Raw genomic sequence first — 207,308 nt, 5'->3', positions numbered from 1 at the left:
CAGTAAGCCAGGTACAGGATCAAGCTGCGTTCTTTCCCCCAAAAAATAATACAGTAGAAGTGACTTGGGCATCCTTTGCTACAAATCACCCGGTGCTCCACAGCCCATCCCAAAGTAGCAATGTAATTTTTTTAGGTCTTCCACATCCGTGAACCAGCGGGGTCCTCCTGGGGTGGTCACCCGAACTCGTGCAGGGTATATTGTCACGGCTCGTTGGCCTAGATTAAATAATTGGGCACACATGGGAGAAAGCACACGCTGCTGTGCTGACAGGGCCCCTGAAAAATCCTGGAAAACCAAAATCTTCTTCCCCTCATACATCAGTGACTGCCCCCTGTGAGCTGCCTGCAATATTTCAGGCCTATGGGCATAATTTAAAATTTTTATAATCACCACTCTGGGTTTCTCTTGGTGGGCACGCTTCTGCCCCAGGCAATGGGCCCTCTCGATGCACAGGGGGCCATGTTCCTTAGCCAGGGAGAGTTCTTGGGTTAGCCAGCGCTCCAACAATTGTGGCAGGTCTCGGTCTTCAATGGCCTCCGGGAGATCAATCAGGCGCAGGCTGGACCTCTGGGACCTGTTTTCCAGGTCCTCAAGGCGTTCGGTGTACCGGACGATCGCGGCCTGTAGCACCGCGAACTCCGACCTCTTCCCCGTCTGAAATCCTTTGCTCCAGCGCTGAGAAACGTGCCTCGGATCCTGCAATCGCCAAGGTCACCTCCCCGATCTGGTAGGACAGTTTTTTAAATTCGGGCTCAAGGGCTTCCACTACTGCAGCCCTTAGATCTGCCCAATTCGACGGCACTGGGGAGTCCGCCATGCCGGTGTCCTCATGGACGCTGCGTCCGCAGGCCGTGACTTTTCCTTCTCCCTATGTGCCGTCCACGTTGACATCGTAGCCAATACCGGGTCCCATGTAGCGGCAGCTGACTAGAAATGTTTGAAGTCAGCAGAGTCGATAAAACGGCGCAGGATGGGGTTGGATCAGCAAAAGGGGAGCCAGAGAGGGTCAGCTAGATCCGCTCCCTCTCACAGCATCACGTGATCTCCTTTACAGTATAAGCTCTTAAGCTTTTCGGACCATTACAGTATAAGTCATGGTCTGAAATGTGAATAATACACGGTCTTATATAAGTCACATTTTAGTTTGCTCCCTGGCATCCTCAGTTATTTCCCCCCTCATGTTCTCTGTGGCTCAGCTCTAAGTGCACTGCCCATGTGAGGCACAAAAATGGCAAGCTGAGCCAGCAAAACCCCTCCTCCTCGCTAGTACTCACAGGTTCTCTGCTGGTGCTGGTACAATGGTCCCCAAATACTTGGCTGGCCTACTCCTCCTGTTTCTTCTCTCAGCAGCTCTCTCATGTTAGAACAAGAGGAAGCAGCTGCCGTGATCTCACTCCCTCTTTGCCTACTCCTTGGCACTGGAATGGTGTTTGGGCTCAGGATTTAGAATAATACTTTGGATCCTTCCTTACTGCCGAAACAAACCAAGAGAGCACCACAGCAGAGCTGCACCAGAGCCCAGGTCGCTGCTGTGGGGAGCAGCGGAAGGATGACGGCGTCCAGACTGACAGACGGCATGCCCAGGTCTGGTGGACTACCTATGTGCATCAGGATTAAACTTGCTTTCCTCTGGGCTGGCCATTAGCCACTGGCATTCTGTTGCCTCTTCCAACAGCAGTTGGCTGCCTTGAGGTCTCCACGTCTTGCCCCCTTGAGCATCCTCTGCATCAGACTGGACAGCAGAGTTTTTCACCAATTGATGGACAGGGCATCACCCAAGAAAGTATTGCAGAAAGAACAGGCTGCCAAGGGCTGCACAGACTCCCCAGAACAACCTAGTCACTATGAAGGGGAATACGGTGGAAAGTTTTTATATTTTATTTAGCAAGAACTGTACCTAGATTTTTTTCAAAATAAATAGATTAGCTCCATGTCAAGTTCACATTTTGTAAATTTCCAGCAGGTTCAAAACGTCATTAAATCTAGCTTCAAATTCCCTAAACACTGGTGCTATGGGACCTGATCTAAATCTTCAGAGAAATGAGATTTGGAGTTGGTCTCTGCCTTAGCACATAAGCACATTCCCCCTTTGCGTGCAGACTGCTAGGGAGAACGTAATATAATTCTATGTATGTGACCCATGATTCTAATCCCAGCAACAACAACCAGCCTAGTCTGTAACCAACACGTCTATCTCCCTTTCCACTACCTGTAAATTGTATTCACACTTTTCTCAACTTTTTCATGTACTCTTAGGGGCGGATTTTCAAAGGGTTACACGCGTATATTACGCCCAGCTTTAGATGTGGCTGGACGCATGTTTTGGACGCGCTAGAGTAGCACCGGATGTAGTAAGGAAATCAGCATGTCTAAAACGCACGCCCAAACGCAAACCCAATAGCGCCCATCAGCTGTTAATTGCATGTAGATGAAGACATTAGTTATTACCCCCCATGCACTTTTAAATGCGGAAAATTCAACTCCAGCCTCAAAGGTGGAGTAAAGTCAGCCTGCAGTCAAGGGCTCATGAGAAACATTAAAACATAGGTTCTCTGTGCTGTGATAAGGGTGTCCTCCTCCTTAGTATTGTTGTGACACTTTCATTTACTGCTTTTGGTGGAGAAAAATAATTGTGTATTTTCACTTCATTAAAAAAATGCAACACTTTTCTTATCACCACACAATTTGGACGTCCATAGCAAGGGCGTCTAAATATTTTGCTGAGATTGCTGAAGTGAATTATATAAAAAAAAAGAAGTGGGATCAAAACTGACACTCATATTGAGCGCCCGTTGCAATGAACTGCGGACACTCAATTCTCCGTCAGCGCATCCTTTTTAACGCTGCCTATCATTTAAATATTGCATCGGGCACCCAGGGGATGTGGCTGCACACGCGTTAGGAAAACGAGCGCCCAAAACGAGTGACTGTTCTCAGAGCGCATCTTATTGCATTGGCCCCAGAAGGTTTGATCCCTCAAAGATCTCGTAAATCCTTATCCAACCAAAGATGGTTTTGATATAATTCCTGGATAGTACGAGGTCCCTATAGAAGAATTTCATCTGTACCTGCATATGTGGCCTGCCATTCACCATTTACAAAGGCCCGGATGTGTTTTGGAAATCTGCAACTGCTGGCGTCCCACAGCTGGCAGAGAGGGCATTCATTTCTTTTTTATTTATATTTTATTAATTTTTACACATATCATGACAAACTGTCACTTATAATACAGATAACTATTTTGTTCTGTATGAAAATAGATAATTCGTCTTTAACAAGCACAAATGCAAGTATCTGAGGTATTTCAGGAAATAAAAATACTTAGAATATCTATGGGAAAATGTTATATATTTACTATGCAATAAGCAGTAATCCATCTTCAATTACGAGCTTAATCAGGTAATAAATCTCTAAATAAAAGGAAAGTATAGCTTCAATACTATTTTTAACGGCAAACCTGTTTAACCAACACTACGCACAAGTAACTTTTTAGATTCCAAAAAGAATTTTAAATCCTCTGGCTCAAAATAAACATATCTATCATTATTAAACTTAACTAAGCATTTGCAAGGGTACCGAACTACCTCCCCCTCCCCTGACCCGTTTCACCTCATCCAGTCACGCAAAATGGACTAAAACAGAACGGTGACCCTTTCAGGAATTTATTGGAGAGGAGGCAAAAAAAACCCCACAACTCGCCCAGCAGGGCAAGTTGATGGCTGCAGTCACAGAACTAGGCTGATACTGAAGAGTGGATCACTCTTAACCGACACTGCAGCAGCCAATGCAAGCTGTGCACATCCCCCAGAGAAAACCCAGAATCAGAGCTAATAAGACCTTGCCCACGGGCACCATCTAACGAAAAGGGTCAGGAGCCCCAGAAGCTTGCACATTTAAACATCCATTACCTTCAGAATGTGTCATCTCTACACAACTACTTTGGCAGTTTTCTTTCACCTAATCTGTGGCAAGCCAGCACAATCATCGCTACCCTGCTTTTGAATGAAACAGGGTCCAAAAGGGTATGATTCTGCAGTTAATCAGTAATCCACCTCAGCAGAAAGAGCCATCGCCCCCCCCTGGCCCTGTCAGCGAGGCTGTAGCAGCGCCATTCTGCGGCAGCTCATTGATCCGGACCCCAGGCGAGCTTGTATAGCCCTTCGGCAGCAGCCTCGATGCGGGCTCTGTATTCCAGGCAGCTGTAATTCCCCTCCGGGACCCCCGAGAATCCATGCATGGCTCCCCAGCAGGCTCCAGCGATCACTCCCGTGGAATCACTGTCACCTACAAAGCAGCAGGAAAACACCGATTACAACGTGGAGATCACACAATGTCAAGCAACCAGAATCCTTCAGCACCCTGAAAGTTACATCTCTTACTTCTGTGGAAAAAAAAAAAAAAAGAAAGTTCAACACAAAGAAAATGAATAAAGAAACAGCTTCTCAGCTTTTTTGGTTAAGATCAAGGGTAGCTCCAGAGTGGCTGTTTCTGCCTAACGCGTTAATCCTCATTCTGCTCATTTCGGAAGTGATAATTTTTAATACACCTCAAATCAGAGCCATTTATGAATATTCACTACAAATATTTCAATGGCTTAATTGTCCAGAAGACCTTGCTAAGACTAGACTCAAACCACTTGAAGTTTCTCTTCTTCTGCAACCTCTTCACCTGCTGTTGTCAGCCAAGACAACGGCTGTTTCAGGAAACACGGGACTGTGTGCACAGCTGCCAGGTGGGATCCCACATTGAGGAACTCAGTTCAGCTGTTGGTGAGGGAGATTGACAGAAGGAGGCCTTTGTCTGAAAGCTGGAGTTTGGATGTGGGGTCCTCCAGCCTGGGAATGGCTTGTTCTGCTTTACCTTCTGCCGCAGGCTGTACACGTTCAGATCTGTCTGTCCCCACTGATTATTTTAGTAAAGTAAGAGGAAAAAGAAACCAATCTGGTTCTCTAAGGAGGTGGCTGAAAAAATTAAGACAAAAAGAAGTGCATTCGAGAAGTATAAAGGATCTGAAAAAAAGGAACACAGGGAGGAATTTCTGTTAAAACTGAGGGAGATGAAGAAAGAAATCAGGAAAACAAAACGTCAAGCGGAAGAAAGGATTGCCAAAGAGATAAAGAAAGGTGACAAAACATTTTTAGATACATCAGAGAAAGAAAGGTCCAAAAAGATATAGTGAAACTGAAAGGTGACAAGGAGCACTATGTGGAGAGAGACAAAGAAATGGTGGAAATATTAAACAAATACTTCAGTTTGGTGTTTACTAAAGAAGACCCTGGAGGAGGACCGTTGCTGGTTGACAAGACAATAGATGGGGATGAGATAGATGAAACTCCATTTACAAATGAGAATGTATGAGAAGAGCTAGGTAAACGGACGTGGGCAAGCCCACATGAGGTTCATCTCAGGATACTGAAGGAGCTCAGAAATGTGCTGGTGGGTCTGCTGAAAGATCTGTTCAATAAATCCCTGGAAACGGGAGAGGTGCCGAGTGATTGGAGAAGAGTGGTGGTGGTCTCACTTCACAAGAATGATAGCAAAGAGGAAGCTGGAAACCACAGGCTGGTTAGCCTCATCTCAGTGGTGGGAAAAGTAATGGAGACGCTGCTGAAGGAACGGATAGTGAACCATCTACAGTCAGGAGGATTGCTGGACCAGAGGCAGCATGGATTCACCAGGGGAAGGTCCTGTCAGACAAATCTGATTGATTTTTTTGATTGGGTGACTAAGAATTGGATCAAGGAAGAGCACTAGATGTGATCTACTAAGATTTCTTCAAAGATTTTGATATGGTCATAAGAAAATGCCATACTGAGTCAGACCAAGGGTCCATCAAGCCCAGCATCCTGTTTCCAACAGTGGCCAATCCAGGCCATAAGAACCTGGCAAGTACCCAAAAACTAAGTCTATTCCATGTTACCGTTGCTAATGGCAGTGGCTATTCTCGAAGTGAACTTTAATAGCAGGTAATGGACTTCTCCTTTTTTAAACACAGCTATACTAACTGCACTAACCACATCCTCTGGCAACAAATTCCAGAGGTTAATAGTGCGTTGAGTAAAAAATAACTTTCTCCGATTAGTTTTAAATGTGCCCCATGCTAACTTCATGGAGTGCTCCCTAGTCTTTCTATTATCCGAAAGAGTAAAAAACTGATTCACATCTACCCGTTCTAGACCTCTCATGATTTTAAACACCTCTATCATAGCCCCCCTCAGCCATCTCTTCTCCAAGCTGAAAAGTCCTAACCTCTTTAGTCTTTCCTCATAGGGGAGCTGTTCCCTTCCCCTTATTTTAGTAGCCCTTCTCTGTACCTTCTCCATTGCAATTATATCTTTTTTGAGTTGCGGCGACCAGAATTGTACACAGTATTCAAGGTGCGGTCTTCCCATGGAACGATACAGAGGCATTATGACATTTTCCGTTTTATTCACCATTCCCTTTCTAATAATTCCCAACATTCTGTTTGCTTTTTTGACTGCCGCAGCACACTGAACTGACGATTTCAATGTGTTATCCACTATGACGCCTAGATCTCTTTCTTGGGTAGTAGCACCTAATATGGAACCTAACATTGTGTAACTATAACATGGGTTATTTTTCCCTATATGCATCACCTTGCACTTGTCCACACTAAATTTCATCTGCCATTTTGATGCCCAATTTTCCTGCATAGGTGGTTTGTGAATAAAATGAGAAGTTTGGGAGTGATCGCCAAGGTTGTGGCCTGGATTACAAACTGCTTGAATGATAGGAGACAACGTGTAACGATAAATGGAACCTACTTTGAAGAGAGAACAGTGTAAAGTGGAGTGCCACAAAGATCAGTGTTGGGATCGGTTCTGTTCAATATCTTTGTGCGCGACATTGTAGAAGAGACAGAAGGTAAAGTTTGTCTGTTTGTGGATGATACTAAGATCTGCAACAGAGTGGACATGCCGGAAGGAGAGAATGAAAAGTGTTTTAAGGAAGTTTGAACAGTGGTCAAAGATATGGCAGCTGGGAATCTATGCCAAGAAGTGCAGAATCATGCATTGGGGGTGTGGTAATCCAAAAGAGCTATATGTGATGGGGAGTAAAAGGCTGTTATGTACAGACCAAGAGAGGGACCTTGGTGTAATAGTGTCTAGCGATGTGAAGATGGTGAAGCAATGTGACAAGGCAATAGCTAAAGCCAGAAGAATGCTGGGCTGCATTGAGAGAGGAATAACCAGTAAGAAAAAGGAAGTGATAATCCCCTTGTATAGGTTCTTCGTAAGGCCTCACCTGGAGTACTATGTTCAGTTCTGGAAACCGTATCTCAAAAGGGACAGATATAGGATGGAGGTGGTTCAGAGAAGAGTGACCAAAATGGTGGTGGGTCTCCATCAAAAGACTTATTAGGAGAGGTTGAAGGTAAATATGTATACCCTGGAGGAGAGGGGGTGCAGGGGAGATATGATACAGACCTTCAGATACCTCAAAAGTTTTAATGATGCACAATCAATAAACCTTTTCCATTGGTATGAAATCAGTAGAACTAGAAGTCACAAAATGAAACTCCAGGGAGGACTCCAGTTTCATTAACCACAACTGCATCAGAATCATCTTGAGAAGTATCTTCATGGTCATATACTTCCTCCTCCTTCCACTACAAGGAGGTGGAACTATTCATGAAGGAGCTCATTCATACCAGCCTCGTGGATACCAAGTTCCATCTACGAGTTGTTGACCAACACAACGGAAATCACAGAACCTATCACCAACCTAAGGGAAGTTTCCTGCACCATGCGGTGGCAAAGCATCACATTCAGCAGACTGATGAATCAGCACAAAGATTTTGCACAGATGTACACAGTGTAGTACAGATTTAGATAGATATTTAGACAGATATAGATACCAAAATCAGGTAATATAGATCATGCAACATGCTCAAAAAACAGGGCAAAAAACCATTCTGAAGGAATGAAGAAAAAGAACACTAATGTAAATGATGAAACATCAATTAAAAATTACATTTTTATTCTGAAACAATTAAAATAAATGAGCACTTTCATATTATTACATGTGAGACAAAATCAACCTTGCATATATCCCTATTTCCAAATATGCAATTGTTTAACAGAAATAAATCAGTCCCTGCCTACACAAATCTTGTTCAGTAAATACCAGCTCAATGCTATAAAAGATGGTAGACGCCTACATACCAAAAGAATATCAGTTTGCTACAAATGATGTCTATCATTTAACATGCTCACTAACTTAAATGTGCAATACATTATAACATGATCTATAACACTAAAACTATTTGCAATTAGGACAAAAGCATACAAAATATTATCAATATTTTTAAACTCTAACCATGAAAGACATTTCTCAAAAATATGCAAGACAAGACGTCTACTGTTCCATCATATGCGAAGAATTTTTATTTATTCGTAAACCACATTTGGAACTATAATGGGGATGATGTCAAATGCCTGACAAGGCCCTTGTTTCGCCAGTAGCGGCTTCTCAGGGGGAGCCCCTGACATAGGGAACACCTGAGAACTGAAATCAGTGCATATTTCCGGCCTCCTTCTTGCTTTTTTCAAATCGAGGAACCTATAAAAGATTCTCGGGTGTTCCTGGAAACGACCCCTCATACCAAAGGGGGCGCTGCAACTGTTTCCTATCCTCCGGCAACCGAGGCACCCCACTTCATGGCCACTTTCTCCAACTCGCTCCCAAACTAGAGCGAGCCTTTAAAGGACATCATCTCGGTAAGACTGGCTCTGGAAGCTGTTTCAGCCGACCGATTTCACAGCCAGCGCTGACGCCCGGCCACCATCACTGAAGCCAATCCTCTGGCTGAGACCAGGACCAGTATGTCCTGGGGCAAGAATCGCCTGCTCCAGGGTAAGGAGGATACACTCACACTTACCCCCCCCCCCCTCCCCCTTGGAGCCAGGTGTAGCCGAGGCTGCTCCCAGCATTCGCTGGAGATAACAGAGGATACGCGCACTCACCTCCGTGGAACATGGCGTGGCTGCAGAGCTCCTCCCAGCATTCCCCCGTGGCAAGCAGGGCATCATAAGCAATCATGGGGGCGTCATGGCCGCTTCTCCCAGCCCAGCCATCCAGGCTGAAGCTCTTATAAACCTCATCTCGCTCCGCCGGGCCGTAGGGAGCTGGGAATCGGGCGGGTCCCTCCCCTTTGCACAGGCCCCTCTCCGCCAGGTACCTGGGAGGAGAGAACGGTGACCCCCCCTTTGTGATATGGTGATGTGAAACAAAACTGGAGCACTGCAGCTGTAATACACTATTAAGACTGTTATTTATTTATTTTAGATTTAGCTCACGGCTTTTCATTTGTACATCAAGGTGAGTTACAGCAGGTTTTGCTCGCCATCTCTTGGCTTCCTTTCTTTATACATGCAGGTCATGCATTCCAGAGCACGTCTAGAACAATTCTTTAAAGTGTTTTTCAAAGTATTTCAAAAGTGATCCAAATGACCTCTTAGGGGCAGATCTAAAAAAAAATCCAGCTGAGTGGGGCTAACTTTAGGCCTGCTAATGAGTGGAGCCCTCTCACTGTAACTCTCAGACTCACTTCCTCCAGGGCAATGTGCTGAGTTTAAGCTGCTCATGAACCCTAGTTTCTTAATTTCCTGCAGCAAGAGTTAGGCTATTCTACAGCAAAACGGTTTATACGCTGTGGCACAGTTGCATACATTTAGATAGTTTTACATTCACAATAATTTCTATTCTATTTTGCATGGTAAGAATGAAATAGGTCAGGAAACGTGTTTTTGTGCTTGAGAAATGTAATACAGTTTGTTTTGTTGGTTTTTTTGCATAGGGGAGATGTCAGGGATCGGTGCAGGGGAGGAAGAGGGGCAGATCTCAGGAAGGAATGATTGGGAAGAGAGGGATGGAGGGGAGGGAAGAAGTGGGAGAGGATCTGGGTGAAGGCAGGAGGGCTAGAGGGTCAGATTTCCCCATCAGGCAGGGTAGGTATCTGCCCCGGGGTGCCTGCCATCCCGGAGGGCACTGTGGGTCTTTACGGGGACAGATCAGAAGGGGGAGAGCCGCTGCGGACAGAGGAGACGGCAGCTACTGATCCTGTCATCTCTTTGGAGGGGACTCTTCACCCCGCCCCCCCCCCCCAAAATCACACCTCTTTTGAGGGGCAGAGTCATACTAAAGTGCAAGAAGAAATTGAGGGCAACAGCCCCGGGGCCTGGTCCTGTCCCGAGATCCTCCCCCTCAGCGTTACAGCCAGAACTGATGGCTGAACTGCAGGGCCGCAGAAGGAAGAGAAGGGTGCGGAGCCTGGAGGAGAACAAGCAGTCCAACAGCGGGGGGGGAGGGGAGGGGAAGGTAGGAACAGGGCAACAGAGAGAGAGATAGAGGTGCGCAGCGAGGCGCAGGAGAAGTCGGAAGAGAGGAGGGGTGCCAGCAGCAGAGGGGGTGCCACACGTCCCTCTCGGGGCCCCCGGTTTTGCCTGCTCCTTGTGGCCCCCGATGACTCATGTCTCGTCCCGAGCATCCATCCACGTGTCACCCATGCTTGACGCCACCTACAGCTCTCTTTCCCTTGGCAGGTGCCGCTGCCGCCACAGATTGGGTGGACCTGACTCCAAAAGGTGGAGGGCCCCAGGCCCACCTGTAACTATGCCCCTGTGTCTCCCTCCTGCCAGCAGGACAGCAGCGCTCCTCGACTGTGGCTGCCTCCTCGTCCTCCTGCTTCACAGCATGACCCGCAAGGAGCCAGCAGATCTGGCGAGACTACCAGGCCCTGTACGGTTCAGACCTCATTGTGCAGCCAGCAGAAGACAACTGCAGGGAAAAAGCTCCGCCTTCCGCCTGCTCTGCCCGCAGTGGGCGGGAGGAGAGCAAGGAGGGATGGAGAAGACAGTATGGGCATGGGGTGGGGGGGCGCACAGGTCTCCTCTCATTCCCCTCTTGAGGACATCTCTCTTTCCTGCCAGCTGCCATGGACCCCCCCACCTCCCCCTTATTGTCGCCAGTTTGGGGCCAAGTGTTGGCCTAGCAGTGACTGTAACCGTGGGGTGCATGGCCTTCTGTGCGCACCTGCAGACCTTGTCCCCTTCCTGGCTTCTGTGCAGAGGGAGCGAGGACTGCGAGCCATGCTCAGTCCCCACAGTTACAGTGACTGAATTCTGCAGGACTGCCCCCCCCCCCCCCCCCAACATGCTCCCTCACACTACGGGAGAAGCGAGAGGGTAGGAGTCAGCCGCTGCAGGGAAGCAAAATGGTGCACATTGGGGGGAAGGAAGGCATGAGCAGAGGAAGGGGCCTTGATGGGAGCTCCATGATATTAGAAGCAGAGGGCCAGGCCAGGCCAGGCAGCAGATTACTGTTTCTCACTATTTCGCTGGATTTGCCAAGTCTGTGGCACAAAACATTTCAATACAATTCTATAATGTCAGATGAGAATCGATGTAAATCTTCTGCATTTTATGTCAATTTTATTCGCTGTTTTTTTGTATGGAATACGCCATCTGGGTGAACAATTTGAACTAACCAAAGAAGTAATCGTCGTACCTCGTATGGGTTATATAGGCAGACGTCTGCATTTTGCGGGCCGGGTTCAAAATATTTCAGCACGGGTCGGACAGAAGAACTTCCGCGGGGCTGAAACATTTTTTACTGGTTTTGGTCTGTTTTATTTTGCTTCTGGGTTCACTCGTCACAAGTTTAAATACGTTTCAAATAACTGGCAGGGATTACATATTAAACTGAAAATTATAAATCAACTTTTGAGGGGGAGGGGGCACGGGTGCAGAATTCTGCTTTGGCCTAAGGCGTAGAAATGTGTAAATCCGGCCCTGAAAGTGGATCTGTTTTGTTTTTTTTTTTTAACCTCGAAACCTCACGATTTACATCAGTGGCTCTTATCCCAGCCCTCAAGGACCACCTGGCCAGTCAGGTTTTCAGGATATCCACAATGACCGTGAATAAGATAATACTGGCACGTGCTGGGGGCAGTACAAGAAAATCTCTCTCACACGTATTTATTCAGGATATCCTGATGAAATAAAGAGGCCCATATTCAAAAGCATCTAGCCGGATAACTCAGAAGTTATCTGGTAAATGAAGATTTGGGCACTTATCGGGCTAAATTCTAGCCGACTGATAAGTTAGGTGGCTAGAATTTAACCGGATAAGTAACCGGAAGGAGTGAATCAGCCAGCTAAGTCATCCAGCTCACTCCGATATTCAGAGTCACCTTAGCTGGCTAAGTCTGTCCTAACGTTAGCCGGCTGAGTTTAAGATAGCCGGCTAAATTTAATAGCGTGGCCGAACTTATCTTAAATTCGACCGGCTAACTTTAGGACAGACAGTGACTGACTATGGATCTCAAATAGTCATTATGGATATCCCGATGACCAGATCAGTTAAGTGCGTCCCCAAAACTGGGTTAGGAACCACTGGTTTAGATCCGAGAGACTCCACAGCTAGTCAGGGTTTCAGGACATCCAGAATGAATATGTACAGACTGGGGCTCCCATGCACCTCATGCATAATCATCGTATCCTGTAAACCCAGCGGGCTGTGGGGTCTCCAGGGCAGCTTTGGAAGGCCTGGATTAAATACCTTTTTCTGGGATTCTGGACTATAAAGGAACCGCTTAAATACTGATGCACCACTGATGCTTAGGATCAGGAGGACCCGACAGGCTGTGGATAACCTACACAAATCAGAGTGGCATCGAGTGACTTTATTCTGCAGTTTTACAATGATTTCCATGAATCTACAAAATGTGGACTTATTTCAGAATCAAAGATGATTAAGTTTAAAAGGATAACATTTAAATTTAAAAGATAAATTTTGAAAAGGGACAAAGAGAAGCCCGCATGAAAAATGTATGGAACTGGTGGAGGCAAACATGAAAGCTAGGAGGCAGTAAGATATATCAGACTACAAAAAGTCTGAACAGGGTTGAGAAGGTACAAGTGGTTGAATTCTTCATTTTTTTCACAGTGAGAAAGGAAGGAAGCAGCAGAATAATTTTACACTGCCATGGGGTACGTTCTGGATTGAAAACAACATTCACAGCTGATGTTTTGCTCAGCCAGTCTAGACTGAAGCTTCAGAAATGTTTTGACGCAGCCACGGGGTCACTCACCATGCCCACTTCTCCATGAAGTATGGCCACGCCTGCACGTTCTCCTCTGTGTCCACACCCACCGACTGTACGTATTCCAGCACCAATGGCAGTGCCGCCAGAAGCTCAGACCCCCACAGAGCAAGCGGCTTCTGCTGCACTGCAAACGCAGTGAAAAGTGCGGAAGCCATGGCCCCAAGGTACCCTGCAGAGAGAGACACACACAGAGAGAGGCCTTCATACCAAGGCAATGGAGCCCCAAGCTACCCTGCGGCTAGAAAAGACACTCATGAGATAGCTTAGCCCTGGGAACTCTGCAGAGAGAAGCAGCAACTTAGACACCTGGCAGAGACAGAATCTCGCAATGAAAAAACCGAGCTTAGACACCCCCTGGAAAAAAGAGACACACCCCTGTCACAAGACATCGCATGCTCAGGATACTCTGCAGAGAAAAAGAAAACAGACATTCCTAATGAGGCAATCCAAGCACCAGAGTGTGGAGGGAAAGACATTTCCACCAGTACGTTACAGCCAAGAGGAATTCTGCAGTGAGAGAGAGAGAGCAAGAAAGAATGCAAGAACGGGCTTCCTAATGATGTCTCTTACTTGTGAGGTAACTGGGAGACACAGTATGAAGCTTTACTGGCTACATACTTTGAACATGACAAGAAAGGGAGGAATTACAAAGTACAGAGCAGACAAGCAATGGAGAAATGACTTACCTGATAATTTTGTTTTCCTTGGTGTAGACAGATGGACTCAGGACTGGTGGGTTTATGCTCCCCTGCCAGCAGATGGAGATGGAGCAAGCTTACGTCACAGTATATATAACCCTGCAAGTGACCCCAGCCTGCCAGTATTCTCTTCTAAAGCAACTGTGGACAGACTAGCAAAAATCTTGATTAAAAGCAGGTAACCAGAACTGTACTCAACCAATCAAAACACTGAACTCACATAAGATTCCAGGTACCCCAAGTTACGGACCGGATGAACACTTACCAGTAATCCCTTGGGACCCAGAGTCCCATAGGATCATTGACACACTCATGCAGCAGCCAAGAGAGGGAAGCTGAGTCCATCTGTCTACACGAAGGAAAATGAAATTATCAGGTAACTAATTTCTCCATTTCCTAGCGTGTAGCCAGATGGACTCAAGACCAGTGGGATGTTCCAAAGCTACTCCCCAACAGGGTGGGAGGCTACCTGTAGTCCAGTCAACACCGCTTATGCAAAGGCTGCATCCTCCCGGGCCTGCACACCCAGACAATAAAACCTGGAAAACGTGTGTAAGAAGGACCATGTCGCAGCTCAGTAGTTATCGACGGGAGAAAACAGACTAACTTCCACCCATGACACTGCCTGTGCCCTAGTGGAATGAGCCCTAATCCGAGTAGGCAACGGCTTCCCAGCATCCACATATGCAGCCATGGCCACCTCCTTAATCCAATGAGCTATGGTAGCCTGTGAAGCCGGAGCGCCCTGCTTACTCCCACCATGGAGAATAAACAGGCAATCCGTCTTTCAAAAAGACTCAGAGACCTCCAGATACTGCACGACAAGATGCTTAACATCCAAGGAGCGCAAAAGGCGAAACTCCTCTGCATCCCTGACTTCATCCATGGATGGCAAGGAGATGGTCTGATTCAAATGAATGTCTGAGACTACCTTTGGCAAGAAGGATGGAACACTTTACAGCTGTAATGCCCCCGGAATTACCCGAAGGAACGGTTCATGGTAAGACAAGGCCTGCAACTCAGAAATCAGACGTGCAGAACAAATAGCCACCAGGAATACAGTCCTCAAAGTCAACAACCGTAAGGAAAGGCTATGCAGTGGTTGGAACGTAAGGCCCGCCAAAAAGTCCAGCACCAAATTAAGACTCCACAATGGAACCGGTAACCTCAAGGGAGGCTTAAAGTGCTTCACTCCCTTCAAAAAACGGGCCACATCGGGATGAGTTGACAAGGAAACACCATTCACCAGGCCTCTGAAACAGGCAAGAGCCACAACCTGCATTTTCAAGGAATTAAGGGCCAAACCTTTATTCAATCCATCCTGCAAAAAATTCAGAATGAGAAGGAGCTTAACGAGGAAGAACACCCCACTCCTCACACCATGCCTCAAAATCTCTCCAAACCCACACATAAGCCAAGGAAGTGGAGAACTTGCAAGAGCAGAGTAAAGTGGCACTCATTGCAGAGGAATAACCATGCTTTAACTGGCAAGCCCACTCAAGGGCCAAACCATAAGACAGAATCAAGTCGGATCCTTATGAAGAACCAATCCCTGCTGAAGCAGATCCATTGTGCGGCAGAAGACAAAGGGGGGGCCTCACTAGGAGTCGTCGCAAATCTGTATACCATGGATGCCTGGGCCAGTTTGACACCACCAGGAGTACTGGCCCCCTGTGGCCTTCGATTTTGCTAATTATCCTTCCCAGCAAGGGCCATGGAGGAAAGGCATAAAGCAATTTGTCTTCCGGCTAGACTGTATGAGAGTGTCTATTCCTAGGGACCATGGATCTCACCTGCGACTGTAGAAGCAAGGAAAATTCATATTTCAAGAAGTCGCCAGCAGGTCTAGGATTGGAAGGCCCCAGCAATCCACAAAAAGCTGAAATGCCTCGGCTGACAACACCCACTCTCCTAGGTCCAGACTCTCTCTGCTGAGAAATTCCACCCTTGCGTTGTCTTTTCCTGCAATGAGAGAGGCGAAGATCATCTGCAGATGAGCTTCCGCCCATTCCATCAGCTGGTCTAGTTTCTGCGAACTTGATGGCTCTTGGTTCCTCCCTGACAATTGATATAGGCCACCATCTTCACGTTGTCCGACATCACACAGATCGCTTGATTCCGCAGCCTGTGGCTGAACTGTAAGCATGCCAGCCGTGCCACCTGGGCTTCCAGGCGACTGACGTTCCATCAGGACTCTTCGGCATTCCAGTGCCCTTGGGCCGTTAACTCCAGACAGTGAGACCCCCCAACTGTGGAAACTCACATTTGTCGTGAGGACAGGGAACTACCTTTCTCAGATGATCCTCCTGCAACCACCACAGAGGTATGAGCAGATGTCCATCGTCAAGTGAAGCTGAACCACATAATCCTGAGACTGCAGGTTCCAACAAGATAGCAGAAAGCACTGAAGAGGATGCATATATGCCCTTGCCCACAGCACTACTTCCAGGGTCGGCACAGTGCGCTGAGAATGGAGACCGGAGGAAGTCCTGAAACCCCTCTGTCTCTGATTCAGGTAAAACTTTCTCCTTTTTTTCACCTTACCTGAGCTCAGCGCTTACCGGCTGAGTAAAGAGATGGTCTCTGGCTGCAGGGGGAGAGAGCATTTGCTGTCACTGCCATGCTCGGCCTCCTGCACCCGCTGCCTTTCAGCTGAACTAGCAGATAAGTCCACGCCGGGAAACCCAGCTAGCAGACCAAGGCACACCTCTGAGGGACCATGGAAATCGCTTGAGGAATTCTCAACTGGGGGAGGGACCTTTAGGTATCACTGCAGGAGAGTGGAGCTTTCTTACCTGTGGGGTGATTATGGGTCATTCTCCCACTCTCCACGCTTACTCGGATCAGATCTTGGAGCTGTGAGGGGCGGGGATACCTATGCAGACAGGGAGAAGATAAACACATACTGTGGAAAAAAAAAAAGATATACAACTGCCCTACAGGGAAACATCATAATATATCACACAGCATGAGGAGGCAATCTATCAGATGGGGCTCTCAGATTAGTAAAGTTTGTACCAAGGCAGAAAGAGAAAGTGAAACAGAGGGAAGAAGACAAAGAGCAGAAGACAAAAAAAAAAAGAAGAAAGAAGGAAAGGATAGAAAAAGCGAAGGAAAATGAATAAGCATGAGAGAGGATGAGGAGGGAGCAATTAGAATAAGAGAAAAGAGTCTGGGTGAAGAATAGTGGGGAGGAATAGGGGTGCGTCAGACCTGAGCCCGATGCACATGGACCTCATAGCTGCTCCACAGCCTGTGGCTTTGGGGTTAAACGGTATCCTGTAGCCATTGGTCTCTCCAGGTCTGAGCTGAGACGTACCTGCAGAACACACAGCTCTGAATAACCTCTCCGAGTACTAGCATCCACGTATATTGCACCAGCACATGTATGTGTAGCAAAGCCGGCACATAGACGTGTAGGTGCACAGAGGTATGGTGTTCGCACGCCTGTATTGTGTGATTGTGTAGGCTCTTTGTGTGTCAGCATCAGGTTGTGCGTGTGTGTGTGAGCATCAGTGTCAGCGTGCAAGTATACTGAAGCGGTCACTGGGAGCACCCAGAGTAAGGATCAAAGTTGATGAGGATATCCTCTCTAGTAAGAGACGGCCCAGGGTCCCAAAAAAGGAATTCAAAAGTTCTGACAGGGGACCCAGTCTGAAGGGTATAAAATTGGGAATAATAATTGGGAGGGGGAAGTTAATTGCTTTCCGGGTGCCTCAGCAGACAGTCCAGGGGAAGACCAGCAAAATGTGAAAGGGAGGAAAACTGGATGTCATTCTGCACCTTGGCAGGACTGTGCACGTCCAACAGCGCACTATAGAAATGATAAGCAGTAATAGTAATGAAGAAATTCGGGAGGCATCTCAGCCACGTATCTAAACCTGTGACCATGTCAGGAATGCTACTGGCATACCACAGGGGGGGAGGAGGTGTCCTCACCATGACTAAAAGATTAATATAGGCAAGGTGGCAGCTAGAGGAGCACCTTAGAGGATAAGTTTATATTCAGCCAGGAAAGGTACCATAATCCTCGCAGAATTCAATAAAGTCTTACTTTTAAAGCATTACGTGGTCCTAGCCTTGACTACTTGAGTGAGCACTTGGTTAAGCATGAGCCAACATGGAGCCTGAGATCTTCTGAAGATGCTTTCCCCAGGTTGTCCTCGCTGATTAATTTAAAGCTGACCAGGATGTGGTCCTGTGCTTTTTCATTTGCCGCACTAACTTTTTGGAGGAGATCAAGTACAAAAGATATCCACCAGGAAGGTAACATTGATTTTCCACCGTTTGATAAAAAACATGGCTTTTTTAAATCGGCCTTTGATGTTTAATGATGGTTCTTATTGCCTTCTTAATTTTGCCTTTTGGTTTTAGAGATTTTATTTCTTTCAGTTGATAGTTTCTACTGTACAGACCATTGCTCTTGGATTATCTTTTTACACTTTTTTATTGGCATTTTTTTTAAATTTTACTGCCCAATTAGTTTTATTGTTTATTTCATACTTTAAGATTGCTTGGTTAGGCCTGGGGATTATTTCTGTGAATTGTTTTAGAAATATTTATATTTGTAATTCATTATATAAATTTTGTTGCTTGTTCTACTCTTTAGACAGTATATCCTCATATGTTTTTAAATTTTTTTTCCATAATTTGTACATCACTTTGGGAACATTGTAGGAAAGGTGGTTAAAAATGTCATTAAATAAAAGTACCAGAAAGTTGCATTTTCTACAGAGTGACAAGATCAGAGAGAAGAGGCCATCATATGAACCTGAAGGTGACGAAAGCTCAAAAGCAAGGTGAGAAAATACTTTTACTCTGAGAGGGTGGTAGATGCCCGGAAGAGACTTTCAGCAAAGGTGGAAGAATTCAATCATTCATGAGGAAGCGACGTCACCCTGTAAAATGGACGCTTGATCCCGGAGTTCTATTCCCTCCCCCCCCCCAGAATCGCTATCAGCTACAGTCACGCCATTGATTCCTGCCCGGGCCCAAAAATAAAACACTCCTTTGAAAGAGGAAAGTCTGAAGATGGCACAAAATAAAAAAGATAACCGTCCTGAAGCAGTTTTCCTTTGCAAGCAGAGACGTAATCAGCGCGATGGGACTGGAGGGGGAGGAGGAGTCAGAGGGCCTGGCGATGGGTGCAGGCAGCGTCAAGGAGGGAAACAAGCAGGAGGCTGAAAATGATGGACTGCCCATTCGTGCAGAGTTCCGACGCTGGTTCGCTGAATTGAGGCAGGATATGGCGACGATCGGGACTAACTTTGGGGCAATGGAGGCTGAAGTGAAGGGTGATGTTGCGGCCCTCGGCTATCGCGTGGCGGAGGCTGAAGAGCGCCTAGATGAGCAGGCAGTGGATTTGGCTGCGAGGCAGGAGGAGGGGGGTTGGTTATGGCAAAATCTGTCCTGGAATTAGAAGATAAACTTGAGGACCTTGAAAATAGATCTCACCGGGCAAACTTACAGTTGAGGGGTGTGCAGGAACTACCAGACAGGCCGATACAGTAAAGCGCGGCCGCGAATACCCCATTTCTAACCCGCTTTGTACCCGCAACTTGGCCGCATAAGTCCAACCTGCGATTCACTATCCCTTTTAACCCATTCTTACCGCTTCTTTAAATCAACGGGTAACCCTTTCCGCCCGCGGCATGTAAATATGTAAATGCTCCGATTAGCTATTCCCTCCCATTCAGTAATGTGCGCCCCGACTATCGCCTTTTTAACCTGCAGTTTAGCCGCGTCTTTAACCTGCTAATTTACCGCCTACCCCTACCCCTGCGTTAGAGGCAAGGGTAAGGGTAGGCGGCAAACGTTCCCCCAGCCCCCGCTCACCTGCCCTGGCCGCGTCCATGGGTGCCGGTCTCACTTTCTCTTTCAGCATGCCTTCTCCCGCTTCAGCAGCCCGGGGCAGATCGAGCGCTCTCCGCGAGGCGGCTTCCAGCAGACCCCGCCGGCGAAGATGCGTGAACACACGCCTGTACTTCCAATTTGGGCACTCAAGGCACCTTCACTGCCTTCAGCACCCAAATGGGACCTACAGGCGGTGCAAGCTCATCATGCCAAAAAAATTGCACCGGCAGGCAACTGCCCGGGCCGGGGCCGTGGTGGCTCCCTTACCTTTCCTGCATGCGGGGCAGCTCCGGCTCGCCTGCCTGCCTCCTTCTGTTCCGCCGCTCACTGCCTCCCCAGCGCCATCTTGCAGCTTGTGACGTCACGCACGTCCGTTCATGCGCCTTCGCTGACTTGAGCGCCCAAATTGAAGGGCGCTCAAGTCAGCGAAAGCGTATGAACATACGCCGTGACGTCACGCACGCCCGTTCATGCGCCTTCGCTACGGGCGTGCATTCATCCACCTTCGCCGGCTGGGGCTGCTGGAAGCCGCTTCGCGATCCACCCCGGGCTGCTCTCTCTCTCGCCGCCGGCTGCCCCGGGAGGAGGGGAGAGAGAACTGGGGCTGCCCCGGAGACCGGCACCCATGGACGTGGCCAGGGCAGGTGAGCGGGGGCTGGGGGATGGGATTAGTCACGATCCGAAGAGTGGCTTTCCCGGTGCGTTGGATTTTAGGTTCTCTTTTGCTTAAAGTTGGGATCCACTTCCTGGTACCTGTCATTTCAAATGTCATTTGAAATGACAGGTACCAGCGCACCCAGGATACTGTATAGGCGCTGTATAGCGCCTATACAGTAAAATAGATTGCGCTTCATGGACGCGCGTTGGACACGGCTTGCATTTGCATGCCATTTAAATACAGTATCGAGCGGTACGTGATCCAGACTGTGTGCTGCAAACGCGGGTGTGCCCAGCACTAACGCACCTCTTTCTACCGCCCCTTACTGTATCACCCGAGAGTTTGCAGATTGCTTTCAGATGGTATCCAGCATCTGCTCAGCAATACTGAGATCAGGGGACAATGCAATACCTATCCCAAAGATTAAAATGGACAGAGCACACAGGGCCTTGGGAGGGCCGAGAGGAAACCTGCTACGGGATACTGTGGTGTGTTTCCATATTTTCGTGGTCAAGGAAAAGGTAGCCACGATTGCCAGAAGACTGGGCCATGTCATGTGGAAAGGCCAAAAAGTAGAGATGTTTCAAGACCTGTCAGCGATCACAATGTAAAAGCACAGAGAATTAGAGGAGTCATTGCCATTTTGAGGAAGGAGGTGGTTAAGTACCAATGGCTGTTCCCTTTTGGATTACAGTTTTTTGTACAGGGTAAGTCTATGAAGGTTAAGATTGTAGTGGTGGCTATAGACTTTCTTCATGATGTGGGTATTACAATGAAGGCTGAAGCTCAGCCCGCATGCATAGCTCCCCTGCCCAAGAAAGAAGGACTAAACCAGGTGGCAGAGAGTGCCAGGATCGGGACGAAGACTACGGAGACAGTCAGGTGACCCCTCGTCACCTGGAACGGCGAGTGTGTGAGAAGAGGACTGTAGAGCCTTGTGACATTGGGAAGCAGATAGCTTCTTCTGTGGCTCTCAGAAGAACAGTCTATAACTTTAGTAGCTAAGGGAGGCCCGGTTATAATAGGGATTAATGTTCGCATGGTTGGGATGCTTAATTAGTTTGAGTTTGGGAGGAGGGGAAACCGGAAGATAGTTACCATGACTGGATGGGGTTATTCCTTCATTGGGAGAGGGTACACCAAGTGGAGTGTTGGTGTAATTTGGGAATGAGAGGGGAAAAGAGTGTGGTGTGGGCAGTGTGTGTAGTGACTGGAGGTGGTGTGTGTGTGTGTGTGTGTGTGTGTGTGTGTGGGGGCAGTGTGAGGTGTGTGGGCAGTGTGTGTGTGTGAACGTGAGTTGTCAGGGTCTTGGAATTACGTCCACAGGATGAGGGTGATAAAAATATTGTCCCTGAATGTGAAGGCTTGAACTCATTAAGGAATATGAAACTATTGCTGAAAGAGGCAGAGACAATTAAAGCAAATATAATTTGTCGTCAGGAAACGCATCTAAGAGCAAGACATTGTAATTTGATGCATTTTCTGTAGCTAACAAACAGGCCGATTCAGTAAAGGTGCGGGAGAGCGGGCGAGCGCCTGCTCTCCCGGCACGCGCACAGGCCACTCTCCTGTGGGGCGGATTTTAAAACGAGCGCGAATAGCCTACTTTTGTTTGCGCTCCAGGCGCAAACAAAAATACGCTGGATTTTAGTAGATACGCGCGGAGCCGCTAAAATCCTGGATCGGCGCGCGCAAGGCTATCGATTTCGTATAGCCGGCGCGCGCCGAGCCGCGCAGCCTACCCCCATTCCCTCCAAGGCCGCTCCGAAATCGGAGCGGCCTCGGAGGGAACTTTCCTTTGCCCTCCCCTCACCTTCCCCTCCCTAACCCACCCGCCCGGCCCTGTCTAAACCCCCCCCCTTACCTTTGTCGGGGGATTTACGCCTCCCGGAGGGAGGTGTAAATCCCCGCGCCTCAGCGGGCCTCCTGCGCGCCGGGACGCGACCTGGGGGCGGGTCCGGAGGGCGCGGCCACGCCCCCGGGCCCGCCCCCGGAACGCTCCCTCCGAAAACCCCGGGACTTACGCGAGTCCCGGGGCTCTGCGCGCGCCGGTAGGCCTATGTAAAATAGGCTTCCCGGCGCGCAGGGCCCTGCTCGCGTAAATCCGCCCGGTTTTGGGCGGATTTACGCGAGCAGGGCTCTGAAAATCCGCCCCTGTGCGCGCGATTCAGTATTTAAATGAGGACCCGCGGTAAAAAGAGGCGCTAGGGACACTACCACGTCCCTAGCGCCTCTTTTTTGACAGGAGCGGCGGCTGTCAGCGAGTTTGACAGCCGACGCTCAATTTTGCCGGCGTTGGTTCTTAAACCCGCTGACAGCCACGGGTTCGGAAACCGGACGCCGGCAAAATTGAGCGTCCAGTTTTCAACCTGCGAGCAGATTTAAATTTTTTTTTTTTTATTTTAAATTATCGCCATGATATTAAGCCAGAGGGTGTACAGAAAAGCAGTTTTTACTGCTTTTCTGTACACTTTCCTGGTGCCGGCAGAAATTAACACCTATCTGAGAGGGTGGTAGATACACGGATACACGGCTAGATGTTATAAGTCATGTAAGCAGGTAGGCGCTAATTTCTGAAAGTAAAATGTGCGGCTTGGCTGCACATTTTACTTAGTGAATCCCGCGGGAATAACTAATAGGGCCATCAACATGCATTTGCATGTTGAGGGTGCTATTAGTTTCCGGGGGGTTGGACGCGCGTTTTCGACCCCTTACTGAATAAGGGGTAAAGCTAGCGCGTCGAAAACGCCTGAAAGATGTTAAATATAGTGGGGTGGGGATTTTGTTTGCACATAATTTAATAGTGGATGTGAAAGCAATGATTAGAGATTGATGGGCAGATTCTAAATCCTGAAGGTGGTGATTCATAGGGAACTGTTCACATTAGTTAATATATATGCTCCCAGCACTTTTCAGGGAGATTATTTGGACTCGTTATCTAACACCATCCTAGGTTGGGCAGAAGGGCACATTATAATGGGGGGTGATTTCAATATGACACACTATCCCTTTTTGCATAATTCTTGCCTCACGATTGCAGAGGCGGAGACTGAAGGAGCTGATAGATACCTGGGGTCTGCTTGATGTGTGGCGATTAAGGAACCCAACAGCACGGGATTATACCTTTTATTCAAAGCCGCACAATTCTTACTCCAGAATAGACTATATTTTGCTGGATAAAGTGTTAGTGGGGAAAGTTTCAGATGCGGGAACTGTAAACATAACGTGATCTGACCATGCACCAGGTTGAGTGAAATTGAAAGTGGGTAAAAAGCAATTGAGATGGAAATTTTGGAGGTTAAATGAAGATTTGGTGTCAGACAAGGTTTTTATTGCCAGTCTCGTAAAAGATATGGAGAATTATTTAATTTTCAGTGAGATAGATGATGTGAATCCTGCGGTAGTATGGGAGGGGTTGAAAGTAGTAGTGCGGGGCAAATTAATATCTAGGGCTTCCTTCTTAAAGAAGGAGAAGGAAAGGACAAGGATCCAGCTAATGTGACGGATTGGGAAATTGGAAGTCACACACGAGAAGTGCGGCGATGATCTTACCTTGTCACTCCTAGGAGGCGGCGCGTCATGAATTGAGAGCACTAGATGTTGCTGAGCTAGCTTTCCAGCTGGAATGTGTGAAACAGAAATATTTTGAATAAAGCAAGCAGACTGCTAGCCAGGCGTTTTAAGGAACAACACATGCAAAATCAGATTCTCAAATTCAGGAAGAGGGATGGGACGTTCATCTATGATAGTAAACTTATTTCTAATAGATTTGCCCAATTTTATGCTGAGCTTTATGCTTCAGACTCTACTATTAAAGAGGGAGCTATAGAGAACTATCTCAAGGTTGTAGCCCTTCCTTGCCTCCCAGAGGAGGCGAGAGACCAACTGAATGCTAAGATCAGGGAAGAGGAAGTTTTGGGGGTGACATCAAAGTTCAAAATGGGAATGGCCCCGGGTCTAGACGGATACCCGGCTAGATGTTATAAGTCATGTAAAGCAGGTAGTAGTTAGGCCTCTTACTACAATGTTCAACTTTTTGAGAGAGGGAGACAGCTACCAGAGTTCGAACATCACAGGCATCACTGTCATAGCTAAGGGGGGGCGTGATCCCACCTTATGTGGGTCATATAGGCCCTTCTCCCTAATAAATATTGACTTAAATATAACTCGCAAAGGTATTGGCTTCAAGGTTATGTAGGGTGGCTCCCTTCTTTATACATGGGGATTAGTGAGGATTTGTCCCAGGCAGATTAGGGGCAGACAATGTACGGAGGAGTTTTACATGTAATGTGGTGGGTACAGCAGCAAAGAATTCCTGCGGTGATTCCGGCAGTGGATGCTGAGAAAGCATTACACAGGGCGCACTGGCCATATTTGTTACAGGTACTGCAACAGATGGGTCTGGGGTCCTGTTTTTTTGAAGTGGGTGAAGGCTTTATATAATCATCCGAAAGAGAGTATAAGGGTTAACGAGGGTTATTCTGATTTGCTGAGGTGGCGTGAGGTACGAGACAGGGCTATCCGCTATCCCCTTCGTTGTTTGCACTCTCTCTTGAACCCTTTGCTAACAGTAGGGTCTCTGGGTTCCAGCTAGGCGAGAAGTCCTATAGGATGACTGTTCACGTATGATCTGTTATTCATAAGTCACAGATGCAGGAATGTCTTTTCCCATTTTCTTAGATGAAATGAGAACATTTGGAGCGGTATCTGGATTTAAGGTTAACGAAGATAAATTAAAAATTATGAATCTGACTCTTGGGAGGGCAGTAGTAGATAGTTTGCAGAAAAAAGTTTACCCTTCACGTGGGCCAGGGAGAATGTGAAATATCGAGGGGTGAGGCTGGGGGCAAACTTGGAGAAATTGTTTGATATTAATTATGGTTGATTGGTGAAGAGAATACTTGCAGATCTGGAAAAATGGGAACGTCCACATCTGTCCTGGTTGGGCAGAATTCATGCTATTAAGATGAACGTTTTGCCTAGGTTCTGCTATTTTTTTTTTCAGACTCTCCCTATATCTATCTATCTCAGTAGGGTTTCTGCGGGACTGGCAAAATGCAAATGGAGCTTGCAGACTGGGAGTTGTACTATCTAATGACAGGGAGGAGTTCCGTTTCGTCTATAAATTGCTCCTACAGGTGGTATCTTACAGCGGATAAAATGACCAGCATGTTCCCAGGATTATCTGACTAGTGCTGGCAACAGTGTGGGCAGAAGGGGCATTTTTACCACATATGGTGGAAATGTGCTAAGGTGATTGATTATTAGAATATGATCCTGGATCTCGTCTATGAGATCAGGGGTGTAGGATTGTGAGGAATCCTAGGTTATTGCTGCTCACTATGGATATCTGCACAGTAGATGAGAAGCCTCGTTGCCTGATTCAATTCACCATAGCTGTGGCGCAAACCTGACGCACCCCAGAAAATTAATATTCAAGTTAGACTGGCCAGAGTGTATACTATGTATAAACTGACAGCTCACCTTCACGATTGCATCCCACGGTTTGAAAAAACGTGGACAACATATATCAGATGGCAAGAGGCTCAGAATTTGGGGTCTGGAATTTAAGTGGTCATAGTGTATGATTCACTTTTACACACACACACAGTTATTGGTGGTTCGGGAGGTAGTATCTTGAGGTTATGGGGCTATGGGTGGGAGTGGGTGGAAGAAGGGGATTAAGCCTAAAAGTGAGTGATGCTACGGGTGGGAAAGGGGTGAGAGTTATGTAAGGATGGGATGAAAGAAAAGATGATAGGATAATGGCACTAGACTTGCTCTGTCTCCATCTACTGGTGCGGAGTCACAACCCAGGTGTCCTGGACTGATCCTGGTACATACAGGGAATTATATTTTTTGGTTCAGTGAATGAAAGTTGCGATGGTGGAAGGTGTCCTGGGGGATGTGTTCAATCTGGGGGATTTTATGTGTTGTCTTTCCGCAGGTACTATTGTAACATACGATTGACTGTTTACATTTGCTTATCCTTGTCATAAACATTAAATTAAAAAAAACAAACAAACAAAAAAAAGAATTAAATCAAGCATGCAGGGGGTAAACATGGCAGAGCTCCACAGACTGAGTAAAATCTGTGACAGCACAGCAGGCAGGCACAAACTGGCAGACTAGGTGGACCAAACAGTGCTTAGCTTCCAATATCTTTTGTGAAATTTTGTTTTCTGCTTATTACTTTTGGCTTGCATTTTTTTCTTTGGCTTTATTTTCACTTTTAACCTTTATTGCTATTTCCCTTTCCTCTCCTGCATTCCAGTTTCTTTCCTTCCCTCCAGCCTAGCCACAAGGGGCTGACTCAGGCCACAGCCAGGCTCGACCAGCCGCAGCCTCTCTAAATTGGGCCCAGGCCTGGCCAGCCTGCTGGGGTGTTCCCTCAGGCTCGGGCTAGCACTAATCACCACATTTTAGGCACCTGGGATTTCTCCGGCACTACCGAGAGCAATGTTAAAAACAAGCTGGGAAAAAGGCCGAGGAAGGGGGTCTGTGTTTTGGTTTCCATTTGGGGGATTGCACGCTTAGATCACCAGGATGACAGAGGACCAAAACAGCTTGATTTAGCACAGGTCTGGAACTTATGAGCAGCGTGGCCAGTCATCCAGGCTCGATGGGCAGCACCTAAAGCTCACACGTTTCATACTTTTACTAATTTAACCCCTTTTTGTGTCTGTTACCCAGTGATTCATTTCTAGCAGAACAACCCAGACTGGCCTATTGCCAGGGGAGCCAGGACTGGTGCTGGAAACCAGTCCTGGCTCCCCTGCAGAAGAGGAGGAGTAGAGCTGGTGGTGGCACGGATCATTTCTGGGTGCTGGGGCTGCTTACCCCGAGACGGAAGCAGCCACATGGCTTTGGACTCTGCGCAGTTTGCTGGCACAATTGAGGAGTAGGGCCAAGATTGAACGGCCAAGAGGTGAAAGCCTGTTATAGCCCCACTGTTTCTGCTGCTACTGGGTGTGTTCACATCTATGCCTGTGAGTGTTTAGGAGAGAGGTCACACCTGGCCCCTCCCCCTCATACAGGTCACACCCAGCCCTGTCACCACTCCCCATATCCCACCTCCCCTCCCCTCCCCTGCTCTACACTTTCACTTTCTTTTTATCTACAAATGAAACCCTGGCGAGACTGGGGAAGGGGGTCTTATAGGACAGGACCCACCCATGACATGAAGTATGTAACATTACAGGACATCCTGAGGGGTTTCTACACAGATTACATTCAAGGGCCTGACGATTTGAAGAGGACAGATAGAGCGAAAGGCTCAGGAGTTCACCTTCACCGCCCCCTCCCTCTAAAAACCCCCCTAATATACCCAGGATGCTGGTAGGACCAGGTTTCCTCCCATCCATGTCCTTCATGGCCTCCACGTATCTTCCAGCCAGATCCTGCCAGAGAGCCTCCTGCGTCTTCCCTGTGAAAGAAGAGAGAGAGTGAGAGAGTACCAGAAAGCACCAAAAGAAATGGAACCCCTGCGCTTAATATCCAAACACCAGGAGCAAGGGATTCCACCCCACAACATCCAGCAACACAGCGAGAATAAAGACTCTGACCCAGCATCCTGCTCCTCTCCTTGGCACTCCTTCTGGGCTTTCTTCCTCCCCCAGGCTTCATCTCTGCCTGCCCTTCCTCAGCACTTACTCTCTGCCTTCCTTTCTTCTCCCCTCACCGCCTCCTCTCTGCTTTCCAGGCTGCCTCTCTGCCCGTCATTTCCCCCAAAGGCGTACTCTCTGCCTCCCTCCCTCCCTCAGGGTATTCTCATCATGACAGCAGCCTCAGACAACAGCAACTGGCGAGAGTGAGAGAGATGGAGCATGTGAGAGTGTGTGAGAGAGAGAGAGGAGAGAGAGCGAGCGAGCATGTGAAAGAGAGTGTGTGAGGGAGAGAGAGAGCATGTGAAAGAGTGTGTGAGGGAGAGAGAGAGAGCATGTGAAAGAGTGTGTGTGAGGGAGAGAGCATGTGAAAGAGAGTGTGTGAGAGAGAGAGAGCGCATGTGAAAGAGAGTGTGTGTGAGAGAGAGAGAGAGAGGTTACTCTGCACACATGCTTCACAGAGCCCATAGCTGCTGCTCTTCCCTAATGTTAAAAACAGAAGCACTAAGAAGAGGCAGCAGCAGCAGCGGCAGTGAGGTCTGTGGGTAAATGTATAGTGGGGTCTGTGGGTAATATGTACAGTGCCCTATGCTGGCACCATCTAGATCAGAGGAGCACAGAGAACAAAAAGTTGGTTAGGTGGCTGTATGCTGCTGCCAGTCTGGATCCTGCAGTCCATGTGTCGGAGCTTGCTGACCCCATGAAGTGATTCGGAAAGAAGGAGCAGGCAACCTGCAGACTCCTGGAAGATCCACAAGACTTGGGCTATTTGCACAGTGGGCCAGGCTCTTTACCTTGGAGCTACTACAGGAGGGTTAGCTGTGCACTGGCATTGCAGGTGGCACTGTGGGAGTATGTGTACGACAAGGACACACCGGAATGGCCTCAGGCCCAATACACGTGTTCACAGACACCAGTGAAACCATGACAGGTCCAAGGACTTCAGAGATGGAGGTGCAGTCAGTGCTCAGACAGCGATTAGTAAAGTGTGGAGACAGAAACTACCTCTCATATGTATTAACACTGTTACTGTGCGTACCTGTGATCAGGGCTTCGGCTATGGCCAGGTGCAGCACGGTGTCATCACTGATCGGCCAGTCTGGGAGCCGAGCCTGCACCTGCTTCAGTCCCCCAAGCTCGCGCAACTCCTGCAGGATCTGTGGCCCAGACTCGCAGTACTCCCAGCGCTGGTTCCGGTAACCCAGCGCATCGCCGGCAGCACTCAGCAGCATGGCGGCCTGGTATTTCTCCCGTGAGGGGCTGCAAGAGAAGACAGGCAGTCATTACAGAGTGCTCACAGCATTTGTATGGCGGCATCATTATAGAATGCTGATAGCATGCACAGTGCTGTATGATTGCTCGAGTGCTGACCGCGCAAACAGTGCTGTACATTTTTATTACCATTATCATCAGCTTTATAAAGGACAACACAGGAAAAATAAAAGAAAGACATAAACAAGCCAACCGAACCACCAGAAAAACTAACACACCGTGAAGGGAACCAATCAAGGCTGGTGCTTCCACTAGGCAAGCTAGGTGGTTGCCTAGAGTGCCAAAAGCTTGGGGGGTGGCAGAAATCTGCCACCCTAAGTCCCAAAGGGTGCTGTGCCTGAGCCAGGCCTACCAACGAAGGGGGCGCTGTGCTGGAGTTGCCACCAACAGGTAAGCAGGGGAGGGTAATAAATGACCAAAAGTTCACCTAGGGTGCAAATACTCTTGCACCAGCCCTGGAACTAATGAAGTACAATCCAATCGATACAGCGTCAGATTCAAAACGACAGTTTTCACATAGTTATTTGTGTGAAAAAAAGAAATAGAATAGATAAGTTTGTTGACAAGCAATAGGAACCAAACCAGCCAGCAAAATGGCTGCTGTTACCCAATTGATTTGGGACAGTTGGAGTGTGGAATCCCCTTCTAAAAAGATTCAAGAAATACATCTCCTTCCTTTTTTTTTTTTTTAAACCGATGTCATCTCCTCCACTCCCACGCATTCCCAAACCCTATTTAACCACTCATTAAAAGTCTGATCATTTGTTTCCAAAGACAGTTACTGATATTCTATAGCAGGTAAGCAACAGATGGGCAAGCAGTGCATCTTTTAAAGGACAAATGCCGTCGACTGGCAGCTCCAACAAAATCGATCTCTGGCGGGAATGGCATCCCCACTGTTCCAACAACATGACCAGCCCTTAGTTTTGTTTTATGCGGGCTTGCAAGTGTTAAATGCCACCTCATTGGGATTTTATATCTAGTTTCTGATAAAATCATAGATACTGCAGCATGTCGTGCCCTCTTCCATATTGAGCCCTACTGGGCATCACTTAACCCAACGCCCAGTTTTTCCACTCAGAACAGCATTCAGGCCTTCTCGCCTTGAAAAGCCCACAATTTGATATAATAAAAGACATTTAACCTTCGCTTGATTTCTATTTTATTAACCAGATTTTCAAAAGACAGTCGCAGCTTTATATCTGCAAATATAACGGGATATTTGCAAATAAGAGGCAGAAGTCCTTCCTTCCCAGTCCTAATTTCTCCTTCAGGACAGAGATTAAGCATCCATGTCACTTTAATTAATGCCCGATTGTCCTGAACTCTTGGTGTCTCCAGGCTCTATGCTCCTCCGGGACCATACCAGGGGGGGGAATCACCTATAATTGGCGGTAAAGGAGAGAATTCTCCAGCGAAGGCTCCTTTCTTCCCAAATGTGGTGCAGAATAAAACCGTTTGGGGTGGCCGGCCTGGTGGCAGCGTCGCACACTGAATTGGACTGCCAAGGCTGGCTTCCGCTCCTCAGGCTGACCAGGGATGGGGATGCTGCAGAGATAGTGCTCCTGAGCCCACAGCTGGGAGCGCAGAGCAGCAACACTTAGGGGCCAGATGCAGAATGCACCCCAGGATCCAGAAACAGCCATGGTCTACGGCCCTAGCGAAGGGCTGCGATAAATGGGGAAACCCCAATTACAAATTAAGCCTCATGGCACCATGGCACCCAAGTAGATGCCAAGTCCGAGTGAACTGAAGCTCCGAAGCAGCTACAAACAAAAATCTGGTGCAACTTCTTGCATTATGCAGCCCTCAAAAATAACTTCCAGATGGACCACACAACTGATAACTCGACTAGAATTTAACTCAGGGGATGAGTAGCCCTGTTAAACAGCGGAGATTTGTGAACGGGAGAACAGAAAGATCAACTTTCATCAAAAAACAGATCACTGATGTCTACTGTAGTTTAATAACTCCTGTAAAAACACTTGTCTTGTAATTTTACTAAATAAATAGTGGACTCAGGTCACCACCATTCGGTGAACAGGTGCTGAATAACAGACGACAAAAAAAAAATCAAGACTCCGAAAAGGCTTGGCATGAGCCAAAAATAAATATTCAGGCCATGCAGGAGGCAGAGTCATTACAGATGCTTCACCAACGCCTTCCTTTTCAGCCCCAACCTCGCCACAAGGGGTTAACCATTTCATATTCATGCAGTTTTTATTCACCTTCTGGCAGCCTCCATCTCAAATATACTTGCAGGAGAGGTTTTCAGGGCTTTCCAGGAAAAATTTCATTTTTAAACTGTCTTTTCCTTTCACAGGAGGTCATGGGAGCCGAGCCACCTTCACTCCTGTTATCATATTCCATCCATTGACAATGAATACGAAAAATGTGTGAGGAATAAGATTTTGAATGGTTCAAGCTTTGGAGTGATTTCCTGACACTTTTAAAGAGACCATATTGCTTTCTCTTACTAAGGTCACAGCACTTACCTTTTCAAAAAAAAGAGGCCTGCTAGGCCTTCCCTGCTACATCTAGGTGCCAGCACCACTCAAACTACACACAGTCCTCCCTATCACGCTGCCACATGTCTACACTACTTTAAATCTACACAGTATACATGCACCTATACATCTGCACTCATACAAATCAATCGTGCTCATAAATAAAGGCACAGGCCACCAAAGTTGTGAAAAATACAAACATTTTACTATATTGAAAAATAAAGAAATTGGTCCAGGAATCTTCCCCTCCCCACCGCCAGTCAGGTTTTTTTTTTTAGGATATCCACAATGAATATGCATGAGAGAGATTTGCATGCACTGCCTCCATTGCAGGCCCAGTTTGAGAAACCCTGTTGCAGGGCAGTACATTCTTCTGGCCCCTGGCACCCAGAGGTTAAGAAGCATCAAGACACGCTAAGGCTAGCAGAATTACTAGAAGCTCCACAGAGAACCAGTGAAGCCTAACTTGCTGGAATGCACACACATTTGTATGTGTGCACCTATATGAATCTGGAAAAGACACGCGTGCCCGATTCCTCTTGGCTCCTCTGATGCGCCCTGAAAATTTGGTGTCAAAAGGACACAAACTTATTAGTGGGGGACAGACAGACAGACACGGACAAGATGACTGCATATACCTCCCTCCCTTTGGAAAGCAGGCTAATAAGGCTGGTCAGACAACAGAGAAAGCAGCAGGAACGAAATAAAAAAAGGAGGCACCACTTAAGGCTACACCTACAGAAGGGGACATCGCGTCCATTCTATAGTCCTCCCCAAGGTATGCAAATACGGACTGGAAGACTCATCTTTTACAGGGGCTGCTGCATGGTCTATTGTGAAAAGGAAAAAGCAGCAGAGGGAAGAAACACAAGGCAGAAACAATTACATATATGTGCAGAGAATAAGAATGCTGAAATATAAGCACACCTGTTAATTTCCTTTGCTCAAGTTCTGACAGACCAGTCCAGACAAATGAGTTATCTTTGCTTGCCAACAGGTGGAGACAGAGAACATATAGCTGGGTACTGCACGAAAGGCTGTCAATAGTTTCTTGCCCAAGCCTTTGTTTAGTGTACAAATGTTTTTTCATTCCTCCTCCACCCCAAATATATAAACTCATTTGGGTGCCATTAACAGGCAGTTCTCCTATTCTTCCTTCTCTGGAGACTTTCTTCTCTTCTTCCCTGTATGCCAATACTAGGGGGGCTTCCTAAATATCTCTGAACAAGAACCAAACAGAAAAAGAAATAAAAATATTATGGCCCCTCAGGTGACTGGACTGGTCTGTCAAGGAAAGGAAATTAACAGGTACTCTTAAATTTCACCTTATCATCCTGCCAGATCAGTCCAGACAAATGGGATGTGACCAAGCAGTACCTAACCCGGATGGGGTGAGACCATCACTGCCTCCTGGACTCTAATGCCAAATACAAAGTCCTCCTTGGCTTGAACATCTAAATGTAATGCTTGACAAATAACTTTAAATAAGCCTATGTGCCTGCCCTGCATCTGTCCTGTGGAGGGACTAATCTCTGCTCCACCCACAAGGCTTGTGCCTTCATGACGTACACGCAGCCCCTCCGGGGCCCTTCTGCCTTTTGCACTATAAGCAGAGGTGACTGCCTCCTTAATCCACTTTGCGATGGATGCTTTTGAGCCTGTTTTCCCCTTTCATTGTCATCTGAAGAGGACAAACAGCCTATCTGCCATCCAGAAGCCATTTTCTTCAACAGCAAGCCTCATTCGCCAGCAGGTGGAGGCCTAGAACAGAAGCCTTCATCATGTCATGTCATGTCCCCCCTGTACAGCAGCTAGTTGTGGGATCACCAGACTGAGTTTCGGAAGCCCTGCTCAAGGGTCAGGCTTTATTCTTCCGTTTCTTCTCACTTCCTCAGGCTAGCCTCTGCTCTTCAGCCGTGGTGACTCTGGTGTTGCTCAGGCTCCTCGCTCTACCAATAGCTTTTCTTTTCATACCAGGAAGCCCTTTCTCCACTGCAGTTGTCAGGCTTATCAGTGTCCTTGTCACTTATCAGTGAATGGATCAATCGGCAGTAAGTGGAGTGAATAAATTAAGTGCTCAACACTTAATATTAAATTTATTCACACATTCAATCGGGCCAGAACTTGGGGATGCTGCTTTCTGTGGTTCCTCCTGCTGTGTTGCATCAATACTAATAGGAGGAATTTCAGAAAGCAGGATTTTTTTGGGGGGCTTTTTGTGAGCCCTTGAGCGCAGTATGCTTTAAACACCTGCTCCTGGGCCGTGCATGGGTTAGGCAAACCCATAAAATCGAGCATCCATTTTCCTAACCCACACACAGCAACTTCCCTGGGCGCCCAATGCCATGGATGCACTAGGGACGCACAAGTTATCTGTAGCGCGTCCTTTATAGCGCAGCGGCTCATTTGCCTGTGTCATCGAGTGCCCAGGAGAGGGGGATGTGCACGTGTTAATAAAAAGCGTGTCCAGTTTGGAGGCACATTTTTAGCCCGTCAGTATAGCACTGGCCTGAGTATCTCATGTGCCTGACGGAGGACGATTGCCGTAGAAAGCAAGCGTTGGTAAGGGGGCAAAGTCAACCAACCATGGAGTTAAATTCTGTGATTCCTGGGTGGCCTCAGGAATCACAGAAGCAAAATGCTGTTGCAAGCTGGCAGTGGGAGATGGAAGACTGGTTCCTTTAATGACTGTACTATTCTGTGAAGCATAAAATAATTTAATTTGAAACACATTAAAAATAAAAGGCGTGTTTTGTCCGATCACTCATATTTTCTTAAAATGCTACACATCTTGCAAATTCCGCCTGGGGTAAGTGAACTTCTGAACAAAACTGCACATACAGCACAGTCAGCAGGTGCAGCCAGGGCCTAATTTTCCATTAGGTGGGCTAGGCCCGGCCTAGAGGTGCTACACCAGCCCCATCCCATCTTCGAGTAGCAGCTTCCGCAGCAGGGATAACAGGAAGAAAATTCAGTGCTGGACCTGTGAGCTGGGATCCACCAATATGCCCTGCAGTAGCCCTTTGCGTGGGGTACCCTGGTAATAGAAGCTCATTTGGGAGGTGGTGGCGGTGGGGCTGCTGCAGGGCCCGTGAGTGTTCACAGGTTCATAGGGCCTACATGGAATTTCACACCTAATGTCCCTGCATCAAATGAGATGAGACGGGAGCAGAGAGGAATAGAAGAGAAATAACCCAGGAAGGGGCCCCAAGGGAAGAGGGGGAGGGGGGAGGTGGGGGGGAGAAAGAGAACCCAGGAAAGAGCTACAGGAGAGGACTTTGCAAGGAAAGAAGGCAGCCTCAAGGCCACAGAGAACGCACCTGAGCTTCAAGAGCCCTCTCCCCATCCCCGAGGCACACCAGCTATAAATCCAGCCCTTATATTGCAGCAGATATAATTATTTTTATATAGTTCTAATTATATGTACGGCACTGTGAAAATATAATTGTTTTATATAGCACACGCAGTACTGTACAAGGTATTTTTTTTTTATAGAGCACTGACAATAAGAGCAGCCTTGCATGGGGTACAGTTATCGTTAGATGGTCCTGATCATGCACAACACTGCATGAGCCACGATTAGGTTTATATAGTGCCATATGCCGCGCTGTAAAAAGTTTTCTTTTTCTATAACGCTGACAATGTGGCCAGCATTATAGTCTCTCTGACAGAGAGAACGCACCCGAGCTTCAAGAGCCCTCTCCCCAGCCCTATCTAGGAGCTGAAGGATTCATTAAGGCTTTCTCTCTCCACTCTCTGCCTGGGGCCCTGAATTTGGCCGAAGTGCGCCTGCGCGGTTCCGGGACGGGACACTCACCCTGCGCTCTCCATGGCCGGCGCTGCTTTCCCAGTCAGCTGGAGAGGGATCTGAGCCCACCTCTCACTGACTCAGGGTGTGGGGAACGCCTTCCTCCGGAGCTGTTCCGCTATGCGTCCCTGGCAGGGTAATAAATAATGGCTATGCAATGCGAACGTTTAACTTTCTGCAGCCTCAGCACGCTGCCTTACTAAATCAAGCTTTGCGCTCCTTCCAAAGCCCCGAACTTTTGTAAGAGGCGGAGCCGGGAGCCACCCCCCCCCCCCCGCCCCCCTTAAAGGGCCAGTGAGGGAGACTTGCCGGCATTTACAAGCTTCTCCAGCTAGAAAGGGCGGGCACATACAGCTCGGGACTGGAGGACATTGCACCAAAGCCTCACTACGTTTCGGTTCCTGCAGGGTTGACATCAACTAGGATACCCACCATTGAGAAAGCGGCAGGGGCTCCCTGCTTTTTACCTATTGCTTTAACTTAGTAACAGGATGACAGCAGATAAAGACCAAATGGTTGATCCAGTCTGCCCAGCAACTTGCTTATGGTAAAAACTAACTCTCCATAAAGGTTATGCCCATACGTTCTGTTAAGGATGGCTTTAGTCCTCTTCCCATGCTTTCCTTATTTTGTATGCCCAGCCTATTGTCTTCCCTAGAATCCTTTTAGCTCCATCCTCCCCCATAAAAAAATTATAAAATTAGGATTGTTAAAATTTAAATACAATGCATTATAATTAAAGTTACATCAAACCAAATGTCCTACGACCCTTGCCATCATTCATCACACAATCCCATGGGAGATGCTGCTCTTTCACCCCAATTTTAAGAAGCAGTGCTTCGGTTTTGCTGGATTACTGGCTCAAGGAAAAATTCTGTGCTCCCTGTCTACTATTGCTTTTCCAGAAATGCTTCTTCATATATTTTACACACGGTGTCCTAGAACACGAGTGGCTATGGTTAATGGTGTTATGCATATGTAAATTAATCTCCTTGCTAGGGCACATAAAATGATGGGAGTGGGAATTCCTCATTGTGTAAGGGTCATCCCTTCCCATTTTGTTATGTGGGACCCCTGCCTGTAAATCCATGAAACGGCAGCGGGTCTCCAATTTACTGTTAGCACAAGGAGGAGGTCCTTTTCACTCTTCTCCATGTGTAGCTGAGGCCATCCACAGCCTAGGGCTAGCAAAATAGCAGATGCTGACACATGGTATCCAAATTCCAATAACCATAGTACATTTATTGTTCTGGAACATCCAGCTCGTCAACATTAAGGGTTTCCTTAACATGTAAACCACAATTAGCAAGTTTAAGGACCTAGAAGATACACCCTGAATATCACCACTACTGCTGCCCAGAGGAGGCAGCTGGTTCTCCTTTCCCTCAGCCTAGCAGGGTTGGGTTTTCTCACCACATATCCCTAACATAATTCTCATCCAATTGGGACCAGAATCAATATCACATTTCAAATATGGCTAAGCTCACCTCTTATTATCCTGCACCTTTTCCCTTCAGTCTCCTCATTACCATTCAGTAGTGCAAGGCTCCTCAGACACCTCTGCACATACCTGCTCTTCAGCTCTTTGGGCAATTCCTAGGGAGGAGCAGAAACACCACTCCACCCTCCTTCCACTGGCCTTTCTAATTCACCATACCGGTCCCAGTCTTTTCAAAGGGGGGAGGGGGGTACACCAGCTGAGGTCTCTCCTCTTGAGGGGGAGAGCCTCACTGCAGGGTCTCCACTCCTCTTGGAAGGTCTCTGGGCCTCCCAGCCCACGGGCTTACACTAGTCTATCACATATCTGGAGGTCCTTCTATCCCACCCTATACTGACAAGGGCAGGAGAGAAAAGGCAAAACTCCTCCCTAACCTCCCTTTAACATCCAATCACAGAATCCAAAACACTGAAGGTGACATTCCATGCCTTCATATTATCTATTTCATACACTATCACTCCTATAGCCACCATCCACTGATCTTACAGGTACTGCATCACAAATCTAAAGAACACTTTCTCAACATGGTTAGCACAAAACATAGGGTGGTCTCTCCACCCAGCACCTCTTATAGAGATACCAAGTTCAAACAGGGTACATCAAAATGGGAGGTCTCCCTACACATTGCAACTCAGACTGACGATTTGCCTAGTAGGGCAGTGTCCAAGGGTCCACAGCACTCTCCCCTAGCCTCGGATGGATGGTTAGGGACTAATGGCCTTTAGTGCCCAGGGGACCAGATCACTGTCAGTCTGCCCCTGTACTGAAGGGATTAGGATGAAATTTGGCACAGGACACTAAGAATTAAAGTTGTCAGGGAGTTATAAGATTAGTCGGAATCAGTGCAAGATTATAATTACTTTACAACTTTGTGTGTCAATTCTCTATGCTTTCACTGACTCAATGGAAGACAAATGCCATTTTGTGCCATGTTTTTGACATGAATTATTAATTTTAGCATTCACTTTATTATTGCTTAAAGTTTCATCGTGCAGTGGTTCTCAACTTGGTTCTTTAGTACACCTTAGCCAATATGATTTTCAAGGTATCAACAATGAATCTGCAAGATATATTTCCTGTGAAATTCTAAAAAAACAGACTGACCTGGTGGTTCTTGAGGATTGGGTTGAGAGTCACTGTTAGCTAATCTTAAATTCTGGACAAATCTTACACTAGTGAGTTTACAAGATGTGTATGTTGTAAGTGTGTATGTGTTAAATAAGAAAGGTAGAGGAGGGAAGAGGGGATCAGGAATGGAAGATCAAGGCTGGGGAGGTGGGAAGGGAGTGGAAGGAGAACTGGGGGAGAGGAGCATCCTTCGTCTGGCTTCAGCGCTGCTCCCCCTTACATCCCAACCCACAATTCCTACCCTATCACCTTTCCCACCCCATTTCGTTTATTGGCCCCATCGCAGCTGCCAAACACACCCCAGCCAGCCTCTTACTCACAAACCCCAATTCCCCAGTCTCTCTACCCTAGCTTCCCATCTCCCCAGCCCCTTCCCCATATTCCTTTCTCCTAACCATTTATCCCCCAGTCTCTCCTATTTCACCCAACCTCCCCCCCTCCACCATCCATTCTCCACAGCCAGCCTCTCTTACTCCCTGAAGAGGTGTGGCCAGCAGTTGAAAGCAACCATCGGCCTGGCCAGCAGAGGATAAGGGCATGGCCCAATGCACTGCTGCTCCCATAGGAACATGACAGTAGAAAAAGACCATGTAGCCTATCCAGTCTGTCCATCCATCCAACTCATTTAGCTTTACAATTCCCATTATTCTCTCAGATATAGCCTGTGTTTAGCCCATACTTTCTTGAATTCAGTACTGTTTTTGTCTTTACCACGTCCCCAGAGAAACTGTTCCATGCATCCACCAACCGCTCGCTAAAGAAATATTTTCTAGGATTACTCCTGAATCTACCCCTTTTCACCCTGATCCCTTGACCCCTCATTCTAGACCCCCCTTTCCGTTGAAAGAAGCTAACCTCCTATGCATGGAAACCTGAGAGATATTTATATGTCTCTATTATATCTCCCCTCTCTTGCCTTTCCTCCAGGGTGCACATGTTTAGATCTTTAAGTCTTTCCCCATATGCTTTAGAACAAAGACCACTGAACATTTAGTAGCCACCCTCTGAACCAGCTCCAACCTGTTTATATCCTTTTGCAGGTACAGGCTCCAGCATTGTACACAGTATTCCAAGTGAGGTCTCACCAGGGACTATACAGGCACAATATCACCTCCCACTTTCTACTGACCACTCCTCTCCCTATGCAGCCAAGAATTTTTCTGGCTTTTACTGTCACTTTAGTTGTTGGGCCACCTTAAAATTATCAGATACAATCCCCCCAGATCCTGCTCCTTTCATGCTTAGACGTATTTCACCTCCAATACTGTACTTCTCCCTTGGGTTTTTGCATCCTAAATCCCTCTGTATAAGTTGCTGGTGAGACCTTATTTGGAGTAGAGTGTGTGTAATTCAGGAGGCCACCTCTCAAAAAAAAAAATATAAACCAAATAGGCAGGTAGAGGGCAGCTACTAAAATGGTCAACAGTCTTCATCAATAAGCATATTGGGATAGACTTAAAGATCTATACATTATAACATGGAGGAACAGAGGAAAACATGAGATATGAGAGAGACATTTAATCATCTCCAAGGAATAAATGCACAGGAAGCAGCCTCTTTCAATGGAAAGGAGGCTCTAGCACATGTCATCATAGGGTGAAAGGGGTTAGGCTAAAGCATAATCTAAGGAAATATTTATTTACAGAAAAGGTGGTGGACACTTGGAACAGAGTTCCTGTGGCAGTAGTGTAGACAAGGACTATATCAGAATTTAAGAAAGCATGAGACAGGCATAGAGGATCGCTGAGGGATAGGAAGGGACTATAATGTTGAACAGATGTGGATTGCCAGACTAGATGGGCTGTATGGTTTTTACCTACCATCATGTTCTATGTTAAGAGGGATGGGGAAGCCCAATGTGATACAGAGTCCTAGGCCAGTAAAGTCCTCTACTTTATTATATAGAATAAAAAGTAGGAGAACCACAATTACACAGGAGTAGCAGTCGAGCTCAGAAATTATGGGACCAAATTGGAAAATTGTGTTTGAACTATTTTCAATAAAGAGAGGAGATAAAAAGTATAACTATCCACCGAAAATATCATGAGACGTACTGCAGTTTAATAATCAATCTATTCAAATCCATAATGTTTATAATAAATTTGAATCGCTCAGCATAGAAGTCCAAGAGAAACTCTCAATTCCTGACCCGAGCCATGGCTCACAGTGCTGTATCAAGGGGGCGCAATCTGGGAATCAAAACAAAAAGGCAGACACTAAATGTAAACGGGACATTAACACCTATGGTGACAAGCAGTGCATCCGCATAAAGCCTTTACGGCCAAATTTTCAAACCCCTCTGCGGTCGTAAAATCCGGGGGTTACGCATATGAGCTAGGGGGCGGTCCAGGGGGTGGGGAGGGGTGGAGCTAGAGGCAGTCAATACAGTGGCCATTTGCCGCTGTGCTGGGGGATTGCGTGCCGGCAGTCTGCCAGCTGGCGTAAGTTCTGAAATAAATAAAAATAAAAGGTAGGCAGTGTTAAGGGATCGGAGAGGAGGGAGGGAGAGTAGATAGGGGAGTAGGAAAGTTCCCTCCCAATCCGCTCCCACTCGACTCAGCACCTTGCAATTCCCGGCTTGTGTTAGGGACAGAGAGCTTTCTCTTGGGATTCTACGCGAGTTAAATTTATCATCAGCTTTACAGACTTTAATCAATTTTATCATTTGATATTAAGCTGCAATGCTTGTCAAGATTATTTTTTGTGGACGTCATACTTTATACCTCCCTTCTTTCATGAACTATAATTATTGGGTTGGTACCTTTTTTCCACTCTATATTGCTATTTATTGGAAACAGACACAGCTTTTATTTCCCCAGTTCATGGGAATCCAGTTTTATATCTGGTTTGGATATGTTGTTTTTTTGAGATAGGAAGAGACAAGTTTTTTTGTTTTTTGTTTGAAGGGTAACAGATTTGGATGCACTTTTTTTTTTTTTTTTTTTGCAATTTTGAACATTGATAAAAGCAGGGTGAAGAATCAAACTTTTTTTTTTTTAAGTTCTTCGTGTTCTTAATCTGCTCTTATCTTTTAATATTAATTTAATTCCTATTTTAATTTGATCTTAACTGATAGTGTAGTGTTTCATTTTATTCCTTTTATCGTGTTTTATAATATGAATTAATGTAAACCATAGCGATGGAACTTGTTCTGTGCAACGGTATATAAAAACTGTATAAATAAATAATTTATTTATTTAAAAATGAAACAATTTGCTACACAAATCCCTAAGTATGCCCTTATACAGATCCCTTCCCTCCCATCGCCGCAGCTCACTGCAACATTGGGGGAAATGCTTACCGGCTCCAATGGAGACATTTACATTTATCTCCAAGACCTATAATAGGCTCTTTAATACGAGCTCCGATTAAATGGGAGCAAGATGCTGGGCACACTGGGCTGAGAGAGAAGGGGACAGAGCTCTCTCTCTCTGTGTCCATTAGAGAAACTCAATTTAAAATTACTGTCATGCTTTTGTTTCACCCTGGAAAGGTTTTGGAGTATGCACAAGAGAGCTTTGGGAGCATGCTTCAAGTATGGCAGGTCTCCTGTGAAGGATCCTCTCTAATGCAGGTCTTCTGGGAGGAAATGAAAGGAATTATTGAAATGATTGTGGAATATCAGATTTGATTTCTACTGTTGCATATTGGTGGATTGTTTGAGAACGATGCCTTGATAAAATCTCTGTGGCAAGAAAAAGTACTTTTAATTAAATGGATATCCGTAGACACCCACCCTCCCCGCACTACTATAACACAGTTGAAGTGGTTGGAGAAATATATTCCATTAGAAAGAAAAAAAGAAGTTACTGAAATGTCTAGGTAACCTTTGCAAAAAATCAGAGTGTTCTACTTTTTTTTTGTCATGGCTGAAGAGGGGATTAAAGAAATTTGTAAAAAGACAAAGGGAGAAGATCCTGCCATTAATTTCCCTTCATTGATTGCTATGCAGGCAGTTGGGGGGGAAAAAAAAAAGAAGAATTAGATATATATTTGTTTGTGTCGGTGTATTTGTCGCTACAAATACACATCTCATAAAAAGACAAACATTTTGAGGCATTTTTATTTAGCAGGCTTAAGATGTTTCAATGCAGAAAGAGTTAGTCAGTCTAGTCCTGGCTGACACCACTAGGAAAGATTTGTGAAGAAGTGCCCAGTTGTGATTAATAGAAGATGCAGAGGAAAAGAATTGTCAGGGAGCAGATGCTGAGGAGGAGGTGGAGAGGAGAAGAGAGCTGAGGAGAAGGGTCTGAGGAGGTGGAGAGAGAGAGGAGAGGAAAGCAGTGGGTAAAAGATGAGAGGACAGAATAATAGAAAGAGAGAGAGAGGTGTGGGTGAGGAGAGCATGAATGAGGAGCAGGATTTAAACAGAGAGTTGAGAGATGGGAGAAAGGAGCACACAGCTGAGGAACAGGGTCCTGAAAAAAGGGTGAGAAATGAAAGGAGAGCATTGCTAAGCAAAGGGCTTTGATTATATGCGGAGGGGAACCAGGCCCTAGCTCCTTCGGAAGATCCTGCGCCTCAGCTCCCTGCGCAGTAGATCTCTCTCCTTGCGGATCCCCTGCAACACAGTCTGGTTTTCCTGAGCCCGGCGGACCAGGTATGGAATAACATCATCCACAGAGCCATATGGGATGGATTTATAGACTGCATAGCCAGCTTGTCCTAAAGAGACAAGAGGTGTAAACATGAGCATTGCACATGCCCTGACTGAAGAGGGAGGATAGAGGCACAGCGAGAGAAAGAGAGAGATGGAGTAATGGAAACACGAGCATTCCCTGAAGAGGGAGGATAGAGGCACAGCGAGAGAAAGAGAGAGATGGAGTAATGGAAACACGAGCATTCCCTGAAGAGGGAGGATAGAGGCACAGCGAGAGAAAGAGAGACATCGAGTAATGGAAACACGAGCATTCCACATGCACTGACTGAAGAGGGAGGATAGAGGCACAGCGAGAGAAACAGAGACATCGAGTCATTTTAAAATTGCAAAAATAGAGGGGGATGATGCAGGAGTAAAAGGAGAGGACTGCAGTTGAGGATTTTCAGAACTATTAGGACAGAAGAGGCTTTTCCAATGGAAGAAGAGAAAGATACAGGGAATCTTTCTGTACCCAGAGTGAGGGAGACTTGGTCACACATGCCCAGCAGTTGCCCAAAGCATACGGCTCCTCCATCCTGAGGGATATGCAGCTCATGCATCCTAAAATAGAGAGGAGATAAATTAGAAGCTGGGAGTTTCACGCCAGCTCAGCTGGATCCCAACCTTTTTTTATCCTCCATAAATTGCAGAGTTCCCCCACTGCACCACACAAGTAATCACCATCTCTCCATCTCACCTCCGCACTGCATGAATTACAGACTCTTCGTTGTGGCTTGCCACGATCACATTGTAGCGGTTCCCGTGTCTCCCAGCAAGCTCCAACATCTTGTCCAGGGAGCGCTGGTAACTATGGGGAACAGACGAGCAAACCTCTCAGTGTATGGGGGTAATTTTAAACTGGCTGAATAACTACAAAATCTGCAGGTACATTTTACCCACAGACTTTTGTGCCAAATTTCAAAGTGAAAAGTACGCGCGTGCTTTCACTTGGAAAATTATCCCAGAAAAACCTGCCGCACACATTTTATGCCTGCTAATTTAATAATTCAAAAGTATACATGTAGATGCAAATCCTGCCTCCAGAATGCCTTTTCTCACTGCGGATAAAGTTACACACAGAGGCATATAGGGAGGACAACTTTTAAAAAGCTCATTTCTGCAGGTAAAATGTTCAGATTACTTACCTGGTAATCTTGTTTTCCTTAGTGTAGACAGATGGACTCAGGACAAATGGGATAGTATCCGCGTGCTAGCAGTTGGAGACGGATCTGACGTCAGCACAGGGGCGTGTATATATCCCCACAGGAAGCGCAGCTGTTCAGTAATCTTCCTTGCAAAAGCTGTTAGGGATGTGTGTACTGACGCTCAATGAAAAGTAAAGAAAAAAGTGAAAACAGGCCTCCCCTGACCAATTGACAGTGGCCGGAGACCGCCAGCCTTCCCAACCGGAAGGCGTGGATATAGGCAGAGTGTACGCTCTTAGGAACACAAAAGTCAAAGGCGTACCCGGAATCAGTGAAACCCATGGACACAGGCAGCTGGGCGGGATGCTGAGTCCATCTGTCTACACTAAGGAAAACAAGATTACCAGGTAAGTAATCTGAACATTTCCTGGCGTGTAGCCAGATGGACTCAGGACAAATGGGATGTACCAAAGCTTTACACCCCGCCTGGGCGGGAGGCTGCCTGAGGACCATGCAGTACCGCCCTCGCAAAGGCCGAGTCCTCCCTGGCCTGGACATCCAGACGGTAGAACCGAGAAAAGGTATGGAGGGAGGACCATGTCGCCGCTTTACAGATGTCCGCCGGTGACAGCATCCGGGATTCAGCCCAAGACGCCGCTTGGGCTCTGGTAGAATGAGCCTTAACCTGTAGAGGCGGAGCCTTCCCAGCCGCCACGTAGGCGGCTCTGACCACGTCTTTAATCCAGCGGGCAATGGTGGGCCGAGAGGCCGCTTCACCTTGCTTCTTCCCGCTGTGTAGGACGAACAGATGGTCTGTCTTCCGCAGGTCTTGAGTCATTGTCAGATACCTGGGCAGCAATCTGCCGAGGTCGAGATGGCGTAATAAACGGCCTTCTTCAGATTTCTTCAAACCTACCGTGGTAGGCAAGGATATGGTTTGGTTAAGATGAAACTGTGAAACCACTTTAGGGAGAAAGGAGGGAACCGTCCGAAGATGGATAGACTCCGAAGTGATACGTAGAAAGGGGTCACGGCAGGACAGCGCCTGTAGTTCAGAGACGCGGCGTGCGGAGCATACGGCCAGCAGGAATACCAACTTCAGGGTTAGAGACCGTAGAGACAAGCCCCGAAGGGGTCGGAAGGTGGATCCCGCAAGGAAATCCAGAACCAGATTAAGGTTCCAGAAGGGTATAGGCCACTTTAGTGGCGGACGAATATGCTTGACGCCTTGCAGGAAACGAGAAACATCAGGGTGCTTGGCGATAGTCTTGCCACCTCTCCTGGGTCCATAGCACGATAGTGCCGCTACCTGAACCTTGATGGAGCTGAGGGAGAGACCCTTCTGAAGCCCATCCTGCAAGAAATCCAACACAATAGGAATAGTGGCGGCATGTGGACTGGTGCCATGAGAGTCGCACCATGCTTCAAAGATTCTCCAGATCCGTACGTAGGTGAGGGAAGTGGAAAACTTGCGAGCCCGGAGGAGTGTAGTAATCACAGGCCCCGAGTAACCCTTTTTCTTCAGTCGAGCCCTCTCAATGGCCAGACCGTAAGAGAGAACTGAGCCGGATCCTCGTGCAGAATGGGACCTTGACGTAGAAGGTCCCGGAGAGGAGGCAGGGGGAGAGGCTCCCCTGCCAGCAGGCGTCTGAGGTCCGCGTACCAGGGTCTTCTCGGCCAGTCCGGGGCCACCAGAAGAACTAGGCCCTGGTGTGACCGAATCCTGTGGATGAGGGCACCCAGTAGAGGCCACGGGGGAAAGGCATATAGAAGAGTCCCCGGAGGCCACGGCTGGACCAGAGCATCGATGCCGTGCGAGCACGGATCGTGCCTGCGGCTGAAGTATCTGGGTACCTGAGCATTGGACTTGTCTGCCAGTAAATCCATGGCCGGGATCCCCCAGTGATCGACAATCATCTGGAAAGCTGTGGGGGACAGCTGCCACTCGCCTGGATTCAGGCGTCCCCTGCTGAGGAAGTCTGCTGTGGTATTGTCCTTCCCGGCAATGTGGACGGCGGAGATGTCCCGCAGATTCGCCTCTGCCCAAACCATGAGTGGGGCGATTTCCAGAGATACCTGTCGGCTTCTGGTTCCGCCCTGACGGCTGATGTAGGCCACCGTGGTGGCGTTGTCGGACATCACCCTGACAGCTCTGTGCCGCAGCCGCGGAGCGAAACGAAGGCAGGCCAGTCTGACTGCCCGGGCTTCCAGGCGATTGATGTTCCATGTGGACTCCTCCCTGTTCCAACGCCCTTGCGCAGTGAGTTCTTCGCAATGTGCTCCCCAGCCGCTGAGGCTGGCATCCGTGGTGAGCAAGATCCACGTGGGCGAGGACATCCGCGACCCCCTGCTCAGGTGGTCGGACCGCAACCACCACCGCAGCTGGGTCCGAACATGGACCGGCAGAGGGAGGCGCGTGGAATAGGCTCGGTGATGGGGGCTCCAGCGAGAGAGCAGGGAAAGCTGTAGTGGTCTCATATGGGCTCGTGCCCAAGGCACCACGTCCAGAGTGGAGGCCATGAGACCCAGAACTTGCAGATAATCCCAAGCTAACGGCCGACTGGTTCCCAACAGATACTGGATACGCTGCCGAAGTTTCAACTGTCTCTTGGACGTAAGACTGACCGTGTCCGCCCGAGTGTCGAACCTTACCCCCAGATATTCTATGGACTGGGAAAGCTGTAGGCAGCTCTTGCTGAGGTTGATGACCCAGCCCAAGCTTTCCAGAAGGGCGATCACCCTGTCGGTTGTCCGCAGGCTCTCCGCTCGGGACTTCGCCCTGATCAACCAGTCGTCTAGGTAGGGATGGACCAAGATCCCGTCCCGCCTGAGTGCCGCCGCCACAACCACGATCACCTTGGTGAATGTCCTCGGGGAGGTGGCCAACCCGAAGGGGAGAGCTCGAAACTGGAAGTGGCGGTCCAGAACCTTGAAGCGGAGGAAGCGCTGATGATCCGGATGTATCGGAATATGAAGATAGGCTTCGGACAGGTCTAATGCCGTGAGGAACTCTCCGGGCTGGACTGCGGCTTTGACGGAGCGCAGAGTTTCCATGCGAAACCTCGGCACCCGTAAGTACCGATTGAGGGATTTGAGGTCCAGCACAGGCCGAAAAGTGCCCCCTTTCTTGGGTACTATGAAATAAATGGAATAGTGTCCAGAATTCACTTCCCAGGCAGGCACTGGGAGGATGGCGTTCAAGGTCAGGAGCCTCGTCAGGGTGGCCGCCAACGCTGCCTTCTTGAGCGGGGAACATGAAGACTCCACAAACTTGTCCGGAGGAAGATGATGAAAGTCCAGATAATACCCCTCTCGGATAACTGCGAGGACCCACTGGTCCGACGTGATCTCGACCCATCTGGGGTAGAAGAGGGTCAACCTGCCCCCTATGGCTTCGTCCCCCAGATGAATCGGCAAATTCTCATTGTGGGATGCGACCGGGACCCCCGCCCGGCCCGTTCCCCCGTCTGCGCAGCCTGGACCGAAAGGACTGATTCCTGGCCGGAGGACGCGGCGTCTGGTAGCGCCCTCTATATGGAACAAATCGCTGTGAACCCCTGCCCCTGGAGGGCCGGGGACCGGAGCGCTGTCCCCTCCTGGACCGGTCTTCTGGTAGGCGAGGCACAGGAGAGGCACCCCAGGAAGCGACAAGCTTATCAAGGTCACTGCCAAACAGAAACGAGCCCTGAAAAGGCAATTTGGTGAGGCGAGACTTGGAAGGGGCATCAGCGGACCATGGCTGGATCCATAGGTGTCTCCTGGCGGCCACGGAAGACGAGATCCCCTTAGCTGTGGTTCGAACCAAATCCGATGCGGCATCGGTGAGGAAGGAAAGAGCGGGCTCCATGTCAGCCGCCGGAGCGTTGTTCCGGACCTGAGACAAGCAGGCACGAGTGACCACCGTGCAACAGGCCGCAATCCTCAAAGAAAGAGCTGCCACCTCAAAATTTTGCTTCAGAATGGCGTCCATCCGCCTGTCCTGGGGCTCCCTGAGGGCCAAACCCCCTTCCACAGGAATGGTAGTGCGCTTGACCACAGCGCTAATTAAGGCGTCCACCTGAGGGCATGCCAGGAGGTCCTGGAGAGCCGGTGCCAATGGGTACATGCCTTTCAGGGCCCGGCCCCCTTGAAAGGAGGCCGCCGGTGCTGCCCATTCCAAATCAATGAGTTGCTGAGCTGCCTGCAAGAAAGGAAAATGGCGGGCTGTAGGACGAAGACCTTCCAGCAGGGGGTTCTGCGCAGAAGGAATCGAAGCACTGGGTCCAGTGATCTCCAACTCCGCCAGACACTGAGACACGAGGTCCGAGAGGTCCTCCTTAGGGAAAAAGCGCCGCATAGTCCGGTATGGCGCAATCCCCGGGGGGAGGTCCCCTTCGTCCGGGAGTTCGGACTCGTCCGGTGAAACCTCCAGGTCCGAGTGATCGGGACTGTCCAATAGCGGGAGGTCCCGCTCCCGAGAAGGCTGCGAGGGTCCCGGAACCGGATCCCTAGAGGCTGCCATCATGGCAGCAGCCGCAGTATGCGCCGGAGACGCCGCCCCCGCAGGAACCGCAGCAACCGCCGGAAGAACAGGCGCAGCAAGGACCGTAGGGGCAGGACGCGAAGCCGTCTGCATCTGGACAAAGGCATGAATTCCCTGAAAAAGATCCACCCAGGAAATGGAAGCCGCCTCAAAACGCCGGGGTACCAGATCCCCCGGGATTCCCGAGCGGTCGAGACCGCCTCCCAAATCCGGGGTAGCCGCAGGTGAACTATCAAAAAACTGCGGCTGAGATTGGTCCTGGCCGGAGGGTCCCCCGGCCGCCGCACATTGGGTACACAGGGAGTCGGGGTCAGTACCGCGCGTGGCACGAAGGTGGCACGCGGAGCAGAGGCCCAGAGCTGAAACGTCTAGGGCAAGTGGCGGCGCAGCTGCGGCCGCGGCTGCGAGCTGATCCATGAGCAGAATATAGCAAGCGTGCGCTTCCTATGCGGCAGCAATAGGCGCAGGCTAGAACAGGCGCACAATAGCAATAGGATGCGGCAGCAATAGGCGCTGAATAGAGCAAGCGCACAATAGCAAAGGCAAGCGGCAGCAATAGGCGCTGAGCAAAACAAGCGCACAATAGCAATAGGAAGCGGCAGCAATAGGCGCTGAGCAAAACAAGCGCACAATAGCAATAGGAAGCGGCAGCAATAGGCGCTGAGCAAAACAAGCGCACAATAGCAATAGGAAGCGGCAGCAATAGGCGCTGAGCAAAACAAGCGCACAATAGCAATAGGAAGCGGCAGCAATAGGCGCTGAGCAAAACAAGCGCACAATAGCAATAGGAAGCGGCAGCAATAGGCGCTGAGTAGGAACAGGCGCCCAATAGCAAGAGTATGCGACAGCAATAGGCGCTGAAAAAACAGCCGCACAATACGAAGCAGGTAGCAATATACACCTAAGGGCAGTCAATAGGCATACAGCAGCAATATGCGGCACATACTCACAGTGGTAGCCAAGAAGCAAGAACAAGGAGGAGAGGAGAAAAGAAAATAAAAAAAAAATAAAAGCCGCGCCCATTACAGGCGCGGAATACCTGAGTAAGGCCACAAATGGCGTCCTCCACAGCTTGCCACGCCGCCGGTCCTCTAGATAGCGGAGACCTGGGTGAAGAGACGTACGCCGTACCAAATCTGCAGCGCTGCCGGGCAGGATCACAGGCGGTCTCCGGCTGCGAGGGGAAAGGGCCGATACCTTTCACCGCCGCGGTTGAGGCACTGCACCCGCTACCTCGTCCACGCCGGGAGCGAGGGCCTCGGCTGAACCGAGGACTTACACCTCCGGGGGACCACGGGAGTCACCCCGGGAAGCTCAACTGGGGGGCACGGCCAGAACGGCCCCTGAGGAGCGCGGGGCTCAAAAAGGTGTCGAAGAAAGGTAAAGTAGAATCTAGAAGAGAAGAAAACAAAAATGAAAGTAGTCTTGGAAAGCACGCTGAACCAGCGTGCAGGCACTCCAAACTGCTTTGGAGACGGAAATTACTGAACAGCTGCGCTTCCTGTGGGGATATATACACGCCCCTGTGCTGACGTCAGATCCGTCTCCAACTGCTAGCACGCGGATACTATCCCATTTGTCCTGAGTCCATCTGGCTACACGCCAGGAAAGTATTGTTTTACCCACGGAAACTGCTTTGAAAACTATCCACATAACGTATGTATCTCCCTACAAAGATCCATGGTTCAGACAACAATCTCTTGAGCACGCAATGCATGTGTTTGTCTCTTGTTCCAAGGGAGAGCAAAGCAAGTGTGGACTCTCAGCTAGCTCATACTCTGGCTAAAAATATAATTTCTGGTCCTCAAGAAGGGAATCTGAGGAAATCTTAGAATTAGGAGCATCCAACAATAATCACACTTAACCTAAACTCTCGGCTACACACAGGAACCTCCAGTAACACCTACAAACCTCCAAAAGCTCAGCGCACTGCAGTACTTGCCTCAGCTCCCAATGTCCTAAGCTTGGGAGCTTATACAGAAAGTTAAACCTCTTTTTTAGCTTCCAAAGTAAGAGAGAACTCAATACCAAAATATTTACGGAATGATACACAATTTGACACTCGGTGCAAAAGGTCAGGGGTACTGAGGATAGCTGCACAGACAGCAGACATGATATAGCTGTGACAAGCAACTCTGATAGCAGCCATAGGAGGAAACTGACTGCCAGCAGACAGAAGTAGTCAGCTGCGGTGGGGAAGAGAGATATATGAAAGAAGGCAAGGAAGCAAGGTGAAAAGAGCAATGCTTCTAGGAGCCTGCAGAGGGTCCAGGGACGCTTCAGGCGTGACCACAGCCAGTTCTGAAGTGAACTTCCAGCAGGAAGGGGGCAAAAGACCAATAGGAACACAGACAGAGGGGGAGCAAACATGAACAGATTCAACATTTAAACAGCAACCCATAAAGAGGGTTAAGCTTTGCAACATGTAGAGAACCTAAGCTAAGCAAAGACATAAACTGATGCAGGTGGCAGTGTAATAAAGAATCATATACATTCAAATATACTGCGAAGGCAGAACAAGGTGCCCTTAGCAGTCAGCTCTTATTGCCCCACTTCTCCTCTTGCTTTGCATTAGTCACTTGCTCCATCCCATCCTCACCTCTGATTCGTCGTCTCCCAGTCCAGATTGATTGGGTCCTCATAGCCTTTCTCCTTTGCCAATTTCCGTTCCTTACCCATGTATGCCCCACGGACGAGCTTCACACCAAAACCCACACCTAAATGGTCCGCCAACGCGATGCCTTGGCAAAGGAGGTCATAAGATTCCTGCACCGTGTACAGAAGGTGAGATTAAAGGAAGGAGGAGCCACCTTGTTCGCCCCACTATCAGATGCTCAAACTGATCTCTCGCCTAATCGCCCAGGTGGACCAGAAAATCCAGGTAACAAAGTAACAGGATTTAGCCATAAGTCCCCAAAATATGGTAGATTTTAAACACACAGATATACTTGCCATCCCCATTTCAGAAGCATCACCCAAAGTGTGAGGAGGCTACCTTGGGTCTGTGGAGCCCCCCCCTCCCCCTCCCCCTCCCCCCAAGCTGAGAGGGCCGTCACCTTTAGGTAGCACTGGTAAGTGTTCCAAATCCAGGGCTCTGACTGGTTGCACTGTGCCATCATTGCCATCGTAACCAACGTCAACGCAGGGTTCAAGTAGGTATACTCCGCATCCACCAAAACCCGTACCCCATGGTCTTTGGCATACTGTGGAAGTAATCAGAATAAAAGGTCACACACCGACAATTCCCACTGCAACAGAATCTACTGATTTATATTCCGCCTTTCAGGACTTCAAAGTGAATTACATTCAGATTCTGAAGGTATTCCTTTGTCCCATGAGGGCTTCACATTCCCAAGCCTGTGCCTGAGGCAATGGAGGGTGAAGTGATTTGCCCCGAGGTCACAAGGAGCAGCGGCAGGATTTGAGCTTCCCTGGTTCACAGCCTCTAGGCCATTCCTGCACTCCACCATCTTTCTCCAGCTGCGAGGATGGTAGTGACGATGTTATGCACCACTCTTATGGAATCTCGTCCAAGTGGAAGCATCTTTTTAGAGCTAAATTATCTAAAATTCCAGAAAAAAAGGTAAAAACCTGGCTCTTTCACTTGAGGTTCGATTAGGATGCGAGAATATTGATTCTGACTTTGGGTTATTGGCTGTTTCAGGGAAAAATGTACTTGGCTAGGAAGATCGCAGAGCTCTAGATGGTTGGCAGTAAAAGAAGAGCTGCTATATATGCTGGGACAGGGAAATAGAGGCATTGAGAGGCTAATGAAATAATCTTGAATTGGACTTGCCATTCAATGAGGAGCTAAATGCAGCTCCTGCAGTACAGGCGTTACATGATCTAATTTCTTACTTCCTGTATTAGTTTTGCCACTGTAGTTTGTAAAACCTGCTGAGAGGGCCTGATAAAGCGAGTAACAATCATCAATTTGTCCGGCGACTGCCAGCAATCATTTATTTATTTTAAAATACTTCTATACCTCAAGGAACATCACAGCAGTTTACAAAAATAAATATACACAATAAAAAATACTGTCCAAAAATGAAATCAATCAGCAAACTAATTTGAGGCTAGCACATGTGAAATCTATTCCCCCATGGTTAGTTGCGCATCCAGCCAAACGCCTGCCTGAATTAAACCAAATTCAGTGATCTTGGGAGAAAAAATGAATTCTCTTTTTGGCCTGCTCCTCCAGAGCAGCTCTGATTTCACTGGATTCAAATTAAGCTTGTGGGTATTTAGCCACAATGTAACCCCTTGTAATGCAGCAGAAAGGGAGGGAGGAGAGAACATCAGCTGGCAGAACGAGGAGAGAGTCATATGATGTTACAGAATGGGAAACGGCAAACTGACCAGCTCTGGTCGCCAAGGTCTATCATCAGAATTTTAAGAATACTTTCAGCAGTCACTATATATAGATATAGATATATAGATATATATAGATATATAGATATAGAGGACGTGATAGGATGTGTTATCAGCATCCAGTTTTTATCGTAGGCCACTCAGAAAAGGGGCACAGGGTAGCGCAGATCACAAGTAGTGTGGAAGACAGGAGTTGTGACAGGAGAAGAGATGTTAATTGATTTGTTTGGTATTTGTATATATATATATATATATATATATATATATATATATAGAGAGAGAGAGAGAAAAAAAAAAAAATATATATATATATATATAGAGAGAGAGAGAGAGAGAGAGAGAGAGAGAGAGAGAGAGAGAGAGAGACAAAAAAAAAAAAAAAAAAATATATATATATATATATATATATAGAGAGAGAGAGAGAGAGAGAGAGAGAGACAAAAAAAAAAATAAAATATATATATATATATAGAGAGAGAGAGAGAGAGACAAAAAAAAAAATAAAATATATATATATATAGAGAGAGAGAGAGAGAGAGAGACAAAAAAAAAATAAATATATATAGAGAGAGAGAGAGAGACAAAAAAAAAAAATAAAAATATATATATATATATATATATTTTGTGTCTATTCTTTTTTATGTATGTACTGATGTAACCCACTCCAAACTTTGCAGGGCATGGGTAAGACATATTTTAAATACATACATAAATAAATGTGCAGAAGGTTATAGTAGGGGCAGCAGAATGCCTTTTTGGTTGCAGGGGCCAAGTTAATCAGGTTCCATTCCCTCTGTTTCCACCAATCCCTCTTCTCCCACCCTCTCTCTCTCTCTCTCTTCCCCTGCCTAATCTCCCCGCCCCACTGAACCAGCAGCAGGGGGGGGAGGAGTGTGATGGTGCCTCAGCTACATCCCACTCTTCCCTCTGCTGCTGCCTGGCCCAATTGCTGCTTTGAATGTGCAACTGTACGGAGTCCCACGTGGCTCAAAGCAGTAGTGGGGCCCAGATCTGCAGAGGTGGAAGATGCAGCCGATGCATCGCAGCTCTCGCCTTTTCCTGAACTGACTGCAAGAAGGGCCAAGATTTTGGCGGGGCCATGGCCCTTGTGGCCCATTCCATTCCAGCACCTATGGGTTATAGGAAGACTTGAGGTGCAAGTTGCCGAAACCAGAACTAAACTTCTTAACAGAGAGACTCTAATTATGAATCATCAACTGGAAGAGAAGAAAAAAAGAAAAGACACTTTCTGATTGCCCTTACCACTGCATCTTATAAAATCAAAGACATTGTGCAAGCATTTTTCAAACTGCCTGCCTGCAGTTACTCCATAACCATGGACCTTGCACCTAATTTTCAAAAGGAAATGTATGCACATACTTGCCCTTTAAAAATCACCAGAGTTACAATCTACCTAAGGGCTTCACATCTGCTTTTCGCATGGGTAAAATTATTTCTATGGAAAATAAGACATGTAGATGCGAAAGCAAATTCTACAAGTGTTATTTTACAATCCCTCTCCCCCATCAATTTTTCTAAAAGTCTGCAAGATATGTAAAACCTGAATGTACTAGTTAGCTACTATAAGGGCATAATCTTCAGACAATTTAGCCGGGTAAGTGCTTGACTACACTATCTATAAGTGCCACGTAACTCACCTCAACTAGCAGAAGGAAATGGAGCATCCCCTCCCTATACCAACACCCTCTCCTCTGGACTTTAGAGGGCAAAGTCCCCTGATCCACTAAAGCAGCCCCTGTCCTGTCTGCCTGCTGGCTAGAATGTAAGCTCTACTAAGAAGGGACTTTTTTTCCCCCTAGGTGTCAGGCTGCTCGCTACAGGATACAAAACATCATCTCATTCGATGCAGGGTTTTTCCATAGCATAACAGGCAACAGGTTCTCTTCCCCTTCATGAACTTAATCGTCGCATAACAGCAGCAGGCTCACAGTATTCACCGTCAGTCCAGGTCAGAACATTCCAGTTAACTTTCACAAAAGTTACCATAGAACCAACAGGTTTCAGCAGATACTCAGAGTTATGGATCTTCCTCAACCAGGGCCCATAGCATGGCTCACAGCCCTGGGGGCAGGGGTATGCCCAGTGATCCCCCTTATAAACCCCCAAGGACCAATCCAAGTCCTCTGGCGCGGAGGGGTTGCAGGTCTGACTGAAAGCAGGTATAGAAGTTTTCTCAGCTTGCTTAGCTGCAGATATACAGACCCATCCTGTAGTTCACAGGCAGAGCACAGATCCAGTTCAAGACTGGGCATGACTACGTTTTTCCTTATAACATGTCTGTGCTGTATACATCTTGTAGTACTATAGAACTGTTTAGTAGTAGTAGTACTAGTAAGTAAATGGTTTTGGAAAGTGCCCTCTATTTAAAACTGGCACATAGTTGTTACTAGGGGACTTTAAATACCATATCTGTATAGTGCTGTCAGGGCCAGTATAAGGGTATTCAGTTTATTTGGTACCCTAGGCAAATCTTACAGCCTTATACTCTCCCTACACACAATTAAAATTTATACATGTATAATAAGAGTTTACATGAAAAAGAATATTCAATTTTTGAGTCTTCTGAGGTAAAATATAATTTACAACATATCTATCATATTTATAATCACTACTGTGGTGCCAACCAGAAAATCCTGAAAAAAAGCAAAAACAACATTTGGAACCTATATGGTATTAGGCCTATTGCAATGCTTGTTGGGTGTGGCCTTGGTCCTCAAAAAGCCATGAGTAAACAGAATTACAATTACAGCATAATAAAGTTTGCATACCAAAACAGCACTGTCAGTATTCAGACAATCCTACCTATGAAAAGGCAACACTTCAAATACTACACCAGGCTCTAACATACCAACTCAACTCTTATTAGGAAAACAGAACAAGCCAAGCTGCTATAGATTCCTACACAGAAACTGCATGCTAGCAGAATACCTCACCTTGATCACACATGCAGAACACATGCAGACTCTCACCAAATACAAAGTGGAAACAGCAACAAGCCAGATTCCGTATCCAGTGCAACAAAGGAAAAACAGAAACATTACCATTCTTCATAAAACATCAAATAATAAAATCAAGAAATATAAATTGTAATAGTGAAACCATACTAATGGAGAAATTTCTTACCTGATAATTTCCTTTCCTTTAGTCCTGCTACACCAGCCTACAATGAATGGGTTATACTCCCCTTCCAGCAGATCACATGATTTTTCCTCTATCATCACTATATGTAGTGTAGGACAGAAAGCCAGTATTCCCATGACAAAGCAGTTTATTAAAATTTAATATTATAATTTGTAAAAAAAAAATTCAAAAGTAACTAGAAAAATGTAGAAGATGAATCTCTTAAAGTTTCTGAAATAAACTTTAGAATTGCCAAACCATCATTAACATTTTTATTATTATTATTATTATGTGCTTGATAACTAACAAAAATCTGCAATTAATACATTTTTACCTTTCTGGTGTAGCAGCACTAAAGGAAAGGAAGTTATCAGGTAAGTATAAATTTCTCCTTCCTTTCTCATCCTGCTACACCAGTCCAGAATGATTGGGAACTACCATAGCCCAATTATTCTGGGTGAGTTGATAAATCTGCTCCAAAAGCAGCATTTTCTTTCATAAGAACATCCAATCTATAATGTTTTGTAAAAGAATGTAGAGAAGACTATGTCACAGCTTTACTAATGTCTACAGAATGTACAGCCACTGCTTCTGCCCCAGAAAATGACTGAGCTCTCGAGGGATGGGCTCTGATAATTTCAGTAGCCTGTTGTCCCTTTAATATGCATGCTGAAGAGACAGCATTTCCGTAATCTACTTTCCTAAGGTTGTTTTTGATGCTGATTCACTTTTACATGGTCCTCCAGATAAAATGAATAATTTATCTAAATTTACAAAATAAAATTGTAACTTCTAAATAAGGATACTTTTTACATCTAGATACCTCAAACATTTATTTTTCCCTTCACATTCCTCCTTTGAAAAAGCTGGTAGAGATATAGACTAATTTAAATGAAAAAGTGAAATCACTTGCAGTAAAACTGAAGGAACTGGGTGAATTATTACTGAATCTTGAGTAAAGTTTAAAAATGGATCCCTACAGGATAACGATTCAGGAAAGTCTGAATCTCTGAAATACATCTTACTGCCGATACTGCAACCAGAAAGACTCTAATATAAGATCCTTAATAGTAAAAAAAAAAAAATAATTAAATAAAGCTTCTAACAAAATATTATTTGTTAATTGTATTGGTGCTAGAGTAAAAGACCTCAGATCTGAGAAACTGTCTTGCAACCTGATATACACTCAGAGTTGTCAACCATGGGTCCAGAAAAACCTCCATTTTTTGAAAGTAAATACATGTGCTCAATGCAATAAAACAAACTGAATAGTCTTTCATGGTATTTATTTCTCTTAAAAATTATCAATGTGCATCAAATGAATTCAATATTACAATTTTGAAAGCACTCATCTTATTGTATGTGTCTCTCAAAATTTTGTGATGCATATCAATTCACAGTTTGAAGATGTAGATCTTCAAGAAATGAAAAACTCCAACATGGCCAAATTTTTGCATCTCTGCTGCTTCAGGGCTAATTTCAAAATGTTCCACACCAAGATATAAATCATAACCATTCTGATCTACAACACTTTCTCATACAGAGAGTAAGTATTAAACACTTTTTTTGCAATATTCCTCAAATAAATGCCAAACATATGCTAGTGATGTTGAATTCTTTCTTGCTTTTAACGAAGTAGAAATTATGGCAGAAAAGTAGCCTTTTTAATCTAATTTTGATTGGTCTTCCATTACTATTAGACCCTGGAATATAAGACCTCAGGAACCTGATAGCTTCAGAGAGTGATTGATTTATAACCTCATTAGGTCTGCATACATGGTCTCCTTGGCCAATCTGGTGCCAGTTGAATGACTTCGTTTTTTATTGCCTGACCTATCAATGGTAATGGAGAGAATAAATACATTAAATCCAGCTTTGGCCATGATTCAATCAGTGCAGCTATCCCTTCACGTCTATTCTATGCATAGACTGTAAAATTGTTGGGTTTTGTGTTTTTTTTGGTGAGTCACCATAAGATCCATCTGAGGTATGCCCCATTGATTCTCTATCTTTTGAAAGGCTTCTTGGTTGAGTTCCCAATTGCCTGGATCCAGAAGATTTCTCTCGAGAAAATCAGCTTGCATATTTTCTTGACCTGCAATGTGTAGTACTAAAATCTGTAAAAGATTTCTTTCTGATATTCCTCGACTTCCAGTTCCTCCCTGTTTATTCACATATGCTATTTCAGCTGCATAGAACTCTCATACTCTCCCCCATCCACAATGGGTTCAAAATGATAGAGTATTAATCTTATTGTTCTGGTTTATAATCTGTTGATCGACCAAATGGCTTTTTTCCTTGTACATTTAATCTGAAGAACTTGATCTTGGCAATGTCTTCCCCATCCTGTTAGACTCACAAGAAGGATGAACATTACACAGCTGTAACGCCCCCAGAGTCACCCAAATGAATGGCTCCCGGCAAGACCAGGCCTGCAGCTCAGAAATGAGACGCACAGAAAATATAGCCACCAGGAACACAGTCTTCAAAGTCAACAACCGTAAGGAAAGGCAGAGCTCGCCAAAAAGTCCAGCACCATTAAGACTCCACAATGGAACTGGTAACCTCAAGGGAGGCCTAAGATGCTTCACTCCCTTCAAAAAAATGGGCCTCATCAGGATGAGACAAGGAAACCATTCACCAAGCCTCTGAAACAGGCAAGAGCTGCAACCTGCACTGTCAAAGAATTAAAGGGCCAAGCCTTTATTCAATCCATCCTGCAAAAAATCCAGAATGAAAGGTATCTTAACTGAACGAGAAAGAACACTCTGCTCCTCACACCAGGCATCAAAAACTCTCCAAACCCGCACATAAGCCAAGGAAGTGGAGAACTTGTGAGTGCGGAGTAAAGTGGCAATCACTGCAGAGGAATAACCAGGCTTTAACAGGGAGCCCTCTCAAGGGACAAACCATAAGACAGAATAAAGTTGTATCCTCGTGAAGAACTGGTCCCTGCTGAAGCAGATCCATGTGCGGTGGAAGACAAAGGGGGGCCCTCCACCAGGAATAGTCGTAAATCTGCATACCACGCTACCAAGAGTACTAGCCCCCTGTGGCCTTCGATCTTGCAAATTATCCTGCCCAGAAAGGCCATGGAGGAAAGGCATAAAGCAATCTGTCTTCTGGCCAGACCTGTATGAGAGCGTCTATTTCCAAGGATCACGGATCTCTTCTGCGACTGTAGAAGCAAGGAACCTTTGTATTTCGAGAAGTCGCCAGAAGGTCAGCTGAAACGCCTTGGCTGACAACACCCATTCTTCTGGGTCCAGATTCTCCCTGCTGAGAAAGTCCGCTCTTATGTTGTCTTTTCCTGAAATGTGAGAGGCGAAGATCTGCAGATGACCTTCCACCCATTCTATCAGCTAGTCTATTTCCTGTGACACTTGCTGGCTCTTGGTTCCTCCCTGGCGATTGATATAAGCCACCGTCTTTGTGTTGTCCGACATCAAGCGAACCACTTGATTCCGCAGTCTATGGCTGAACTGCAAGCATGCCAGCCATACTGCCCAGGCCTCCAGGTGATTGATGTTCCAAAGGGACACCGGCATTCCAGACAGTGAGCCCCCCTACCATGGAGACTTGCATCTGTCGTGAATATCAACCAGGCCGGAGAGGACAAGGGAACTCCCTTTCTCAGACAATCCTCCTACAACCACCACTGGAGGTAGGAGCAGAATTCCATCAGCCAGTGCAGCTGAACCGCATAATCCTGAGACTGCGGGTTCCAATGAAATACAGAACACTGAAGGCGGCGCACATGCACTCTTGCCCACGGAACCACTTTCAGGGTAGCTGCCATCAAGCCAAGTACCTGTAGGTAGGACCACACTGTCGGGCGAATGGTGTTCATCAACTGATACACTTGAGACATCAATCTCTGGATCCAAACTTCTGGTAGGAAAACTCTATTCTGCCCCATGTCTAACTGGTCCCCCAGATACTCCAATGACTGGGATGGTTGAAGATTGCTCTTGGTCAGGTTCACCACCCAATCGAGCTCCTGCAATATGGAGATTACCTTGTGCGTCACCAGGCGACTATTCCTGAGACTTGGCTCGAATCAGCCAGTTATCCAAATACGGGTGCACCAGGATTCCTTCTTTTTGCAAGGTCGCTGCTACCACCACCATATTCTTGGAAAATGTTCCGTGGGAGCGGTGGCTAGACCAAAAGGCAGTGCCCGAAACTGACAATGGTGACCCAACACCACAAAGTGTAGAAAGTGTTGGTGTTCCAATCGGATGGGAATATGAAGGTAAGCCTCTGACAGATCCAAGGTCAGAAATTCCCCAACTGCACCGCCATTATTACAGAGCATAAGGTTTCCATTCAAAAATGAGTCACTTTCAAGTGATGTTTGACCCTCTTGAGATCCAAGATGGGATGACAGGAGCCCTCCCCTTCTTGAGCACAACAAAATAAATGGAATATCACCCCATACTTGGAGACGTGGGCACCAGAACTACAGCCCTCAAGTCTAGAAGCGTTTGAAGCGTGAACTCCACTGCCTGCTTCTTCTGTGGGGAGTGGCAAGGGGACACCATGAACACGTCCCAAAGAATACTGCGAAATTCCAGTGCATATCCTTCACAGATCACCTCCAGGACTCACTGGTCTGACATGATCTCGACCCACCTGCAATAAAAGCGAGGCATCCCCCTATTTCCTTTTCTGAAGGTGGGTCGGCAAACCTTCATTGGGAAGCTCGGGAAGGTCCACCACCCGAGCCCGCTCCTCTCTTGGGCTGCCAGGGACGAAAGGACCTACCAAAAAAGGCTGAGTCCACTGAAAGGTCTTCCCTCTGTAGGGATGACAACGTCTTGAACAGCGGAAACAACCCCTCATACCACAGGGGATGCTGTAACTGTTTCTGGTGCCTCGGTAGCCAGAGGATAAGAGACTCACCTCACTTACTGGCCAGTTTCTCCAACTTGCTCCCATTCAAGATCGAGCCTTTAAAGGGCATCTTGGTAAGATTAGCTTTGGAAGCTGTGTCAGCTGACCATTTTGCAACCAGAGTTGACGCCTGGTTGCTATCACCGAAGCCACTCCTCTGGCCGAGATACAGACCAAATCACAGCCTGTGTCTGCTAAAAAGGTGGCAGCAGGTTCCATAGCCACTCTGGAATTCCCTCCAGACTCATTAACCGCCCAAGAGAGAAGCAGACAAAATCTTGCCACTAGGGCGCAACAGGAGGCAATCTGTAAATTCATCGCCACTGCCTCAAAGGTTTGCTTAAGAATAGCCTCAATTCTTCTTCAAGGCCGCTCCTCCCTCTATGGGGATAGTTGTCTTATACACGGCACAAAACAGAGCATCCACTTTGGGAAAACACAAATGCTCTCTCACAGCCGGATCCAGGGGATACAGGTCTTCCAAAGTCCGACCCCCTTTAAAATTTGCCTTTGGGGCATCCCATTCCAGGTCAATCAATTCCTGGATGGCATCCATCACCGGAAAAAAGACAAGAAGTTTTACGTAAGGAATCCAAAATGGGATTCTTCCTCAGCTCTGACATAGCAACTGAACCAGAACACCCAGCTGTTCAAGGTCTGGGAAATCAGGGCGGGCAGTTCATCTCTATGAAAGAATCGCAACATGGTTCGATACAGTTCCATCCCTGGAGGAATTTCCCCATCTTCCAGGGAATCAGGATCAACCTCATCATCAGTACCTTCTGGATTCCTGTCGGGAACACCCGCTGAGATCAGAGGCGAGTCCCAGCGCTTAAGGATAGGCGAGGAAGAGGAAGAAGCCACCGGCTGAGGAAGAGGAGGACTGTGCCTGAAGAAAGGCTTGTAAACCTTGAAAAAAAAATTCCACCCAAGAAAAAGCAGCCAGGTCCAGACCAAGCCCAGAAGGAACTGGAGCTGGTCCCACAGAACTGCCCTCACCAATGGAAGAGCCAGTCAAGGGAGAACCAAGAGTTTGTGATCCCCCAAGTCAAGGCCATGACTGACCCATCATCAGAATGGGAAGATCCTGGCTTAGCAATGTCTAAGTAAGAAACTGTCCCTGAGCAACTGAGCAGCGCCGACAAGGTTAGAAACCAGGTCAGTTTGAGAAGGCTCCGCTCTATCTGCGACACTCTTCAACATTTATCTTCTCCCGATATGCCACTTCCTCTCAAACCTTAATCTGACCCACTTCATATATGTGGATGATATCCAAATACTAATTCCAATACACAACACTCTGGAAGATACCTACAAAAAACCAGCCACTTACCTCACCAAAATAAAGCAACTACTAACCAACATGAAACTCATCCTAAACTTCGATAAGACAGAAATAATCATGTATTTGCTTTAAATACCTGTATTCAATTTATAATGTAATGTTATAAAAGTTTGAAAAGAAAAGACAGAAATAATCATGCTGGATAGAAAGAACAACTCTCCTCACCTACCACCACTCAACATAATGAACCAAAAGGCGGCAATCTCCCCTGTAACTCATGCCCGCAACCTAGGAGTCATAATTGACAATGAACTATCCTTCAAGAACCACATCACTGCTAAAATCAAGGATGGATATCACAAACTCCTAACCCTATGACATCTAAAACCTTTCCATTCCCCCAACGACTTCAGAACAGTACTTTAACTACTCATCTTCTCCAACCTGGACTACTGCAACTCCCTGCTATTCAACTTACCTCTCACCACCATCCGACCACTCCAAATCCTTCAAAATACAGCCGCCAGAATACTCACAGGAACTAAGAAACACGATCACATTATTCCACTTATATCACTACACTGGCTCCCAATAAAATTCAAGATAGACTACAAAATACTTTCCATATTACACAAAATAATATACGAAAAACGAACAAACTGGCTAAGTACATCTATAAACTCCACTTACCAAACCGAAACCTCCGCTCAACTAACAAAGGTCTATTAAAAATTCCACCTGCTCATTCCAAACAACTTATCTAAATTCAAAAGAGAGCCATATCCCTAGGAAGTCCCATTCTGGAGCTCCATCCCAACCGAACTTAGAACATAGCAAAATTTAAAAACCTTCAAAAAAGAACTAAAAACTTGGATGTTTACCAAAGCTACCAAAACATCCAATGACTCTCTGTTATTACTTATCCTCCCTACCGGCCCTATGTAAACATGTGGAACCAATGCAAGCACGTAATATAACCGTATAGTTTGACATCCGAACTACGTTTATAACGCCTACAATAACTATGTTAACAATCGCATGAACCTTTTGAACACTATGTTAAACCTCAAACTTTGTAAACCGTTGTGATGGCAAAACCGAACAACGGTATATAAAACTCGATAAATAAATAAATAAAATAAATGACAGGCAACACATATTTATTTATTTATTTAAACATTTTTATATACCAGCATTAGTTGTGGACATCATGCCGGTTTACAGTAAATGGGTTAAGCTTGGAAATTACATTTTAACGGAAGACACTTAAACTTCTTTCTTACCGGCGCCATCGCTGAGGCAAACGTACATTGGAATGGCTCGTGCTCAAAGCAATCCCCATAGGGAGATGCATGTCCACCATCTGCTGGAGATAGAGAATACTGGCAAGCTGGGGTAATTGCAGGATTATATATACTGTGACGTCAGCATGCTCCATCTCCATCAGCTAGGAGCACAAACCCACTGGTCCTGAGTCCATTTGTCTACACACTAGGAAATATTACTTCCTTTTAAACTTAACTGTAGACTAAGCACTGTCCTAATTTAAACAGTGACAGTTCTAGTAACTTTGGCAGCCGAACCCCAGCTCTCTCTCTTTCTTGCTTCCGTCACTTCCTACAGAAAGTTTCTGACCCTTCTTCCAGACTCCACAGCAGCAGTAGCATCTCTAACAGCTGGCTCTCAGGTTAACTGTGGAACACTGATAATACTATAATGGTGATAATGTGTAAATATTCCCAATTGATAAAACCATATTTATTTAAATCATTCATGTATCACTTAACAGAAAAGCAAATGTTGCTTACCTGTAACAGGTGTTCTCACAGGACAGCAGGATGTTAGTCCTCACATATGGGTGACATCACAGGATGGAGCCCAATCACAGAACACTTTTGTCAAAGTTTCCAGAACTTTGACTGGCCCCTACTGGGCATGCCCAGCATGGCACTAACCCTGCAGCCAGCAGGGGTCCCCCTTCAGTCTTGTTTAAAAGCTACAGGTAGTGCCGAAAAATAAAATAAGAAAACGTTATGAACCCAACACCGCGGGGCAGTGGGTGTGTTTCGTGAGGACTAACATCCTGCTGTCCTGTGAGAACACACCTGTTACAGGTAAGCAACATTTGCTTTCTCACAGGACAAGCAGGATGGTAGTCCTCACATATTCGTGAGTACCGAGCTGAGGATGTCCAAGAAATCTTCCAGTCACTCCAGCATTCTTCCAGCAATCTTCCAGTCATTCCAGCATCCAGCATTCTTCCAGCAATCTTCCAGTCATTCCAGCATCCAGTATTCTTCCAGCAATCTTCCAGTCACTCCAGCATCCAACATCCTTCCAACAATCTTCCAGTCACTCCAACATCCAGCATTCATCAAGCCACTCCAACACCCAGCAGTCATCCAACAATCTTCTCCACCAGCAACTTCTTCCAAAAAGACAGCATGCTACAAACTTTCCCCATACCGATTGTCCCTCGCTTACTCCCCCACAGAGCTAATACACCCGTGCTCAATCTACGCTCAAAATGATCCCTGATTCCAATCATGATCTCCCCTCTAACACAATTCCTAGGCTTATCTTTAATCACCTTAACCCTTTTCAACTCGCAGTCGCTTTCAAAAAAATCTCACATGCTCAACGACCACCTCCTGGACACCCAACCGGACATTTATGCCATTACCGAAACATGGCTGAAAAACACAGACACCGCCATAATTAACCAACTGCCAACACAACAATATGACATCTTCTCTATCCCCAGACCTAAAAAAAGAGGGGGTGGAATAATGTTAATAGCAAAAAAAGAACTGAGACTGTCCCAGCAAGCCTTCAAATCGACGACCAAATTAGAAATCGGACTATTCAAATCCTCCCAGCTTCAAATCTGCCTTATCTACGCCCCCCCGGGGCTCCTAGAATCCGACCCTTCTCCACTCATCGAAATCATAGCCAAACACATCAACACTAACTCACCTGCTATCATTTTAGGAGATTTCAACCTCCATGTTGACTCCCCCACCCCATCATCTAATTGCGAAGCCCTTCTCTCATCTCTCCAGGCTATGGGATTCAAACAAATTATAAACAATCCCACACACAAGGCAGGCCACACGCTTGACCTGATATTCACTAACGAAACCATCTCGCCCATCCCCCCACCTTCTTGCACCCCCATCCTCTGGTCAGATCACTTGATAACTACAAAATTATCTATAAAACAAAAACTGACCCCTATTGCTACTAAATCCTCGATCCAGTTCAGGAAACCTTGTTCCATGGACACTCTCAACAACAGCCTGGCCAAAGACCTAATTAAACTGGACCTCTCTGATGCTGATACCGCTATTAACTCCTGGCAAACTATTACACACTCAGTAGCAAACAGAATCTGCCCCGTATCTTCAAAAGTTATCAACCCAGCTCGCACGAACAAAAAACCCTGGTTCTCAACTGAATTAAGAAAACTCAAACAAGATCTACAACACAAAGAACAACGCTGGCGGAAAGATTCCTCCCCTTCCTCACTGGCTTCTTACAAAACCGCAATGAGCCACTATAGGACATCCATTACCCGCACCAAACGAGATTTCTACGCCAAAAAAATACACGGCTTCTTATATGACCCAAAAACTCTGTTCTCATATGTTGCTGCCCTTACCACACCTATGCCCCTTACCATCCCAGAAGAAGCAGCCCAGAACAAATCCACAGAGTTGGCTATCTTCTTTGATAACAAAATCAAAAACCTACTTGCCCCCCTGGCATCAACTAACACTTCTCCAAACCCTTTGCAACCACTAAGCCTCGCAACCACTAACCCTCCTCCAACTATCCACAAACCGACACAAGAAACTCTTGAACAGACATCCTCCCTGGAAATAGAATCAATAATCAAGAAAATGAAACCTTCCTCACATCCATTGGACCAAATTCCGACCAAACTCCTTCTCACCATCCCTAACACCATTGCTAAACCGCTGGCAGACATCATAAATTGCTCCCTCAATCAAGGATCGGTCCCGGACTCCTTAAAAATTGCTTCACTGAAACCCTTACTAAAAAAACCCAACCTGGATCCAGCCAACCCTGTAAACTTCCGCCCCATTGCAAACCTACCTTTTATAGCCAAGCTAATGGAAAAGCTTGTCAACATCCGACTCACAGACTACCTTGACTCCCACAATATTCTCTACCCTTCTCAATTCGGATTCAGGAAACGCCTAAACACAGAATCCCTCCTTCTTTCTCTAACGGACAACATCTTGATGGGCCTTGACAAGGGACAATCATACCTTCTAGCCCTACTCGACATTTCTGCGGCGTTCGACACGGTAAACCACTCTATCCTCATCAACCGTTTAATGGAAATAGGCATATCTGGTTCTGCACTGCTTTGGTTCACATCCTTTCTGAACAACAGGCACTACAAAGTCAAAATAAATGACAAAGAATCCCACTCCATTCCATCAAACCAAGGAGTACCTCAGGGTTCTTCACTTTCCCCTACTCTGTTCAATATATATCTACTCCCTTTATGCCAGCTACTCAATAGCCTCAACCTCACCCATTTTATATACGCGGACGATGTGCAAATCTTAATTCCCATCTCGGACCCCATCTCCTCTACTCTAAATTTCTGGAACAACTGCTTACACGCCATCAACCTTCTTCTCTCGAGTCTCAACCTGGTCCTAAATACGTCCAAATCGGAACTCCTGGTTATCTCCCCTAGTGATAACAACCCCTTCGCCAATAATGCATTCATCCCAATAGCAAGCCAGGTCAGAGACCTTGGGGCCACCCTTGACTCTAGAATGAATTTCAAAAAATTCATTAACGCTACAACTAAAGAATGCTTCTTCAAGCTACAGGTCTTGAAGCAACTAAGACCGCTCTTACACTTCAAGGATTTCCGTTCAGTGCTTCAAGCCATACTGTTTTCAAAGATTGACTATTGTAACGCTCTACTACTCGGTCTCCCCGCTTCGTCTACCAAACCACTTCAGATGCTGCAAAACGCAGCGGCCAGGATCCTTACAAACACACGTCGCAAGGACCATATCACACCAATCCTAAAAATCCTACACTGGCTGCCCATCCAATATAGAATACTTTTCAAGGCCCTCACCATCATCCACAAATCCGTCTACCAGCAATCCACACTCCAACTCACCTTCCCACTCGAATTACATACTTCCGCAAGGCCGATCAGAACTGCCTACAAAAGTTCGCTCAAGGCCCCCCCCAACAAATCCTCGGTCCACAACTCTATTCACAAGCGAGCACTTTCAACAGCAGGTCCGCTACATTGGAATTCACTTCCCCAAGACTTACACCAGGAACAATGCCATCTAACATTCAGAAAGAAACTGAAAACCTGGCTGTTCGCAGAAGCCTACCGTTGAAGGAACTTCTTCAACCTTCACCGACTCTCACCCCTCCCTAATCCCTTCCCCCCTCTTCATTTCCCTCTCCCCCTCCCCCCCCTACTCACCTCACCCTCTCCTTCTCCCACTGGACTTACCATGTTAATAATCGCCTGTATCTTTATATGTTTATGTATCTTTAACATATAGTATTTTGTTGATTATATTTATCACTCTCCAGTTGTTTTAGTTTAAAACCTGTCCTGTCTTCCATCTCCCATGTTTTACGCCCCCTGTTTAATGTAACTTTACTTTCTACCTAGATGTTAATTGGTTTCCCCTCAGTTACATTGTAAACTGGTACGATAAGACCTGGTCTTGAGCATCGGTATAGCAAAATAAATAAAATAAATAAATAAAATAATAAAGAAATAAAGAAATGCAAATTTATTCAGGTGTGCAAGGCACTAGGACTGGGATAAAAATTTGGCCAAGGGCATCCTGAACCCTAATGGGTAGGCGGAAGGGTGTTGGTACGTCACATTGTAAATAGGTTACGAAGGACAGACTGGCCGAAGATGGAATCTTGTCTTCCGGCCATGTCCAAGCAATAGTGGGCTGCAAAGGTATGGAGAGAACTCCAGGTAGCAGCCCTGCAAATGTCAGGAAGAGGCACCGATCATAGCTGTGCTACTGAAGTCACCATGGCCCTCACAGTGTACTTTAACATGGTCTTGAAATAGAATGCCCGCTTGCTGATAGCAAAAGGATATGCAGTCTGCCAACCAGGAGGAGAGAGTCTGCTTACCCACAGGCTGCCCTAACTTGTTAGGATGAAAACAGACAAACAGTTGAGTGCTTTCCCTGTGGGCAGCTGTACGGTCTAGGTAGAATGCTAGAGCCCGTTTACAGTCAAGGGTATGCAGAGCCTGTTCTCCTGGATTGGAATGGGGCCTGGGAAAAAAGGTAGGTAGTATAATGGATTGATTGAGATGAAAGTCCAAAACTACCTTAGGCAAAAATTTAGGGTGAGTGCGGAGTACTGTCCGGTCCTGCAGAAGTTTAGTGTAAGGCAGATAGGTAACTAGAGCCTGTAATTCACTAACTCTGCGAGCCGAAGTGATTGCCAGAAGGAAAATCACTTTCCATGTGAGATAGTGAAGATCACAGGATTGAAGAGGCTCGAATGGTGGTTTCATGAGCCGACCCAAAACCAGATTGAGGTCCCAAGAATGGGCCGGAGGACGCAGTGGAGGCTTGAGGTGAAGCAAGCCCTTCAGAAAACGTGTTACAAGGGGTTGTACTGATATGGGTACATCCCCAACACCTTTATGGAAGGCAGCTACCGCACTGATATGCATTCTGATGGAAGAGGTTTTTAGACCTGACTCTGATAAGTGCCAGAGATAGTCCAAAAACTTCATGATTGGACAGGTAAAGGGGTCAAGGGACTGAAGGGCACCATGACGTAAACCTGTTCCATTTGTAAGAGTAAGATTTTCTCGTGGAAGGCTTTCGTGAAGCAATCAGGACACGGGAAACTGGTTCAGAAAGGTTAAGTAGCTGAAGGATTAACCTTTCAACATCCATGCCATCAGGGACAAGGCTTGAAGATTGGGGTGGCATAGGCACCCATCGTTTTGAGTGATCAGAAGCGGGTCCTTGCCTAAGGGAATGTGCCTGCGAATGGAGAGATCCTGAAGTATTGGAAACCACACTTGGCATGGCCAGTGAGGTGCTATCAGGATCATGGTTCCCTTGTCCTGACAGAGCTTCATGAGAGTCTTCGAGAGAAGAGGAAGTGGAGGGAATGCATAAAGTAGACCGGTTGCTCATGAGAGGGAGAATGCGTTTCTGGGCTGAGCGTTTTTGCTGCAAATGAGAGAGCAGAAATTCTCTACTTTGCGGTTTTGAGGAGACACAAAGAGGTCTATCTGAGGATATCCCCATTGTTGGAAGATGGAGTTCGCTACTGAGGGGTTGAGAGACCATTCATGCAGTTGAAAGATGCGACTCAGCTTGTCTGCCAACACATTGTCCACTCCCGGCAAGTAGGTGGCCCTGAGGTACATCGAATGGGAGAGAGCTTCCGCCCATATCTGTGCAGCTTCCTGACACAGAAGGAAGGAGCCCGTGCCTCCCTGTTTGTTGATGTACCACATGGCCACCTGGTTGTACGTCTGGATCAGGATAATTTGATTTGAGAGGCGATCCTGAAATGCCCTGAGAGCATAACTGATTGCTCGAAGCTCCAGGAAATTTATTTGGTGTTTGGCTTCCTCTGGAGACCAAGATCCTTGTGTCTGCAGATTGGCCACATGGGCTCCCCAGCCGAGGTTGGAAGCATCGGTAGTGAGAGTTAATTGAGGGTCTGGAGCCTGAAAGGGCAAGCCTTGGAGGAGATTGATCTGATTTTTCCACCAGGCAAGAGACTGACGGAATGAGTCAGTTACGTGGACAATGGTTGACAGGGGCTGAATGCTTTGAGTCCATTAAGACCTTAGAGTCCACTGCATGACTCATGGCCAAGCGGGCCATTGGTGTGACCTGAACTGAGGACGCCATGTGTCCCAGGAGGATGAGAAAGTGGCGTGCAGTCGCGGAGTGCTGAGACTGCAGCTGGTGTGCAAGAGTCACGAGAGTGAGAGCTCGCTGTCGAGGCAGAAAAGCCTTTGCCTGCAAGTTGTCCAAGTCTGCCCTAATGAATGACAAGGTTTAAGATGGGACTAAGTAGGATTTGTCGTAGTTGACGAGAAATCCTAAAGAAATTAGAGTGTGTAAGGTTAGATTGAGGGACGAAAAAGCAGCTTGCTGAGTGGGAGCCCTGATTAACCAATCGTCTAGATAGGGGTAAACGTGAACACCTTGAGTCCTGAGGAAGGCTGCAACTATTACGAGGCACTTTGTGAAGACTTGTAGCGCAGACGCTAGGCTGAATGGAAGCACTCGGTACTGATAGTTCTTGGGGCCTACCAGAAACCTCAGGTATTTGCGATGTAATGGAGTTATCGCAATATGAGTGTATGCGTCCTGGAGGTCCAGAGAGCAGAGCCAGTCTCCTCTTTATAGAAGAGGAAGAAGCGAGCCTAAGGTTACCATCTTGAATTTCTCTTGCTGGAGGTACTTGTCGAGGGTCTGTAGCTCCAGAATAGGACAAACACCTCCTGATTTTTTGGGGATTAGAAAGTACCGGGAATAGAATCCTAGGCCGCTCTGAGAGTAGGGTACGGGTTCTATTGCCTTGGACTGGAGGAGGAGGGAGACCTCCTGATCCAGAAGGATGGAGTGATCGGATGTTCTCCACGTCGGTAGAGGTGGGGAGTCCGGTGGCACGGAGAGAAAGTTCAGATGGTAACCCTGAGCAATTATCGCCAGTACCCATTGGTCTGAGGTGATTGAGTGCCATATGTTGTTGAAGTGGCACAGTCGACCTCCCACTGGTATGTGAGGCAATGGAAGCTGGCTGCTGCTCTCTAGGGAGAAGTCAAAAACCTGAAGCAGGACCTGGTTGAGGAGCTGCTTGCGGTTTTTGTTTCCGTGTCTGATGAGACTGGGCTTTTTGAAAAGGTCTCATGGAACGGAATCTGGTTGGTGGTGGAAGAATGACTTCTTAGAGTCCTTTCGGAAGGGCTGTTTTGAAGAGTAATGGAGAGAGAGCTGTCTTAGGGGTCTCATGATGGTCCTTAAGTTCCACCACCGTCCGTTGAATCTGTTCACCAAACAGATTATCTCCTACACAGGGTAAGTCTGATAACCTGTCTTGTACCTCAGGGAGAAGGTCGGAAGACTTGAGCCAGGCCCATCTCCTTGCCGAAATAGCGGCTGCAGATACCCTAGTAGCAGTGTCAAAGATATTGTAATATGATCTGATCTCATGCTTGCCTGCCTCAAAACCCTTGTTTACTAGGGTTTGGAGCTGATCTTGAAATTGCTGAGGCAGGGAGTCTGTGAAATCTTGTATCTGCTTAAAAATGACCCTATTATATTGGGTCTTATAGAGCTGATAAGCAGCAATTCGGGAGATGAGCATTGATCCTTGGAAGACACGGTGACCAATGGCATCTAGAAACTTCTGTTCCTTGCCAGGGGGAAAAGAAGTGTGAGGCTTTGATCTCTTTGCTCTTTTCTGTGCAGATTCTACCACTACAGATTGGTGATCCAATTGAGGTTTCTGAAAATCCAGAGCTGACTGCACCAAATAGGTAGTATCAGCTTTTCTGTGGACTGGAGCAATGGAGCCAGGATGTTCCGAGTTCTTCTTGAGGAGATCCAGAAGAACCTGGTGGATAGGGATGGAGGTTATTTCCTTGGGAGCATCCAGGAATTATAGCAACTCCATCATCTGATGTCTATCATCCTGTTCAGTCTGTAATTGGAAGGGAACCAATTCAGACATTTCCTTCACAAAATCTATAAAAGAAAGGTCCTCTGGAAGAGAATACTTTCTACTTTCAGTAGGTGAAGGTGGTGAAGGCAAATCATCAGTGTCTGGGGAGGAATCATCAGTCCAGGTATCATAGGGATCGGCACCTGCTCCTCTAGGAACTAGAGAAGGACGGGATGGTGGGATACTTGAGGGTCCTGGTCTAGGCTCCTAAGGAATCTAAGGAATAATTGGAGGCACCGATGAAGGCATCGAAGGCATCGATGGATGGCTTGGTGGCGCCGACGGGCCGGTAGCGATGGACATATCAGCATCGATGGCTGAGGTAGAACTCCCGATGGAGGGATGCAGAACGGTGTTTCTCCTCCCGATGACAGAGTAAGCGGGGACCGGAGCCATCGGCGACCCGGGGTCCATCGGTGGAAAAGCGGCAATGAGCGCTTCCATCCTGGAGAGCAGTGGTGCCAACGCTGCCGGAATCGGGTCAGTGGTTGGTTCCACAATCGGTACCGGTGTCAGTGTTGGAGGAACCTGGAGTCATTGCATCGCCTTGTAGATGGCCTCCTGAACCATCCGGTCCAGTTCTTCTCGGAGACCTGGAGCAAGCAGCCCTGGCTCCGGAACAGAAGGAGACATAGCCGGAAGGACCACTAACGGCGATATTAAGTCAGAGGTCCCAAAGTAAAAAATTATTTAAAAAAAATAAAAAAATGTAAAATCGGCCCATGGCTCAAAACCGGACGCTCAATTTAGCCGGCGCCCGGTTTCCGAACCCGTGGCTGTCAGCAGGTTTGAGAACAGACGCCGGCAAAATTGAGCGTCGGCTGTCAAACTCGCTGACAGCCGCCGCTCCTGTCAAAAAAAGAGGCGCTCGCCTGCTCTCCCGCAACTTTTACTGAATCGGCCTGATTGATCTCAAAGGACGATTGGATTTTTAACTGTATTTATGACTATGAAATATTCTATTTTGTGTTTTCTTATCTTGTTTTATGATTACATTTCATTTTATGGTTGATATATTTTTCTGGATTTATTTATTTTTAATATGTTGTAAACCTTTGTGACGGCTAGTCCAAACAAAGGTATATAAAAATCTACTAAATAAACAAATAAAATAAATTATACCAAGTTATATATAAATTTAACCTAGAAAATCCAAATGACCCAACAAAAAATATAATAAAATGAGCGAAAAAAGGGATATGTTCAAACACCAAAGCAGAGCAAATCACAGTCCATTCATTCTTGTAAACTGGATCTTCTTTATAATCATAACATATCTTTAAAAAAAACAAAACAAAAAAACTCCTCATTTTTGTATTTTTATGTTGCCAAGATGTCTTCCAAAGTATTTCTTATGGAGCCTTAAAATCATGCACTTTTCTCTTGCTTCGATCTATCTCAATTGACTGATACGCCAGCAACTTGTTGCAGATCATACTGAATATTTAAAGAACCACTGTAATCATTTCACTGAACCTGAGCTGAACTGAACTGTGAAACACTGCCATTTGCTGTCCAGTAGAAGGAGTTTCAAATGACAAGCAACATTTACACTGAAACTGTTTTGCTATAGGTGCCTAAATCGTTTTTAAAAACTGTTCTCTATACACAGACATTGGTAACACAGAATAGACTGCAATGAAAGACAATTTTTAAAATGAGCAATAAAATAGATAGGAAGGATAAGAGTATCATCATCAAAAAAATTATGAAGCCAAACATAACAGCTAGCTGCTCTCGCTCTCAAAACATTCCAGTTGAAAAAAAAAACAAACCCAAGGTCTAGAGCATTAAGAAGTGCAGCACCAGATCTGTGGAACTCACTACCGCCCCTTATCTGCATCAGATATTAATGGCTACTTGTATTTTCAGTATGAGCTAAAAATAGGGCTCGTTGGCACGTCCACCTGCTTCAGCTGAAAACATCTCATATAAGGTCCTGTTACTTGGGGGTTGGGGTCATCAAATGATTGAGAGGTTAGATTTTCTGTAAATTATGATAGATCAAAGTCAGACACTGCTCAAATTATCATATCAGTCTTGATGTAAACCAGCTACATTATGAAGCATCCTCACTTTTCCCTACACTATAATTTGCATGCAATACTTTTTTTGTAACTTTTTATTTATAGCCGCGCACACATACAATTAGATTCACCTTTGAACAAAGATATCCACATCTTGCAAATACTAAAAGCATTTAACCCATTTAAATATACCGTGATCCACAAGTACCGATCAGCCACAAAAGGTGAATACAAATCTTAAGAAATTTATCCAAGACTAAATATAATTTAACAGCAGAACTACTATAAACATCAGTACATTGTTTCTTAAACTTTGATACACCTCATATACAAGAGGACATCAGACGATTCTTGTAGCAAACCTAGAGCAATACCTGTAGCTGCAACATTTAGAAAAATGCACTATAACAACTTGTATGAAGCATTTATCGATCAAGTAAAAGGTCATAAAATGGGATGGCTGTATGCATGCTAGTGATAGGAAAATTAGTTCTTATCTGTTAATTTTCGTTCCTGTAGTACCATGGATCAGTCCAGACCGTGGTTGAGCCTCCTGTTCAACAGATGGAGACAGACCAACTGAAAGGGTATCCTATATCAGGACAGAGCCTACCCCTGCAGCCCCTCAGTATAACCATTGTCAAAGCAGAGAAACACAAAGAACAAGATCAAGCAAGAAACCAAAAAAACTCAACTGAGTAACTCTACAACCTTTGAAGGAACTCTGTAGAAAAAACGCTCTTGCATATACTTGGTCAGTAAAATTGATGCTTCCGGTGTCCTGAAGATAAGAATACAGTACTGGCATCTGGAGATCTGTAGGAAAAGCTTCGAGTGGACGACGTGAAAGAAAACAGGGAAGGGCGTCTGGACTGATCCGTGGTACTACAGGAACGAAAATTTAACAGGTAAGAACTAATTTTCCTTTCCCTGTATTTACCTGGATCAGTCCAGACCGTGGGTTGTACCAAAGCTTCCCTAAACCGGGTGGGACCGAGACAGTCCCGCTCAAAGCACTTGCTGACCAAAAGAACCAAAAACCGGTGCTTGCACATCCAGCCGGTAGTGTCGAGCAAATGTATGCAGGGACGTCCATGTAGCGGCCCTGCAGATCTCTTGTGGAGAAACCGATTGACTCTCTGCCCAGGAAGTAGCTTGAGAACGCAACAAATGAGCCTTTAGGCCCTCAGGAACCACCCAACCTTGACAAAGATAGGCTGAGGAAATTGCCTCCTACAACCACCGAGCAATAGTAGTCTTAGAAGCTGGTTTGCCCCGATTGGGACCACTCCAAAGGACAAAAAGATGATCAGAGACCCGAAAGTCATTGGTAACCTGGAGATACCAAAGTAAAACGCGTTTAACATCAAAAGCTTGCGAAGATCGCCCCCAGCAGTACTCGCAATCTCCTCTTGAGAGAACGCAGGAAGCTCCACAGACTGGTTGACATGGAAAGAGGAAACGACCTTCGGCATGAAGGAAAGAACAGTTTTGAGAGAGAATCCTGAATCAGAAAACTGCAGAAAAGGCTCCCGACAGGACAACGCTTGGATTTCTGAAACCCGCCGAGAGGAACAGGTAGAAACGAGAAAAGATCGCCTTGAGCGCGAGATCCTTTACCATAGCCCGATGGAGGGGCTCGAACGGAGCCGCAGAAAGCCCGAAGGATGAGATTAAGACTCCACGACGGACAAGTGGAGCGAGCGGGCAGCCGTAGGTGCTTGACACCCTTTAAGAACCGAACCACGACCGGGTGAGCCGCCAAGGGATGACCTTCGATTCTACCAAGAAGGGAGCAGAGAGCGGATACTTGCACGCGCAAAGAACTGAAGGAAAGACCCTTGGAGAGACCCTTCTGGAAGAAGGAAAGTACCAATGAAATCAGAGCGGAGCGTGCAGAGACACCCAATTCCGCACAAACGGTCTCAAAAACTTTCCAAATGCGTACATAAGCCAGAGAAGTAGACTGCTTACGAGCCCGCAGTAGAGTGGAGATAACTTCCTCCATATAGCCTTTATGCCTCAGGCGTCTCCGTTCAAAAGCCAGGCCGCTAAACAAAAGCGATCGGCCTGGTCGAAAAATACGGGCCCCTGCCGAAGCAAACGAGGAAGATGGCTGAGACGAAGAGGCCTGTCCATCGCCAGGTTGACGAGATCCGCGAACCACGGTCTGCGAGGCCATTCAGGTACTACCAGAACAACTGGCCCTTGGTGGAGTTATATTCTTCGAAGAACTTTTCCCACCAGAGGCCATGAAGGAAACACGTAGAGAAGGACGTCTGCGGGCCAGGAGAGAGCTAGAGCATCCACTCCCTCCGAACAGTGCTCCCTCCAGCGGCTGAAGAATCTGTTGGCCTTGGCATTGCGCAAGTTCGCCATGAGGTCCAGGTGAGGGGGACCCTACCTGTTGACTATCAAATCCATGGCTTCTTCGGAGAGTTCCCACTCTCTCGGATCGAGAGACTGACAACTGAGGAAATTGGCCTGTACATTCTCCTTGCCTGCTATATGGGAGGCCACCAGGCAATCCAGATGACGCTCTGCCCAGGCAAAGAGACGGATGGCTTCTAGAGCCACCAGGTGACTGCGAGTGCCCCCCTGACGGTTGATATAAGCAACCATGGTGGAGTTGTCGGAGAGGACCCTCACCACAGATCAGGGGCAGAAACTCCTGTAAAGCCAGATGCACCGCCCGGGCCTCCAGCCGATTGATGTACCAACGAGACTGAATTGAAGACCAGCCTCTGCCAGTCTCAGATCCCCTGAGTGGTCTGAGACTGGCAGACTGCTCCCCAGCCAGAGAGACTGGCATCCATGATTACTACAATCCACTGTGGAGTCTGAAGAGGCATTCCTCGGAGAAGATGAGGAAGCAAAAACCAGCACTGCAAGGCGGCGATGGTAGAGGCCGAAAGCGGGAGAACCGTGTGAAACTGTTCCGACACCGGCTGCCAACGGGATAGCAAAGCTCTCTGTAACAGTCGCATATGCGCAAACGCCCAGGGGACTAGGTCGATGGTGGAGGCCATAGATCCCAGAACCTGGAGGTAGTTCCACGCCGTCTGGAGCGGAAGCGAGAGAAGGGTTCACACCTGGACGATAAGCTTGAGAGCACGAGGTAGGGCCACCTTGCCGATCCGAGTATTGAAGCATGCACCCAGAAAGTCCAACACCTGGGAAGGCTGAAGATCGCTTCTGGGAAAATTGACTATCCACCCGAGAGAGGTGAGGAGAGCTAGAACCCGATCTATCGCCTGCCGGCAGCAAATCTCCAACTTAGCCCGCACGAGCCAGTCGTCCAGATAGGGATGGACCAGGACTCCTCAGCGGAGGGCAGCCGCCATCACCATGACCTTGGTGAAAGTGCACGGCGCGGTGGACAGACCGAAGGGTAACGCCCGGAACTGAAAATCCTGGTTCAGGATGTGGAAGCGAAGATACTTCTGGTGATCGTGGCAAATTGGAATGTGTAAGTAGGCCTCTGTCAGATCAAGAGAGGTGAGGTATTCGCTGGGATGAACTGCTGCGATGACCACTCTCAGGTCTCCATGCAAAAATGCGGGATCTTGAGGGCCCGGTTGACCCTCTTGAGGTCCAAGATTGGACGAAAAGCACCGTCTTTCTTGGGCACTACAAAGCAGATGGAATACTGGCCTGTGCCGAGTTCCTCCTCAGGAAATGGGACAATGACACCCAGACTCAGGAGCCTGGTGAGTGTTTGGTCCACCACCTCCCACTTCAGACGACCACAAGGAGAGACTACGAAGAGGTCCGGTAGATCGAGCAAATTCTAAAGCGTAACCGTCTCAGACAATCGAGAATCCACTGGTCCGACGTGATTTTGACCCACTCCTTGAGAAACAGGGAGAGATGACCACCCAGAAAGGGGACAGAGGAATGGGTCAACTGAATTTCATTGTGGGGCGGGCTTTGGGGTGGGGCGTTGAGAAGCCCCCTCGCGGAAGGGCCTGCGCCCACAAAAGGGCTGGAACCAAGATTGAGACTGGGAAGAATAACCTCTAGAGGAGCCGATGCATCCACGAGGCGTATATCTCCGTTGACCCAGAATCGAGGACGGGAGGGCGCAAATGACCGAGATTGTTTCGGACGGTCCTCAGGCAGCTTATGAACCTTGTTTTCCCCCAAGGAGTTAATAAGCTGCTCAAGGTCCTCTCCAAAGAGCAACCCTTGAAAAGCAATGTGCCCAACCGCGGCTTGGATGATGGGTCCGCCGACCAATTGCGCAACCAGAGGAGCCTTCGGGCGGATACCGCCGAGACCATTGCTTTCGCCTGGACACGGAGGAGGTTGTACAGCACATCTGCCCCATGCGCAATGACGCCTTCCAACCGTTCAGCCTCTCCGCCTCTGCAGGCGGGAGGTCCTGAGTGCCGAGCAATTGTTGAACCCACCTAGGACCTACCTGCTGCATGAGACTGCTGCAGATAGTCGCCCGAACTCCCAGGGCCAGAATCTTGAAGATACGTTTTAGATGGAATTTGAGCTTACGATCCTGTACATCCTTCAGGGCCGTCGCCCCCACTACTGGGATAGTGGGGTGCTTGGTGACCGCAGAGAGAAGAATCTACTGTGGGAATTCTCAGCATGTCCAAGCAGTCCTCCGGGAGGGTGTAGAGCTTGTCCATAGCCCTCCCGACACGGAGCCCCGCTTCAGGAGCTTCCCATTCCCGGAGGAGCAGCAACTTGTGCATAGGATGGAAGGGAAAAGCACACGCCGGAGCCCTGAGTCCCGCAAGGACCGGGTCCATATGCTTGGGCAGCAAAGCAGTCAGAGTATCCGCAGGGGGGCCCTCAATCCCTAGCTCCTGGAGGACAAAGGGAATGAGGGGTTCCAATTCCTCCCTTTGAAACACATGGAGGACCCGGGGGTCATCCCCCCTGCCAAATCCATACTTGGATCCGGAGTGACCAGAGGCATCGGAGGATCAGGAATGGGAGGTACCCCCGGGACCACCCGTACCCGGACCGATCCCTGCGGCTCCAGAGTAAGAGGAGCGGGCGGCGGAGTTGGCCGTGGGAATTTCGCTGGCAGGGGACTGGGGAAGGGTCCTCCTCCTCCTGGCAAACTGGCCAAGTAAGATTTGCGCATGAGAAGCACAAATTCTGATGAAAAACAGGGCCTAGCCTTGCCGGGGGGGGGGGGGGGGGGGCAGGGACCTCGTCCTGGGACAGCACAGGGCTCAAATCGGGGGGAAACTCTGCAAAATTTGATTCCTCAGTGCTGAGCAGCCCCAAATCGGGAGCTGCTGAAAAACCCAAAATGTCCGCCGTTCCCGCGGTTTGCCGACCCGGGAACGACCTTGCCATGCGGTGAGGAATGCGACCCCGGGCTGAATTTGTAAGTGCTGCCGAGGAGGGACCCTCCTCACCCGGCAAACACGCAGAGCAGAGCCCCTTGCACGATAGGCACATCGAGGGCTCACCACAAGCTGTGCAGGAATGTGGACGCAGCATATTCACTGAAGAGGAGCTGCGATCTTCAGCAAAAATCAGCTGATTTGAAAAAAATTAGCTGCCGGCAGGAGCGGAGGCAGAGGAATGAACCCTGCATGCTCCTCTGCACCAAACACCCTGGCTGCCAGCTTGTGGATTTTTAGATATTTCACTTCTTTTTTTTTTTTTTTCAACTGAGAGGGACAGGGGAAGAAAAAAAGGAGCTCTGAGCCCCCAAGGCAGCCAGGGAAGGGGGGGGGGGGGAGGGACTGGACCACCAGTTTCACCCCCCAATAATCACCGGGGAAGCAAAATAGGGCTTAGGCTATGCCACACACAAGGGGCCAAGCCCCCCTAAGCCCCGCAAGAGCCAGGAGACAGAACCGTCTCCTGATAAAAGAAAAGACAGGCAAGAGTCCGACACAAACGAATTAAATCTTTTTTTTTTTTAAACACTGGAAATAAATTACTACTTGCTTGATCTTTCAGAGACAAAAGTACCCAACAGGAAAAAAGTGACTGACCAGCCGAGATCAGGGAACCGCAGGGTGAGCTGATCCATCTGCTGGAGACAGACAAATACTGAGGGGCTGCTGGGTAGGCTCTGTCCTGATATAGGATACCCTTTCAGTTTTGGTCTGTCTCCATCTACTGGACAGGAGGCTCAATCACGTCTGGACTGATCCGGGTACATACAGGGAAACAAGCATTAAATCTTTGGTTCATAATTTCTTAGAATGTAGAAAAGATCATCTATCATGTTCCTATCTTATTCTTGCAATCACTCATCCCTTTCATTCACTACTTCCCTTATTTAACAGCATGAGTCAGCCATCTTTCTCTCCAGTTGACTTCTGTAAAAGATACTGTATACCATCTGTTTTGCCTTCCTTGGGAGCCCATCAGTAAAAACTTACTCCATGTTACTATTAAATCATTTCTCATATTCCATAAGTTCTGATAGTAATGGACAGAATTATCATAATTGTAATCCACAATGCTACATCTGGTGGCTGTTTGTGATCCACTTAATTAAAAGACTACTTTCCTGACAGCAACCAGACATAAGACAAATTTCTTATTCTGAGTATCTTCTTTTTATTAAACAGTACTTTATTAAACTGTATTCATGTAATTGAAATTTCCCTTATTGCACTTAGCACATTTTCTCAAAATGTTTGTTTTGTTATATAAAAGAAAACACAAATTGGCATCATGTAATGTTCCCATTTCATGGAAGTTTATGCTAACAAAATAAAAGCACAAGCACTCAAATTTTCTTATATGCCAAAAAAAGAAAGATTAAAACAAATCAAGTATTTATATACGAAACCGCTGAAGGGAAGCTGAGTGTTTTGGGGGTAGATTTTGCTTCTTACCTTTCCAATGTGGCTGAGACGCTGGAGTGAAGCCTGAAAGTGCTGGTTTCTCCGATTCTGTCAGACAAGAAAACGAGCTATTCTGAAAAAAAGCAGGAGGATTATAGCACCTATTTGCAGGTTTCTGTGTACGTGAGTGTACGCACACAGTACTTATTCAGCAGCTGGGTTACTGGGAACTTGATTTTAGACAGAGCTTGCATGAGTAGATGTGGTGTGCATAGTGTCTGGGTTTTTGTGAGGGTGTGTTTTTAGGTAAAATATATATGGTAGATGTGAATAGGCTGTGGCAAGCGAAACCCATGCCTGTCCATCCATGACTGTGGTGAGTTTCTCCATGCTCAGCTCCTTTGCCAACACAGGATCCCTCATACACATGGTAACTTTTTTCTGAAAGACACACAACCAAAAATAAAAAAGAAAATGAAACCACATGGATGATATCAGTTCCTTGGGAGAAGCAAAGGGAAAAAAGAAAATTACTTCCTTACCTACTAATTTTCGTTCCTGTAGTACCAAGGATCAGTCCAGACGGTGGGTTATGTTCCCCATCCAGCAGATGGAGGCAGACAAAGCTTCGGAGGGTGCTGACATATCAACCAGTGCACCCTCCCTAGATCCTCAGCATAGAGAATATCAAAGCCAGAATAACAAACTAGAAAGGATTGGATCAAGTGTATCTGAAAGTAGATCAAATGATACTAACAATTGAAACTTGCACAGAGAACTGTCGAACAGCCTCGAGGAACGGAGGCAAAAGACCAACAGAAAACCAAAAATAGCAATGTAATGGCAGATCGAGCAGGCGTATCCCAGCAGTAACTGGGAGGGAGTCTGGACTGATCCTTGGTACTACAGGAACGAAAATTAGCAGGTAAAGAAGTAATTTTCTTTTCCCTGTACGTACCAGGATCAGTCCAGACGGTGGGATGTACCAAAGCTTCCCTAAATCGGGTGGGCCCCTGAAAGCCCTGCTCGAATGACCCGGTCGCCAAAGTATCCGGAGGTTGGCGACTGTAGATGCAGATGGTAATGACTTGTGAAGGTATGCAGTGTCTTCCAAGTCGCAACCCGACAAATTTCCTGAGATGAGACGGACTGGGATTCCACCCAGGAGGTTGCCTGTGAATGGGCCCGGACCCCCACTGGAGGAGTCCGACCCACACCGACATATGCGGTCACTATTGCTTCCTTGAGCAATCTCGCGATCGTGGTCTTTTTGGCCTGTGACCCTTTTCGTGGCCCCGACCAGAGGACGAATAAGCAGTTGGACGTCCAAATGTCGTAGAGATCTTGGCTCACCGGCTGCGAAAGACGGGAGCTCTATCGTCTGATTCACATGGAAAGTTGAGACAACCTTGGGAAAGAAGGAAGGCACTGTACGTAAAGATACCCTGGTGTCCGTAAAACAGAGGAATGGTTCCCTGCACGAGAGTGCTTGGAGTTCCGAGATGTAGCGTGCGGAGCTAATGGCCACCAGGAAGACTGTCTTCAGGGTGAGGTCCTTGATGGTGGTGTGGCGAAGGGGCTCGAAAGGAGGCCCTGCAAGAACCTGAGGACCAGGTTAAGACTCCAAGAGGGGCAAGGGTCCGGACCGGAGGCCATAGATGCTTCGCCCCCTTGAGGAAACAGGTGATATCCGGATGAGACAAGAGAGAAGGGTGATCGGTTGACTGAATGAACGAACCCAACGCGGAAGCTTGTACTCGCAGAGAATTGTAGGCGAGTCCTTTGTCCAGGCCGTCCTGTAGGAATGAGAGGACCTGGGGTATTGAAACCCTGCTGGTATGAGTGTCGTGCTCAGTGCACCATGACTCAAAGCCCTTCCAGACCCTCACGTAGGCGACCGAAGTGGAGGTCCTCCTAGCCTGTAGAAGGGTCGAGACTACTGCGTCAGGGTAACCTTTGCGCTGGAGCCGCCTCCTTTCAAAAGCCAGGCCACAAGACAGAAGCATTCTGCCTGGTCGAAAAATACCGGCCCTTGATGGAGTAGACGAGGAAGATGTCTGAGGCGCAGCGGGCCGTCCTCTGTGAGGTTGAGCAAGTCCGCAAACCATGGTCGTCGCGGCCACTCCGGGGCTACCAGGATGACGGACCCCCAATGTATCTCTATTCTTCGTAGCACCTTGCCCACTAGAGGCCAGGGCGGGAATACGTAGAGGAGGAGATGACCCAGCCAAGGGAGGACCAGTGCGCCTACGCCCTCCGCCCTGGGTTCCCACCTGCGACTGAAGAATCATGGCGCCTTGGCGTTCTGAGGCGTTGCCATGAGGTCCAGGCAGGGTGTCCCCCAGCGACTGATGAGGAGCTGCATCGCCTCGTCAGAGAGAGACCACTCCCCGGGATCCAGAGTCTGTCGGCTCAGGTAGTCCGCCTGAATGTTGTCTACGCCTGCGATGTGGGAAGCTGCCAGGCGTGTGAGGAACCGCTCTGCTCACGCCATCAGGCGGGCTGCTTCGAGAGCCACATGTCGGCTCCTCGTTCCGCCTTGGCGGTTGATGTAGGCTACAGTTGTCGCATTGTCCGACAGGATCTGCACTGCTCGATTTCTCATGAGAGGCAGGAAATGAATAAGTGCCAAACGCACAGCCCTCGTTTCCAGGCGATTGATTGGCCAGACGGCTTGCGCCTTTGTCCACTGCCCCTGGGCAGAGCTCCATTGACACAGTGCTCCCCAACCCAATCCGGCATTTCAAGCGAGGTGCCTTGTGCGAGATGCAGTGGATCCAACCACCAAAGGAGGCTGGAACTGGCAATCGAGGGGAGAGGGAGGACTAGCTGGTAGTTCTGCGATACCGGTTTCCAGCGCGAGAGTAGTGCTGCTTGTAAGGGACGCAGATGCGTGAATGCCTATGGTACTAGATCGATGGTGGAGGCCATGGATCCCAGGATCTGCAGATAATCCCAAGACATGGGCTCCAGAAGCGTGGCGAAGTGTTGGATCTGGTCTCGGAGAGATTGCGCCTTGTCCGGGCGTAGGAAAACCTTGCCCTGAACTGTGTCGAAGCATGCGCCCAAGAAATCCAAATGCTGCGAAGGCCTGAGACTGCTCTTGGTGAAGTTCACCACCCAGCCGAGAGATGGAAGGAGGTGAACGACCCGGGAGACCGCCCGCTGTCCCTAGGAGAAGGTCTTCGCCTGGATGAGTCAATCGTCCAGGTAGGGATGGACTAGGATTCCCTCCCGTCGGAGAGCTGCTGCCACTACAATCATGATCTTTGTGAACGTCCGTGGGGCAGTCGCCAATCCGAAGGGGAGAGCCGGGAATTGAAAGTGCTGGTTGAGAATCTTGAAATGCAGAAATCTCTGATGAGTCTTGCGGATTGGAATGTGGAGATAGACCTCTATCAGGTCCAGAGAGGCGAGGAACTCTCCCTGATGTACCGCCGCGATCACGGAGCGCAGGGTCTCCATTTGGAAGCGAAGGACCCGGAGGGACTTGTTAACCTCCTTGAGATCCAAGATTGGGCGGAAGGCTCCGTCCTTTTTGGGTACGACGAAGTAGATTGAATAATGGCCCAAACCCACCTCTCCAGAGGGGACGGGCAAGATGGCCCCGAGATCCAGGAGCCTGTCGAGGGTTTGTTGTACAACTTGTCGCTTGTGATTCGGACCACATGGTGAGAAGAGAAATCTGTCCCTTGGGGTATGAGCAAACTCCAATGCGTAGCCGTTCCTTAGGATGTCTAGGACCCACTGGTCCGAGGTGATTTGAACCCACTCCTTGTAGAAGAGGGATAGTTGTCCTCCGATCCGGGGGGGGGGGGGGTCGAGGAGTGGGTGAGCCTGGCATCATTAGGGGGATTTGGAGAAAACCCCTTGCGGAGCCCCCTCCCTGGGTGGTCTGCGTCCACGAAAGGAATGGGGCCACGACTGTGTTCTGGTGGATGGAGCCCGGGGCACCGTCTGCCGGGGGCCGCAATAGTGGCGTTGAGTGCGGGGCCGACTCTGGAAAGAAGTGAATGATCGATTAGGCTGCTGGCGGTCCTCGGGCAGACGATGGACCGCATTTTCCCCCAAAGACTTAATGATGAGGTCGTCTCCGAAGAGAAACTTGCCCTTGAAAGGAAGAGATCCCAGGCTGGATTTGGAAGAGTAATCTGTCGACCAGTTGCGAAGCCAGAGGAGGTGCCTTGCCGAGACCACGGAGACCATGGACCTTGAAAAGACCCGGAGCAGATCGTACAGAGCATCTGCTCCGTAGGCTATGACGCCCTCCAGGCGGTCCGCTTGGACTGTGTCCTCCGGCGGTAGTTCCTGGGAGGTGAGAAGTTGTTGGACCCAACGGAATCCAGCCATCTGCGCAAAAGAACTACAAATGGCAGCGTGAACTCCCAGGGCCGAGACCTCAAAAACCCTCTTTAGGTAGACCTCCAGCTTCCTATCCTGGAGGTCACGCAGTGCCGTACCACCGTGACCGGTATTGTTGTCCATTTGGTAACCACCGACAACGCTGAATCCATCCTTGGAACCCTGAGGCGCTCCAGGATGTCCTCTGGGAGTGGATAAAGTTTTTCCATCGCCCGGCCGACCCTGAGGGAGGCTTCGGGAGTATCCCATTCCCTGGCCAGGAGGTGTAGGAAGGTGGCATGGGTGGGAAAGGCCCGGGACGAGGGGCGCAGGCCAGCCAGAACTGGATCCCCTTTCTTGCTAGAAGAGGCGACGACTGGCGCGGGGGATCCGGGGGGGTCTGGGGGAAGCTCGAGGTCCAGCTCCTGCAGGATATGAGGGATTAGGTCCTCTAGCTCCTCCTTTTGAAAGATGCGAAGGACCCATGGATCATCTCCTTCCAGTTGTGCAGCGAGGAGCGGATCATCCCCAGGTGAAGACGGTGGATTTCCCCCCGGATCCGGGAGAGGGGCCGCCCCTCCCCCCCCCCCCCCCGAGGGGAGGGCAAAATGTACCCTGGGTGCCCCCTGGTCCGGCTCTGGTGCTTCCCCCCCCCCCCCCCCGAAGTGCCCTAGGCCCCCATGGGTGTCTCCGATAACCAGGGAGCCTTGGCTGGTGGCTCGAACCCGGAAACCCTAGGATTCTCCAGGCGCTGCAGGTAAGCATTGTGCATAATCACAATGAACTCCGCCGAGAACGTGGGGGGGGGGGGGGGGGGGTGTCAGTAGGGGAGTCCCCCAGTGGTACCGGGAGAGCTAGCAAGGGAACCGGGGTAAGCATCGGCGGAGGTATGTCAAAGAAATCCTCCCCTGCATCTCCTGATGGCTGCTGCACGTTGTCCCCTGCTTCCAAAATGGCTGCCATTCCCGCTGAAAGCGGGGATGGGGCTGGCTCCTGCAGTCCACAGCGCGCGAAAAAGCTTTATCCTGCAGCAGGGAGGAGTCCTCCCCACCAGGGAGGCACCTTTCACAAAGACCCTTGTGTGACCCTCGCGACTCCGGGCCGCCTCACGCCGAGCAGTGGGACTGCGGCATGCTCGGGGACGACCGGGAGGGGGGGGAAAGAGGAGGGAGGTGAGCCGCTCGGAGCAGACAACCAAAGAGTGCCGCGGGGAGCGGGAAAGACGCCTCCACTGTACCCTTATCCCCGGTGACAGCAGAGGAATGTACCTCTCTGCTGAGGCGGCCCCAGGGAATGCGTATCTCGGGGCCGCTGGGGAAAGCGCGGCGAGGGGGGGGGGGGGGAGGGGCTGGCACCACCAGCATCCACCACCCTAACAGCAAAGAGGCTAGAACCTGTAGGAGGAAACAGGAGAAAAATAACAGAAAAGCCCAAAGGAGCCACTTACCCCACCGAAGGAGGGATGGGGAAGGGAAGGTGCCCACACAGCACTGCTTGCAAGAGATGAGAAAACTCCCACACAGAGCTTCTAACTTTCTTAAAACTTTTTTTTTTTTTTAAACCAAACTTGATCCAACCTTGAGAACAGAAGCAGAAAAAAATAGAACTGTGGAGAAAAGTCCACCAAACGGGGGAAGCACACGGTTCCCCTACTCCTATCTGCTGGAGTCAGAAAGATACTGAGGATCTAGGGAGGGTGCACTGGTTGATATGTCAGCACCCTCCGAAGCTTTGTCTGACTCCATCTGCTGGACGGGGGACATGACCCACCGTCTGGACTGATCCTGGTACGTACAGGGAAAACACCTATTGAGAGCTGGTGACAGCAGTGGGATCAGGAGCTGAATCTGAAAATATCCCAGTTTCAAGTAACTCAATAAAGGTCACACAATAGGAGCTGTAGGTAGTGGTGGAACTGGAAGCTGGGTCTGCTGGTGTCACCACTCGAGTGATTCGATACACTGAATTAGTGGGACTGGAGTCAACATGACATGAGCTATGCCCTTGCGATGTATCAATAGCATCCCTCATTTAAGTGTAGGCTCTTTACAAAAGCCTACACTTAAAGGTCTAGCTCAGAACCACATCCCAGAACTTGAATCATTCTCGATTTTATAATCATATCAAACAACTCCTAATTTTTATCCTTGGTCTCACAATTCCAAATCATTAAATATTTGAGCATGCTACACCAATACCTCTTAATCCAGATGTAACCTCAGTTTTTGAAGTCTTCACTCCTATAGAAATAACCGCCAGTTCTTATTTACTTAACCCTATTCTGTAGACGTAAACTTTTCATGAAGACTGTAATCTGTAAACACCTGTATTTATTATAAGAATTTGTATTTACTATTTATATTTATTATTTAGCTATTAACATTGTTCTGTTACCACTTGGTACTATTTCTCTCCTTTACCTCAAACTCTAAGTTCCTACTAAGTTAGCCATGTTATTTATACCCAATTGTTGGATGTAATTGTATATTTGTTTAATTGTTCAATCTGTTTGATGTAATTTTCTGTTCCTTGTTCTGTGTAAACCGAAGTGGTATGCACAAGTGCATGAACTCCGGTATATAAAAGCCTTTAAATAAATAAAATAAATAAATTAAGATTAATGAAGCTTTACGGTCTTCTCCTCTTTTGCCTTATACTCCCTGTGTTACCCAAAGTTACTCCTCTCCAATTTTCCAGCATCCACCTATTCCCCACAGAACCTGAAGGACTCACACATAAATCAGCACTCATCAGAGCTGTGACTTTCAGCTGCATCATGGAGCGGGAGCCACCGATGCTGGAGATATCCACGCAGTGCAGCATGGTGTCCAGGTTCTTCGAGTACCAGCCTTCCCTGTGGAGGGGGGGGGGGGGGGGGGGGGAGGAGGAGAGGAGTTAGCAAAGACTCTCTCTTTGTATCCAGTCTTCGCCACAAGATGACTGGCCACCCAGGATGACAGCAGGGGAGAGGCAAGGAGAAATGAGAGACTTGTACACAAAGAGAAAAGTGAAAAAATAGGAAGACAGGAACCGGAAAAAGTGACGAGAAAGAGGGAAAAGGAGGTAAAAGACTAAAATGAACAGACATATGGATGATTTATTAAAGAGATGGCAGGTGGAAAGGTTTTTTCTAAGCCAAGGGGGGAGAAAGGATAAAAGATGCACACTTAACTGCCACAGAAAGACTGGGACACTTGTCTTAAGGGGGAAAAAGATAGACATGCAGTGGAATCAGTCACACAGACATGGATGCTTTCCTTGAGAGAAAAAAAAAAAAAAATAGACAAGCATCTTGGGGACACTTCCTTAGAGATACATAAACAGACAGCCTGGGCTTGCCCTTCTCCACAAGTTCTGGTGTCTTACCCAGATTTGTCTTCTCCTACATCTTCTTCAATAGGCACTGCCAGCATAGGATGAATCCCCATTCTCCTCAATTTCTCCATGCACTGCTGAATCTCTGATAGGTTTTCCCCAGCCACAAACTGCCCATAAACAGAAGCTCGCATCACTGCCTCAAACAGCCGCCGGCCCACAATCCTTCTACCAAATTTCATCATCTGGGAGACAAGGCGAGAGAGAACAGGACCCAATTTAAAGGAGGGGGGTGAATGCATGAGGGCAGGGAGCAGCAGCATGCAAGACAGATACAGAGTGCAAGAGCAGGGAGACTATGCATGAGAAAGGGACAGAGTGGGAGAGTGAAAATTCACTGTAGATTTCAGGATCTCTGTATTCCCATAACCCGATATCCTCACCCCTCCCATATTGACTTGAAACACTTTACATTAGCACGGCACATCAAGGTTTGTGTCATTCCTTAATCGATAGGAGGTCCACATCTCACTGCTAGAATAAGCACCATGGACTTACCTGCAGGGAGTTGTTGACTATGGTGGGAAAGGAGCAGAAACGAAAGATAAGGAGACCCCGAAGGATCTCCCAGGTACTCTTCAGCTGAAACACCTTTCCATCACTGAAGTTGATTCTGTCAGAGGGTCTCAGAGCTGTGGGGGCAGCAGAATGGGACCAGGCAGCTTGGAGGGGAAGCGAAAAGCTGCATAGAGAGGGGAGTTTGAGCACATCCCTTCTTATGATAGCTCCCACAGCCAACATAACTCAATATCAAGGGACTATAGACTAGAAACTCTTCCTTAAAAGGTCCCAGCATGTGCTTTCTTTTACAGCGCCTGCTGTCTCGTGTCTCTTGCTTTCCTTTATGTATTTCTGTGCCTGCTGTCTCGTGTCCCTTCTCTTCTTTACAAGACCCAGCATCCGCTATCCTGTGTTCCTCTGTCCTCTTTTTGTGTCCAAGTGTCAGCTCTCTTATGTTCCCCTTGGAGCAGCTGGAACACAAAACAATTTCATACAATAAAGTCTCTTGTTGAGAAACGGATTTCTAGAATGGAAGTTTGCCATGTTACCCTGTGGGTAAAGCATGTGTGGTTTAGGGGGGATGTAGAGAAATCAATATGCAAATCCAAAGATGATTGGTTAATGGAAGGAGGAGACAGAAGAGCAGACAAATCCCAAGATGTGTCCCGAACCAGTACAGCTAGAAGATCTCCATTCCTCCTTGGAGCTTTAGGTGCCCTAAAGCCTGTATTGCAGACATTTGTATGTCATCTCTCTTTGGCTAAAAGCCACTGACCTGCTAAGTTTGCCCCAAACCCTACATCTCTCATTGCAAGGTGAACTTTGGAACCTAAAAAGTATTGTATCCATTACCCAGGGCTGACCAAAGATTAGTTAATATTGATCACTCATTAACAGGTCTGCCTCAGCTGGAGGACCAGATAAGCAAACAGACAAAGAAATGGATAGACACGTCCAGCTTTTCTAGTTGTTCCAAACTCCAGGCTCCCTGCCACCCTCTTCTAAGAGCTGGAAGGTTGGTTTAGACCCAAAAAGGTGCTGAAAACTGTTTTTGTTTTTTTTTTAGTTCAATTCCTGCAAAGATGCATGGTCAGCATCAACAGAACTCCCTTTTCCAAGGTATGCACAGGATGTGTTAATTTGGTGTTTCTAGCAACCCTTTTTTTCTGGACCACTGCATTCAGTGTTGCTATTTGTTCCAGATCCATAATTTTGCACCTCTCTCATATCACTGCATTTTAGGACGTTTCCAGTGAGCAGCTGCACTACTCCCGATAGTGCGTGGATTCCGTAAAGCAAAGTTGACCTGTCGCATGACCATACCAAACCATGTACAAAAAGGTAACCAATGTTTCCCTCCCATCTCCTCCCCCTTGCTCCTCGACTGTTCCCAATGATGCACAGCTCCTATTGGCAGCATGCCAGGGAGGTCAGGTGGTAGCCAATCATCCTGCAGAACTTGGGAACATTGAGGGCTGCTAGGAGATAAGGTAGAGAAGTTCAAACAGATGTGGAACAAACATTTGGCTCTCATCTCTAGCTGTGCAGACATCTGTGGCTAAAAGAAGAGAGGAATTCTGTCCCAATACGAGTCAACCTCACAAAGATTAAAGGTTCAAACACACCCCCATCCCCAAACAAGGCTGGAAATGTAACTGACTGATGACAAATGATTAATAGTTCCAGAGGAGAAGCATATGTTTCTGTGGAAGGGAAATAGAACCAAAAGGTTATTAAGGGCCAAGAGTAACAGATAAGTATGAGAAAAAAAAAGTGCAAAACTTGCTGGGCAGACTGGATGGGTCGTTTGGTCTTCTTCTGCTGCTGTCATTTCTATGTTTCTATGTTTCATTAGTAACAGATGACATGAGTGCATCGGATCTCAAACTTTAGTTCTTTATTCAACCATTTAAGAAATTAAGAACACAAACCAGAGTTTATAAGTACAGAGAGTGAGCACATCCAACTGTAAGGCTCCGTCCATGGGCTTTGGAAGGAGGACATAAAATTCCACCCAAGAATTTATGAGGCAGATGTCATGTTGGTCCTTAAGAACAATCACACACACACACACAGTTTTGTTATGATTTACTTCCACCCATAAAGATCAGGAGTCAGGGATGGAGCACTGAAACAGAGTCCCATAAGTAGCGGTGGAACGCTTCCAAGACAGATCAGTATGAGGTCTGAGATTGCTGCTGCTGGCGGTACCCTCGCCTCATGTATCCACCTTCCTTCCGCTGGTACCCATCTTTCTGATCTGAAGAGGAAACACATGGGGAAAACAGGGTGAGAGAGATAAAGACAATATGAAGTAGGAGACAGAGCGAGAGAGAGAGAGAGAGAGAGAGATGAGGGGATAGACTGCACAGCTGTTAGAATGGGATAGGAAGGACGGCAATATCTGGCCCATCCTGTGGAATTCCTGCAGGAGATCTGAGCCTGAGTTGAGCAGCCAGGAGCTGGCTGGTGGGGTGTTCCAATCCCCTCCTGCAACATCAAGAGGCGGATGCACTGGGCCACACCCTCTTCCTTCTGCAGCCCTGGACACAACTACTGATTTGAACCACAATGGACATTGTACAGCCATGTGGCTCAAAGAAAAAAAAAATTAAGAATTACCTAATCATTTTATTTTCTTTATTTCTACTACACCTGTCCAGAAAATGCTTGTTGGGATTCATCCTGTTCCTCTCTGCTGTTGGAGGTAGAATGCCCATTTAATAATTTGTATGCCCGACATCACTGGTGTTAAGCAACACTATTGGAACCATCATCATTCAGTATGCTTCTGCCAAAGCTTATGTGAAAATTTCTTATAGTGCTTAATTTTTTTATTTTTTAAACTGAAGAATCTCTTGAACTTTTGTTTTTTTATTTTACATAAAAAAAGAGGATGGGTTCTGGACAGGTGTAACAGAAATAAAGGAAAGAAAATCATCAGGTAAGTTAATTTTTTCTTCCTTATCTTTCTGCTACATCTGTCCAGAAAACACTTGGGAATTAGCAAAGCCCGTCTATTGAGGGAGGAGGTGACACTCATTTAAAACCCTTGCTCCTCAGGCAGTGTCTTCTTTGGCGTATACATCCAATCTGTATTGCCAAAGGCATGAAGGGTTGATCAAGATGTGTTTTTACATATACCTTGCAGACTTACCACAGCTACTTCTACCCATGAAGATGAAAGTGCTTCTTACTAAATGTGCTTTTAATAATTCTGCTGTCTTTTTCCCCATATGATATATATGCTGGCGAGATCATTTCCTTTAACCATCTTGCTAGTGTTGCCCTAGAACCTGCTTCTCCTTTGCGCTGACCTCCAATGAACACAACCTGTGTGATTTACGAAGAGTTAGTTGCTTCCAAATAACCTATCTGTTCAGTGCACATCTAAATATTTTAAGGATTTTCTCTTTCCTTTGCAGTCTTCTTCACTGAACGCTGGTAAATTCATGGTTTGAGTGAGATGAATAGAACTTAGAACCTTTGGTAAAAAGGAAGGGACTTGGTCAAGAATCCAAATCGATTTGTAAAAACAGATCTCAACTCTTTTTTTAAACCATCCTTGCTGGCTTGGATGCTCTTCCCCTTTGCATTGTTTTCCATAAACAATATGAACAATCTATCTGAGGTCTGGAAAGAATTGGTTACGTTCATATATTCCAATCAGAAAGAAGAATGGTCAAAAATTCATAGGGGCCAATGTAATCAGGTGCGCTGAAGCTGCCGTGGGTTTGTACAAGCTTTTTCTCATGCAAAGCCCTATACAGGGATGTAATAAGGGTTTTGTGCGTGGAGAAAAAAAGCGCATACGAACACGCTTACAGACCCGTGGATTTTCCTGTGTGAATGCATGCTAATGGCATGCAAAGGAGGCGATTAGCTAATCATAGGCAATGCAGGGAGCTGCACCAATGCTAGTGCAGGTTTTTTTCTGCCACGGTCAGGGCACGAGTTAAGTGTCAGTGTCAACTCGGGGAGCCTATGTTAGAAACCGAATGTCCTGAAAACCACCTAACTGAGCGCCTATCTCAGCATTTGAGAGGCCAGATTAGCTAGGCAGTTTTCTGGGTGCCCAATCGTAGAGATTCGTGACCAAGTAAGCGCCGAGCTCAGTGCCTGAGTAGCAAGATTAGCTGGACTCCTTTCCGTGCACCACAGTGTCCATATTCGCTCCCGGCTGAGTGCCTATGTCAGCACCCAAGCATCCAGACTGGTGCCCAATTGAGCATCTATCTTGCTGCTATGCCAGTGTGAATTAGCATCCATGAAAATTTGCCATGTTTTCTGCAGCACAGTTATTTGAAATATTAAAAATACTTTCCAGGGTCATACTTTCACTTAATAGGAAGACCTGTTCGCTCATTCGCTTTTATGCATGGATTATCGGCGTGGGTTTTGAGCGTGGATGCGGCCGCTTATTTCACAGGCCCTTACCGCACTTAGGTATGCTCATTTCTCCATATGTGCGCAGATTTCTGCATGCAAATCATTTGCATAATTTATGTTTTTCGCATCCTGTGGAAGCATCTTCAGCTGCTTGCGGTGATCAAACTCGCACTCACAACTAGTGCCTGTTTTGCCGCAGGTCTTATTACATCGGCCCCATAGAGTCCACAATGTATAATAAGATGATAAAATGCATATTTTATTGAAACTTAAGCATGTTGATAGTGTGTTTGTAATGGAAACATTACTTACCTGATAATTTCCTTTTCTTTAGTGTAGACAGATGGACTCAGAACCAATGGGTTATGCTCCCCTGCCAGCAGATGGAGACTGAGTCAGATTTCAAAGCTGATGTCACCCTAGAGACACCCCTGAAGTGACCTCAGCCCTTCATATTCTCTTCAAAAGCCACTGTGGACATACTATCGATAAAACGTGATTTAAAATATGATTAAAAACGGATACCTGCAACTGTACTCAACCAAACACTGAACACCAGTAAGAATATAGATGCCCTGATCTAGGGACTGGATAACGGCTTACCTGTAATCTCTTGGAATCGATATCCACTCCACGGACGAATTCTTGGCACCATTCTTGGGCAGCCGAGGACGAGCTGCTGAGTGCTACACTAAGGAAAATGAAATTATCAGGTAAGTAATTTGTCCATTTCCTAGTGTGTAGCCAGATGGACTCAGGACCAATGGGATGTACAAAAGCTACACCCGATTGGGGCGGGAAGCAACCAGCGGTTGCAAAGGTTGATTCCTCTCAGGTCTGTATGTCTAGGTGATAGAACCTGGAGAAGGTATGCAAGGAAGACCACTTTGCCGCTCGGCAGATATCAACGAGCGTCAGAAGTCTAGCTTCCGCCCATGAGACTGCCCGAGCCTAATTAGATTGAGCTTTAACCTGAGAAGGTAATGGCTTTCCTGTCTCCACATAGGCTCTTGTGACCACCTCCTTAATCCAGTGAGCTATGGTAGCCTGCGAAGCTGGTTTGCCCCGCTTCCTTCCATCGTGAAGAACAAACAAGCAGTCCGTCTTTCGGACCGGTTCCGAAACTTCCAGATACTGCACCAAATGTCTACTGACATTCAAATGATGGAGGCGATATTCTTCTGCATCCTTGTGCTTATCGAGGGATGGCAACGAAAAGGACTGATTCAAATGAAACTCCGAGACTACCTTGGGCAAGAAGGATGGACCGGTACGAAGCTGTAATGCGCTCCTGGAGTCATCCGGAGGAACAGTTCCTGACATGACAATGCCTGAGGTTCAGAGATGCAACGTGCTGAGCAGGAACACAGTTTTCAAGGTTAACAAACATAAGGAAAGACTGCACAGTGGCCGAAAGGAGGGCCCTGCCAAAAATTCTAATACTAGATTAAGATTCCACAAGGGAACCAGCCACTGTAAGGGCAGCCGGAGGTGTTTCACCCCTTTCAGAAAACGGGCCACGTCCGGATGAGCTGCAGGTTCCGTTCACCTCACCTCTGAAACAGGAGAGAGCCGCTACCTGGACCTTCAAGGAGTTAAGGGTCAAACCTTTATTCAAGCCATCCTGCAAAAATTCCAGTATTAGTGGTATTTTGACCACCCGAGGGGGGACACTGTGTTCCTCGCACCAGGCCCCAAATACTCTCCAGAACCGCACATATGCTAGGGATGAAGAGAAAATCCTCACTTCATCAGGCAAGCCCTCTCAAGGGCCAGACCTTAAGACCGAATAGAGTCAGTTCCTCGTGAAAGACCGGTCCCTGCTGTAGCAGGTCCCTGTGCAGTTGGAGGCACAGGGGGGTCTCCACTAGGAGTCTCCACATGTCCGCATACCACAGACGCCAGGGCCAATCTGGAGCTACTTGTAGGACTAATCCCCTGTGGTACTTTATTCTACGAATGACTCTGCCCTGCAGGGGCCACGGAGGGAAGGCGTACAGAAACTCTTCTTCCAGCCAGGTTTGAACGAGAGCGTCAATCCCCAGGGATCCCTGATCTCTTCTGCGACTGAAGTATCAGGGAACCTTCACATTGTGAGATGCGTATCGTGCTCATCAACTGAATCTCTTGGGACATCAACTTCTTTATCCGCGTGGTCGGAAGGAAGACCTTGCCCTGCTTGGTGTCGAACCGGACTCCCAGATATTCCAAGGACTGGGAGGGCTTGAGATTGCTTTTGTCTAGGTTTACGACCCAACCAAGTTCCTGAAGCAAGGAGGTCACCCTGTTGGTCACCCGGAGACTCTCTTCCATGGACTTGGCCCAGATCAACCAGTCGTCCAAGTAAAGGTGCACCAGGATTCTCTCTCTTCTCAAGGCTGCCACTATGATCATCATAATCTTGAAAAATGTTCTGGGGGTGGTGGTAGGCCAAAGGGCAGTGCCCAGAACTGATAATGGCGACCAAATACCACAAAGCGTAGAAAACACTGGTGTTCTTGATGGATTGGAATATGTAGGTAGGCCTCGGATAGGTCCAGGGAGTTAAGAACTCTCCCAATTGTACAGCCATTATCATAGAGCGTAGGGTTTCCATGCAGAAATGATTCACTCGTAAATGTCAGTTGATGCTCTTGAGGTCCAGGATGGGGCAAAAGGAACCTTCCTTCCTGGGTATGTTGAAATAGATGGAATAATGCTCCGTATTTTCCTGGGGCGCAGGTACTGGTGAGGAGTCTTAAAAAGAATAATCTTCACTGCCTGTTTCTTGTGCTGGGGGTAGCAAGGAGACATCATGAATATGTCCCGAGGAGTGTTGTGAAATTCCAGCACGTAGCCTTCTCGTATAACCTCCAATATCCATTTATCCGAAGTGATCTCGACCCACCGCTGGTAGAAGAGGGACAGTCAACCCCTTATCTCCTCATTCTGAGAATGGATAGGCAAAATTTCATTGGGGGGGTTTGGGACAAACCTGAAGCAGAGCCTGCTCCTCTCTTGGGCTGTTGTCTACGAAAGGACTGAGACCTCCCAAAGAGCTGAGACCTCTGAAATGTTGAGTTTCTGTAGGGGCGAAAATGTTGGGAGCCCCTGGATCAGCCCCTCATAGGCGAGGGGTGCTTAACTGCTTCCTCTTATCTTCCGGTAGCCGGGGGGATTGAGGATTTGCCCCATTTAGTAGCCAGCTTTTCCCAATTAGCTCCTGAAAAGGAGAGATCCTTTAAAGGGCATCTGTGAGAATGGCCTTAGAGGTTGAGCCAGAGCTGTCTTCTGGCCGCCACCACTGAGGCCACTCCTCTGGCCGAAGTATGGACTAGATCCGAACTTGCGTCCACTAAAAAGGAGGCGGGTTCCATAACCGCTCTGCAATTCACCCCCAAGTCATCCACCTCCTGAGAGAGGCGTAGGCCTGAACAAGCTACCAGGGCACAACAAGAAGCAATCTGCAAGGTCATTGCTACTGCGTCAAAGGCTTGTTTAAGGATGGACTCCATCTGTCTATTGTGTTCATCCTTTAAGGTTGCTCCTTCTTCCACTGGGATAGTTGTTCGCTTAGAGATGGCACAGATCAGCGCATCCATTACAGGGAAATAGGAAGTAAAGGTAATCAAGCAGTAGTTGATCTCACATATAAATGGGTTTAAGGATCATTTTTCACACTATTTATTGTATCAGTTCCATCTGAAGGAATAATTACATCGCATGGATGGTTTTTTTTTGCTGAGACTATGACATCTTTGACCTTGGAAGCTCAAGCATTCAACTTCCATGCTATGAGATTGACAGAAGGTTGTAAGGGATAGAGGAGTAACCCTGCCTCCTGAGTAGGAAGGGATATGGTTCCAGACTTTATGGAGGCTCTGCCACAAGTTGAACGAGATATACATACCATGGTTGTCTGGACCACACTGGGGCTATTAATATCATCTTGGCCCAGTCTCACATAAAATTTCTGTACCGTTCTTGCAAGGAAGGTGTATAGAAGTCCCTGGGACCAAAAAATTAGAAATGCACCCGGTGCTTCCCTGCAAGGGCTTGGGTAGAGACTGCAGAAACGAGTAGGTTTTGTGTTCTGCTTGGTTGTGAATAAATCTATCCAAGGCCAACTCTAGTGGTGGAAGAGACCGTTTGCGATGGTTTGAGAAAGAGCGCCCATTTATGAGGTTGGAAAACTGTTGAGTCTGTTTGCCTCTGTGTTTGTTATCCCCGGAAAGTAGACTGCTTAGAGGATGGTATGGTGGACCTTTGCCTGGTTCCAGATGGATAAGAAGTCTCTTTGTAGAGGGTCTAAGATCCCGTTCCCCCTTGATTGTTGAGATAATACACACTGACAATTAAGTCGCAATGTATCATGTGTTGACCTTAGAGCAGGTGCTGGAAAACCCTGAGGGCATTATGCACTGCTCTTAACTTTCAATAAATATGAAAGGTCTAGCCCAAATGCAAATGAGGATTGTATGGAATCATCCGGGGAAACCTCATATGGTGCCTACAATAGGCTATTTTGGTGCCTATGTGGCTACTGTGACTCCAACCCCACCACTGGGGTTTATAATCATTGGTTGCCCCAGACGGAATGATGCTTTGCTTATTATTTATAAAGCTATCTTTTGAGTCCGGTATGAGTCCACTACTGTGGATAAAAGTGCTGGTATACAAAAGTCTTGTTATTCCAGTCTATCATATTATGCTCACTGTTTTGGCGCCAAGATTATAATCGGAAATCTTCATGCAGCAAGTTTAACAGTCCCGACACTGCAATGTTTTGAATGCGAGTTCTTCGTCAGGGAATCACTTATAGGCATGGAATCTGCATGTGAATCTCGGCTGGAAATACTCTGTTAGTTGTGGTCAATGTGCTTCCACGGTGTGCGATCTCAGTCTGCGCATCCGGCTGTCCTGACATTGACGAAGAACTCACATTTGCAACATTGCAGTGTCGGGACTGTTACACTTGCTGCATGAAGATTTCCGATTATAATCTTGGCGCCAAAACAGTGAGCATAATACGATAGTCTGGTATAACAAGACTTTTGTATACCAGCACTTTTATCCATAGTAGTGGACTCATCTATCCTCTGGTCTCTCCTATCACGTGGAGATCAACATGGCTGCCGATGACTCAGCAAGAATCAAGCTTAGCCGACCAGAGTCAGCAGGCCCACCATTCGCAATTTCGGCACCATTCCTGAAGCAGGAACCAAACGCGGCTCAAGTGCACCCGACCCGAACAGCACGCAGGAAAACAAGTCAGGCCGCACCTGCTGCTGAACATGCAGCTCTGCGCCACTGGCCCATCGAAACGGCGCATGGGAAATCCTGAAGCCACACACACGACAGACACACTACACCCTGCCACCCCAAGTGACGCAAAAAAATAACCTCCCTTTGATCCCTGGGGAAAGGGGCAAGCAAGCAAGTTCCCCTCCGGGGAAAAACAGCAAGCTCCTTTGCTTCTCTTTCCTTCCGATCCCAGCAGCACCAGCTGCCAAAACGCAATGGTCGCTAAACACAGTCTCCTGATCAAGTGTCTTTTTTTAAACTTAATTGAAAAATAATAAAAGGGTTACTTCCCTGATCCGAGGACCCTGGCTCGCAGGATGAGGCCTCGGAGGGTGAGAGGGAGCTAGTCTCCTGGCTATCAAGGCCTCCGAAAGCAGCAGGTGAACCCCCCAGATGTCCAGCTCAACCCAAGGGATGGTCCACACAAAGGTACCTAGGACTTCAGGAAGCCCAAACTCAAACTTCTCCAATCTAATCTTTTTTTTTTGTCATCAGACTGCAGGTTTGCACCTCTACCATCTGCTGGAGACAGAAATACTGAATGACTGCAAGTGGCACTTTCTGATATGTAGCAGTGCCTCAAAATTTTGTTCTCTGCCTCCATCCTCTGGGTAGGGATGCAAAACCCACTTGTCTGGGCTGATCTGGGTATGAACAGGAACCCTTGTTGCCCACATTTGGCTGAAGAATCTGATAAAAAAAAAAATGTTGCACTTGCAATCAATTGCAGGTCACCATGTCTGAAGAGACTCAGGCTCTTGGTCATTTTCAAAGGCTATTCTAAGCATATCTGCTCACTTAAGGATATTCTGCCAATGGTATAAGTACGAGAGAGAGAGCAAGAGCTGTGGCCATCAAGCAGCATTCTCAGGTGCACAGACCTAAAGAGCCCCATTAGGCTGAGAGGGGAGGTCCTTTAAGTCCTCCTGGCTGGAGCTTCCCCTCAGTTTCCAGTATCTATAATGACAATTTCAGTTTTGACTGAAGCTATGAGTCATCTGGACTTGCTACCACTGCATCGCATGTGCGCCCGCGCTTGACATTCATAGCATTTACTTTGGTTTCCTCTCCTGGTAGCTAGCAACATCTCGAATCCTGAGTTTATCCGTGTTCTCTTGGACTGCCGTGCTTGTAAAAACTCGAAGGAAAACAAATTACTAACAGAAAGCAACTATAGATGTTTTCACTATACCTTATTGCTTATGCATCACACAGTGATATGTGGATCCTGTCATTTGCAAGGTGTTTTGTTTTTTTTTAATTTTTTTAAATAAAAGTGAATGTGCTGCAGAGTGATTAGAACATGCGGTTTTCAAAATGGCAGCTGCAGCTGTTTTAACCATCAAAATTGTGTACTCTTTGTTCATAGGGTTAAGTGGCAATCCGATCTAAACACTTATGCTGGAGTCAGTACCTTTGGCTCATAGTTGACACAGCTTTTGAATACTCACTCGATTTATTTTCCTTGTGGAGATAGAGCAGACAGCTTTTATCTTCTATAGCATGAATGATCTCACTTGCAGCACACCACAGAGTTTACACAAACATCGTGGCTGCATAGGGAATTGTGCTCCAACATACTTTCCGACCGATGCAATAAGGTGTGCCCAGCCTAGCAATTTTTTAATGCGTTTTGGTGCTTGATTTCTGCTGACTATTTTTTTTGTTAGACCTCTAGAGTTAACTTTTATCATCAATTAATCTCTTAAGATCTTGATTTTCGTTTTTTGTTTTTCTGTAATAAAGTTGTTTTTGTTTTTGACAGCTTGATGCTGACTGATCATGACATTTCCCTGACATAAGTATCCTTTAATTCCCTTTGATCATGGCCAAGCTTGGGAGACCTTTACTTTCAAGAGATCAGGAGACCCATGTAGGAGCGAATCACATATAAGTCCCAACTGATGCAGATTATCTGAAACGTCAACTGACACCAGGGTTTGATTTCTATCCTGTTATATACAAGATTATCTAGGGGATATTTTTGATCTTTTTGTTGTTTCATTCACAGAGTAACACCTATGTCTACAATTGATTTTTAATTGCAAAAAAAAAAAAAAAAAAGGTTTCGAAAAATTGGTTTTGACACATTTAGTGGGGCGTGGGTGAATGATTGAGAAGCCCTGGGAACCTCCCTTTGAAGAGGTCTTACATGTACACACACTTTCTCTGATACATATACACACACACACACATACAGAAGAGAGATCGGTCCTTCCAAAAAGGGTGGGGTTCTGGACTGATTTGTGATATTCCAGGAACGAAAATTAGCAGGTAAGAACCAATTTTCCTTTCCTGTTCATACCCCAGATGCCTGGGATGTACCCAAGCTCCCCTAAAATGGGTGGAAACTTGAAAGATCGGCTTGCAGAACACTCCCCAAACCATGCTTCCTCCAGCATCTGAACATCCAGTTAGTAATATTTAGTGAAAGCATGACGTGAAGACCATGTTGCTGCCTTGCAGATCTCTTGTAGAGAAACTAGCTGACGTTCCACCCAGGAAGCTGCCTGTGCCCAAGTAGAATGTGCCTGCAGGCCCTCCAGGACCAGCTGCCCTCTACACATATATGCTGATACAATAGCTTCTTTTAGTCACCGTGCAATTGTAGCTTTTGAGGCCTTACATCCTTTCTTTACCCCATTAAACAGCATTAAGAGATGATCCGATCTCAAAAAAAATTGGTGACTTTAAGATACTGCAATAAAGTCTGGCGGACATCCAATAAATGGAGTTTCCTCGCATTCAGCATCGCTGAATCCAAATGTTGAAACGCAGGTAACTCCACTGTTTGACTTATATGAAATGAAGAAACAACCTTTGGCAAAAAAGGAAGGCACTATTCACAACAATATTCCATCATCCGATATTTGAAGGAAAGGATCGTTACATGATGGGGCCTGAAATTCAGAAATTCTCCTGGCTGAAAAAAATTGCCACTAAGACGACTGCTTTCAGGGCAAGATCTTTTAAAGACGCTCACCTCAACAGCTCAATTGGAGAACCACAAAGGACTCTAAGGAACAAATTAAGATTCCACGAGAGGCACATCTTGCGGACCAAAGGACGCAAATCCTTCACACCCTTAAGAAAACAGATTACACCCGGATTCAAAGCAGAGGTACCCCATGAACCTTACCTTGAAAACAGCCTAAGGCTGTCACCTGGACTCAAAAAGAGTTATAAGCCACACTTTTCACTAGACCTTTCTGTAAAAAAGCCAAAATGTGAGACACTGACATGTGCGTAGTGTCAAACCCTTTCTCAAGATATGTCTCAAACATTCGCTACACTCTGACATGCCAGGGAAGTGGATGGCTTCCTGGTTTGAAGTAAGGTAGTAATGACTGCCTCTGAGTATCCTTTTAAGCGCAAACACCTCCTTTCAAAAGCCAGGCTGTGAGACAAAAGCAATCCTCCCGATCCGAGAAGATTGGTCCTCAGCAAGGTAAACCCTGCAGATGAGCAAGCCTTAGGGGTCCGCCCACTGCGAGATGTACAAGATCCACAAACCATGGCAGATTGTAGCCACTCTGGAGCCACTAGAATCAACCTTCCCGGGTGTCTCTCAATACATTGCAATATCCTGCATATCAGAAGCCATGGGGGAAAGACATAGCAGAATTCTCGCTGGCCATGGAAGAACTAGTGTGTCGAGTCCTTCAGACCTGCCCTCTCACATGCGACTGAAGAATCAGTTTACCTTGGCATTCCACCTCGAAGCTATCAGGTCCAGCTAAGGAAAACCCCACCTGGCCAAATGAGAACCATGGCTTCTAAGAACAGCTCCCACTTTCCAGAATCTAACTCCTGCTGGTTGAGATAGTCCGCCTGCACATTGTCCACTCTGGCCACATGAGATGCCACTAGCACTGCCAGGTGCTGTTGTACCCAGAGAAAAAACTCCTAAGCCTCCTGAGACACCATGCAACTCTTTGTCCTGCCTTGAAGATTGATATATGCAACCATCGTCGCATTGTACGACAAAACTCATACTGCATGACCTTTCACCTGTGGAAGAAATGAAAGCAACACCATGCTCATGGCTCTCATCTTTAAACGACTGATAGACCATAACGCTTCCTCCACCGACTTTGAGCTGACTGCTCTTGACAAATGATGCCCCAAACCTTCAAGATGGCATCGGTGGTCACCACCACCCAGTCCAGAACCTCCAACTCCACTCCTCTCTCTCCAAATTGGGCTGAGAAAGCCACCACGAGGGACTGGACCTACAGCACCCTTGAAGTGGTAACTGAAGCTGAAACTCCCTCAGATTGTAGACTCCACCGAAGATGCTGCATGTGAGTGAATGCTCATGGAACAAAATCCAGCGTAGATGCCATAGAACCAGAACCTGCAAATAATCCCAGACCCTGGGTACTGAAAACCGCAACAGCCAGCAGACCTGGGCTTGCAACTTCATCACCCGGTCTGAAATGAGGAATACCTTCCCCACCCTGATGTCAAACCGCACCCCCAGGTACCTCAGCAATTGGGAAAGAACCAAATTGCTCATTGCCAGTTTCACCATCCAACCCAGAGTCTGAAACCTCTGTATTTATTTATTTTTTATATACAGACATTCGATCTGACATATCACATCGGTTTACAGACAACGTAAATGGTGCTGGAAACAAATGTTTTCCTATTGTTTCATACATTAAAATTTATAACTAACTTTAGTTGAACAAAACAAGTTAACAAGAAATTAAATGGTGTTAGGGGGAACTTAATGAAATTAACATAGGCTACGGACATTTGTCATTATAGGATTTATCATAAGGTTTCAGAAGGGAGACATCGATTTTTTACAGGTAAGCACTATATTCATTTTCAGTGTTTATGATTGTAGGGCGGTTTTGATCGGTGTCATGTTATTGATGCAAAGGCTTTTTGAAAGAGCCATGTCTTTAGGATTTTCTTGAAAGTTTGGGACGTTGGTTCTGTTCTTAGCTTTGTTGGTAGCTTGTTCCCTTGTTGTCATAAGGTGTGCTATTTTCAGAGAGGGAATAGGGAGAAGTCCAGTATTTGTGGAGTGGAGGTTCCTTTGGGGGGGGGGGGGGGGGGGGAATGGGGTGAAAATGTAATCCCGCTGAACCAACTGTTAACATCCAGACTCCAACTTTGCTCAAATGAGCTAATCATCCAAGTAAGGGTGTACTAAGACTCCTTTGTTTTGCAGTCCCGCGGCTACCACCACCATCACCTTGATGAATGTCCTTGGCGCCATCGAATGGAAGAGCCTGGAATTGGAAATGTTCTCCCAGAACCATATGAACAGCAGGAACTTCCAATATTCTGGCTGAATGGATATGTGTAGATAAGCTTCTGTCAGATCTAATGATGCCAGGAACTCCCCTTTGTGAACTGATGCAATCACAGTTTGCAACATCTCCATTTGAAATCACGGCACCTGAAGCACCATATTGATCTTTTTCAGATCCAGAATGGAACGAAAGGTACCCTTCCTTTTTCAGAACCACGAAATAGATGGAGTACATTCCTGGTCTCTGTTCTACCGGGGGAACAGGGACTATCGCCTCCAGGCATTTCAGTCACTGTAGCATGTCCCGCACAGCCTCTCTTTTGATGCATGATCTGCAAGGGGAGATTATGTATGCCTCCCGGATTGGTCGAGCAAATTCTAATGCATAGCCATCTCTTATCACCTCCAGGACCCATTGGTCTGTAGTGATCTTGGTCAACTTCATAAAAGAGGGCTAGCCTCCCTCAGACGGCTTCCAGGGAAGAGTGGATCAGCCTAGATTCATTGTGCGGCCTTGCTTCCTCCGATCCCTTAACCGGAATTATCCCGAGTCGGTCTATGCGGCCCCTGAAAGGACTGCTGCCATCCCGAACTTTGAGAGGAGGGAGAACCCCTATTGGACCCTTCATCTCCTTGTGTCACAAAACTGAGACCGAGACAGAAAACGTCTTGCTCCACTTTGGCATCTCTTTGATCAGTTTATGCCCATTTGACTCTCCTAAATGCTTTACCAGCTGTTCCAGGTCCTCTCCAAATAAAAGTTTTCCTTCAAAGGGGAGATTGCCCAATTGCAACTTGGACCAGACATCTGCTGACCAATTTCGCAATCACAGGAGTCTCCGCATGGACATATTCCTGGCAAACTTCTGGATCAAATCATACCGCCACATAGGCCACTTCCATTTCCAGAAGTGCAGCCTGCTTGGTAGTAGCCGAGGACACATGCCCTTCTCCTATGACTTCTGCACCCAGCATAAACAGGCTTGATGCATAAAACTGTTACAGATTGCAATCCTAATGCTCAAGGCCAAAACCTCAAATATCCTCTTCAGATGGATCTCTAACTTCCAATCCTGGGCATCTTTCAATGCAGCCGATCCCGCCACTATGATGGTTGTTTTCTTCATCACTACCAAGACCAGAGCATCCACCTTGGGGATCATTAGCAGGTCAAAGGCCTCCCCTCAGGCAAGGGATATAGTTTTGTCATCGTTCTAACCACCTTAGGCCTGCCTCTGGATTATCAGCTTCTTCACCATTCTAAGGAAAGGAAAAGCATTTGGCTTCCTGCAGAACTCTTCCATCACAGGATCCACCTCCTTATGGTCAGACTCTTCCTGAGGAACCTTGATCCCTGGTTCTTACAGCCACATGTGAGATGAGAGGATGCAATTCCTCCTTTTTGAACAATCCAACCTGCTAGGGTCATCCCCTTCAGCCACCAGGATGTCCTCCGGATCCAAAAGGTCTCTAACCACATCATCCGCTGGAGGGTCTTCTCTGGGGTCTCCCAGAGTACCCTGCCCCCTCAGAATCCTCAACATCCTTGCCGGATTGGCCTCTGAGACAGCTGGAGTATCTTCCCAGAAACTCCTGGAAGGTCCACTCTCTGTACCTTGGCCAATTGCTGGACACTAAGGCTGGGACCGTTTGCCCAATGCTGCTTTCTTGGCCAAGTATGCTTTGTGAAGAACAAAGTTCAAGGAAAATCCACATAATCACTGGGGTCGTCCTCCATCAGATCATTCCCTGCTTCCCTGGCGCTCTCCTGGTCACCTGCTGAACCTTAGACAACCGGCAACAGGGGTGGGGAATCCCATCCGTCCACGATGCTGCATGCCATTATGGAGGCAAAAGGGCCGCGGTTCCTGCAGCACTGGAAAAGGCCTCCTTGCCGGCCCTAGATGACCAGGTGGCTCATCTGTTCTCCACAGCCAACCTGGAGCTTCCTTTTCCCCTGAAGGCACACCTCGAACAAAGCACTGTAGCCCGAGCCACGATTTCTTTTACCCATAAACACTACAGCTTTTCCTGTGCCCTGTGGACGCAGCCATGTTGTACAAACACTGCCGATCCACTGAACAATTTTCTCCAGTTTCTCACACAGAGTTGTAAAAGTGCCTCGGCTGCTCCTTTCTCCCCTCCCATGGCTCCACTCAAGCCCTGCTGCCTCTGATTTGCTATGCCTTTTTTTTTTCTTCTTCTTAAAGAGACAGCTCCGTGACTTCCCCAAAGAGAAAGAGATCCTTCCCTGTGGATGGTCAGCATGTGGCAAAAGGGAGAAGCAGAATAGAGGACTTCAAAGGGAGCCAGACCCCTGGCGGCTTCAGGCTGAGCGAGCACAGGGATACCAACCCATGGGATGGTCCACCAAGGTACTTAACACCTCTGGGATCAAATATTCTCTTATATTCCTTTTCTTTCTGATCTAACAAAACTTTTTTTTTTTTTTTAAATAAATCTACTCCAGACTGCAGGTTTTACACCTCTACCATCTGCTGGAGACAGAGTAATACTGAGGGACTGCAGGTGGCACACTAGTTTATATGGCAGTGCAAAAACATTTTTAATTTTCTGCCTTCATCTGCTGGTAGGCATGCAAAAGCCAGGCATCTGGACTGATCTGGGGTATGAATAGGAATGCACAATTTTGATGCCTGTGCACCTGATGCAATAAATTTGAGTGCTTTAATCGTAAATTTCTCCCTAGCATGCCATTTTTTGTATGCTGCACTGATTTTGCTCTCATTCGAATACTGCTTCGAGCATACAGGGAATGTGGTTGCATGCATTTTAGGAAAACGGGTGCTCATATTGGGCAATCATTTTATTGCATTGGCCTCTAAGCATAAACTCTAAACTGAAGTTAAAATCTCCTTTCAAAGAGAAAGGTTTTGATGTTCCAATGGAGTCTTAACTTACAGAAGTGCTGGCTCTGACTTTATTGCTTATTAAACTTTTTTTTTTTTTCTTAATGAGCAAAGTTTTCTTCAGAGTGAGCAAAAGCAGCTGTTCAAATAGATAGTAAGGAAAAATCTGATTTTCTTCTTGCTTTGATAAAATATAATTCCGAACAGAAAGCTCTACCAAATCCCCTGCTATGAGTTAGGGAGCATAACTTGAAAAGGGCTCAAATCCCTTTCCTGCAAGCAGAAGCATGGTCTATGAGCTGTAACAGTAGCATCTCCTTTCTTTGGCTACAAAAAGTGAAAATCTAAAGGCTATCATTAGTTAATAAAAATCCTGTTGCACCATCAGGTGCTCTACCAATGGCTGGTAAAGCTTTGAGAAATACGCTTTAGCCCAGAATCCAGTGCCTCCCATTTTAGCAAAATCATTTGCTCCATTTCTGGATGTAAGGTAAAGGAAACTCTCTTGTGCCTTTTAGAATAGAATCCCAATTCTCTGATAACTCTGATTTTTGTTCTATGAGTTCTAGAGGCTTATTAACCTGATGATATCTCATCTTTAGGGAATAAACAAATTACCGCCTCCTCATCTTTATTTGCAATATGCTATCCTTCCTCTGGGGAACTATAATTGCTCTGAGTATGTGAATTTTTACTTGTTTAAAATCAGCTTTACACCGTGCTCTGCTATGCGGAAAGGATAAGTTTCAGGCTGCACCGTGTTATTCAGCACTGCAGCTTCATCTTAAACATTTAGATGTTGTCAAGGTAAACTGCATGAGGACTGAAAATGAAGAAATTACTTACCTGATAATTTTGTTTTTCTTAGTGTAGGCAGATGGACTCAGGACCAATGGGTTATGTGGTCCCCTGCTAGCAGATGGAGACTGAGTTAGGTTTCAAAGCTGTCGGCACCCTAGATATACCCCTGCAGTGACCTTAGTCCTTCAGTATTCTCTTCAAAAGCCATTATGGACATACTATTGAAAAACTTGAATACAATTTAATAACTTGAATAAAAACGGTGACCGTAGCTGTACTCAACCAAACATAAGTGCTGAATCCCAGCAATATTACAGATGAACAGATCTAGGGATAGGGTGATGGCTTACCCGTAACTTCTTTGGGATCGAGATTCATGTGCGAATCCTTGGCACAGTTCATGGGCAGTCGTGGGTGGGATGCTGAGTCCATCTGTCTACACTAAGGAAAACAAAATTATCAGGTAAGTAATTTCTCCATTTCCTAGCGTGTAGCCAGATGGACTCAGGATCAATGGGAAGCACAAAAGCTACTCCCGAACGGAGCGGGAAGCTGCCTGTGCTCCGGTTAGCACCGCCCTTGCAAAGGCTGCGTCTTCTCGGGTTTGGACGTCCAGGCAATAGAACCTGGAGGTGTGCAAGGAAGACCACGTCGCTGCTCAGTAGATGTTGACAGGAGACAGTAGCTTAGCTTTCACCCAACCTGAAGGGGTAAAGGCTTCTCTGCCTCTACATAAGCTCCCGTGATCACTTCCTTGATCCAGAGAGCTATGGTTTAAGTGATGTAGGAGGTGGTAGTCTTCCGAGTCCTTGCATCTATCTAGGGACAGTAAGGAAATGGACTGGTTCAGGTGAAACTCAGACTACCTTTGGCAAGAATGGACGGTGCGCAGCTGCAACATTCCTGGAGTCATCGGAGGAATGGCTGCCGACATGACAGCGCTTGTAGTTCAGAGATGCGACGAGCCAAGCATATCGCCATATCACGTAGAGACAGAGCACGCAGCGGCCAAAAGGAAGGCCCTGCTAAGAAGTTCAATACTAGATTGAGGTTCCATAAGGGGACTGGCCACTTTATGGGTGATCAGAGATGTTTAACTCCTTTTAGGAAACGGGCCAAGTCCGGATGTGATGACGGGCAGGGTCCATTCACCTCGCCTCTGAAACAGGAAAGAATCGCCACTTGGACCTTCAAGGAGTTGAGGGACAGTCCTTTGTTCAGGCCATCCTGTAAGAATTCCAGAATCATGGGAATCTTGGTCGTCCAAGGAGGCACCCTTTGCACCATGCCTCAAATATTCTCCAGATCCACACGTACGCCAGGGCCGTTGAGAACTTCCGCGCGCAAAGCAAGGTGGCGATTACAGCTGCCGAATATCCACGCATCGTCAGGCGAGCACTTTCAAGGGACAGACCATAAGACAAAACAGAGTTGGGTCCTTGTGAAGGATAGGTCCTTGTTGGAGAAGGTCCATGGTGTGGGGGGAGACATAGGGGGCTCTCAATCAGAAGCCTCCACGTGTGCGCATACCATGGGCATCTGGGCCAATCCGGGGCCACCAGAAGGACTAATCCTCTGTGGCGTTTGATCCTGTGAATGATCTTGCCCAGCAGAAGCCATGGAGGGAAGGTGTACAGTAAGTCCTCCTCTGGCCAGGACTGGTAAAGGGCGTCAATGCCTTGGGAGCACGGATCTCTTCTGCAACTGAAGAATCAAGGGAGCTTTGCATTGTGAGATGTGGCCAATAGGTCGATGGATGGGAGGCCCCGGCAATCTACTAGGAGCTGGAAGGCTCTGGTCGATAACGCTCATTCCCCTGGATCCAGATTCTCCCTGCTGACAAAGTCTGCTCAGATGTTGTCTTTTCCCGTGATGTGGGAGGCAGAGATCCCTTGTAGATTTAACTCTGCTCATTCCCATAAGGGGGTCTATCTCCAGAGACACTTGGTGGCTTTTGGTTCCTCCCTGGGGGTTGATGTAGACTACTGTTGTTGCATTGTCCAACATCACGCGGACTGCTTGCCCCTGAAGCCTGTGGCTGACTTGCAGACACGCTAATCTGACAGTTTGGGCTTCCAGGTGGTTTATGTTCCAGGACGCCTCTTCCATGGTCCATCGCCCCTGGGTTGTCAATTCCTGACAGTGGGCTCCCCACCCTCGGAGGCTCACGTCCATTGTGAGGGCTAGCCAGTTCGGTGGGGACAGGTTACACCCTTGCTTAGATGCACTTCCTGTAGCCACCGATGGAGCCGAGAATCTACTTCCATTGGTAGGTGGAGGCGAATCAAGTAGTCTTGATACAGTGAGTTCCAACGTGACAGCAGGGAGCATTGAAGTGGCCGCATGTGTGCCCTTGCCCATGGTACTACCTCCAGGGTTGACACCATCAGGCCGAGGACCTGGAAATAACTCCACACCCTGGGGCACATTGTGTTTGTCGGTGCACTTGGCACATCAGTTTCCTTATCCTCGAGGGAGGGAGGAAGACCTTGTCCTACTTGATGTCGAACTGGACTCCCAGGTACTCTAAGGGCTGGGAGAGCTTGAGGCTGCTCTTGTCCATGTTCACGACCCAACCGAGTTCCTGAAAGCAGGGACCTGACCCTGCTGGTCACCTGCAGGCTCTCTTCCAACGACTTCGCCCAGATCAGCCAGTCGTCTAAGTAAGGGTGCATCAGGATCCTTTCTTTCCTCAGTGCCGCCGCTACAACTACCATAATTTTGGCTAATGTTCTGGGGGTGGTTGCCAGGCCGAAGGGCAACGCCCGGAACTGATAATGGCAGCCCAGATCCGCAAAGCGTAGGAGACGCTGGTGGTCTTAACCGATTGGGATATGAAGGTAGGCCTCTGAGAGGTCCAGGGATTTTAAGAACTCTCCCAGTTGTATGGCCATTTTGACGGAGCAAAGAGTTTCCATGCAGAAGTGAATTACCTTCAGTTGTCGATTGATGCTCTTGAGATCAAGGACGGGGGCGAAATGAACCTTCCTTCTTCGGTATGATGAAATAGATGGAATAACGCCCCGTATTTTCCTGGGGTGTAGGTACCGGGGTTATAGCCCTCAAACTGAGGAGCCTTATCAATGTGGATTCTACTGCCAGTTTTTTTGTGCTGGGGGTGGTAAGGTGATATGAACATGTCCCAAGGGATGCTGCAAAATTCTAGAGCATATCCTTCTCGTATGATGTCCAGTACCCATTTGTCCGATGTGATCTCGACCCATCTCTGGCAGGGGGCCAACTATCCCTCTTCTAGTTCCTCGTCCCATGGATGGGTCAGCCAAACTTAATTGGGAAGTTCGGGTTGAACCTGAGCCCGAACCAGTTCCTCTTTTTGGTTGTTGGCTCCGAAAGGACAGACCTTCACGAGGGTGAGATGTCTGAAGTGACGAGTTTCTGTAGGGCCGGAAGCGCTGGGAGCACCTGGCCTCAACCCTCATGGGCAAGGGGTGCTGTGACCTCTTTCTTATTGTCCGGTAACCAAGAAACTGGTGATTCACCCCAATTACTGGCTAGCTTTTCCAATTCGCTTCCGAATAGAAGGAATCCCTTAAAGGGCATCTTTGTGAGGTTTGCCTTAGAGGTCACGTCCACTGACCAATTTCGCAGCCATAGCTGTCTTCTGGCCACCACCACTGAGGATATTCCTCTGGATGAGGTACGCAGTAGGTCAGAGCTTGCATCTGCTAGGAAGGCTGTGGTGGGCTCCATTGCCTCTCTGGGATGTGCTCCTGAGCTATCTGCCTCTCTCGAGAAGTAAACATGAACGAGCCACCAGGGCACCCCAGGAAGCGATCTGCAGTGTCATTGCTGTCGCGTCAAAGGCTTGCTTAAGGATGGACTCCAACCGCCTATCATATGCATCCTTCAAGGCCGCTTCTCCCTCTACTGGGATAGTTGTTTGCTTCGAGACAGTGCAGACCAGGGCTTCCGCTTTCGGGAAACGCAGGCATTCTCTGGCCGCCTTGTCAAGAGGTTAACAAGGTCTTCAAGGCCCGACCTCCTTTAAAACTGGTATCTGGGGCATCCCACTCGAGGTCAATCAACACCTGGATTATATCCAGCATCGGGAAATAGCAAGAGGCTTTCTGTAAAGACACCAGGATGGGATTCCTCTTTGGTTCCGACATAGGGTCCGTGCTGGGAGCTCCCAGAGTCTTCAGGGTTTGGAAGACCAGGGCCAGCAATTCATCTGTGGAAAAACCGTAGCATGGTCTGGTATGGCTGCAGGACTGGGGGGATTTCTCCGTCCTCCAATGAGTCTGCATCCATCATTGTCCATATGTCTGGGTTCTTGTCAGGGATACCCTTGGTGAGGCGAGGCATGTCCCGATGCATGCTGATAGGGCTGGGAGGATGAGGCCTTCCCAGCTGAGGCTCAAGCTGGACAGGGGCAGTAGCTGACTGCCCCTGAACAAAGTCTTGAAGATCCTGAAAGAATTCCACTCAAGAAAAGGTCGCCAGGTCCATACCTAGCCCAGGAGGAACTGGGGTAGGGGCAGCTGAACTGCCCTCTCCCAGGAAGGACGCTGCCCCGGGATTGCTCAGATCTGGGGTACTACCAGATAAGATCGAGGCTGAGCCGTCCTCCGACTAGGAGGGGCTGGGCTTGGACAAGTTCTGAGAGTCCAGCCCTCTCTGGGCTTCCTCACAGTGCTGACACAGGAAGGATTCTAGGTCAGACTGTGCAGCCCTAATATGGCAGGCAGCACAAAGGTAGTGTTGCTTGTGCTTCTTTGTTGTCGGAGCCATAGTTAACTGTAGCTTGTGCGTTCAGCCAATTAGCGCTTGAGCGTGCACAAATCCATCCCAATGAGCTAAGTATAAGCGTCCGGTTGTGAGCGAAAATATGCTTGTACTTATGCACGTGGTTATTCAAGCAGGTGCGCACACTTATGCGTACATTAGGTCCACAACAGGGCTGGCCCGCAGCACCGCAGCCTGCCACGTGGAGTACCCACAGAACTGAAGCAGGGCCTAGCCCACTGGGGGCCGCTCAACCCGCTTGGAAATCCCCTTCCCTTGCCCTAACGGGGTCGGGAATGTTGTCTGTTCGGCACACCGAGCAAGGAGACCAGAGGACTTCCCGAAGCCTTTCCACGTCTCTGAATTGGAGGAGTTCATCTCTACTTACCCGGGCTCAGCATTTACTGTCTGAGTACAGGGAAGGTCTCCGGCTGCAGGGGGAGAGGGCATAGGCAGTTACCACCGTGCTCGGCTTCCTGCACCCGCTGCCTCTCAGCTGCATCAGCAGCAAAGTCCACGCCGGGAACCAGCTACTGGACCAAGGCACACCTCTAAGCGATCTCAGAAATCGCCTCAGGAATTCTCAACTGGGAGAGGGATCATTAGGTATCACCGCAGGACAGCAGGGCTTGATCTTTCTCCAATTTATAGGTAAAATTTCCTCTTCTAAAGCATACTGTGTGTTCCTGATAGGGAAGACACAATCCACATCTGCTAGGAGACGGCGAGATACTGGATGGCTGAGGTCACTGCAGGGGTATATCTAGGGTGATGTCAGCTTTGAAACCTGACTCCATCTCCATCTGCTAGCTGGTGAGCACATAACCCATTGGTCCTTAGTCCATCTGGTTACACGCTAGGAAATCAGAACTTTTCTGGCATGAACACAGATCACTAGGCCTGGGCATCTCCTCACACATATCTATATTGTCAGTCAAAAATAGGCTGTATCCCAGCTGAAATGGCATTTTTTGAATTCAATATGCCTCCCCGCAGCTGTTTTTATGCTCATGTGTTTAGATTTACCTGATTTGGAGGAAGATTGCTTTTTTGTTGCTTATAAGGTGCTCCTTTTTAATGTTTCTTTTTTGTCTGAGCCAATTTTGTTTGCTCACCTGAAGTTGCCTCTGAAGAAGCACAAGCAGCGCAATCCTCACAAATAGCACAACATAAGTTTAACTCAGACATCTCAGCCTCCTTCAAAGGTTCCTCTTAAATGCAAATAAAACTTATGTAGTCTTACCTTACGGTATGTGTAAGCTTTTTATGGAAACTGTCTTCTTTTTTTTGATGCATGAAGGAAGGAAAAGCTCAAAGAGACCACTGATTAAACAGCCTTGGGATTTAACGGTCGCTGTGCTCAACCATATCCTCTGCTGAGAGGGGAGGGAGCGATTAAAAGGTGGGTTCGCTCCTTCAGTCTTCTAGATGGGAGCCTGCTCTTACTAGAGATGTTTCTTATTAAAAAGTTTTGAAGGGTTTCTACCTCATAGTAGTTGGATGTAGAGAATACTAAATGTTAAAGGTTCCATCAGTGCTTAATAATACCAGTGATGTCAGATATAAAAATAATTAAATGGACATTCTACCTCCAACAGCAGAGAGGAAGGGGATGAATCCTAAGCATTTTATGGAAAGACAAGGAAGCAGCAGATGGGCCAGAAATTACAGGAGGAGGAGGAGACCACCATTCTTCTCCCCCTGCTGTTGATTAGCATAGGAAGTGAGGCTTGGGGGGGGGGAGGAAGGATGGAGAAAGGAGAGCAACAGGTAAAAGAGGAGAGTGAATATAGGATATTGGGGTTTTTAACTGCTGCTGGTTAGACTCAGAGCCTAAGCTGGAGGAGATGGGAAAGAAAGGTTGAGAGGGTGAGGAGACAGAGAGAAGAGTGGTACTCATTTGGTTTGTCCTCCATCCTGCAACTAAAAAGGCATTCCACTGTCCATGCTAGAATCAAAATTTCTCACTGTGCCCCTTGTGCATGCAAACTTCAGAGAGTTTTAAAGTAACTAACAGCCCAGTCTCTCTCTCTCTCTGCTCCTTCAAGAGATGGCTATGGAAGCAGCAATTTGCACTGAGGTCACATAACCGTGCTAGGACAGCAGACATGAGGCTAGAAGTGCTATATCTTTAAGTGAGCGTGTGGGAAGGGCACTGGCGGTGTTATTGAGTTCAGAGAGCACAATGATTGGAGACTGGGGTTAGGAAAGGATACAGGTTAGATGATGGCAATGAGGCATAGCAGGATGCTGGCAGTGCTGCAGGGTTAGGTACAGCAGTGTCATCACCACTTACCACGGTTGAAGTATCCTCCATATGTGCCCTGCTTGTGGTCAAACACTCTCTCGTTATTCTCCACCAGGTTGCCTAACTTCTCAGCAAGCTGCAGAGCTGTGTTCTGTAGAGAGGTGGGTTCAGTACGGTGCATCACCACAGTCTGTGTTGGTTGGTCTAGAGATGCCTGAATGTAAAGAAGGAAAATTCATGTTCTACACCTCCTCTTCAAGGATCACACCATATACTCTGCATCCCCTCCCCATGTCAACCTCTCCGCCCCCCCCCCCCCAGCGCATCATGTGCCGTCTGCTCTTCTCCTGCCCCACAAACGTATCACGCTGTATCCTATTTTCATGGGATTTCAAGGGGGTGGTGGATGAAAGAGATCGTGGTGACAAGGACAGTAGCAGACTTCAAGAAAGCATGGGATAAACACAGAAGATCCCTGGTGGCAAGAGAATGGTGAGCAGCCTTCATTGAGTGAATGTTGCAGCCCAGGACAGCAATGATATGCTGCACTGTGCTTCCTGCATTGCATGGGGAAACCTGCAGAGTGGCAGATGCAATTCTAAAGGGCATAAAAATGAGATTGGGGTCCATGTGGGAATTTGATCTGCTTTGGGTAAATGTGTATAAAATCGCTGTTGGGCAGATTAGATAGGCCTTTTGGTGTGCATCTGCCATCATTTACTATGTTATTATGAGTAGAGAAAGGAGGTGAGTATTGCTCTATACTTACCATTAGCTCTTCATTGATGATCATTTTGCTGATAATGCTGTGAACAGTGGGAAGCTCCAGCTGGAACATGTCAGAAAGAATCTCCATACTGTGCAGGTAGAGAGAGGGAACGGTACAGTGGACATAGAGAAAGAGGCAAGTGAGAAAAGGGAGAGAATGAATTACTTACAAAGAACAGAAAGATAATTAAATAACCATAACATAAGAAGTGCTATGCTGGGTTAGACCAAGGTCCATCAAGCTCAGCATTTTGTCTCTGACAGTGGCCAGTCTGAGTCACAAATACCCAATAGTTGATCTATGTCTTGTATCTCACAGCCAGGGATAAGTCTACCTGGCTAATAACTGTTTATAGACTTTTCCTTCAGAAACTTGTCCAATCCTCTTTTGAACCTAATTATGTTAGTTGCCTTGACCACATCCTCCAACAGACTCCATAGCTTGATTGTATGCTGACTGAAAAAAAAACAACAAACACTTCCCACAATTTGTTTTAAATCTGTCAATTGGTAGTTTCATGTGGTGTCCCCTAGTCCTAGTGCACCTGAAAGGGTAAATAACCATTCTCTATTTACCCGTTCTACCCCAGTCATGTTTTCATAAATTTCAATCATATCCCCTCAGTTGTCTCTTTTCCAAGCTAAAGAGCCTTAATCTGTTTAGCCTCTCTCCATTAGGAAGATTTTCCCTTCCCTCTATCATTTTTGAACCTCTTCTTTGTATTTTTTTCTATATTTGCTATCTCATTTTTGAGATGGGGCAATCAGAACTGCACACAATACTCAAGGTGCAATCATACCATGGATCTATATATTCAAGGGCATTTTGATATTCTCAGTTTTGTTCTCTATTCCTTTCAAAATAATTCCTAAAATTCTATTTGTCTTTTTGACCACTGAGCCAAAGATTTCAAGATATTGTCCACAAGAACTTCAAGGTCCTTTTCCTGGGTGGTGATTCTTAATACATAACTCAGCATTTTATACTTATAGTTGGGATTATTTTTCCCTATGTGCATTTCTTTGCACTTGTCCACATTAAATTGCATTTGCCATTTAGAAGCCCATTCTAGTCTCACAAGGTCCTTCTACAGTTCTTCACAATCCACTGCTGTTTTAATGACTCAGACAACGTTGTGTCATCTGCAGAACGGGTCACCTCACTCGTTTCTTTCTCCATATATTATTTATGAATATGCTAAATAGCACAGGTCCCAATACAGCCCCTGGGGCACTCTACTAATGAACTTTCTCCTTTTGGAAAACTGACCTTTTAGCTCTACCCTCTGTTTCCTATCTTTTCTCCAGTTACCAACACTCAATAAGACACTGCTTCTCATCCCATGGCATCCCAATTTCCTGAGTCATCTCTCATGACTGACTTTGTCAAATGCCTTCTGAAAATCCAAATAGACACTACCAACCAGCTCATCTTTGTCCGAAATGTTTATTTACACCTTCAAAAAAATGTAGTAAATTGGTTAAGGCAAGACTTCCCTTTGCAAAAACCACCCCATTAAACTTCATTTCCCCCCCTTATAAATGCAACTTTACCCACCCATCCTGACCCCCCCACCCCAACACCCCCCCTCACCCCTGTCCTACCCTTTCCTATCCTCCCTGTACCTTATCACAATTGTTCGTTCGATTCACTCACGCGGAAGTTAGTTATCTAAGACTTCTGTTACCAACCTCTTGTAAGGCATTTGTACAATTAGGAATAGGAATATTTCCTAATACCATGTTTTTTAGACATTGTTTTTTGGTCATTTATTTTTTTCTTCAATTTAACTATTTAACTGCTATTTAAAAAGCTCTATTTAAAACATTAAGACTTTTAGACTTTTAAGACATTGTTTTTTTTGTCATATTTTTCTTATATTTAACTGTTATTTAAAAAGTTCTTCGTTATATGTAATTGCCCCAAGCAAGTTTTTCAACTGTTCTCTGTAAACCGATTTGATTTGCATATAATGTAAGAAGATCGGTATATAAAAAACATAAATAAATAAAATAAATAAATGTTAACTCTCCTCTATTAAATCATGACTATTTATTTGGTCTAATTTTGTTTTTAAAAATAACTTCTACCATTTTGCCTGCACCGTTGTCAGGTTCACCGGTCTATAGTTTCCTGGTTTACCCCTGGAGCCCTTTTTAAAAACTGGCGGCACAATGGCCACCTTCCACTTTTCTGATACTGTGGCTGTTTTAAATTATAGATTGCAAACAACCAGAAACAGGTCTGCAATTTCTTTTTTTTTTTTTTTTTTTAACTATTTATGAAATAATTGTACAAACATATACAATAATGTACTGTACCACAAACAAAAGTTGGATCAAAGTATAAAGCATACAATCAAACTGTAACTGACTCAGACAATGTGTGCTAACAATCAGACATCTGTAGCCATTTCCTGCCAGGCCCAATATGGATCCCATATCTGCTTATAGGGATCCATTCTATTCTGGAGCATATAGGTTAGCATCTCTAGTACAGTTATCTCTGCAGGTTTGGACTCCTAACAGCTTCTAGAGGGAATACTTTTCCACTGATGTGCAATTGTTAGACTGGCTGCATGCAACAAATGCCCCACCAACTTCCTATGCCCTCATTTCCCATTTGTTACCCCATTTTCCCAACAAATATAAAGAGGCAACAGTCAACTGTTGCTTGCAAATTGCAGGAATCAGTAATTGGACTCCAAAATTTTTGTAGTTCAAAGCAGTCCCACCACATATGAAGGTATGAACCCTTCCGCCCGCACCCCCTCCAGCATAGTGGACTGCTGTTGCTAAAGAGAGCATAAAATGCAGGTGTGTGATATAACAGATTGGCGAAATTAATTTACCTGATCATTTTTTTTCCCTTAGTTTAGACAGATGGACTCAGGACCAATGGGTTATGTGCTCTCCTGCTAGCAGATAGAGACGGAGTCAGGTTTCAAAGCTGATGTCACCCTAGATATACCCCTGCAGTGACCTCAGCCATTCAGTATTCTAAACTTGAATACAATTTAATAACTTAATTAAAACTGGTGGCCATAACTGTACTCAACTAGACATAAGCGCTGAATCCCAGCAATATTATAGATACCCAGATCTAGGGATAGGGTGATGGCTTACCCTTAACCTCTTTGGGATCGAGATTCATGTGCGATTACTTGGCACTATTCATGGGCAGCCGTGGGCAGGATACTGAGTCCATCTGTCTACAGTAAGGAAAACAAAATTATCAGGTAAGTAATTTCTCCATTTCCTAGCGTGTAGCCAGATGGACTCAGGTCCAATGGGATGTACAAAAGCTACTCCTGAAGAAGGCGGGAGGCTGCCCAAGATCTGGTTAGCACCACCCTCACAAAGGCTGCATCTTCTCGGGCTTGGACGTCCAGGCGATAGAACCTGGAGAAGGTGTGCAAGGAAAACCATGTCGCTGCTCGGCAGATGTCAACAGGAAACAGTAGCTTAGCTTTCGCCCATGATACTGCCTGGGCCCTAGTAGAATGAGCTTTAACCTGAAGGGGTAAAGGCTTCCCTGCCTCTACATAAGCTCCCGTAATCACTTCCTTGATCCAGTGAGTTATGGTAGCTCACGAATCTGCTTCGCCTTGTATCCTTCCACCATGAAGAACAAACAAGCGGACCCGTCTTGCGCACCAGTTCTGAACATGCTAGATACCGTACTAACAGCCTACTGATATTTAAGTGGCGTAGGAGGCAGTAGTCTTTCAAGTCCTTGCATTTATCTAGGGATGGTATGGAAATGGACTGGTTCAGGTGAAACTCTGAGACTACCTTTGGCAAGAAGGAAGGGACGGTGCGAAGCTGCAACGTTCCTGGAGTCAAACAGAGGAACAGCTCCTGATATGACAGCACCTGTAGTTCAGAGATGCGATGAGCCGGGGACAAGATGGCTGCCCACTGAGCAGCACGCAAAAAGCCTTGCTCAGATTGCCTTAGAAACGTTTCCTCTATATTCAGATTGATTGCCACGCCGTTTACTATGCCTCACACTAAACGTAAGGCAAAATTGAAGGGAGCGATTTCTCATGTTTCTTTACCTGCGTCATCACAGCACAGCATTGCAGAGTGCTTTGGATCGTCCCCAGCGATTGCTCCATTTGAGATGACCATGGTGGAGAGGAACCTCTCTCTACAGGTCGAAGAGATTTCCCTGAGTCCGGAAGTACCAGTGACACCTTCTCCTCCGGGGACTGGCCTGTTAGAACCAGGGTTAAACCCGGTAGATCTCCGAGAGAGCATGCCAGAGTGAAAAGAGCTGAGAGAGGTGGAGGGGAAGTTTGAAATATCATCCGTAGCAATGCCTAAAACAGGCAATGGCGAAGGCGCCTGTCTACAAGGACCCCGGAATACTTTCCTCTACTCCTGTGGACTTGAACACACCATTCCTCCCTGGATCTGGTATGGTTATCCTGCGAGATTTTAAAGATAGTTCCAAGGCCCAGGTTGGTAAAATTAAGTTTTCTAAACCAGCCACTATTACCTTGGATGTGTTGTGGAATGCTATAGTAAGTTTGGAGACATCAATATCTACATTAACTGAAGTAGTGATTGAAACAACACTCTCAAAATGAGCACTCAAATTTGGCAAACCAAGAGGGGAAAATATTAAGTTTAGACTCACGAGTAAAATCAGTGGAGAAAATTCAGCAGCATTTAATTCAGACAGAGGGGGAATTTTCAAGAAAATTTGAGAATATTGAAAACTCACTACATGTTTTGAATTTAAGAGTACTTAAATTTCCTATAATTAAACAGCTGGCTCCAATTGAACTTTTCAAGAATGTGTCACAGATTTTAAAAATTCCAGATGCTTCTATGCCAGTGATCAAGGCATATTTTCTACCTCAAGCGAAAGCTCAATCCCAATCTGGAGAAGATGAAAACCTACCTTTGGGAACATCATTGAATCTGAATTTCTTCAAAATTCCCAAGAGATGGAAATTACACAAAGAGGGATGCTCTTAGTAACTTTTGCTTTTTCATCTGATAGGGATAATGTGTTAAGATTTTTCTCTCTCTAATGTTTTATGGGCAAACAATTTGGGTGTATCCAGATCTTACTAAGAGTATACAGATCCGCTGAAAAAAATGTCTTGCTCTCCAGAAAGAAGTCAATCCAAGAGGGGGTATTTTATGTTACAATATCCCTGTAAATGTTTGGATAGGTATAACAATGCCAATTATGTGTTTTTTGAACCGGACCAATTTAAGGTGCTCTTGGATGCTCCATCTTAACTCTGGTGAATGTAAAGTGTAACTGGGGTTTCTCAGTGTCGCTTATTTTACTATTAATGTACTGCTCGATTTTCCTTTGTCTCCCCCACTTTTCCTAGTATTATATGGGGTTGAAGGTTTATTTTTCAAATGATCTGTCAGATCTTGTTTATGTTTCTACTTGACAATTTGTAAATCTCATTTTCTGATGCAAGATTCTTCTTGTTTTATTTATTTTATTTATTTAAAGTTTTTGTATACCGACATTCGTTAAGAAAACATCACATCGGTTTCCATGGAACAAATAAACAGTAGCCAACGGGGCTTTACAATGAAACTGATAAGTGAACTGGGGATGGGGAAGAAGGAGGGGAACAAAGGTAATGCTGTACAAAAAGATAAATTAAAAAAAAAAAAAAAGATTGGATAAATGCAATAAAGTAATTAGTTACAGGTAAATTATTTACAATAATGTGTTAGGGGGAGAGGGTTAAGAAAGGAGGTAATGCGGGTAAAAGTTAGGGGGGGAGGAGAGGGGCAGGGGAGTTAGAGTGAAGGAGGGAGGAGTGACGAGAAGGAAGGTTCATGTGTAGGCTTATGTAAAAAGCCAAGCCTTGAGATTAGTTCTGAATTTTTTGGGGCAGGTCTCAAGGCGTAGGTAGGTGGGCATGGAGTTCCATAGGGAGGGTCCAGCTAGGGATAGTGCACGTTGTTTGGTGGTTGTTAGATGGAAGCGTTTAACATTGTTAACAATGTTAAACTGCATAAAAATAAAATTGAAAAAAAAATTGAAAAAAAAAGATGCGATGAGCCAAGCATATTGACACCAAGAATACAGTCTTCAGCATTAACAGGCGTAGAGACAGAGCTCACAGCAGCTGAAAGGAAGACCCTGCTAAGAAGTCCAATACTAGATTGAGATTCCATAGGGAGACCAACCACTTTAAGGGTGGTTGGAGGTGTTTAACTCTTTTTAAGAAACGGGCCAAGACCGGATGTGTCGACAGGCAGGTTCCATTCCCCTTGCCTCTGAAATGGCGTGAGCCGCCATCTGGACCTTCAAGGAGTTGAGGGACAGTCCTGTGTTGAGGCTGTCCTGTAAGAATTCCAGAATCATGGGGATCTTGGTCGTCTGAGGGGGCAACTCGTGTTCCTCGCACGTACGCCAAAGGACATCAACAACTTCCACGTGCGGAACAAGCTGGTGATTACAGCCGCTGAATATCAATGCTTCATCAGGTGAGCCCTCTCAAGGGCCAGACCATAAGACAAAACTGAGTTGGGTCATCGTGCAGGATCAGCCCTTGTTGGAGAAGGTCCCTGTGTGGGGGGAGGCACAGGGGGCTCTCCACCAGACGCCTTCGCATGTCTGCTAACACGAGCATCTGGGCCAATCCAGGGCCACCAAAAGGACCAATCCTCTGTGGCATTCAATTTGCAAATGACCTTGCCCAGCAGAAGCCATGGAGGCAAGGCATACAGTAAGTCCTCCTCTGGCCAGGTCTGGACAAGGGCATTGATCTCTTGGAAGCGCTGATCTCTTCTGCAATTGAAGAATCAGGAGACCTTTGCATTGTGAGATGTGGCCAGTAGGTCGATGGAAGGAAGGCCCCAGTGATCTATTAGGAGCTGGAAGGCTCTGGTCGACAACGCCCATTCCCCTGGATCCAGACTCTCCCTGCTGAGAAAGTCTGCTTTGACATTGTCTTTTCCTACGATGTGGGAGGCAGAGATCCCTTGTAGATTTAACTCTGCCCATTCCATAAGGGGGGTCTGTCTCCAGAGACATTTGGTGGCTTTTGGTTCCTCCCTGGCAGTTGATGTAGGCTACCGTTGTTGCGTTGTCAGACATCACGTGGACTGCTTGTCCCTGGAGCCTGTGGCCGAATTGCAGACATGCTAATCTGACAGCTCGGGCTTTCAGGCGGTTTATGTTCCAGTGCGCCTCTTCCTTGGTCTATCGCCCCTTGGTTGTCATTTCTTGACAGTGGGCTCCCCATCCTCGGAGGCTCGCATCTGTTGTGAGGACTAGACAGTTCGGAGGCACAGGCTTACACACTTGCCTAGATGCACTTCCTGTAGCCACCAGTGGAGCTGAGAACCTACTTTCATCGCTAGTTGGAGGCGAATCAAGTAGTCTTGAGACAGTGGGTTCCAACGTGACAGCAGGGAGCGTTGGAGTGGCCGCATGTGTGCCCTCGCCCATGGTACTACCTCCAGGGTTGACGCCATCAGGCCAAGGATCTGGAGATAGCTCCACACTCTGGGGCACATTGTGTTTGTCAACCGACGCACTTGGCACATCAGTTTCCTTATCCTTGAGGGAGGGAGGAAGACCTTGTCCTGCTTGAACTGGACTCCCAGGTACTCTAAGGGCTGGGAGAGCTTGAGACTGCTCTTGTCCATGTTCACAACCCAACCGAGTTCCTGAAGCAGGGACCTGACCCTGCTGGTCACCTGGAGGCTCTCTTCCAACGACTTCGCCAGTCGTCTAAATAAGGGTGCCCCAAGATTGCTTCTTTCCTCAGTGCCACCGCTACGACCACCTTCATTTTTGAGAATGTTCTGGGGGCAGCTGCCAGGCTGAAGAGCAATCCCTGGAACTGATAATTTCCAGTACCACAAAGTGTAGGAATCGCTGGTGGTCTTGACAGAGAGATCCAGGGATGTTAAGAACTCTCCTGGTTGTACGGCCATTATGACAGAGCGAAGAGTTTCCATGTGGAAGTGAATTACCCGCAGATGATGGTTGATGCTCTTGAGATCCAGGATGGGGCGAAATGAACCCTCCTTCTTGGGTACGATGAAATAAATGTAATAACACCCCGTATTTTTTTGGGATGTAGGTATTGGGGTTATAGCCCTCAAACTGAGAAGCCTTTTCAATGTGGATTCCACTGCCAGTTTTTTTTTTGTGCTGGGAGTGATGATATGAACATGTCCCAAGGGATGCTGTGAAATTCTAGGACGCATCCTTCTTGTATGATGTCCAGTACTCATTTGTCAGACGTGATCTCTACCCTCCTCTTATAGAAGAGGGATAGTCGGCCCCCTATCTCCTCATCCCGTGGATGGATTGGCCAAATTTCATTGGGAAGTTCGGGTTGAACCTGAGCCTGAATCAGTTCCTCTTTTTGGTTGTAGGCTCCAAAAGGACTGAGACCTTCCCCAGGGCAGAGATGTGTGAAATGACAAATTTCTGTAGGGCCAGAAACGCTGGGAGCCCCTGGCAAGGGGCAAGGGATGCTGGGACCTCTTTTTCTTATCTTCCAGTAGCCTAGGCACTGGAGATTCACCTCATTTACTGGCAAGCTTTACTAATTCGCTTCTGAATAGAAGGGATCCCTTAAAGGGCATCTTTGTGAGGACTGTCTTAAAGGTCGCGTCCGCTGACCAATTTCACAGTCATAGCTGTCTTCCAGCCGCCACCACTGAGGCTACTCTTCTGGTCAAGGTACACACTAGGTCAGAATTTGCATCCGCTATGAAGGCCGTGGCGGGCTCCATCGTCTCTCTGGGATGAGCCCCTAAGCTATCTGCTTCTCTCATGCGAAGCAGACACGAACGAGCCAACAGGGCACAACAGTGTCATTGTTGTCGCGTCAAAGGCTTACTTAAGGATGGACTCCAACTGCCTATAATGTGTATCCTTCAAGGTCGCTCCTTCCTCTACTGGGATAGTTGTTTGCTTCAAGGCAGCGCAGACCAGGGCGTCCACTTTCAGGAAGAGCAGGCGTTCTTTGACTGCTGAGTCCAGAGGATACAAAACCTCCAAGGCCCGACCTCCTTTAAAACTGGCTTATGGGGCGTCCCACTCCAGGTCAATCAACTCCTGGATGGCTTCCATCATCGGGAAATAGCAAGAGGCTTTCCGTAGAGACACCAGGATGGGATTCCTCTTTGGTTCTGACATAGGTTCCAACATAGGGTCCGTGCCAGGAACTCCCATAATCTTCAGGGTCTGGGAGACCAGGGCCGGCAATTCATCTCTGTGGAAAAACAACACCATGGTCCGGTATGGCTCCAGGCCTGGAAGGATGTAGCCTTCCTAGCTGGGGCTCAGACCGGGCAGGGGCAGCAGCTGACTGTGCCAGAGCAAAGGCTTGAAGGCCCCAAAAGAATTCCACCCAAGAAAAAAATCACCGGATCCATACCTAGCCCAGGAGGCACTAGGATGGGGCAGCTGAACTGCCCTCTCCCAGGAAGGACGCAACCCCGGGATTGCTCAGATCCGGGGTGCTACCAGATAAGGTTGTAGCTGACTCGTCCTCCAACGGGGGGGGGGGGGGGGGGGGGCTGGGCTTGGAGAAGTTCTGAGACTCCAGTCCTCCCTGGACTTCCTCTCAGTGCTGGCACAGGAGGGAGTCTAGGTCAGACCGTGCAGCCCTAATATGGCAGGCACCACAAAGGGAGTGTCGCTTGTGCTTCTTTGTTGCCGGAGCCATAGTTAACTGTAGCTTTGTGTTCAGCCAGTTAGCGCCCGAGCTCGAATGCGCACAAATCTGCCACACTGCCCGTTAGTATAAGCGTCCAGTTGTGCGCAAATGTATGTGTGTACTTATGCGCACAGGCGTGCGTGAATTTACACACACATTAGGAGCACAACAGAGCCAGCCTGCACCGCGCATACCAACGGTCAATGGGGGAAAATGGCGCCGCACCAATCCACGTGCAAGATGGTGCTGCCATGGCCTGCCACATGGAGTGCTCACTGAGTCAGTAGTGGGGTCTAGCCCATCAGGGGTCGCTCAACCCACTCGGAAATCCACTTCCCTTGCCCTAATGGGATCAGGAACGTTGTTGGTATGGCGCGCCGAGCAAGGAGACCGGAGGAAACACTTACTGAAGCCCTTCCGTGTCTCTGAATCAGAGGAGTTCTTCTTTACTTACCTGGGCTCAGCGCTTACCGGCTGAGTACAGAGATGGTCTCCGGCTGCAGGGGGAGATGGCATAGGCCGTCACCACTGCACTCTGCTTCCTGCACCCGCTGCTGCCTTTCAGCTGCTTCAGCAGCAAAGTCCACGCTGGGAACTGGCTACCGGACCAAGGCACACCTCTGAGGGATCTCGGAAATCACCTCAGGAATTCTCAACTGGGGGAGGGACCATTAGGTATCACTGCAGTAGAGCAGGACTCTATCTTTCTCCAATTTAAAGGTAACATTTCCTCTTCTAAAGAGTACTATGTTCATAAAAGGGAAGGCATAATCCACATTTGCTAGGAGACGCAGAGATACTGAATGGCTGAAGTCACTGCAGGGGTATATCTAGGGTGACGTCAGCTTTGAAACTTTAATCCATCTCCCTCTGCTAGCAGGAGACCACATAACCCACTGGTCCTGAGTCCATCTGGCTACACACTAGGAAAGTAATAATTTGTATAGCACCTCAAACTGTATTACAAATAGAAATATTCTGAGCAGCTTTCCAATCTCTGGCCTCTAACTGAATATCCAAGATCAGTTTTCTGTTGTCTGAGAATTTGATTGGCCATTCTAACCTCTCCCAACTCAGATCGGATAGAGATGTACAGAACTGAGATGAGATGCCTGGACCTGACTTTACAACAGAGTACACCCTCCAACCCTTCACAATAGTCTACTGCATCATAATTTAGAGGGTCTGTAAAGAACCTAATGACGGAATATCAGGTACTGAGTTCTACAAGGGGCCTTTATTTTCACTTAAGGAAAGATCTCAAATCAACCACTAAATTATGATGCAGTAGATGATTGTGAAGGGTTGGAGGGTGTACTCTGTTGTAAAGTCAGGCCCAAGCATGTCATCTCAGTTCTGTACATCTCTATCCGATCTGAGTTGGGAGAGGTTAGAATGGCCAATCAAATTCTCAGACAACGGAAAACTGATCTTGGATATTCAGTTAGAGGCCAGGGATTGGAAAGTTGCTCAGAATATTTCTATTTGTAATAAAGGTTATGAGGTACTATACAAATTATTCTCCATCAACTAATTGCCCCAAAAGCCTAAGTCCTCTCCTTGCCCATTGTTCTACAACTGGGAGAATGTGTGTTTAGAAAGGTCTGGATTATGGGACAAGGGAGACATATAAGACTACTGTACATCCAATATCATAGTCTTAGATTTGACAGACCTCCAACTCGGAGGGTATGAACTATAATCAATACTAAAATCGAAGCAACTAAAAAGATAGGACTAATATTGCCCCCCCAGGCCTTTTACAAAAAGACTACTCTCCACTAATTGAACTATTCATTCCCCGAAAATACCCTGACAATAGGTATTTTCAACATCCAAGTTGACAAAAAACCTATGACAAATGCATGCGAAATATTCCTTGATACTATGGAAGCCTAGGATGGTCACAATATGTCTCAAAACCAACACACAAAGCAGGCCATACTCTGGAGCTAATTTTTGCCAACATGAAAAACTGCCAAATCAACAGTGAACACACTAATACTATGGTCGGATCACCAATTAATAAGAGCAGAAATAAATCTCCAAAAACAAAATCATAAACCAATGGAAAATAAATTAACTTTTCACTACAGAAAGAAAATTTATTCTGAAGATTTAGTGAAAGCAACTGAAAATAAAACCCACAATTTAAACCAAAATAATTGCAAAGCAGCATTTGACTCCTGGGAAAAAATAATGATCGAAATAGAAGAACTTTGCCCAATACAGACAAAAACTATCAATAAGAAAGCAGAGTTGCTTACCTGTAGCAGGTGTTCTCCCAGGACAGCAGAATGTTAATCCTCACATGTGGATGACATCATCAGATGAAGCCCTGTCACTGACTACTATTGTCAAAGTTTCTAGAACTTTGACTGGCACACTGAGCATGCACAGCATGCCACTAACCCTGTAGCCACCACCAGGGGTCCTCCCTTCAGTCTCATTTGTAGCAAAAAGTACGAGCAAAAAATAAAATAAAAATGGTGAACCCAACTCTGCGGGGTGGTGGGTGGGTTTCGTGAGGACTAACATCCTGCTGTCCTGGGAGAACACCTGTTACAGGTAAGCAACTCTGCTTTCTCCCAGGACAAGAAGGATGGTAGTCCTCACATGTGGGTGAATAACGAGCTACAGGATGCCCGCCTAAAGTGAACCAAACAGCACCCAACAATGTGCAACAGGCACAACAACAGTGGTGCTGTTGGTTACGGAGGGCAGCCTGAATTTCACAGTGGGCTGTAGGTAGGAAGAGTTAAACTGGAAACAAATTACGCAATACAGACTGGCCAAAGGTGGAGTTTTGCTTGCCAGCCTTGTCGAGACAGTAATGAGCTGCAAAGGTATGGAGAGAGCTCCAAGTGGCAGCTCTATAGATGTCAGCAATGGGTACAGAACTGAGGTGTGCTACTGACATTGCCATGGCTCTAAATGAATGCGTTTTCATGCGCCCCTCCAGTGGAAGGCCTGCTTGTTGGTAGCGGAAGGAAATACAGTCCGCCAGCCAGGCGGACAGGGTCTGCTTGCCCACTGCAACCCCCAATCTGTTCTTATCAAAGGAGACAGAGTTGGGTGGACTTCCTATGGGCTGCAGTGCGGTCCAAATAAAAGGCTAGCGCACACTTACAGTCCAAGGAATGCAGGACCCGCTCAACTGGGTGTGAGTGAGGCCTCGGAAAAAAGGTGGATGGTATTATGGATTGATTTAAGTGGAAATTAGAGACTACATTTGGCAAGAATTTAGGGTGAGTGCGGAGCACTACACGGTCGTGGAGAAATCTTGTATATTATAATCTTGTATGTTACCAACGCCTGTAGCTCACTGACCCTGTCAGCTGTGACAAGTCAATTGTCACAGCTCGCAAGAGTGTAGGGGTTCAAACGGAGGTCGCATGAGCCCATGCCGCAAATTCAGATAGTAACAGTGGGTTACTATAGAGAGGACCCATCAGTGATGATTGTGTGCCATTTGGTGGCAAAGTGGCACAGGCGGCTTCCCACGGGATAAGTGGTTGGGGGGGGGGAGGTTGACTGCTGCTCTCTAGATGGGAGTCAAAAGCCCGCTGTGGGACCAGTCTGAGGGGCTGGCTACGCTTTGGGGGGGGGGGGTCTGTGCTGACGAGGCTGACCTCTGTGAGAGGGTCTTGTAGTTCTAGTACGGGATGGAGAAGTGTAGTACCCGCGTGGCCTGTAGGTCAGCTTTCTGGTGTCTCGCCTAAATCCTCTTCTGGCTGTGGACGAGAAATCTGAGGGGACTGTCAACAACTGGCGCAGGGTTTCATGGTGGTCTTTGAGTTGCGCCACTGCCTCTTGAATTTTATCACCAAACAAACTGTCCCCTGTGCAAGGCAGGTCCGCCAATTTGTCTTGAACTTCTTGGCGCAAGTCAGAGGCTTTCAAGACAAGCCCAGCGTCTGGCACTAATTTTGGCTGCTGATATCCTAGAGGCAGTGTCGAAGGTATCATAGGTTGCCCTGACATGATGCTTTCCAGCCTCTCTTTTCTGTACCCCCTGAAAACGCAGATTGCATCGCCGGGAGCAGTTTTCCAAGTTCTCCAGTTTGTCTTGGAGCTCCATATGGTCCTTCTGCAGTGTCTGATATTTCCCATCACCCTGCACCAGAGATTCTGACTGGGCATCCACGCGGTTTTCAGTGTCGCCCACCCTCCAGCCCAGCTCAGTGATATCTTCTCTGAGCTCTGACACTACCTCCAGAATTTCTTGCTTATTTTTCGTCATGTCAGAGCGAAGCTCACAGAACCAGCTCCTAAACTTCTCACGAGCGGGAAGGGCTATTTCCTGCCTGCAAATTGTCTACAGGAATGCTCTCCCGCATTGATCTGGGGAACCATGGCCATCTATCCTCTCTATCACTCACCAACTCGGTCAGCCCGGCGCCGGGTTTAGTATAAGAAAACTGCTGAAGGTCAATGTTTTGTTTTTTTCCCAGCCATCCTACTCGTTTTTCTGTGCTGCAGGTGGCCGAAATCGCTCCAGTTCACCGGCGGGTGGACATGCTTAGCCGTGGTTTTTGCCCGGGAGAGATCAGAGCGCATGATCAGACCTCCATTCCACCTGCTGATGTCACCGGAACTGCAATTTCATTTTTGAGTTCCTTCAGGACTCTAGGTTAAATTCCATCCAGCCCTAGTGATTTGTTATTCTTTAGTCTGTCAGAGTTATTACATCCTCCAGTTGTACAGTGATTTCTCTACTGTACTATGATGGCACATGATTAATTTGTAAACTATACCACCCATATTGCTCTTTATCGTGCCCTTCTGTAAACTGTTGTGATGGTTATTTAACTTAACAACAGTATAGAAAAGTTTTTAAATAAATAGATAAATAATCACTCAGCATTATCAACCTCAAAAAAGGTTTCCAGTGTGGGTATTGCCCAGATATCCTTCTCAGTAAAGACAGAGGCAAAAAATTAATTTATTTTTTCTGCTATTTCCTTACTCTCTCTGCTCACCCCTTTTACAACTCTGTCATCTAGTGACCCAATCTACTCATTTACAGGCTTTTTGCTTCAAATGCACTTGGAAAAGGTTTTATTATTTGTTTTTACCACTATAGCAAACTTCTTTTCAAATCCTCTCTTAGCCTGCTTAAATGCTTTTTACATCTAATTTGCCTGTGCTTATGCTCTTCCCCATTTTCCTCACTTGGGTCTGCTGTCCATTTGTTTTTGAATGGTTTCCTTTTGGCTTTAATTGCCTCTTTTACCTCACTATTAAATCATCCTTAACAAAGTGCCACAACCCCAACCAATTTTATCTGTCCAATCACTGTGTTCCCTCATGTCAAGTATGGGGGGAGGGGGACAATGGCAGGGACTCACCTGATGGAGTCATACACACTGCTGTAGGTGAAGAGATAGGTGCGCAGAGACTCCTCCTGAATCTTCCTGAAAAATGAGGAGAGGGATAACATGGACTTCCAACTGCACTGCAATACAGGTAAATAATCCAAAAAACTGTGTTTTTCCCATTATGCCCTCTACTTTCAGTACTGCTCATGTTACCTCTTTCTTCCCAATTCATATCCCCTCCACCACCCCAACCCATTATCTCCTGTTACCTGACTAGCATCATTCGCACTTTCTCCGCTTCGGGGAAGAGGTCCCAGACCTTTGCATTCATCTTATCATTAATAATGAAAATTCGGCAGGTCTTCCAATCACCCATCTTCATGGCCTTCGAGGCAGCAACTACGTGTTCTCGCATACTCTCAGGGGGTCCTGGGTAAAGATGAATGAGACATTTCTATAAAGCAAGGCCTTTCCTGCATGGTCCTAAGGAATCGAGATTGTTATAACAGGAATTCTGTCTTACCCTGATCAACTCTTCTCTGTTAGTTATTCTACTGTTCTAGACCATAGAGTTCTATCCTGTAGTGCCTTGCTCCCTCTTACCTGAGAGTGAACTGGGTTCTATATTTTCTTGCACAAATTGTTGCTCTGGAACTTTAAAATTGGAGAAATTACTTACCTGATAATTTCATTTTCCTTAGTGTAGACAGATGGACTCAGGACCAATGGGTTATATGCTCCCCTGCTAGTAGATGGAATCAGGTTTCAAAGCTGAAGTCACCCTAGATATACCCCTGCAGTGATCTCAGCTCCTCAGTATTCTCCTTCAAAAGCCATTGTGAATATACTCTTGAACAAACTTGATTAGAACTTGACTAAAACTTGATTAAATGGATAATCGTAACTGTACTCAAAACAAACAAACGCTGAATCCCAGCAAGAATATAGATGCCTTGATCTAGGGATTGCTTGAAATTGAAATTCATTTCACAGACAATTCCTTGACACAGTTCTTGGGCAGCTGTGGCTGGGATGCCGAGTCCATCTGTCTACACTAAGGAAAACAAAATGAGGTAAGTTATTTCTCCATTTCCTAGCATGTAGACAGATGGACCCAGGACCAATAGGATGTACAAAAGCTACTCCCATCGGGGCGGGAGGCTGCCCGCGGTCTGGTTAACACTGCCCTTGCAAAGGCTGCGTCCTCTTGGGCCTGAACATCCAGGCGATAGAACCTGGAGAAGGTGAGTAAGGAGGACCATGTCGCCTTTCGGCAGGTGTCGACGGGAGACAGCAGTTTAGCTTCCGCCCAGGATACTACCTGAGTCCTAGTGGAATGAGCTTTAACCTGAATGATAATAAGAACATAAGAACATGCCATACAGGGTCAGACCAAGGGCCCATCAAGCCCAGCATCCTGTTTCCAACAGTGGCCAATCCAGGCCATAAGAACCTGGCAAGTACCCAAAAACTAAGTCTATTCCATGTTACCATTGCTAGTAATAGCAGTGGCTATTTTCTAAGTCAACTTAATAGCAGGTAATGGACTTCTCCTCCAAGAACTTATCCAATCCTTTTTTGAACACAGCTATACTAACTGCACTAACCACATCCTCTGGCAACAAATTCCAGAGTTTAATTGTGCGTTGAGTAAAAAAGAACTTTCTCCGATTAGTCTTAAATGTGCCACATGCTAACTTCATGGAGTGCCCCTAGTCTTTCTATTATCCGAAAGAGTAAATAACCGATTCACATCTACCAGTTCTAAACCTCTCATGATTTTAAACACCTCTATCATATCCCCCCCTCAGCCGTCTCTTCTCCAAGCTGAAAAGTCCTAACCTCTTTAGTCTTTCCTCATAGGGGAGCTGTTCCATCCCCTTTATCATTTTGATTGCCCTTCCCTGTACTTCCCCGTCGCAATTATATCTTTTTTGAGATGCGGCGACCAGAATTGTACACAGTATTCAAGCTGCGGTCTCACCATGGAGCGATACAGAGGCATTATGACATTTTCCGTTTTATTCATCATTCCCTTTCTAATAATTCCCAACATTGTTTGCTTTTTTGACTGCCGCAGCACACTGAACCGACGATTTCAATGTGTTATCCACTATGACGCCTAGATCTCTTTCTTGGGTTGTAGCACCTAATATGGAACCTAACATTGTGTAATTATAGCATGGGTTATTTTTCCCTATATGCATCACCTTGCACTTATCCACATTAAATTTCATCTGCCATTTGGGATGCCCAATTTTCCAGTCTCACAAGGTTTTCCTGCAATTTATCACAATCTGTAGGTGCATTTCTAGGAACTGTGACACTCCTGGGCTTTGTATAATCTTGGTGGCCCTAGAAACCACACCAGCAGATTATTGCCAAAGAGGGAGAATTAAAAAAAAAAACCAAACCATTGGTTTTGAGATTGAAACTACAGAAGAGAAACCCTATATACCCAGACTGAGTATAAAAAGAAACAAAGTAGGGCCACTCTATTCCACCATGTATTTCCAACACACTATTAGGGGGTGGTGGGAGAGAAACGGCTATAAAGGCAGATCAATGTCACTTCCACATATTTGAGGATGGGGAAAGAGGGGAGAGAGATTATTATAAAGTAGTCTCATATTGTATCCCTCCTGCACACACACAGAGTCCAGAGCATAAGCTCAGTAAACTTTTCTATACACATATATGCCCCCCTTTTTCAGGTACTCTCACCCTGCAGTAGAAAAAAAACACTCTATCCACATCCCTCTGAGCTGCTTTTCCTCTCTCTGCTGGGGTTTGCCCAGCAGTGGTTGCCTCTCCCCTTCTAAAGAAGTTACTGCTATCACCCCCACCTCACCTAGCACCAACTGCTACCCCTCCTGCCCTCTAGGACTCACCTAACAGGGGCTGCCTCTCCCCCACACGCAGCTGATGATGGAACTGCTTGCTGATCATTCTTCGGCGGGCGTCAAACTCATGGGCAGCCATATAGGGAATCTCAAGCAGCATTGCTGACACCAGGTAGACACACTCCAACAGCTCCAGATTGATATGCATGTGGAAGGGTACTTGCCGCCGCTTCTCAATCTTCTCCTGCTCCTGATTGCGTTCTTGCATGTTACGCATCAGCAGCCCCTGGCCCAGCAGTTCCTTGGCACGGCCGCTGGACTGGATGTCCAGCAGGGCATTATGGGCATCCCGGATCATGCCCTGTCGGAAGGCACAAATGCCCAGCTGCACCATGGTTCGGTTGTACAAGATCTAGGGAATGGGGGAAGGCACAGTAAAAACTGAAAGTTAGTGGGAAGCTTAAATGTGTTGCTGGCCGTTAAAAAGGGAGACAGACACATAAGCAGGGGAGTGGGAAGTTATCCATATGCATGAGTGGAGGACTTCCATAGGTGAGGTTGAAGGAAGCAGGGAAAGAATTATGAGGTGAAAGTAGAGACCTGTTACCTGTACAGGTGGGTCAGCATGCTGGATATTATCCTGTAGGTGAGACATAAGCATAAGGTCCCTGGCCTGGAACCACCGGTTATGCAAGGCATGGTGGTAGATATGGCATAAGATGGCACAAGTTCGAATCCTATCTGTGCGATCCTTGGCATAGATGTACTTGCAGAGACGGTCCATGAGAACTGCACTGTCCTCTCCCTCATTTTCTGCTTGGTCCTGCTCTGACTAAGAATTTAGAGGAAAAAAATAATTATGAAAATACTAGGTTGACTCTCCCCCATATTGTAATCTCCCAGGCGATAACATACCTTGGACTCTTGGGATGTGGAGAGTTGGCGCTGGTGTGCCTTGTAGTCAAACTTGAAGTAAGTATGCAAGATGCGGCGTAGGTAGATGCGACATATCTCCTCTGTAGTGCCCTTCTCATGCAAGTACTTTTGTGCACGGTCGATCACGTTATACACTAGAGACTCATCTTTCAGGTGATCCACATACTCTGCAGGAAGCAGATGTGAGCAGGGTTCATCAGTTAAATCCAGAAGCAGCGAGTAGGGGAAGAAGAAAGAGAGGGTGCCACTCAATCACAGACACAGAATGCAGCGTTCACATTCTGAGCCCAGCAGGCAGGGTACATGCATACACAGCCATCTCATGTCCACCAGGCACTGCCTTTCATCCCTCTTTTGCCACAAAAGAGTACACTCACTGCTCATCTCCTACCATAATCCCAAAACTGAAATACAAGCCATACTAACCCTGAGAGTGCGGGTCTGTGTTCTGCATAATCTTTGTGAACTCCTCATCCATCCTCTCCACCAAAGTTAGGATACAGCCTCGGACACGTAACGGCTGAAAGAGAGTGGGGACAGGTGAGAACAGGTATGATTTGTTGTATGTTAGAGGGTCCGTGAATTCAGTGTGTATCAGAAATAAGGAAAGTCTGATGACAACAGCACAATGCATGTTGGAATTACAGACAAGAATTAAAAAGGCAGACAAAGAAAACTGCTAGCTGCTTCATGCTGCTCAGGTTCTCTTAGCTCCTTGCTGGGTATACATGAAAAGATGGCTAAAAACTGTCAAATATGACACCACAAATTACAACGCAAACCCCATTTGCTACGCAATACCAGCTTGGCAGCTGGCAACACTCAGCAATGTTTCCTACTCAAGAACAATGTTCTGAATTTTACACATTTAAAGATAGTATATATATGATATGTAACCTCACACTGTTTAGTTTCAGCAGAAGTCCCACAATTTCCTGCTGGCGTCTTGCTTGGCACATCTGTTCCCTGCTGGTTCAGGCAGCTTAGGTTGGCATTCAAATACAGGGATATTTTCCCTCAATGATACGTATTTCGGAGAGTAAAGGACTCCCGAAAGCAACTGGCAAGGTGTGGGCACAGTTTATTTGATTTATATTCAGCCGTTTGGCACTTCAAAGCGGATTACACTCAGATACTGTAAAGTATGTCCCTATCCCTAGAAGGCTAACAATCTAAGGGCTTGATTTACTAAGGCTTTTCTTCCATTCTGGATCTATGGGAAACATGCTTATTAAATGAGGCACTTAATTTGTACCAGAGGCAATTATATGGAAAGTTGGCTGTTTTGGCCCTGTGCAGAAACTCACTGCACTGGGACTGGCAATGCAGGAGCTTGCTTTCTTCTCAGAGGCTATGGCTGTATTGCTACAGGCTCTGCCAGTATTTTTTTCTTTCTAACCCCTTTTTGCTCATTGGCTGGTCTTTCCCTTTTCCTAAAATTGAATTATTTTTTCTTCCTTGATTTCCTGCTCTAGTCACCTGCTGACATCACCTTCCAACATTCAGGGCAGCTTCTTCCTGAATGACTCTAGTTATATGCCCAGCTCACTAGGGACCATCCAAGCAGTCTTGTTACTAGGAAGAGGGGCCTCCATCCCTCTACCATCTGCTGGAGACAGAGAAATACTGGGGGAACTGCAGGTGGCACTTGGGATTATGTAGCAGTGTCAATAAAACATTCTCAGTCTCCTTCTGCTGGTTGGGATGCAAAGGAAAATTGGTTCTTATCTGCTAGTTTTCATTCCTGTAGTACCACAGATCAGTCCAGGCTCCTGGGTTTTGCCTCCCCTCCAACAGATGGAGACAGAGAAAGTTTTGCTGACACTGCCACATAACCTGAGGTGCCACCTGCAGTCCAACAGTATTGATCAGTACCCAAGCCAAGATAACAAGCATAGCAATACCAATGAGAAACAGCGCCCCCCCCCCCCCCCCCCGAACGAGCAGAGGGAAAAAAAATTTACTTACTTATTTTAAACAACTATGCCCATACCAAAAAAGCGTGCAGGTCTAACAAAACCTGTGACAATCTTCAGAAACTTCAGGCTAATTACAACAGATCAAGTGGACTTTCCAAATTTACCGTTTCCCCAACAGGGCGGGACTCTGGACTGATCTGTGGTATAACGGGATCGAAAATTAGCAGGTAAGAACCAATTTTTCTTTCCCTACGTACCCAGATCAGTCCAGACTCCTGGGATGTACCAAAACTTCACTAAACGGGGTGGAACTTTGAAAGTCTTACTTGAAGCCTACACTTCCCAAACCCCATGGCTGCTGGGGCCTGAACATCCAAACGATAATGCCCAGCGAAAGTGTGCAATGACTTCCAAGTATCTCCCCTGCAAATCTCTTGCAGTGAAACTTGCTGACATTCAGCCCAAGATGCTGCCTGAGAATGGGTAGATTGCGCCTGCAACCCCTCCAGGACAGGGTGACACTTACAAATATACATTGCAGCATTAGCTTCCTTCAACCAGCATGCAATCATGTCCTTTGACACCTTATGACCCTTTTTTGCGCCGTGCTATAGCACAAAGATGATCCGACAACTGGAAACTATTAGTGACCTTAAGATACTGCAACAACGCCCGCTTCACGTCTAAATGCCGCAACTCCCTTGCCTGAAGCGCCGAAGCATCCAAACTCAGAAAAGACAGGAGCTCCACTGATTGATTTAAGTGAAACGATACCACTTTTGGTAGAAAGGAAGGAACCATCCTCAACGAGATCCCCGAATCAGAGATCCTCAAAAAGGGCTCTCTGCACGATATGGCCTGAAGATCCAAGATCCGTTGAGCCGAACAAATAGCCACCAAGAAAACCAACTTTAAAGTGAGATCTTTCATAGTAGCCCTTTTTAGAAATTCGAATGGTGCCACGCACTTAAGGACTATGTTAAGGCTCCAGAAGGGACACAGCTTCACCCCCCCCCCCCCCCAAGAGGAAGCACACTACATCCAGATGTACAGCTAGAGCCACTCCCCGAACCTTACCTCGCAGGCAGCCCAAAATTGCCACCTGAATTCTGAGGGCATTTAAGATTAAACCCTTCGCTGATCCTTTTTGTAGAAAAGCCAAAATATGTGCCACTGACGCCCACATGGGATCAATACCTAGCTATGCACATGAGGACTCAAACACTCTCCATACCCTCCTTGCCAAGGAAGTGGAAGACTTTCTAGCCTGCAAGAGAGTAGAAATCATGTCTTCAGAATATCCTTTCTGCATTAACCACTTCCTCTCAAAAACCAAGCTGCGAAAGAAGCGATCCGCCTGATGTGAAAAGATGGGGCCCTGACACAGATGTTTTGACAAGAGACAGCCGTACCAGACTGTCTGCTGCCAGGTTGATCAGATCTGCAAAGTACGGGAGCCTCGGCCACTCCAGTGCCACCAGAATCACGTCCCTCGTATGGAGCTCTATCCGCTGCAACACTTTGCCCACCAGTGGCCAACGGTGGAAACACATACAGAAGAATGCCTTTCAGCCAAGATAGCACCAAGGCATCCGCTCCCTGTTCCTCTTTCCCTTCTTCAACTGAAGAACCGAGGAGCCTTGGCATTTTGGTAAGTGGTCATTAGATCTATGTGCGGTCTTGCCCCACCTGTGACTGATAAGGCTCATTGCTTCCTCAGACAGCTCACACTCTCCGGGATCCAGCTGCTGCCGACTGAGAAAATCCACTTATACATTTTCCACGCCAACTATGTGAGAGGTCGCTAAAAGCGCCAGATGCTGCTCCACCCAAGTGACCAACTCCTGGGCTACCGCCCGAATCTTGGTACCTCCCTGTTGGTTGATATAAGCTACTGTTGTTGCATTGTCCAACAAGATTCTCACCGGTTTCCCCTGTAACCGAGAAAGAAAGGCACACAGAGCCAATTGCACCACTCTCGTCTCTAAGCAACTGATGGACCATGCTGCTTCCACCACCGTCCACTGCTCCTGAACAGACTGATCTGACACACTGCTCCCCACCCGGAGAGACTAGCATCAATGGTAACAATCATCTAGTCCAGCACCACCAAGTCCACTCCCCGCCTCAACTGGCGCCAACCAAGCCACCATGAGAGACTGGACCTGGCTAACTGTGTAAGAGGCAGAGGAAACTAGAACTGCTCCCACAATGGGTCCCAACGGGACAGCAGCGCCGACTGAAGAGGTTGCATATGCACAAAGGCCCAGAGAACCAACTCAAAGGTGGAAGCCATGGACCCGAGCACCTGCAAGTAATCCCACACCCTGGGCACCTGCTAGTCCAAAAAGCTGTGGACTTGTAGCTGCAACTTAGAAATGCACTCCTGTTGAACCGGGCCTCCAGAAATTCCAAGATCTAAATAGAGGAAAGGTGACTATCCACCCCAGTGAACTCAGGCACTGAAGCACCAAGTGCACTGCATCATGGCAAAGGACTTCTGACCGCCCAAATCAGCCAATCGTCCAGTTATGGGTGAACCAAGCTGCCATCTCTCTGAAGGGCTGCTGCCACCACGACCATCACCTTGGTGAAGGTCCTGGGAGCAGTCACTAGCCCAAACAGAAGGGCGCAAAATTGAAAATGCCTTCCCAGGACCATGAATCTTAAATATCTTTGATGATCGGGCCTGATTCCTATGTGCAAGTACGCCACAGTCAAATCCAGGAACTCCCCCCTTGTGCAATGACCAAATGCAAGGTCTCCATCCGAAACAGAGGAATCTTGAGAGCCACATTTACTTTCTTCAAATCTAAGATGGGGCAGAATGTTCCCTCCTTCTGGGGGACGACGAAATAGATGGAATAATGGCCTGTCCCCTAGTGGGACCGGACAAATGGCTCCCAGCATTTGAAGGCGATGGATGGTTTGCTGCACCGCCAGCATCTTTTCTTCATAAGCGCATGGGGAGACCATGAATAAGTCTCTTAGCGGACGAGCAAATTCTAAAACGTAACCTTGTCTTATGCTTAGAACCCACTGGTCTGACATGATCTTGGGTCCACTCCTCGTAAAAAAAAAGAGCCAACCAACCCCCAATAGGCTGGACTGAGGAGTGGACCGGCCTCACCTTATTGAGTGGACTTGGCTCCAACACCACCCTGGCTGAAGCCATCTCCATTTGGCCTTCGTCCGTGAAAGGACCGATTCCAGGATGATGGTCTCCCTGAGGACTCTCTCTGGGCGCCACCAGAGGGCTCTGTTAGGTTGAAAACACTCATTCCCTCTGAAGTGAGAGCGCGAAGGAAAAGACTCTTTCCCAGTTCTAGGCTTATTCTCAGGTAATTTATGAACTTTGTTCTCCCCAAGATGTTTGATCAGCTCCTCCAAATCTCGACCAAAGAGAAGCTTCCCCTTAAAAGGTAATGCTCCCAACTGAGACTTGGATGACATCAGCTGACCAGTTCCTTGACCAGAAGAGTCTCCTGGCCAATACTACAGCATCATTGTTCTGGACGAAGTCCTGATGAGGTCCTACAGGGCATCCACTCCATAAGCTCTGCCTTCTTAGCTTTCGAGTCAAACAGATTTGTCAGCCTACAATTGCTGCACCCATCGCAGACCCACTCTCGGCATAAAGCTGCTGCACACTGCAGCACGTATGCAGAGAGCAGATACTTCAAACTTCCTATCGTGAAGATCCTTAAGAGCAGCCGAGCCTTCTACAGGAATTGTCGTCTTTGTGACCGCCGAGACCAAAGCATCCACCTTCGAAATCCAAAGGAGTTCCAGGGTGTCCTCAGGCAAAGGATACAATTTGTCCATAACCCTGATGACCTTTAAGCCAGTTTCTGGAGTGTCCCACTCCCGAAAAACTAACTGGTTGATGGACTTATGAAAAGGGAATACTTTTGCTGGACCCTGGAGACCAGCCATGACCAGGTCCACATCCTCCTGATCAGACTCCTCTCGCTGGACTTTTATCCCCGATTCTGCCAAAACTTGGGGAATCAGGGGGGCCGGTTCTTCCCTATGGAACAGCCGCACAACCGTGGGATCATCATCTTCCACAGCCGGGGCTTTCCCCCGGACTCCATCCAAAACTGGATCCCTCAGGGCCGGATCTGAGTTCCGGGAATCTTGTCCTTGTGGATCCTCCACTTCTGAAACCTCAGAGAAACTATCCTCCTCATCCACCAGAGCGGACATCTGCAGCACTTGACGAACCCTCGTCGCTCCTGCAGCTCGAGATAACCTGACTCTTAATGGGCTGGGGTCCCTGCAACAACCCCTGCTTGGTTCTGCACCGCCCCGCAGACTTTCTAGCTCTATAAGACCTGTGAAGAAGCAGGACAAAATCTGAAGAATCATCAGACTTCTCCTCAGGAGGTCCTGATCCAATGCTGACTACAAGTTTTGAGCCTCCAGGCCTCCCCCGGAGAACCCATCCACCAGGGGTATCTGATCATCCCTTTGTCCTCTGGAGTGGTCCGAATCGGGGCAAACCGGCCTCTAAGGCTACCATTGCTCGGTGGTTATAGGAAGCCATTTCCTCGGCCTATCTTTGTCAAGGTCAGGCGGTTCCTGAGGGCCTAAAGGCTCATTCGCTGCGTTCTCAAGCTACTTCCTGGGTGGAGAATCAATCTGTTTCTCCGCAAGAAATCTGCAGGGCCACTACCTGGACATCCCTGCATACTTTTGCTCGACACTACCGCCTGGATGTGCAAGCACCAGTCTTTGGTTCTTTTGGTAGGCAAGTGCTTCGAGCGGTATTGTCTCGGTCCCACCGGTTTAGGGAAGCTTTGGTACATCCCATGGTCTGGACTGATCCGGGTACGTACAGGGAAAGGAAAATTAGTTCTTACCTGCTAATTTTCGTTCCTGTAGTACCACGGATAAGAAAATTATTACTTACCTGCTAATTTTCGTTCCTGTAGTACCATGGATCAGTCCAGACCGTGGGTTATGTCCCCAATCCAGCAGATGGAGTCAGTCCAAAGCTTTGAGGGGGCGTCACCATAAGTACTACTACCCCCTCTGCAGGAGTTCAGTATCGAGTATATCAGAGCCCGAGAAAACAGAAAACCTCCTGAGTGGATCAAGTTGAAACAAGACGGCAACAATAAGCCGCTAAACTGAAATAGAGAAAACTGGAACCTCCCCACGAACGGGTGGGGGCCATGAACATAGCGTGTCAACCTCCATAAACAGTGAAAAAAACTGGTACACGTAAAAAGGAAACAGCAGGAAGACACTACTGTAACATGAGGAACAGCTGAGAGAATCAGCCCCAAGACAGCGGAGCAGGAGAAGAACCCAAATGCGGTGGGCGTCTGGACTGATCCATGGTACTACAGGAACGAAAATTAGCAGGTAAGTAATAATTTTCTTTTCCCTGTACGTACCTGGATCAGTCCAGACCGTGGGATGTACCCAAGCTTCCCTAACCCGGGTGGGATCCTGCGAGGCCTGCTCGTAGAACCTGTTCGCCAAAGTGTCCATGAACGGACGAGGCGAGATGTAGTCTATAGTGTCTTGAGAACGTGTGCAACGACTTCCAGGTGGCCGCTCTACAGATTTCTTGCGAAGACACCGAGCGACTCTCCGCCCAGGAGGCCGCCTGAGAACGTGTAGAATGCGCTACGATTCCGGGCGGGGGCGTCCGCCCCACCCCAATGTAGGAAGCGGCAATGCCGGCCTTCAGCCATCTTGCAATGGTCGTCTTCGAGGCCTGAGATCCCTTCCGGGGCCCGGACCAAAGGACGAAGAGATGGTCAGAAGTCCGGAAATCATTCGTAGCCTCCAGGTAAAGGCGCAGGGTGCGCTGGACGTCAAGGAGACGTAGCGAACGCGGCTCCGACGAAGGGAAAGATGGAAGTTCCACCGTCTGATTCATATGAAACGCGGACACCACCTTCGGAAGGAAGGAGGGCACAGTACGAAGCGAGACTCCCGAATCGGAAAACCGGAGATAAGGTTCTCTGCACGACAGAGCCTGTAGCTCGGAAATACGCCGAGCGGAGCAGATGGCCACCAGGAACACAGCCTTGAGAGTGAGATCCTTGATTGTCGCATTTCGGAGAGGTTCAAACGGAGGTCCCGACATGGAACGTAGTACCAGATTGAGACTCCAAGAGGGACAAGGGTCCCGCAATGGAGGCCGCAAGTGCTTGACTCCCTTGAGAAAACGGACGATGTCCGGGTGTTGTAACAGAGAGCCTCCGTCACGCAGGAGGGAGCCGAGAGCGGCCACTTGAACCCGAAGAGAGTTGTAAGCGAGTCCCTTGTCCACCCCTGCTTGGAGAAACTGGAGGATCTGGGAGACAGACGCCTCCTTGGGTCTGGTGTTCAGGCCGGTACACCACAGCTCGAACACCTTCCAGACTCGAACATAGGCCACCGACGTCGAAGTCTTTCGAGAGCGTAGCAGCGTAGACACTACCGCCTCCGGGTAACCCCGTCGGCGGAGGCGGCGCCTCTCAAAAGCCAGGCCGCAAGACAGAAGAGTTCTGCCTGGTCGAAAAATACCGGTCCCTGGTGAAGGAGGCGGGACAGATGTCCCAGACGGATGGGTCCGTCGATTACCAGTTGAAGGAGGTCCGCAAACCAAGGCCGTCTTGGCCACTCTGGCGCGACGAGTATTACCGTCCCCTGATGAACCTCTATCCGGCGGAGTAGTCTTCCCACCAGTGGCCACGGAGGGAACGCGTATAGGAGTAGATCGGCCGGCCACGGGAGCGCGAGAGCATCGACGCCCTCCGCCCCCCGCTCTCTCCGGCGACTGAAGAACCGAGGAGCCTTGGTGTTCTGGGCGGACGCCATGAGATCCAGGTGGGGAGGTCCCCACCTCCGGACAAGCAACTGCATGGCCTCGTCGGAGAGGGACCACTCTCCGGGATCCAGAAACTGGCGACTGAGGAAATCCGCCTGGACGTTGTCTACTCCCGCGATGTGTGAGGCCGCCAGACGGCCCAGATGCCGTTCCGCCCACTGCATCAGCATCGCTGCCTCGAGTGCGACTTGCGGGCTGCGAGTGCCGCCCTGTCGGTTGATGTAGGCCACCGTTGTCGCGTTGTCGGATAAGATTCTGACGTCCCGATTCCGAAGGAGAGGCAGGAAGTGGATAAGCGCCAACCTGACCGCTCTGGTTTCCAGACGATTGATGGACCACTTCGACTCCTCCGCGGACCACGTCCCCTGTGTGGCGCTGCGATCGCAGACTGCTCCCCAGCCTATGAGACTGGCGTCGGTGGTTACCACTACCCAATCTGGTAGATCGAGGGACATGCCGCGAGCCAGATTCTCCGGGACCATCCACCAGGAGAAGCTGCTCCTGGCAAGCTGGGGCAGCGGGAGAATCACCTGGTAGTCCTGCGAGAGTGGTTTCCAACGGGAGAGAAGTGCTCTTTGCAGAGGTCGGAGGTGCGCGAATGCCCAGGGGACCATGTCGATGGTAGACCCCATCACCCCCAGGAGCTGTAAATAGTCCCAGGAGGTGGGAGCTGGTAATGCAGAGAACCGCTGTATGTGCTCTCGTAGGGCCTGTGCCTTGTCCTGTCGTAGGAAAACCGCGCCCAGACGGGTGTCGAAGGTCGCTCCCAGGAAATCCAAGCGCTGCGAGGGCACGAGGGAGCTCTTGGAGAAGTTCACCACCCATCCCAGAGACTGCAAAAACTCTATCACCCTGGCCACTGCCGTCTGTCCATGCCGAAAAGACTTCGCTCGGATGAGCCAATCGTCCAGATAAGGATGAACTAGGATACCCTCCTTCCGAAGGGCAGCCGCCACGACCACCATAATCTTGGTGAAGGTGCGCGGAGCCGTTGCCAATCCGAACGGGAGCGCCACAAACTGGAAATGCTGATCCAGAATCTTGAACCGTAAGAGACGATGATGCTCCCGGCAAATGGGAATGTGAAGGTAGGCCTCCGTCAGGTCCAAGCAGGCCAGGAACTCCCCTCGATGTACCGCCGCGATCACCGATCGTAGCGTTTCCATGCGAAACCCGACCACCCGAAGGGATTTGTTGACTTCCTTCAAGTCCAGAATGGGGCGGAAGGAACCGTCCTTCTTCGGTACCACGAAGTAGATGGAATAATGGCCCGAGCCCACCTCTGCGGAGGGTACGGGCACAATGGCGCCTATTTCCCACAATCTGTCCAGCGTCAATTGCACCGCCCTTCGCTTGACAGCCGAGCCGCAGGGAGAGAAGATGAACCGTCCCTTTGGAGCGCGGGCAAACTCCAACGCGTAGCCGCGTCCTATGGTGTCCAAGACCCACTGATCCGAGGTGATCCGCGCCCACTCCTCGTAGAAGAACGCCAGCCGCCCTCCAATCCTGGGGACGGCGGAGTGGGCGAGCTGAACATCATTGAGAGGACTTGAGAGAGAGTTGTCCCGCCGCGGGAGCGGGACGCGCGGGGCGGCGCCCGCGAAAGGAGCGTGTCCAGGTCTGAGACCTGGTGGCAGGGGGCCGAGCCGCCGCCGGCCTGTAAGTCCTGTAGCGTCTTTGCGCCCTGGCTCTGGTCCGGGAGGACGAGAATGCCCTGGTGGAACGATATCTGTCTTCCGGCAGGCGATGGACCGCGTTTTCCCCCAGGGATTTGATGATCTGGTCCAGGTCCTCCCCGAACAGGAACTTACCCCTGAATGGCAGGGAACCCAGACTCGATTTGGAGGACGTGTCCGCCGCCCAGTTGCGTAGCCAGAGAAGTCGACGAGCCGCCACCACCGAGGCCATGGAGCGGGCGAGGATCCTAAAGAGATCGTAGGAGGCGTCAGCCCCGTATGCCACCGCAGCTTCCAGTCTATCCGCCTGGGCGGCCTCCTCGGGTGGTAACACCTGCGAGGTGAGCAGTAGCTGCACCCAGAGAAGACTGGCCCGCTGGGCAAGCGAGCTGCACATCGCCGCCCGCAGCCCCACGGCGGAAACCTCGAAGACTCGCTTGAGGAAGACTTCCAACTTTCGATCCTGCGTATCTTTTAGCGCCGCTCCACCCGTAACCGGTATGGTCGTCCTCTTCGTGACCGCCGACACCGCGGAGTCCACCCTGGGTACCTTGATGAGATCCAGGAAATCTTCCGGCAGCGGATACAGCCTCTCCATGGCGCGGCTGCCCTTTAGAGCGGCTTCCGGGGCATCCCATTCCCTGGTGAGAAGCTGCAGGAACGACTCGTGAATGGGAAAAGCCTGAGCTCTCGGACGCAGAGCTGCCAGTACGGGATCCCCCTTCTTAGAGGAAGTGACGACAGCGGGCGCAACGGGAGCTGGCGGGTCCGGAGGAGGATCGAGGTCCAATCCCTGGATGATTTGAGGGATTAGGTCGTCCAGCTCATCCCGCTGGAAGAGGCGCAGCGTGCGTGGATCCTCTCCCTCCGAAGTAGAGTCCCCTTGCCCCGAAGCTGCAGGATCCGCCCCAGGGGAAACTGGGGCCGACCCAGTCCCCCCCGAGGCCACCGGGAGTCGGGCGTGTACGGGGAGCTGTGGGGCCCCCACGCCCGCCGGAGCGGGGGGGGCCGGGGAGAGGGACGAAGGCCGCGGTAGCTTGGGTGGTGGAGGTCCCATGGGAGCCGCCAGCTCCTGAAGATACGCAGTGTGCATCAGCCGAATAAATTCCGGGGAAAACCCCGGCCTACTCGGGGGGGGGTACCGCGGGTGGGGGCCCCGGGGGACCCTGCCCCTGCGGGTCTTCCTCCGGATCTGTCTCCGGATGTAGGTACGGGGGAGAGCCCTCTGAGGCTTCCCCATCCCCCAGCGCTGCCTGTGCTCCCTCAGGGTGCAGCGCATGTAAAATGGCCGCCGTTCCCGCCAGGAATGGGGGAGGGGCCGGCCCGCGCCGCCCGGGTAAGGCTGCCATAGGGAGAGAATGAGTGAGGGTCCGAGACGTGCCTTCCCCCCCGGGGAGGCACCTCGCGCAGATCCCCTCCCTTGACACGCGCGATCCAGGCTCGCCGCAGGCCGAGCAACGCGCCGGCCGCGGCATCGAGATCGCGATGGGAAAACAGGTCCCGGCAGCTAGAACACCCCGACCTCGGGGGGGGGGCCGCGAGACGAAGCGCCGCTGCGGGGGGGCCCAGATGGCCTGCACTACCCGCTGACGAGAAAAACGCCGCTGCGGGGGGGCCCGGATGGCCTGCGCTACCCGCCGATGAGAAAAACGGCGCCGCGGGGGGGCCTTCCTGGCCGCACGACCCGCCGACAACTCTCCCCCTGCTCCCTGCTGCAGCCCACGTGGAGCCGCAAGATGGCCGCGGGAGAGGGAGAAGACGCTGGTAGGCCGGTCCCACCGGCAACCGCGTCCAACCTAACTGTAAAAATAAAATAACAGCAGCAATAGAAAAGGCAACTTACCCCGAAGAAGCCACTAACGCCGGAAGGAGAGAGAGAGAGAGAGACAGAGAAGCACGACAGGGAAGCCACGCCTCTCCAATTAGGTAATTAACTTTGTCCTAATTAATTAATCTTTTTTTTTTTTTTTTCAACAACTTGATCCAGACAAACTAGTTAAAGACAGAGGATAAAGTCCTAAGACAAGGGAAACACAAACAGGTTATAGGTGATCGGGAGCAAGCCCAGATTCCCCTACTCGCATCTGCTGGAGTCAGAAGATACTGAACTCCTGCAGAGGGGGTAGTAGTACTTATGGTGACGCCCCCTCAAAGCTTTGGACTGACTCCATCTGCTGGATTGGGGACATAACCCACGGTCTGGACTGATCCAGGTACGTACAGGGAACAGTCCAGATGCCCTTCCCTATTTGTTCTTTCATGTTGTCCAATCGAAGCTTCTTTTATTGCAGATTTTCAGAAGTCAGTATTGTATTCTTCTCTTCAGAACACCAGAAGCTTACACCGGAAGCTTTGGTTTTGGTGACAAAGTATATGCAAGAATGTTCCTTTCTACAGAGTTCCTTAAAAAGTTGTTGAATTGCTCAATTGAGTTTTATAGTTACTTGTTTGATCCTGTTATTGGTGTTTTTTTCTGCTTTGACAATGGTTATACTGAAGGGCTGCAGGGTAGGCTCTGTCCTGATATAGGATATCCTTTCAGTTTTGGTCTGTCTCCATCTGCTGGAGGGGAGGCTCAACCCACGGTCTGGACTGATCCGGATATGTACAGGGAAGGGTGAGTTTGTGTTCATATGCATGAGAACTTGGGAAAAGAAAAATGATGCTTACCTGATCCATGTTGCTCAGATTTTCAGAATCCTCCACAATGTTCTCGCCAATGAACATGTTCTGATTGGCAAAGAGAATATCCAGCAGTTCATTGATACAGTCCAAGCATTTTTTCCACATCTCAGCCTGCCAACAGGACAATAAGACATAGCATGAGAGCATGATCCCCACTAAGAGAAAAGGCGGCAGGCTATCACAGTATGCCCTTCCCTTCATACCATGCAAAACAAGAGTGTGGGCCATCATAGTGTTCCACCTCTCCTTTATAAAGGCATAGATGAGGCTTCCCAAATCGGATGGTCAGGATATCCACAATGAATATGCATGAGATACATTTGCTTTTACTGAGCCTGCATGGTATAAATGTATCTCATGCATATTCATTGTGGATATCCTGACAACCTGACTGGCTATGGGGCCCTCAGGACAGGTTTGGGAAGCACTGGCATAGAGTATCAGTGTGCACCCCCAAACTATCTGGGTGACAAGAAATAAATAGTATGTGCAAATAAGATGAAGCTCATTTTTAGTCACATACCAAGGACAACAAGCATGCCAGCAAAAACACATTTTACCTTCATGTAAGTGGCTAGGTTTGGGTTGTAGTCATACAGAGAAGCCACAATGTTGAATTTTATCTTGACAGCCACACCCTCTCCAAGGTTATTCTCAGCTGCGATGTTATACAGCAGCTGCAAGAGCTCAATCTGAGCTGCCCTATGAGCAGAGTAAGGAGATCAATTGTTAAAAGCCATGTTTTTTCCCTGTCACTCCACACTCTTCCCTCCAGTATTCTCAGAAATGAGGACACAATACAGTCCAAAAAAGGCTAACTTAGAAAACTCTCTTCACACTATCCACTACCATCCCTTTTACCTTACTCTCTTCTTTACACCCTGCAGTGTATCCTCCTCACCAGTACGTCCATTAGCTTTTCACCTTATCCCCTGCCCTCTCTCTCAAACCTATTTGCTCTATTTTCATCCTGTGCCCTTGGCTCTCTCTCTCTCACCTGTCCGTTCCCTTCTTGCCTCGGGCTTGCAAAATCTCATTGAGTTTTTTCACCACAATAGCATGAGTGATCTCCGTCCCTTTTGCAAACATCTTTGGTTTTTCCTGCAAAGCAGAAATCATATATGGGAAATTAAAAAAGCACAAAGAGGGGGAAATGAAGAGAGAAAACAAGAGATCCTGAGAAAGACAAAAGTGTGAAATTAATTCTTACCCAATAATTTCCTTTCCTTGAATCTAGCCAGACCAGTCCAGAGGAATGGGTTATGCTCCCCAGCCAGGAGACAGAGAACTACTTGACTGCTGACATCACTCCCTATAGGATCCTGCACTGCACTCAGCTTGTCTATATTCTATGTAACAAGCTAAAGTAAAACTTTAAAAAAACAATCCCCTTACCTGAAAAGCAGAGAGCTTCCAGGAAAACAAGCAAACAAATGAGCAAGACAGAACTCTAAAAACAAGAAGACAATTTAACAGCCTTACTTATGAAGATCACAAGGAGACCCAACCAACTATATCAACTTGTTCTTCTGATTTCCAGAACATAAGAACATATGGCTTGCCATACTGGGTCAGACCAAGGGTCCATCAAGCCCAGTATCCTATTTCCAACAGTGACCAAGCCAGGTCACAAGTACCTAGCAGGATCCCAAGGGTAGATAGATTCCAAGCTGCTTATCCCAAGAATAAGCAGTGGATTTCTACAACCCTCCCTTAATTGTTAATGGACTTTTCCTCCAGGAACTTGTCCATACATTTTTCAAATGCAGCTATACTAATAGCTTTCACCACATCCTCTGCCAACAAAATCCAGAGCTTAATTATGGGTTGCGTCAAAAAATATTTTCTTTTATTAGTTTTAAATGTATTACCTAGTAACTTCATTGTGAGTCCACTGGTCTTTGTACTTTTGGAAAGAAAAAACAACTGATTTAATGTTTACTTTCCACTCATTTTATAGACCTCTATCATATCTCCCATCAGCTGTCTTCTCCAAGCTGAAGAGTTCTAACCTCTTTAGCCTTTCTTCATAGGGGAATTGTTCCATGCCCTTTATCATCTTGGTAACCCTTCTCTGTATTTTTTCTAATTCTGCTATATCTTTCTTGAGATGTGGTGACCAGAACTGAACACAAAACTCAAAATGAGGTCGCACCATGGAGCGATATAGAGGCATCTCCATTCCTTTCCTAATAATCCCTAGCCATCTATTTGCTTTCTTAGCTGCTGTGCACACTGAGCAGAAGATTTCAACATATATGTACTAAATGATTTTAATATTGTATGTTTTATCTTCTGCATTCTTATAATTTGTAAACCGTTGCGATGGCTCATCTTAGCAATGGTATAGAAAACTTGATAAATAAATAAATGTTCAACGATGAAACCTAAATAAATACTTTTCCTGAGTGGTGACACCTAATGTGGAACCTTGCATTTTGTAGCTATAATTTGGGTTACTCTTCCCTAAATGCATCACTTTGCACTTGTTTATATTAAATTTCATTTGCCGTTTGCATGCCCAGTCTCCCAGTTTTGCAATGTCATCTTGCAATTTCTCATAATGCTCTTGTGATTTAACAACTTTGAATCATTTTGTGTCATCGGCAAATTTGATCACCTCACTACTTGTTCCCATTTCCAGGTCATTTATAAATATATTAAAAAGCATCAGTCCCAGAACAGATCCCTGGGGCACTTCACTATTCACCTTTTTCCACTGGGAAAAATTTACCATTTAGCCCTACTCTGTTTTCTATCATTTAACCAGTTGGCAATCCGCAATAGGACACTGCCACCTATCCCATGTCTTTCTATTTTCCTAAGACGTCTCTCATGAAGAATTCTGTCAAATGCTTTCTGGTCCAGATACACTATATCAACTGGCTCTCCTTTATCCACATGCTTCGGTGTTTACTGAAGAGGATGTTGGGGAGATAACCTTCTCCGGAAAAGGTTTCATGGGTAATGAATCAGATAGAATGAACCAAATCATGGTGAATCTAGAAGATGTGGTGGGCCTGATTGACAAACTGAAGAATAGTAAATCACCTGGATGGTATACACCCCAGGGTTCTGAAGTTACTCAAAAATGAAACTTCAGATCTGTTAGTAAATATTTGTATCCTATCATTAAAATCATGGGATAGGTGGCAATGTTCTTTCGTGGATACAGGAAACAGAGAGTAAGATTAAATGGACAATTTTCTCAGTGGAAGGGAGTGGGCAGTGGAGTGCCTCAGGGTTCTGTACTGGGACCGTGCTTTTCAATATATTTATAAATGATCTCGAAAGGAATACGAGTGAGGTAATCAAATTTGCAGACGATACAAAATTGTTCAGAGTAGTTAAATCACAAGCGGATTGTGATAAATTGCAGGAAGACCTTGTGAGACTGGAAAATTGGGCATCTAAATGGCAGATGAAATTTAATGTGGATAAGTGCAAGGTGATGCATATAGGGAAAAATAACCCATGCTATAGTTACACAATGTTAGGTTCCATATTAGGAGCTACCACCCAAGAAAGAGATCTAGGCATCATAGTGGATAACACATTGAAATAAGAAAATGGGTTCTTACCTGATAATTTTTGGATCAGTACAGACTCCTGGGTTAATTCATCCCTGCCAGCAGATGGAGCCAGATAAAGCCTCACTGACACTGCTTGAAAATCCCTGGTGCCATCTGCAGTAGCTCAGTATTGATCTGTACCCAAGCTGAAAAAACACTGTGTGTAATAACAGACTAAAACACATCTCAAACAACTTTAAAGTTTTATAAGTTCACAACAAAGAATGGAAGTTTGCTGAAAACAGTTATAGCTGAGCGGACAACTCTCCTCTTGAACCCGGGTGGGTTCTGGACTGATCCGTTGGTACTACAGGAACGAAAATTATCAGGTAAGAACCAATTTTCTTTTCCCTGTACGTACCCGGATCAGTCCAGACTCCTGGGATGTACCAAAGCTTCCTAGAGAGGGTGGGACCTGGAGAGTCCCGCTTGCAAGACAACTTCACTAGAAGACCTGGAATCCGAAAATCCCAAATCCAACCTGTAATGCCCTGCAAATTTCCTGCTGAGACACCAATTGAGCCTCCGCCCTGAGCCCGCGTCGAGTGAGCTCGCAAACAGTCAGGAACCTGGCGGCCCTTGAGAATATACGCTGACCCCATAGCCTCCTTAAGCCACCTGGCAATCGTTGTTTTGGAGGCCTTGGTATCCTTCTTTGGCCCGCTCCATAACACAAACAGATGATACGATCTTCTGAATTCATTCGTAATTTTAAGATAACTAAGCAAGGTTCTGCGGACATCTAACATCTTAAGCTCTCGAGCATGCTGCATAGAAGCATCTAAGTCTGCAAACGCTGGGAGCTCGATAGTCTGATTAACATGAAAAGCAGACACTACCTTTGGGACAAAGGAAGGAACCGTACGCAACGTAATACCTCAATCAGATATTTGGAGAAATGGATCCCTACACGACAAGGCCTGCAATTCTGAAATCCTCCTAGCGGAACAAATGGCCACCAAGAACACCACTTTGACAGTCAAATCTTTAAGAGTCGCTCTCCAAATAGGTTCAAATGGAGCATCACACAATATTCGCAGAACCAGATTAAGGTTCCAGGGAGGGCAAATTTTCTGCATCGGAGGCCTCAAAACTCCCCAAAGAAACGGCTGCACATCCAGGTGAGAAGACAGGGAATAACCCTCACTCTTTCCTTGTAAGCAAGCAAGCGCCGCTACCTGCACTTTAAGGGAAGAAAGGCAAGACCCTTAGCTAAACCCTCTTGTAGAAAAGACAAGACTTGAGAAATCAAAGCCTGAACTGCAAGAACCCCTCGGTTGGTACACCAAGTTTCAAACACTTTCCAGACCCAAACATATGAGAGGAAGTGGATTGCTGCCGAGCCTGTAAAAGTGTAGTAATCACCGGTTCTGGATATCCTCTTCGTCGCAAGCGACGCCTCCCAAAAGTCAAGCCGCTAGACAAAAGTGATCTGCCTGGTCAGAAAATACGGTACCTTGATGAAGCAGTTCCGAGAGGTGACTCAGGCGTAACGGACCGTCCACCGCTAGATTGACAAGATCTGCGAACCATGGTCGAGCCATTAGGATCACCTTCTCTGGGTGCTTCTCTATTCTGCGCAATACTTTGCCCACCAGCGGCCACGGCAGGAATACATACAGCAAGACTTTCGGAGGCCAAGGCACAACTAGAGCGTCGACTCTCTCAGCCCCGTACGCTCTTTTGCGACTGAAGAACAAAGGAGCTTTCGCATTGAGCCGAGTCGCCATTAAATCGACATGGGGACGGCCCCACCGTCTCCGGATGAGCCGCATCGCGGACTCCGCCAACTCCCACTTGCCGAGATCTAAGGTTTGACGACTGAGAAAATCGGCCTGAACATTGTCGACCCCTGCGATATGAGAGGCTGCTAGCTGAATCAAGTACCTTTCTGCCCACTGAAACAACTCTCGCGCTTCCATCGCTATCCCCTGGCTCTTGGTCCTGCCTTGGTGATTGATATATGCAACCATTGTGGCATTGTCCTACAGAACCCTGACTGAATGACCCTGAACGAGGGGAAGAAAGGTTTGACGTGCCAGCTGTACTGCCCTGGTCTCCAACCGATTGATTGGCCACGAGGCTTCCATCATCGACCAAGTACCCTGGGCCGACTGTCGCTCACAGACTGCTCCCCAACCAGAGAGACTGGCATCGTTTGTGAGAACCACCCACTCCGGAACCTCTAGGCCGACTCCACTTTGCAGATTGGAAGACTGTAGTCACCATGATAGACTGTTCTGCACAAACGCATCCAACAAAACCGGTAAATGAAAAGCCTGCGACAGAGGATTCCATTTGTACAACAGAGCCCTCTGAAGTGGACACATATGCGCGAAGGCCCAAGGTACCAGTGCTAGGGTGGAAGCCAAACCCAGAACCTGTAGGAAATCCCAGGCTCGTGGAATCTTCAATGCCAATAAGCGGCGAACCTGTGACTGAAGTTTTAGCATCCTCTCCTGTGTGAGAAACACCCTGCTTTGGCTCGTGTCGAAACGAGCGCTGAGGTATTCGAGTACTTGGGACAGCTCTAAGTGACTCTTCGTCCGCTTCACCACCCAGCCGAAGAACTCCAACAGGCGAACCATTTTCTGAACTGACGCAGGCAACCCTCCAACGACTTTTCCCGAATTAGCCAATCATCGAGATAAGGGTGTACCAACACCCCTTTGCGTTGGAGTGCTGTTGCCACCACCATCATCACCTTGGTGAACATGCAAGGAGCCGTCGCTAGCCCGAAAGGCAGAGCCAGGAATTGGAAATGCTGACCCAACACCGCAAAACAGAGAAATCACTGATGTGCTGGACGAATTGGGATATACAAGTATGCCTCCGTCAGATCGAGGGAGGCCAAGAACTCCCGAGAACGGACTGCCGTAATTACCGACTGCAGTGTCTCCATTTGAAACCGTGGGATGTGTAAGGACCGGTTGACCGATTTGAGGTCCAGAATGGGGCGAAATGCCCCCTCCTTTTTCAGGACAACGAAATAGATGGAGTAGGACCCCTGCCCCGTTCGAGGCGGTACCGCTCCCAAATCGTGCAACCTTCACAAAACTCTCTTGAACCGCCCGACGCTTTGCCGAGAACCCGCAAGGAGCGACTAAGAAGAGGTCGAGCACGGAGTGTGCAAACTAAGGCGTAACCATCTCTTATCACTGAGAGGACCCACTGATCCTGTGTGATTTTGGTCCACTCCCCGTAAATGTCCGCCAGCCGGCCTCCTATATAGGGAACGGCCGAGCGAACTGACCTTGCTTCATTGGGAGGACTTGGCCACTGTCGCTCCTCCCGTATGGGGGCTCTAAAAAGTCGACGCCCGCTGCAAAAGGACTGACCCCAACCGGAGCCTCGTGATTGCTGAAAAGGCTTTTGGGCTTGCGCCCCTACGGGCCCCTCTGGAAGGACGCGACCGTCTGGTGTCCCTGAAGCGCGACCTGGATTGAAACGCCTGGTGATTCCTCGGCTTGTCCTACGGCAGCTTGTGAACCTTTGGTCTCACTCAGCTGCTTGATGAGTTGCTCTAGCTGCTCTCCAAACAAGAGCCGACCCTTGAAAGGCAAAGAACCTAGCCTAGCCTTAGAAGAGACATCCGCTGACCAGTGACTGAGCCACTGCAACTGTCTGGCTGCGACCGCTGAACTTATGACCCGCGAGAGCAACCGTACCAAGTCGTACAGCGCATCCGCTACATACGCGACCGATGCTTCTGCGCGATCCGCATCCGACGTGTCAGGCCCCCGGAGGTGCATCCTGAAAATTCTGCACCCATCTCAGACATGCTCTCTGCATGAAGCCGGAGCACACGGCAGCCCAGAGCCTCAAGGCTGCACTCTCAAAAACCCTCTTAAGGTGAAGCTCCAACTTCCAGTCCTGAACATCCTTGAGTGCAGCGGCCCCCTCTACCGGAATTCATAGTTTTCTTAGTAACTGCGGAAACTGCTGCATCAACCTGTGGAAGTGCAAAAAGTTTCAAAGTTTGTTCCGGCAATGGGTAGAGCTTGGCCATAGCTCTCCACACCCTCAAACCGGAGTCCGGGGAATCCCATTCATGCTCAATCAACTGCCACATCGACCTATGATATGGGAAGGCGGAGCCCGAAGACTGTCCAGAACGAGGTCCGCACCATCCAACTCCAGAACCTCCTGCAGGGGTTTTAACCCCAGCTCCTCAAGAACCTGCGGAAGCAGAGCTGCCAAGCTCCTCTCTCCGGAGCAACCGAAGAATCTTGGGATCATTTCCTTCTTGCACAGACGGCATTTCTGTGTCATCTCCCTGATCTGGATCCGGCGCCGAAAAACCCAATGCCGTACCTGCCGGGGCCCCCGGTACCTGAGAGCCCCCTGGTGCCCCCACGGAGCTAGGCCTGACAGGAATGCCTGAGTCCCGCAGCCGCATGGATCCCGTCCTGGAATTGGGAAGCTGCCTACCTGACTTCTGAGGGGCAAAACCCCCAGGAGACACCCCCACCCCCTCCTGCTGTGCCAGGTAATCCTGGTGTAACAGGAGAATGAAATCTGGGGGAAAAGGATGCACCCCCGGAGGCAAATTGGGGATCTGGTCTCTCTCCGGTCCCTGAGGTAAGGGACCTGAAGATCCTGCTCCCCCACCAAGCCCCTGCGCATCGGGGGGCCTGGGATGGACGGGGATAGCTGCAGAGGAGAATCTCCCTCTCCCTCAGATAATGGCGGTGCGCGCGAGTCCACATTCAAAATGGCTGCCTCACCCGTCTCTAGGGAGCCGGCAGACCCAAAGGGAGCAGGAGTCTGAACAACTGGCCCGATCGCGGCAGCTGCATTTTTACAGAGGTGCCGGCGTTTTGCCCCTCCTGGGAAAAGGGAGGGGCCCCCCCCCAAAAAAAATACACCCCGAACAGAGGCCCGATCTACTGAGGCGCACCGGGACCGCCCACACGTGCAGCAGCCTGTGCTGCGAATCATGCCGGTGAGCAAACGAAGAAACTGCAACAAAAAACCCCGAGAAAAAAGGAAAAACGTGCCGAAAAGAAAACCCTGTTGGAGAATAAAGGAGGGGAGGGAAGAATGAGGGGAGTCACCCCAGAGCCTTACCATCAGCTGACTTCCTTTTGTTGAAAACTTTTTTTTTTCCAACTTTAAAAGTTAACAAAAAAGCCAGAGCTTCTCTCCCAGAGCTGCAAGGAGCTGTCCAGCTCAAAGCAGCTGCTGAATTAATAGGAGAGAAAAAACCTCTGCTCAAAAAGAAGGGCTGCAAGTCACACAGCCGGCTGCGTGAGCGGAGGGATCTGGACCACCAGATTTACACCCCATGGAACAACTTGGACTTCAACCAGTCCACCTCAACCGAGAAGTGAATGGTTCCTCAAGGAAACAGTCCCCTGGGAGGAAGGCTCACCTGACAAAGAAAATCTAGAAAAAACAGCAAGTGTAAAAAGAAGCCCTGCAGGTTAATGTACCCGCCATCTGCTCGAGAGAGATAAATACTGAGCTACTGCAGGTGGCACCAGAGATTTTCAAGCAGTGTCAGCGAGGCTTTATCTGTCTCCATCTGCTGGCAGGGATGAATTAACCCAGGAGTCTGCACTGATCCAGATAAGTACAGGGAACGTCAGTTCAGTGTGCTGCGGCAGTCAAAAAAGCAAACAGAATGTTGGGAATTATTAAAAGGGAATGGTGAATAAAATGGAAAGTGTCATAATGCCTCTTTATTGCTCCATGGTGAGACTGCACCTTGAATACTGTGTATGGACCTGGTGACCTTTTCTTGGGTGGAATTCTTTCAGGGCCTTCAAACCTTTGCTCAGGGCGCAGTCAGGTTCTGTCCCTGCCCGGTCTGATCCCAGCTGGGAAGGCCTCGCCCTCTCAGCCCTATCAGCATGCCTCGGGACATGCCTCGCCTCACCAAGGGTATCCCTGACAGGGATCTGGACACGATGGATGACGAAGAGGTTCTGGATTCATTGGAGGATGGGGAAATCCCTCCAGGCCTGGAGCCACACCGGACCATGCTTTGATTTTTTCCTCAGAGATGAATTACCGGCCCTGGTCTCCCAGGCCCTGAAGACCCTGGGAGTTTCTGGCACGGACCCTATATATTGGGACCAAGGAAGAATCCCATCCTGGTGTCTCTACGGCAAGCCTCTTGGTATTTCCCAATGCTGGAAGCCATCCAGATGACGACTGACCTGGAATGGGACACCCCGGAAGCCAGTTTTAAAGGAGGTCGGGCCCTGGAGCCTTATACCCTCTGGACCCAGCAGCCAAAGAATGCCTGCATTTTCCGAAAGTGAACGCCCTGGTCTGCGCTGTCTCGAAGCAAACAACTATCCCAGTAGAGAGAGGAGTGTCCTTGAAGGATGCTCACGATAGGCAGTTGGAAACCATCCTTAAGCAGGCCTTTCTCCGATTAGTTTTAAATGTGCCACATGCTAACTTCATGGAGGGCCCCTTGTCCTTCTATTATCCGAAAGAGTAAATAACTGATTCACATTTACCCGTTCTAGACCTCTCATGATTTTAAACACCTCTATAATATCCCTCCTCAGCCGTCTTCTCCAAGCTGAACAGTCCTAAACTCTTTAGTCTTTCCTCATACGGGAGCTGTTCCATCCCCTTTATCATTTTGGTCGCCCTTCTCTGTACCTTCTCCATTGCAGCTATATCTTTTTTGAGATGCGGCGACCAGAACTGAACACAGTATTCAAGGTCAAAATCAAACCTTGACATAGCATGAGAATATAACAGGGCTCCTCCACCACGAGATTTACAGAATCAACCTTCCACGATGTCTTTCTATGCGCCTGAGAACTCTTACTATCAAGGGCTAAGGAGGAAGGACAGAGAGGAGCATATCTTGAGGCTAAGCCTGAGATAAATCATCCAGACCCTCTGACCCAGGCTCTCTTCATCAACCAAAGAACCTAGAAGCTTTGGCATTCTGTGTCATAGCCATCAAATTCAACTGGGGGATCTCCAAGAGGCTCAATGTTTCCACCGCCAATTCCCACTCTCCAGGATCCAGAACATGCCTGCTCAAAGTTCACTTAAATGTTCTCCACCCCAGCCAGCTGAGTGCAGACAACTCTTTTAGATATTCTGCCCAAAGCATTAAAATCCCACTTCCAAGGTGACCACTGGACTCTTGGTTCCTCCTTGCCCATTTATCTATATTACCGCTGCTGCATTGTCTGACACCACTCTCACCGTCTGGTTTTTGACTAACAGCTGAAAGAACACTAAGATCTTCTTGATCGCCTTTGTCTCTAAAGATGACTCCATCTTTCTCTGAGCCATTCTGTTGCTCTGTGCACAAGACACCCACTCCATACTAGACCAGGAAATACACCCATTTCCCTGACAGTTAGGCACCTCTATCATCTGTTGGAGAAAGAATACTAAGCGACTACAGGTGGTACAGTAAATTTAAGTATCTACAAGTACAGTAAAGCTTTTCTGTCTCTGCTGGTAAGGGAGAAAAAAAACATTCATCTAGACTGGTTGAGGGGAGATAAATGAAAGCATTTATTTATTTAGAAGATTTTATATGCAGAGGTATAGCAAGCTGCCTTCACTCCGGTTTACATTTTAAACAACTTATTACAGGAGGAAAAAAATAATAGATAACATCAACACATAACATTTTTCTATGTATAGTCAACGTGAGAAGGGAAAGAGTAAAAAAATGTAAAATAATAATAATAGAAACATCAACAGGTAACAGGCGATGTACAAACAGGGACTAATTGGGAAATACGGTGTACAGATGGGGAATTAGCGAGTATGGGAGCATTGGATGCATATAACTTGCATGTTTTCTGTGCATAAAATGATTTATTCACACAAAAAAGCTCTGTACCAAAAACAGTTTTTGTGCATAAAATATACACAAATGATGTTTTGCTGTGCACTAAGTCTTTTCTTTACATACATTCTCTGATTTGTGCACAAAGCATATTTTCTGTGCGTAAAATCCCATCTATGGATCCCGGCACTGGAACTCCAGCTTCCGCTGATAAATTAACATTAGCCCCAGAAAAGCTTTACTCCACCTCAGACTAGGAGTTGTTTCCAGCATTATAAAAATATGAGGTAAACCAGTGCACCTCTCTGCAGTGCAGAGTAATAGCTAATGCTTTCACTAGCACAGTATTTGCGTGAGAGGGCAATAAGGACATTTTGCGTGCGCAAAGTTCCTTGCTATATCAGCTGTAAAGTCTGAGCACAAAACGTGTGCAGACAACTGCAAATTAAACTATGTGCTTTGCTGAGCACACCTTATGGCATCAGTCCCCCTGCAAGCAAAAAGTAGGATGTAAAGACAGAGGATAAGATAATGCTAAGAGACAGACGGCACAACAGGAAACTATTCTCCAGCACCCAATTCCCAGAATCTGAGGAAGCCAGAGAGTTAGTGGTTGAAGCCCTCTCTCTACATTTCCCCCCTTTGCCTTAGACTTACCTTCACCATAGGTGCTCCACCTTTCACTTTCTCCCACTCTCCCTGCTCATCCTCCTCTTCCTCCTCCTCTTCTGCCTTCCTCACTTTCCTCTCATGTTTCTTCTTGGCTTTATCTTCTTTCTTCTTCTCTGCTGCTGCCTTCTCCTCCTCTGTCACAGCCCTGCAAGACAACAGAATCAATTGTGGGTCAGGTAGGAGAGAGCATACACCAATGAAAAGAACTATTTGTTTTCACCCCTTTCCCTATCCCCATATGCTTACTTCTTCAGAAACTTGGAGGCTAATGAGGTGTATTTACTATCATCATCATCCGACTCAGAGTCAGAGTCTGAGGAATCTGATCCCCAGTCTTCATCAGAAGATGATTCCTCCTCATCCTCTTCATCCTGCAGAACAAAAAGTGCATCACCCAACAAAACATCAAACAGATAAACATGAGGCGAGCCATGTAGCATGTTAACTCTTAGCATCTATTATGTCCCATTTCATGATCCCAACCTCCATCTTCTTGAGGAACTTGTTGCGTGCATCTGCAGTGGCTGGTTCAGCAGCCTTCTTCTTCAAGAAGCTCCGGGCGCTTATTCCCTCATCATCATCCTCATCACCAGAGGAACCTGGAACAGGTGAAGAAGAAAGAATTGATAACATTGAGGATGACATTTAAAAAAAAAAAAAAAAGAAGGTTCCTAAGTTAGGTGCCTATTTTGAGCAGAATGTAGGAGCCTAAGATTTCAGCTGAAAATCCACATAAATTTAGGTCCCTAAAACAGAGCCCCCAAAATTTGGGCTTGCTATTTCTTTTCTTAGACTGAGGTACCTAAATTAGGTGCCTAGTTCTGAAAATTGATGATAAGCTCCTGTTTCCCTGCCCTAGCTCCACCCTTGTAGCCACATACATTTTAGGTTCCTACATTTGGCAGCCTAGTGAAAAGCAAGCTTGCTTACCCATAAAGTGTTTTCTGTAGATAGAAGGATGAATTAGCTATGCTTTCTGGGGTAACGTGCTCCGGCTGGCACTGGGGCAGAGCTTTCCCTTAGAATACAGAGCTTTGCTCTGTGCGAATATGCGGTCATTTCCCATGCGATTATTTCTTCTCCTCAGGTCATAATAAAGCTATGATAGGGCAGCAATGTAAAGGAAGGCTGTCCAGGGAGGAGGGTGGGATCGTATGGCTAATTCATCCTGCTATCTATGGAAAACACAATTTACAGTAAGCAAACTTGCTTTTTTCCCCGTCAATAAGCAGGCTGAATTAGCCATGTTCTCTGGGAGTCCCCAGCTTAGGGTTGCATTGAGTATATTCACAGTCTATTGATCGTTGAGGATGATGTGATCCTTAGAAGATGTCAGTTCATATTTGTACTCTGTGCAACCCACCCTTTTCATGGACAGCCTTGACTTCTTGTGGTATGATGTAACACTGATGAGCCCACCAAGCTGTCTGATGCAGACCGCTTGTCGAGACAGTAATGAGATGTGAAAGTATGGATAGACGACCATGTTACCGCCTTACAAATGTCCAACAAGGATATACTATATAAATATGCGAGAGAAGCTGCAGTGGCTCTAACTTGATGTGCTTTAACAGAGCCAGTTAGCTTACAGGAATGGGATGCATAGCAGGACTGAGTGCATTGAGTTATCCATTTCGCTAAGGTACTTGTCACCATGAAGCACCTGGCGCATTTGGGTTAAATGCTACAAACAATTGGGATGCACATTTGGTTGTCCGAGTTCTCTTTTTGTAGTAAGTTAATCCTCTTTTGCAGTCCAAAGTAAGTAACAACCTCTCTCTGTTATTGCTGTGTGGCTCTGGAAAAGATGTAGGCAGAGTGATTGTCTGATTCAGATGGAAAGCAGATACAACTTTTGGTAAGAAGGATGGATATGCCCACAAAGCAACTTTGTCATGGTAAAACTAAGTACAGGGAATAATGAAACACCACTTGAAGCTCACTCACCCGTCTCAACGAAGTTACTACAACTAGAAACTACTTTACAAGGTAAGTACTTCATAGGGATAGACTCCATAGGTTTGAAATATTCAAATCTCAAGGAACCAAGGCCTTGGAGACTGGAGGTCAAATACGAATAAGTCCCTTCATGAATCTAGGTACCAATGGATGGGTAGGACCCAAGAAACAAGACAGTAGACGGTCTAGAAAAGCCATGAGGTGAAGAAAACAAAAGCTAGACCGATGCCTTAGAAAGATTTTATTTAGATAATGAAAGTTCCAAACTTTGGCCAAAGTTTCGCCTTATGGCGATGTTACCTAAATCGAAGGTAATGTTGATTTAATACTTCTTCTCTGTTCTACAATTATTTTGTCGCCTCTCTCTCTCTTTTTTATACCTCAATATACAATATGCCATATTGCCGTATTGCAAAATGGCGCTGGCCGTATGGCCGGCGCCATTTTGCAATACGGCAAATACGATTCGAGTGCAGGAGGTCGCTCCCGGACCCCGCTGGACTTTTGGCAAGTCTTGTGGGGGTCAGGAGGCCCCCCCAAGCTGGCCAAAAGTCCCTGGGGGTCCAGCGGGGGTCCGGGAGCGATCTCCTGCGCTCGTGACGTCGGGGGACAGGAACCAAAATGGCACCGGCGCCATTTCTATTAACGCACCCGTGGCCCGAGAGTGGAAGATCACACCGGGACCCCCCCACTGGACCCCAGGTAATTTAAGACATTTTGGGGGGGTTCGGGAGGGTGGGGGATTTATTTTAAAGGGTCGGGGTGGGTTTTAGGGTTGTTTTAGTGTGCCGGTTTTCCCGCCCTCCACCTTCCCCTCCCCCGATTTACGATTTTTGACGATAAATCGGGGGAATTCCTATTGTATATCGCCTCTAACGATTTTTGACGATTTAAAATATATCGGACGATATTTTAAATAGTCAAAAAACGATTCACATCCCTAGAATACGCATCCTTGAGATCCAGTAATCACATCCAATCGTTGGGCTGGAGGAATGGTAAAATGGATTTGAGAGATGTCATCTTGCACTTCTTCCTGCAAATGAATTTGTCGAGGGAACAATGATCTAGGATTGAGCGAAGGCCTCCAGCTTTTTCTGGGATGAGGAAGTATCTGGAATAGAATCACCTGCTGCGCTTATGACAAGGCAGTATCGCTTCTTGATGGAGCAGAGGAAGAACATCTTGTTGCAGGAGCATAACTTTGTTTGGTCCCGAAACGGAGTTACAGTGTGAGGGACTGACTGAAGTCGCTTGAGGTTTAGCTGGTAACCATTGCAAATCATCTTCAAGACCCAATGTGATGGATTCCCAAGAGTGGTAAAAATGAGAAATTCTGATCTCCCCCCCCCCCCACCTTCAATGGTAGCTGTGGCCCCACGCTGTTCAAAAAAAAAATCTGCTGTGGCTTCTGAACAGAGCTCTGCTGCTGTTTTTGAGGCTGTTGATTCCATGGATATACTCTGGGCTGGCTCTGTTGCCCTTGCTGCCTAGACATCTGGTATGTCTGGTATAGCTGTGGTCTGAAAGACGAATACGACCTGTAAGGTAGTGAGGTTTTTTTTATACCGAGGATAGGATCTCTTTGTGGAGACTTGTTGATCAAAAGGTGAGGCAAGGGAAAGAACTGCTAGATTTTGGTCTTTTATTTGGAAGACTATTTCCATAAGCTTATCGCCAAATAAGTTATTCCCTTTGCAGGGCAAGTCTGCAAGCTTCCCATGCATATCATATCTGATGGCACTTGCATGGAGCCAGGCTATTCTGCAAGTTACTATTGAAGTTGCAGACATACATGCAGACATGTCAAAAGCTTCATAGATGGTTCTCAACAAGAGCTGTAGGCCCTCTTCTAAATCTAGTGGGTTGATTTACACAGTTAAAATTTTAAATAAGTCTTGTGGGATACTGACCTGTGAACGGGACTTCCAGGATTTGTCCCTGATCCCATCTAGAAAAGAATGCGACAGCAAGGCTATAGGCTCAGATGGGACATCAAAGATTTTCAGGATACCCATTGTCTCGTCTCAGTCCTTGGATCCGGGATTTTCCTTGTTTCAACTTTCAAAACAGAGTCCACCTTTTTAATAAACTTTGAATAAGTAAGATCTTCTGGAGGCGATGAAGGCTCTGGAGGGTCAGGGGGGGGGGGGGGGGGGGCGGTCAGAGGGGATCCCTACTCAGTTGTTCGAGGAAGTCTGAGGAGAGTTCTGTGGTTCCATATACTGTACTGGGGAAAAAAAGTGGCTCTCGCTCCTCTACTTGGTCTGGTGGACTACTGTCCTCCCTCCCTGGTGATGAGAGAGGTCTGTGGTGTGGAGAGTTCCTCTTTCTCCGGTGGACTAGGTGATGATCTTGAGTGCCAGCCCATGTCTATCGAGGAGAAAAAGTTCTTAAGAATAGTTATCTGGGTCATGGCTTGTGAGGCCCCCCCCCATGATCAGTAGAGTGCGCCCCTTTTTGTGGAGTGGAGACAGTCCCCCTTCTTGGTCTTATTTGTGAAGCAGGCTTTCCGTGCGTTCATTGAGGCGGCATAGCTGCCAACAAAATGGTGGAGTCTGGTCCCCTTATGGTGTTCCAATGCCTGATGGTCTTGGCAAGTTGATTTGTGTCTTTTAACGAGTGGTTCCTAAAGATGAAGGAACTGTCTTTTATGCCTTAATACAGATGAAAAGTCCAAATACATCTTTTAGGAGAGCATAGAGGACCCCTCTAACAATAGCTCTACTGGAAAAGATATGACCGTCCTCTCTATCAAATGTGTCGAATCCCATGAGCTCTTCTGGCAGGAAGATTATTTGAGGATCATGTGCTTTCTGAGCCCTGGAGGGGGGTAGCTGACCTCCCCGAATCTCCTGCGATGGCGGTCGATTCTTCTGCATCACCAGTTTTGAAGATCACGACACGTGCTTTAGACAATTGTGTCGTGTGCACCTGGATATTCTTCAGATGGGTGACCTACGTCAATGTGCCCGAAGCTTGCGTCGTGTGTTGTACTGTACCCGTAGCATCGCATGTCTGGGTCGAGTTGACAACACTATGCACCCGATTTCCCTGTTTTCGCATCAGACGATGTGATGAATGCCTGCGCCACTGCGTCGTGTCTCAGTCGCTCATGCATCATATGAGCTTCTGGCTCGTTCCTCACTGATGATGCACTCCTTGTGCACACACATCATCAGGTTCTTTGACAACCTGTGATGGCTCAGGCACATTGGGACATTTCCTACCCAACTGGCCCTGCTTGGTGTTCAAGGTAACGATCGGGCCCACCAACACCCTTTTCTCATGGAGGATTCTCTGCGCCTTGGGCCCAGGCGAAGATTAGGTGGAATAATCGCCTTCCTTGAAATGGGGCAGGCGTGCGATCTTGGCCGCACGTAGTCTCTGGGCCCGTGGGGACATCTTCTCACAGTCTTGGCATGTAGGTTGGTTGTGATCTGGCCCGAGGCAGAGATACCAATAATTATGTCCATCTGTGATGGACATAATTTTACCACACTGGCAGTATTTAAAACCAGGTGCTTTTGACGCTATGGAAGCACTGAAAAGTGCTGTTATGGGTTCGCTGTAAAGAGAAGAAGATTAGATAAACTAGGAGAAGTGAAGAGAAAGCAGTATGCGCTACTGGCCAGCTGCACATAAAGAAAAAACTAAGAAAAGGTGATCATGTAGGAAGCAACCATGCAGGCGCAGAGCAAAGTGCTGTATTCTAAGGGAAAGCTCCATCCAGTGCCGCCCGGAGGACGACACCCCAGAGACATTGGCTAATTCAGCCTGCTTATTGACAGGAAAAACTAGGATCTTAAATTTAGGAACTCAGCCATAGTAACTTTTAAAAAGGGCCAATTTAGGCCCCTAAATTTTTTTCCTGCTATTCTGTTTAATGTAAACCAGTATGATTTACATCAGATGTAAGAATGTCTGTATATAAAAATTAAAAATAAAATAAATAAATAAATTCTTTGAAAATCTACCTAATTAGGTACAAGCCTGGATCCCACCTCATATGCATGGACATATATACTATCACTAAAGGAACTTAGAGCAGGTGGGGGAAGGTCAAAGGTCTCCCTCCAAGACACATACATTTGAGATATGGATGCACAAATATCTGTCTCTGGAGTCAGCAAAAAGTAGCTAATTATGAAATTAAGATACATGCATTTAGACATCCGCATCTCACTAACAATGTTGCTAAGGAGGTGGGTTTCTTTCCTAATGTTTGCAGGAAAGAACTCTCTTGTGGAATTATTCATCACAAAGAACTATTTCTTACCTATTAATAAGATGTCTCAGAGTTCATTCACAATAGCCCAGACTATCCTCCTTCCAGCAGGTGGAAACAAAAACAGACAGACGAACCCTTGCCTCTATTTAGGTTGTACCTACTTTTGTTTTAATTCATGATATTTGCAAAGTCTCAAATTCTGATATCTTATTTTTCCATTCCCTTCTCCTTCCTCCTAGCTCTTGCCCCCAACCCCTCTCAGATAGGCAATTTAGGGTATTCCTGGTAGAAAGCTAAGAAATCCAATTATCAGGTTCAAACTTTCTCTTGGACACTCTTACCTTTGATAATATTGGTGAAAATATCCTTATTCCAAAAAAGAGGCACGAGACAATATTTCAGCATTTGAAATTTAATGTATAGATGACCAGGTGGCAAATTTTCAAAGCAATGACGTCTGCCCTCTAATACTATTAATCAGTTCTATAGTGCAGATGTAAGCAGCATTGTACAGATATATGCAAGACAGTCCCTTCTTTATGAAGCTTACAATCTAATTTAGGATAGGAGTGCTTCCTAACCCTAATAGAGGCAGACTTCTTGCTTGATAAGCTTGCCTAATTGCTTCTCTTAACTGTTTAGCAATGAACATTTTGGTCCCAAACAACAAAAATAAAAATTCCTAAAATCTGTGTCCCCAAGATAAATCGTCAATGCCTTCCTAACATCCAGCAAGTGTAACCTCTTCTCCTATGATGCTGGGTTTGGACAGACAGAAGGAAGCACTATTTCCCCAAGTGATGTGTAACACTGATATTATTCTGAGAAAAAACAAAGGAATTATACAAACCACTGCCTTATCTTTGTGAGAGACATTAAACACTGTTCCCTTCAGGATAATGGGCCAGATTTTAAAAGCCTTACACACGTGTGTGTGTGTGTGTGTGTGTGTGGGGGGGGGGGGGGGGGGGGTGTTACGCGCGTCAGGCCTATTTTAAAAAGGCCCAGCGACGTGCTAAAGCCCCGGGACGCATGTAAGTCCTGGGGCTTGCAAAAAGGGGCGGTCCCATTGCCACTGTGTTGAAGGATCACGTGCCGGCGCACCTGCCCAGAGGCTGGTGCAAAAGGTATAATAAAACCTTTGGGGGGTTAGAGTAGGGCCGGGGGGGGGGGGGGGGGGAGGAAGGGTGGGAAGGTCAGACTAGGGGGGAGGGAATGGGGGAAGGCAGCGCGGCTCGGCACACGCAAGGTGCACAATTGTGCACCCCCACGCGTGCACAGACCCCCGATTTTATAACTTGTGCGTGCCTGCGCACCAGGTAGCGTGCACCCTTTTAAAATCTACCCCAATGTGTCTTAATTTCACCAGTTCTCCTACTTGAGGTTATTTTTAACCAGGAAGATTTGTTTTATACAATAAAAATTGTGAAACTTCACCAAGAGGATCAAAAGCAGAGAGTCACATACGGCTTCCAAAACCAAATGTAAATCCCAGGATGGGTAAAATGTAGGGTACCGATTGGGCAACTTTTATTAGTTTCTAGATTCACTATGGCAACTTTTTGGAAAGTTAATCCGAGCATTGAATAGACGCGCTCAGGTAAAAGACATAACTGAAAAGTTAAGGTATGACCTTAAAGATGAAAATGCTAAATATAATACTATTTGGGGTCCATATTATGCACATCTTGGTATAACAATGTGGACACTTGGACCCGCAGGGAGCTAAACGACAAACCCTTTGATAGACTCCTCTGGAGAAAGGAAAGAACCTGGGATATCTGAGCTTTACGGGCCAACACACCTGATTCCGTACAGACAGTCTCAAAAATCTTCCATACCCAGACTTAGGCCAGAGAAGTAGACTGTTTCTTGGACCGCAGCAAGGTGGAGATAACTTCCTCCTTATATCCCTTCTTTCTCAAGCGCCGCTGTTCAAATGCCAGGCTGCTAGACAAAAGCGATCTGCCTGGTTGAAAAATATGGGACCCTGCCAAAGAAGGCGCGGCAGATGACTGAGGTGAAGAGGACTGTCCGTCACTAGGTTCACCAGATCTGCGAACCACAATCTGCGGGGCCACTCGGGCGCCATGAGGATGACTGGCCCCCTGAGAGGTTCTATTCTTCTGAGAACCTTTCCCACCAGGAGCCACGGAGGAAACACGTAGAGAAGAATCCCTTGAGGTCAGGGAAGGACCAGGGCATCCACTCCTTCGAAGCAGTGCTCCCTCCAGCGGCTGAAGAATCTGGTAGCTTTGGCATTGCTCAAGGTCGCCATCAGGTCCAGATGGGGAAGGCCCCACCTGTGAATAATCAGATCCATCGCCCCGGACAATTCCCACTCTCCAGGATAGAGACGCTGACGACTGAGGAAATCGGCTTGAACATTCGCCTTGCCTGCAATGTGGGAGGTCGCGAGGTGCTCCAGGTGCCGCTCCGCCCAGGTAAGCAGCTTGCTGGCCTCGAGAGCTACCAGGCGACTCCTGGTACCCCCTGATGGTTGATATAGGCCACTGTGGTGGAATTGTCGGAGAGCATGCGCACTGCTCTGTGACGAATCAGAGGAAGAAAGACCTTGAGAGCCAGGCACACTGCCTGTGCCTCCAGGCGATTGATGTGCCAGCGGGACTGGGTGGGAGACCAGTACCCCTGTGTGGCCTGGGATTGACAGACCGAAGGCTGGCATCCATCGTCACTACTATCCACTGCGGAGTCAGTAGGGGCATTCCCTTCAGGAGGTGTGCTAGCAATAGCCACCATTGTATGGTGGCGATGGTAGAGTCGGAGAGAGGTAGGGGCGTCTGGAACTGCTCGGAAACCGGTTTCCAGCCCTGGTCCCCTGGGCTTTTGCATATGCGCAAAAGCCCAGGGGACCAGGTCGATAGTAGAGGCCATAGTCCCCAGTAAATGAAGGTAATCCCATGCCATGGGAAGCGGAAATGAGAGCAGTTTGTGCTTTGGTCCGTAAGTTTGAGCTCCCGAGCGTCCGGGAGGAATACCTTGCCGACTCAGGTATCGAAGCGTGCCCCCAGGAATTCCAGGACCTGGGAGGGCTGAAGGTTGCTCTTGGAGAAATTGACTATCCACCCGAGGGAGGAGAGGAGAGCCAAGCTAGTCAACATCCACCCGAGGGAGGAGAGTCAACAGCTAGTCTGCAGAAAGTCATCGACTTGGCCCACACCAGCCAGTCGTCCAGGTAAGGATGGACTAGGATCTCTTCTCGGCGGAGGGCAGCTGCCACCACCACCATGACCTTGGTAAGTGTGCATGGAGCGGTGGCTAGGCCGAAGGGCAGAACTCTAAATTGGAAGTGCTGGCCCAGGTTGTGGAAACGGAGATACTTCTGATGCTCGTGCCGGATAGGTATGTGGAAATAGGCCACATCTGGCCCGGCAGTTCGTCTGGGCCAGATATTCACCCGGACGAACTGCCGCTATCAGCGCCCGCAGTAGATGGAATACTGGCCAAAGCCTTGTTCCTCCAGCGGCACTGGGACTATGGCTCCCAAAGCTTGAAGCCTGGCGAGAGTCTGACAAACAGCCGTCCGCTTTCGGGGACCGCAAGGGGAAACCATGTAGATGTCCGGCAGATCTCGAGCAAACTAACGCGTAACCTTTCTCTATCACTTCGAGGACCCATTGGTCTGACGTGATTTTGACCCATTCCTCCAGAAAACGGGAGAGACGTCCACCTAAGTTGGGAACGGAGGAATGGGCTGGCCTGATCTCATTAGGAGGCGGGCTTTGCAGAAGAATGTTGCGTGTTACCATCCTGGAAGGTGCGGCGGCCACGAAAGGAATGAGACCATGTCTGGGACCTGGAGGAGTTTCCTCTGGGAAAGGAGCCCCTCGCCCAGTTGGCATATCTCCTCTGTCCCCTGAAGTGGAAACGTGTGGGGAAGAAAGACCTAGGCTGTTTAGGGTGGTCCTCTGGTAGCTTGTGAATCTTGTTTTCACCCAAGGATTTAATAAGCTGCTCTAGATCCTTGCCAAAAAGCAACTTACCCTTGAAAGGAAGTGTGCCCTGCTGCGACTTAGAAGAGGAGTCAGCCGACCAGTTGCGCAGCTAGAGGCGGCGTCTGGCCGACACTGCTGATACCATCGCCTTGGCTTGCACCCGGAGTAAAACATAGAGGGCGTCCGCTCCATACGCCACTGCCCCCTCCAGTCGCTCCGCCTCTGCAGGCGGGAGGTCCTGGGTGCTGAGCAATTGTTGGACCCACCTAAGACTTGCCCGCTACATAAGACTGCTGCAGATAGTCGCCCGGACACAGAGAGCCAAGACTTCGAAGATACGCTTAAGATAAAATTCAAGCTTATGGTCCTGGACATCCTTAAGGGCGGTGGCTCCCACCACCGGGATGATAGTGTGTTTGGTGACCACATAGATCAAAGAATCCATTTTAGGGGTTTTCAGCATTTCCGGGCAATCCTCGGGGAGAGGGTAGAGCTTATCCATAGCCCTACCCACCCGTAGTCCCGTTTCGGGAGCTTCCATTCCAGAAGGAGCAATAGCTTGTGCATGGGATGGAATGGGAAGGTGCATGGAGGCACCCTTAGTCCCGCCAGGACCGGGTCCATGTGAGCTGGCATTGCGGCCGTAACCGAATCATCTGGAGGGACCTCAATCCCCAGTTCCTGCAGGATAAAGAGAATGAGCGGCTCTAATTCTTCCCTCTGAAACAATCGTAATACGCGGGGGTCATACCCTTCAACAGGGGGACCCGGTAAGGACGGATCCGCGTCCGGATCCTGGTCTGGCAAGGCGGGTTGCTGAGGTGGATCGGGGGGGTAACCCCAGGTACCACTCTAATCCTTACGGAGCCTTGCGGATCCGGGTGCAGCAGGAGTGGGCAAGTGCAGTATTCTGGCGGGTGGGGGAACTTGGGGAGGGGTCCTCTTCCTCCTGTAAGCTAGCCAGGTACGACTTGTGCATCAGAAGCACAAAATCTGAGGAGAAACATGGTCTAGTTTTCCTGGGGGGGGCCCAGATGAAAATCGGGTTCATCAGCCCCCTGCAGCTCCGAATCGGGAGCTGCATGAACACCCAAGATGGCTGCCGTTCCCGCGGTTTGCCGGATCAGGAACGGCCTGGCCATGCGACGAGAGGAGCGCCCCTGGGTCCGTGTTGGAGTCGCCACCTCGGACAGACCCTCCCCACCCGGTAAGCAAGAGGGACAAACCCCATCGCGGGAGAGCCTAGAGGCAGGCTCTCCGCAGGCCAAACAACAGCAGTGAGATCGCAGCATAACTGACAGGCAGTCCCCGGAGAAAAGCCGCGAGCAGGGGGAAAAAAAACCCCAAACAGCTGAGCCGAGCCGGGGAGAGGAACGAGTGCAGGTGATCGAACCCTGCCCGTTCCTCTCTCTGTTACCACTGCCTGAGATTAAAATGGCTCCTTTTTCAAGATTAGAGATTTTTATTTATTTAAAACAGGGGAATGGGCTTCCCTGTAATCACCACCGGGGAATTAAGGCATCCCGGGGCTCAAGGCAGTCTCTGAGGGGGAGGGATTGGAACCACCAGTATCGCCCCAGCACCGGGAAGGGAGCCTAGATTGAGAGAACTCAAGGGGCAAGCCCCTCTAGGACCTCCCAGGAGCGAAGGGACAGCACTGTCCCCTGAGACAGAGTTAAGACAACAAACAGTTGTAAATTTAAAAAAAAGTGTTTTGTTTTTTTTAAAATTAGACACAGAAATTAATACTTGCTTGAACTTTGAAAGATAGATAGCAAAGGACCCCGCAGGGTATAGATAAAGAATTGAAATAAGGGAACCGCAAAGTGAGCTACCGGCATCTGCTGGAGACAGACAAATACTAGAGGGATGCAGGATAGGCTCTGTCCTGATATAGGATACCCTTTCAGTTTTGGTCCATCTCCATCTGCTGGACAGGAGGCTCAACCCACGGTCTGGAATGATCCGGGTACATACAGGGAACTGCCCTTACCGCTTCCACGGAGGAGTGGGCGACCCTGGCTTCATTGTGCTGACTTTCTTCGTCTGGTCCCCTAACTGGCGCTGTCCCTGGAGGATCTGCAAGTACTGCAAAAGGACTGCTGTCGTCCCAAAGACTGTTTCAGCCCTAAAACTAAGGAACCCTTGCCTGAACGAAACTGCCAATAATCCCTAAAATGGGACCGGGATGAGAAAATCTTCTTACTGCTCCTCTTATTCTCAGGCATTTGATTCCCTTTTGACTCCCCCAAAGTCTTCATCAACTGATCCAAATCCTCCCTAAACAGGAGCTTCCCTTTAAAGGGGAGATTACAGTTGGAACTTGGATCACATGTCCGCTGACAAGTTGCACAACAAAAGTCTGCGTGCCACCACTGCCAAGACCATGCTCCTGGCGGAAATATGCACCAAGCCATAGAGCGCATCTGTCACATAAGCCCCGACGCACCCGGCCACGCCTACCCGGCTCTTCGGCCTATCAGAGGCCATCTCCCGACGTCCTCCGGTGGCCCTTTAAACTAGGGGCAGTCTAGTGGCGCCATTTCTCCACCCTTGCCGGCACCGAAATAGGGTCAGGAGACCCTCTCCAAGCGGCGGCAGCAGCAGCATCGGGGTAAGAGGCCCCTATCGCCGTCCCTACCACCGACCGGCCCAGACGCCCCGACGCACCCGGCCACGCCTACCCGGCTCTTCGGCCTATCAGAGGCCATCTCCCGATGTCCTCCGGTGGCCCTTTAAACTAAGGGCAGTCTAGTGGCGCCGCACGCCGTGTGGCATGCGCCAAAGGAGCACAACAAAGGGGCCTGCCCCTTTGTGCACCCCTTAGTGCGATCCGGAGTGCGATACTACAGATACTACAGTACGTTTCCTGCTTCAATACCACAACTTGGACTCCACCAACAATTAGGACAGAATCATGACACAAGGCCTACCAATCCCAATCATCTACTACAAGCGCTTCACCATGAGTAACACACTCACACAGCTCCGGCCACGCTCCATAAGAACGCTCACCCCTATCATGATATCCCCTCTTACACAACTCCTGGGTCTTACACTATTCTCTTTAACCCTCTTCAATGCACAGTCGCTCACAAAGAAATCCCATATTCTCAACGATTACCTCCTCGACTCCAAGCCAGACATCTGTGCTATAACTGAAACCTGGCTTAAACCGACGGATATAGCATTGATAAACCAACTACCAATACATTTTTATGATTTCTTCTCACTTACTAGACAAAACAAAAGAGGCGGCCTGCTCTTAGCAGCCAAAAAAGAGCTGAGAATATCCCTACAACCAATCAAAGCCACCTCCAAACTAGAAATGGGCTATTTCAAATCGAACTCCCTTCAAATCCTACTCATATTCGCCCCCCCCAGGAGTCCTAGATACAGACGCCTCCCCAGTGATAGAAACTATAGCTAAGTATTTAAATTTGGATGCCCCTATGATCTTAGGGGACTTCAACCTACACGTTGACTCAACCCATCGCTCATCCAACTGCAAAGCATTTCTCACCTCCCTTACGGCAATGGGCTTCAAGCAAATAGTTAATAAACCTACCCATAAAGCTGGTCATACCCTGGATCTTATCTTCATCAACTCAGGATTCAAACACACCACTTCTCCCAAATGTGTCCCCGTACCCTGGTCCGACCACACCATGATCTCCACTACCCTCAAGATGGAAGAAAATCCTTCACAGCACCAACTAAAATCCACTTTTCAATACAGAAGAACCTGCACCTCAGAGGCACTAAGCGAGCAACTAGCCAGAGATCTCACGAAACTGGATGTCTCAGACCCAAATTCAGCCTTAGCCTCTTGGCATAGCATCACTGAGCTGGTAGCAAACAAACTATGCCCTCTATCGACCAAAACAATCAACCCGGCATTAAAAAAACAAACAACCCTGGTTCTCCAAAGATCTCCAGAAAATGAAGCAAGACCTCAGACGAAAAGAAAACAAATGGCGCAAAACTCCTTGCCCCAGTACACTTGCGGTCTACAAAACTACACTACACTCCTACAGGATCTCAACCCTACGAACAATAAAAGATTTTTACGCTCTTAGAATACACGACCTGATATTTGATGCTAAGGCACTATTCTCATATGTAACCGAACTCACCAAAACCACCACACCACCCATCCCAGACAACCAAGCACAAACTAAGGCCAATGAACTGGCAGTTTTCTTCCAGAGCAAAATTTCCAATCTCCTAACACGCCTCCCCGCCAGCTCTACAACCATTCCCATTCCATTGGCCTCCCTCTCATATAGGGGAGCATCATTGGAATTCTTTGAACCCACTTCCGCCTCCGAAATAGAAACCATTCTGAAAAAAATGAAACCTTCTACTCATCCTTCCGACCATATTCCGACTAAACTACTCCTATTAGTACCAGACACTATCGCCAAATGTTTGACCGATATAATTAACTGCTCGTTGTCACAAGGAATTTACCCAGAAGCGCTTAAACTTGCCACTCTTAAACCACTCCTTAAGAAACCTAACCTGGACACAAAAGACCCTAACAACTTCCGCCCTATATCTAATCTACCTTTTGTCGTGAAGGTAATGGAAAAAGTAGTCAATGTCCAACTCTCAAACTATCTTGAGGAACACAACATACTTCACAACTCTCAATACGGATTCCAGAAATCACTAAGTACAGAAACCCTGCTCCTCTCCCTTACAGACCATCTCATTATGGGTCTTGATAGAGGAACATCCTTCCTGCTAGTACTACTCGATATCTCGGCGGCCTTTGATACGGTGAACCACTCCATCCTCCTGAACAGACTATCTGACATAGGGATAACAGGAACGGCCCTCAGATGGTTTGAATCCCCTCTCACCAATAGAGGTTATAAAGTCAAAATAAACCATAAAGAATCTCCACTCATCAATCCCTCACTAGGAGTTCCCCAGGGCTCTTCTCTGTCTCCCATCCTTTTCAACATTTATCTCCTCCCCCTCTGCAAATTGCTAGCAGATCTAGGGCTGAAACATTATCTCTACGCAGACGATATTCAAATTCTAATCCCTATAACCGAATCCCTTACAAAAACTCTTAAGTTCTGGGACAGCTGCCTTCAAGCCATCAATCTCCTCCTCTCCAACCTAAACCTGGTCTCAACGCAGCCAAAACGGAACTCCTACTTATTTCACCTGAACACAGTGACACACCTCTACCAAGCCAACCCAACACTTTTATTACTCAAGCCAGAGACCTGGGAGTAGTAATCGACAACCATCTGAATCTCAAGAAGTTCACCAACCAAACCACCAAGGATTGCTTTTACAAATTACAGATTCTCAAATGACTCAAACCACTCCTTCACTTTCGAGACTTCAGATCTGTCCTACAAGCCATTCTATTCTCGAAAATAGACTACTGCAATTCCATTCTGCTTGGTCTCCCCTCCTCCTCCACCAAACCACTTCAAATGCTCCAGAACGCAGCTGCGAGAATCCTTACAAACACCAAAAGAAGAGAGCATATTACACCCATCCTCAAAGATCTGCATTGGCTCCCTATAAGCTTTAGAGTCATGCACAAAGCCCTTACCATCATTCACAAAACCATACACCACCAGATCCACTTAGAGTTGCAACTCCCACTCAGGCTCCACACTTCCACAAGACCTATCAGGGACGTATACAAAGGATCCCTACACGCCGCCCCCGCTAAATCCACTCATCTAACAAGCACTAGAGAACGGGCCTTCTAGACAGCGGGACCCAGCATATGGAATGCCATCCCACCAGACCTCAGACAGGAACTTTGCTTGCAAACATTCAAAAAAAAAACTTAAGACCTGGCTGTTTCACCAAGCCTTCCTGTAACTTTCCCAGTACCAGCTAGGCTATTGATTAGGCCGCAGACACCAGTCATGTAACTAGACAATCCTCAGCAAAGTCACTGTTACTGTACAGTTATTGTTATGGAGTTCCTTTTTCCGCCTCTAGCGCATTCTTCTCCTCTACCCATTACCCCTGTTTTATTGTAACTTTCCACCAACTTGTTTATGCTTATGTATGTTAAGGTTAAAGTTAAAGTTTCTTATCACAATGTTCTTTGTAAACCGATTTGATATGATATTTTTCATGAAGGTCGGTATAAAAAAAAGTTTAAATAAATAAAATAAGCCACTCCAGCCTCCTTCAGAGGGCTGAATGAGCCAGTTAAAACCTGCTCTTGTGCTTTCTGAACCCAGCACAAGCAGACCCACTGCATCATAGTGCCACAAACTGCGGCATGGAAGCTTAAGGCAGAAACCTTAAACATGTGCTTAATTGAATCTCCAACATGTGGTCTTACATATCTTTCAGAGTGGCTGAGCACTCTACTGGAATCGTAGTCTTCTTGGTCACCACAGAAGTCACCACATCCATCTTAGGAACCCTTAGGAGATCCAGGGTCTCTTCCATCAACGGGTAAAGCTTCGCCATTGCCCTACCGAATTTCAAGCTCTGAGTACTATCTCAGAGCTTGAACGTGCACTATCTCTAGCCGGCCCCACATTATGGAACTCCATGCCCCTTGACATAAGACTTCAGAGTAATCATAAACTTTTCAAAACACAACTGAAAACATGGCTTTTCAAACAAGCTTTCAAGAAAGAGAATGACACAGGCAATTAAAGAAGGTTAAGCGGCATAGAGCACTCAGTGCTTAGTTTCCTACTGGAATTAGGCCACCATATTTTAACTGTCAGCAACCATCAGGATGAATTGCCACTAAACTCATTTTTCCCATGCGAATTTCCTTAAATGTAAACTCCTTTTCATATACCATGTTATTAATATTATTTGTTACTGAATATGAATGGCACCACCTATGTAAATTATGAACCACATTTTTCTTTGATACAGGTGCCCGATTGTAAACCGTTATGATGGTAAATAACAATGACGGTATATAAAAACTTTTAAATAAATAAATACTAACTTCTGAATTTTCTTAGGCAATGGGAAGGCATTAGGACCATGCAGCTCCATCCACGACAGGATTCCCTCCATTATCAAACTCTTTCTCGGCTATCGTAACCCTTAATTCCTCCAGAACCTGGGGAATGAGGGAACACAGCTCCTCCTCCTTAAACAGGCAGACCACCCGAGGGTCATTCCCCTCCATCACTGGACCCTCATTCGGATTAGGATCATCCTTTTAGCATAAGGATCAGTATTTGGACTCGCATCTGCATCCAGGTCTGGGTCCGCCCCATGTGGGGATGCAAGATCCTCCTGCAGATCATCCAAGTCATCCTGATCTCTGGGGTCACCTTCTGTTCCTGCACGAGCCAGATCCACACGTCTTAGCAGATAACCAGAACCTCCCGCCAAAACCATCCTTGGCGTCTTGGAAGGTTGACCTGCCTGCCTCTCTCTGGGTCTCTTCCCTCCTGTTCCCTTCCTTCCCAGGAACGCCCTATGCAGAAGCAGGACAAATTCCAGAGAAAACTCCTCCGGATCCTTGGCCTCCTGAGCAAGCAGGCTCTCAGCAGATTCCCCTCCACCATCCTGATCCTCCTTAGCACTCTGAACCACAGGCAAGAGAGGAGGGGGGGGGATCTCTGGGCTCCCTGAAGGCTGGGGGCCCCTAAATACAATCCCCTGGGGGGCACAGTTGAACCAGTGGATCCCCCCGGGACCACAGTTGAGGCTCCCGAAGACTGGAGGCCCTCTTTTCCATCATTGCTCCAACGAAAGTACCCTCTTCCCCCGACATGCAGCCGGTACAGAGGGAGCAGGAATGGAGTCTACCCAACCAGAGCCCGCATGCCGCAATACACTGTTTCAATGCCATTTCCTACGTGGCCACTATAGACACAATTGCAGCCCGAGCGCACTGATGCCCCAAAGCAGGCTGAGCTGCGTCGGCCCAAGCAGCACGTGCAACACTTGTTCCGCACAGCCAGCTCCTCCGCCGGGAAAAAACAAAAGCGGACTCCTCTTTCTCTCCCTCCTGCTGACCCTGACAGTTCCTGATGAAACGCCCCAGTCACCAAGCCGCAGATTGAATCTCCTGATCTGAAAACTTTTTTTTTTAACTTAATCTAAAAGAAATAACAGAATGACTTCCCTCTGTCCAGAAGACAGCAGCTCACAGGAAGAGACCTCGGAGGCAAAGAGGAAGCCATTCCCCTGGCTATCAAGGCCTCCAGAAGCAGCAAGCTACAGCAGACAGAAGTTTCCAACCCCCCCAATCGCCCGGCTCAACCCGAGGGATGGTCCACAAAGGTACCTAACACCTCAGGAAGCCTGTGTAATTTCCTAAATCCAAACCTTTTCTCTCCCCCCCCCCCAATCAGACTGCAGGTTTGCACCTCTACCATCTGCTAGAGACAAAAATACCGAGGAAACGCAGGTAGCACTCTTGGATATGTAGCAGGGCCTCAAAGCTTTTGTTCCCCGTCTCCATCTGCTGGTAGGGATGCAAAACCCACTTGTCTGGACCAATCTGGGTATGAACAGAAATGTAGCATTTATAGTTGTGACCATAAAGTTCCATTTTAGTCTCATCACTGCAAATTATTTAGTTCCAGAAGTTTTGAGGCTTCTCTAGATGCAGATCGGCTTATTGCAAGTGGGCTGTTTTGTGGCATTGGTGCAGCAATGGCTTTTTCTGGCAACTCTACCATGCAGCCCATTTTTTATGAAGTATCTCCTTATTGTGCATGCTGAAACACCCACACCATTTTGTTTCAGAGAAGCCTGTATTTCAGTAGAAGTTGCTTGTGGGTTTTTCTTTGCATCCCAACCAATGTTCTTGGAGTTGTGTCTAAAATCGCGTCTGGCTTGGCATTAACCGAACTTATAATTTTCCACTTCTTGATCAGAGTATGAACAGTACTGACTGGAATTTTCAAATCTTTGGATATCTTTTTATATCCTTTCCTGATTTATAAAGTATGATTGCAAATCCTTTAACAGCTTTTGCTTTCCCTATGCTTCAGTTAGCACCAAAGTTAGTACAGCCCTGGATGAAATGCACAAGGGTTTCTCAAGAGCTAAGAAACACATTGACTATTTATACACAGACACTAATTACAATCAAACAAGGTACAGGTGTGGATACCTACCCTTCATTACTATCTCAGCTTCAGTGTATATTATCAGCCCAAATATTCATGGTTATGTAAACTTTTAAACAGGACCATTTTAATATTTCTTTTATTGATATGGTTTGTTTAATGATTGCACTACTCTGTGATGCATAAAATAGTTTAATTTGAAACACATTAAAAATAACAGCTGTGTTTTGTCTGATCACTCATGTTTCCTTAAAATGCTAGCATCTTACAAATTCTGCCAGAGTATGTAAACTTATGAGCACAACTAAGTGCTGATAAAACTCAGCAAAATGCTCCCTTTCGTTATCAAAGTTCTTTCCTCGAATGCTGTTAATATGATTAAGAGTTTGCAGGGTTTTCAGCTTCCATGCCAGAAGCCTACTAAGCCTGTTACCATATTCAAAATAGTTGCCTTGTTAGATCCAATTAGTGCTGAATGTCATCTGCATAAAGCACCTGAAGCTGCCCCTTCTGAACATCCAGCTATCTATCAGGTCGATACTGTAAGACCGCGGGAAAGCGGACGAACGCCCGCTCTCCCGGCGCGCGCACCAGCCCTTCGCCGGTGCGGGCGATTCAGTATTTAAATGAGGGTGACGCGGGAAAAACGGGGAAAAGGAGGCGCTAGGGACACTAGCGCGTCCCTAGCGCCTCCTTTTTGTCAGGAGCGGCGGCTGTCAGCGGGTTTGACAGCCGACGCTCAATTTTGCCGGCGTCGGTTCTCGAGCCCGCTGACAGCCACGGGCTCGGAAACCGGACGCCGGCAAAATTGAGTGTCCGGTTTTCGGCCCGACAGCCGCGGGCCGAATTCAAATTTTTTATTTTTTTTTTTATTTTTTACTTTTTTTTTTACTTTTGGGGACCTCCGACTTAATATCGCCATGATATTAAGTCGGAGGGTGCACAGAAAAGCAGTTTTTACTGCTTTTCTGTGCACTTTCCTGGCGCCGGAAGAAATTAGCGCCGACCTTTGGGTCGGCGCTAATTTCTTAGAGTAAAATGTGCGGCTTAGCTGCACATTTTACTTACTGGATCCTGCGCGCATACCTAATAGCGCCCTCAACATGCATTTGCATGTTGAGGGCGCTATTAGGTGCCGCGGGTGGGCCGCGTGTTTTCCTCCCCTTACTGAATAAGGGGTAAGGGAAAACACGCGTCCAGAGCAGGCTGACAGTGCGCTCCGACGGAGCACACTTTACTGTATCGACCTGTATGTATTTTGGGATCCCCAGAACTTTTATGAGGCAGCTCAAGACTCTTTTATTGATTCCATTAGTCTAACCCTTTCCTTTTTAGCTGCTGCCCACAAGATCAGCTTTCCCCTAATAACGACTTTAAAGCTGTCTCAATTTTTGGGCAGAAATATTCACCCCCCCCCCCCCCCCCCCCCCCCCCCCCCCCAACCCAGGCAGACCTCCATTCTCTCACCAGAGACCCCCAGGAAAACACCTATTTCTCTCTCACACACACACAGACCCCAATGGCTACTGGGGAAGAGCCTATCGCACATCACGCCTTTTGGAAATTAAGCCCATTCTGCTGCCAGCTCTGTGTAGGCCCTGCGATAATAAAAACTGGCGGAGTTAGCACTGTCTCCATGCTGATCTTGTGCATTGTGAGATCAGCATAGAGAAAGTGCTATTCTCGCAAGTTCTATTATCACAGACCTGCAAAGACAATGGAAGGTTTCCTTTGTTCAGCTGCTAATGGGATGAGGTCCACTGGCAGCTGCAGGGCCACTCCGGTTTTTTTTGGCCACTGGTAAGATTGGGTCCACCTGTGGTCACATGCACCTTCCCCCATGGTATGCCACTCCACTAGGCCCAACCAGCAGAGGCGGGCACTCTTGCCTTTTCATCCCAGCTCACTGCTGCTGGTGGCCCACTGGAAGATCATTCACAGCAGCCCCCCCCCCCCAAAGTTTGCACACTCTTGCTTTAACTACATCAGTTCCTCAGTCAAATTATATCATCATACGTGTATTGCATTGCAGAGATTTGAACTACTAAAAAGGCTTCTCTGTCCTCTCATGGGACATGCTGCCATTTCTTCCTTGCTTTAAAATGGTGCCAAAATGTCACTCACATAAGATGAAACCATTAATCCATATGGCTGAGAAACATCATGGTAGATCGATATACTGAATGCTACACCAGTGAGCTGGAAGCCAGATTTTTGCAATGGGTCTGCATGCTAACTGCTATACTTTCCTTTCTACCTATCCCTGCTTACACTACAGTGATAAGCACTCTAGGCCGAAATGGAGAGCTTTATCCCAGGTAAGCTGCTGCTGGGCAACCAAACCCAACCAGACTGTAGTAGAACATAGCTGGGCATGAGTCCTTCCTCTCCCAACAAGAGCCACATCCATGGATACTCCCAGTTCTTAGTCTGTTACAGTAGTCCCTCTCCTCCCAAAAAAAACAAAACAAAAGTCCCCCATAATTTTAGGTAAGATCAGGTTCAGACATGTTACCTGCAGAATCTACTGCCCCCTTATTTTATTTTTCTTTAATGCTAGTCACTGATGCTCCTCTGTTGGAGACAGAACAAAAACAAAAGCAGTGATCTAGATGCAGCCTACATATAAAGAAAGGTTCTTCTGTCCTCTCCTGCTGGAAATCAGATGTCCATTCATGGGTCTGGATTATTCATGGTGGAAAGTAAGGAATGCAATATGTGCATACCTACATGCACATTTCCTCTAGTGGCATTAAAAGCAACCTATAGTATTATAGAAAGTCTACACTCCTTTTGAACACATTTGTCAGACTTTCATGCCTTTGAATGAGGAGCTTTTTTCCTCACTCATCAACACACTATCCTCTACAACTGTCAGGACCAAAAATGTTTTATTGGGAGGATAAACTCCTCTTCTGTCTCTTCTACCCTGACAATTGCCCCAATCCCTGCCAATGAGAAACATCACCATATGATGCTCCTACCACCACGATGCTTCACATTAGGGATGGTGTTCTCTGTGCAATGTGTTACGTTACAGTTGTACCAAACAATGTTTTGCATTCAGGCCAAAAAGTTCTATTTTAGTTTTGTTAGACCACAACTTTGCGAAATGGCTACAGTATTTCCTGAGTGTTCCTTTGCATACTTCAAAAGGTATTCAATGTGGGCTTTCTGTTATCTTCCTTCTTGCCATCCTACCATACAGGCCAGATTTGTAAAGGGTTCGGGATATTGTTGTCACATGCACATTTGGACCAGTCTTGGCCACGGAAATCTGTAGCTCTTTTAAAGTTGCCATTGGTCTCTTGGTTACCGCCCTGATCAGTCTCTTTCTTGCTTGGTCATCCAATTTGGAGGGACGGCCTGATCTAGGCAGGGTACTGGTGGTGCCAAACACCTTCCACTTCTTAATAATCGACTTGACTGTACTCCAAGGGATATTCAAGGACTTTGCAATCCTTTTATACCCATCCCCAGATCTGTGCATTTCCACAACTTTGTCCCTGAGTTCTTTTGACAGCTCCTTGGTGCTCCTGGTTGGGTCTTTGCTTTGAAATGCACTACCTAGCAGAGAGAACCAATAGGAACTGCTGAATTTAGCCTGTCATCATATGAATAACTACAACTTAACACACATGGGGCCAATTCACTTGGTATGTTTCAAAGGTGACTAGTTACACCAGAGCTTTAAATATTTAGGATTGCTAGAGAAGTACAAGGAGGGGTAGAACACATCCAACTAAGCTATTCCATATTTTTATTTCTACTTTATTTTCTAAGGAATTCTTGAATATATTTTTAACCTAGCAGTTGTGGGATAGGATGTGTGGATACATGGAACAAACACGGTTTTACTGAACATTTTGGAAGGAGTGCAGACTTTCTAAAGCCACGAGGTTTAAATTCTCTTCATAACATGCGAAGAACAAAAATTTGCACACACCATGACCAATCAATCTCACCTTCCGAATCTTCATCATTCTTCTCCTCATCTTCATCAGCCGACTCCTCTGGGTTCTTGAAAAAAGACAGACAGGAGTTTCTTAAGACAGACTGACCTGACTGGAGAGGATCAAAATCTCTATTCTTTGGAATTAAAAACCTTTTCAGATTTCTGCTGTGTTAGTACACGTCTGAAGCAAATTCTACAACATTCAACAGCAAGGACATTAGTGCGCAGGAGAAGATGGCAGAGACTACAAGTACTCCCTTGCCTGCTTGCAAGCATTGTTCTGTCTCTCCTGGTCTCCCTGAATTTTCCTCACCTGCTTGTAGGAGCTGATCTGCGTTTCATAGTCCCGATTGTACTTGCGGATTTTCTGGCGTAGGGTGCTTAGTGCTTTTGCATTGTTTTTGTTCATTTTCTTCTTCCCCTCCTTGTCATCCCATAGCTACAAAGGACAAAAAAAATCATATGGTTTGGTTAAAAAAACCCAAATAAATAAATAAATAAATAATTTGCCACTCCCCACTTCTGAGGCTCAAGAGACCAAACCCATATAACTGATTCATTGACAGACCAACAATTCTTTCCATCACATGGGTGTAAAACAGGAGGAAGCTGGGCCTTCAGTAAGGAAGCTGTCTAATTCATTACCTCTGTCCACCTATGCACTCTATCCTAGTATATGAGTGTATAACAGAGACTAATTTGGCTTTGTCAGGAAGAGGAAAATTGGTTCTTACTTGATGATTTTCGTTCCTGTAGTACCACGGATCAGTCCAGACTCCTGGGTTTTGCCTCCCCTCCAGCAGATGGAGACAGAGAAAGTTTTGACAGACTCTGCCATATATACCAAGGTGCCACCCACAGTCTGCCAGTATTACTCAATGTCAAAGCAGAATGGACCAAACCAATCTAACTATATACAGGAACCGTAAACTCAAAAAAACCGGATCACTAAGGCTGACAGTGACCCAAACCCGATAATCAAAATCTTCAGAACCACTTTAGACAATTATTGACTGAGCGGACTCTCCCTTGTCTTGATGCTGATAAGGGTGGGACTCTGGACTGATCCGTGGTACTACAGGAACGAAAATTATCAGGTAAGAACCAATTTTCTTTTCCCTGTATGTACCCGGATCAGTCCAGACTCCTGGGATGTATCAGAGCTAGCTTACTTAGGGTGGGGACCCCGAGAGGCCCGCTCGCAGCACTCTTTCCCCAAATCCCCCCGGAACAGGAACCCGGACATCCAGCCGATAATGTCTCGCAAACGTATGCAGAGACTTCCACGTAGCCGCTCTACAAATCTCTTGAGGCGAAATGTGCTGACGTTCTGCCCAGGAAGCTGCCTGTGCTCTAGAAGAATGCACCCGAACATTTACCGGCGAGGACTTCCCCCGCAGTAAATAAGCCGAGGTGATAGCTTCCTTCAGTCAGCGAGCTATCATAGTCTTGGAAGCCACTCCATGGCACAAAAAGATGGTCCGACAAATGAAAGGCGTTCGTAACCTCTAGGTACTGCAGGAGCGCTCTACGAACACCCAACTTCCACAAGTCTTGCCCTAGTGGATCCGCCCGATCTAAATCTGCAAACGATGGAAGTTCCACCAACTGATTCAGATGAAAGGATGAAACCATCTTCGGAAGAAAAGTCGGGACCGTATGTAATGAAATTCCCGACTCAGAAATACGTAGGAAGGGCTCCCTACAAGACAACGCCTGAAGTTTTGACACCCTCCGAGCTGAAGAAATAGCTACCAAAAACACCACCTTCAATGTAAGATCCTTCAAAGTCGCTCTTTTTAAAGGCTCAAAAGGCGAACCACACAAAGCGCCGAGGACTAAATTCAGACTCCACGAAGGACAAGGTGACCGGACCGGGGGATGTAAATGCTTTGCTCCTCGAAGGAAATAGGCCACATCCGGATGCGTCGCCAAGGACAGTCCATGAATGGAACCCCGAAAACAACCAAGAGCAGCCACCTGGACCTTCAGAGAACTGCACGACAATTCCTTTGCTAGACCAGCTTCCAGGAAACACAAAATATCCGCTAGAGACACCCGGAGAGAGTCAATCTCCCGTTCAATGCACCAGGTTTCAAACACCTTCCACACCCTGGCGTAAATTAAGGACGAAGATGTCTTGCGCGATCTTAAAAGGGTAGTGACCACCGCGTCCGAATAACCCTTGTTTTTCCAAGTGACGCCTCTCCAAAGCCATGCTGCTAGACAAAAGCGATCTGCCTCCTACAAACAGACAGGGCTTTGATGAAGAAGCAGGACGTCCCGTAGGCGCAAAGGACCTGACACGGCCAGGTTGAGCAGATCTGAAACCATGGACGCCTCAGCCACTCCGGGGCTACCAAAATTACCTCTACCGGGTGGAGTTTTATTCGATGAAGTATCTTCCCGATGAGTGGCCACGGAGGAAAAGCATAAAGCAGCACGACGGTCGGCCAGGGGAGTACCAGCATGTCCACGCCCTCGGCGCCTCTCTCCCTGCGCCTGCTGAAAAACCATGGGGGCCTTGGCATTCTTGAAGGTCACCATCAGATCTAGAGAGGGAGTGCCCCCACTCGTCACAAATGAGCCGAAAGGCCTCGTCCACCAATTCCCACTCTCCTGGATCGAGGCAGTTTCGACTGAGAAAGTCCGCCTGCACATTTTCGACTCCTGCTATGTGAGATGCTGCGATGTGAGACAAGTGCTGCTCAGCCCAGTGTATCAGTCTCTGTGCTTCCTCCGCCACTGGACGACTTTTGGTCCCTCCTTGGTGATTGATATAAGCCATCATGGTCATGTTGTCGGACAGGACCCGGACAGATTTCCCTTGAACCAGAGGAAGGAACGCTTGCAAGGACAGAAATACCGCCCTGGCCTTCAGGTGATTGATGGACCACCGAGACTGCTGTAAAGACCATTGTCCCTGCACCTACTTCCGTAGGCATACTGCTCCCCAACCGGAGAGGCTGGCATCCATTGTCACTATTGTCCACTCGGGTATTACCAGGGAAACTCCCTGCAGCAAATTGTCAGAGCAAAGCCACCAGTCAAGACTGGCCCTCATCACCTCTGGGAGCGGGAGAGGCAGATGAAACTGTTCTGAAACCAGATTCCACCTAGACAGCAATGCAGATTGTAAAGGACGCATATGCGCAAAGGCCCATGGCACAAGCTCTAGAGTGGAAGTCATGGATCCCAAGACCCGCAGATAATCCCACACCCTGGGAAGACAGTTGACCAACAGAGCCCGAACCTGGCCCTGTAGCTTGGTAATGCAGTCCGCTGTCAGGAAAACTTTCCCTCGCTGCGTGTCGAATAGAGCTCCCAGAAATTCCAAGGTCTGGGAGGGAACGAGTTGACTCTTGGCCAAGTTGATCACCCACCCGAGTGATCTCAACAGCTGCAGCACCCTGCGGACTGCCGCTTGACAAAGCTCCTTGGACTTGGCTTGAATCAACCAGTCATCCAGATATGGATGTACTAACAAACCTTCCTGGCGAAGTTGTGCTGCCACCACCACCATGATCTTGGTGAAAGTCCTGGGAGTGGTGGCAAGCCCGAACGACAGAGCCCGAAACTGATAATGATGACAGAGGATGAAAAATCTTAGAAACCGTTGGTGGACCTTTCGTATGCCGATATGCAGGTATGCCTCCGTCAAGTCCAGCGATGCCAGAAACTCGCCCTTTCTTACGGAGGCAATCACCGACCGCAGAGTCTCCATGCGGAAGCGAGGCACCCAAAGGCATCTGTTGACTCTTTTTAAGTCCAGAATGGGCCGGAAAGTCCCCTCTTTTTTTGGGCACCCTGAAATAGCTGGAATATCAGCCTTTTCTCTGTTCGCCCAATGGAACTGAGGTAATGGCTCCCAGGGCTAGAAGATGCCGCAATGTGTCGTGCACCGCCTGACGTTTTTCCTGGTACGCACATGGAGACACCCGAAACATGTTGCGGGGACGGCATACAAAATCTAATGCGTAACAGTGTCTTATCACTGTGAGAACCCATTGGTCCAATGTCACCTTGGCCCATTCCTCGTAAAAAAGGGACAGTCTACCCCCCACGACGACCTCCGAAGAATGGGCCAACCTCATCTCATTGTGAGGATTTGGCTCCAGGGGCAGCTTGGGAAGCTCCAGGCCTTCGGAACCAGCAGCCACGAAAGGACTGAAACCAGGACTCCTGTCTGCTAGTCCCTGGCCGAAAGGCAGGACCCACAGACCTGGCCGGACGAAATTTCCGATTCCCACAAAACCGAGACCTCGCAGAGAAAGAGCTTCTCGACTTGGGCCGAACCTCCGGCAATCTATGTACCTTATTCTCTCCCAGAGATTGAATCAATTCCTCCAACTGTTTGCCAAAAAGCAGCTTTCCCTTAAAGGGCAAGGAGCCAAGTTGAGCTTTTGACGAATCATCCGTCGACCAGTTTCTCAACCACAGGAGCCTGCATGCCGACATGGCGGACACCATGGATCTGGCAGAGGCCCTCAACAGATCATGAAGTGTATCCACACTGTAAGCGACCACCGCTTCCAGCCGACCCGCTTGGAGAGCCTCACCCTCCGAAAGGTCTTCATTAACCTGCAGCTGCTGAACCCAGCGGAGGCCCGCCTGTAAAGCAAAATTGCTACACATGGCAGCCCGCACTGCCAGAGCAGACACTTCAAAAATCTTCTTGAGTTGAAATTCCACATTTTCTATCCTGGAAATCCTTGAGGGCCGTCGCTCCGGTGACCGGGATAGTGGTTCTCTTTGTGACTGCAGACACTGCCGCATCCACCTTGGAAACTCTTAACAGCTCCAAAGCTTCTTCTGGCAGAGGATATAGCTTGTCCATAGCCTTACTCACCTTCAGCCTGAGATCAGGGGTATCCCACTCCCAGAATAGCAAATCCGTGGCGGAAAAATGGAATGGAAATGAAGTAGTGGGGCCCCTCAGGCCCAATAAAACAGGATCCATAGTCCCCCTGTTTGGCTTCTTCTGGTGGCCCCTTGAGACCCAACTCCCCCAAAATAAAGGGGATGAGCGATCCTAGCTCCTCTCTTCTGAAGAGACGGACTACTTTTGGGTCGTCCCACTCAACGACCTGAGCCCCACGGACTTCGTCCGCTGGCTGGTCCGGATCCTCGTCTACCCCCCATAGGAGGTTTGGACTGCGAATCCTGGTTCTCTGAAGTATCCGTATCTGTCTGATGGCCACCCGGTCTTAACTGGCGCTGCACTTTAGCGGGAGCGGAGCCCACTTTGTCCACTTCCCGGCTCCCCTTAGACCTGGGCCACTTGCGATTCGCCTTGTGAGGAATACCGTGAGGGGGACTCTCCTCAACCTGCTTCTTGCCAGCCTTCTTGGCCTTAAAGGCCTTATGCATAAGTAAAACAAACTCTGATGGGAAAGAAGAAGAAGAGGAGTCCCCTCCCCTTCAGGGCTATCATCTATCCCAGTTGAATCTGGGTCTGCCTCCCCTGCTCTCCCGGAGAAGGGCTGTTGCGGGGAGAAATCGGGGGGAGAAATCCCCTCCCTCCTCGCAGCTCTCCTGCCTGTGCTGCCTGAGCTCAACATGGCAGCCGTTCCCGCGCTCTGCGGGAACAGATCAGCTGAGGGCGACAGACGCAGGGGGCTTCGAGAAAGCTGTGCGCGTAGATTGTCGACCCTCCTGGGGTAAAACAGAGGGTCCCTTCCCTCCCGGAATGCAAGCCGAACAGAGTCCATCACGGGACAGACGCGCGCGCGTGCCGAGCTGCACATGCGGCATGCCGAAGACCGGAGCATGACAGCCCTCCAACCGCGAGCGAAATCAGCACCTCGGAGCGGTGAATCAAAAAGAAAAAACGGAGCCGCAGACGCAAGATGGGAAGGGACAGTCAGCGTAACAAAATAGACTTAATATATTTACCCCCGGGCCGGCACGGCAGCCCTCATGAGTCTCAGTTCCTTCTGGGGGGAGTGTGCCGGACTCTCCGGTATCACCCCCAGAGCTGCTCTGTCCTTGGTGCTAGGGCCCTTGACCCCTACAAGCAGCTGCCTGCTACACAAGAGGGGATGGTCCCCCTCAGGACCTCACAACCCTCCGGGCAGCTTGAGACTTCAACTTTTGCCTTTTCAATTTAATTCCTTTTTTTTTTTTTTAAACTAACTTTAATCCTAACAAACCTCTCTGTCTACTCTCACAACTCAAACAACAATTCTATTCTTTAGCTACTGATCAAACCAGACTGTGGGTTTTGTACCTCAACCATCTGCTGGAGACAGAGGAATACTGGCAGACTGTGGGTGGCACCTTGGTATATATGGCAGAGTCTGTCAAAACTTTCTCTGTCTCCATCTGCTGGAGGGGAGGCAAAACCCAGGAGTCTGGACTGATCTGTGTACGTACAGGGAACTGCCTGTTCTCCAACCTTCAAATTAAGCAAGAGCAAAACATTAATTTATTTTTCTTGCACTGTTACAATCATGTTAAATGATGTTGCTGTAAAATAAAGTTTTTTCCACTCCTGTATTGGTAGATGCACAATTTTTATAGAAACTTTGCCCTGTTCACCCTTCCCCTCAACATTGTTAAAAACAGAGATAAACAAAGATCCTGCTTTCAGTTCTCAAGCCTATTCAGGTTTTCCTTCACAACACAATTCATCTGAAGCCCCTCTTCCTTACCTCATTCAGGTAGTCCTCTAAGTCCGCCAGGAGGCGGATGTAGAACTTGGGGATTCCCTCTTTATCCACAATGCTTTTGGCTTTAACAAAAGCTTTGCTGAGCAGCTCAAACTCCTCCAGACACTTTGTCACATCACGGATCTTCATAGCATTCCGAATTGTTTTAATAAGGTTCGCCAGCTCCTCAAAGCTAGTTGGGACAAGGGGACAAGAGTAAGAGAAAGAAAACCATGCAGAGGGGTTTTTAGGACACTGAGATCTTCCCTCTACTGGCAGGGGTACAAAACCCAGGAGTCTGGATTGATCTGGGTACGTACTGGAACCACTGACAGTTCCTATTGATAGACAGGAGCACGTGGCACTAGAGTTTGGCAATCAGCCGGAGCCAAATTCTTTGTTGCAGCCCCATCTTGCTTTTTCAATGTTCTGTGCTGCTGGCTCTTGCTGCTGTCACTATTCCCCCTTACTAACTCCACAGGGGAATGTATTCTGATTGCTGCGAGATGGACCGGTGGAAATGGTGCAGCAGGCTACTGTTGAGAAGCAGTATGCTTTAGCACTATGCCAGCAAGACCCTTGCATGCTCAGACCACATCCCATTTATTTGTAGTCCTGCTGCTTCCATCTGTCATCAGCACTTGTTAGCACTATTTCATATCTAAAATCTGCCTACCATCTGCTGGAGGCCAAGGAATACTGGCAAGCTAGTGTTAGCACAGAGGTATATAAGGAATGACATCAGCGAGCCTGTTGATCTGTCTCCATCTGCTGGATGGTGTGCATAAACCCCAATGGTCTAGCCTGGTCTGATTAGATGAAAAGAAACTCATTTATCCCTTCTTTCATTTTCACTCTTCAACTCAATGCAAACTTACCGCTTGTCTTTAGCGCTGCGTACCACACGTTTTGTATCTTCCTCATCATCGCTCAATAGATGAGGCCTAAGCATGGACAAGAAAACATTATTCTTTTTCCATGTAAAGGTCAACACATTGCAGCCCACTATTAAGAAAAGCAATCTTATAAGCTATGTTTATCGCCACATGGTCTTATGATAAATCTCTTTAAAAAATTGGAAACCCATTTTGATTATCTCAGTCAAAGAATTAACCAGAAGCTAGTCTTCTTCATTATTTGTGTATATGGAGAAGCTAGACATTTAGGGAGCATGTTTAATTGCTTCTCTCTCTGACTCCAAAAAAGGAATATGCAAGGAAAACTGCTCTCACGCTCTGGAAGATCTGAAGGAGCTGCCCAGGAACCGATCCCCCCACCACCCAGGTCAAAGAATTGTACTCACTGCTTAGCATAGGTGCCTCCAGCTGGCTTCGGGACGAGCTCATCACCAGACAATGAAGACTCTGACTCACTGTCAGAGCCTGTGGCAAAGAAACGTGACATCCTGGCAGCTTCTGCTTCTCAGGATTTTAATAAGCACCTGAAAGGTAGAACGGGGAAAGAAAAGCCAGTCAATGACTGAACAATGACAACAATGAACATAAAACTGCTATACTGGGTCAGATCAATGGTCCATTGAGCCCAGCGCAATATCTTTGACAAAGGGAAATCCGGATCATTTGAAGGGACATCTATTCCATGCTGTTCACTTTTAGGAAGTAAGAGATGGTGTTCATCAAGTTTACCTAGTTAATAGAACTGTCTTACAGAAACGTATTCAATTCTTTTTTAAAACCAGCTATGCTACTGGCCTGGACTACATCCTCTGGAAACAAAACGCACAACTTAATTGTGCACAGACTGAAAAAAAACAGGTCCTTAAATTTGTTTAAAATCTTCTACCAGTTATGTTTTCTGAATATTCCATAGTTTTAGTACTATTTGAAAAGGTAAATTATTCCATATTTACTTGTTCTATAACACTCACTATTTTATAAATTTCTCTATCATCTCTTCTCAATCGTCTAGTCTCCAAGATGAAGGACCCTAACCTGTAAAGTCTTTCTTTAAATAAAATTAATGCAGGTAGAATTACACGTGACTCCCAAAATATAAACCTATATATAGATCCACTTAATGAGTCAAAACAATTCACAAAATAAGTACAAAACATCTCCAAAAACGATTATAATAGCTTCATAGATAAATACAATGTATGTAGGCTAAATCTAAAACATCCCAATGGTGGTGGCGTTTAGTTGTTTTGGTGAAGAGATGGTATACATGGTGGCATTTGGTCTGATAAATCAAAACTATTCTTCATACGAAGTCTCAGTAAAAGCGCTTATTTGGCACTATTTGGGTTAAGCAGTTGGATTGTATATTCATGGTTATAAAAAGACCTTTATTGTGGGTTGTATGTTTTCCCTGAGGAAGCCCGGCCGATAGGGTGAAACAAGGGTCCCTTGTAGGGAAAAGAAAAAAATCCTTTGGTTGTGATAAGAGTTGAGAAAAGGAATATTTTCATTTAGAAAAAAATTTTGTACTGTTACACTCAAGAGATAAGGGAACATTTTTAGTGAGGACAACATCATTGTTATATATTGGTGGGATGAGTTGAACATATGCCTTTGTATAGGTATTAAAAATCTTTTTGAAGAGATGTTATACAGCTAATGTAGGTCATTATATATAGAATTCATTGTATTTTACAAGAAATTTTGTTGTATACTTTTTGTTTTTAAGGTATGAATAGGGTGTGATTGGGATGTTTTAGATTTAGGCTACATACGTTGTATTTATCTATGAATCTATTATAATAAAAGTTTTTGGAGATGTTTTGTATTTATTTTATGAATTTTTTTGACTCATTAAGTGGATCTTTATGTAAGCCTTTCTTTAAGCCATTCCATATTTTGTATCTTTTTAATGCTTTTCCCTGTGCCTTTTCTAGTTGTATGTCATGTCTTTTTTGCGATGGGATGTCCAGAACTGCACACAGTACTCTAGGCATGGTTATACCATGATCAATAAAAAGGCATCATCATATTGATAGTTTGTTTTCTATTCCTTTCTGACTAATCCCTTGCATTGTTTGATTTTTGACTGCTGCTGCACACTGAACTGAGGATTTCAATCTGAAGTCCGCAATGACTTTAAAATCCTTTTCCGGAGCATGAACCCAGCACTGAAAGCATATAACTAGCATTACTTTGCATTAAGAACATAAGAATTGCAATACTGGGTCAGACCAGAGTCCATGTTACCTGTTTCCCATCCAGGTAACAAGTATCTGTCAGGATCCCAAATAGTAGACAGATCCAGTGCTGCTAACACACAGGGATAAGAAGTGGCTTTCCCCATCTCTACCTGGTTAGTAACGGTTTATGGGCTTTTCCTCTAAGAACTTGTTCAAAATTTCTTAAACCCAACTATGCTAACTGCCTTTACCACATCCTCTGGCTATGTATTCCAGAGCTTAATTGTGCACGGACTGAAAATTGTTTTAAATGTGCTACTTACTAACTTCATGGAATATCCTCGAGTCTTTGTATTTTTTGAAAAAGAGTGAAAAACTGATTCACATTTACCCTTTCTACTCCACTCATGATTTTATAGATTTCTATCATATTCCAATTCAGCTGTCACTTCTCCAAGCTGAACAGCCCTAACCTCTTTAGGCTTTCCTCATAGGAGAGCCATTACATCCCCTTTATCATTTTGGTCACCCTTCTCTGTACTTTTTCCAGTTCAATTATCTCTCTCTTTTTTTTTTTTTTTTTTTTTTTTTTTTAAAGATGCAGCAACCAGAATTATACACAGTACTCTAGGTGTAGTCTCACTATGGAGCAATATAAAAGTATTATGACATTCTCTACTCCTTTCCTCATAATTCTGTTTAGTTTCTTTGACCACAGCCACACACTTAGCTGAGAATTTCAAAGTATTATCCACGATGATTCCTAGATCCTTTTCCAGGGTGGTAATTCCCAACATGGAACCCAACACTGTAACTACAATTTAGATTTCTTTTCTTTGTGTGCCTCACTTTGCATTTGACCACATTAAATTTCACCTGACACTTGAGTGCCCCGTCTCCTAAGGTCATCTTGCAATTTCTTACAATTTGTTTCTGATTTTACTATTTTGAATAATTTAGTGCCATCTGCAAATTTGATAATCTCACTCATCATTCCCTTTTTCGGATCATTCATAAATATATTAAAAAGCACAGGTCCCAGTACCTATATCTCTGAGGCACTCCACTGTTTACCTTCCTCCACTGGAAAAAAAAACAAACAACTGACCTGTGAAGGAGTGGCCTTACTACCTCTCCTTAACTTGTGCAGGACCAAGTTAAGGTGAATCCTATATGTGAAAGGTAATTGTTTCTGTGACTACTACTGAAAGTAAGTACTGTATTTTTTGCTCCATAAGACGCACCTGACCATAAGACGCGCCTAGGGTTCAAAGGGGAAACATTTTTTTTAAAATGGTGTGCTAAACCGGCTCCATTACCAGGTGTCTGTGCGTCTTATGGAGTATGTTTCCGGCATTAAATTTAGGGGTGTGCATACAATTTTTTTTTGGTTTTGGGTCTGAGGAGGGCCATTTCTGTCCATTCCCCAGATCGGAAAACTTTTATCGTGCTATTTCGTGGGGGAAAAAAAAAAACTACCTCAACCCTTCAAATTTAGTTAACTACAACCCCCCACCCTCCTGACCCCCCAAGACTTGCCAAAAGTCACTGGTGGTCCAGCGGGGGTCCCAGGAGCAATCTCCTGCCTGAGTCGTCGGCTGCCAGTAATCAAAATGGCACCGATGGCCCTTTGCCCTTGCCATGTGACAGGGGCAACCGATGCCATTGGTCGGCCCCTATCACATGGTAGGAACAATGGATGGCCCATGCCATTTTTTAAGATAGCGCCGTCTGTTCATTGCTCCTACCATGAGACAGGAGCAGACAATGGCACCAGTAGCCCCTGTCACATGGTAAGGGTAAAGAGCCACCAGCGCCATTTTGATTACTGGCAGCTGAATGCCCAAGAGGGGGAGATCGCTCCCAGGACCCCCACTGGACCAGCAGGGACTTTTGGCAAGTCTTGGGGGGGGGTTTGCAGTAAAATGTTTTTTTTTTAAATTCGCTCCATAAGACGCACAGACGTTTTCCCCCCCACTTTTGGGGGACAAAAGTGCGTCTTATGGTGAAAAATACGGATATGCTGTGATTTCACGTGCACTGTAAATAAAGGTACTCAAAAAAGCCTTGACTGCTTATTTACCGTGCTATATATTGTGCCACTTTGTGGATTTTTCTCTATGCAAGGCACAGAGAAAAGCCAAGTCTCCCAGGGGAGGAAAAGAAAAGAAAGTTGCTGTATGTGTGGCAAAAGCAGTGCTGCAGGTGTATTGGGAGAGCAAGTTAGCAGCCAGTGCGGAACCTAATCGGATCGAGTGTGTCCCCAAGGAACCTAACAACAAATAGAAAGAGGTACTTTTTCTGATTAATAGCTGGGTCCTAATTCCTCTTGGGTATGCCCCATACCAAGAGGAAAGGGAAAGTAGCAACTTCAACACCTGTTGTGAATCATAACCAGCCTAAAATACAGGATATCTTTGGTAAATCCGTAATAGATACACCAGAGGCAGAAGTCGCTGGAACTGAAGCCCAGGAGCAGGGCTTTAATTCCCTGACTTATGAAACATCTTTGAGCCCTGGTGCTCCCTTAACCCCAGATCCACCAACGGGGAAAGAAGGAGGACAATTTCTATCTACTGACATTAATACATTTGATATTAGTTTCAAGTCTGACTTTAAAGGGAAAGAGATGGAAGGAGTTCAAGGGGAAGCATTGACTGGGATATCTTTTACAGTCCCCTCTAATTTCACATTGGAGGGGATTGGCAAAATGGTTTATTTAATGCAAAAATCCATAAATGATTTGTCAACAATGGTTCAGGAAAGTCTGAGTAATAGTAAAATCTTACAATCTAGGACAGAGAAATTAGAAGAGGTAGTATCTAATATGAAACAGAGAGTCGAGGAAACGGAGAAAGTTCAAGTAAATTTGATCAAATCTGAAAGGATTCAATCAAATAAAATTGAACAATTGGAAAATCAACTTAGAAGATCTAATCTACGAATTCTAAATTTTCCCAGAACACACTTGCTGTCACCTAGAGAGCTCTTTAAGAGTTATCTCCTGAAAATCTTAAAATTCTCAGAAAGTACATTACCAATAATAACCAGGTTATATTACTTAACTCAGAACGTTCCAAGTAATGATCTATTAGTACAAGGTTTAGAGGGGCAAAGAGAGGACACAGACTTATCTGAACTTATTGAAAAATCATCCGACATGGAAATTAAACTGCGAGCTACCTTGGTAATACAATTTGCAGACATTTCTCAGAGAGACAATATTCTTAAATTATATTTCAAAAATCAGAATTCCAAATTCCATGGTTTTCCGTTAAGGATTTTTCCTGATGTTTCTCTAAATACTCAAATACGTAGGAAGGAATTTTTAGCCATGAAGGATAGAGTTATTCAGAGAGGTGGTAAATTTCTTTTGCGTTTTCCATGTAAATGCGTTATTATAAACCAGGATACAAAATACTTGTTTAATTACCCAGAACAATTGCGTTCATACCTTGAATCCTGATATTTATCTCTTGGGAGAATAAAAGTGTAGATACGGATTAGACACAAATCTTAGGGTTTTTCTTTTTTAAAAATATATTGCTCCCTTTATTTTCTTAACGATTAGGCTCTGTAATTTCTGCTATAGTTTCTGTTCTAGAGTAACACAAAGGAATATGCAGTAATATAGATTGTTCTTCCTGTTTTATATGAGTATACATTGTTAAACGCATATTGACTGGGTGTATCTTCAAATAATTTGTAAAGTTGAATAAAAATAAAATTAAAAAAAAAAAAGCAGTGCTGCAGTGTGCACCAGAGCACTGAAGAGTTAAAAAGGGTGTGGCTCAGGGAGCACACCAAAGTAAAACAGTTGAGAGAAAAAAAAAGGATTATGTTGGAAAACAGCACTGAAAGAGAACCTGTGGCTCTAAACAGGGTACAGACCACTGGAGGTCACAGAGCACTGTAAATGACTGTGGCTCAGGGAAGACCACAAAGCCAAACAGTTTAAATGTTTTTCCAGTACAGAGAGAAATTGGTTTAATTGGCCTGGCTGTAGGGACAGCCATAAGAATGTCAGAAACTAAACAGACTAAGGAGACCAGCTTCGCCTTTGTGAACGAGAAAAAAAAAAAAAAAAAAAGAGTTAAAGTTGGAAAAGCAGGATTTTTTTCTTATTTTTTTTTACATTTGTGCAGAAAAAAAAAAGAAATAATTCTTGAACAGTCTTGAACAGTCTTGAAACAATTCTTGAACAATTCAAGCCCAGTCTTGAACAGAGCCAAACTCTGTTCAAGACTGGGCTTGAACAGAGTTTGGCTCTGCAAGTAAAACTGCCAGAGTTGACAGTGTATAGAAACAGGGTGAGGCCCTCCAGCAGCAAGGGAACAGCTCTAGAACTCAAGTAGGCCAATGCAATATCATAGTGTAAAAAAACCTATGTCCAAACTAGGCGCATGTTTTTTGAATGCACGTACATCCACCTCTCCTGGGTGCACGATGCAATAGGCAAATGAGCTACTGCGCTAATAGGGACACACAACAGGTAATTTGTGCGTCCCCAGCGCTCTACATCAGGTGCCTAAGAGACGTGGCTGTGCACCCACAGCAGCCTGGACAAAGCTCCCTCCCCACAGGACTGTCCCAAATGGTCCTTTTCACTGACCAATCAGCAGTAAGTGAAGGAGTGAATAAATTAATATAAAGTGCCCAACACTTAATATTAATTTATTCATTCCTTCACTTACTGCCAGCAGGGATCCTAATTGGGCCAAACCTTGGGGAAGCTGCTTTCTGTGGTTCTCCCTATAAGGAAACACAGAAAGCAAACCTTTTTTTGAGCCTTGACCACGGTATGATTCTGCTTTCTATGGTTTCTCCTAATTAGTATTGCGACGATACTACTAGTAGAAATTACAGAAAGCAGTATTTTGGGGGGGGGGGGGGTGTTTCGGTGAGCCCTTGAGCGCGGCATGCTTTAACACCAGCTTCCGGGCAGGCGTTAAATTTGTCACGTTAAAATGGAAGCCTTGGCCATGAGACAATTTTTGGCATCGTGGAGTAATAGCTAATAGTCTCATCTACGTGGAATTTACATATGATCGCTAGTAGCTACACGCTGATCTCAGTATTGCTATGGGCATAAGTCTAGTACATCCAATCGCGCGTTTAGCGGCATGCTGACCTGAGCACTCGATATTGTGTCCGCCTGAAGGAGGGCAGCACCAAAGAAAACCTGGAGCCAGTGAGTGCACTGAATAGGTGAAGAGAAGCCAGAGTGCTTGAAAGAAGGTAACAGACGCCCTTTTATGTGGTAGGTGCTTCCACCTAGAGAGCCGGACAGTAGGGAGAACCTGAGGCTGAAGGTATGGCAGCTAGAGAAGCAATCCATCAATAGATAGCAGAGTCAAAACAATTCAAAATGTCCAAATCAGTTTGTCAAAGCTTTATAATTATTTATTAGGTTTCTTTATGATGTGTCAAGACACACCCAGTTTTCAGTGTAGGGTTAACAGTCCACTGTCAAGGACTGTGTTTTGTAATAACTGCGTCGGGAGCTAGAGAAGCAAGCCAAGGTAGTGGAGCCAGAGAATCCATGACAGGCATAGTAGTCAATGCCTACAGCTGCTGGATGAAAGAGGGAATTCTAGCATAGATGGACCAGGTGCTGAGCAAGGGGTTGCAATGTGCTGAGGAGACCAGTGTTAAAAAAGAAGGAAAAAAAGAGGGGCAAGAGCAGGCACAGTGGAGTGCAAGAAAAGTGAATGAAAATCAGGTGACAGAGCCTGTAGTGACTGAGTCTGAGTTACAAGAGAGCTCATGATGGAACTTTACAGCCTGGCTTACAGAAGGCAGCGCTGCAGAAGGGCCAGCATGTGGCACTACAGAGAGCCCAGAGAAAGGCACTGTAGGGTGCCCAAACAGAACCAATGCAGAATGGCCAGTGGGAGGTATTGCAGGTAGAAACAGCACAAATGAGTCAGAAAATGCCATGGCAACAGTTGCAAGAGTTGTACAGCGACTGGAAAAGAAGCTATCACAGGAACACCCAGGTAAAGCCCAGAGTGTCCTGCTGGAGAAGAATTGGAACCTGGAGCTGCAAACGGACTCATGTGAAGGACTGTGGGTGGACACTGGGCAAAGGGCACAGTGGGCGATACTGATGGTATTTAGGGTAACCCTAGCAAGAGGGGGAGAGAACGACCCTATAGTCACAACCAAGATTTTAGCTGGCGTAAGGCCAAAATGTCTATTGGGGATTGAAGCCACTTCCCTGCTTGGGAGCCAGGGTGAGTGAAGATGCCTGCCCCAGTGGATTCAAGCTAAAGGGGGGGGGGGGGGAATATTGAAGGAGTGGCCTTACTACCCTTCCTTAACATACACAGGACCAAGCTAGATGCCTCCCAAAGAGGGAGTGAGCTCTGTGGACAGGATTCAGCTGGGAAATTTAAGAGGCACAACTCAGCATTGTAAATAAAAGTATGCAAGAGGCCTTGAATTCTCCATTTTGCATGGCACATGACCATTAAGAATTATTGTTTCCTATTTTTTAACCAGTTCACAATGCCCAATAGGACATTGCCTCCTATACCATGACAGTTTAATTTTCTCAGAATTCTCTCAATTGGGCCTTTGTCAAATACTATCTGAAAATGCAAGTATACGACATTCACCGACTCACCATTATACAAGTTTATTAACTCTTCAAAAAAAAGTGTGCCAGATTGGTAAGGCAAGACTTCCCCTGGCTAAATCCATGCTGGCTGTATCCAATTAAAGCATGTCTTTCTCTATGTTCAGTGATTTTGCTCCTTAGAATGGTTTCTATGATTTTTCCTGGCACTAAAGTCAGGTTCACCAGTCTATAGTTTCCCAATCACTCCTGGAACCCTTTTGAAAGATTGGTGTTATAATGGCCACCCTTCAATCAAGTACAACAGACTATTTTAATGACAGGTTACAAATTACTAGGAAGACCTGCAATTTCATTTTTTCAGAACCCAAGAGTGTATACCATCCAGTCCAGGTAATCTGCTACTCTTTAGTTTGTCTATCTGCCAAAACGCAGAATATAAATAAACAAATTTAGATTATATCTTCCAACTTTACCATCATTTGTGTCAGCAGCTCTGAATCATCACCATTAAATACAGTTTCTAGAACAGGTATCTCCCCAACATCCTCCTCAGTAAACACTGAAGCAAATTCATTTAGTTTTTCTGCTACGGCTTTGTCTTCCATAAGTGCCCCTTAAACCCCCTCAATCATCTCATGGTCCAACTGACTCCCCCTCTCTGCTTCAAATATAGTTGAAAAAGTTATTGAGTTTTGCCTCTACAGCCAGCTTCTTTGCAAATTCACTTTTTGCCCGCTTCATCAATCATTTTAACTTTACTTAGCAGTGCTTAAGGATTTTTCCTATTTTCTTCAGCTAGATCATCTTTCCATCTTTTTGATAGAAGTCCTTTCAGCTAAAAATAGTCTCTTTCCCTTCACCTTTTAGCTATGTCAGCAGTCATTTGGCCTTCTGTTTGCCATTTTAATGTATGGACTACATTTATTTATTTATTTAGTGCTTTTTTTATACCGACATTCATGATACAGATCATATCGTATCGGTTTACAAAGAACAAGGGGGAAATAACGTTAACAAACACAAGGATAACGAAAGTTACAATAAAACAGGGGTACTCAAACTGGGAGGAAGAGGAGCCAGTGGCAGAGGTAACTCTGAACTAAACAGAAAATTATTTTTAATAACGGTAATGGGGTGCTTTGGCATGCGACTGTTACTTGGGAGCCCAAACATTTAGTTTGGGCTTCCAAAATGGAACTTTTCAATTCTTTATTTTACATTTCTTAATTATAACAGGCAAAAGGATACAATACATATAATATACTTATACATCTCCTGTGGGAACTAAATCTCAATCTTTACCCATATAATCAGATAATAGTAATATTTAAAGAAAAAGTGGACCGTTGGAAAATTAAACAGAGCGAAAAATATAAGGTAAATATGGTATCACCCATAATACTAGGCAACAAGAGATAACAATTTAAATAATTTTTTCGCTCTCAACCATTTTCTGCACTTTGGGGGTGTGAGTCCAGGAAAGCCTGTAATGCTGTGACTTCAAAATAAACATACTTTTGATCTTTAAACCAAATTTCGCACTTGCAAGGGTATCTTAAAAGGAATCTGGCTCCCCTGGCCAGGGTGGCAGACTTCAATTTAAGAAACTCTTGTCTCCTTGCCTGAGTTGGTCTAGATAGATCTGGATAAATCCAGATCTGTTGACCATGGAACTTTTAAACAATGTCCATACCTGTATTAGCCTATATTAGATTTCATCTTCCATTCAAATGACCATTTCCCTAAGTTGCTCCTGCAATTCCTTACAGTCTGTTTTAATTTATTTGAATAACTGTGCATCATCTATAAATCTGATCATCTCACTCCTTACTCTGTTTGCCAAACCATAAATAAATTAAACAATGGTCCCAGTATAAATCCTTGGGGTACTCAACTATTTATTATTGACCACTGTGAAAAACGGATCACAGTCCTACATTTTGTTCCATATCCTTTAACCAGTTACCAGTACACAAGAGGATACTGCTGCCTATCACACAACTTAGTTACACAAATTCCTGAAGAAATTGTCAAATACTTTCTGAAAATCTAGATACATCACCCAGTTTGCCTTTATTCACATACTTATTTACACCTTCAAAGAATTGTAAATAGATTAGTAAAACATAACTTCCCTTTGCTTAATCCATGCTGGCTCTTGTCTATTAAGTGATGTTTGCCTATATGCTCAATCAGGTGTGGAAAGTTCTCACTTGGTGCTGCCACAGGCCTAGAAGACAGCTTGGCGTCACTGCAGCAGGTCTGGGCCAAAAGAGCCATAACACTTATTTTCTAGGGCCTTCATAGATGCATAGCAATTGGAAGATTAAGCTAAATGGTTAAAAAATGCATAGCAGTTGAAAGATCAAGCTGATTAGGGGGCTACCAGTATTATCGAGTAGCATAAAATTTAAGTAGTATTACTTTTTTTTTAACTTTGATTTTAATAGTCTAATTTTTGTTTGTTATTGTCATTGATTTATGAGTCTATTATGCATGTTACACAGCATAGAAATTTTGATTTGCGGTATACAAATATTTTAAATAAATAAATACACATATCAGATGGCCTGGGAGGAGCTGTTGCCATAAGGCAAAAAGGCACCACCCTTGCTGTAGCAGGCCTAGGTGATCCTGCTAAGGCCTGGAGCTGCTCCCCATAAGCATAGGAAAAAGGCTAGAGGGAAAGGATTAAGACAGACTGAAGGAAAGAAAGAAAACCTAAACAAGAAAAAAAAAATACAAGTGAACAAAATCAGCCAAGAAAAAGAATCCAAAAATGATGAAACAAAAATGCAAGAAGGCAAAGAAAAAAAAGCAAACATGAAAAAAAAATCCAAGATATAAATGAGAAAGAGAGCAAAAAAAAAAAGTTACAAAAAAAAAAAAAACCATAAAATAATTGGGCTGAATTAATTTTTTCCCTGGAAACTAAAACCATGCTGGCTAGAATCCAAGCATCCTAAATATTTTTCCACCCCTGTGCCCAGTAATTTAAACCATTTTTATTAAGCAAGAACAGTACAAACACTCGCACACACAACTCATATGTGGACCAGGAGAACTATACAAGAATTTCTTACATTTTCACCCCCTTCCCCACACACAGTTACGCTCTGTAGTTTTGAACAAGCATTAGAACAAAGAACAAACATGTACATTATAGCTCTCCCATTATAAGTAATGTACCCACCATTACAAACATTACCAACGAAGAAGCTTTAATATCAAACCTACCAACAACGAATCACAAAAAATGGTGAGATATTAATATACATAACCCAAAGTCATTCCCCTGTCCCTCTACTATTGCATCTTGTACCACTTGTATCTCTTACCATATCATGAAATGGGTTATGGTTAAGTCTATTTATTAATTTCTATAAGTACAACAAACTGTCCATTTTAGCCCCTGTGACATACAGGCCGATACAGTACAGTGTGCTCCGGCGGATCGCACTGTTAACCCGCGGTTGGAGGCGCGTTTTCGACATGCTATTACCCCTTACTGAATAAGGGGTAAAGCTAGCACGTCGAAAACTTGCCAGAGGCCCCCTCCCCCACACTAGCCCACTGACCCCTTTCCTCCTCCAACAGCCAGGGTGAAAATTGGAGGATCTGCACCAGCCTCACTGGGGTCCCTCTGCACCACAGAGGAAGAGGCCAAAATAACTGTTACTCCCACCATACTACATTCCCCAGCAGGGCCTAACTTAATTTCTATTTGCACTACTTGTAGTATTCTCATTATTCCCCTGCACCACAGGGGAGAGAGATAAAATAGCCACCAGCCCACTGTGCACATTTCCTTAGCAAAGCATCAGACTAAAACGTGCTTCTTTGGGACAGCTCATTAGCCTCCTCGACTGATAAAGACCTAAACATCCCTCCCAGCCACTCTAACAATATTCACCAAGTTCTGAGGGAAGAATCTTAGCCCGGTGCCCAGCACAGGCCTCAGACCCCTTCCCATGCTCTGCAGGAATGGCCATCTTATAAACAGGCACACAGCAGAAAAACACAAACCTCTGCTGCAGAGAAGATCTCCCTCTCCATGACTCAATGGACCCACACCACAGACAGGACTGCATAAGTACTTCCCCTCCTGTCTGATGCAGGCCTTACTCAACTCCTGTTGCATTTTTTTTAAATAAAATTGTGACAATCATTCCAAAACAAATCAAAATCTCAAGAATAGGTAATACTTCCCTTTAGAATTGTTCATCTGAGTCCATGGGAGGGAAGCCTTGATGGAGAAGCCTGGGGAGGAGGGAGCCAGAACCACTGGCTATCAAAACTAGCTTAGTGAAAGAGCACGAGCAAGCAAGGGTCACCTGCTGGACCCTATACTACCAAGAGGATGGCCCTTAAAAAGGACCTAACACCTTTGGAAGTAATTTTCCTCACAAACAGTCCGACTGACAGGATGGACACCCCTATCGTTTGCAGGAGACAAAAATTAAAGACGGTTATCATAAACTACTTACACTCCGTCATCCAAAACAGTTTCTCTCAAATAATGACTTCAGATCAGTCTTACAATCATTAATATTCTCCAATATAGACTACTGCAACTCTCTACTCCTCAACTTACCTCTAAACACCATTCAACCTCTCCAAATCCTGCAGAATGCAGCTGCAAGAATCCTTTCAGGTGCCAAAAAGCATGACCACATCACCCCAACCCTCATATCACTTCGTTGGCTGCCAATAAAATACAGGATTGAATATAAAGTCCTTTCCATCCTACATAAAAGTATATATGAAGAACAGAAAAATTGGCTAAGCCCCTACATTCAACTCCATACCCCAAGTAGAAACCTGAGGTCAGCAAATAAAGGACTCCTAAAAACACCACCAACGCACTCAAATCAACTCACCTCTTCTCAAAATAGAGCAATATCCCTTGGAAGCCCAAAACTTTGGAACTCCCTCCCAACTAAACTCAGAATTCAAGAAAATCTAAAAACATTCAAAAAAGAATTAAAAACTTGGTTGTTCAACAAAGCATATCAAACCACCCAAAGAATCAACTAATCATCACTGCCCGCCATTACAACCTCATGATTAAATGAATATCAGCACAACTATACTTTTCTAAAATAAGAATGACCTCGTTTTGATCTTAAGCATGAATTTGTTTACTACTAAGCCTAATAATGTTATGTTTTTACACCCCTTGTTAACCCCTTTATCCCTATAACTTTATTTTGTAAACCATTATGATGGCATTATTTTGACATTTCCGAATGACGGTATATAAAACTCGTTAAATAAAAATAAAATAAATATTGAGATACTACAAGTGATACAGTGAAGTACCAAGCCTATTGTATAGCTTTCTATGTCTCCATCTACTGGCAGGGAGAAAATCCAATCATTTTTTAATTAAAAGCTACCGTGATAGTTTTATCATGTTCCTTCTAGTAATTATGTGTTTCATTATAAGGAAAGCAGTGCAGAATTATGAATTAACATAATGATAACTATTGCCAAGAAGCTTCATAACCATTACTCACTGTACATTAAGAACTAAATCCAAAGCAGTTGCTGCAACTACACCCTGCCCCATGTTTCTCATGGGCACCAAACGCATAATAGCATATATGGGTCTGACAGCTAATACGTGCGTGGTTTTAAGAAAAGCCCTACGCTTCCATATCTAATGTCTCTAACATGAGGAACTACAAGTCCCAGCATACACCATGGAAAGAGGCTGTCAAAACCAGACTTTCCTCAACCCCTTAAGAAAAAAAAGCCAGTTAAAGACCACAGGCCCCACCAAAAGCAGCTGCGCAGTGCCCGATTCTTAGTCCTGGTTTGCTTTGGTCCAGTCCATTACTCTCGGGCTTCCGGTGACCGCGAAACACCTCAGTCGGAAGAAATCCGTACGATATGAGTATGGGGGGAGGGGGGAAATCACAGAGCTCTGGCTTTTCACCACCCAGGGTACAACTGTCTAAAACTAGTCTCGGGAACCCGACAAAATCTCCTTCGCGACTCCCGCACTTACCGTAGCGAGAACCGGGTCCTCCTCACACTACAGCCACGCGCAGGAAACGGAAGACAAAAAAAAGAGCGCGACACCGGCACACTGCGCATGCGCTGAGTCCGCGCCACGTCTCAGAGCACGCGCGCACATATTCTACGTCCTTGGAGCTGGTTGCGTTCGCGCTGGCTCGACTCTCAACTACTGCTTATTGCTTAACATTTCTATAGCGCTACATGCAGGGATTCGGGAAGTTAGTTTCTTTGGTTGTATATCTTCTTTTAAGGCTGCATTTTCCCATAGCGATTTGCCTGAGAAAAGAAGTCAGAAACGTGACGGCACGAAAATGACAGCATGGCCTATCTGGTCTGCCCATCCAGCCAATTAGCTCAGCTTTATTGAAGCACTTCTGGTTTTAGTGCTTCTTCCTGCTGGAAACCCTCTAACGTCTCCAGGATATTGACTATGGGGATAGCCTCTCCCAGCCTGGTTCTTGTAGAACTCAGATCCTCTATGGTATTCTTGAAGGTCTTGAGGCCGTGTACCATCTATACGTGTAACCCCATTGTGATGCTCAAGAAGCAAATCACACCTTTTTCAGTTTCCAGACAAGGTATACTTGGATCATACAAAAGTAGTACTATTCCTCCTCCTCCCCCGCTCCACACAAGGTGCTCTAAGCATTGTATACTTTTTTTTTCCTGTATGAAGGTGAGGTTTACTATTGTATCCCTATGTAAAAACCCAGAAAATGTGCAAATGCATAGCACTGTGAAGTCAGTGTATAGCCTCTTCTTACTGGAACTTGGGAACATTTGTATTGATTATTGGAATTAGGAGCATTTAGGTATACATGATAAAATATCTTCTGCCCTGACCTGCTGAAGGAAGCAAGGCTGATCTTGTGTGCAGTACATGTAAATAGGGACAATGGCCCTGAGCCCCACTAGTGTATGCCTGTATCCCAACAATATGATTTCAGTGTTCCAGCACCCTGTAACAGCAGATTTGTCCTGGTTCCTGCACCCTCCTAAAATCAGCCCTGGAAGAGAGTATAGCTCTTGAAAACTAGTTACAAAAACACTTGTCCAATAAAAAGGAATCATTTGAGAGTGCCTATAATAGTGAGATTTTTTAAGTTAATAGATATTAATGTTTATAAAAATGAGTAAATGGACAGTAGCTGGGGCTGAAGCCCTGGCAATTGGCTTTATAGCTTACAAGTTTCAAACTTGTGCTAATTCAACCCCTTTGTATGTATAGTGCCTGAAATTACTATATAGGCACTACTGCACTGATAATTTCTGGGCTGTTGTGTACTAGAAAGTTCTCCTTATCCTGCTACACCAGCCCAGATGTATGGGTTATCTCAACCTAGCAGCAGATGAAGACATGACACACCTTTTTCTGTGACATCATCATTGGTAGTTACCATGGTACAGCTCAGCAAAAAGCCAATATTCTCTGTCTCCAACAGATGGCAAGCGATACTGGACTGGTGTAGTAGGAACTTGACTCCCAGGCTTTGGCCTTTGCCTGGCATGATAGAGAACTTTTGGGCAGTTCCTCATTTGGCAGCTCTTTCCACTTTTAGTAACAAACTACAGGCCACACTTCTGCTGCTTCCCAGTTAAGCAAGTCCTGTGAAAACCTCAAACCCTCTCTCACTAATTCCTGCTGAATATTTATCATACTATTACCATTCACAACTGTGTCATATTTATTCATTTGATTACCTATATACCGTTTCATAGTCTTATTTTTTCACTTGCTATTCTAATGTATCAATAGGCTGAAATGTAAATATTGTGCTGTTCAATTTCTCCCCTTCCATCCCAAGTTTATTTTCCTTGTTTTTTGTAACTTTCCCTCTCCCTTTTTCTGATTCACTGTATTTAAAGTTCAAGGTTCTTATTGAAAATATTGTTTTTTACGTTACGTTATGCTTTACACTCCTTGTTATTTGTAAACCGGGTTGATGTGATGCCTATCATGAAACTCGGTATAACAAAAACAATAAATAAATAAATAAATAAATAAATAAAAGCTTCCAGCCCCAGAGGTGGTTTGGTAGAGCTTAGAGAGTGGGAGTTTGTTTTTGGCTCAGGTGGAGCCTCTGTTTGAAACTGTCTTCCCCCTGCCTCCTCCCCGTCTCCCTCCAGCTGCTTAAAGAAGGTTGAGATCAGCCATTTCTGCTGAAAAGCAACTGAAGGAAGGTAGATCTCCAGTGGAATGGGGTATATCTTTGAGCCAGTTTAGGAGAGGGGCCCATCAGCCATCACTCTCCTCATCTTTGGGCCTGCATTATTTCTGCACAGCTTCTGACCATTTTGTAATGAAGCCCGGTTGGCCCTGGAGGTTATGTGAGCTGGTGCGCAAGATCAAATACACATACCAAAAGTCCAGATGCAGAAAGCCTTGAGAAAAATCCACACTAAAATAGGCACAACTGAAAATATGTTGCAGACTTGCAACTTACTGTTGATTACATCGGCTCCACATTATTAAAAAATAAATTGTTTCAGCTCCTACCAGCCCTTTTACTCCATTGCTGGTATTGGTGTGGTTATGCAAAAACAAGTCTGGTTTTCAGGGTAGCCAATCTATGCAAA

General features: G+C 46.9%; 3 protein-coding genes and 1 long non-coding RNA gene across 6 annotated transcripts; 1 reads left to right on the top strand and 3 right to left on the bottom strand.

Moving 5' to 3' along the window:
* Positions 1–3,334: 3,334 nt before the first annotated feature.
* On the bottom strand, positions 3,335–35,778 carry LOC115094239 (protein ADP-ribosylarginine hydrolase-like). Of its 2 annotated transcripts, none has more exons than XM_029607074.1 (8): positions 35,542–35,778; positions 28,985–29,205; positions 27,669–27,767; positions 17,044–17,149; positions 16,626–16,705; positions 13,118–13,301; positions 8,991–9,205; positions 3,335–4,287 (listed from the first exon to the last, which is right to left on the bottom strand). In XM_029607074.1, exons 1-8 carry the CDS (start codon positions 35,553–35,555, stop codon positions 4,127–4,129), a joined length of 1,080 nt encoding a protein of 359 aa, XP_029462934.1. In that variant the 5' UTR covers positions 35,556–35,778; the 3' UTR covers positions 3,335–4,126. The 2 variants fall into 2 exon arrangements, with proteins under 2 accessions (XP_029462934.1, XP_029462935.1); XM_029607075.1 differs by lacking the exon at positions 35,542–35,778 and adding an exon at positions 32,464–32,486.
* A 6,417-nt stretch (positions 35,779–42,195) lies between these two features.
* Positions 42,196–89,730, bottom strand: PRODH2 (proline dehydrogenase 2). Of its 2 annotated transcripts, none has more exons than XM_029607073.1 (12): positions 89,715–89,730; positions 88,937–89,409; positions 88,430–88,623; positions 87,797–87,917; positions 81,080–81,163; positions 80,774–80,855; positions 63,441–63,520; positions 51,521–51,667; positions 51,064–51,230; positions 43,495–43,605; positions 43,270–43,358; positions 42,196–42,823 (listed from the first exon to the last, which is right to left on the bottom strand). In XM_029607073.1, the coding sequence occupies exons 2-12, from the start codon at positions 89,177–89,179 to the stop codon at positions 42,654–42,656; spliced, it is 1,488 nt and encodes a 495-aa protein (XP_029462933.1). In that variant the 5' UTR covers positions 89,180–89,409; positions 89,715–89,730; the 3' UTR covers positions 42,196–42,653. The 2 variants fall into 2 exon arrangements, with proteins under 2 accessions (XP_029462933.1, XP_029462931.1); XM_029607071.1 differs by lacking the exon at positions 89,715–89,730 and adding an exon at positions 89,611–89,698.
* Positions 88,000–106,153, top strand: LOC115094238. The gene is made up of 4 exons (XR_003857515.1): positions 88,000–88,126; positions 90,006–90,058; positions 90,182–90,280; positions 106,091–106,153. It is a non-coding gene; the product is annotated as an uncharacterized LOC115094238 (long non-coding RNA).
* LOC115094236 (eukaryotic translation initiation factor 3 subunit C) lies at positions 90,815–204,871 on the bottom strand. The gene is made up of 21 exons (XM_029607070.1): positions 204,721–204,871; positions 190,328–190,465; positions 189,903–189,968; positions 189,028–189,217; positions 182,688–182,813; positions 182,385–182,439; positions 159,707–159,822; positions 159,470–159,594; positions 159,209–159,368; positions 148,197–148,300; positions 147,760–147,901; positions 147,185–147,310; positions 134,514–134,607; positions 134,067–134,254; positions 133,759–133,983; positions 133,200–133,563; positions 130,578–130,737; positions 130,339–130,404; positions 115,315–115,402; positions 114,594–114,759; positions 90,815–91,199 (listed from the first exon to the last, which is right to left on the bottom strand). The coding sequence occupies exons 2-21, from the start codon at positions 190,426–190,428 to the stop codon at positions 91,114–91,116; spliced, it is 2,748 nt and encodes a 915-aa protein (XP_029462930.1). The 5' UTR covers positions 190,429–190,465; positions 204,721–204,871; the 3' UTR covers positions 90,815–91,113.
* Between the last annotated feature and the right edge of the window lie 2,437 nt (positions 204,872–207,308).

This window comes from Rhinatrema bivittatum, chromosome 6, assembly GCF_901001135.1.
Source record: "Rhinatrema bivittatum chromosome 6, aRhiBiv1.1, whole genome shotgun sequence".
Taxonomy (NCBI): Eukaryota; Metazoa; Chordata; class Amphibia; order Gymnophiona; family Rhinatrematidae; genus Rhinatrema; species Rhinatrema bivittatum.
This window is presented reverse-complemented; position numbering and strand designations above follow the sequence as displayed.

Bases quoted from the DNA above. Each gene is read 5' to 3' on its own strand.
- LOC115094236 (XM_029607070.1), bottom strand. From the start codon at position 190,428: ATGTCACGTTTCTTTGCCACAGGCTCTGACAGTGAGTCAGAGTCTTCA. The intron at 159,369-159,469 runs GTAAGCATATGG...GTTGTCTTGCAG, and splicing joins GCCTCCAAGTTTCTGAAGAA to GGCTGTGACAGAGGAGGAGA. The intron at 147,902-148,196 runs GTGAGAGAGAGA...CTCTGCTCATAG, and splicing joins GGCAAGAAGGGAACGGACAG to GGCAGCTCAGATTGAGCTCT.
- PRODH2 (XM_029607073.1), bottom strand. From the start codon at position 89,179: ATGTTGGCTGTGGGAGCTATCATAAGAAGGGATGTGCTCAAACTCCCC. The intron at 81,164-87,796 runs GTGAGTCCTTCA...TGTGTCTTTCAG, and splicing joins TGATGAGTGCTGATTTATGT to AAAAAAGTTACCATGTGTAT. The intron at 80,856-81,079 runs GCATGGGTTTCG...GCTTTTTTTCAG, and splicing joins CCACAGTCATGGATGGACAG to AATAGCTCGTTTTCTTGTCT.
- LOC115094239 (XM_029607074.1), bottom strand. The intron at 17,150-27,668 runs GTATATTAGGGG...TGTGTTCTGCAG, and splicing joins TGGTCCTACCAGCATCCTGG to GTACGTCTCAGCTCAGACCT. The intron at 4,288-8,990 runs GTGAGTGCGCGT...GCTGCTTTGTAG, and splicing joins CCACGCCATGTTCCACGGAG to GTGACAGTGATTCCACGGGA.